Genomic DNA, 237860 nt, shown 5'->3' with positions numbered 1-237860 from the left:
CAGCTCAGTATACAATTCCAATATTAATAGTTTTACACAATAATGTCACCGTTTGATTCCTTTTCTATTTTCATTTCTGCTGAATGACAACAACTGAGCACTGGCTCACCAGTCTACAGACCTAATGTTTAATTTCCCAACAAGCCCACACTACCATGCATATTGCACATCTGGTTCGTGACATTCAGGTTTTAAGATATGTAGGGCTGTTGATCCTAAGAGGGTTGAGTGACATTTACAGTATTGTAGGAGTCCATTGTAGGAGGAGGGTGTCTCTACCAAGCAAATTTCCAAAGCAACAACATAATTTCTGTTGATAATGTTGGCTTCAAAATCATTTTAAATGAGCCCTATATTCACTATAAAGTGAGCATTATATGAATTACGTATAATTAAGTAGGCTTATTATCCATCCAGCCAGCCTTTTTATACACCGTTTGTGCTTATTAAGGTCACGGCACGGGTGAGCTAAAACCTATTGCTGAATTTGGATGAGAGGTGGGGAACACAAGGGACTGCTTGTCAGCGATTCAGGGCAATACAGTGCTCATTGTCTTCTTGTCCATCAACATGACTACCTATTCCATTGTGTGGTTTGAATTCCCTCATCCTAGCAAGCGACTGTCCAAGGACACAAATAAAATCTTTAAGTCACTCTTGGGTTGGAGAGAGGGGATTTGGGTGCGGTGGAGGAGCAACATTCAGCAGCACCTCTGTCAATGGGCAAACCTTCAACTCACAACCTCAACAACACAGAGAGAGAAATTATCAATATTTTACTGCAAGAAACGAGAAGAAAGGTCACCATGCACAGAGAATGAAGCATCTTAGTTAAGACATGTCAAAAATGTGGCGGCCGTGGCTCAGGGTGTAGAGACAGTTGCTCAGTAACCAGAAGGTCGGCTGTTTGATCCCCAAGTCATGTGTCGTTGTGTGTCCTTGGGCAAGGCACTTCACAATCATTGCCTCCAGTGCCACTCACACTGGTGTATGGAAGGCGTGAATGTTTGGTGGTGGTCGGAGGGGCTGTAGGCGCACACTGGTAGCCACGCTTCCATCAGCCTGCCCCAGAGCAGCTGTGGCTACTTAAGTAGCTTACCGCCACCACAATGGGAATGTGTGAGAGCATGAATAATGTATCCGTTCCATTGTAAAGCATCTTTGTGTGTCTAGAAAAGCGCCACATAAATCTGATGCATTATTAAAAATATTTCTATTAGTGTTGTTAATACACAAAATAATACTGGTGGACTAGTCCAGACACATTGTAACTTTACTGGACCCCAGTGCACTGACTTCGTTCCAAAACAGTCAAGGTTATTCCTTCACAGCCCTTATGCTGAGCATACACTGTGTAAATTTCCAAGATGAACTTACTTTTGAAACAGACAGTTTCCATGTCTGGTCAGGCTGCTATGTCCGAGGTGTGGTTGTGGACCTAAATGTAGGAAAGCAGGGCAAGGAGGCAGAGGTGAAGTCAAAAAAGGGAGTTGAATTAAACAAGACAAACGCTAACTCGGCTGACTTAGCAGAAGCCTCCTGCTGCCGATGGATGGAGACTGGTGCCACATCAGCCTGCTGACCAAGGGATAGGGAAACGCGAGACACGCTAGGGACCGAGGATAAGAGGAAGGAATGTGACTAAACGAAATGAGACTAGGTGATGGAGAAAGGGGTGTGGTGTCATAATCAAGACAGGAAGGTGACAAGGGGCTAAGCGGTGTACCTGACAGAGACCAGGATGATGAAGTCGACGAGGGGGTGTAAAGTGAAAAGAGGGGTTGGAAACATAATTATCTAAATCAGGGGCAAGGCAAAAAAAACGACAGCATGACGGGGGAAATCAACAATGGATCGACGCAAACAAAGGGGAGACAAGAGACTATGGCTCCGTCCAGAGGGAAGCAAGGTTGGCTTCGTTCCTTAAACAAATCTCGTACACACAGAAGCATTTCAAGACTTACAGAAGTCGCTGAGGACTTTTAACGGCTGTAATGTATATGCCAAGTCTGGAGTGGCGCTGTAGCGCAGCCACAGGAAGTTAACGGAAAGCGTAGACGAAGAATCAGCGAAGAAGACGGACACTTTTTTTATTTAACTTTATTGCAATCTACAGAACAAACATGGCTTTGCATGTATCAAAACAACAGGAAAAAGACGAGCACAGGAGAAGTGACAATGGCGGGTGATTCAAATACAACACCGCTTGTTGAACGTGGGAATAAAGAAGCAAAATATTTTGCTGCAAAAAGCTTTAAGCAAGCTAACGGTTATCCGCCATTGTGGTTGACAGACTGAATTGGCGCATATGTCATCAATCTACGACAATGCGTCGTCATCGAGCTGCGACCATTACGTCATCACTTGAGGAGTATCCTGCATATGGTGTCCAGACGGATGCGTACGGGGCGCGTTTTAAAATCTTTCCACTCTGGAGCCCGGTTTCAAAAGTGATCGGTTTCAAGCTCCAAAACGCCACAGTGTGGACGAACGGCCTGAACGATAAGAAACTTGTGAGGATACATTGAAACTGGCTTTCGTGTGGACGGGGCCTAAGGCAACATAAACTCAAACAAAACCCAAAACATGCAGGTTAGGGGTACTGTATATTTTCAGTCGCTATAGTATTTTTGTTGTTGTATTGTTTTCCTTGAGCAGGAGCTATTGCCAGTTCAGTCCTGATTATCCTGTCAGAATTTAGATTGTAACAGAGCTATGGCCCGCAATTACCCCCCACCCCCTTCTCATTTTGGGCACGACACAAGTTAATAAGAGTGGAACCATTTTGTTGTTATTGTTCCAAGTTATCAAAATGGGTATGCATACAATTGACAGTAAAAAAAAAAAAAAAAACTTTTGTATTTAAGTACATTTCTGAGTAGGGCTCTATTTTCTCTTTTCCTTGAGTAAAAAAGTTGAGTCAATACTTCTACTCTGAGTACTTTCTTCACAATTAGGGGAGACCGGGGCTAGTTGTATGACGAGTAAGTTGTCACATTGCAATTTTCTTCTCCACCAGAGAGCGCAACGAAAAAGTGGAATACTAGTTTTCTTCATATAAATGGTCAGGGGTTGTTTGTGTGAGAAGGGAATAGCACATTGTGAGCTCAGATGAGTGCTAGTTATCTGTTTTGCACAACCCACAGTAAACATTTTCAGCCTCATATATTTTGAAACAGGAGTCGTACATAGACAGTACATAGCAGCAAATCATGTGGACTCGTTAGAGGGGAGATTCAGGCATCTTGTCATGCCTCAGTCACTGCTCTGTTTTAATATAACTTTAAACTAGAGCAAGTATTAGCCAACATGATAGTTTGGGGTAACTTGTCACAGTCATTTGGGGGTTTGTTGTCACATATGCAAAGAATGGGCCAATGAAAACATGCACCTCTGGAAACTTTGTTTATGTATGCCAGAATTGTTCCTCAGATAATGAGTCTGAAGAGTTTGTTTCATTGTTTAAAAATTGTTTTCCAGTTGTTGTTGGAACGACAGTATGCCCACGTCAGGACTCAGGACTGGTTTAAGTTTCATGATGAATCATCCATGAATCCATTAACCGAAATGAAATTCAATTTGATCTCAAATGTATCTCAAATTTCCATCTTAAGGGAAGCAAAACAGGCATTTGAGGCTGAGAGCTATGACCTACGTGCCAGCAGTTCCTAAGGACTTAAATCGATTTCATAATATTTTATGTTAACGTTTGCTCAATGACTAAGGTCAATTTTCAAGATCATTGACAAACAGTTTGTCTGGCTGTAGAAAACAATCAAAAACAAAACGGGAAAACAAGGATAATTTTGTCCTTGTTTTATTAGTTGCAAAATCCAGTGTGACATCTTACCACATATAGTGTGACAACTTACCCATTTGTGGGGCAACATGTCACATTAAGTCTCACTTAAGTTAGTTACACAAATAGTTTGATTGCAGTAATTACCTCAAATATGTATCAAATAATAACAAAATATTAAGGTAGGGTAAGATAATTTTTGTCCATGCATGTTTCAATAAATATGAATAAATAAATACATGTTGTATCACTTTTCAAACTGAAAATGTCTGATTTTCATTGGTTACATTTCATTACATTTTTCATTTAATATTATTTTTGTCAGATTTAAGTTATCTGTGTAACCACTGCGGGTTTTTCTTTCAATAACTCATTCACTGCCATTGACGGCTGTAGACGTTAAAAATTCATTTTAACTATTTTTATTAGTTTCACGTTTATATCCACATTTGTTAACAAGAGTATGAAAACCTAGAAAAAAATTAATTTTACATTTAGAACAAATATTACATTTGTGATTAATCTTGAGTTACCTAGTGAAGTCATGTGATTAATTACAATTTTAAAAAAATTATCGCCTGATGCCCCTAATTTAAAAAAAGAAAAGAAAAGATTATTAAAAATTAGGGGCGTCAGACGATTAAATTATTTAATTGTAATTAATCGCATGACTTCAATAGTTAACTCACGATTAATCACAAATTTGATATCTGTTCTAAATGTACAATTAAAAAAATTCTATGTTTTCATACTCTTGTTAAAGAAAGTGGGGAAAAAATTGAAATTAATAGAAATAGTTCAAATGAATTTTTGACGTCTATAGCCGTCAATGAATTTGAGTTAAGTGTAACAACAATTTTGCCCACCTGTGTATATTATTTAATAGTAGTGGCCTAAAGAGCCTTGCCAACGTGTTTGAACATGGAAGAAGACTTTCACTACTTACAAACCACATCTGTCATTTCGGGACATGTTCTATCATGTTCAACTTATCACATCGCAGCACACCCGAGGTTTTGTTGAAACGCTTACAAGAAGTCACGCTTGGTTCACTCTGAGATTAAGTGGATCGAACATCGTTGAAAGCTTCCCCACCTGGAAAACAAAAATAACCTTCATTGTGTTCAGAAGAACATCATGGTGAGTAAAGACAACCATCAACAAACATATCTGAATTGTGTAGTTTTTCCCCGCCATACTTCTAAAGTGACAAATGGTACAATATACAGATAAAAAGAAGCATTTTCGTCTCTGGTGAGAGGATTGTCAACTGGTTTTCCATCATGTGGTTCACAATGGCAGTTGCCACTGCAGGTAAGTGCTTTTCCAGCATCGAATATATGTTAGAGTATATAGTGTACTTGTGTAATTTGTCGCAAGCCAATCTGTGGATAGAAAAAGAAAAACACATATCAGATAATATGGGGAAAAGGGGGTGTTCGTAAAACTGGGTATTTTCTGACATATGTGTCAGTTCAGGCTGCGTGACTTTTTTTTTCTCACTTAATCTCACAATAATAGCGCAATTGAGGAATTTAAGTGTCATTTTAGCTTTGCCATGATATAAATCTGGGAATCTTGCATTGTTAAAAAGTTGGAAATAAAAGTGTCAAATGTAGAAACAGGTTGTGGATAGAGCAGGTAGTTAGAAAAATAAGCGTTATAGGATCTGATCTTAGTTTCACTTTGAATACTGTACTAAACACATTGAGCTGCAGGTGGCAGTAGTGAGTTATGTGTGTTTGTTTGGTGACGATTTACATGACATGATAGACAGGTCTGAATTCTTTCAATCTGATCTGAAATATGCAGTTCACGAGATCCTCAAGAGTCACCCTCACAATTTGACACTTTTTACGTTTTGCCCCCAAAATTGAGCTACTATTGTCAGCGTACCAGACTTCAAAATGACTGATTGTTTTAACAAAATCAAAAGGGATGTGAGTGTGAATCGGGCTGGTACTAGTAGTACTTTAATACTAGTACTTAGTAGTAGTATATTGACTGTTTGTCATGTTTTTGAACAACTTCACATTCACCTTTTGCTGAATTTATTTGAATATGATTTATATGATTTGTCTGTAATATGACTTTTATGATGGTTTATCATGTTCTCCGAGGACAGATATGCCTATGAAGACGACCCCCGACAAGGTGGCCCTCTGTGGGGACAATGTAACCCTGACATGCAACGCCCCCTCGGACTGGGTTCTGTTTGTTGTATCATTTTCCTGGATTGGTCAAAACAAGACATTATGTGACGTGAATGTCACCGACGACCCTGGCGTGTGTCAGAGTAAAATGACAGGATCCGACTATCAGCTCAACCTGACACTCTTCAACATAATGCCCATCCATCGAGGAGAGTACCTCTGCAAAGTTCGCTCACAAATGGGAATAGCACACGACACCACTTTAATCACCGTACAAGGTGATCTTGCTTGATTTAATCATTTATATTTGTGTAAGATGCTGCCTTGTTTTTATTCTACTAATGGTTCTTTATCTCTCCAGGCTGCCTTGGAAATCAGAACTACTTCATTAATGAGTCCATGGCAGAGTGCTGGTTCCATGGCGTTTACAGCTGGGGTGAAATCCACTGGTTCAAGGAAGACGAGCGGCTAAACGCAACAAGCGCAACGGAATATGTTGACCAATATGGACGATACAACATCACAAGCACAATAAAAACACAAGCAGGAAACCAAACCTATAATTGTTCATTATGGAATGCTAACCTGATGAAATATGTCTCAGTTCAAAAGGTGGTCATGGTTAAAGATGCACACAATTCATCTGGGAGCGGATGCAAACTTCAGTGGATCTGTATGATGTTTCATGCCGTATTGGTGACATTTATCGTATAGACTAGTGAATGTGTGCTTTATATGACAGGCTTTTTAGAAAATTGTTGAACCAATTTAAGATTACAAATTGAATTGTTGACCAACTTAATAAAATTTGCTTCAATTGGTAACACATGATTGAATTAAGTTAATCCAAAGGGAATGTACTAATTTAGTTGAATAATTATAAGTTCATTTAACTTAATGTATTCAATTGAATTAAGTTGATCCAAACAAAGTTAATATATTCACTTGATTTAAGTTAATCCAAAGTGAATATACTAAGTTTAATGACCTCAAAATTAATTAAACTTAAAATATTCACTTTGAATTAATTTAATTCATTTGTGTATTACCAATTGAATTTTATTAAGTTGGTCAACAATTTAATTTGTAATCTTAAATTGGTTTAACAATTTAGCTGTAGTGTTTCATATAGGGAAAACATTTCAAATGTGCATTTTTAGAGCTGTTGCGCTTTGGCCATCAGTGTTTGCAGATGTACACACAAGAAAACATTTTGTTGTTTCTTAATGTTTATCTATATTTGAACAATAGTTCATAACTTTTTTTTTTTAAATCAATGTTTGTAAAACTGCAACAAGTGCACAAAAGTACTTAAAAGCTTAGGACGTTTTCTTTTGTGATGCACAAGACAATATTTGATTTGTACTGTGTGTGTGTGCGCGCGCGTGCGTGTGCGCGTGCGCGTGTTTGAAAAAGAAAATACAACTTAAAAAATCCATACCAGTAGTAACCTTTTCATATGAGATGTATTTTGATTTTGCACACACGCACGCACGCACACACACACACAGGTTTGTTTTACTATCTTTGTGGGGCCATCTCATTGACATAATGCATTTCCTAGCCCCTTCCCCTAACCCCAACCATCAAAAATGATTGCCTACCCATATTCCTTACTCTAACCTCAACCATAACCCAATTCAAACCTAAACTCTAAAACCAAGTCTTGACCCTTAAAAAGAGGTCTAAACTTGTGGGGCCCAGCAAAATGGCCCCACATGGACGGGTGGGCCCCACAACTTTGTGAAATCCCAAAATGTTGGCCCCACTATGTAACACACACACAAAAAAAATGTATACTGGCCATTTTGTTAAAACTGAATAAAAAAAAAAAGAGATGTGTATTTTGAATAGGACAATTTTGTCTCCTGCATTTACCCAAGAGATAGTTTGTCATAAGCAGAAAGTCTAAATTTGACTGATGCTTACATTAGCAGTTGATAAACTCGACAAGCAAACATGTTCGGTGGGTGACCTTCAAGACCAAAGAAAGGTTAACCTCCAAAGAGCAGAATGATGAACCTTTGTTTGAGGATAAACTGTCCCTTTTCTTCCTGATGCTGCTGCATCCACACGTGGTCCTGAGCGAGTATTGTAGGGCAAGCATGCTGAAAGCACAGTTGATCATACGCGACAGACAGGGGTGCAAGTGGTTAGAAATTCTTGCCGAAAATCCCTGACATAAAGGTTACCGCGCAACCAGAATTTATTTGATTTAATTCCTCCTCAAACCACTGACATGGAAAAAAAAAATGTACACAGTACACACAATAAAACACAACAGGTCCTACACATGCATTAGGTTACTATATTACACTTACTAAGGCATACATGAGAAACTGATTTTCATTCAAAATTATTATTTTTTCAATTATGTGCAAAATAACAGCTAATAAAAACACCAGTAACTCCAAGCTCCATCTCCTAATAATCATTTTCCTCCATTTGAAACTAACCAGAGCTCAGCTAATTATCCATGCTGATCATGTGTCAGCCTTGAGCTAAAAATTCATTCAAACCTTTACAGGTGAGCTTAATGTGACCTTCTGGTGTACCGCAAATGGAATCACCTGCACTTTCGCTAGACCTGAATCCTATTGAAAATCTGTGGGATCAGTTGAGTCACTGTGTAGAGGCTGGAAACTCTACACCCCAGAACCTCAATGACCCGAAGGGTCTCTTAGAAAAAAAAAATGACCCGAAGGCTGCCCTTCAAGAAGAGAGGGATGCCATGCCTCTGCAGACAATGAGTGGGCTTGTGAACAGCATGAGACGTCGTTGTTAAATTGTAATTGATGCTCAAGGGCACGTGACGAGTTATTGAGACAATACATTTTTTTGTTGTGGTGTACCCAACTTTGTTGTTAACTTTTCTTTCCATCAATTGTTGGAGATAAAGAAATCACCGGTGCATCCTTCTACTTAAATGTCTTACTTTCATGATATGATATCACTGTTGCGTGAACTTTTGGCATTATCCATAAACAGGGTTGGCAGGGTTACTTTTAAAATTTATTCCATTACAGTTACAAATTACCTGCTAAAAAAATGTGGTTAGTAACATAATCCAAGTACCATAATATTAAAGTAATGTAACTTGATTACTTTGGATTACTTTTGGAGTACTCCAATACCGAGTATTCTCATGAAGACGGATGAAGTTAGATAGATAGATAGATAGATAGATAGAGCCAATGAAGATGATGATGCGTGACATCAACTGCAAAATGAACTTTTATCCCAGTTACAAGTTTAGCCGTGTATATGTTGTGTATGATGTTTAAATAGTGAATTGGTGGGAGGAAGATTTGTTTAGAAGGTGTGACTCACATTATGGTTGTAGGCTAGCGGGCTAGCTAGCAAGAAGCTACAGCGCGTAGCATGCCGCTGGACTCTTAGCTCAAACTTTCGCACTGAGTAAATTCCAGCGAATACCGGTCGCCATTTCCTCCTCCCATCCGTAAAGCTTTTTCAAACTGCCCGAGTGTAGAGGACACGACTAGTCAGTTCGTTTGTCCCCACCTCCCCGACATGTAGCAACGGTCATGTAGCGCGCTCTCGCCCTGTCGCTCTCTCTCTCTCTCTCATCGTAGAAATTGTAATCCCTCGAAGTAATCTCCATTTTTAATAAATGTACCTCAATTTCTCAATGTCAGGCTAAATTTGGATGATTAAACGGCATGCATAGGTGCCACAACTTACCTGGAAGCAAGCAGAAGGCAAGATAAACATAAAGAAACAAAACCAAACCCTGGATCAGACAACAGGGAGCAAAACAACCTGACATGAAACTAAGAGCAAATCCACACTTCGAAGAAAATCGACAGTCCAAACTAGACACAATGATTCACATTTGACTAGATTAGCCTTTGAATCAGCCACCATGGGCTAATGTTTCTAAGACACCGTTGCCATGGTAAATTGAAAGTGCTGTGGCCTACTCAAAAAAAAAAGTCCTAGATTTGCTGGATTCTGTTCCTTCTGTTTTTTTTCTTTGCTGCACACAAGATTATTGAAGGAACAATAATGAGATATTTTTGGCTTTGAAAAGCACTCTAGCACTCATGATAGACCAATTTGAATTCTCATCAAGCAAACCAATTCACTGCATGTCTGGATGGGGATCACGGGGATCAATTGAATATGGAGTGGCATGTATCAAAGTGAAAAGTAGTCTTTCAAACATTCAAACTGCAAAGATGATGTGGCTTTATAAAGAAAACTTCACAAAACGTGAGTAGTATTCATCAGAATGGCGCTTCTGTCACTTAATGATCGTGTTGTGAACACAGCTCAAAGTTGTTCTAATTTCATTGCACCTGTACAAAAAAGTGGAAATATCATGAGGAAAAAAAACATTAATTATATACAATTTTTTTCAAATAAAAAAAATAACCAAAAAGTAGGGTGCGCAAAAATGATTCACCCCCTTTTCTCGCAGTGCAGCCAATTGACGCCAACTGAAAAACACTCTCCATCTAAACTAATTGAATTGGAGCTGTTTTGCAGGAAGAAGGATCGGCAACAAATTCAGTCCTTAGAGATGTGCAAAACTGATCGAGATGTACCTCAAAAGACTGTAATTGCAGCTAAAGGGGTTTCTACAAAGTATTACAGGGAGGGAATATTTTTGCACATCTTACATTTCAGTTTTTTTATTTGTCAAAAAATAAACGTTTCAAATATCGTATAAATTTTGTTCCACTTCATGTTTTGTTTCCCTCTTGGTGTTAATTCTTCACACACACACAGAAAAAAAAAATCTAATTTTTGAAGCTTGAAATGTGGCAAAATGTCAAAAAGTCCAAGGGGAGCTAATAATTTCGCAAGACACCATTTGAATTGATTTGTGATTTGCTGCTTAAAGATTAAATGAACTACACCATGGTATTTTAAGCCCTTCCACAGTTAATTATAGGCTACTTTTGTCATTATCAACATGGAGGGAGGTCTCAGAGAAAGTGGGCATGCGTTTAGTCCGCAGAAGCGGTGCGGGGGTGGGGCCGCACACAATGACGTCAAACCGTGCCAACAGCTCGTTTTCTCAGGTTGGGAGGGGCCGGTGCTTGGAGAGCAGAATAACCTAGAATTTCTCATACAGGGGCGAATGGAGGAAAACACAACTTTGGTCATGTTTTGGATGAGGAATAGCATTTTAACATGGCTAAAAAGCTCCAAAAAGTAGATTTTTCATGTTGCAGTCCCTTTAAACAAATAGCCAATACAGATTTTGGGGGACAGTCTGAGTCTAGTGGACACTGAATTTGACTTCAATAATGATAATAAAGGTAGACTCCTAGTAGTACTCACACCCTTGCCCCTCTGCCTTGTCTCAAAAAAAGTGCCCTTTGGAAAGTTCTGCGTTTTTTAAAAAATCAACACTTTATTGAGGACAGGTCAATGTTGACACAATCATTTAGAAAAGCTGCATGATTAATCGCGTGTGAATGTCAATTGCCTGTGAAAAATACCCTTTTGCCTCAGAGTCAAGGCCAGAGAGAGTCATGTTAACTCGAGTTTAGCACCTTTTAAAGATCCCATTTTAATATTGATTTTCTCCTTAAGGTTAATTGGATTGAAACATCTTCTTCTTCTTTTTAAGTAGTTTGTACTAAATCAGCAGGCATGAAGCTATTATCAGCTAAATTATTAGCTATTATTTAGTACAAACCATAACTGTAAGTTACTTCTATGCTACAAGTCTTGCAGTCATGTTGCCCTAATAGGCTGTTTTTAAAAATAGCTGTGGGGGTATTATTAATTAACGTTATGTGTGTGTAATGTTTATTTAAAAACTTCTATTGACATTTCCGAACATGCGGGCATTTCTGATATGACCCCAATGCAACACAATGCAAATGCTTCCTTTATACAGTGAAAACAAACGGCAGATTGTAATACTTTTTCCGGTGACTATCATACAAACGTCATCTCATCACATTTTGAAATCAAAATAATCCTCACAAATCAAATTACAACAATCCAAAGTCCAACGCTTTTCAATGAGCAGATAGATTTCGTTCAACAAATTGACGGCCATCTTAACTTGTGACGTCATCTCGGAATTGTCAGTAAGGTATATTCCTTGTGCACAAAAGTCCCCCCCTCCTACCGGTCATTTCACTGAAGTTACGAAAAACATCATACTTAATTGATGGTACTCTTCCTTCGCTTCAACATTTTCTGCAACGCCAACTCAAATATCTCAAAGTCGGTGAAAGCCAGAGGTTATTTTACAATCCTCATCAAACAAATTTGCCTTGTCGAGCCCCCACATATCCTCAAATCCATGGAGGCAAATACTGAATATGCTAATTGGGCAAACAGAGTGATTTTAAGAGGTTGTCCTGGGAATTACGATTTACGATTACTCAGTCTGTTGCATAGTCGAAGCTTCAAATGAAGATGTCGAAAACATGAACCCCTGAAGGGACTTTGAAGATCAGCAACAATCCAGGTTATTTCTTCCATAACATTGTGGCTTGTTTTTTGAGCATTAAAGGTCAAGGTCGTTAAAGGTCCCTTAATTAGCGTACCCTTCTTTGGAAAGAAGCTGAATACCCTAAACACACAATTACCAAAAAAAGATAATAATTTTAAAAAACGGTTAGAGGTTTTTTCTATTGAGCAAAGATATGATGAGTACAAAAATTTAAAATCAAAATCACGTCTTCCTGTTCCATACATTAGAAGACCAGTTTTGAATTCAATGCAAACATGACAGTATGTCAGAGTCCACATATGTTAAGTTGCTTACAGAAAACTATGATTATCTAAAATTTCAAACGCACACATACGGTATTCAGGTAATTTCAGTAGATCGTTTGTGAGCGTATGATAAGCGCAAACAAGTGGGAGAAGGTCATTCAGATGTAACAGCATCAGAAGTCAAACTCTCTTTCTCTCCCGCTATCTTTTGCCCACAGGCTTATTTTATGCTAATGATATGCTAACTGAATGTGTGTTCAATGTCGACATGAAACAGAAGTGAAAGGTTACGATTTTGTGTAACATCAACAGGCTATGCTAACTCACAGCGCTACCGCTGGCCCTGAGTCTTTCTGATAAACACTAAAAAAATAAACCTAGGCTGGCAAAACATTATTCAAAAGGGCTAAGGACTATTTGGCAGGCTTGGGGAGTAACGGAATACATGTACCGCAGTTACGTATTTAGATTGCAAAGAGAATTGTAACTGTATTCCATTACAGTTACATGAAAAAACATGTAATCAGGTTACAGGTACATTTATTAAAAATAAACCGTTGCTACATGTCGAGGAGGTTGGAACGAACGAACTGACTAGTCGTGTCCTCCACAAGCGGGCAGTTTGAAAAAGCTTCACGGACTGGAGGAGGAAATGGCGACCGGTATTCACTGGAACTTACTCGGAGCGAAAGTTTGAGCTGAGAGTCCAGCGGCATGCTACGCGCTGTAGCTTCTTGCTAGCTAGCCCGCTAGCCTACAACCATAATGTGAGTTACACCTTCCAAACAAATCTTCCTCCCACCAATTCACTATTTAAACATAATACACAACATATACACGGCTAAACTTGTGACTGATGTCACGCATCGTCATCTTCATTGGATCTATCCATCTATCTATCTATTGTTGGAAAACAATATTTTGTTTTCCGCGTGTTCGTTTTGTTCCGGGTAATGAGAATGTTGATTTTCTGAATAGATTGGAGATCGGTGAACAGTTCCTTCGAAGGATTTATTTTACAGAATATTCCGGACACAAGCGGGTTTACAGAAACACAGCTGTTCCTCGCAAGTGTGTCGTTACAGCAGACTCTCAATATTCTTATATTATCTTGAAGGGCGGTACCACAGCTTCCAGCAAACAGTTCAACCAAAGTTGACGGACGTACAGAGATAAATTCAAGGACACTACTCAGACACAAAACAAAGCCATTTTGAGGTACTATCTTGTAAAGTATTACAACTTCTCCTTTTTCCCTCAGCCTCCAGCCCCCCTTTCTCCCCCCAACCAAGACAGACACCCCCAGCATTCAATCATAAGATAAATGGCCCTCCGATATGAAAAACAAGGAGGTTTCAGACCGGATATTCCTTAGTATAAGATAAGACTTCAGCTACAGACCAATGGCCCATTGATGGGAAAATAGAGGAGTTTATGCAGTATTTGACTGCACCTGGCAGAAATTGAGATAGCACTCATGGCGAGGATATATCCGCAAAACAAAGCTCTAATGAGGAAATTAAAACAGTTATGACTAAATTAAAACAGTTATAACTAAATCTGGGCAGAATACACTCAACACTATCTATCTATCTATCTATCTGTCTGTGAGGTGTGGTTGCATTCAGTGACAGTTCGAAAAAAGCATATGGCCTTCAATCAATCAATCAATCAATCAATCAATCAATCAATCAATCAATAGCCTACATGCTTTTTAATTACACAAGGATTTTTACTATTTGTAGGCTGCCCGGGTCTGTATCACCCGCAAATAGCATGGGCACATTGTATAGAATATATATTGTGGTGATTTTTTTTAAATTTTGTCTTCATGAGCATACTCAATGAGTAATCCAAAAGTAATCCAGTTGCATTACTTTAATATTATGGTACTTGGATTACTTTACTAACTACATTTTTTAGCAGGTAACTGGTAACTAATTACTGATTACATTTTAAAAGTAACCCTCCCAACCCTGCTATTTGGAATGCCATGTTAATACATGCAAAATCAATCGACCACCCAAACCTAATTATTAGCTGGAAGGTATATTTAGGCAATTTAAAATCTGCTTAAAGCAAAATCAGGAAATATTATTTGGTTAAAGATTAAATTAGCTTGAACAATGCATATTATTATCTTTGTTAGGCATAACTGCTACGCGAATCGAAAAGGATACGTAAAACAAACAAACAAGTTGTTTCCTTGTTGGATCGCACTCCTCGATCCTTTTCCCTCGGAGGCATCATGTCTTCCTGATGTCCCAAAACTCAGCCAGCATACCCTGCAAAACTCCCCAAATCTCACAATTTGGATCTAGTGGTTTTTGCACCCTTGCACACCAAATCTCAAATCAGTTTCACTACTTTACAGGGCTCTGTGGGCGATATGTAAGTTTGGAAAAACAACACTAATACAGGCTCAGCCCATTTAACACTACAAATGGCTCCTCAAGTAGGAACAGCACGAACGAGTGATGTAATTAGAGAAGACGCAATCAATGTGCCAGCACGACCACACCTCTCATTAGTAGGACTGGATGTTCCCGACCAGAAAGCCTGCAAGAGGCGAGGTCTGAAAACAATTCCGTAAGCAATGAGCATGTGCCATCGCATTATGTGTGAATACACAAGGGAACGGGGTGAAAGGCGGGATTAGAGAGAGAGCAGAACATATCCGTGTGCATGTCGGGTTTGTTAGCAGGACTTATGTTGACAGATAGACCATGGGATAATTTTGGAATTAACCTGAAAAGGTGTGAATCACTAGTTGTGTTTAAAAGGATGTATGAAAACAACATTTTAATCAGGTATAAGTCAGTACAAATGTAGAAAATAGAGTGCAATTAAAAAATGTATGTGTAAGCCTTTGTGCTGATTTATATATATGTAAAAAAAAAATGCTTATCAACTCAATGTACAATACTGTTGGCATATCTATGCGCGTATAAGTGCAGCTGTTTATGTGTGCGTTTGTTTTTTCTTTTGTAAGGGGGTAGGATTCGATATGTTTTTTACTTCTTCCTACTCCCTTTTGAACATGTAAGCTGTGCTTAATGATGATTATGTATGTAAAAAAAAAACTTTTCTTTTAAATCTTTTGATTTTAATTGTAGTATTTCTGTTGTTGGTTTATATGTTCAATAAACAAACAAACAAACAGATGTGCTGCTTTTAATATCGTGACATGACAATGACGATATTGCGGCAGCTTTAATATCGCCATATCATGATATTGCTGTTATCATGATATCCCTACTGCAAAGCAGGACCAGCATCAACAGAATGTTACTGTATACAGTACTCTATTGTGTTTTATGTCAACGGGTTCATCTGTATGAATTATTGTATGGAAGTTAGGACATTTAAAGTGTTATTCATAAAAATGCTTGTTACAGTTAACATTATTATTATTATTATTATTGTTGTTATTATTATTAGGGGTGTGAATTGCCTAGTACCTGGCGATTCGATTTGTATCATGATTCATAGGTCACGATTCGATTCGATGCCGATTAATCACGATACAAAGCTATAAATTGATTATTGCGATTTAAAAAAAACTCAAATTAAGAAAATACTCATCAATAAACATTGTAAGATTTGTATGAAAATGTATTTATTTATCTGAAAATTCAGGCTTATAAGTGAGCCACTGCATTTAACAAACAGGTTGCAGTCTGTTTCATGTTTGAACACTGAAATTAAATATTAAGGCTTAATGTTACATTAATATAACATTTGTCCATGCTTAAAAATGTGTAAATCCTAACCCTAAGTAAGACATTTTGTTGAATATTTCAATCAAAAATTGATGTTTAAAATAGATTCGGCCGCATATCGAATCGATTCGAGAATTGCGTGCTGTAATATTGCGATATATTGCCGAATGGATTTTTTCTAACACCCCTTATTATTTTATTTTATTTTTTGTATTTATTTTTTTTTGGGGGGGGTGCAAATCTGTTGTCTCGCCAGACTTCATTATACCCTCCACTGAATTGCCCACTTTACAAAGCTGTAAACATCAAATTATGTTACAAGTTTTTAAAATGACAAAACACACAAATTTACAACTTATCCAATATACAATTATTCATAGAACACATATTTCTCAATACATGATGAATAAAATGGGACTCTCAGACTCCGACATTTGTCTCCAGTGTTTACAAAACACTGCAGACACTTATTTTCATGCTTTATGGTTATGTACTCCGGTTATGTATTTCTGGACTAAAGTCTTAGAAAAACTTTCCGCTGTCTTGGACTGTAGGATACCTTTATCTCCAAACTTGTGTTTGCTAGGTGACCTAACAACAACTGACTTACCACGTAAACAATCTCAATCTACACTCGTAGCCCTTGCTATCGCCAAAAAAACTATTCTTGTTAACTGGAAAAATAAACAAACTCTGAATATCAGCCAATGTTCTAACCTCCTCATAAATCACATTTTAATGGGAAAAATCTCTGCCTCGAATAAAAACCAAATATCAAAATGGTGGGGGGGTGCTGGGGGTGGGGGATGTCTGGGGGATTGTGGGCAGCTGGGGCTGGGGTGGATGGGGGGCGGGGGGGTCGTGGTGGGAGCGGGGGATGTGGACCGGTGGGGTGCCTTGCAGACCTGCAGTTCCCCGTCCTGCTGCGTTGGGTTGGGGGCGCGGGCCGTGTTGAGGTGGGGGGGCGCTCCTGCTCCTGGGTTTGCTCACCGGCCGGTGGCCCTGGCGGGGCCCGGAATTCGTCCTTTGGCGCTGCCGCGGCCTGGGGGGCCCTGAGGTGTTGCGCTTGCTCTGTCCTGGCAGGGGTCGACGGCTCCCCTCTTTGGTGGAGATTTTCATGCATGCCAGATCCACCACACCAGCATCTATCGAAACTCAAACACAATCTGCTTCTTCCTCTAGTCGTTGAATCGGTGGAGGCTGATGTCTGTGGATCTCACTCTGCTTCGTCTGTCCTTCCTTCCTTTCCTCAGTCTCTCCTTTGGTCTCTTGAGGTCTCCCTGATTTGTTGAAATTTAGATGTTTCTGGGGTTGGTGAAGGACTCTGGTTGGAGGCCCGGTGGGTGGTGTCTGGTCGGTGCTGGATTTTCTTTCTTTTCTTTGGTCCTTCCTCGGGTCTCCTGACGGCGATGTTCGGTTTAGGTGAACGGTATGGGATTTTTTAATTGTTTTTTGGTGAACTAACGAATACACACACACACTCACACGCACGCACGCACGCACACACATACACATACAAAAAAATAATAATAATAAAAAAAGAGAGCAATGATGATGACATTACCGAATGAACAATACTGAGCTCTTCAAAAAAAAAAATATATATATGTTACAAGTACAATATCTGCAAGGTTTCCGGAGCAGCTTCCAAAACACTGAAAGGGACTGTACTTTATGTATGCAACTAAGATCTAGTAGAGGAGTTCCAATAGAAGAAAATATATATATATTTCAGTTCAAGTTTAAATATTTGTATTGAGTAAAACAAAAATCTGCACAAAAATTTGCAAATAGGGGAATACATATATATGAGAGAGAGAGAGTCTGTGTTGTTTTGATGCTCAGTTCAGCCAACGACGGAAGGAAACATGGAGAAAAGACAAACTAATAGAGCAGCAAATCTTAAGAGTGTTTTTTTTTTTTTATCTTAGAAGACACGGTGTTTGGAGTACAGATTGTTCCTCCATAATCACCAAGCCCTCAGATGCACGACAACATCCCTGCTAGAAAGGGTGAACAATGCCATGCTCATCACTCAAAAAGCACATAATCCAGCTTCTATATGTACTGTAGTGTCATGAAACTCCTTGCAGGAAATGACCTTTTTGACTATATGTATTGCTTGTCTGTACCATGTCATAAAAAAACATAGAGCCTACCCCGTGAAGGTACTGAGGAAGACGACGCGCTCCGCCAGGCTTTCTTTTTGCTTCACTAATAGGAATTCTGAGATTTCAAGTCAATATTTGCTCAACAGTTGTGAACAGCAGACACATTTCCCTCACGCTTATAAGCCTGCAAAGACATTCTTCTTTTTCAGACCTGCTTGCAATGAAGACAACGCCACCAACAGTCGAAACAAAGAATATGGGCAATGTCATGTTCAAGCTTACAAAAAAGCTAAAACTGTGGAGTCTTTTTTTAGAGAAATGACCAATCACATCAAAGGAGAGTAACATGACTGAAAATACTAGTGGTGGGAATCTTTGAATGTCTCACGATTCGATTAGATTCCGATTTTTGGGCCTGCGGTTCGATTCAGAGTCGATTTTCGATTAAGACAATGATTTGATTAACAATGATTTTTGCTTCAATCTATGTGCAAGGAATTGTAATGATCTACTCCAGTCTGACTCGCTAATGCTAACTAGCGCGGTACTCGCGGCACTTTTATCACTCAAAAGAACGGCTCCAAACTGCAAAAAAAACTACTTATTGGAATAACTTGATCGTGACTTTTTCCTTCTACTCTCTAATGTGGCGACAACTTAACAGTGTATTAGACTGCGTGGAACCACACTGCCCCTCAGTGGCCAAACCGGGTACAACGTGAACAGCGCTCCCAAAAAAGGCACACACAGACAAAGGCAAGACAGTATAAAATAATTTAAAAAAAATCGATTTTGGGACATTTAAAATCGATTCTGAATCGTACTAAATGAGAATCACGATTCTTATGAGAATCGATTTTTTGGCACACCGCTAGAAAATACATTTGTATAGCAAATAGTAGCAATACCACACCTCCACTCCATCACTAAAAATACATCTCCAAAAGATTTACAAAATGATTCATTTGCGTGGTGGCAAAGAGATGAAAAGCTTAAGCCGAAAGATGAATTCTGATTTGGGCGTAGAGAGATGAAGAGAGTGAAATCTACAAGCCCAAAACAGATGAACTGATTCAAATGTTCACAACTGAACTCATACAAGCTAAATTTTTACAGGAATTGTGACCATAATAGGCATAAAAGGTTGCTTCAGAGTCTAGTGTGTTAAGAGGTTGAGTTGAGAGGCTGCAGCTCCCTATGCACCTTTACAGTATAAGCCATATAGAAAATGCATGTATGGCTCTGGAAATACTTTCTCGTGTTATTAACATTACACAAATACATGTTAACTCAAACATATGCTTTTTTTGTTAATAATCGCAAGAAACTATTTGTTATGATTTTCAGACCATTTGGTAGACACAAAAGGCCCTTACTGTATTGTTATGATCAAATTCTGATGTCCACATGTTTTGAATAATGAAGACTTTATCTTTTTCTTTTCTGTAAAAAAGAAAAGAAAAGAAAATCCTGATAGAACTACAGTTTTGTTTTTTCTTCTTCAAACAATGCATCCGTAAAAGAGTCACATAAGTTGACTCTGTTTTTAGACGGATAGAGGTCCGATATCACATGAGCAGCTTTCTCCCGATTGGTTGGAAGAAGGAGGAAGGCAGACGTGTGTGAACATAAATAGAGCGTGCAGATTGTCTGGCTTCATACACTCCAAAGATCGCAGGGCTTCTTTTACCAAGAGATCAGTAACTCAGCCAGCATGTCTGTTGAAGAAAAAGAGAGGACAAATGTGCGACTGGTGTTTTTGGGAGCAGCCGGTGTGGGCAAGACAGCCCTCATCCAGCGCTTCTTAAAGGACACCTTTGAGCCCAAGCACCACCGCACAGTGGAGGAGCTCCACAGAAAGGAGTATGAGGTCGGGGGGGTCAAAGTCAACATCAACATCATGGACACCAGCGGCAGCTATTCTTTCCCAGCCATGAGAAGGCTCTCCATCCAGAACAGCGACGCCTTTGCCCTGGTCTACGCGGTGAACGACCCAGCATCCCTGGAGGCGGTCAAGCGCCTGCGCGATGAGATTCTGGAGGTCAAGGAGGACAAGTTCACGCCCATTGTGGTGATAGGAAACAAGATTGACTGTCGCAGCGAGCGGCAAGTGACGAGTGAGGATGTGGTCTCAACGGTGGAGCTGGACTGGAACAACAGTTTTGTGGAGGCATCAGCCAAAGACAACATTAACGTGCTACAGGTTTTCCGGGAGCTTTTGCAGCAAGCCAACCTGCCCGGCTGGCTTAGCCCGACGCTGTGCCACAGAAGGGAAACCTTTCCCAAGGAGAAGGACAAGATGCCTAAAATGAACAAAGCCAACAGCTGCCTCCTATCCTAATGAAGTGATGCTGTATAATGAGAGCATTTTGAAAATTCATTGGGAAAAAAATGCTGGTTACTTCATTGATGGGTAGCTGACCGGGTGGATGTGACAAGGACTTTAAATATGGACTAATTAACTTCTGTATTTTCTGCTTGTCTTCTATTACACCTTTTAAAAAGCCTTCAGTGGACTATGTGCAATGTTTGTACCATGCCCATATCAAATATCCGAATACATAAATAAAATACAACCACCAGGGACAAACCTTGAACCATATCCAATTGTTGCAGCCCCGTTGCAGTGTAAGTCCTTATATGGTAAAGAGTTCAAAATCCTGTTTTGTGAATTGCTTTTCCCCACATACAATTGAAATATTGTATTTGCACTTACAAATGTAAAAACATTCATTTCATACTATAAACATAGTTTTCTTGTTGATAAATGAAGCCGCTATAATTTATCATTTGCATTTCTTCATGTTACCTTCTTTATAAATGAAGAATTGACACCATGGAAGAACTCAAGCAGAAGCTTGTCTGTCTGATATTGCCCTTTTGTGGTCATCATTTGTCTTGCAGCAGGGTCTGGGAATTGAATTATAGTGTAACTTTCTTGTGTTATTTCTAGATTATAAAAACAATAACAATAACTAAGAAATGCAATTTTACTTATATTCATTTAGCTATACTATTTTCTTATTTTCAGGGCCGTTTCTACCTTCATGGGGGCCCTGAGAAAGATGCTGTTTGGGGGGGGGGGGGCTATTTTGCCAAACTACAATAAAGAGATTCTTAACCCTTTAGATGGTCTTCTAAGATCTATGACACTTTATGATACGGCTGGGAATCGATTCAAATTTCCTTAATCAATTCAATTTCCACTCACAAGAGTTCAGTTTGATTGGTTTCACGTCAATTCAATCCATATTGATTAATAATGGAAAATCCATTATTCTTAACTATGAAAGACATGATAAAAACTCCGCAAACATAACATTTCAAAGGAAATTTTTTTTGCGGATAAAGTAACTGATTAAATAATTTAGTTTATTAATGAAAGTAACACTGTACGTGTTATAATCACTTTAGTGTTACACAAACATTGACATCAGCAAGGATGAAATGAAAATATTTTCATAATTCTAATTCAGTAATTGTGAATATAAGTTAAAATGATTCTGAATTGTCTTAAAGTCCAATAAGTCTGGTCTTTCATAAGTGTAAGGAAATGCATTTAAATTCATGTGTACGGCACATTTCAAGGAAATCCTAAAATGTATTAATTAAAAAAAAGAATTTATAGGAAAATCGATTCGATATCGATTATTCGATTATTTTTTTAACCCGGCCCTATTTTATGACCAAAACAGACTACAGTTAAAATAAAAAAATAAAAATGAAAAATAAAACAGCTTTTGAGTGTTTGGGCAAATGGCAAAGGTTATCAAGCAAATAGACCATGAGTGAAAATACAGTAATATTGCAGTAATACAGAATATTTCAATTAATCTGTTTTTATATAAAAACTATCCAACTTTTTTTTTATATAAAAACTATCCAACTATCCATCACCAACAAGTGCCTTACTTTTATCCTTTGACCGTTTTTCTTCTTCAGTTTCCTTTTTCTTCCCCCCCCCCCCCCCACCCCCACGCCGCTGAGATAACTTTTTGAGGCCATTACGGCATCTGTTTTCTTTAGTACTCTCGCTAACAGAAAAGGTAGATGGGTAGCTGTCAATCATTCTCATACATTTTATTTTATTTATATCCTATGTTTATTATTTAAGGATAAAGGGGATGTAATGAACAAATATTAGGGACAGATAAAGACAGGACATTTTAATCGTCCTCAGGTAAGACTACAGAGTTCTAGAGACGACAGAGCTAGGTAGAGACTATAGAGCTTGGGGGCCCCCTGGTGGCTTGGGGGCCCTAGACAGCCGCCTACTTGGCCGACAGCAAGAAACGGTTATGCTTATTTAAAAAATAAATAAAAAAATCTAGATAAATAGACAAAAATAGATTTCAAACATTAAAACCAGGGATATCAAACCAATGGCCCACATGTCAGAACTTTTTAATACAGCTAGTTACATATTTGTTTTTCCTCAGGACAATTTAATCAGTTCATGTCTCTGAATTTTATGCATTATTACCATGGATTATATGTAAATTTTATGGAGGTGACAGACAATGTTTTGGAATAAACCACTACACCACTACCACTACATTACAATAACTCTCATGCTGCTCACCTTTCACATTGGTATACCTTAGTCACATTTTGAGTTGTTGAATAATATTCTGCATGGAGCAGATATAGGCTTTCTTTCAATCACTATTGTCTACCCCCTGCAGGACCTTTAGATTATAGCAACACAAGTTTGTCATATCCACCGTGCACCAACAGATGGCAGCAGCCTCGCTGCTACGAAGTGTAATGCCTCCACGCAATTCAATCACATGCAATTCCTACACTACGACATTACTTTTAATGGGGGAGATTGGGGTCATTTGTGCCAAGGGGAAAGCAATTCCACCCCTGTTATTTAAAAAACCATAGAAGTTAGTCATGTGACCACAAAAAGGGAGACACATGGTTTGAGAGGTAAGCACATATACGTCACGAATCTATATGGTTAGCATGATACTGTTTTAAAACATAATCCTAATTTAGGGGAAATTGTGCCAATTAGGATTATTTACTCTGTATTACTTTATTGCATTTTATTGTTGTTGTAAACTGTATTCTTACATTTGATCACTAAAACTGTGTGCCATTCTTAATTTTTAACCAAAATGAATCATGCCACCGGATACAAAAAGAAGACAGACAGGGTTTTAACTACTCTTGAGGAGTTGGAAAGAGCAGTAAAAGAGGGTAAAACCATACGTCTGGTTGGAAAGGAGATACAAATCTGCAGGGATAAGGAAAAAAAATAGGCTTAAGCTTACCCTCCCGAGTACTCAACAAGTGACAAATCTGGAATTAGAAAAAAAGAAAGAAAATGCAAGCAATAATTGTGACGGACACACCTAAGATGGAGTTCACGAAGAAACCGAAGATAAAAAAGCTGAACAGGAAAAGAAAAAGAATGAAAGAAGAAAAAACCTGCAAATCAAAGTTTTGTATTGAATTTGTCTTCCTTCCAGGTCTGCGACGACAATGGCCAGTGTTAGAGTAGACAATATTAAGTATTGTACTCTTTGCGTGTTCAATTAACTGAATGGTGAGATTCTGTTGAAGAAGTTCCTTTGCAAAGGTATTAATTACCAGAAGCTTCTGATCACACAAATGAAGTCACCCAAGCAGTGCTCTGTTCAAATGTGTGTCTTCTCTCCAGCCCACATCATTATTTATTCACAAAGAGGGTTCATAAAAAGTCAGCCCACAACACACCTGGTTACAACTAAATGAATACAAGAGAATCCGTTCCCATGGGTATAAATCAGATTAGAAAAAATACAATAATAATAAGCCTGACTCCCTTCCGACACAGCAGAATCCCGGCCCTCCCATTAGATAACGAATAAATGTTTGAACTCGTTGCCCTTCCTCATGAAAGTAACACAGACAAAAATACAATTCATTGAGCCTACACTGAGTCAACTAAATCCAAAACGGCTAAAATATTTAATTAAAACTAAAAAACAATGTTAATAACTCATCATTCCCTCATTTGAGCTCTTGAGAGCTCAACACATTAAAACATTTTTTTTTCAATGGTTATGTGGTAAAAATAATTATCCTTAAAACATCCCTTTAGCAAAAGAGGAGATAGTTTAACAATCATATGACATTAAAAAACAATTTGATACATTTAAAAGATTTTTAATAAAATAAGCATAACATATGTGAGACTTAACATAAAATGTTGTTCATTAAAAAGTGTCGCAATGTATCGGCAGACGAATATGTGTTCTTTGAAGTCATCTTGTGATGAAGTTCTTTGAAGGTCTTTTTTTTTTTTTTTTTAATGAAAAGAGTGTCGCAATAGTTCGTCTCTTCTTTAAGAATTTGGGGTAGACTACCCAAATTCTTCGATTTGTCACGGGATTATTCTGCCCGAAAAATGTGACTCTTCTTGGAATGATTGCCCAAGAAAAGGCACTTGACTTGATCCGTTGACTGATGTCCTCAAACGGTGTCGAATGATGTCGAAACGGCCGCTCCAGAACGATCACTGGGTCAGCTGACGTGGCTCCAGGTCGGAGGTGATAAGATTGATGATCATCAGTTGATGAGATAGCCGAGCCTGGCACGTCTCCGGAAGCCTTGTAGACCAGATGTGGAATTTCCTCTGTGCAGAGAACTGCACAAGATTTCCTCACCAACCCCCTGGGGCCGTTCTCCTGAGTGCAGAAACTTTTCATTTTTAGTTTCTCATAAACTCACATAAATTTTATTTGGAGGAAAAAACCCTGATAGTTTTGTTAGTTGGGATTAATAAATGTTATTTGGTTAAGATCCGTAGGTCCTGTGCTGTTGGAACAGGAAAATATCTATTTTTGTGACATTAAAATAGAGCCCAGCCTTTGATTGAATTGAATGACATTCGCTCATTCATTAATATAAGACAGAGCTTATAAATATTTATTTTTCAAATGGGTTTTGTTCAATAATAGGTAATTTTTTACCATGACTAAATTTGTTCTAAATTTGCATAACTGTGCCTTTCATATCTCTTATTCTCTTCCCAGAATCCCATGACCGGCCGAATCCTGGCATGCTGGTAAAAACTCACATATATTCATATTATCTATACTCTTTCGCAAACACTGGGCTCCAAACATTACATTTTTCAAATGTGATTCTGAGATAAAAGATATAATATAATATAATTACCTTCATTCGGCGAATATGCATTATTGTCTTTGCTTGCTTCAGACTTACTTTGCGATCGATTTCCTCTGGTAGATTTCTTCATATTCAAACTGTGGATTATCACTTTCAAACTCATCCTGTCAATTGGAGTGTAGGCCGATACCCCACAACATTTTTAATTTCGTTTTTAAGTTTGATTTTAATTTTCTAACTCGTCTACATTGGTTAAATTCTTAAACATAAACTCCCTCATTTGACAAAGATCCACTGATTTTTTCAAACACGTCAAGATAAAGGGAGGACAAAATAGAGACCTCATAACTCAAAAAACGTCATAAATAACTCAACCCTCTAAATCAGGCTATGAGATAAACAAAAGAGCTACAAAACACTATAAAACTGAGCATAAGCAAATACAACTTAAGACACTAATATATGATGACTTTGGGACCACAAAAAATAGAGGTAACCATATTACTCTAATCCTCCTAGAGTCCCGAAAATTATTTAAACTGCCAATCAACCTCACCTCTTTTACAGATTAGTGGGGCTGAGGATAAAATCACACAAAATTCACAAATATCTACCATTTCCTAGATTTAATCAAACTAAAAATTATCTTCAAACTTCTAATCTTTTACATATTAGCGGGGCTCATAAAAAACACAGCACACAAAATATTTCTGGGATTTATAAATCACAGTGCTGTTAAAAAAAAAAATCAAACTTAGCCATCAAACTCTTAGTTAGTCTTTTACTTGTTACTACTCATTTTATTCTATTATTTATTTTATACTATAGCTGCAGCTGGACGAAGTCCAAAAAAGTTCCTCACGGGGAAAATAAAAATATATCATATCATAACATATTAATAAAATTCCCATTGTACCAATTCAGAAACTGATTCTCCCAAAAAGATAGGCAAAAATTTAGTAGGCTATAGATTGAAATAAATTTTCTCAATCCCACATTTTAAATTTACATATGTCGTTTTCAATTTTCTGAAATATCTTGCTATAGATCACAGCTCCCCACCCAACACATTAAAAATGCCCCGCATACACCGTGCAGCATTTTACTGATTGGGGTCGCATCCCAGTCAGACCACCAACTTTCTTAGTCCAGTCCCCCAGCAGAAGGCAGGACGGCAGCTGTTGTCAATGTTCATTCCTGGCCAGCATGGCGGCTGCTGTGGCAGCAACGTTCAGAGCAGGCATTTAGATTTCCTCTGGATGCAAAACAGCCATAGGGGAGAAGTCACTATAATGAGGCATATACACAGTCACTGGGCATTTTGGAAGGTGAACATCATGTTTTTCTTAGGCACAGGACGAGAAGACTGTTGCTCTGCGGCTTTTGACCTTTGATCTCTGCCACATCCATTCAGACGCAGTCTGCAATGTGGATCCGATGACACACAGTCTTTCTGAGAGCTCACCTGATCAAAAAAAAATGCACACTCGTTGATACAATGCATTAAAAATGCCAGACTGAGGATATGGGATCATAGCAAGACAGTTCACTCCCTGCTTTCTCAAAAATGTTTCGTAAAAAACACAGCCTCTTTATTCATTTCTTTTTTTCTTTTCTTTTTTTAATACCCCTTCAAATAGCTACTAGCCATACAACGTATCAGCAGCTGGGGCGCATCCCGTTCGCAGTTTGTAATCAGTGAAGGCCATCAAACCCTCATCTGCCTTGGAAATCAAACATCAGTTTCTGAAATGACACACTCAGAGAAAAAACAAATATTAAAAATCATTATCAACATGTCAATTTCAAAAACATTCATAACTCCTTATTCAACTATCTTACTTCCAGCCACAGCTATACAGATGTAGGCATAATTATATCAACTCAACATAGCTCAAACAAAATGCCATTATTTTATCATTATTCTCTATTCATTTGTCCCGAAAAGGGAAAGTTAACAAATTAACCATCGTCATCAATCATTAAAATATAAAGACTATTAGCTCAGTCACTAAAAAAATAAAAATAAAAAAATAAAACACTAATTTAATAGTCTTCTACAAAAACTCAACAATATCTTTCAAATACTATTACTTATTTTATATTGTTTATCATTCCTCTCTTACCATTTTGACAAAGAAAAAGTCCCATTACGAGGACACATTATGCTAACAGCGCACAGCCCAGCCCCCACCTTTTTTTTCTAACCTAGAAACGGGGGGGGGGGGGGGAGGGAGGAATCTTAACATTATAACTCGCAAAACCTATTTTATCATATTCCCATTAATAAAACAAACGCCACTATCACAACAGTATCATCTCACACAAAACAACACCAAACTTAGTTAAAATATTGAAGAAAAACAAACAAAATCCCCATATGCACATTTCTCACACACAATAACAATAATAGCCCCCACCTTTTTAGAAGCTAGGTCACACACTCAAATGCATACGCACACACTCTTCAGTCATTATAAAATAATAAACGGTGTTATTCTATCAATTCGTTGTCTACAAATCTTATAGCATTCAAACCGCAGTTTTATACGGTGATTTCAGTAAACGGGTAACTTCGAACAAACCACCCGTAAACTGCTCCACAAATGCTGGAGTCATTTTAGCATCAAATTCAGCCTTTTTTCATTACCAACAAAGAAAATACAAAATTCTGACATACCATTTTGTCCAGCGAAAGCTTTATATACAATCGATCCATAGTTCGTTTTTTCATTGTTCATCGACGCTTTTATTTTTCGCTGAACCGGAAGCGCATTCAGGACAAACCATTCTATATCCGGGTCGAAATCGCCTCCCTTTTGTTTGTAGTTTTTGATGTTTACTTTCGGTTTCAACACAGTGACGTCTCACTTTTAGTATTAATAGTTCAATATGTTAACACATATGGCCACACACAGACAGACATAAGAATTACGTGACCTCTCGTTTATACACAGCGGTTACCCAATCCCGCTGAGCTAAACTGTTCTCCATATATTGCAAAATTTCTGCAAGGCGCTTATTTTTTAAAGAAATTGTCACGTACCATCGAATTCAACCGTGGAACAAAAGGACTTCAAACGGGAATCCTGACCTCAAAACTACATATTGTAGAAGCGCCAGCAAAATAAAACAAAAGTTACACGTAATCTCTCGATTGCAAATACAGTGATAAAAAAATCCAATCATCGCTGTAATCAACCTGGACCCCTCAATACTGTTCAATTTCAAACAGGCGCTTTTTCAAATAAAAGACATATTACGTGTACGAGAACTTTCACACCAAGAGCCATGAACAATTATGTTACTTGTCCTCAAATCCGGTCAAAACTGCTAAAAAAGCAGAGCGCATACCATAATCTTCGCGATCCTTAGTAGAAGAAAGACTTCTTACGTCATCCGGCAAACCCTTTTATTCAATATATATTATGGTCTAAGGATTCTTCATAGCGAGACGAAAACAAAACAAAACAAAAAATTAACCGCTATTTCTTCCTGTACAAAAAAGCTTCATCTCTTCGAGTCTGCATTTACGTCACTTTTAAACGCACCACTCCACGACGTGTTTAGTTCAATATCGTCGGAATTATCAACTCTCTAACGACATCAAACTATAACTTGTTCACACAGATCTCATTTAAAATTTAGACAATTTGGGAGACGAAAAACCAGTTGCAGCGGACCAGACAGACAGAACCTCTTCTACGTGGATAACAGTCTCCACTTACCGTACTTTATTTATTTAGGCCTAGAAGTTCCGCCCGTCCTTGAACGCCGCATCTAGCTCCACGTCCGTTCGGTTCAACGGAGGAGACCATTCGTTATAATTCAGCGTCGGCGGTCACCATTTGTTAGAGTAGACAATATTAAGTATTGTACTCTTTGCGTGTTCAATTAACTGAATGGTGAGATTCTGTTGAAGAAGTTCCTTTGCAAAGGTATTAATTACCAGAAGCTTCTGATCACACAAATGAAGTCACCCAAGCAGTGCTCTGTTCAAATGTGTGTCTTCTCTCCAGCCCACATCATTAGTTATTCACAAAGAGGGTTCATAAAAAGTCAGCCCACAACACACCTGGTTACAACTAAATGAATACAAGAGAATCCGTTCCCATGGGTATAAATCAGATTAGAAAAAATACAATAATAATAAGCCTGACTCCCTTCCGACACAGCAGAATCCCGGCCCTCCCATTAGATAACGAATAAATGTTTGAACTCGTTGCCCTTCCTCATGAAAGTAACACAGACAAAAATACAATTCATTGAGCCTACACTGAGTCAACTAAATCCAAAACGGCTAAAATATAAATTAAAACTAAAAAACAATGTTAATAACTCATCACCAGACACACCTGGATTAATCAGTTTGTCCAATCATGAAAGACAGGAAATGAAGGAATGGTATTGATTTCAGTAAGTAGTGTTAGATTATTAACATTGTTTTTCTGTTTCAATATATATTCTTCAAAGTGTTTTTGATTTTAGTTAGATATGTAAAACTGTTCCCCATATGTTAGTTAGACTGTGGTCTGTTTTCTTTCCCCCTAAGGAAGTGAGGTGTCTGACTTAATCTAAATAAGGGGTGTCGGAAATGAGAGGGCAGATATGCGGGAGTCTCTGGTGCGAAGCTGCTACAGAGTTCAATTGTTTATCTAGGAAGACAATAATTTACCTCACATCTGTTAAAGACTGAAATAACTCAATGGGAGATGGCCTGATTGTATTTCGCTTTGCTGACAAAACAAGATCAAAGTCTCTCTTTCATCCCTTGGGGGCTCTGCTCTATCTGGGGTGTTAGGGGGGTTACTGGTACAGAGGAAGTGTTTGCTCCATGTCCTGAGATAAGGAGAGGGGGTGTGTAGACTTGTTTTGACAGGAAATGTCACATGTTCTGATAGACCAAATGGTACTTTTTTGAAGATGACAGGGGGTGGGTACATTTGTGTATATATGCATGCATGAACTTTGAGAAGGACACATTTGTGGGTGAGCTGCATGATTGAGCAGTCACTCCAAGTGTCTTTCAGAATCTGAAATAAAAGCTGGCAAACTTGTTCACAGATTTCAACTTTGAATTTATTTGAACACGCAGAAATCAAGGACTGATTTCCAACAGTAGTGGATTTGTGCAAAGAGCCCATTAAACTTCACATGTACTTTCTCAATATGTTCAATTACAAATCAAAACCTTACCTTCCTCTCCTTTGCATTACATCAATTTGTAACACCTTGACGTGTAGCAGGATCGGCGTTGTCAAAAACAAATCATTTGTCTATGATTTATTATCCACATTAGCTGACAGAGGTTGTGTTCTTCATTTTAATTATGCACTTAGAATCTTTTCATTGCAGTCAATGGAGAGCCATTATCACTGCTAAATTTACCTGGAATTATCCAACCGACGTAGCCATTATCCTGCTCGGCCCCGTGCAAACCCAATCTGATGTAAATCAACAATGACAAGGTACATCATTTAATGTTACTTTGATCAAATCTAAGTAACATTAAAGACTTATGTCAGGTGCTTACAATGTTCGTTTAAGAGTTTTTTGTGTTTGAATCTTAGCTCAGGGCTTTGAGTTTGCATGTTTTTCTTCCCACTTTCAAAAAATAAAATGCATGTTAGGTTAACTTAGGTCTTGAAATAGCCCATTGGCGTGAATGTAAATGTGAACAGTTTTCTTTTGTGTCTGTGTACAGTCGATTCTCAGTCATCCGAATTGTTATAATCCTCTAAGGTTGAATCAAGACTACTGGACTTTTCTTGAATTGACGAATCATCCTAAACAAACAAGAAAAGTACATTTGCCTCAATTCAACCTTTGTGAATTGTTAGCCAATACTCTATGGTTCCTGCGACGAGACGGCGACGGGTTCAGGGTGTACCACGCCTCTCGCCCAGTCAGCCGTCCAACTCACCCATGACTAGTGTTAGTTTTATCAACCATTTTTAAATTTAGTCTCAGGTTTAGTTTAGTTTCAATCACGATTGTTAGTTTTTTATCACAGTTAGTCAACCTTAACCTGTTTTTATTTAGTCCATTTTTTGTTGACTATAAATCTAGCGTTTTAGTTTTTGTTGTAGTCCATGGAAACATTGTATTTGTCTAGTTTTAGTCAACAATAACTGTCAACATTTTAGTCTAGTTGTAGTCAGGACAAACATTTTACCCCTGTATATTTTTTGTCAGCAGGTAATGTTGAACATTTCGGATCTTAAACTATTTCATAAAATGTTCTTGACACACAATTACAGTACATCAACAAGTGGCTACTATGGCGCCATGCTACAAGCTAGTAAATTAGCCAGCATTAGTTAGCGGTCGGATTAACATTATTGTTGAACATTATCGTCGTTGGATTAATGCTATATCTATAATTTACTTCTTTTTTTTTTACCCTTTCACCGTGAATCCACCTCCTGTCCTGTCCGTCCCATGTGTTTGTGCATGTAGCTGCAGATTTGAAAGGGGGTGCGTCACTGTGTCGTTTTTGTTTATGAACTAAAATGTCCATAGATTTTAGTCCAGTTTTTATTAAGTGAAGTACATTTTCATCTCGTCTTCATTAGTCGACAAAAATACATATTTATTTAGTCCCAGTTATTGTTTATTAATGAGGGTTGTTTTAGTCTGGTTTTAGTTTGGTGAAAAGTGTGTGTTGACGCAATTTAGAAAATGGATGGAGGAATGTCATCTACCCTGTCATCCTGTGTTAGTGTACATGTTTACTAAGATTTTTTGTTTTTTTTTGTTCTGTGGGTGACCAGCTGTGTGGTAAAAATTCCTATCTGTCATCCTGTCCATTACCATAGCGAACAAGAAGGTCAGAAACGAACCCTGATGTAGTCCCACTTCCACTTTGAACTCCTCCGTCACACCTACAGCACACCTCACCACTGTCTTACAGTCCTCATACATGTCCTGCACCAATTGAACATACTTCTCTGCCACTCCAGACGTCCTCATACAAAACCACAGTTCCTCTCTGGGCACCCTGTCATAAGCTTTCTCCAGATCTACAAAGACACAATGCAGCTCCTTATATACTGCATCTTTTTTTGGCATGAAACCACACTGCTGCAGACGCTGATCTCCTTCAGATGACACCGTCTACACAGGACGTAGTCTACCTGTGTACTCCTACCTCCACTCTTGTAGATCACCCTGTGTTCCTGCCTCTTCTGGAAGAAAGTATACACGACAGCCATTTCCATTATTTTCCTAAAGTCAACCACCATCTGTCCTTCTGCGTTCCTCTCCTGAATACCAAACCTGCCCCATCACCTCTGTTTCCTGCACCAATTAAGTCCATTGAAGTCTGCACCAATGACAGCTCTCTCACTTCTAGGGATGCTCTGCATCATTTCATCAAGGTCCAACCAAAAGTTCTCGTTCTCCTCCAGCTCACATCCTACCTGTGGCACATACCCACTAACATATAATTTACTGGGATTATAAAAAAGAAAAAATTAGCCACTCATTTTTTTTTTGTATGCTTAATTATTATTATTTTAACAGTAATTAATCAAATTGCCCATTTTATGCAGAATATATCTTGTCTGGTGTACTGTAGATTAGAAGACATAGATTAGAGCAATAAATAGGAAAAACTACTTAAACTACAAATTATAAAGGTGCAGTAACAGTCTTGGATAAATGACGCAGCGGGATGGCAAATGATTTCTTTTATTTAACAGACACTGACAAACATTCAGGTCGGAAGTGGACAAAGAAAAAAGGGAAGATGTCGTTCAATTACAGCAACTACCTGCTTGCGAATCAGCACGTGCATTTACAGTATTAGTTGATCAGAAATAATGCAATCAAAACTAATGATAACAAATGGCAAAAACCAAGCGTCCCACCAAACCACCATCAAGAACATGGAAAGAAAAACATTTTTTTGCATTGCTCATAAAGTCCCTGAGCAGAGAGCTATATTAATTTACAGACAGACAAAGCATTATTTCCAATGCTCAAAAGGTGCACATGTTCAAAACATACATACAGTAGCAGGTCAATGGGAAACATGTCAACTTAGCTGTACACTTAGACTATACCGTAATTATTTGCACATTGTCTCCACTCCATCTTTTATTTATTTGTATTTTTTTAGCAAAGATCTTATCAGCTAGTCTGTTAGGCACCCAGTGATAGTCTCTATTCATTTTGGTGACAAACATGCGAGTTTCTGCCTGTGGCTAGCTAAATGCTTATGGAAATGTTTAACTTTTGCATTAGAAATCAATGGGTTCATTAAATATTTATTTTGTTTAAGACTAGACGCAGACAGGGTGCCTGCCCATCAGTAATGCCACATGACTAGCATAGAGTGGACATAAAGCATCATCATGACCAATGGGGGATTTCATCAACGTAAGTTTTGACAAGATCATGAAGCCAAAAGTGGGACAACATTTAAAACACAGAGAAAGAAAAAGGCATTAAATGAGCGTAAAAAGCCCATACTGATTTATGAAAATACTCTTTGGAAAGTAATGGATAATCCAACAAAGAAGCAGATATTATGTGGTAGGCACCTACATCATGAAACTGAAAACTGCTCAAACTGTGTTGCTGCAAACAATAATAATAATTTACTAATAGCAATGTGAACTATGATAACAGTTGTGATTGAGTATTTTATTTGTTAGTCTAACGGTAACAAAAGATGGTAAACTACATGCTGTAAACATCAACACATAATAGGGTTAGGGTTAAGTTCTCTGCAGTACAGTTAAATTATTTTTGCAGTGTAAACAGCACAGTTCCTCCAACTCAGCATATCCCACGTGACAATAAATGTTTAATACAGGTATATGGCAACAACAAAAAAAAGTTCAAAATTTGGTCACAATGAGGAGTTTGGGTAGCTGAAAACCACATGGCCCATATTAAATGCAAGCGAGTCACAGTGCAACGTAGCTCAGACCACAAAGGCCAGCAAGAGACTTCTCAATCATTGGCTATCAAGTACATTAGTCATTTTTGTTGCTGCTGTTGTGGTTTTGAAGACAATGATAAATAATCTTAGTTATGTATGATTTCCAGGAAGCTGTGACTTCAAAATACACTATATACTTCTTCTTAATGTAAGCATGAGTAAAAAGGAAATCATTTTATCAGTATTGCTGTGAATGGAGATTTTTCGGAAGTTAACGTAAGGGGGAAAACACTTATGCACAGGTAGACAATCACTTACATATGTGATGAAAGTTTTTTCTTCTTCTTCTTTTCTAATGAATACAGTCGTGTGCGAGAAGGAGCAGGAAAGCCCAAAGAAGGACACCATCTTTCAGTCACCACCAGACCCCCCCTCTCTTGTTCACACTAGTCGTCCACGGTAATGTTGCGGAACAAGTAAGCCATGGACTCTCCGTTGTGGATGCGGCGGATGGCTTCAGCCAGGATCATACTGACGTCCACAGTCTTGATCTTTGGACACTGGAGCTTCTGCACTTCATGCGGGACTGTATTGGTCACCACCACCTCAAATACACAACACATCCTTAATACCATTGCAAAACTAACAAAAAATTACTTGCAATTTGTAATATGTATGCAAGTCAGATCTGTTAAATGAAACAATGATTTCTACTGGTGCTTCTAATCTGTCATGTATGTCTAAGATGTTTTTTTTTTAACAAAACAGAATGCATACCAATTGGAAAAACAACTGGTACAGCCCAAAAAAATTAATATCACAAAAAACATTTCAGAAACTGAAACCCATAATATTATATCGATTCATTACACTAATAGTGTTAAGCCTGATTTATACTGCGTTTGCACTTGCGTAAATGACCGGCGCACATCACGAGATTTACGCCGAGAAGTGCGCCGTTGTTTTGCGGCCGGGTGCTGCGCGCACATCACCAATTCTTGTACACCATATATGGCAGGGTGTAATACCGCTCGTGATTGGTCCGTTTAGTGACATACTGCATTGACGTACTCAGTTCCCCCCCGGATAGTTTCTGTGAAGTTAACTGTAAGCACAGGCGGCCGGCCGGATTCACTTCCTAAATAATCGCTTGGCCTAATCAATGCTTAAACGTTACAATATTAATTTGTATGATGCAAGCTCAAGGCATTAAAAGACACACAAATGGCAGCCAACTTTTTTCCCGCTTTGCTCCTTGTTTCGGAAACGAAAAACGACTTCCGGAATTGACCATTAAAGGCAGAGGAATCTCCACCCTGTGGCGTCCTAGCCAATACCAGCCGTAGCAACACAACTTGGGAGTGAAACTGCAGCACATTGTCAAAACAACTGCATGCATAAGCGGCATTCCGCCGTATCGCGTCCGCCGTCGCCTCTCACAGTATAAGTAGACCTGACCTAAACCCCATGAAGAACCTATGGTGTACTTTTCAAACATTCCTGTTGAAAATATGCTTTCTTGTTGATCTTATGCAATCATCTTATCAATTTTACTTTTCCTGCACATTTTAGGATCAATATTTGGATATTTCAATTCCACTTGTTGGGGAAATCGCATTGACGTGGATACATACATGCATGCTATCTAGTGGTGGGATGCCGTCACGTAGCGGCTCACACATTGTATTGTGGGAAATGTAGTCAATGCACGCGTTAGACTTATTTAAGACAATCAGGTATTTTAGGGTGTATTCACACCTGCGCTGTTTGGTCCGCTTTAAACAGACCACAGTTCGTTTTCCACACTGATCCGGACCTTTTGTGCAGGTCTGAATACACACAAACGAATCCTGGTACGGACCAAACAAGCGGACCGAGACCCACTTTTTGAGGTGGTCTCTGTTCGCTTCGCAGTCTGATTGAAAACCGCTCCAACTGCAGGACATATGCGCTTTTTTGGGCTTAACAAGCCACTGTAGCCAAGCATCGCAGGGGGGAAACATTGCCCGGTACGGTAGTGAATATTGTGCTAAATCCATTCATAATCATCCGTTCTGTTAAGCCACGCTGCTGTCAACGTGTTGTGGTGGGGGCGGGGCACGCGGTTTGCAACTGCCCTTCCGGTTACTGCACGCAATCGACGGTGCGTTCCAAAATTTGAAACAAAATGAGCTACTCTTGACGCTCGCAAATATCTTGCATCTAATAATGCCACAAATATGCAGAGCAGCAATGCAGCACGTGGAATTTCATGTTTTCCTCTATTTCCGGGTTTGGTTATGCCTTCAGCCCTCGTCATTTTTGTCCAATGGGAGTACAGATCGTCACGCGGGTCGACGTGATTACGCAATATAGTCCACTTGCAAAAAGCGCAGTGTGAATATGAACCGCACCAAACGAAATAAATAAATAAAGTCCACATCGTGTTGCGAAGCTTCCAACCCTACAATGGGCACACATGAATGAACAATTCAGATGTCCTCACCTCATCAATGGCTGACTCCTCTATAAGATGCGGAGCATCAGCAGACAGCAGTCCGTGTGTGGCCATGATGTAAATTTTATAAGCGCCTCTCTCTTTCAGGATCTCAGCAGCTGCCACAAAATCGCCTACATCGTCTATGATGTCGTCCTGGTGGGGAAACAGCAGTCAAGAATTAGTTCAAAACAGTAAATACTGCTAGTGGCCACACATAACCTAATATTATCAAAGCAGACACCCTAAAATTGTTTGATTTTGATATGGGGTAAAGTGCTCTCTTTTTGGCTTTTTTTTTTTTTTTTTAAGTATTATGTGCGACAAGCTACTCTCACAAGTGGGGGCCAATGATTGCAAAATCTCAAGTACAGTACTTTGTAGTAAGCACAAAAATAAAATTGTGATTCAAAAGAATGCAGCGGACAGTTGAATGTATCCCCTGCTGGGATACAATCAACAAGACACTCTAGTAACCTCTTACCACGATGATGGCGATTCGTCCCCCCACGTCCCCAACAACAGTAATGGGAGGTTTCTCCTTGGCCATCATTACTGAAAAGGAAATCAGTTTGTGTTAGCAGCTTTGCAAATTCTGCATTCCGCCTTATCACAAGTCATTCTCAGTAGATTGGGTAAAATGGGTTGAGAAAATGGTTTGCATTTTAAGGAAATTAGTGTGCCAAATTCCTTCCTAATAATGGACCGATCTAAATGTTTAGTTGGCAACACGGAGCTGCCTTAACTTTAAATTGGCAATAGAATGTGGAATGATGTAACAGAATTCTTCCCCCCATTCTACCCCACCTACTCTAGAAGGTTGATCTGAAATGCCAAAATGTACAGCACATGCCATGCAAAGAATCAAGAAGGTTTTCTGCCCAGGATACCCAATCGGAAGGCAGCGTCTCAACTGCCTGTGGCAGGCATATGACAGCAGTGTGCATATGAACAACTATGCACCAGAGAAACTTATTTGACAGTGGACAACAGTGTATGGCAACTACTGCTGAGGGTTTCTTCTTCGTGTTCACGCTTGCCAACTTTAAGGGTCAATCGTCAGTCCGACATCACTGCTTCCAGCAAATACTTGCATACATGCGCACAATAATCACAATGCATTTCACCTGCCAATCATAGGAGCCGTTTTTTGTGCGAATAGCAATCAAATCCCAACAATACACATTAATTTAGCCCAATTTGTCATTTCAAGTCAAATCGTACTAACTTTGACAAGGCAAACAAAACACAAACATGTAGGGTTTAATTTCGCCACAACTTGTCTTTCAGGTTTGTGCCAAGTCATGTCACAATATGGTCAAAGCAATGTTGCCATTGTGTTGTTGTGAATCATTCAAACGCATTTGGCTTTTGTTCAGATCCAGCTGCATTGCGAGAATTGTTGCCCATGTAAATGCTTCGATTAATCCAAAGGGTTAGAGGAGACAATCAGCCAACCAAGCCAATTGTAAGAGGAGAAGTATCAGGAAGAAGAGAAAGGAGGCGCATGCCTTGTGCAACACTACTGAATACCGTGAGGCACACGGCATCAGTCAGTCACGTAAACACCTTTAAGGCAAACCAATGATAGCCACGTTAGCAGTCAACACACTTTTGGCAAGTTCTTTACGACTTGCCGAGACACTTTGAAACATGAGAGGTGTCTGATCTTGGCACTGCTTGAAAGCTGCACTATTCTAAACAAATGAAAAATCAAACAAACAAAGTGAACATGTATATCACTAAGCCGGTAACTAAAACTGAGTTTGAAGATATTAATTGAACGCTTAAAAATATCAGGCAAATTCATTGTTTACGTTTCCTCTTCCTGCAATTAGATGTTTTACGTTTTTTTTTAAAAACATGCTTCATTGGTCTCATCGCATGCAGTCGAGAAGAGCAAAATGTTAATCAGATTTCCCCAAAAAGCAGCTTTTACAAGGATGCAACATGTGCAGATTGGCAAGATGAGTCCAGATATTGAAGTAAAGAATAACAGAATACAAAAAAGATGTTTGGCATGGTTCTGGTTTGATTTATGGAAAATAAAATCAGAACACGACAAAACAAAGAAAGTTTGGGCCATCTTGTAGAACTATCTGTCTGGAATCTCAGGTGAGGTGCAATCATTTTATCAAACACAATTGTGCCATACACATGGCATAGACTAAAAGCAAGGACCTTTCCTTTGACAGTACTGCTTATAACTTTGAACGTCTTTGCACCAGTTGCCTTTCTTCAATCCAGACTATTTTCCCAGGATGCAACACAAACTCTTTGTCGGCACATGCACGAACAACTGAGGAACCGTTTGAAGAGGAACCAGTTTGATGTAGGTTAGGTTTACGCTCGTACTTGGAAGCTCAATGCCAGGGAACGGCGCTTGTTGTTTGCCTGCTATTGCCAACAAATAAACACCACGTTAAACACAAATGCACACATATTTCACAAACACATGATGCCAAGACTTGAAAAATCCTCTTGCGGAATCACCATTCGTCAGTAGTTTGGACTTGTTGTGTCAATATTTCTTATATATTGGTGGAATTTGACAATTACTGCTCCAGGAGAGGATTTTTAAAGTCAATGGTAAGAATAAAAAACATATGTAAAAACAGAAATATTTCTACTAAACAAAGGGGAGGTTGCATGTGAGCTTTTTGGAGTCATTTGCCAATGACACAACCATTTGATTTATTTTTTTGTCAGATCCTAACAAATGTAAATAAATACTATGAATAAAAACTTGAAAATCCACAGATGTCAATACATGTTCCACGCAACAAAATATACAAATTTACAAATCCATCTTGTCTCACATACCAGTTAAGTGTACTGTATTGGGCTCTTGCTTTATGACTGGACTACAATGCCTGACATTTTGGACATTGTTATATTGTTTCTTACGCATTGAACTTGGTTAAATAGAGCATTTGGGTTGGAAGTGAAATCAATCGGTTTCCTGCTTTTACATAATTAGACAATTGCAAACAGGACCAACAAACAATTACATTTAGGTTATTTGTGTGGTAGTTGAAAGTTGCAATATGATAAGTGATGGAATATTTAGGGAACCAAAGCATGCAAACACACACATCCTATTTATTTATGTATGACTTATGGCATGAGTGAAAACAGTCGAAACCGAAAATCTCTCAGTTGGTTCAAATATGGCAAATAAACAGAAGGCCGGCAGAAATGATATATTGGTTCCAATAGATGAAACAATGCGCTGCTTTGGGGTTCATCCAACCTACAAAATCTGAAAACACAATTAAAGTCACCAATTTACTATAAAAATAAGAATGTCTCTCTTACAAGGCAGCTCTAATCCCGTGTGTCCTGTGGTGTTGCGTACACATGGCGGCGAGTGCCTTCCGTCAGCCATGTCGGACTCAGAACATTGAGCCTCGCCATGAATCACAGCCAGACCCAAACGCAAGCGTTCTGCATAGGACTGCGCTCTAGGAGAATCAAGAAGACAACATTGCACTCTTTACCCTCCACATAATAAGTTGAGCATATGCATTGGTAGACTGCTAAACAATTTGTATGATTACATAAGAATGAAGTACAGGATTTCCCCCGCTGAATGTTTATCAGCCTTTCTTCAAGAATTTTGGCTTTAAAAAAAAAAAAAAACTAGATTATGTACAGTATGTATATATGCATATATACATATAGTACTGTCTACATGTATAATTCTATTCCACTTAAAACAGCATAAAGTGGAAATTTGTGGTGACTCTATTGCATATACACAGACCATCTGTGACACGTCTCAATAATGCTGCGTGTCATCTTTCATAGGTGTCGTATGAGACTGACGACATCAAGGAGTGATCAAAGCATCAACAGGCATTTCCAAAACGTTCTTCTCCTCTGGTGGGAGGCGCGCGTATGTAAACATAGGAGTGTTTAACTCCATGATTTTATTACAACACACCTTGCTTTAGTGCGTGAATATATTAAATTAAAAGTAGAAATAGACTCATTAACGAAAGAGATCCCAGAACTGAAGATTAGCGCTATATTTGGATGACAAACATTCGCGATATTCAGATCCCATTTTGACGATATTTGCGTTTGCTCTAAGGTAAGTGTTGGTTAACATAACGTGGAGGGTCACATTATGGTGTATTTTTTTTACTTTTATTGGTTGCAATTGCATTTATAGAAATCATTTGTGAAACAACGTTAGCGGAAAGAAATTACGAGTCATATTGTCCCAGGTTCCCCAAGACACGCTCACGACAAGTCGGCTAAAAGCACGTTAGCTAATGATGCACCTACTAATCACTTATTTTCATATACTTTGACTCCAATTTTTAACTTTTGGCTGCTGGGAAAGTAAAATAGAGACATTAAAGACGGTGTTTTGGGAAAAATCTCAAAATTGAAATGAGTGATGCATCGAATATTCGTCCACCGCAAATTTTTGCCATTGCACCGCCAGAAAATGCTCAGTTGCTCACCCCGCGTTTGGTGTTTAATGTACCATTCGCCAACATGTCTCTGATGTGGATACATTCAATATATATTGAGCTTTGTTAAAATGCCCGTGCTAAATAGGCCTAATTATTTTATAATAATATTACAATTTAAATTAATTATAATAAATGCAATAATAATAAAAAATTTGCGCATGTATGCATTTTTTTTTTCACCGTTATGGTTTTCGGCCAAGCATTTCTCATTTTTGGTTTTTGGTTTCCATGTCCCCAGAACTAGCTTCAGTAGCCGAGGGTCGGACCGCCAAGGCCCCCGCCTTTGGCTGCCACCCAACTCACTGTGCACCCAACTCCTTTGGCCCCTTCCACCGGTGGTGAGCCCATGGGAAGGGGGACCCACGTTGCCTTTTCGGGCTGTGCCCGGCCGGGCCCCATGGGTGTAGGCCCGGCCACCAGACGTTCGCCTTCGAGCCCCACCTCCAGGCCTAGCTCCAGAGGGGGGCCCCGGTGACCCGTGTCCGGGCAAGGGAAACGAAAATCCAAAGCGGGCTATTCGGTCCCTGTCCGACCGATGTCAGAGTTTGGTCCGCATTGCCGGCAGTAAGTCGAATTTGTTTCCTGTGAGGGTTGGACTCCGCCAAGGTTGCCCTTTGTCACCGATTCTGTTCGTAACTTTTATGGACAGAATTTCTAGGCGCAGCCGGAGTGTTGAGGGGGTCCGGTTTGGTGGCCTCAACATTGCATCTCTGCTTTTTGCAGATGATGTGGTGCTGTTGGCTTCTTCAAGCCGTGATCTCCAGCTCTCGCTGGAGCGGTTCGCAGCCGAGTGTGAAGCGGTTGGGATGAGGATCAGCACCTCCAAATCCGAGACCATGGTTCTCAGTCGGAAAAGGGTGGAGTGCCCTCTGCGGGTGGGGGATGAGATCCTGCCCCAAGTGGAGGAGTTCAAGTATCTTGGGGTCTTGTTCACGAGTGAGGGTAGGTTAGAGCGGGAGATCGACAGACGGATCGGTGCAGCGTCTGCAGTGATGCGGACGCTGTATCAGTCCGTTGTGGTGAAGAAGGAGCTGAGCCGAAAGGCAAAGCTCTCGATTTACCGGTCGATCTACGTTCCTGCCCTCACCTATGGTCACGAGCTGTGGGTCGTGACCGAAAGAAAAAGATCCCGGATACAAGCGGCCGAAATGAGTTTCATCCGCAGGGTAGCCGGGCATCTGGTTCGGATGCCTCCTGGGCGCCTCCCTGGGGAGGTGTTCCGGGCATGTCCTACCGGCGGGAGGCCCCGGGGACGACCCAGGACACGCTGGAGAGACTACGTCTCACGGCTGGCTTGGGAACACCTTGGGATCCCGTCGGAGGAGCTGGCTGAAGTGGCTGGGGAGAGGGAAGTCTGGGCTTCCCTGCTAAAGCTGCTGCCCCTGCGACCCGACCCCGGATAAGCGGAATTGAAGACGGACGGAACGGTTTTCGTTTTCGGCCCAAAAATTGCATTTTGGTGCATCCCTAATTGAAATGTTTGACCCCCCCATCTATTTTTGTCGATTACTCAAAACATGTGACATGCGGACCCTTAAGCCAGGGCGGGTCACACATAGTGCATGCATAACATGCATAAACCAAGCAAAATGCAGTTATAGGAATACATTTCCGAGTGAATTTAATTAATCTTAATGAATGTATTATCCTTTCATTTTCTAAGGATATATTAAGATTTCTTTGTTACCGGGATTGGCTTATTTATGATGATTGAATTCCATGTTGCAACATCATATTTTCTATCACATCCTGCCAGGCCGTGGCAATGTAGAAACTGCCACTCAATACAGCATGCCTCCCACCAAAAAAACACATTTTTTTCCCTTTTGTAAGCAGTTTAATCTTAAATGGAGGTCCACAATCTCTACTGATTACCATTTAGTTTTTTTCTTGGAAAGATTGGATTGTGGGAAGAGGCAGTCTTTTGTAGTTTCTGTTTTCAAAAATGTTAGGCATCCTGCTTGTACCGCACATGCAGCTCTTGAGACACAGCAATAAACTGATATTTTTAAGATGTGGTCTGCCTTTGTACACGTGATGTTGACAGTAGAACAACATGTCAACACAAAATAAATAAGAATTAATATATATTTTTAATTTATTTAATCATTATTTACAGCAAAGCTCGATTCACGACTATAGGACTTCCTCATATGCCCATACTAAGATTGAGTATATTTTGTGACACAACCTCATTGATCACAGGAAGGCAACATGTCTGTGTGACTATTTTTGTTTCCATGCCTTTACCTCTTCGCTGCTGCTGGGGATTTGGCCACAATGATGGCATTCCTATAATCTGGAATCTAGAGACATATGAGAAAAAAAACATATAGCAGCTTTAAAGACGTACATTACTTAATTGCTAACAAGTTTGCTTGGGTGCAATTATCACCTCCTCTTGGATGTACTGGATTAGAAATGGAGAGGCCCGCAAATTGTCCACCGGAAAAGAAAAGAAACCCTGGATCTCTTTCTGGTGCAAGTCCATGGTGATGATGTGTGTCAGCCCTAATAGACACGTTAATAAGATTTTTTATGTGCCAACAGGAAATGAACTCTTGCAATAGGTATATCCAAATAAGGTAACTGAGAAGCTCTTTACCTGCTTTTGCCAACATGGATGCTAACAGCTTGCATACTATGGACCCCCTCTTCCTCATCTTGCACTGTTTACTGTAGGGGAAGTACGGAATAACCCCAATGATGTTCTTTGCACAGGAGGTCTTGAGGGCGTAGGCCATAACCAGCAGCTCCATGATTGCCGTGTTGACATCTCTGCTTGGAGTAAAGGGACAGTGTAAATAAATCGTCTGAAGTTCAATTACTGGCAGAATATGAATTATTACATTTCAGTGTAGTGTGCAGATGTCTCTAGTCTCTACACTCACCTTGGTATGGTCTGGATGATGAAGATGGTTTGTCCACGAACAGATTCTTTTACATCCACTCTTGTCTCTGTATACAAATAAATATGGAACAGCCAGCACATTTGCGGTACATAAATCATTGGCATTTGTAACATTTTAGCTAAAAAAGCAGTGCTTCCACAAAACCTGACAGGGGCTTTCTATTTTATCATGTCTATCAAATACAAATTTTAATTCAATTAGAATGTATATCACTGTGTTTGATACAGAAATAACCTCGTTAATGACAATCGCTTTATGAATCTCTTATGTATTGACAATTCCGAGTTTAAGAGACAAGTCAAAATGCCGGTCTAACCCGGTGAAATGACCCTCTCTGTCCATTGAAAAGCATTGGGCTTTGAATCGTTATAATTTGATTTGTGAGGATTATTATTAACAATCTGCCTGGTTTGTATGCTAGTCACAGACAAAAGCAATACAATATACGCCTTTTATTTTCACCTTGTCAAGGAAGCATTTGCATTGCGGAAATATCAGAAATGCCCCGGATATTCAGAATTGTCAGAAGCCAAACTTAAACTACCAAAATTAAAAAGAGCCCGTTTGAGATTAATACAAGCATACGCAAAAATAAATAAATAAAGAGTGATGATGATGATGATGACATGTTGATTAAGGCAGGCTGAACTCTCTCTCTCTCTCAATATTAATAATAAAACTACTGCCTGATAATCATGCACTACAAGAAAATCTTGATGTTTTTTTTTTTACACTGCAGTCCCTTTACAAGCACTGTAGCACTAAGCAGTTTGATGTTTTCTCTTACCACTGTTAGACTCTTGAAAGACAACAGACTTTCCCAGCTCAACTCCAAGTCGCCTGAGATACAAAAGCACAATACTTACAATAATATTAAACGTTTGTGTCGCACACAAACAAGCTTTCTACATTATATGTAGTCTAGTCAAATACTTTTAACAGGCTAACATAACATGGAAACAAATACGTTACTTGGATAATTCAGTTTAGCATGGACGATGTAGCGTTACAGCAGTATCTTACTCTGTTATCTTCTTCGCCAGCTCTGTGCATGCTACGGAGGAATTTGCCGAGAAAACACGATAACCACTTTTTGCGACGTTCATTGTGTTGTTGTTGCTGGTGTTATTCGTCCACTATCGACGCTATATTTTGGGTGAAAACTCAGCTAATTTATTTGCAGTTTCTTTCTCCTGACGTTGAAGTTAGCTAGCGTGCTAGCTACTCTTGCGCAAGATGACTTAAACTGCGCCAATCTAAACTACAACGTTCAATGGGTTAGAAATGTAAGAATCGGTATAGCGCGGAATCATTATGCGTCACTTGAAATTTTCTAAAACGTGTTGCGGTGTTCCAACGACTGGCTGACACCTGACTAGTACAGGTAGCGTGCTGCTGCTCTAAACATCAGCCGACATTTGTGACTACGGAATCTTCTTTGGGCCAAACTTCGTGATTTCGCGTCGACCATGCTGATTAATCGTGCTTGTGTGTCACCGGAAAATACATTCCTTGGTGAGCAGTCATGCTTTCATAATGTTTTAGTATTTCAAAGACAATGTTGAGATACATTGGCCTCTATAATGGGCGGTTAAACGTTGATCACTTTGTCCAGACAGATAGATATACGGATCAACATTTTTTACACCAGGTGCCAGCTCAAACCTTTTTTTTTTTGCTCTCATATCACGCTGGCCAAAATTTAAATTAAAAAAAGAGGCCCAGAGGTTTTATTCATTGAATGTGGTATACTATACAGTACTTTTAATATAAGTCACTGTAACAGTATCCACATTATGCACATGAACACTGTGCGTGAATATAGGAAAAGAAAATGGTCCTTAATTATTTTATTTTTAATTTTGTGAAAAAAAATGATGATGATGATGGTGATTCATAAAAGAGGTAAAAATTGAATGTAGTAATAAAATGACTCATGTTTTGATTTAAAATAACTTTTAAAATGTTTTTATTCAATAACAAGCAATATGTTAAGAAAGATCAATACCATAATTTAAACTTGACACTCTGCTGTACACTTTCTTTTTCACGGCACTCAGAGAACCGAGGAGAGATTCAGAGTGGAAGACACATGCAAACAGTGCTGCACCACTTGAGCTGCCATGCTCAAGGTGTCAGTAGCCAGCAAGCAGACTGGCATCTATCCAAAGCCCAAGTCTTTCCAGATGAGCTACAGTACACTGCCACGCTTTTGTGTAAGATCCAGCCTTTAGATTCCCATTGCTAAAACACAAATTTTATTCAAAATTTAGCCAGGCTATGAATAATTTTGGGCTTCCTGTGTATCTATCCATGGAGCATCTTCTAGGTCAGTGGTCCTCAACCCTGGTCCTCGGGGACCGGTATCCAACCTGTTTTCCATGTCTCCCGCAGCCAACACAGGTGATTCATATCATCAGCTAATTAACAAGCTCTGGAGAAGCCTGATAACGATTCCCACCTGTGTTGGCTGTAGGAGACATGGAAAACAGGCTGGATACCGGTCCCCGAGGACCAGGGTTGAGGACCACTGTTCTAGGTGACTGGGCGAGAGGTGGGTGGGGTATACCCTGGCGTGGTCACCAGCCAATTGCAAGGGACATGCAGACAGCCATTCACACTCACATTCAGCCAGATTTGCTAACCTCTATAACATGCTTAAAGCAAATATAACATGATATTAATTTAATTAAATGTCACTATATATGTCCAATTCAAATACAATTACTCGTGTGTCCTTTGGATGTTAAGTATTGTTTACTTTACAGGATTTGAATTGAACTGAATCTCTATCTTTCGTAAGTTAACCTGATCTGACTTGGTGAGCATGATATCAATCGTCTGACCCTGATGACTCTTTAAGATAAGCTACCATGAGGTGCAACTAAATCAACTAGTGAGCTCTACAAACAATGCTGGTTTGACATGCAAACAAGGACAACCTGGTCGCGCAAGGCTGGCAGTGGCACGTCCACGCAGCATTGTGGTGCCGTTTTTTTTTTTTTTTAAACCAGCTTGATCATTAATGACACACTTGTTAATGTTTAACCTGTGTCTGTACGTTGTTCACACCTTCTACATACACATTGTAGCTCTCCAAATAAAAAGCTATGAATATTGAATTCAACATTTGTTTCTCTCGACAGGTGAGCCGGGGCTAATTCTTGACTGATTGGTGTTCCTTGCCCAACCAGCAATGACATCTGTGCACATTCTCAGCTGTGACAACAGAACCGAGATATACCACTTAAGTAACCTTTGTCACAGGCTCACAGCAAGGGTGAATAGTATACATTTCAAAGAGTACACCACGGACTGTGTGCGGGGTGTTTCGGGGGGAGGAACAGACTTGAAACCATGCTGTGACGCAGTCTGTAGCAAAGAACAAATCAAAATGAATGAGTCTGTCCTATTTCTCACTGACGTCATTCTGTTTAATTTACACCCATTGGTGTGCATTTGCATTTATGTTGGTCAGGCTTTGTGTGGAATTGAAAATGATTTTTGGTTAATCTCCTAAACAGTCAAGAATGGGAATAGTGGAAGAAAAGGTCGCAGTGGTGTCTCTCTATCTTTTTTCCGAGGTCTTAATCTCACATTGTATCCCTGACGGCGGATTATTTTTTCAAACTTCTATCTCATCATGTTTTCATCAAACAGCACTTATAAAAAAAAAAAGTGAGGTGGAAAGGGGAGCAGGAGGAGAGGGAGTGTGTGAAAGGGAGAGTACAGAAGCTCCTCCTTGTTCGCTGCGTGTGTTTCTTGTGTTTTTTCCAGCCTGTTCTTCACTCACACTAACACTCAGCAGAGATTCAGGGCTAGAGAGCAACGGTTCTCATTAGGCAAAGACGGAAAGAGAAGCAGCTTTCTCCCACCTTTACCCCAGCATTAGCAAAGAGCCAAAACAAGAAGAAGAAAAAAAGGTACGATTTTGACTTTTTAAAGTGTTTATTTTGGGGGTGGGGGTGCTAATCTTTGCCCTGCCTTCTGCATGTGTTAAGCATTGATCAACTGTGCTCCTAGATGGAGAGGATGCAGGGAGCAAAAGAGGAGGACCACCAGAAGAGAGAACTGACTGACAAAGATCGGGTGAACATCCAGGACTCCTGGGCAAAGGTCTATCAGAACTGCGATGATGTTGGAGTGGATATACTCATCAGGTATTTAGTTTTACTCTCTTGTTGACAGCATGCAAAAGAAATAAGGGAAGCTATTAGACATACACAATTTATGTCTTAAGGCTGCACATACGCAGCACTAACTGCTTATTTGAACAATCATGAATTCCATTTTCTGTAGCTGCAACATCAGTTCCATAATGATCAGATTTATTTGACGTGAATCATCAAGCAGTATTGATGCCTTCAGGTGAACTTTTTGGACCTTTTACATGATGTGCAAAGGAATGCAGCCAGTCATAATTTTTCATGTAATAGTCTCACTTTCCGCCTTGTACATAATCCCATTCATCAAATAGTAGAGGCAAGCCATAAACAATAATCCATCAGTCAGACTCCCTTGGCTCTCACAGGGCTCCCTCCCTTGAAGCAGTTCATGTTTTGAATGCCAGGCAGCCCACGGTGGCTCGACTATATCGCAAGCAACCAGACCTTCAAAACAGTCCTATTTTTGGGGGAGTGAGACTGTTTTCTTTACATACTGCATCATTGCCGTCACGCAAACATCTACTTCATCCAAGTGTGGTGGACCATGCAATCTGCTAAGGTTTATTCTTGGAGATTTCACAGCTGTCATCTTCTCATTGAGTAAATAGAAACAGCAGGTTTTTCAACATTTTTGTATGAAGATTATGACCGTCATAATTCATTGCATGACCCTAGGTATCTTTATTTGTGCTGTATGGGGTGAAAGTTTAAGGGAACCTCACATGGAATGTGAAGCATTTAACTCCTCCCATTCACCTTTAGTCATATACGTATTACTTTCAGATGTGCAACCCTGATTTAAAAAAACAAAAAAAACATTGAACCTTCACTAAGAATTTCCAGAACTAGATATAATGTGGGGAGATCCAATTGAAGAGTTGCATTAAAAATTGTACCTGTATCTTAAACACTGTTAGAGGGACAGTAATACAGTATGTGGGCTATTGCGGTCTATTTTGCAGTTGTGTACAAATGCGCTGCATTTATATTTTGGTTCAAGCCACATAATTAGGAAAACAGAAAAAAATGCTTCCCATAACAGTGTCAAGTGTCAACTAAAACAGAATTTTATTTACTGATCCTTGCAATGGATTGTTGATAGTGTGCCTAATGTTGCCCAGTGGGTCAAACCAAGATACCAATGTGGCTTTGATTTAAAATTCATTTTTCCACATCTACTGTACATTCCTTCCTGCAATCCCCAGGAATTCAAAAAAATGACTCGTAATCGATAAGTGTGGCCATGGTTAATTTCCTGCCTGGTGCTGAGAGTCCTCTTTATCAAACCTCAGAGTAAACTTTTAAGCTTTTAAACTGTCCATACCCTCTTACGGGTTGCAGATAATACCTAAAAGAGCAGACTTTGACACAGCCTGTGAAATTAAAAACTTTCACTGCTCCTGGGTTCATCTTGAAGAACAGATAACGAAGGATTAAGACTCCAATGGCCATATAAAATACTAATGAGGCTATTTATATGCAACCACAGGTGGTGAAATTCCATGCGCGAAAGATTAGACATCATGATCCCTCATTAGCTTGTAAGAGTCTAATTGGAATACTTACACAGAGGCCATCCATTTACATCGAGCTGAACATCTATCCTCCATCTTTTTAGGAATTTCAATTGACGAATGAAAGTCTGAAAGAGGGAGCTCTGTTTTAAAAAGTTAATTAGTAGTTGATTGGTAAAAAAAAAATGAAACAGGACATCAGGATTAGATTACGCTTTGGTCCTCTTCTTATACAGTGGGAGGGGTTCAGTCCATGTGCCTGAGAGCATATTAGAAAAAAAAAAATATTTTGGTGATTAGGGATCAACAACGAAAGGTCAAAAGTTAGGAAAAAATGTGAGGAATATAGCATTGATGCCAAGTGAAACATTTGTTTCCATTTGCATGACTTCTGATTTAATGAAATATGTCAGCAGCAGCTTGGTATATGACGACTGCATTTCTGCACAGCCATGGCATGTTGTATTTTGAATCATAGTAAATATCTAAAAACATCCATCTATCTATTTTCTATACTGCTTTTCAATAAGGTAAACTGGAGCCTTTTCCAACTGACTTTGGACAGCAGGCGCTGTGCAGCCTTGATTGGTCGCATGTCAGTCACAGGACACATTCAGCCAAACAACCATTAGACTCACGTTACTACGTCTCAATAAACCTAACACACATGTTTCTGGAATGTGGGAGAAGTACCCAAGAAAACCCATGCAATTAAAGTGGGAAATCCGAACCCTGAACCTTAGAAATGTGATGCAGATGTGCTAACCTCTCAAAGGGTTTTTCCTGGCTGAAAATGAGGCAGAGGTGATATCATCCTGACTATGATGGGTGACTACCGATACCAGGTATCATGACGGTGCCAATACCAGTCTTATTTTAAGGTATCGGTACCCGCGGCGGTGACCTATACCATTATCGGCCGCCCTCCTGCAGCCATTTTACGATCAGGGACTAGAAATGAGAAATTATATGAATACATATATGCCATTAATTTTTGCCATTTTTTAACTACAATCATTAAAAAGTCATCCACTACTACATATTCAATTGTAAATATAGATCAGCATTGTTGTAAAACACTATTCTGTTTATTGTATATACTGTGTTTTTATGACTTTGGCGATGGCTGGAGCGCACCACCTCTGCCTCACAACCAGGAAATGGGCGTGCATTGCTCCATGATCTGTGGCTGTGTCAGAATGTGCACCCTACTCCCTATATAGTGCCCTACTTAGGGGTCACGGCATTTTGTAGTGGCGTCCGAATGTCCAGGGAACGAAAATGTAGGGTACTCAAAATTACCCACAATGCACTCTGAAAAGTAGTGAACATTGATGTTCACGCAACCGGGTTGATAACGCATTGCGAGTTTGAAAAAAAACATGGCGTGAGCGACAGCACAAGCGCGGGAATCAAATCCAATACATTAATATATACTACGAAAATAATTTGTTTTAGTTGAAAATATGTACAACAAAGGAAATAGAGTACAGTTTTAAAACATTTTCATTCACAATAAATAGTCGTTGATTTATGCGCCGGTGCGTCGTAAGAGTTACGGTGGTCACACGATATGCGACGAGGAGAAAGTAGTTAGCTGGATGTCCTAATCACCAAACAGAATGAGGGCCCTACATATTAGGCCACTATATAGTGCGGGGCTATGTTGTCAAGGGGACATTCAGACACAGCCTGTTTCTTCTTCCAGTACATAATTTTTTTTTTAAAAAAAGAAAAAAACTTTTTGCTTCAGGTTGTTGCTTCAGGTCTTTCCGGTGGACTGCTGTTGATATAGTGCCTCGCAGCTGGAGCGCTGTGTTGAGCGATATCAGTGGCCCAGGCTGGAGGCGGCAAGCAAATTAGGTGGAGGTGGTCGCCTCTGGATTTTGTACACAGGAAAAACCTTGCTCTCACCCACAAAAACAACTGCTGTTTAATGGTCGCATATAAAATAGAATGGAAGTCATTATTTCATGTATTACATATGTTCACTAATAACTTTATTTTCACCATCTACTATTAAATTAATAGGTTTGCCTTTTCAATATTACAAAACCAAAACTTAATTATGAAATAAAATTCCTTTGAGCCAAAATCAAATCTTGTTTAGTTTTTTCTTATCTCGGGACGTAATCTTTCTGCAATGTGATATTTTTTTGTAAATGCCTTCGAATTGAAAAACTTTTTTCTGCCCAATATTAGACACACTTCGTTTATTATCATTTGAACAATATGTGGTGTACAGTGCATGTATTTGCTGATAATATCTTAGCCAATAAGCTAGTGCAGGTGCAAATGCAATGGTTTAAAGGAGCTATGCACCCTCGTGCTCATATGTCCCATTCATATCCCCCCCCATTACAGGCTGTTTTCTACCAACCCCTCATCCAAGCAATACTTCAAGTTTAAGAACATAGAAGACCCAGATGAGCTGAAAAAGAGTACCCAGCTGAGGTATCATGCCCGCAGAGTCATGAACAGGATCAATGCACTGGTGGAGAACTTGGAGAACCCAGATAAGGTGGTTACATTGCTGGAGGAACTCGGCAGAGCTCATGCGCATCGGCACAGAGTGGAGCCTAAGTACTTTAAGGTAACATAAGTGGAAAGATGCATACACATATACACTAACTACAGATACATAAAGAGACATTGAACGCAACATAAATACTTAAGGCGCCACTGGTAGAAATTCCTTCAAAACACACCTTGTAACTCTTCATCATCATCATCATCATCATCATCTGCCGGCTGTCACTATATGTCACTAGCATTGATAGATGAGCAAGAGAGAAATAATTTTCTGACTAGTTAAGTCAATCCATTCGTCTATACTGCTTATCCTCACTTGGGTTGCAGGTGAGCTGGAGCCTATCCCAGCTGACTGAGCGTCAGGGCCAGTCAACTGCGGACCAATTAAGTGAAAATTGGATAATAATCTTGGCATACCTGATGATCTCTGAAGGCACATTAATGTACCACGGCAAAGTGGTTACGAGCTACTGTACTGTACAGTACGAAGTACAGTAAAAGTAAATAAGTGGGTGTCTCTTTCCTTCATTGAAAAACACAAAAAGCCACACACAAAAAAAGAAAATGGTAAAGTTAATGGTACTTGATGCTATTTAGACTTTAGTTACAAGCACCATTCTCAGTCAGACTCTCACTAAACTAACATCTTGCAAGATGTACTGATGTCTTGCATGGCGTTCAAGATTACGTTTTTTTTTGTCTACACTGTAAAAATAAAAATCTTAACATAACAAAATTTTGTTGTTTTTTTATTCGATTTTACAGATTTTTCCTATATTTTTAAATTGTAATTTAATTTAAAAAAATAGACTGTCCATTTATCCAAAAAATCCAGTATGAGTGTCTACGGATATACAGAGATGGATACTTTGCGATAACATAAAGCGTACAATGGTGAACACGATTTCCACAACCAGTAATAAAATGCAGAGCACAATGGTACACACTGTCCAATTTCTTCAGGTGTTCTGTTGATGCATTCATAAAAAGCACATCACCATAGTCCAATAAAGGTTTTAAAAAAAAATTGCCAAAATTCCTTGCTGTAAAAGAAAAACAAGATTTGTTCCTATACAAGAACCTTAGTTTAAGCTTAAATTTTTCGAACAAGGCCCTCAATATGTGACTTGAAAGACAGATTTTGGTCAATAAAAATACTTAAAAACCTATAAGTTAGTACTATTTGAATTTTTGTTTCTTCACCAGTTTTGATCTTAGATAAACTTGAGGGTAACTGTTTTCCATTTGGAAAAAAACATTAATTTAGATTTGTCTGGATTTAAAAATAGTTTTAATTGTGTTAAATGAGACTGCACGACATCAAAGGCAGACAATAAAGATGTAAAACCTTGTTCAATTACCCTGGAAGAACAATAAATAACCGCATCAAAATGGAAACAATGATCATTAATATAAATAGAGAACAACAGTGGACCTAGAACAGATCCCTGGGGGACGCCTTTAGAAACATGTACAGTCCTGCTCACCTTTATTGGCACCCATGAAGGTAAAGTACATAATGTGGAATATCTTCTGAAAAAAATGAATCAAGTAAATCCTTTTATTTTTTACAGAGAACTTGTGTTTTATTCTAAAGACCAAATGATAAAAAAGTAGAGAAATTGATGACAGAGGTCTTCGACGGTTGGTGCAAATGGTGGGAAAAAAACACCACGTTAAACATCCAAAGAACTGAAAGCCAATCTGGAACAGTATGGGATCATGTTTTCAAGAAGCACCATACGCCACACACTGAACCAAGAACAGGGCTTCATTCCTGAGACAGACATAAAAAAGAATGGCTAACCTTTGCTAAGGAGTACCTGAACAAACCACAGGAGTATCTGGACAAACCACAATTCTTTTGGGAAAATGTGGACGGATGACACAAAAATAGAGCTTTTCCGCAATGCACGCCAACAGATTGTTTACAGACAACGCAATGAAGCTTCCAAGGAAAAGAACACCCTCCTTACAGTTAAGCATGATGGAGGATCCATAATTCTGTGGGGATGCTTGGCTGCATCTGGTACTGGACGCCTTGATCGTATCACAGGAATCATGAAACCAGAGAATTATCAAGACAGTCAAGGCAGGGGGACATGTCCTACCAAGTGTTAGACAACTTGGTTTGAGTTGAAGGTCATGGGTCTTCCAGCAAGACAAAGACCCAAAGCACACATCCAAAAGCACAGATGAAGTTGAAAAACAATTTCCTTTGTTGAATTACTTTGGACATCCAATTGAAAGGTCATGATGATATAAAATTGGTACATTTCCATTGATTTCTGAAGATATTGTCAAGATCATGCAAAAAATGAAGGGGTGCCATTAACAGTGAGCAGGACTGTAAGTAGGGGGTCGGACACATTGCATTCTCTCAGACAAATAGTTTGAGAACCAACCAACAGCAGCATCAGAGAAGACCAATGTCACTGAGTCTCCTAAGCAAGATGCTGTGATCAACCGTCTCAAAAGTCTTCGACAGGTCAATAGAATGTGCAGTACAATATTTTTTACATTCCAAAGTGCCAATGTCATTAACTACCTTTATAGCAGCAGTTATTGTGCTATGTCCCTTTCGGAAACCAGATTGATAACTTGATAGAATGCCATGAGATTCAAGAGAGTTTTTAAGATGTTCAGCAACTAATTCTTCAAGAACTTTTGCAAGAATGCATAATTTCAATATTGGTCTATAATTATTGAGGATTAAGGAATCACCCTTTAAATAAAGGAAGAATATATGCACTTTTCTAAACCGCAGGAATAACATTATTTGAGAGACAAACTACAAAGGTGATCTGTGATTCGGAATGTAAAATAACATGAAATCACTTTAACTGTGAAAACACACTATATTTCTGGTCTTTTACCGAAAAAGGCATTAAAAATGCATATAATCCAAAATGTTCACAAAGAGGCCCAAAATCGCACAGGAAACGGCTCGCACATCCATTTTGAAATCGGTAAAAAAAAGAGCATACACATCATCTTAACTTAACTGTCTCATTCTCAATTAACTGTGACTTTAATGTTTTCTGCATAGATCATTACGTTAGGGTAACACCAAGTTACAATAATATAATACTAAAAGTAGCAAAAGTTTACTCAACGAATAGAAACAATATTATAACTATATTACACCTAGTCTGTACACAAAATACCGTAACACATTAAAGAGTGCATACTAGTAACAAAGCATGATAGGAAAGCCTCCTACGATTACCATTGCCGTCTTCAAATTAGTGTTAGTTAGCTAACAAGAAGTACAATGTTAGCTGCCTTTTAGATGCCTTAATCTTGCTGGTTTAACCATGTAGCCCTGGATGAAGAGCGCAGTTGGAGGCGTGCCGCCACGCGGGGTGGACTTAAACCTTTGACTTTTCAGTCAAAATGTTCCGATTTCCAGTTTTTTTCCATAGATTTGGCACCTTTCTTGAAACTGAGATGACATTTTCAAAATTGCAAGCTCATTTAGCCAAACAGACTTACATTTGTGCACAACATATCCGTTCATTAGCAAAAGCACATATCTATCCCAAAACTGCTCACACATGCTTCACTCCAAGTTCCTTTCCCAAACAAAGAGTCGGTACTGTCACAACTGCAAAGATCCTTCTCAATTGCTTTGGCTCATCTACATTCACTTTTTTCGCTTTTGCCAAAAGTAACTTGGATGATTTTACACAACACCATTGATCATCTGCAAAAGCTCATATATCTCCCAAAACAGCTTATTTATGTGTCAAAATCAAATATCAGTGCCCCCAAAATGCATCGTCCCTTTGCCATTATGTGAGCACTACAAGTCAAAATCATTAGATGTTTTGTCACAACAGCAGAAATGCCACTAACAAAATACAATTATATATAAAACTGAGGGGTGGGGGGGGGGGCTTTACAAGAGCAGTTTTCAAAGTTTGCGGTTTGACATACTTCACTCAGAGTCAAGGAAATTGCAACACTTTTGATTCACACAAAGTTACTTACACATTAGAGTGCAAAAAGATGTAAACCGAAATCTGTATATTCATGAAAAACTAAAAACTAAAATGCTATCTAGCGCACAGCGTAAATGAAGAACCAACTATTGAAGAACCAACTAACACTTTCACTGCACAGTAAATTATGTAGAGTAAATTTGACTCTATTTAGAGTGGGACAAATTAGACTCCGTTTTAGAGTAATATTTACACTTGGAAGAGTGTAAAATAAAGAAGTGAAAAAAAAGTCACTCAAGGGTTGAGGAACAAACTCAAGACCTTTTGCTTGGGAGGTAGCCGATCGACGCACTGAGCCAAAGAGCTCCTGCTATGTGTTAGTTACTGTATGTAGTATATCACTCGTGTCAGCTGGAATCTTCATAACTGAGACCAAAAACATATGGGAGCTAAGCAAACAGTAGAAGTGGCATAGCTCAGGTGGTATACCCAACATGAAGGTTCCTCAACCCTTGAGTGACTCTTTTTTTTAAATTCTTTATTTACCAAGTGTAAATATTACTCTAAAACTGAGTCTATTTGTTTCCACTCAAAATAGAGTCAAATTTACTCTACAGGATTTACTGTGCAGTCACTATCGTCACCTTCCCCCTCTTGGGCATCCATACGCTGCTCTTTGTTTGGCCAAAGGTTTTCATTCACGTTGCAGCCAATATTTTCCCTTGCAATGCAGCGAGGGGAAAAAACGGCATGAATGTCTCAACCATCCTCTACACTGCATGATCCCCTGTGATATGCTTGACTAATTTTGACAATTGCACAGACGATTTAGCATATTATGACTTACATACTGAGATCCTGCTGACATGTTTTGGAGAGGACAGCCATTAGATTGAAAAACAACTAAGCCAGTTCGATCAGCAAGCTCTATTCATTTGGAAAATATGCTAAATGTGGGCACATTGTAGGCTAAATGTACACAACCCTTTGCACAGATCCACTAAGGCAATTGAGACATGTACTAAGACATTGGCAATTTGATGAAAGCAATGATAAATGCCATTCAGTTGAGACCAATTGTAAGGTAGTTTTTGGATTTGTCCATGGTATTTTGAAAATGTCATCTCAGTTTCAATAAACCTAAGGAGAAAAACTGTAATGATGCACCGTCTTATGATGTCAAGTCATTTTTTTAAAACACATTATAAAATTGATTTGAAAGTGTACACTAGCGCTACATATTTGTCTTAACTGACCCATTTGTGTGCATATCAGGTCCTCAATGGTGTTATCCTGGAAGTTTTGGAGGAAGGGTTCCCAGACGCTGTGATAGCAGCGTGGACTAAACTCTTGAATGTACTCTACGCCACTATCACAGCCACCTATGAGAAAGAGGGTTGGCCAAAGCTCTCAACTTCAACCGGGTGAAGGTTTAAGCGGGTTTATTGAATGGTGCGCACCCATAGACCTCTGACTGTGTGTCCTCAAGGATGAACGACTTAGCTTTAAAATGATGTAGAACCTACAGTATATCTCAGAAATACCATATCATTTTATCTATTGGTAGCTATGGAATAACACATGGGATCCACACATGATGTAATCCGATATGAACCAGTACCTTTCACTTCATGAGTCTGTATTAGACCAGAAAAGTGTTTCTCAACCCTGGTCCTCGGGGCACACCATTCAACCTATTTTCCACGTCTCCCTATTCCCAATGCAGGTGATTCCAATGATACCTCATTAGCAAGCTCTGGAAAAGCCTGATAACGATCCTCACCTGTGTTGGAATGGGGAGACACGGAAAACAGGCCCGAGGACCAGGGTTGAGAAACACTGGACTAGAAGACAGAACATTTGAGAAGAAACTGGAATCTGAATTTTTGGTACTCAACCTAGCTAGTGAATGGAAGTTAGGAAAAGCAAAGTGTAACAAAGTGCAAGAGGACACATTTGACGCATAGAATGTGCCTTGTAATGAATGTGTATAGTATATCCTGAAAACTGCCATGTAAATGTCACGCGATGTTTTGCTCAAGTCTGTCTTCACTTGTGTGCACCATACGAGATACTGATAATAAACATTTTTACATTTTTAACAGTAATGATTGGAGACTTTCTCATCATGACGCACCTTTGTATCCATGTTTACCAACGTTTTGAAATAAAAATATGAAAACACCATGTGAGTTGATGATATGAGATACCAGTATACGGTTGCTGTTACTGTATTTGTATTTCTGCTCATTTGTTGTCCAACTTAGATATTTGGATTTGTCCTGTCGTTTCAATGAGTCAGTCTCAGAGGTTAGGCGGAGGCCAAGACCCACAACCGACTGAAATTATTAGTGATGATTATTATTGTTGTTATTAAACCTTCATACTAACTATATCGAGCGGGGGGGGATAAGTGGTCTGACAAATATGTGCAATAAGGATTCACATGTATAACGGAACATACACTACTCACAAAAAGGTATTTGGATTTCAGGTGAAATTTATGGAAAATGTCAAAAGTTAATGCTACAGTGATATCATATCATGAAAGTAGGACATTTAAGTACAAGGATGCACTGGTGTTTTTTGTGAGTAGTGTATGGTGTTCCACAGGGTTCAATTCTGGGGCCTCTGCTGTTTTCAGTGTATCTGCTGCCCCTGGGTTCCATATTAAGAAAACAGGTGGTTGTTTTAAAGTGCTCTGTAAATATAGAGTTGAGTTGAGTGATGGGAGTCGGCATCCTAACTGCGTGCTTTGTAATGCCATGTTGAGCATTTCTATTCCAGCACGACCAGCTATCTAGCAAAACTAAAGGAACACTTTGTTAAGATGCATGGAAGATGGGAAATACAAGAACGCTTTCTGATTTCAAGGTGAGGAAAGTCTGATTCGATGAAAAGGCTTCTCTCCCTGTTCATTTTGTTCATCAGTAAACCTTGTCTTGAATTTGAAAAACAAAATCATTTTATTTTTCAATAATGAAGGGTTTGGTGAATGTGCTGAGTAAATTGGTGGGGTTCAGTACCTCCAACCAGGTTAAGAACCACTGATTTAAAGTTTTCAATTAACCTAGCATGCATGTTTTTGGAGTGTGAGAGTAAGCCCAACTATTTGGAGAAACCCATCCACCACAGGAGGCCAGAGCCGAAATTCGAACTCTGAAGGTCAGAAAGGTGAGGACGACATTTTAACCAGTCGGCCACATTGTGGCCACTACAGATATAATGCATGAAGTAAATGTATTGTAAACTCTGCTGTCATGCTGCAAATGTGATCATCTTAAACGCCCCCCCCCCCCCTTTCGCCCTGTGAGAACAAATGACTTGCATTATCCAGGTGGATTTGGTTTGCTGTGCTGACAATCTGATGATGGATCTCATGATGGTTGTTTTTAGAACAGAACCCCACAGCAGGCTCTGTTTGCCTCCTAGTCCTGCCAGCCAGATCTAACCCCTCCTTGATCCCAGCTAATCCTCTGAGCTAATCTTCACGATCGAGAGTCACAGCCAAGAGGAAGACAGGAATAGTCCGATTGATACACCACAAACATTTGCCTTTTCAATTCAAGGCTTTCAATGGGAGCGGAGGTCTGGCTGCTCTAACCACCGGGTGATCCTTGGAAAAGGATCATGTGCACCACTCTGATGGTCCTTACCAGCATTGGGCTCATCCTGCGGCATAGATTTTCCAGTAAAATCAATCCGTAAGTAGTAGCTTATTAGTAATTTTCTGGAGAAAATCCTCTCTGGGGCAAAATATTGATATTTTGAAGCATCACTTCTTTATAATACAGTAATGGATACAAAAATGGCTAATATTGATATTGTGACTATTATGGTTGTTTGCAGAGGCACCAAAGGGGGAGAAAAGTGTGCAAGAGCACATGACTGACAGGAGCCTTGGAAAATAGTATTTTCAATTTGCAGTATTGAAGTAGTGGGGCCAAAAGTTTAAATTATTTTCGCAGGAGCTCAGATCCCTGGTGGCACACCTGCTTGTCTGATATCCAAGTATGAACGCTTGACAGTTTTTCATATGATGAGAGTCTCTGTACTGTATTCACCGCCTTGAGTGAGTTGAAATTTTGCAGGCTTCCACAACAATTATTTCAATTCACTGTCATTGTTTTAGGATTTATTATGAGCAATAATGTGAGGATCAAGTTGCACCATGCACAATAGCAATGGGGTCTAATAAATCAATGTGCTAAGATAGACTCAAAAGTGCAACCTTATCAGCTTACATCACTCAACCACTTACGCAAAGTGTCACTTTGCAGCAGCACTACGGATCAAATGAACTTTTTCTAGCAATGCATTCACTACAGAATATGAAACTTTATCCGCTTATTGTAAAAGAGTGCAATGCTGTTAATGTTGAGTATAAATATATATTTTTTTATCATTGAACACAGGCAGAAGGCGGAAGAGGTGCCATATGTGAAGAATAACCAAGCTGCAGAGAATAAATGACGGTGAGTATCAGTCACAGGATACGGAATAAACAAGCAAGCATTTGTACAGGAAACAGGGTCGAAATAAATTACAATGATAATTCTTCTTCTTTTTTTTTACTCTACATGATGACATTTATCAATATTTAAAACTAGGGATTGGCTTGAGTAAAATAAGCAGAAAGCAGGTCCTAGGATAACGTTGTCTTGTTGTGGTTTTGTGTATGAGTGTGTGTGTGTGTGTGTGTGTGTGTGTGTGTGTGTGTGTGTGTGTGTGTGTGTGTGTGTGTGTGTGTGTGTGTGTGTGTGTGTGTGTGTGTGTGTGTGTGTGTGTGTGTGTGTGGGGGGGGGGGGGTGTGTGTGTGTGTATGAGACTGGGGCTGGGGGTGGGTGAAGGGGTTGAGAAGGGGCTCCAGACAAGGGCGGAAAGTGGAGCAGTGGAGCATGTTACTGAGGCACAGATGCATAAAGAGCTCAGACTGCAAAGATGCCTGGCCCACATTTTTCTTTTATGCACCGGCTGCAACTCTATGAACACTAAATGATTCAGAGGCTGAACAACAATCCATCTTCATCACTTTGGAGGCTTAATGCAAATACATTACCTTCCACATCTGCAGCTGTAAGAAATGTGATGAATGTAATATTGCACTTAAAAAAAAAAAAGAGGTTCATGAATCAATGATCAAGCAATTCGGTTGATGAAAGAGAACGTTAGGAAACTCATTTTATTAGATTATTATATATTATAAAATATATCAATGTTACACCATTAGAAAGTCATCATTTCCCTTTTGTAGTAAAGAATGCAAAACAACTTGTAGTTACACAGTACTTGTGATTTTGGTAAGCCAAGAAGTTAACAGAAGAGCAGTCATGGGTGTAGTGTGACGGTGCCAGGCCAGCGGCATGCTCACCACTGGAAAAACAGGCTTGCCATTAATGAAAGACTTCAAAACAATCTGAGGCCAAATCATTTCCATCCACCAAAATGGCACTCGCGCCCACAGGGTTGTGTTTTTCATGGAGATTACCTCGAGAATTTCTCAGCGGTACGAATAGCGTGGCCTGCCAAGCAGCCTGACCTTAACCCAAATGAACAATTGTGGGATGCGCTTGGGTATGTTTCTACACAACCACATTGGCTGACCTGCGATAACGCATGCTTTATGAGTGAAATGTCATCCTGCAGCAGTGTGTGACTATCAGGAGGGCGGTGTGTAAGTGTATGGCTTTTACTCATGCTACTGATCCTAAACAATATGTCTTGTTTCTTCCTTGTTACTCATAAGAATTCAATCGCCCATTTTATTACAGAACACCAAAAAGGAGTAGATTGTAACAACAAAATAAGATGAAGTGAAGATTTGGCACACTTTACAGAATTTACATGCTTAGTTGTGTGACTCATCCCCACTGATATGTATTAAATTACTGGAGCCGCCATTTTACCCCTCCCATCTCCCAAGCAGACTACTGTATACTTTAACTATCCGTATACATACAGATTAAACATATACCGCTCATAGCCTCTTAGTATAGGGCCTGAGGTCGGGGTGGTCACTATTTTTTAACAAGTAGGTATGTGCTGCTTTCAACACCTCCTTTTTATTTTATCGCTCAGTTCCTTAGACCCCAATATTAGATTTGGCAGAGTCATCTTTTGTTGAATAACAGTTATAATTCTTTAATAAATAAAAATATACAAGCTTCCTCCTGTAAACATAATTAAGCATATAATTCATACATGTATTTCAAGCCCCGTCCAGACGGAAGCAAAGCCGGCTTCGTTTCTCACAGGGGTGGCCAAGTTCGGTCCTCGAGAGCCCCTATCCAGCCTGTTTTCCATGTCTCGCTCCTTCAACGCAGCTGAATCTATTGATCAGCTCATCAGCAAGCTTTGCAGAAGCCTGATAACGATCCTGATCATGAATCAGGTGTGTTAGTGGAGAGAAACATGGAAAACAGGCTGGATAGGGGCTCTCGAGGACCGAACTTGGCCACCCCTGCATAAACAAATCTCGTACACACAGAAGCATTTCAAGACTTGCGTGTGTCCAAAAGTCTGGAGTGGCGCTGTAGCAAGAATCGGCAAAGAAGACGGGCACTTTTTTTTTTTACTTTATTGCAATCTACAGAACAAACACGGCTTTGCATGTATCAAAACAACATGAAAAAGACAAACACAGGAGAAGTGACAATGGCGGGTGATTCAAGTACAACACCGCTTCTTAAACGTGGGAATAAAGAAGCAAAATATTTTGCTCCAAAAGCATAAGCAAGCTAAGGAGGCTGCGCAAAACGACTACGACACGGCTATTGTTGTTGACAGACTGACGGTTCGCGCGCAGTCACGCGAAAATTGGCGCATACGTCATCAATCTGCGACAACGCGTCGTCATCGAGCTGCGACCATTACGTCATCGCTGGAGGAGTATCCTGCATATGGTGTCCAGACGAAGGCGTACGCGGCGTGTTTTGAAATCTTTCCACTCTGGAGCCGGGTTTCAAAACTGATCGGTTTCAAGCTCCGAAATTGTGCCATCGTGTGGACGAACGGTTTAAACGGTAAGAAACTTGTGAGGATACATTGAAACTGGCTTTCATGTGGACCTAAGGCAAGTTATAAAATGTCGGAAGTCCTCTTGTTTATGTTTAACAAATTTAAAACATCATAAATAATTAAATAAATAAATCATGGCTCAGTGTGCTGACCAAACCCCATGATTGGTCGTTACCTATTTCCTCAGCACAGGTCATGTCATCTTCAGTCGACAGCAAGTGGAAATTTTTTTTTTTAAAGTTAATTGTACAAGAAAATAATGAAGTTTATCAAATTAATTCTGGACAAAATATAAAATTTTTACTGCTGAAAATGGCTCAATGAGTCAAGTATTCCGTTAAGCCGCTTCCATTGGCCAGGAAATACGTCAGCCATGTTCACTCCCACAACAGCACAAATACTCTTTCTATCTGTGCCTGTCTTTGAAAATACCTTAAGGAAGAAAAGCTCTACCCACGCGCACAATTAGACTGACCTTTGCGCTGACTTGGCTTGGTACGAAAATACGACCGATGGACTTAGCAATCATTCACAATTTTATTCTTTTTTTATAGATAGGAAATATGTGCAAAGCCCAAGTGCTTCTTAAAAAGCAAAGCACTGAGCGCAAACTTAAAGCAGAAACTAAGGATTGGGTTTGTTTCTAGCATTAAAATAGCTAACAAGCAAGCTAACACACTATAGGTAATATATGTGGTATAGTAGTCTTCATCAAAAATCAGATTCACACTACTAAATTGCTTTTCCACAAACAAGCACAAATACCAGGTATCTATCAGGCGGATGCCTGGTCTTATTACACGGTATCGGTATTCACGACGGCATCGGAAAAATGCAATATTGGGAAATACAGATCTTTCTATAAAATCATCTGTCATTGTCTTTAAAAAAAAAAATATATATATATATATATATATATATATATATATATATATATATATATTTTTTTTTTTAAGTATCAAAAGCAGAGAGTCAGAACACGGAATACACCTGTGCAATCAAATACACACCTGTTTCAATATTTTTGTTCTAAGAAAGTGGTTGCTATTGCTATCCAGATCCAGATGAAAATACAGTAAAAACAGAACTATTAATCTCTCACCTCATATTCATCTACAGTATTGATGTGAAACCAAATGTTTGCTTCCGCTCTCAAGATTGATATATGGTGCGATGTAAGAACACTTGCTATGAAACGTATTCTCGCTTTCTCTCATTGCTGACTGGACAGGTCTGCACATGGCAGCTCATGCCAAGATTCCAACCAGGAGTGAAGAAACAACAAAGAGGGGGGTTGGGCTGAATTCCACTTTGGCAATAACATGTTGTGTTTTTATGTCAGTTTAAGATGGTTAGATTTACACAATGACCCTTAATTGTTCTTTGATTTCACCACATTGAAGAGTTGACATAATAGCCAGAGCTCTATGTGAAACTAGCAATGTGCCTCCTTTAAAAAAAAATACAAATAAATACATAAAATGAACATTATCTTTTATTTGTGGACTTGTTTTCTTCAAGAACACAGAAAGCCAATTCTCTAAAAAAATCTTGTGATTCTAATTGTCCTATTGCTTGAGAAAAAGTGCACACATTTTGCGTGTTGATGGTGCTTAATTCAAGGAAAAGAGTACAAACACAGAGCAAATTTCAACAAGTATTACTATAAGAATGTACTATTGCTTTGAAGTACAGAAATATTTAATTAAAGTCTTAAAAAATGCAACAATAAACATATTCCTTACAATGGTTAAATGATGGCCTTTTCTTTTTGGCCTTAGTACAAAGAGGGGAAAAAAAAAGATATGGAGAGGGATTTTCTTGTAGGCATCAGATGTATCCCCCAAAGTCCAAGGCGTAAATCATTTTGATGGGAAATGGCACATTGATTCAGATGTTTTAATTGCTGTAATGATATTTATTGCTGAACTGGAACTGAACTCACTTCTTGCATCACATCACACTGAAACGATTCAAGATGTTTTATATTGTTGCTTTTAGTGCCTTCATTAGTTGAGGAATAATTTTCAGTTCAAAAGAAAACGTTTTGTGCTCCATGTTGGACAGAATATCAACCGACACATTCAAATACCTGATGTTTAAAAGTCTAGTTAGAAATCGAGTCTTTCTTACTGAATTAAATAAAGGCAAATATGAATCATTCAGATACATTTTCTAACTGTTGTTTTGTTTTTTTAATTAATATTGTGAAATTCTAATGCCACCTGGTGGTGAGGGTGTTAAGAAGCGTTAATGTGACATTAATTACAGATTCAAACAGATTCAAACAACAACATAATTTTAAATCTATAATGAATATGCGTGTTCCATTTTAGAGGCATAAACATGCGAACGTTCTTACAAAAGTAAACATGGTCGCAGTGACCAGCGCAGTGATTCAACATATGAAAAATGATTGAATTAACTGCTGCATTTAGGGCTAATAATGAAGGCCATCTGCCGTGTAAAGGCTCCCTGAACCCAAAATGTTCAAGAACCCCCCCAATGTGTGTACTTGAGATGCATTAACCCTTATATTGTGTTCAGGTCAAAGTTGACCTATTTTCAAGTTTAGATATATGTAAAAAAGTACTTTTTTTTTTTTTGTAGTGGAACGAGACTTCATCTAATCCTCATACACACCTATTTTAATGCAGCAAAAATCTTTTTCACCATTTTAGGAAATTCTAAATGTATATATAAAAAAAAAAGAAAGAAGAAGAAGTGACATTTGTGTTATTACGGGTCAAATATGACCGGGGAAGATAACAGTTGCATTCTGTTGCCGCATCAGTCAATATATCCTGGTCATGAGTCGCTGGATCATATCTTTGGTCATGACAGGTCTGAAGACAGAAAGGAAAGGTAAGTGAGATGTGTCTGCGGATGAGGTTCAGTATCACCACACATGATAAGATGACCCAGATGTCACAGATGCTGAACGAGAGGTCTTCAAGTCAAGAAAAGGTGACATTTCATGGTCATCGAGCCCTCTGGGCACCCAATGGGGAAACTCTAGAAATTGCCGATGGCCAGTTTTGGTTGTATTTGTCATAACAGAGGTGGGCATTCCGTCCTTGCGCGCAGACGTGTAAATCTTAGTCCATTCATGGTGGATGGGGAAAATAAATGAGCAGGGTTGAGCACCAAACAACAACCTCCGGTGCTCATTTGAGAACCATGCCAAAATTGTTATGTACGCCCTCTGATTATTATAATAATAATAATACTATGAAATTACATTGTATATAATTGATGTTAAATAATTTTACAGTGAATATTATGTGAAATTGGACTCAAATCTGCTCTAACCAGAACTCGAACCATGATCCCCCACATGCCAGCCATTTGCTTTAACCACTGGACGATTGTAAACTTAAGAAAATCTGTGACATGGGATGTAATTGTATTGAATAATGCAGTATAACACAAATATCGAATTGATTGATTGCCATGTTGAATGAGTGAATTTTGTCGTTGAATAAATGGAATAATATTGAAAATAATTATTCAAATGAAATAACATTGAGGGAAACAACTAATTGAAGTCATATCTTTAAAGTAGGAAGTCAAGTATATTTGTATTCATATTTGTAAGAATGTTAAAGAACGTCAGTCCGCGTCAACATTTTTCAAAAAAAACTGGAAAAGGCAACAACCATTTTGGATTAGTAGCTCCAAAGGGATCTTTGGACACTGGCTAGGGTGATCTTAAAGGGTAACTCAATACTAAAAAAAAAAATTGGGGGGGGGGGGGGCTGATAAACTGTATAAACTGGTGTCTACAAATGCTGTTCACATGTCTTGGTCATTATTTTGACAATTTAGTGCATGTTTATTGAAAGCTTGAATTTCGGGCAAAAAACGTGTGTTTGGCGCCATCTTAAGGTTAAACACTGGGATAAACACAATTTGGCTGTTTGTCCTCTCATTATACGAGACAATACATACTACGTCACTTGTGGCGCATGACGTAGTCGCCCCCGCGACCCACCGGCTCGTTCTCGAACACGCCTCCTTAAACGTCTTCCTTAGCGAGTTGCTTCTGTCAATCACAGCCACACCACGCTCAACCCTCTCCCCATTCGCAACCCAACGGTACTCCAGGCAAAACCCCCTTTGAGCGCCCATTTCAAATCTTAGTGAGGGGTGGAGCAAGAGTCTGTTGAGTTACCCTTTAAGCAGGTCGCAGTTTGTTTATCTTGCTCTCTCCCTTCATGTGCAAGACTAAAGATATCGAGAGCATGTTTACAAACTTTTTGTGGAGGAATAAGCATTGACATTTGAAATAATTTCTGAATGTAGAGCAGGTTTGTAATACCCTATAATGTAAAAATTTGCTGAAAATATAAATTTTCACTTGATCAGAAATGTAATAAAATCCAAAAATGTCATTAAAAAAATATGGAATGATATTGTAATAAAACATTTTTTGACTGAAAATGTAAAACTATTTACTTAAGTGTAAATGTCTCTCTTTTTTTCTGATGATGTATTTGAACTGGAATGTCTGATTGTTTGTATACATTTTTGTTTGTTCTCATTTGTTGTTATACTGACACAAGTATGTTATTGAATTATCAAATTGATTATGTCGATTAAAAAAACGTTTGGTGCTTGTCACTAGTTTGACTGTTTTTTTTTATGTTCTTTAATCACACACACATACATCCACACAAACGTGGTCTCCCGGGCTGGAAGCGAACCCACGCCGCCTGCACTGAGGTTCGATGGCACCACCTCACCACCCAGAGCTACTGATTAACTACTATTGAAACTATTGTATTGAACAATAATTTGTTACTGTAGTTTGTTAGTAATGGTGACCACAGTGAAAAGCAACGTTTAAAAGTTTAAGATCTTGCAAATACGTTCCAGCATCGAAAATGCTATGAGGAAAAAATACTTTTATTGCTGGAAGATACGAGTGAGGGTCAGGGAATGTTTCGCTCTTGACTGACATAGGTTGCTTTGACTTCTTTCGAGATGTCTCTAAATTTGCTTTCACTGAAGCAATTTGACAAAAGCAGAGTTTGATTTTTGAAAAGTTCTTCATTTAGATTTTGTACAAAATAAAAACAATCAAATTTGTTACCCTAGATAGCTTAGCTTAGTTTAGCTAGATAATTTGGGACTCGTGACACTGAGCCAACTATACTACAACTTTGCTGACAAAGGTGAGAAAATGTGCACAAGAACAACACCAAAGGGGTTTTGAATTGTTTGTTTCTTTTCCACACACACACACACAAACATGGTCCCCTGGGTGGGAGCGAACCCACGCTACCTGCACAGAAAGCAAGCGACAACACCAACGGTTATATGTAATGTACAATACATATATATTTATACTAGCCCTAGAGTGAGTAGGTCAGCGAACAAGGAAGACTCGCCGCCATCGCCGGGTTGCATGGAGAGCTCCAGCAATGGACGACTATCTTGTCCACTGTCACCACAACTTGCATCTTGAGTTGCTGGACAACAAGTCGAGGTGACAGTGGACAAGACAGTCGTCCATTGCTGGAGCAGTCTCCATGCAAGCCGGCGAGACTTCCTTAATCGCTGGCCCCGCTCACTCAACCATTGAAAGGAAGTTTGCAACGGCAGAGCCCAACTCAAGACACGCTTGGGACCGCCCCTCATTTGAATAACATTTCGACCTGACAGAGCGTCTGCAGCATGAAATAAATAAATGTGAGAGCAGAGCGGTTTTATTTATTGATTGATATTTAATTCTAATTATTACATATTTATTTGTACATTTATTTTAATATTAATTTTTTTAATCTTGCTTTTTATTTTTGTATTCATTTTTACTTGTATTTATTTGTTTAGGATATATATTTTGTTGTTTTTATTTCCATTTATATCTATTTTTTGTATTAAATTTTTGAATTACATTTTTTATATTCGATTTTATTTTCACTTTTATTCATAAATGTATTTATTTTGTCATTTATTTATTTTGAGGCTGTAACTGTGTAGTTTTGGTCCTCCATTGGACGAACGCCCATTTTGTTGACGACTGACGATCGCCAGGAAACTTCAACGAATTGACGAACTAAGCATTGACGGAAGGGTGTTTTCGTCCGTCAATGTATTCGTCAACCCGTCAAATTCAGCAATCATGGACGGACATCCCAATTTGGTGACTAAATGACGGATGCCCACCTCAATTGACGGAAACATTGACGGACGCTCATTTTCCTGCTCAATCGACGAATGACAGATTGTCTGTTCTTCTTCTTATTTATTTTATTTTATTTTTATTTTTTGAGCATTTTTGGTCTTCCGTACATATCAACCTATTTTGCATATCTGTGGTTCCCAGAATGCACTGCGTGGCACAATGTGTTTAATTAAGAAAGTTATAAGGGTTAATCCGTGTCACGGGTGTTTGTGTTGCCACTTGCCAGTAATTTAATATTTAACTGTCACATTTAAGTTGCACCGTTGCAGTATTGTTTTGTTTTGTTTTAAACAAACCGTGACAGTAGGTTGTCGTCAAGGTTATCTGTCGACATCATAATTGGTACATGTTATAAATTATGCTGATAGCTATATTTGATTGCTATGAAATAACAATTTAAGCAGGTAAATACAGACTGTGGCTGCTGTAAATAGTGTCAAAGTTAGTAAAATTGCCAAATTGGCTTAATAATAAATTGGCAATTTTGAAGTTACTGAAGCAGACTGCCAAAGTGGCTGCAGGATAACGTCAGTATTTTTTTGTGATTGGCCACCAGCTATTCGCGGGGCAATGTTGTTTTGTTTGAAAAAAAATTATACATTTGGACTGCAAGTCAGTAGTTGTAGTAACTCAAACTGAACTTGTGACTTGTATCCTGCAGATGTCACTCAGCTGATTGGCCATCAGGAAGAACTTTCACTGAAGGCGCAAGGGGGCAGCTCCAGTTTGGTGCAAGCAGTTTCACAGCCCCACCACAGCAAAGAGGAAGATGCAATGCCCCCCCATATTAAGGAGGAAGAGAAGGAGGCGGACATCAGCATGTCTCGGTGGAGAATAAAGAGTGCAAATACGAACCGCCCGAGTCATCACAGCTTCACCATGACAGTCCAAGTGAAGACCACTTTGAAGGACCACCACTGTCCGACAATGACGACGTGGAAGAAACTTTGAGCAGCAATGTAGACAGTGAAGGTGATGACAAACCTTTGAAATGCTCTGAGAAGGAGACTATGCGTAAGGAGAAACCTTTCCTAAAATTTAAGATCAATTCATGGTAAAACATTTGCTGAAAACACACTTGGGATCGACCACATGAGAACACACATGGAAGAAAAACCTTTTCATTGCTCATTCTGCGATCACAGGTTTATTGTTAAGTCACAATTTGTAGAGCACATGAGAACGCACACAGAAGAAAAACCATTTCGTTGCTCAGCTTGTGGCAAAACATTCATCCGAAAGAGACAGTTGACACACCACACGATGACACACACAGAAGAAAAACCCTTTAGTTGCTTATGCTGTGGTAAAGTCATTATTCAAAATTGGTCGTACATATGAGATTACATGCAGGAAGAAAAAAAAACCCTTATCTGCTCACTTTGTGGCAAAATATTCAAATATAGAGCTGGTTTGGTCGCATGAACGCACACACAAAGCATCACATGAGAAAGCAGGGGGGCTCTTTAGTTAAGTATGTGGCGAAAGCTTGACCTATAGGCCTCAAAACCTTCCTTTTAAAAAAGTTTTTTCTGATTGATTTCTATTTTGAGTTTTGATTTTAGTCTTGACGTTTTTTTTACTTAGATTTTATATTGACAGTTTTTTGTACTGTGTGGTTGTATTGCTTTATTGTTGCCTGTACTGTGCACTTTGCGATTTATTTGATAAATGTTAAGTGTGTTACAAACAAAATCTGTTATTATTATTATTATTATTATTATTATTATTATTATTATTATTATTATTATTAATATTATTATTATTATTATTATTATTATTATTAGAGGCCAATTCTTGGCTCTTTTTCCATTAGCCCGCTTCCACACCGAGACAGCCTTGCTTGGTCCCAAGCGGTCATTTTTCTCCATTCAGAATGAATGAGTACTTGGGTGCCGCTCACTCATATGAAATTTTCAATATTGTTCCCACTTCGTGAAATGTTACAGCAGGACCAGGGTTATTATAGTTTGGGAATTTTTAATTTTAGTAAATTTTGTTAATTTTAATTAGTTTTTAGGGTGGTTTTGTTAGTTTTTATTAGTTTTAGTTATTTCATAAATGCTTAGTTTTAGTTTAGTTTTAGTTAGTTTCAGTATTACTTTTAGGTTTTTTTTTTTAAGTGTATATTACTTGTGCGGTATATTTAAAAAACACCATGGGAGCAACGTCATCTGAAGGTGCTTTTCTATTGGCTGCTGCTAGATGACGTCACTTTTGTGTGACACACTTTCAAATGTCCTTATTCCGGTTAATATCAAAATAAATCATCCCCAAAGGTTCATACATTAATTTGTTTACCAAAGACTAAAATGAAGGACATTTTTGCTATAATTATAGTTAGTTTTGTCAACATAAAATGTAGTTTCAGTTAGTTTTCGTTTTTTAAAACGCATTTACGTTTTTATTTTATTTCGTTAACAAACTTGTTTTTTGAATTTTAGTTTTAGTTTTTTCGTTAGTTTTAGTTAACTAAAATAACCTTGAGCGGGACCCAACACGCTGCGAGTGCCATGCAGGCACAGTTCAGTTGATCCCACCCCGTGCCTGTTGGAAAGGAAAATTAATGGAGGCTGTGGTGTGTTGCGGGTCTGTTTGGGGCTAATGGAAAAGCGGCAATAGGACTAGACACGTGGGGACTTGAGCAAAAGCAGTGGAAAGAACATACTGTATAATAACTTAAAGCCTTTTCGTGTGCATCTTTTTCGTTGTTATGAAGATGTATTTTCCTTTGCAAACTGGAACTTATTAGCCAATGTTGTTACACACAAATTTGGAAGTTTTCCCAAAGATAAAGTGCTGATATGGGTGTCTGAAGGACTTTTTGTTTGTTTGTTTGTTAGAGAGCTTTGTGAGAATCACATGGTTTGATTGTATGTTCACCTTCTGTCTCCAATTAAAGGACAACTTTAATTCAACTTCAACTGTTATTTCATTAGTCCTTTTCCTCCATGACACGTACACCATAAGTGCCATTACAAGCGGATGTGAATGACAACACAAGAAGTAAATAGCAAGTAATTCAATAGTTAAGTTCATTTTTAATGGGTTTATCGTATGAATCACTATGGTAATGAGTGATTGGCATGCACAACATCGCAAAAAACGAGACGCCAATACGGGACCGGCATAATATCAGGAGAAAAACAGGTGAGTTGGCAGAATCCGCTGGGATGCGGGACCCAAGGCTCAAAACAGTTCTGCCCCGGCCAAAATAGGATCTGGTCAGTGGTCAGTGGTCACCCTACATACCTCACATACGACTGACATTCCTGCATGCATGTAGCATTTCTAGCTAGCAAAGATGGCTGTTGAAGTGTAATTAAGTAAAATTCTTAATTGAAATTAAAAATGTTTAGGTAACATTACCAGGACATTTAGGGCTACACATCATAGTTATTTATAATTGGCAGTTTGGCACCAAGATTATGAAGGTCCTTTGAGGACGTTGCCCCAAGAACACCTCAATATGTGTGTGCTTCAGAGGCATTAACTTTGTGCACATGTAATATGGCGGAGGTGTCGACGCATCACGTGAGATGTGGTACTAGAGGACGCTGAGACAAAAAAAAAAAGGGGCGGGGGGTAGCAAGTTAACTTGGGAACAAATACACGATTAACTGGAGAAGAGGGGAAAACAGAAAACCAAATAGAGACAGTATCAATATCACATGGCGTGCACAGCAGTGGCGCTTTCACGGGATCGCTGGAAACAACATTACCCACAATGCAAGTGGACGAGTGAACAGGAAACGTACCTCATCTGCAAGTTCAAATCTCTAGATAGATTGAGCTTGTGTGCAAAAACAAAACCGCCAGACTCTTTTCATACGTGTTTTGCACGACTTTTATATGTTAACCGTCTCATTTTAAATGATGCCTCATGAGTGGATACAGGAGTGTTTGCGATCACCATTGGAGACGAGACGCCTCACCAGATTGATGCTAAAGTAGCCAGCTAAGTGCCGCTGTAAAGGTAAACAAACCAAAATGGTGAGTACACCGTAAGCGTTGCGGCATCGTTAATGTAGCTCTCTATTTATTTATTCATTTATTTTTAATTGTGATGCCATTTTCAGGCCACCAAGCCAAAAGGGAAGTCACCTAAAAGTAAGTTTCTAATGTACTTAAAGAAGAGCTTACATACAGGAGAAGTGCCTACTGCCATTCCAAATATAATACACAGTTACAGCCTCAAATGTAACAAAATGAAGAGGTCCATGCTGATGAGATATTTTCATGACTCTCCCAAGGCTCATTCGGTGATGGAGAAATCCTCGACAGCTCCTTCGATGGTGAAAGTAAGTGATAGCAATTCTGCGGATTAAATGGTAGGGTGTTATGAATATGACTGCAATAATAGGCCCATGTTATTAATATTTAACTATTTACTCACCAGAACTCCCACTGAGAAGGAAATCAGGACATGGTGGATTACGTCATAGGTATATGTTTGACTAATTAAATATAACACATAAGAAATGGCACCACGCTTTACATATGAATACCTTTTTTCCCCCTTCAGCACACCTGACATTGAAAACCTCTTCAGTTTGCTAGACGACATAAACCTGGATGAAGACAACATTGAGGTGTGTTAAAAGCTATCCATGTTATGGCCCTGTATATTATATTCATGATATAAAAGTTTCAACAATTATTTAATTTTTAGCATCTTTATATTTTGTTATCTAAGCCTTTAAAAATATTGCTGTGTATTTTTTTTTTTGTGTGCTAGTGTTTTTTTCAGGATAAAATTTGATTATTTAACATTTGACATTTTCTGGGCTGTACACCATCTTCAACTATTTTTTTTTTAATGGAAAAACTGTATTTAACCTGACAATGACGATGACTGATTAATTTAAGTGGATGATCCTAAAAAAAAAATCAATATTAAAAATGCAATATATTTATTTTGTCGTATTTATTTATGGAATTGTACTGGCACAATCAAAAAACATTAAGGAACAATGAAATACAAAAATACTGTGAAAGGTGTTTGTGCCAGTCGGGGGCACATCATAAACACTTGTGTGAATTATCAGAATGGTTTACCGTTTACCACCTGAATTTAAGCAATGCTTGTTTTTGTCTTTGTCCATGCTAACTGCTTGTATCTGTTGTTTTTAATATTTTCAGAGTCCAAATGATATGAATGCTGCATCAAAGAAGGCAACTAATTCACGTTCTGCAGCAACAAAACCATCTGATTCTGAAAGGTTCTTGCCGGAACCAGATATAGCGAGTGATACAAAACAACCAAGGGAAGCAGGTAATGCAGTGGCGCACTTATGAAATGGTTTACTCATACTCACGAACTGGCTTCAAGGTTTTCCTGAAAGCAATGAGAGCTTTGTTTCCCCCCTGCTTGACCTAGATGAAGCTGCCATACAAGGGAAGAAGATCCATTCATCTTTAGCACGTACCAAAAAGTTCAGCTTCTCTGGTGAGTCTGCCATTTGTCTTCGTCATCTAAAACTGAAGCTTTTATGACTTAACAAACACCGGCAGCCCTCAATATAGACTTGAAGGTGCTGGAAATACTGTGGTAGGAAATACAGTATCACAGTTATCACTTGTACAGAGTGTCATTAGAATCTCCAGCGTCAATGCTCCGCTAAGTTGTAGATGAGTAGAAATGGGTATGATGACCGTACCGTACCGTACACAAAAACTACCCTATTGACTCAACATTTTGAAGGTATTACCTTATCATTTGAATTAATCTTTCTTGATGTGAGTATGTAAAAGCAGCATTTAACAAGCCTCACTTCAAATCTAATGTAGGCTGCAGCAGCAGGTTAAACAATGTGATCCACTTGATGCCTCTCGTGTCGTGACTACCCCTTAAGTGATGTTGAGTATAATAATTTCATAGATTTAAAAAAAATTTGCTGGTTTAATAATAATCAACACAATATTAATTTGTGCTCATATATCAACATGGTTGCTTATGTAGGAATTTAAATGACAACTTTGGATCGTTTTCTATTTGAGTGCAGAGCGGCCCCTAACGTGTTTGGCCAAATTTAGCTAAATGGCCTTTTTTTTTTCTTTTTTCTTTTTTCTTTTTTTTTACTGCAGACCTTGATGACCAGGATGATATGGATGACCTAGTTGACCTGCTGGATGATTTACCGCAAAATAAAAACAAGACGCCATCCAAATCCAGCTCATACCCGACCAAACCTGAAAAATCGGTACCTTCACATTCGGCATCTGTCGTCCAAAAACGTAAGCCTAAAAAATTTACAGGATGTCATGTTTCTCATGTTTCAATGTTAACCTCTCATGCGGAATTCCTCTACTCTTTCGTGTGTGTATGTGTTTTTCTTTTCTTTCAACCAGCTAGTGCAACAAAAAAACTAAGCGAACTTGCGTTTGATGATGAGAAAGACGATTTGATCGATGAACTTGGCCTGGACTGTGAAATTCCCACGAAAACGGAGAATGTGCTTTGGACCAAAGGGGAAGGGTGACATCTTAATTTTCCTTCTAATGTCCTGCTATTCTTCTTATTATTATTATTATCATTATTCTTTTTCATATTCTTTTTAATTTTATTTTTATTTCAGAGTTTTCATGTAATACTGCTGATTTGGTGTGCATCTAAAAATAATTCCGACTTTGTTGATTCCCACTTGACTGAATTATTTCGGTCTGGTTGCTTTTATTGTATGTCAAACATCTTCTTTTTTTTTATTATTATTATTATTTACGGCCTAAATCCTTATATATGTGTTATCATCTCAATTCTGTAGTGAGCAACCACAGAGAGCTCGTACCAGACTCGATGAGATTCTAGAGAACTGTAATTCCCTTCGTCCGGAGTGGCCCTCGGGTGCTAAGGACCAGCCTCCGTCTCGGGAGAAGAACTACAATATGAAAGCTGGTAAGATGTAAATGTGTCTAATCCTAACACAACGTGTGGTATGTAGACTTTAAAAGTAATTGAGGGCCTTTATGTCCATTTCTCAGAGACCCTTTTAGAAGATGACCTCAAATTTGGGTCCTATCAGCCCACAGTGGGAGACACCGCTTCAGGGCACCAATCTCGCAGGCAGTCTATCAGGTGTGTGCGCACTCTACTAGTACAGTGGTGCCTTGTGAGTGCCCCAACTTTTTTGGTGCACATTCTCTTTTACTTTGTTTGAATGTTTATGTTCTATTCTAATATGATTTCAATTGATATTTTACAACCCAGTGCTATTTTTCTTTATTAAAAACATTGGCGGTAGCTTTTTCGAGCCTGGATTGGATTAATGGTATTTCAATTCATTTCACTTTTCTTAACAAAAAAAAAAAAAAAAGATTCCCCACAGAGGATGTCAGTGCTTCCACCCCGGAGAAAAAGCCACCCATTGCCCCAGCCTCCACTCGATCCCGCAACCCAGCTGACTGGCTGTGTCTCAAGGCAAACGATGAGCAGAGCTACCTTGAAGATGACATCAAAGAGAAGAAGACTTCCACAGAGTCTCCAAAATCTCCTTCTCCTTTATTGGAGAGAAAGCGCTCTCTGTCTGGTGAGCAGAATTTATCATCTGCTAAAATGGAAGTGAATGCCTCACTTTCAACTGACACCAAAGCAGTAAAGCCTGAGGCGATCAAAAGCCAGAAGAAAGAGGATGAGGAGGATGACTGGTTGGCAGGAGCTCTTAGCAGGAAGAAGTCGTTCTCAGGATCAAAATTTGATGCCAAAATCTTAAATCAGGAGCAATCTTTGGGTCTTGAAGAAGAAGTGGATCTGGAGTCACTTGTTAGGTAATGTAAATACGATTACGCAATCTCTCAATGGTCATACATGGAATCAGTTTCATGATCTGGTTTTTAGTAGGGAAGCCCCTTCACAAGCCCACAGAGGCAGAAATAACATCCCTGGGAAGCAGTCGTCGTCCTCCAAGGATGCTGGGTAAGCTTTGGGTGAAAAAAAAAAAAAACACCCTAAAAGATTGTATGCTTTTCAACATGTTCTTTTATGTAATATATATTGTTGAATTTGTGTCAGCTCCTCACTTGGACAACCGAGCCTTGCTGCACAACATGCCTTTGAAAGAGAAGAGAGAGCCAAGCAAGGTATTGAGTGACTGCCTTATTCAACATGTACTGTACATTATAGCCAAAAAGTATTAAGGTACCATTACACCTTTTTGTCCACTCACCCCTACAAATATTGTTGAGAAAATTAGAAACTGGCATTCCCCAAACCACATTTGAGGGCCGCATACAGAAAAATAGAAAGATGCAAGGGCCACTTTAAAATGTTTTTAAAAAATTTAAATTAAAAATTTATTAATTTCTAGCTTTTTGAACAACTGCCACATAACAGCTCTGTGTTAAGGTAATAAGGCAAATAGTTTAGACCGTGTACTTCACTCGACTAGATCCAGCCCTGCAATGAATAGCAACAGAATCTCATCTCCTCATTCAGAACCACCACAAGATGAAACTGTAGTAAGCAGACCATTTTTAAAACAGTTACTTGAGAGTCATTAATGTTATAAATCAGACCTTGACACAGAGCATAAAGTGGAAGGGATCATTTTTTCTTAAGTTGAATTATTTTTATTCCTTACATTATTATTGTTATTTTTAGCGGCAAATAATGTATTTGCATCTTTGCATATCTAGAAAAACTTTTAATTTAAACAATTTATAAACCAATTTATTAATAGCAGTGGCACAGATTTTGACTCCCTGACTTTTTTAACTAGCCTTATTGGTCATGTCAAATGTCATTTTATGTACAGTTTATGCCGCAGGCCACTGAAAATTGGATGGTGGGCCACAAGTCATTTAGCCATCTCTACCCCAAACTGTTCTCATGTGAAGATTATGGTTCAAATATAGAATTTTAGTGCGACATTCAGTGATCCATAGCGTCATCTAGTGGTTAACTAATAATTAATTCATTTTAAAAAACGACCGCTTATGTCAGGGTTCACTAATTCCGGTCCTCGAGGTCCGGAGTCCTGCAGGTTTTTAGATGTTTCCGACTACCAACACACCTGATACGATCAGAATCGAATCAGGTTTGCTAGTGGGCGGAAACATCTAAAACCTGCAGGACTCCGGACCTCGATGACTGTAATTGGTGAACCCTGGTTTATGTCAATAGTATGCAAAAAAATATGTTGTATCACACACATGTTTTTTTTTTTTTTAATATAGTCGTAGGTCCACTAATTATATTACATGGCTGTAATCTCACTTTACTAGAGCTGCCATGTTTCACCACCATCTTCCTGCTACGGATGCCCAAAAGGACAACTTCGCGAACGTAGTTAGCCTTGGTGGTGGTAGCCATGATATAGGCCCGTTGCTTGTCACTTTCTGCTTTGCTCTCGCAGGCTTTTACTATTTAAAAAACGTTAATTAAATACTAGCTTCTCCCGCTAGCCGCTCTCGTTAGCCACTCCAGCCTATGGCTCCGACTAACTCCTGTTTGCCGCTCTTGTTAGCTGCTCTGGCCAATTCTGGCCCACTTGGTCTTTCGCCGTTGCTCGCCAGGCTTCACAATGGCTGTCCCTTGCGGAGATGCTCGTTTGCTCACGCAAAATTAGAACTGGTGTTAGGCTTGCAAAATGTGGTCTCTCTCTCTGAGTGTGCGTCCTCCTGCATGCTTCCAATGCTAATCTTTGACCACCAGATGGCGCTAAGGACTACATACTGGGTCTTTAACATGGGACAAAAACTGATACACATTTGAACTGACTTTGTTAGACCCTGGTATATCCATTACCCAGGGTTCATTCTTGTCGCCTGTGACCATACATTTCTTTCATTAGTGCATATTGTCATTCCCATTGATGCTTTTTCCAGCACTCCCACAGCCAAACCTAAAGCCGAACTCATCAGCTCCTGTCCAGCAACAGGTATTGTTTTAGTTATTATTATTTAGATTTAGCTTGCTGTATTTGAATTTATTGTCCTGTCAGCAGGTGCCATTTTCGGCTGACAGCCTGCAGCAATTGCTACGACAACAGCAGGTAAACAACTTAAAAACTCTGTTTCAGGTTCATTTCAATTATTTTCACTTTGTAAGACTGACGCGGCACACTTTTACATGATGGCCACTTCTGTCTGAAAGATGATGCAGTCGCAGTTATTGGGGTTCCGGGGTGCTTTGGATGTTGGCGCCCTGAAAAAGCTCCATGAGGAGCACCATGGTGACGGAGAGGATTTGCAGGCACGCATCATTCAGCTGGAGGGACAGGTAATCTAATACTATAGTGTGAAACAAGAGAATACGGCTGTATGCAGTTAATGGCTGGTTATGTAACCTCTGACCTCTATCTGTTGTTGTCCAGGTTAAGACTATGCAGCTGGAACGAGACCATAGCCAGATGTTGCTGGAAAGTATCCAGAAGCGACATAGACAGGACATGGAACTGATGGAAAACGCACACAAGTATTAATTCCTAGATAAAATGTACAGTCTGTGTTTGTTCCATCCACCATCTGTTCAAAAGTGTGAGTCATGCTATACACATGTGCCACTTGCAGGACTCGCGTCAAGCTTCTCGAGGAATCGGCAGTCCAGAGGGAGACGCGGATGCGGCAGGAGAGCGAAGACTTAATTGAACGGGTGGCCGCACTAACGCAAGCGGCTGAGAAGGAGCGTTCAGACCTGCAGGCTCACTACCAGCGAAAACTGGCCCAGTTCCAGCAAGACCAAGACCGTGACAGAGAGAGACTCCTGGATTTGCAAAGGTAAACTTCTTGTGTGGATAGACCTTGCTTTCAAATATATCCATGGCTTTGTGCATTAAACAGAAGATCTGCAAAGGTTTGGATTATGGGAAATGATGAAACTAATCTAGCAAAAGCAATGTGCTTACTCTGCATTATGCTAACAATTGAACTCATAAATTGTTGCTTTACATCTACCGTTCTTTCTATGACATTTAGAAAATCTATCACAGAGATGAAGAAAGATCATGAAGATCATGTCAATCGACTGAAAAGGCTGAAAGAAGAAGAGGTTGATGCTGTAACAAGTGCAACATCTGAGACCAGGTCCGTCATGTAATGGATTTTTTTAGATGCATAAACGGAGTGTATAAAATGTGTTGCATTGTCATGCGATGAAGTTATGGTAGTTCGGATTTGATATAAGAATACTGAATGCCATCTTTGTCCAGGTCACTGACGCTCGTCATCGAGAAAATGGAGCAGTTTTCTTTTCGTCTTGGAGATCTCTCCACTTTGGTCGAGAGCAGGCATGAGCACACAAACCACGGCTTGGAGCACGGGGTGCGGCACAGAGATGAGCAGCTTCGAAGTATGCGCTTCACTTCACACCCACAGCGATCGACATTCTCTCGTGGACACGATCGAGCGTTTCATCTCTATATGTTTGTTTCAGTCATGCAGGACCGTTTGGCTCAGCAGCAGAGACAAATTGAGAAGGTGAGTGATGTAGTAACTTGACCTTTACTCCAATGTATGGGCTTTAAGTTTAGAGTTGTCTTTTGGTCGTTTTATTTCTTTTTTATTTCTCTTGTGAGCCCAAATTTGAGTTACAATTGCTATTTAAAGCAAAGTCATGCCTTGCAAGTGGGCAAGAGCCACAGTTGCTGATGCACTTCTAGCTGTTTAGTGAACGGAAGAAGTCAAACACAGAAATGAGCGACTCCAGTACAGTCATTTACCATTGTAAAACCAGTTCATTTATTTACTTTTTATTATGTTTCATTGGTTTTTTTTAATTTATTTTTTTAAATAAAATATACTGCTATTTCTTTAATTAAAAAAATAACACACCAAAATTGTGTGATTTTTTTTTTTTTTTAGGTGGCTGGCAATTTAATTGATTTTAATGGGGAAACATGGTAATGAAAATGGATTGATGGATGGATTTATATGAGAAATTAAGTTACGAGCTTGCTCACGGAACGAGTTACTAATAAGTTAAGGTGGTACCGTTTTGATAACGGGTGAAAGTTTGGATTAGGTAAACAAAAAGGACCCAACCGATATGGATTTTATTGAGGCAAATTGCGCTATTTGTTAGAATAATTCTGATATTTTTATTATACTTATTTATTAGTCCATTAACGCTTTTAAGAATAGACGTGTATTAAATGCAGAACATTTGACTGCTTTGTCCTTTATTATTTATTTAAAATTTACAACAGAGAAAAATTGGTAAAGATGAGCCAATTTTTTTTAAATATTTTTTTGTCAGAAATGTTAGAATGTCTTCATCTTTGTCTTGTGTTGTAATGTGTTGATGTGCAAAAAATAAATTAATTAATACATAATCTGCAAAAAAAATGGCAGATTTTGGATGATTTTAAAAGAGCACAGCAAGACACTTAAGATAATCTAAATTTAATGTATAACGGTGCTTCTCATACAAAAAATGCAACTGCCTTACATGGATTCAAATCAACCTCTCCCACCACTCAGCCACAAGGATAGCCACGTAATGACCGAAGAACCTTTGGCTATTAATACTAGCAATTATTTTACAGGAGCGCTGGAAGATGACAGCAGAGCAAGGCAAAGTCGAGTCTTCCCTGAAAAGCCTGGAAGAAGAACGACGCTCTCTGACTATGGAAAGAGAGGAGCTGGAAAGAGCCAAGGTAAGGCTGAATCCCGACAAGAATGTGAAGATGTCATTTGATTTCCAATCACTCTTCCTTTCTCGCTACACATTAAGAGTGCGTTATTAGAAGAGCAGAAGGCAGTGATGCAGCAGTGCGCAGAGGAGAGAAGAAAGCTGGCGGCGGAGTGGAACATCTTCCATGCCCAGGAAAAGCAGCGACGAGAAAGGGCCGAACAGGATGTCAGCACTTTGCTAGAGAGGAGAGAGGGCTCCATTATGAGTCTTGCGCAGGTGAGCTGAAGCTGCTTTTCAGCAAACCCACTTGAATTACAAATCCCAAATACAGAACCTTTTTCTTTGTCATAGGAACAAGCTGCTTTGAAGCTTCGCAGCGGAGAGCTGAAACTGAAAGAGACGGCTGCGGCACAGGAGAGAGAGGCTCTGGAGCAACTGAAAGGAGAACTGGAGCAAGAAAAAGAGAGAATAAGCAGCACTGCTCTGAGGCTCAAAGTCCGAGCACAGGAGGTTGATGCCTTCAGCAAGGTAAATCACCCGTCTGAAATTTCGCAATTCGATCCACGTAACTACTTTTTGCTAAGAAATAAAAGGACCTTTATCCTCATCTATCCCCAAATGTTTATGCCTGTCCCGAATTTTGTGGATGTTTTTGCATTACTATGCCTCTTGACGTGTGCAGCTGGCAGCAGAAAAGTATGAGGAAGGAGAACAGGCATTGCGGGAAGCCAAACGTGTGGAGTCTGAACATGAGGCAAGGCTGCGAACGATTCATTCTCGGATTGAGAGGCTGAGGCAGCTCGAACAACGTGCTCTTCAGGTATATTCATCGGAATTGTTATCAACCCCTACCCGCCCAAATATAGGTCACTTGTTGGCTGGCAATATAACTTGCACTCTCAATTGTAGGAGCGGAGACGGTTTAATCCACAGGAAACAACGGAGAAACCTATACCAGACCCTCAGAGTGGCTCCTTGACACAAACCAATCCCACTCCACCAGGTGATGGAAACCTATATTCAGTTTTACAAATCGCACAATTAGGTGAATAATAACCATGATTTGTATATTGATTTGTAGAATGGGGTACAGCAATGCGAGAGCCAATCTTGACCCCAACCTTAAAAACCTCTCAGGTAACACCCAGTTCTCAATCTGTGGCACTCCGGGCAAGTCTGGCTATATGGAAATACAATGCGCAAAAGGTAAGCAGAAACTGTTGAATATTAAAGGGACTTTGAGTCTGTATTTTCATATATATCCAAAGTATATACAACATTTAGATGAATTTGTATATTTCTTAAGTGACCCGTAGCATATAGATTACTACACGGCGAAACATTTTTAGGGGTTATTTTGATACCTTGTAACAAAAAATCAATTTTGAGAAATTACAAAGCAGATTTTTTATTTAAAATAAGTAGAAACAAAACGTTTTTACTGCACTATGCTCAAATTTATCAAGAAGTGCCTCTAGTACTTGAGTAAAAACTACTAACAAATTCCTTATGATTTCAACATGTTATTAGAATCTAACAGCATCTTGTAGAAAGTGCATGATAAACTTTTGTGATGCTTACTTTTATTGCAAATCTCACAATTTAGAGTAAACAGATCAGCAAAACACATGTGCTTTATTTATCCTTTTAATCATGTCTTTCAATCCTTGTATGGATTTCCACTTAACTGAGTTGCTCATGCATACAGGACCATGACTACCTGCAAGAGCAACAAATCTTCCTTGAAAACTTGAAGAAAAAGTCTTATAGACAGAAGTCACACTGAGCTCCAGCATTGTGATTCAAGCTCGCTTTACATAGATTTTGTACAACATTGTTTATTAAATGAATTCAGAAGTCAGTTTTCCTTGTGACTTGTTTTCTTCAGGCAATTCACACCAAACAGATATTCACCTAAAGGGGTACAATATAAGACATTACAAATCATACATTGAAGCAATCTAATGAACAGTGAAAATGTGATGATGGTCAAGCCTCAGATTACCATGACTCAACATTTATGTTCAGACAGGGATAACTTTTATCATCACTGGCTTGATTCTGCACAAATCCGACAGTAAGTACCTGCTAATCTCCATTCCCGCAGAGAACGTTTGTTCTGATGACAGCTACTTTACTGCACCTAAACAAACATATCACAGTCACTCTCTTCAGATCAGCTTTCATACAAAAAATTAGTTTGAGGGAATTTCTCAGATCATCTTATTGCCATCGTCAGTTATCGCATCAGACGGCACTTCCTATGCAGCAGTTATCATCATTGAAACTATCACGCAACGTGGTGTGGTGGGACAATATAGTACAAACCTTTACAACGTCCTCTCGTTCGGCCATTTGAAACCATTTGGAGCAACCTGAAACGAGAACAATAAGTTCATGAGAGATTGAAGATCAACGAGTTTCTACGGGGCCCTATCGAATGCTGATCAGGTACCATCGTTCTCTACACGTTGTTTTCAGACAGGGATAACAATATCATCACATTAAGTGAGCAGATTAATATTTTAAAATGTATATCACACCAACCATGAGACCTTACCCGTAATAATTGCTTCCACTGTACATGGCCGAGAGACTGCCCTGCAGTCTGCACCACGTGCTGCTTCCATTCAAGCTAAAAAGCTAACTAGCTAGCACCATTTCAAAGTCGCTAGATTCTGCACCCAAGTACTCGGGAAAGGAAACCGCTCAGTTCAAGGAGGAACATCTATGTTCACCAACTTGATATTTGGACAGAAACGCATTATATGCGGCTGCATGTTGGCCTGGTTGATAGCTGCATCCATTTTCAACGCCGAGAAGAGAAGAGAGACCGGAAAGCTGGCGTGATCTGGTTTTATTTGGCGCCTACGTCACAAATAACGTGTTAAAGAATGGGCGTGGCCAACATTATATATCATTTACCTACTACACTCTACACAGTCAAATGTAGACTATTTAAAATAAAAGGTCGATCACGATAATTATAATTTTGTAAATTTAAAGAAAACGACAATATTGGGGATAGTATAAGCGCCTCTGCTTTTGTCACAACTTGCCACATCCTTGTTCATTTAATGGTAGCCTATCCTTGAAATATGCTTACAAATAATATACACGAACAAATCAAAAGCCCGTTTGGCAAATTGTGTATTCCTTGAGAATAATTATAAATTGTGCTACAAAGTTAGTGTACACATATGTGGCTGTTCCGGGTAAATTTGACCCGTGTCTAAAATAGATTGTGTTGTATTTGAATTTCCCTTTTAACTGAGACGTTCTTCAAGGATTAATCATCCATCTGTTAATGTCAGACAGGCTCGTAATACATTTTGAATTTGACATCGATATTTATTATAAGGATATTATTAGCCGGCTTAAAACTGGCCCGAAATATAAAACGTGTGCATGGAAAATGGTGCTTGTTGGCTGCACTCCCTCTTTTAGCCGCTAGGAAGAGACTCCGAACCAAGAATGATGTCCTCGCGCTCGGAGCGTCCCGCAGCAGAACTCCACTTGAGAGTCGGTACCGCACCACCATCCTCGCACTGGCCTGGCCGGGATGGAGACGGACGCCCCTGAAGCGGAGCCACCCCGCCAGCGGAACGGCTTCGTGGGCATGCTTTATGGGGAGTTTACGGACACACTCGACGACAAGGTCCGCTACTCCGTGAGCCTGACGGAGAGCGCCCTGACCATCCAGAAGATCTCCTCGTCCCCGGGCCGGACCAAGGTGGTCTTCAACTTGACGGACTGCGTCGGCTGCCGGGCGTACAGAGGAACGGACAGCGCGGATGTCGGCGCCTACTTTACCGCCTATTTCTACCCCTTCAAAAGGCGCTGGATGAGCGCCGGCGTGGCCCGGCAGCGAGTGGAGCAGTGCTTTCGGGTGGCGCTGGTCCAGGACCCCCGGACTAATCTGCGGGAGGCTGAACGGTGGGCTTGTGCCATCAGGGATGCCTCTGTGCAGCAGGCGCTCCGGAAAGACGGTGAGCAAGGTCACGCTTGTTTACATTCACGCATTATGTGGGTCATCCCAGAATTGGAGAATGAATAGGCACGGACTGTTTTTATGTTATTGTATTTTGTGGGCGTGTTTAAGCTATATTATATATCTATTTAAAGAATACCTTTGATAATAAAGTGTCTTTTTCTTATATTATTATAGCTTCTTTTTTTGGCCTTGTCAGAAAAATATGTATTCATATCAAAGTTTTTCTTAAGTTACAAGTTTCATTGGTTTGATTTGCACACGCTATCATGGGTGAAAATGTTGAGAAAACACCTTATAAGTATGCGGTCAGAGAAATTAACTTTAAAATGTAAATTCTGCTGAGTCATATCTCCCTTTTTTTCCTCTTCCTCTAGATGTTGAGAGACACAACCTCAAAGCATAACAGCCACTATTTAAAATGTATTTGATAGAATGCATTGTTATAACAGTTAGAGTGGCGCCTGGAGATAAATGTCACCCAGCTCATAGTTTTTCGAGATATGAGCCATTGTTCGGCCAATATTCTTTCTTTGACTGCGAGCAAAAATTGGAATTGCAAGTGCAGTATAGTGGCAGTGAACTCACAATTCTCAAAAACAGGTTGTAAGTTCTTTATATAGCCACTCACAAATGAAATGTACTGTCAAACTAAACATGAAACAGATATAGGCCTAAATACAATTTGTGTATTTAAAACAACACAAAAGTTTGTCTTAGAGTCCGTCAACTTAACGAGGGTTAATTCTAATGGGAAAAACACCATAGATGGGTTAACAAATAGCATCAGTGCCGTAGTGTTATAACATTTAAGCAACAGCCATTTGAACAAACAGTGAAGCAACACATGTAGACAGATAATATAATACTCACATGCATACATATATTCTTTATCCTTTGCCAGGAACAACTAATAGTGTGGCTTACTGACGTATTTTGACTGGCTCCTTGTCCATTCATTTAATGGGGAAAGATGAATGAAGTTAGGTTATAAGTGTTTTGAGTTACAAGCTTTGTTACAGAAGAAATCAAAATTGTATCTCATATCAATGTTTTTGTTTTGTTGCATTCTCTATAATACTATAATTTCCAGAACTAAGTGCATGGTATTCCATTTCAAAATCTAATAAATATAATTTTATGCCAGCATTCAAAACAAATAGCATGTCACCGCCAAGTACACGGCTTCAAACCGACTCTCAATCCTATTTGTTAAACACATGCTTGCATTCCTTCTGCCAATAACCTGCTGGACTTGCTTGGTAGGGGATACACCTTCCATCCATTAAGTCAGCCGGCCCGTGTGAAAAGCATTCTAGAATAGCACACATAGCCGACTGCATTAGTAATATGGGCCAAAGTCTTAGTCACAGCTGTTTTATGCAAATATAGTATCCTAAAAGTAGTACTGCTGCTGAGTGAATGAAGTAGTTATGATAAATGGTATGCAATAACATTGCTGAGTGGATAATATGAGGAATAACAAAAAACAGTCTCCTTTTAAAGTAGCTGGTGCCTGATGATCACAACTTGCATCACACGACAGCAGGGAGTTTGACCAGTGAGAAATTCACACTCTGAAATCTTGGTGCGAGTTTGGAGGCTGAAGACTGACTCTCCTATTATTCTAGTCCACCCGGGCTATTTACATTTCAAACTGCTGCACTGTCAACAAGAGTGTGGCTGCTGCTTGCACTCCATTCATCTGTGCAGTCAATTCCCAGCGAGGGTTTATTGTTGATGTGTGAAAAATGAACACAGCTTTTTTGCTGCAGCTAAAATTGTCTAATGAGGTCTAGTCCGCCTACCAATCTCATTAGCCCCTCATCGTGGATTACAACGAGGTCGTAATTTACATGTTAACAATATGGGAGTTGTTTACTCTGCTAATTACTCCGTCACTCATATGGGAGGAATATGCATGTGATACTTGGTGATGCAGTACATCTGTTCGTGCGCAACCATGAACTGATAACTGGGCATATATCTTTTGGCCACTTGGTTAGCTACTCCAACAGTCTAATGAGAGTCAAAACAATATGAACAGTTCTTATGTTTGATCTGGTGAGCGTACTGCAATTACAATTCAAAATTGCAAGAATCCACTCTTAGCAAACTGCAGTTGGATGTGGAAGGAACTCATTTGGAATGTTGGTTGCCAAAGATGGAAGCAAGGAGGAGCGGTGACATATAAATAAGATGTTGTGTGCATCCAGCCTCCCTGCGGTCTGCAGGCAGCGGGAGGTTGGCAGGCAGAAGGCAAGACGGTAACCTAAGCGGTAACAGTGGCACTTGCTCTCTGTCCTGCTATTGGCTTGATCACAAAGCGCCATCTGAGGTTGTGGCGTCTTGAATATCACTTATCATTGATCCAGTTTGGCACTTTGATGAGAATCTCATGCAGATTGTAATATTTTCTCTCTTTTGTTTTTTTTCCCAGATCACACATATTTAACTCATTTACTGCCATTGACGGCTATAGACATTAAAAAAAAAATTGAAATATTTCTATTAGTTAAATTTTTTTTGCCCACTTTTGTTAACAAGTGTATGAAAACCTAGATTTTTTAAAATTGTACATTTAGAACAGATATAAAATGTGTGATTAATCGTGAGTTAACTAGTGAAGTCATGTAATTAATTACGCCCCTAATTCGTAATAATCTTTTCTTTTTTTAAATCGCGTCAGGCGATTAATTTTTTTAAATTGTAATTAATTGCATGACTTCAATAGTTAACTCACGATTAATCAAAATGTTTATATCTGTTCTAAATGTACAATATTTTTTTTCTAGGTTTTCATACTCTTGTTAAGAAAAGTGGGAAAAAACGTTAAACTAATAGAAATCATTTAAATGAATTTTTGACGTCTATAGTCGTCAATGGCAGTGAATGAGTTAATTTATAATCTTGTTTCGCATTCCAAATCCAAAGCAGCCTGTAAGACCGACGTACTGCATAGAATACTGTTGTGGTAATAAATGCTGCTTCTGTTGCAGAGGGTGTATGAAAGTCAGTGTGAAACACTAATCCCTTATAGAGTATTTATCCTAAAGTTAATTACATTTGAGCTTGCTGCAAATGGGAAGGTTGGATTAAAACTGCAAGAGAAGTGCAAGGTTTGTTTTGCGTCAAATAGCTGGCAAATGACAAAGAAACTGGAAATTCAATAAGAAAAAGGAAATGTGTAGATTACACCTACAGACAATCATGTGCGTGAAATTGTCCCACCACCCCACACCCCCCATGCAAAATTTTAATGGAAATAGTTTGTTACGTTTGTACTAGTTTGTGCCATAAAAAGTTTTGTTTGTGCTGCTACTGTTTTGTAGTTATTAGAAATTCTTTTTTTTAGGTCATCCAGAGTTCACCCTCTATACTTTGCGCACCTGAGACACGGTTTGCAGAGAGTTAGAAGAATTTCATCTGATTTTGAATCAAAAACATAATGACTTGTGTCGTCAAACATGACATTTGCTAGTGAAGTTCAGTTTTTATATTTCGTTGTCTCCAATTCTAAACAACATTTAGTACAGTGGAAGCTCCAAACATCAACTGTTCAATGACGCTGATTGACTTTTAAGTTCTGTCCCATCACAGATAATGTAAAGTGAATTCATTAAGGAAAAGAGTGTTAGAAATTACATATTGTAACATTTTAAATAAAGAGAAGCTAATCAATGTAGAGTAAGACAGAAACAAAGCACCTTCTGATGGAAGGTGTTTAGCCTGATACTGTCCATTTCTGTTTCTATGTAGTGGATTGATTTTGCTTTCTTCTAGCAGGATTATGAGGATTATATTTAGGGAAGCCATTCATTGCTATGCCGTTTGGCACAGAGGTTTCATTCAATGACTGCTGTCAAATTCTCACTGGGATGAATGAAATGTAAATAAGGAGGCCAGTCATGTGGATGCTAACAGAATGTGACAGTGCTGCAGCCAAGCCGCATATAAAATTTCGCCACATGTGCATGTTAATGTAAACTGCCCACATACTGTACTGCACGACTGCTGAGTTCACATTCAGCAGGACTTTTCCTTTGTATCTTAGTTTAAAAACTCCCATTTGTCCTCATTTTGAGGGGGGTGGGGGCTAAAATCTTTGCGAGGGTGACAGGTTGGGGACAACGTGGACTTGCGTCACTCGAAGACCTCTGACCTCAGCCAATATCTCAAACTTTTGTGAATCTATGTCTTCCCCCCTGTGGCACACTGGCAACATATTTTCCCCTTCAGCCCGGTGATGGAATTTTGCTTATTTTCACATATTATTCTTAAGCACAGGTGGGCAAAGTATGGTCCTATGGCACCAACACCAACCCATGTCCTTAAATTCACCCCGCCAAGTGTTTACATTACCAAGAGCCACATATTATTTATTAATTTAGCTGTTTGACACACACACAAAAAGTTGTATAATTCAAATATTTATATAATAATTTCTGTGCATGTATTTTTATTCATTAATGATCATCAATTAATTGGTGAATTTATTTATTGTAAAAAGTAGCATTTAAAAACAATAGTGATGATGATGATACTTTTAAGCAATAATTATTTTGTTAAATATTTGTTAAATATTAAATTGTTTGACACAACAAAAAGTTATATAATTCAAATATTTATATAATAATTTCTGTGTATGTATTTTTATTCATTAATGATCATCAGTTAATTGGTGTAAACAATAGCATTTAAAAACAATAGTGATGATGATATTTTTAAACAATAGTTATTTTGTTAAATATTTGTTAAATATTAAATTGTTTGACACACACACAAATTTGTATAAGTCAAATAAATATAATAATTTCTGTGTATGTATTTTTATTTATTAATGATCATCAATTAATTGGTGTAAACAATAGCATTTAAAAACTATAGTGATGATGATATTTTTAAGCAGTAATCATTTTGTTAAATGTTTGCCGAATGAATAATAATTAAATCAATTCTAAATTGAAAAACATAAGAATATAATACATTTAAATGTTATAGCATATTTGCGTATCACTGGCATCAGGCCAAAATCTTGTACCTTCAAAATCGTCACTTTTCGGTATGTTTGTTCAACAATTACAGGAGCATTGTGGACTTGGTCACTTTTTTTTTGTACTCGCAACTGCCACCTCTGGCCTAAAGCGTAACTGCAGCTTCTGTGTAAAGCTCATGCATGGTGCCACTAGCCCCCTCAAGAAACTGTGGCGTGCTTGGGGCGAACAAGCTGATAGGCAGGGCTCTTTGTTCTTATCTAAGCATTAGTGGCGCATGCATGATGTGGAAAAACCTTTAACATTTACATTTTCAACTCCACAATGCAACTTTAACATTGCATCATCAAAGACAGCAAGCCTTTTTCAACACATCGGATTGGTCGATAATTCATAAGAAATACAACCCACACGTGCGTCTGACCAAAAGTAAGGATTTTTGAAAAATATTTTAATTTACCAAATTGTGACTTATGAGGTTTCAGCCCGACACCAGCGGTATACATTTGTTATTTTACCCTTTTTACAAATACCCATCTAACTGTTTTAAAAATCAAAGGTGGCCTTTGAACACAAAAGTTTGACCATATTGCTCTGGCTAGGGATGTAACGATAACGGCACTATCTCGATATTGTGAATTTGTGATATTAAAAGAACACATCAGTATAATTTATTTTCCAGTATTCGATCATGCATTGTGTATAAAGAATAAAAGGGCATCTTATTCCCTGAATGTTTTTTAAAAAAAAAACAATTAAGTATCGAAATAAGAACATATACTGGTCTTGTGATCGTGATGACGTATCCGGTGCGTAAACGACTGCCGACTTTGTTCATTTGTCTTTAACTGTCACATAAATAATGAAATACACTTGTGATTATACTTTTGCACTGTGCTGTACATATAAGTTTAACAAAAACGTCATGCCAACTTGAAAATAGCTTAGCTATAAAATATGCTTACATTTATCTCTCCAATGGGTGGCTGTGGCTGTAAGAAGGCCAGTCCAGATGGCACTAAATGGTATGCAATGCTTATTTTTACTTCCATCTTGTCTCTGCCAGGTATTTAGTAAATGTAAAATGCAGTGATATTGTATATGGGTAATTGGAAATGTACATGTAAAAAGATATTGGCGCCACATCGGATTCGGGAACTTAATCCTGCAGTGCAAATCCAGCCACTAAGAGCGCACCATATTCTGTCCACCATCATTCTTTGTCCTCCGTCAAGCTAGTGTGTGTTTACTTTGTGTGTGACGCACAGAATGTACCTGAACGTGTCTGAAGTCACGTCACGCACAACACAGCCTGTCTGCTCTTTTTGGATTCTTTCTCTTTTAACTCTGGGCACAGCAAAGGACAAATAAGATCAATTTTCGAGCAATCAAGATTAATCAATAACAGACTGTGAAACCATGACTTGTATCAAATCCTTATGAATCTGCACTAGTAGGCGAGCAGTGTTTCTATTTCTGTCTCGCTCCAATCCATTAATGATTGTAATGAAATATTTAAATTCAATTATATTTTAGCGAGGCAGCACAGTGCAGGTTATGAGGTTCCGGGTTCAAATCTTGGCTCCTGTGAGTGACTAGCGATCAGTCCATATTCGCCCAAAGTCAGCCTGTGATAGGCTCCATCTCCATGCAATCCGTAACAGGCTAAGTGGTACGGAAAATTGACGGATGGATTAAAGTTGTGCCACACAAAAGCTCTTTCACAATTTCCACCATTGTATCTGATATTCTGGAAGTGTGAAGGCCCTTTTTGTATATGAAAGCCACATTGTGCTTTGATACAAATCAAAACAATGCTGACCGTGTGTGGCTGAATGGAGTCACAGTTCGGGCATGTGCATGTTTGTTTTTACACCCTCTCCTCACTCCTCCTGTTGGAATCACACCTCTGTACCGCATTGCCAACGTACAGTCATATGTGACTAATAGGTTTCAAGATGACTGATGTCGGATCATAGAGGGTTCTTTTTTGTTTCTTACGTGTGTGAATGGATAGATATCCTGTTTAATATATATATATTAAAAAAAATGCTCTTCTACTTTGTGATTGATGTGATCAACCCGGTGTGAAATGTTTTTTATTTTTTTTTACACATTTGCAAAGCACGTACTTGCTCAGATCCATTCATGTAGCATCTTTGTGTTTGATTCTCAGGCGTCACAAACTCGGAAGTGCGGCGGCCTTGCAGGGTCATGATACTGGTGAACCCTCTCAGTGGACGCGGCCAGGCTCTCCAGCTCTTCACCGGCCACCTGCAGGGCATGCTTACTGAAGCCGCCGTCCCCTACACGCTTGTCATCACAGGTTGGCAATGCGCACACGCACAAAAAAAGCTTTCTTTCCTCTGAACTTGTGACTTGCGAACAGTGCTTAAATCACGAGGTAGTCTGACGTCATTCATTCTCTCCCGGTAGAGGTCTGTTTTAAAATGCATAACCTTAATATCTGGTGGTGCATAGTAAGGGCGCTCGCAGCTGTTGGTATGTGAGTCATGCATCAATGTACTTTTTTGGTACTCAGCAAAAAAAAAAAATTTGTCCAATTTATACAGAAGATGGGAAATGTGCGATTTTTCATTATGATAGGCGGGCTATACCATGAATTGGTCTTCTAGACAATCTCATGGCACACCCAAACCCGAACTGTTGGCAATGAAACTAGTGTATCAATACTAAATTCAAAATTGTATCATAAATACTTGTTATTTTGTGTCCACAGTGTTTATAAAATGTGTTCCCCCCCCCCCCCTATTCCTTGGCACACACACTACGGTGGCTCAGAGAGACCACATTTCACAAGCCTACCACTAATTCTTATTTTGCGTGAGCAAACGAGCATCTTGGCGAGAGACGGCAACTTGGCAGCCGTTGCGAAGCCCGGCAAGCGACGCCGAAAGACTTAACAATTAGCCAAAGCAGCTAACAAGAGCGGCTAGCTAAAGATGCTAGTAAAAAAAAAAGAAGCTAGTTAAAGCTTGCGAGAACAAAGCAGAAAGTGACAAGTGATGGGCCCAATTCACGGGAGTTAGTGATGACCACCTGTAGGCCCCAGCTGTGGAAGGTAAGCTGCGGTCGAGCCATTTGGTCCGACACTCGATGTAAGCACCACCAAGGCTAACTACATTCACAAAGTTGTCCCTTGGGCATCCGTAGCAGGAAGATGGCGGCGAAACATGGCAGCTCTAATAAGGTGAGACTACAGTCATGTAATATAATTAGTGATTACTAGACCTATGATTATATAAATAAATAAAAACATTTATGCTATACAACATATATTTTGCATACTATTGACATAAACAGTCGTTTTTTTTAATGAATGAATTATTAGTTCACCACTAGATGGCACTAGGAATCACTGAAAATCCCTTTAACATCACCTATATGACAATGAGAACAAGTGACATTGACAGAGGTGGCAAATCCAGGTCCAGAAATTAAAAACACTGCCACAGTTTGGCTTTAGCCCCAGGTGCTAGCTAGCTAGCTAGCTACCTAGCTAGGCAGTGTTTTTACTTTCTGGACCTGGATTTGCCATCTTTAGCTTTAGCCCCAGGTGCTAGCTAGCTAGCTGCCTAGCTAGGCACCTAGCTCGGCACCTGGGGCTAAAGCCAAACTGTGGCAGGGATTTTTACTTTCTGGACCTGGATTTGCCACCTCTGCCACAGTTTGGCTAAGCAGCTAGCTAGCTAGCACCTGGGGCTAAAGCCAAACTGTGGCAGTGTTTTTACTTTCTGGACCTGGATTTGCCACCTCTGGACATAGAAAATGGATGGATGGATGTAAAAGTACTATTTTTAAAGCCTTTTAAATTATAATATGAAAATAAAGCCAAAGAAGTGAGCATCTCAGGGTGTGAGGGATTAAACTTTTAATCTCAGCGTGGGACCACTGCACTGACAACTGGGCCATCCAAGCTCCCACTTACACATTCTTAATTTGGAATAGCCCCACTGTCAACAAGCTTACATTTTTGCAGATGTTATACACTCTTTGTATGGAATTAAAAAAGAAACCCGATTCAAGTCATACTGCATACACTTGCAATATGTGTCCCGTTCTGTATGATGTGCTGTTGTGCATCATTAACTCGTCGAGCCGCATCTTTTTCTCACCCTCTATGACAACCGCAACACTGTTTTGACAGCATCATACCACTCAACACACAAGAATACACAACCCTTCACACACATAGCAGCATCAGCCTGTCAGTGCAGCAACTGAATCGCTTGTGCAGTTGAAACAAAGGTAGAGTGGATGAAAGAAGAAACAAGCAGGATGCTGGATTTATTCGAGAAATAGTACTCTGTGGAAAATACCTGTAGTGACAGGCAAACAATTAAAGGCTCTGCCACAATTAGCCTTCACCATTTGCCATTCGTACAACACAATTTTGCTTTGTGTTCAACTAAACATGCTCAGATTTCGTATTAAGTAAAAATTTGTACGTAAATTGAGACAAAATCCTCATTATTTTAGGATGCAGCTCATGCATTTTGGGACTTTTTTTGGGTGGAGAGCAGTGAGATTTTTCTAATGTAAACACTGATTTAAATCCATTATCAACTGACTTTAGCATTTCCCACAATAAAGTGCATTTTCTAACTGGAAGTCTAGAAACAACAATTTTAAGACTATCACAGAGCATTTGCCTGAGGTGAGGACCGTTTACATACTGTATGAAGCATCCAGTGCACCCTGCCTCCTCTTCATCCTGTCACATGCAGGAAGCTTACATATGCATTTGAAGTAAATCAACTGGAATTTGCAAAAAAAAAAAAAAAGTAGTGCATGAACCCTCAAACTGATTTCTAATAACGAAGCAGCCCCTCCCCCTAGTTTGAGGTTAGCATGTCACTCCTGAATAGGGAAGTGGCTGGGAAGTAATGCATCAGCTTGAGACCTGGCAGGCTCCAAGTGCTGAGTTGGCTGCTGAGCACAGTTCACTCCTTCTGCCGCTTTGTCTGTCAGCACAGCACAAAGCACCCCGTCACCACATCCTGACATATTGTACACACATACAAGAGGCACAGAAGAGTGGGGGAATTGTTGTTGTGTGTGTCAGTAATTCCTTGATCAATATTGCGGGTGAAACATACCTTCAGTGCATTGATTAGTGCTAATTAGCTGTCTCCATTCTTGTCTGAGTTGCCTTTTTTTTTTTTTTTTGCTTTGTTGACAATTTCCACGCATACACTACACTACTGCAAAGAAGAAACCAACTGTTCTGCTTTACCAGGAACTCCTCTTTTATTTGAAGGCATGAAAAAGACTAGCCAAAAGACAAGACAACGTAAATGTGATTGCTTTGTTTTAATGAACCCGGTGCTATCAAACGTAATGTTTGGGGTAGATGATTGACAATGCATATATATATTTTTGGTGGATGCTCATTCACATGTAAATCACACTAGGGCCCCTGTTTTCATACCCAATGTCACAAAGCACAGTCTAACAGTGTGCATTTTCTTTCTTTTGGTATTTTGCTACAGCACATATAAAATAAGGCATTTGCACCATTGTGGGATGGAACGCTGCTGACTCCTAGCCAATTGAAGCGGCTCCCCTCATTCCCATTAAAATCAGGGTGGCGGAAGCGCACCCATTGCTTGACATTGCGGAAGCAGAAATAGCGTTGCGGGTGTCCGTGCATGAGATTGTTGTTGTGTTTATGAACGAAATACGATGACATCCACCCCACACGTCCGTGGCGCTCTGAATCTGTCTACCTGCGCCTCGGTCAAACCCACCAAAATCGTGTTACACCACCTGCGCCACCGCTTAGACGTGCTTTTTACAAGTCTAAAATCGAGTCTACTTATTGTCACCAAATCGCGAGATGCACCGGGTCACAGAATGCCGATTAAAAGATGAAGGATGAAAATAAGATGCGTCCTTTTTTACGCTGATCGCACGGCCGCCTGTCTGTTTCATTCTGTTCTGTCTTCTAACTATACAGAATGGACGGTTAGAGCCTTTGTGTTTGCTCACTCACTTTATTCCACAGCACGTCAGTGACATCACTCATACACTTACTTCCGCTGTGCAACAGTTACAACAGTCCTCCCGGAAACACCTACCGCCAGACTAACAATCTTTTCTTTTCTTTTTTTCTGTTGAAGTAACTAACATCCCTTGTAAATAACAACATATCTCAACAGTCAACATATTTGTGATTCTGCTTACTCTTTGACAAAACAAAAGTAATAGGGTCACAAATCTTTTATAACTGAAAAGTTTGCAAATAATAGAAAATGTAAAAAATTAACGCAATCGCAAATAAGGCACTTTACCCTCTCTCCGCCATCTTACTTAAATGATGTGCAATAAATAAAATACTGTAAACACAAACCCAATGTATCCTACTGTAGGTTTCAGTTTCACCAAACAAAAAATGTTTCCACATTGTCTTATCATCAATAACATGTGATTCCTTATACATATTCATAAACATGCACACAATTGTATCCGACCAACGAACAGGACCTGTGGCTCACCGGTTTCAGCACCTTCGCCTTCCTCCACACTCCTTGTGGTTGAAACGGCTGAACTCTCACAGCGTCCACAATGTCCACATCCTTCGCCGTGCGATTGTAATATTTCTCCTGTCTCTGCCTGTTCTTCAACGAGCCTTGTGCATTGCTGGCCACCTCCGGCTCCAGCAATGTGCCCGTCCCTGGTAGGAACAAGGGTCCCTGTTCGCCTACTCAGCCTTCCCATTGCTTTGGGCATATTCTGGCAAAGACGTCCTGTGTTCCTGTGCTACTTGTAGTGTCAGGCAAATAATCCACTTCCCAAAAGTTGGAATAGTAGTCCACAGTTATTAAGCAGTCCTTGTTGTAAAATGAAAACAGGTCTGTTCCTATTTTGACCCAGGGCCTGCAAGCTACATCATGGGGAGCCAGCGTCTCTTTTTGCTGCTTGGGGTTCACTGACCGGCAGATGTCACACTTGGAGATGAAGGTCTTTATTTACTCATTCATTCCCTGCCAGTATACACACTGCCTTGCTCTCCGAAGACAACCTTGATGAGAAGAGTGTACACGGTTTGTAATGTCTGCTGTGAGTGACTGTGGTATCACTGCTCTCTCTCCTCTGAACACTATACCATATACCATACCGTCCTTTATTCTGTTGAACGCTTCTTCCTGTATTTCAGTCCATTCACACACATTCTCTTTGTGTGTAAATTGTCTCAAAATTTCCCAGTCATCAGACAGGCGGTCATAAAACTTTGACAGGTAGTTTATCATGCCAACCGGTCTCTGTACTGCTTTAACATCTGTTGGCCTTGGCATCTCTCGGTTTGCACGCACCTTCTCTGGATCCACACGCAGTCTATCAGCTGTCAACAGATGTCCAATATATGGCACTTCCCGCCGCTGTAGTTTTATCTTGTTAAAGTTCATTTTGGTGTTCCGCTCCCTGCATCTGTTTAGGAAGCACCTGAGTTTGTCATCACCGTCTTTACTCCAATCCGTGCTACACTCAACTGGTGCTATAATGCCTCTCCTTTCCAGATCAATTATTCCTCTTGGGTACTCTGCGCTTTGGTAGCTTCACTGGCGGCACGCTGCTGTCAATTTCGATGGTATTTTCTCCCTCCAAAAGCCATCACCAGTGAACACGTCTCCAAACTCTGATTTCATTTTCTCCATTGTAATGTGGTCACCTTGTCCTCCATCTGCAACCTGTCTTAATTCTTTTTTCACAATATCATCAATGTTACTAGCACTTTCTCTCTGTGCTCCACTTGTGTGTCCGGGCTTAAGAGGTTTATGGGGATAATATTGCAGGTTGCCCCACAGTCAATCTGAAAATTAACATACGTGCCGTTTACTAGCATCCCTGCAAAGAGCTGCTGTTCCTTGTTGATATTTCACCATCTTGTTTTGAGACAACATGCATTTGTTTACTTTTCTCGCTGTGTTCCACTTTTGACTTGCACTTTCCAGCAAAATCATTTTCTTTCCCATTTTCTTTCTTTTTTCCGAGAAGCTGACCATTTAGTTTTGACTCGCTCGTGTGTTCTGCCACAGAACTTACAATCAACTTCATCAACTTTGTTTTTCTTTGTATTTAGTTACACTGCGTGTATTTATTCCACAGCATCTCATTCCAGCGTTCTGCTATTTTCTTTTTACAATTCAGCAGCCATATTTGTAGGCATTTGTCTAGCGTCAGCCTATCTTCCCTGACACCCAATTCACACTGACTGTGGAACGAACGCGGTACGTTTTCCGTTTGGCCGCCGCAAGGAATAGAAAGCATTAGAGTCTGCGTGTCAATTCACACCACCTGCAGTGCGTTGCGTTTGCGCTGCGGAACGGATGCGTCCCTGCGGAAGGTTTCTGCAAAGGTTCTATTTTTTCCGGACGCCGCATGCATATTTTCATGAAGCTGAAGAAATTACACGAGCCGGACAGGAAGTCGAGTGTCACTTACATTGATGTTTCTGTATTTGGCAATTTGTAACTAATGGTTGTGTTTTTATAGTCAGGAACCCAGCTGCTGCCAACAGGATAGAGCAGATTCACCTCCAATGGGCACTAAGGGTTAATATTCGGATTCACTGCATGCCAGTGGGTTAATCCTATAGGTGCTGTCCCCCCCTGGCTGGGCGTGGGCGGGTCTGCCCCTCTGTTGGCTGCTGGGTGGCGGCTGCGTCTTGGCCGTTCCCTGGGTCTCTTGGGGGGTGCTGCGTTGCGGGGCTCTCCCTGGTGTCCGGGGCGGCGCCGCTCCGGCGCGGTCCGTCGCTCTGGGCCCGGCGACACGGTTCGGGGCCTGTGGGCCGCCGGGGTGCCCCGTGGTTCCCTCTCCCCTCCCCCTTCCTCCCCCTTGCTGCCTCTACCTCCTCGCCTCTCCCCGCCCGTCCTCCGCCTCCCTGTCCCTTCTCCCTCGTCACCCTTCCTCCTCATCTCCCCCTCTCTGTGCGGCCCTGCCGCTGCCCCTTGCCCTTCTTGTCGTCCCCTTCCCCCTCCCCTGTACGCCTTCCTTCCCCTCCCCTGGGCCGGGGGCTCCATCCTTGGCCCGGGTCTCGGCGCTCCGGCGGCCGGGGGGTCGGTGGCTTTGTTGTTGTGCCCGCCCCGCTCCGGTGGACATCCTGGCACCTCGGGCGGGCCCCAGTATCCGGGGGGCGAGCCCTATCGCCCCGCTGGGCTGATCCCATATGCCCGCCGGGGTCCCGGCGGGGTGGATGGAGGTTTGGTGGGCGGGTGCGCCTCTTGCCCCCGCCCGGTTGGGGGGGGCCCCGCTGGTCGCTCCTCTTAACTCACTGCACTAGGTTTGCACAATACACTTTTATAGACATATAGGGCACATAACACACTTTGGGGGGTGGGGTAGGGTCGAAACACCGTCTTCGCCCTACAACTCCCCTCCAATTTTAATGCACCACACAACTGTGTGTGTGTGTGTGGGGGGGGGGGGCTGTCGGGGTGGGGTGCCATCGGTTGGGGACCGCAGTATAGAGCAGTGCTGCGGTCCCCTGTCCGTGTCCCCAGTTTGTGCGCTTCCGTCTTTGTGCCCCTCGGTTGCGCGTTCCCGTCGCAGAGTGCGAGTGTGTAGTGTATTTGTCTCAGTTGTCTAAAGCATTTCAGAGAGTTGAGAGGCCCTGTGCGGTTCCGCCGATGGGCGGGTGAACGGGAGTGCGCGGTTGATCAGTCATTAAACTAAGAATTGTGCTTATTTTAATGTAAAGTTTGAATGCAATACAATGTTTTTGATGACACCATGAGCTTTATGTAAAAAAAAAATTAAACCTGAGAGGAACATGGCGCTCACAAGGAGACAGTTATTTTATTAACACAGGACTCAAACGGGCATCAGAGAAGATCCAAAATATTAATATACAGTAATGCCTGTGAAAAGATTATGTTTCTGACTCTTAATCTCTCCAATATCAGTCATTGATGTTTTTATCATTTGTTTTTGTGTTTTGTTTGCTCTGACACAGTTTTTATTGCTTAAAGATGTGAGAGTACTTTTATCAACAAACAACGGCGATATAAGCATGTACAATTGCACATCCATGAAATACGTGAATGCATCCAGCAAGTGCAATGTGTAGATACACATGAGTTGGCCACAGATGTTTGCGGAGCGGTTAAGTTGCCTTGGAGCTGCCGAGGAGCCATCGGGCAGCCTAATGTCACGTCTGGCCTCATAAGGGCAAAATAAACGCGTAATCTCCCCTGGCCATGATGTAAGCGTGTCTGTCTTTGCCCTTGCCCTGATTTTTTTGTTTTCCTGTCCCTCTGAGGAATCTATGTTCTTCTTTTGTTTTCCCTCTCTCATGTATCTTCCGCTGTTTGTGTGTAATCAGAGCACCAGAACCACGCACGGGAGCTGGTGAAGAAGGTGGACCTATCACAATGGGACGCTCTGGTTATCATGTCGGGAGATGGGCTGCTCTTTGAGGTGCTTGGACTAGACCCAACTTCTGTTCTATATCAAGCTAATATTTGTCCTCAGCACCTGTCTGATTGTATCTTTGTTCAACCAGGTGATAAACGGTCTGATGGAGCGTGACGACTGGCAAGAGGCCATCCAAACCCCTCTGGGGATTCTCCCGTGTGGCTCTGGCAACGCCCTGGCTGCCTCTGTCCACCACTACTCTCAGTGAGTCAGTCCATTAATGAGTCATTTAAATGCATGGGCTAATAGTGCAAAAGAAGAGCCAAGAAAAATACTTGCTGAGCCCAAAAAAATAATAATAATGATTTATCTCCTTTCTGTATAATCAAGCTCTGAGCTGACTGGGCACATCATCCCTCTGGAGGGAAGAGAGGCACAGGAGTAATGTGAATGTGCTTCACCGCAGCAAAGGTCACTTTAGGCAGCTGATAACCTACAAGGAATGATGTAATAGTTTACAGGGGTGTCAAACTTGTTTTTGTCATGGGTCAAATCGCCAAATCATTTGTGTGATGTTACAATAAGTGCGTTTCCATTACAGTTTTTTGCAAAAATAAAAGCGATATTGTACTATTTCGATAAAGTACAATTTTGACTTGCCGGTGTTTCCTTTGAAAAGCGTTTCGCTTCTGAGGTGCATTTCTCGTGTTAGAGTAGACAATATTAAGTATTGTACTCTTTGCGTGTTCAATTAACTGAATGGTGAGATTCTGTTGAAGAAGTTCCTTTGCAAAGGTTTTAATACCAGAAGCTTCTGATTCACATAAGACCAGTCACCCAAGCAGTGCTCCGTTCAAATGTGATGCTTTCTTTCTAGCCCACATCGTTATTTATTCACAAAAAGGGTTCAAAAAAAGGTCAGCCCACAACACACCTGGTTACAACTAAATGAATACTAGAAAATCCCTCTCTCCTCCCTTCTGCAAGTTCAGCAAGTTCCCATAGCTATAAATCAGATTGGAGAAAAACAATCACACATCGGCCCGTCTCCTTCGGAAGAGACAGATACCAGACCCATACACTCCCTTATTTTCTCAGGAGTGTGAGACACATAAAAATGCTATTCATTTAGCCATACTGAGTTAACTAAATCTAAAACGGCTAAAATATAATTTAAAACTAAAAAACAATGTTAATAACGCATCATTCCCTCATTTGAGCTCTTGAGAGCTCAACACATTAAAACATTTTTTTTTTCAATGGTTGTGTGATAAAAATAATTATCCTTAAAACATCCCTTTAGCAGAAGAGGAGGTAGTTTAGCAATCATATGACATTAAAAAACAATTTGATACATTTAAAAGATTTTTAGTGGAATAAGCATAGCATATGTGAGGCTTAACATAAAATGTTGTTCATTAAAAAGTGTCGCAATGTATCGGCAGACGAATATGTGTTCTTTGAAGCCATCTTGTGATGAAGTTCTTTGAAGGTCATTTTTTTTTTTGTTTTTTTTTTTTTAATGAAAAGAGTGTCGCAATAGTTCGTCTCTTCTTTAAGAATTTGGGGTAGACTACCCAAATTCTTCGATTTGCCACCTGGGATTATTCTGCCCAAAATGTGACTGATCAAAGGAATGATTGCCCAAAAAAAGGCACTTGCTCTTGATCCGTTGACTGATGTCCTCAAACGGTGTCGAAACGGCCGCTCCAGAACGATCACTGGGTCAGCTGACGTGGCTCCAGGTCGGAGGTGATAAGATTGATGCTCCAGTTGTGGAATTTCTCCTCATCAACCCCCTGGGGCCGTTCTCCTGAGTGCAGAAACTTTTCATTTTTAGTTTCTCATAAACTCACATAAATTTTATTTGGAGGAAAAAACCCTGATAGTTTTGTTAGTTGGGATTAGTAAATGTTATTTGGTTAAGATCCGTAGGTCCTGTGCTGTTGGAACAGGAAAATATCTATTTTTGTGACATTAAAATAGAGCCCAGCCTTTGATTGAGTTGAATGACATTCGCTCATTCATTAATATAAGACAGAGCTTATAAATATTTATCTTTCAAATAAGTTTTATTCAATAATAGGTAATTTTTTTTACCATGCCTAAATTTGTTCTAAATTTGCATAACTGTGTCTTTCATATCTCTTATTCTCTTCCCAGAATCCCATGACCGGCCGAATCCTGGCATGCTGGGAAAAACTCACATAAATTCATATTATCTATACTCTTTTGCAAACACTGGGCTCCAAACATTACATTTTTCAAATATGATTCTGAGATAAAAGATATAATATAATGTAATTACCTTCATTCGGCGAATATGCATTATTGTCCTTGCTTGCTTCAGACTTACTTTGCGATCGATTTCCTCTGGTAGATTTCTTCATATTCAAACTGTGGATTATCACTTTCAAACTCATCCTGTCAATTGGAGTGTAGGCCGATACCCCACAACCTTTTTAATTTCGTTTTTAAGTTTGATTTTAATTTTCTAACTCGTCTACATTGGTTAAATTCTTAAACATAAACTCCCTCATTTGACAAAGATCCACTGATTTTTTCAAACACGTCAAGACAAAGGGAGGACAAAATAGAGACCTCATGACTCAAAAGACGTCATAAATAACTCAACCCTCTAAATCAGGCTATGAGATAAACAAAAGAGCTACAAAACACTATAAAACTGAGCATAAGCAGATACAACTTAAGACACTAATATATGATGACTTTGGGACCATAAAAAATAGAGGTAACCATATTACTCTAATTCTCCTAGAGTCCCGAAAATTATTTAAACTGCCAATCAACCTCACCTCTTTTATAGATTAGTGGGGCTGAGGATAAAATCACACAAAATTCACAAATATCTACCATTTCCTAGATTTAATCAAACTAAAAATCATCAAACTGCTAATCTTTCACATATTAGCGGGGCTCATAAAAAACACAGCACACCAAATATTTCTGGGATTTATAAATCACAGTGCTATAAAAAAAAAAAATCTAATTTAGCCATCAAACTCTTAGTTAGTCTTTTACTCGTTACTACTCATTCTATTCTATTATTTATTTTATACTATAGCTGCAGCTGGACGAAGTCCAAAAAAGTTCCTCACGGGGAAAATAAAAATATATCATATCATAACATATTAATAAAATTCCCATTGTACCAATTCAAAAACTGATTCTCCCAAAAATATAGGCAAAAATTTAGTAGGCTATAGATTGAAATAAATTTTCTCAATCCCTCATTTCAAATTTACATATGTCGTTTTCATTTTCCTGAAATATCTTGCTATAGATCACAGTTCCCCACTCAACACATTAAAAATGCCTTGCATATCACTATGTAGCATATCTTTGAACAAGTATTCCCATTCCGACCACCAACTTTCTTTGTCCAGACCCCCAGCAAAAGGCAGGACGGCAGCTGTTGTCAATGTTCAGTCCTGGCCAGCATGGCGGCTGCTGTGGCAGCAATGTTCAGAGCAGGCATTTAGATTTCCTCTGGATGCAAAACAGCCATAGGGGAGAAGTCACTATAATGAGGCGTATACACAGTCACTGGGCATTGAGGAATTTGAACATCATGTTTTTCTTAGGCACAGGACGAGAAGACTGTTGCTCTGCGGCTTTTGACCTTTGATCTCTGCCACATCCATTCAGACGCAGTCTGCAATGTGGATCCGATGACACACAGTCTTTCTGAGAGCTCACCTGATCAAAAAAAAAATGCACACTCGTTGATACAATGCATTAAAAATGCCAGACTGAGGATATGGGATCATAGCAAGACAGTTCACTCCCTGCTTTCTCAAAAATGTTTCGTAGAAAAACACAGCCTCTTTATTCATTTCTTTTTTCTTTTTTTTTTTTCTTTTTTCAATACCCCTTCAAATAGCTACTAGCCATACAACGTATCAGCAGCTGGGGCGCATCCCGTTCGCAGTTTGTAATCAGTGAAGGCCATCAAACCCTCATCTGCCTTGGAACTCAAACATCAGTTTCTGAAATGACACACTCAAAAAAAAAACAAATATTAAAAATCATTATCAACATGTCAATTCCAAAAACATTCATAACTCCTTATTCAACTATCTTACTTCCAGCCACAGCTATAAAGATGTAGGCATAATTATATCAACTCTCAAACAAAATGCCATTATTTTATCATTACTCTTTATTCATTTTTCCCGAAAAGGGAAAGTTAACAAATTAACCATCGTCATCAATCATTAAAGTATAAAGATTTATTAGCTCAGTCACTAAAAAAAATAAAAAATAAAAAATAAAAATAAAACACTAATTTAATATTCTTTTTTCAAAAACTCAACAATATCTTTCAAATACTATTACTTATTTTATATTGTTTATCATTCCTCTCTTACCATTTTGACAAAAAAAGAGTCCCATTACGAGGACACATTATGCTCACAGCGCACAGCCCAGCCCCCACCTTTTTTCTAACCTAGAAACGGGGGGGGGGGGGGGGTAAAAATAAATCGCAAAACCTATTTTATCATATTCCCATTAATAAAACAAACGCCACTATCACAACAATATCATCTCACACAAAACAACACCAGACTTAGTTAAAATATTGAAGAAAAACAAACAAAATCCCCATATGCACATTTCTCACACACAATAACAAAAATAGCCCCCACCTTTTTAGAAGCTAGGTCACACACTCAAATGCATACGCACACACTCTTCAGTCATTATAAAATAATAAACGGCGTTATTCTATCAATTCGTTGTCTACAAATCTTATAGCATTTAAACCGCAGTTTTATACGGTGATTTCAGTAAACGGGTAACTTTGAACAACCCACCCGTAAACTGCTCCAAAAATACTGGAGTCATTTTAGCATCAAATTCAGCCTTTTTTCATTACCAACAAAGAAAATACAAAAGTCTGACATACCATTTTGTCCAGCGAAAGCTTTGTATACAATCGATCCACAGTTCGTTTTTTCATTGTTCATCGACGCTTTTATTTTTCCCTGAACCGGAAGCGCATTCAGGACAAACCATTCTGTATCCGGGTCGAAATCGCCTCCATTTTGTTTGTAGTTTTTGATGTATACATTCGGTTTTAATACAGTGACGTCTCACTTTTAGTATTAATAGTTCAATATGTTAACACATATGGCCACACACAGACAGACATAAGAATTACGTGACCTCTCGTCTATACACAGCGGTTACCCAATCCCGCTGAGCTAAACTGTTCTCCATATATTGCAAAATTTTTGCAAGGCGCTCATTTTCAAAATAAAATGTCACGTACCATCGAATTCAACCGTAGAACAAAAGGTATTCATACGGTAATCCTGACCCCAAAACTACAAAAGTAGGAGCGCCATAACTCCAAATAAAATCTTTCACGTAATCTCTCGATTGCAAATACAGTAAGATAAATCCAATTATTACTGTAATCAACCTGGACCCCTCAATACTGTTCAATTTCAAACAGGCGTTTTTTCAAAAAACATATTACGTGTAAATAGGACTTTTTCAATAAGAGCCATGAACAAATATGATACTCGTCCCCAATCCGGTCAAAACTGTTATATCATTAATATAAACAGAAACGCTCACCATAATCTTCGCGATCCTTAGTAAACAAGAAAGACTTGTTACGTCATCCGGCAAACCCTTTTATTCAATATATATTATGGTCTAAGGATTCTTCATAGCGTTGACGAAAAACAAAACAAATCAAAAAATTAACCGCTATTTCTTCCTGTACAAAAAAAGCTTCATCACTTCGAGTCTGCATTACGTCACCTTCAAATGCACCACTCCACGACGTGTTTAGTTCAAGATCGTCGGAATTATCAACTCTCTAACGACATCAAACTTTAACTTGTTCACACAGATCTCTTTTAAAATTTAGATAATTTGGAAGACGAAAAAACCAGCTGCAGCGGACCAGACAGACACAACCTCTTCTACGTGGATAACAGTCTCCACTTACCGTACTTTATTTATTTAGGCCTAGAAGTTCCGCCCGTCCTTGAACGCCGCAGCTTGTTCCACGTCAGAATAACACCATCCGTTTGGTTCAACGGAGGAGACCATTCGTTATAATTCAGCGTCGGCGGTCACCATTTGTTAGAGTAGACAATATTAAGTATTGTACTCTTTGCGTGTTCAATTAACTGAATGGTGAGATTCTGTTGAAGAAGTTCCTTTGCAAAGGTTTTAATACCAGAAGCTTCTGATTCACATAAGACCAGTCACCCAAGCAGTGCTCCGTTCAAATGTGATGCTTTCTTTCTAGCCCACATCGTTATTTATTCACAAAAAGGGTTCAAAAAAAGGTCAGCCCACAACACACCTGGTTACAACTAAATGAATACTAGAAAATCCCTCTCTCCTCCCTTCTGCAAGTTCAGCAAGTTCCCATAGCTATAAATCAGATTAGAGAAAAACAATCACACATCGGCCCGTCTCCTTCGGAAGAGACAGATACCAGACCCATACACTCCCTTATTTTCTCAGGAGTGTGAGACACATAAAAATGCTATTCATTTAGCCATACTGAGTTAACTAAATCTAAAACGGCTAAAATATAATTTAAAACTAAAAAACAATGTTAATAACTCATCACTCGTAATGTCCCGTCTCGCGGGATCTCGCAGTTCTGTAGGAGGTGCTCATGATGTTTACGGAAGACAGACGCCCGGAGTTCTTAATATTACTTTTGGGTGGGTTTGGGCATTTGGTGTTGGTGTTGTGTGTGTGCGCGCTTATAACTTGTGTTATGGTGCGGACGGATGGATTTCAACAAGAACGTGCGCCGTATGCCGCTCGATTGCTCGTTGCCCGGGGCAACAGCCATTTCTCATGCAACGATATGGGACATGCATTGAACAGCAGCATATTGGCTCCATAGCTGCATCGCTTTGTGCTTTAAAAGACTTGTTATCCCCACCGGAGGCAGCTCCGACACGAAAGCAAGTAGCCCCGTACTTCCTATGTCCTTTCTTCCGTGCTGGGCGGGGGTCACATGACTACAGGGAATGCGCAACAAATGTTTCCATTACACTTCTGCGAAATACTTCTATTTCGACATGTCTCAAAAACCACCTCATGAAAGTGTAAAAACGTTTTTGCGATATTTGAGAGTTTTTTTCTTCTCGAAAATCACGTGTTTCCATTACCAGCTTGCTTTTGCGCAACTTGCCTTTTGAGGGTAATCTGATCAATGATCTGATCAGCAATTGCAGCCTTGAGGATGGCTGCACTGTACAGATACTCCAGGTGACTCCTATAGTGGTCCATTCAGATGTGGGAATTATGAAGGGGAAAATATTTGCATTGTTTGCTATAATCACATTCCTCTTTGTGGGCGGTAGAATAATTCCGCGACCTCCTTTCTACTTTGATAGTGTGGGCCAAAAAACAGCGTAACTGTTTTCCCCCTGTCTGGTTCTCCCACATTTACCAAAGCTGCACACTCAGAACAGACAACTTCAATCAATTAGGGTGAAATTAATTTCATTCACACATCTGTTCCTACAAGCGACTGCCTCTTGCTCAAGATCAATAAAAACGTAGGTGGTGGTGATGTACCTTGTAAAGTGGTTGACGAATAGTAAACAAGTGACGGAGAACAAGTTATCTATCATAGAACACAGTGATAAAAATGTCATGTTCTCTCCTTTACCAAACAAGAAAAATAACATCCTGCCTCATGATTTGCACCAGTTGGCAGCAAAATTTGATAACCTAACACTCCCATTCTTTAGACATTCCAAACCTAATGGTACAAATTTTGTATTTTTTTTTCTTTTTATCTCCCTAAACCTGCACATTAAAAATAATCAAATAGATTAAGTACACAATAATCAAAGTTTCATAAAATCTACTACTAACTTAACTTTTTGGAGTTGGTGTAACTTTGTGTGCTTTTACGAGTAATTTGTACTAATACTTTTTAATTAAATTGAACTATACTTAATTAGTTCTAACTTAATAAAAAATTGTTGTTTCGTGATTAAATCTTGTTTCTATTGTTTCAAAAAAAGGCAATATTTACAAATACAATTATTTGTATACAGTACATACTAAAAATAAAAGTTTAGGTTTTATTGTATGATTTGTTTTATGTTTGCTGTATATGTTTCATAATTTATTTTACTTGTTAATTTGTAATTTGATATTAGCCTTATTTTACTGTCTGCAGTTGACATTGTAAATAATAATCTGTTCTCATATTCTTAGATTATGAAAATAGCAACCACAAATCTTTTTTTTTCTTCCAAAAATGAATATGATTCGTCCTCATTGCATGGTGGCCGACTATATGTATCAACAAAAATTAAGTTGGGTGTCATCAAACCATTCAAGTTCTGTAAAACTTAAATGTTTGAGTTATTCAACAACAAAAAAAAGTGAGGCAATCGATTACTTCACTTTTTTTTTTTGTTCTATTTATTCGGGTTAACTTATTTGTTGTGTCGCTCAGGTCACCGCCTGCGTGGAATGAAGAACTCCTCCTGAGTTGTGGCTTCATGCTGTGCAAGGGCCTGGTGGGTTCCTTGGACTTGGTGTCCATCCACTTGGCTTCCAAACAGCGCGTTTTCTCCTTCCTGTCCCTGGCCTGGGGCTTTGTGGCCGACGTGGACATCGAGAGCGAGAAGTACCGGCACGTGGGCGCCATCCGCTTCCTGATGGGCACCCTGGTGCGACTGGCCTCGCTCCGAGTCTATCAGGGCAGGTTGGCGTACCTGCCCGTCAAGGAGAAGCCCAACCTTTCTTCCACGCCTCAGCGAACCTCACTGTGCTCCTCTCTCCCTTGCCAGCTCATTCCAAACTCAAGACTCAAACCTCCCAAAGGCGGCAAAACCCGAGCGCCCCTTGACTCTCTGCTACCAGGACTGGAGCAGCCGGTCCCGGAGAGCTGGACTGTTGTCAAGGAGGAGGACTTTGTCTTGGTGCTGGCAATTTACCAGTCTCACCTGGCCGAGGACTTGTGGGCAGTCCCCGGCGCCACGCCGGACGACGGAATCATCCACCTGTTCTACGTGACTGCCGGAATCTCCCGACCGGCCCTCCTGCGCCTTTTCCTCGCCATGGAGAAGGGAGCGCATTTAGCGTGCGGCTGCCCCCACCTGGTCTACGAGAAGGTGCAAGCGCTGCGGCTGGAGCCCATCTCTAGGGAGGGCGTGATCACGGTGGACGGGGAGACGGTGGAATACGGGCCGGTTCAGGCTCAAATCCATCCCGGACTGGCCAGACTCATACATGGATGAAGGCAGATTATGTTAATCTTCTTGTTGGAGAGCTTTCAAGTTTGGCCTTTTCACTCAGTGTTGATCTCTTTTTATATGCTGTTTTCATAAGTGCCAAAGACGTTCAATCAGTCTGTGAGAATTCCTCTATTTTTATACCGCAACAACTTGTCCTGTTTTTTAAGCCCTTCGCCAGCCTTTTGGATTCAGGATCCAAGCCGTGGATTGTTGTCCTTCAGTGCTGGCTGGTCCCAGCGCAACCGCTTGAGAGTCGTAGTGAGCTCCTCGCGCACGTTTGTGTCAATGTAATACAATGTATGTGTGCGACCGTGCATGAGGAGCTTTGGCACATTGTTGCCGTGGCAGAGGAGTGCATTGTGCACTCTGCTGTCAGACCTCATCAGCGACGCACACATGAAGACAAGCACATTTTTTCATCCGGGGAGTCCGACAGAGCACGAATTATTATTTTTTTACTAATCTTTGTGTAGCTTATAGAAAGTTGGGGGGAAAGCTGACCTAAACTACAGTGAGCGTTACGTTGTCTTTACTCTGACCTCGATCATCTGCCGCCATCATTAGACTGGAGGGAATGAACCAGTGTGTCCCAACTTTCAATGAGCCACGGCACGTATTTTACATTAGAAAGATTTGATGGAATGCCGTCAAAATAAAAGTGGTTCCTCAGCTACTGTATGTGTGTATGGACGTACCTTCTACCATCTATTGGTACTGAATTGTTCTGCCTGTCACTATATATTACTGGCATAGATAACAAAGATACACGATTTGTATTAAGAAGAAAAATCAAGACCAATTAAGTGAAATTGGATAGTACACCGATGATCTCTCATGGCACACAAATGTGCAGTGACACAGTGGTTGGGACGCATTGGACCCTTCACTTTATACACTCAGATCAACACACACACACACACTAGCAAACATACACACTATTTGGACAAAAGTACGGTATTGGGATACGGGCAGCGGTTCTGTTTTTGTACTATTACTTTAGGCCTCACCTTTTCAATTCTGCCAATTTTAAATGTTTATTTCCCATTTTCTATCTTTCAATCATGTGCCCTTAGAATGGTCATCACTTTTCTCTCCCCTACGGCACCCCTGGATATGCGGCCATTATTAATCGCTGCAGGAAGGAAAATTGAAAGAGCTTTACTTAATCTTTTCCCCTTTTTAGTTGCTATAATAGCTTCCACTGTTCTGGGATGTTATCTTGAAGAGACATGGTCTGGTGGGAATGAAGTCATTTAGGGCTTCTTCTTTTTTATTTTTTATTATATATTTTTTTTTACATCATGTTGGGACAGAAAAGAACCGTTGCCAAACAGTTTCCATCAAGTTGTAAGCACAGAATTGTCAAAAATGTACTACTAAGATTTGTGAATAATGGGTTTAGATTAATTGATCAGTTGATTAAGTCTTGTGTCTGAATTATTTTGTCTCCATATTAAGATTCTATGCCTATTACATCATCTACTCTTAAATTGTAAGATTGTACTCGCCCTATTTCTCTTTTAGTTAATGAGCCATCACCTAATGTACCTAATGTATGCAACAAAAAAAAAAACGTATGTGGTGTGTTGCATTTAGAGCAACATGCAATCAAGTGTTGCTTGGGAGTTGTGCACTGGCCGCGTCATTACCTCATCTACACGCTCAGGCACAAATCATGTTTATGAACGATCCCGTTGACCACGCCGCACGCAGGTATGCAGCAGCTGAATAGCATCATGCAGCAGGAAGTCTTAGCTGACCTTTAAGGCAAATTCTTCTTTCCTGACACAGCAGATTAAAGGAAAAACTGAATTACGGCTAAAGTAAAATGTCAAATATTAACATTCATGATCCAGCCTCTGCATTTTTTGAGGGCATGACAGTAATGTAGACATAATCTAAAAAGTCTGCACACCCCTGATCAAATTCTGGACTTTTGTGATATTTCAGAACATCAAAATAAAGAATACAAATCCTATACATATTTTTGCACACATTTGGGCGCTTTCTAGTGGGCCGATGAAACCAAGGTTGGAAAGTTTGGCCGTAAATCCGTAAGTTATGTTTGACACCAAGAGGACCTAGAGTGAAGCAAGTTGACCGCATCATTGCTTGGGCCTGTTTCCTCCCCCGCTGCAACTGGGGCCTTATTTACAAGACAATTACAGACAATTGTCTGCAAGCACATTATCTCACTTTATTAACCTGTTATTTGAAAAGGGGTGTGTTTACTTTTTACTGTATGTATACTGTATGCCAAAAATAGCATTGTCCTCTCATACTCACAGAAGAAACTCTCACAGTACCAAAAACCCTCTCACATGAAATACATTGATTTTCTTTCTCCTTGTGTAAAGATTTGTTTTAGTAGGAGGTTTTATGGTGTGTGTGTGTGTGAGAGGCCATTTTTTTGTGAGTGGGAGATATTTTTGTGCACGTGTGAGTAGATTTTGGTAAGTATAAGAACTTTTGTGTGAGTGCATGGGATTATTATGGGGGAATGAGGGTTGTTAGTGTGAGACTTTGTGAGTGTGTTTTTTTTTTATATGACATTTTTTTATGTATGGGAAATTGATTTTGGTGATTGTGACAGACTTTTGAGTGCGGATGCCAATTAATTAATTTTTATTTTTGGCCTAAAGCATTTTCCATGAATGTTGAGGTGCTTTTTCTGTTTTTCTGTTAGTGATAGTTTTTGGGATGAGTGTGAGAGTTTTTTTGGTCTGGATGAGGGTTTTTTTTTGTGTGTGAAAGTTGTTGTTTTTTCTTAAATGTGAGAGTTTTTTTTGGGTGGCCCTGTGTGTGTGTACGTATATGTATGTGTTTGCTTGCGTTAGAGTGTGAGAGAGAGTTTATGAGAGTTTTTGGGATGAGTTCAAGATTTTTTTGGTGGTTTGAGTGAGAAAGTGAATTTTTTTTTTGCTGAAAGTGAGAGTTTTTGTTTGTTTGTTTTTTCACTGTGAGAGAGGTCTTTGTGTGAGTTAGTTTTTTTTGGTGGATGTGAGCATTTTTTGGTGCATGTGGGAGGATTTTGCTGAGTGTGACGAGATGAAATGAGAGCTTTTGTTGATGTACTGTATGTAACTGGTTTTTTTTCTGAATGTGAGCGCATTGTTGTGTGTGAGAGAGCTTTTGGGAGGTGAATGTGTTTATTTAATTATTTATTTATTGGCATGAGTGTGAGAATTTTTGGTCGCACGTTAGGCTATATCATAGTAATGCAGCAAAATATTTGCACACGTTCTCATTTCAGTGCCCCCTCCCTTTTTTTTTCCTTAAAAAAAAACACATTTAAATTTGCTGTATAATGCTCATGATTGACCACAGCATGTACAAATTGCATCCATATGCAATATTGAATCAAGGTGCTGTCTGGATGGCATGCCAAACAAATGCATCGTCATGGTTACACACATGAGGAGCGAGGGTTCCACCTACTGGATGACTTACAGTAAATATTGCTATCTCTATTTACCCTGAGCTTTTTGATTTATATAACGCACTTTCCTCAGACTGCTACTACCAGTCATGTCTTTTTACTTCAATCTTGAGAGGATTAAGCATAGTTGTATTAGAATTTGATGGGGGGAAAAGCCAACATTCATCTTATTGTAACTTACTGCCAGATATATTTATTGAGAGCCGTGCATAGAAATGATAAACAAATATACTCTTGGTAGGATGTCGTTGCACTACTTGTGGTTTGCTATGATAAATAATTCCACTTGCTGTTGTAATGCAGCATTAGTCTGAACACAATTAGAATGGCTAGTGTCTTTGTCATGAGTTTTTATTCATAATTTAGGAGACGTCTCACTGAGTTATGTGCAGAAATCAGGTCAAAACTCACTGATGCAGTGAGGTTTGTTGCTAGATTTTTATCCTACTTATTTGTTCCCCTCTTTTGTGATTATATAATGATGTACAATGAACACAATGCTGGACTCAAGGTCTCATTTGTGAGTTGCCTATAATACATAAACCGAAGATATAATTTACAGATGCAGTAGGATATTCATGCAGTTTTGTTATTCATGTGACTGTAAATGAATTTTAAATGCAGTAGATCTGTATACTGTTCACTAATGCTTTATGTTGGTAAGACAATAAATTTTGTATCTGGAAAATGTTGGCAAAAATTTGATGCTTTTTTATGTTTACAAGCACAAAAGGGAAAACATTCTTTAAATGATAACTTTTTACATTCAGCTGTGTTGCCCCACTCACTCTCCATAGATGAAATAATGAGTGCACACAATAATTTATGCACAAACAGTAGTTATTTTATGTGCATTGGCCTGCCCTATAGACTCCATATAGACAAGCACAGATTTCTCCATACCCTTTTACATTATTGTAATTTTTAGATTAGGTTTTTTAGATTAACATATTGGGGACAACAGAAATGCACATTCTTTGTGAAAGATATAATTAATAATGGTAATAATAAGAATAATATTTATTACTCTTAATTATTACTAATACATTAAATGTTTTGTGCATGTTGCAATGTTGAATGTGAGTGTGAATGGTTGCATTTCTATATATACCCTGCGATTGGCTGGTAACCAGTTCAGGGTGTACCACGCCTTAACGCCTCAAATTAAAATAAAAAGCTATGTTTTTGTTTTGTCCCTTTGCTTGAGTTGAAGTGTGAGATTGTGGTCTTCCACAGATAGAGGGCGCTAGGTGTTCACAGCGGAGCTTTCTTGTAAAAATTACGGCACGTTTGTCAGACTGTAAGGTACAATTTTGTCCTCTAGATGGTGACAATGACTTAATGAAACAGTCAGGCATTTCCTTAGTGTGGGCGCGTTGTATTATTAGAATTTTGTATTACAAACCTTTCTTATCCTGCTGAATGTATTATGTATTTATTTGAGGGAAAGACTACTTTAGTTTTACCAGATTCAGCTGGTGTGCCACTACCTGACCGCCATTTTTGTCAAATATTTGACGTTGAAAGTAAACAACACAGGTGACAAAGGAGGGTGGAGACGACAAGCCAACAACAAAAAAAAAAACAGGTAGAATCGTACCAACGTCCAAAACAAAACAAAACAAAACAAAACAAAACAAAAAAGAGGGGGGGGGGGGAGAAAAAAAACCCAGACACTTGAGGAGAACCTGGTCGCAGGCAGAGAGGAAAAGGAAAAGGAATGGTAAACAACACTTAGGAACAACATGCTCCAAAGGAAAAAGGAAACAAATCTGAGTCCATTAATTAGCATAACCAAAGCCACACTCGGGAATCTGGATATAAACGGCTGCTTACGTACTTGAATGAGGAAATGCAACTGTCTAAACGCCACAAATGTGCCTACCACTTTGCTTGATACCAAAATGTGATATGAGGCAATTACAACGGATTCTTTATTGTTTTCAGTAACAAGCAAAGTACAGTGTGACAACATAGGGATCGTTAATTAGCTGTGAGATAAATTTATGAAATTACCACCAGGAGGCTTTTAAGAGTCTTTGAACATGAAAATGATTGGGCTACTAAAACTAAAACATGCACTGACAAGAAATTCCAATAGATCATCACATCATGGGCGACTAAACAAAGCAGTAAAACTGTCAGATGTCATGATTGGGACAAAAACTAAGCCCTCTTTTAACACAAATCAGTAACTTTTTGCACAATGACAAGTTTAGTAAGGGTGTCTGTCTGTGAAGCTAGTGATGGTAGCACAGGGTTGTAGAGGCAGTTCCACATTACAGCCAAAGGGTGCTGGGTTTGAATTTGTATAACTTAGAATTTATTTCAATCTGATCTACTAAACATTGTCACTATGATATGCTTCATATGTGTTTACATGTTGTTCTGCTCTGTGTAGGTCATTGCCTCAACAGACCAGGAGCAGACCAGGATCACAAAGTAAATCCAACGGGGCTGATCAGTCAGTGAATGATGCTTCAAGGTCTTAGGTTTGGGACTCTGAGAGGTTAGTATAGCTTCTCCCTTCATCCTGAAGGCCAGGATAACTTTACTTTACTTTTGCTTCCCATTATTATATGGAGTGGTGGCAATTTTTGAAGTGGGGCAAGTTTAAAAGGGATGTCTGCTCATATTTTATTTAGCGTCCCCAAGTAGTTGTTAGAATGTGTGCAGATGGATTCTTCCAGAAGCGGTAAGCCACACCTGTTTTTCTGTGGCAGCTCTGTATACACCAGCTTCAGCTTGTCATCAGTTACAGAAAAGCATGATGATGTAAGTGAGATACACCTCAGAACTAATTAGGTAATTGGCTGTTTGGAAATAATCCTTAATTCCCCCTCAATCTCAATTATTTGTTATATCAACATTGTAGACGACAGAAGTCCAAGCTCTTAATACTGTAAACAGTGAGAACACATTTTCTAACCTCTTGCAGGAGCTGATATACGGTATACTTTTCGCCATGTGCGTTGTAAAATACCAAGTCAATGAACTTGAGTACATCAATTAGGAGGTTGTGAGATTGTGTCTGTAACGAGTCTTAGCAATTAGCACACCTGACTATGCATGCAAACCCCTTTGCAAACCCAAGTCTCAGAAATTCCACAGCCTTCTGTGAATTTGTCTGACCTCCATGAAGGCTCAGAGCGGGACTGTTTGACCCACATTTAAGTGTGATACTGTATTGAGGTTTATCATGTTCAGAAGCAAACGTGTTGAGTCTCCCTCCCTGATTTCACACTTTTTTTTTTCTTTTTTCTTTTTTTTCTTTTCTTTTTTTTCTAAGAGCTCAGTATTGTTCATTCGGAAATGTCATCATCATTGCTCTTTTTTTTTTAAAATATATATATATATATATATATATATATATATATATATATATATTTTTTTTTTGTGTGTGTGTGTGTGGGTGAGTATGTGTATGTGCGTGCGTGCGTGCGTGCGTGCGTGCGTGCGTGTATTTGTTAGCTCACCAGAAAACCTATTAGAAAAAAATCTCATACCGTTCACCTAAACCGAACACCAGGAGACCCGAGGGGACCGAAGAAAACCAAGGAAGGTGAAATCCAGCACCGACCAGACACCCCCCACCAGAACTCCTCCCCAGCCCAAGAAACATCCAGACCCCAACAAATCCAAAAAACATAAAATCAGGGAGGCCTCAAGAGACCAAAGGAGAGACCGAGAAAAGGAAGGAAGGACAGACGAAGCCGCGTGAGATCCGCAGACACCAGCCTCCACCGATTCAATGACCTGAGGAGGAAACAGATTGTGTCTGAGTTTCGGTAGATGCTGGTGTGGTGGATCTGGCATGCATGAAAATCTCCACCAAAGAGGGGAGCCGTCGACCCCCGCCGGAACAGAGCAAGCGCAACACCTCAGGGCCCCCCAGGCCGCGGCAGCGCCAAAGGACGACCCCCGGGCCCCGCCAGGGCCACCGGCCGGAGAGCAAACCCAGGAGCAGGAGCGCCCCCCGCCCCGACACGGCCCGCGCCCCCGGCCCAACGCAGCAGGACGGGGCACTGCAGGCCCACCAGGCACCCCACCGGCCCCCAACGCCCCCCCCCCCCCCCACGACCCCCCGCCCCCCATCCACCCCGCCACCCACCCCAACCCAGCCCCAGCCGCCCCCAATCCACCAGACACCCCCCACCCCCAGCACCCCCCCCCAATGATATTCCCACGCTCCGATCCACCCGCCACCCAAGCATGTTGCTGAGTGTATGTGGTGCATTAAAAAAAAATAGATAGGGTGGGGGGGGGGGGGGTAGCGACACGGACAGGGGACCGCAGCACTGCTCTATACTGCGGCCCCCAACCGATGGCACCCCCACAAGCCCCCCCCCACCCACAAGTTGTGTGGTGTATTAAAATTGGAGGGGAGTTGTAGGGTGAAGACGGTGTTTCCACCCTACCCCACCCCCCAAAGTGTGTTATGTGCCCTATATGTCTATAAAAGTGTATTGTGCAAACCTAGTGTAGTGAGTTAAGAGGAGTGACCAGCGGGGCCCTCCCCAACCGGGCGGGGGCAGGAGGCGCACCGGCCCACCAAGCCCCCACCCACCCCACCAGGACCCCGGCGGGCATATTTCACACCTATTTACATAACATTATTAAGTGTCATGTTTATTGCCCCCCCCCCCCCCTCTAGTTGGTTGATTAAAATATGTTTATTTATTTATTCATTCATTTTGTGTTCATTTATTTTATTTGTGGTTAGGCCTAGTTGAGTTATTGCAAAGAATCATTTCAAATTGTCTTGAGTATTGTCATTAAAGATACAGTGTGTAAAATTTAGTGCCATCTGGTGGTGAACTAATAGAATACAATTTTGTGAGCATGCACACTATGGTACCTCAGACAGACCACACTTTGCAATCCTACCACAAATAACTTTTAATTATTTTTTGGAGTGAGAGTGCAGGCGAGCAATCCGGCGAGCAGGAGTTAGCGTGATCGGTGAGCAAGAGTGGCTAACGAGAGAAGCTAGCTTGATGAGAGCCCCTCGAGCGCTTCCACTTTTTCACTTGCGTTCTGGTGACCGTGCTAGATAAATACTTTAGCTAATATTAGCACTATTGCTATCAACAGTTTTAAACAAGTAAACACTTACCATTATCTCCGGGTGACTACAAACCTGTACAAGACGGCGTGTGTGACTTTGCAGTCCGTCCCTAAAGCCGATTGTGAAGAAATTAAATACAAATAAATACATTAAACGTTGGTGAATATGTGAATGTGACGATTTTAAGTTCGCCACACCGTGTCCCGCTCCAAATAGCCTGCAAATGCCCCATCCGCACCGCACGCAGCCGTGCCCGCCGGTGCGAAGTACTGTACCTTGACTATAAATGCCCGCCAGTGCGAACTACTGTACATTTAAAATGCTCAGTTGCTCACCCCGCGTTTGGTGTTTAATGTACCATTCGCCAACATGTCTCTGATGTCTGTGGTGTAGAATGTGCTAAATAGGCCTAAATATTTTATAATAAAATTATAATTTTAATTAATCATAATAAATGCAATGCTAACAAAAAATTGACCTGTTTTTTTTCCTGCGTTTTGGTTTTTGGCCAAGCATTTCTCATTTTCGGTTTCGGCCAAAAAATTTCATTTTGTTGCATCCCAAATTATTAGCAATTACTAGACCTACGATTATATATATTTCAATTTTTTTAGCCTTTGTTGATGTGATAGAACATACTTTTTTAATAGTATTTTTTTTTATTAAGGAATGAACATAAAAAAAATTGACAAAATCTGCACACTGTCTCTTTAAATTATTGGCTGAATAACAACTGGCTTTATGTGAAAGTCAGGTGCTTTGGATTATTCAGAGTGAATCTGTGAGTGGTTTGGACACTGCCAGATGAAGTTAGGCAGTGAAGGTAGGAAGGTATGGCCTCTGGAAAACACGATTCCATATGAGAGTAGTACTAGATGAAGTCAGCATTCTCCACGCCACTTGTAGACTTTTTATTTGGGTGGAAACTGCGCCTAAAAAGCAAGCCATAAAAGCATATCCAACTGTACAAATGTGGAAACCCTGCAGCTGTATGTGGCAAGCTGCCACCACAATTATCAGTGTGTGCCGAGTTGCACTGTATTAAAGCTGCTTCGCCGCTTTCTCTGCGGAGTGATCTTTGCCCCTGTCACATCTTCAAACCAGCTGTTGTAATGCACCATCTGCAAGTCAAAGCTGTGCTTTGCGTGACGATGGTGTCTGTGTTGGTGTTGGAGTTAAAATGACACACGTATATACAAAAAAAAGAAAAGAAAAATATCACACTTGACTAGGCAAGTTTATTTGTACAGCACCATGCAAACACACGGCAAAACCAGAGTGCTTTACAGAGGCAAAGGAATAATGATTAAAAACAAGCTTAAGATATTGATCAAGTTAAAATCAGTGAGGGAGATAGTGAAAACAAGAAATTATATTTTTGATTTTATGAAAAAATCAGCAGTGAATTAAACTCGTTTTTTAGGCCCAAAAGCTAGCCACCATTAACCGCCACCCTCCTGCAGCCGTTTTACGATCAGGAACTAGAAATTAGAAATTATATGAATTTCCATTAATTTCATGCAATGTTAAGGAAAAAAAAAATATTGGGTATATAGGTCTTTCTTTAAAATCATCTGTCATTTTTGGGTGGGGAATTGTATTTACTAGTGGTATCGGTATCTGGTATCAGTATTGGTGACTACTCAAGAGTTGATTATCGGTAGGAAAAAAAGTGGTATTGAACATCCTTAATCCTGACCATGCGCCATTATATGCATTAACTGACTCGCTTTCATTTTTTGCAGCCAACATATAATACTCCCATGTTCCAATAATAATAAAAATAATAATACAATGATGATGACAATAATAATAATAGTTCCAATAAGAATATGACATGTTAAAGCGGTTCTGCCGCCGTAGCATTTCTCAAGTGGGAAGTATCGGCCACGGCCATTGTTTTTCCCTGACGGAGTACGTGCTGCCTCGGCCATATTACCGTGGTTTCATTTTTCGTAAAATAAATTTACCCCAAGACGCGAGAAGGCACATTAATTTATGTATGGCGGCGTATTAAAAGCATAGATTCATGGTTTTATGTGTCGATATTGGGCTATGAAAAGGAATATCGATTCGATATATAGATTTTTTTTTTTTAAACCCAGCAACCCTGAAAATGTCTTGAATTTAAACCAGTGTAAGGATTTTAAGATCGGTTTGTTGTGGTCCAGTTACTAGTAAGAACTTTAGCAGGAGCTCCAGCAGCTGTATGTTAGGCAGAGCGCATGGTTTTCATCAGCCTGAGGGATCCTTGTGGATTCACACCTGAAGATGAAGTCGTCTTGCCAAAGTAACGGCACCAGGAAGCTCTTTTTTTATTTTATTTTTTTATTTTAATATATATTTTTTTAAGCTCTTTTTGAAAGTAATATCTTCTTCTTACATGCCCCCCCCCCCCCCCGATCCGTGTGTGTCCTGTATATGATCAGAAGGCTGATTGAAAATCTTATCACCCACAGGATTGAGTGAGCGCCAGCACGCTCATTATAGGCTGACTCATTCGACATTAATGGATGTCATGAGCAAACTCCTTGCTTCGCGTATGCACGCACACACCAGCTTCCTAATTCGTATCATATCTGAGTGTTTACAATGATAGTGTGTTTTCTTATCTGTGTTTCTGTGTGTGGTTGTTGCATCATCTCCCCTAAGGATGAGTATATGTCAGGAATGATCACTTACGATAAGCGCTTGGAGGGTCCAGTTGAATGGATGACTTTACAATAAGCCCTCGAGCATAATGTGTGTGTGCTCGCCTTTATCTTTATGCGACACCGACCATCACATCCCACCTTTATTGTGTGGAATTTGTTTTGGAAGGGGCTCCTTTCCCTATGTGGATGCGAGCGTGTCTGATGGGAAAGCCAAGTCTCTCATCTCCATATAAATGGCTTGAGGGAGACGAGATGGTCGCCATCCAAATGTGTATTTGAATGTGTGCTGTGTCCTATTCCGGGAGGTGTCCACTATCATCCAGTCCAACCTCTCATAAAAAACAAAACATCATCCTGTGTGCGTGTCTGTGTTGCACTTGAGAGAGTTGCAGGATGTTTTGCGCACGAGTTGAGGGTTCACAGTTTGGTCCTGCCCACTCACTCCCTGTACGGGTTTGACAAAAACTTTTTATCGGTCTGGAAATCGTTCAAACAGGCTTTCTTTTCTGTTCAGGTTGTCCCTTGTCAGTCCTAACAAATACCGTACATACATGCCCGTCCCCACCCTCCAGCACAGACAAGAATGTAGTGCTTGCATAAGGCTGACATTCTCTTTCTAAGACACTCAGTCTCAATTTCTTTCCTACTGTGAATGAAATCCAATATTGGCCATTTTTTGGGGTAACTTTCCATAAAATACATTCATCACCCACTTCATAGAGGCACACTTGAGCTGTGTACTGAGATCCAACACAAGCCCACTCTTGCCTTGACAAAATGATAATGGTTATTTTTAATTGGTTCTGTCAGAAGGTATTCACAGTTTGCAGTAGTGTAAAACTGCACCGCACTGGTTGTAGCTTTATTTAGGTTTTAAGAAACAGTTCAAAGGACACAGGCATTTCATTCTCACTTTATTACAGTTCACAGTTGTTTTCGTACAATATAATATTTCCTTGGCGGATTTGCCTCTTAGGTTCAGTGTGGTGCGCTGCATGCACATTTACATTAAGATAAAAAAATTAAAAGAAGGAATTGAACTTTAAAAAAAACACAAAAAACTCGTGACTCTGATTCAGATTAGAAAAAAATATATTCCTGTGAGCATAGTTACATTACTATCTGTATGTGTTAACACAGCATTTTTTAGTGAATATTTATTTGAATGTAAATCCATCCCATGACTTTTAATGGTAATTTTTGCTAGCTCGACAATGAGGTTTTCCATCAAATGCTAGTAATAAGTTGGCAATGCTTTCAAAATGAGGTATATCGTCGCTGCTATGTGAAAAACACATGGCAATTTTTGTCATTTTTTACATATTACATTTTTGGGGGATGTCTGCATTCAGTTTCATCCCCCCACCAAAATAGCTATAAATATATGCCAAAAATTGACATACCGGTCAGTGTTTTTCACATAGCACCGACAATGTGTGTCTTGTCATTTTTTTTATACATTTGTATGTTTTTGGGATTCCTGCATTCAGTTTCATCCCAAAAATGTAAAAAATAAAATGAAAAACTAAAAAAAGAGGCAAAAATGGACTTAAGTGTTTTTCACATAACAGCGACGATATGCTGTATTTACATTTGCAGCGTGTGTAATTTTGTTTATTGTATGTTTAGTTTGATAGAAAACTCCAACTAGGATGTCAATAAATTTACAACCGGGGAAGAAGAGAAAATTTTGCTCACATTAAGAGAAACATTGTTTTACATTTGCCAATTAGGATGCGGATCGGTTTGCGTGGTGCATGCAACAAACACATGGCCAGACACAAATATGCTACTAACGCTGATCACGCTTTTAGGTTGTGATGATCTCTGCTAACACTGCAGTTCTGCTTCCCTTTTTGGCTTTGACACGGTAGGACTCCGACCCTCGCTTAAAAGTGCAAATCTTTAACCAGCCTCACTGCCAAGTCATGGGCGGAGCAATGTGTGGTGTGGGGGCAGTAGAATGTAAATAATGAGCTCAATCGTGTTGGCAAAATTCAGACGTGTTCGCTCATAGTCACGTTTTCAAAAATAGGAAGCTAACAAAAGGTTTACTTGGTTGCTTAATTTCACACTTCATGGGTAGGCAGCTACTCGTGGGATCCAACTATTTGTATGCTGTACAAGCAATTAAAATAAAATGTGACATAATATGTCTCTTTAAGCTTCTTAAACAGTGATTGACATACAAACAGTTCACCTGCTTGCTGCTACTCAGAACTCATCTTGGGTGACAACGAGCCCCAGGTCAAATATTTTTCTTTTAATCATCATAAAAGGTGTCATTATTTCACGTCTACTGTGAAAAGTAATTTACAATCTGTGCTGTCAAAACAATGAATCATGTTGCTGCTGTCAATGATACATTCTCAAGACAACGCAGCAGAAATATCAGATCCCAACATATGAAAAAGCATTTTTTTTTAGATTGATGATGAAGGGTTAATCAATTGTGTTTAGTAGATTCCCTGTGTTTGCATCGCTCAGCCTCCGGAGCCAGTTGCAGTTCCTTTCTTCTTCTGACTCCATCTTTTAAGATTTCAAATCTTTTCTGTTCCTCTCACATTCTTATCAATTTCTACTCTCAATCACTGCCTTCTTGATCCCCTGCTGCTTCCTCACACAGTTTTACTCATTTTTAATCTGGATTAGGAACCCAGACAAAGTATTTCCAGAGTGTTTCATCTTGCATTTCTATTGTGGAGTTTTTCTCTATTACCGCAGTTAGCTGTATCATCAAGATTTGTTGGTGAGGAACTGATATTCTCACAGAGACATAAATCTGTGTGTGCTCGTGCCTGTGCCTGCTTACTCATCACTATATTTTGCAACAAACACACTAATCTGTCCATTTTATCTCCCTCTTGTTCCCCCCCAAAAATGCAAATCCAGGCTTTTGTAAATCAGACAGCAGACATACCAGTTCAAATCAGAGTGATCCTTTAAAACAGCAAAGAGAATTTGAAATTTGAAAAGTGAAACTTTTATGCAACTTGCACAACCTCTCTCAGGTCTTTTTGTTAACTAAAACAAGGTTCCCACCCATGTGCGATATTAACAAAACTTGAATGGGACTGTGGATTAACACTGCAGCCTTATTTAAGACTTTCCTGACAGGCTGAACGTAAAAAAGATGGGCAGATCAATTTCTTAGATATTTAATCCATCCGTGCTTGTTCTGCCTTGAGGCATGCATGCGTTTTGGATGCAAGTCAGCGCGCAGAGTCTTTCATAGCTGCTAAGAGGAAGTCATCCATGATTTAAGAGCCATAGCCGATGTCGAAGAATTGAGGTCATCTGACTTTGTGCAGTCAAAAACAATTTTTGCCTATAAACTTGTCAGAGGAACAGTTTGGGAAATGTGGCTTAAAATGATGAATTAAACATAGCAAAGTGAGACTTTGCTTTTTAACCGTTCAATAGCAATTAAAGCATATTGCATCACATTGTGGCCATGCATGTGGTATCTAATAGGAGTAAAGTGTTCTTTAGAGAAGATTTGTATAAATTCATGTTCCTAGTAATGTTCAATAATAATACGCAATTCTTTATGGTAGAGTTTTTTTCCTTTTCTTTTACTCATGCTTGGAATAAATACTCTTAAAAATCTCCTTCAGCTAAAATGTTTGTTGATTTTCTCATAAAAGACTAAATACTGTATTAGGGATGGCAGGCGAGTACAGATACCAATCCTTATTTCAAAGTATTGGTACTCGCGACGGCGACTGATACCAGTATCGTTTGCCATCTTGTGGCTGTTTTATGATCAACAACTAGAAATGAGAAGAATAAAAAATTCCCATTAATTTCATGCAATTTCAAGGAAAAAATGCTATTTTGGATAGAAAGGTCTTTCTTTAAAATTATCTGTTGGTTGGGGGGGGGGGGGGGGATTTTATGTATCAAAAGTATTAGTGGTATCAGTATTTGGTATCGATATTGAATACTCAAGAGCTGAGTATTGGTAAGTGTCTATTTGTGGTGCGAAAATATTTCAGTCATTAAATAGCAGCCATGTAATTGATGTTTTCAATGGGTTTATTTGTCCTGAAAACAAAAGACTGTGCAGATCACCACTGTCAAAACTTGAGTGCCAACATGCACGCTGTTGCTTTTTATCGGTAGTCTCCTCACAAACAAGTTGGCCGTTTGTACATAAACTGTATCTTTCTGCCAAGAAAACTCTAAATATAAATAGTAAAAAGAAAGAAAACAATTCATAACTTGAATTCACTCAATATACATCATGTCAAAAATAGCATGTCATGACAATAGTAAAGTAACAGAACATTCTGTAAAACAGAATATCTACCTTCAACATACTTTAAATGTAAAGTGCACAAATAAGTGTCAACTGGAAAATAGCCCTATCGTCACTCTAATATACAGTACAATGTTCCTGCACATACTGTACTTGTGTTAGATCTTTAAATATTGTTATATTGTGACTATGACAAGAAAAAAAGTGTACACATAAAAAAAACTGGTTAAAAAATATTGGTTCATTCTGTGAAATTCTAGTTGAATCACAGTTCCTTATGTTACAACTGGTCTGTGAGCATATTAGCATTTAATAATACATCTGAAATAAAATAACAAAACCAAGCGACCCGCTGTTTTTGATATTATAGCCATTGGCACATTTTAATTTTCAAGCCAGTTGTGTCTCCTTTTCAGATAAACCCGTGGGAAGCTTGGTAGCTATCTTTGGTAGCAAAAGACTCCGCAACTTCGCACTCACAATGTGTGATATTGTTTGGAGGTTTAAAATTGACCAACTGGGAATAATGAACATTTGTAATCACACAATGTATTTTTGTGCAAAAACACAAAATATAATTTTGTATAAAAAGTATTTGTGAAGCATGAAACAATTTTAACAAAATGTTAAATTTTTTTCATAATTCTCCATAACAGGGGCACCGTGAGACAAGAATGATGAATTGTAAGAGCCCAATGACTGACGGGGCCTAGAAAATAGGCGTTTAAATTTAAAATCTGGATTTGAATTTTACTAAATAAAAAAATAAAAAACTGGTCCCCACATCTTTTACCCCAGTAGGGATCAGCTAATAGTATAGTTTTTTTTTTTTTTTTGTGGACCGACATCCATGAATTGATGACAAGGGAGGAGCTGACAATCGGAAACTTGTTGCAAGCGGGGGTGGGGTGCTGACATACATTCCCGATCTGGGCGTATAATACTCCGCTACATAAAAAAATAAAATAAAATAATCCCCAATCTATCTGGAGGTTTAGACTACTCACCTAAGTCATTCTTTCACAGCTTCCTTCACAACTGATCAATTTAAATACCTGTACTAACAATACCTGATAACAAGTTTAAACACAAAGACTATGGTCATTCACCCAACTTGAACGTGCCCTTAGTTGTAATAGTTATAACAAGGGTAAGTAACATTTGTCTATCCCTTTATGATAATATTTAAAAAAAAAATTCAATGTAAGATGAGCTATCAATATGAAGACTCCGCCACCATGGCCCCAGGTCTCATTACATGTACTTACATGTACAGTAGACATTTAAGTTGAACTAGTAGCACATAAGTGCATCAAGCTTATCTGTAGTATGATGGCAGTGTGCGCAGGTATGGACGGCAACAACATTAGCAAACGCATCAGCTAGATAAAGCAAAGTGTTATTGACATGAGTGAATCCCGATGCGCAAAAATCTTAATTGATTTAATTTGTTGGTGTATTGAAGTACTTTAAATTGTGTGATTTGCAAATGTGTTTGTGATACTGCAATAAGAGAGTGAGCATGAGTTCAAAGACCACAGCGCGTACCAAGATAGGTCTGGAAGTGAAACACCATTCTTGAGAATATTGTGTTCAGTATTGTCACAGACTTGTTCTGGAGCAATTGAAAATGACTCTTAGGCGTGTCGTCTTGTTGCTGAACTGTCTGGCTTAACCGGTCAGACAGCGCGAGGGAAAGGCATGTCAAGTGGCAGTCCATCTGGAAGTTCATCTAGTTACCAAACTATCAGTTAGTACTTTCTTGTGGTCAAACAATGGCAGCGCTTGGCTGTATTCAAAAGTGCGCTTTGTTAGTTTCTCCTGTGAAAATTAAATGACTAATTGCCGTTTTGCAGAAAGCAAGTCGTCATAGTGAAACTCCGGTTTTCTGCCACATCGCCAAAACATGCTTGGATAATTAAGGACTGTCATTGCACATAGGCGTGAATGTGACCATGAATGCTGTCTTTATGTGACTATCTGCAGTACCTGTCTAAGGTGTGCCTTAGTTCTTGTCAAAAGCCTGCTAAGATTTAGTTACCTGTAACCCAAACGAGGACAAGCGGTATAGAAGATGGATGTCACTCTGCAGTTACGGGAGCTTTCTTAGTTGTCCATCCTGCCGAAGGTGACATAGAATTAAACTTATTTGTTCCTACTAAGATGGCTTTCTAAGAATGACAATAAATCATTTGAGGTTCAGTTGTGAATGGAGGCAAGTTGTTGCTTTAGTCCAGCTCTTGGCATGTTGTTCTCTCGCTGAGAGTGCCGTTATAGGAAGTCTTTTGGTACAGCTTCTCATGAAGGCGGCTGCCCCAAAGATTCGTTGTGAAAAGACGATAAATAGTCAAAGACCTCTGAAGTGCTGCGAGCCGCTTTCCTTTGTTTGGCTCACTGGGGCTGAGATGGGACGTTTGGGTGGAGCTGTGGCTTTAAGCTGCAGCAAAAAGCAGAGTTGCAACACTTCTCAGTAATGTCGTGCCAACTGGCCGAAGATCATTGTTGCAAATTAAGGAGGAATTCATTATATTGTATTTATATATTTTTTAATCTAATGTCTGAATTAGGTCAAAATGTTGCAGTACATGCATGTTGAACCGACTATCTGTCAAGACTGAATTAAAAAAATGTGGAATGCCAAGAAATGTGACACCATCAATCTTTAAACGATTCATCAGGTTGTGCTTCTATCCTTTATTAAACATCACTTTTACACACTCATCTCCTTGCTCAATTATAAATAATGACAATGTTACATGTCTCAATGTATTTATGCTCTGCTGGTTGCATACTGCACTGGCAATAAACACGAGCATGAGGTACCGTAATTCTGTCCAAACTGAATGTGATTTACATGTAAGCTATTGACAGTAAAGAAATATCTGCTATAGTGCAAACATTAAAACATAGACACCTGCACAATCAAATTGGACCCAAACTCTTGGAATTGACTACATTCCAAAACACAACATGCATTATGATTCTGTCCTGTTGACTTGCAGAAATATTTGTGAACCGGACCTTTTCAACTCATTGTGGACACCTGATCAAATGGGATCCAACACCTTTATGAAGATGGTTTTTTTCCCCCCATACAGGTATTAATTTACTATTATTTGTATTCTTGAGGTTGTAGATTATAGTGGTTTAGAACTGCTGTTACTCTCATTGTATGTTCATACCTTCTGACCAGCAACCTCTTTGGCTGGCCCATCTCTGTTCTCCCCATTGTTGGATCCTGTTGCCCTTTGAAATCGTAACTTTCTCACGGCAGCTTGATTTTGGCTCTCCTTGTCTTTCTCAAAAGTCTTTGGTTTTGATTCCTCGCTATTTCGCCCCTCTTTCCCTTTGGAATCTCCATTTGAAGCCTTTTTGATTCCACTGTCTTTACTTTTCACTTCCTCCTTTTCCCTCATTTTCACTTTACTTTCAAGACCCTGGGTTCCTTTGCTTGAGGTATGCTTGTCTTTATTGTTAAACAATGTAATATATGCACTATAGTCTATGAATAAAGGACTGGTGGCATCCTTATTAGATGCATTTGTTTGTGTGTTACTTGGATTATAATTATCCGCTGTACTGTGACTGCCATATTCAACATGGTCCTCTGAGGTTGTGGAGCGATAGGAGCCAGCTCTTGAGCGACGCTTGCTACTCTTATCTGATGTAGGGGTTCGGAAATCTGGGGTGAAGGCAGGTGAGTCTGGAAGAGATTTCTCTGGTGTGTGAGAAAGTATTTGTTCTTTTGGAGATTGCGGGTATTCTTGTGAGACTCTTCTGGTGTTCTTTGCTGAATTTGCTGTGTGTTCATCATAGAGTTTTTCCGATGTGTTATCCATGCCATCATTGGACGGCTCAACCGTTGCAGCCTGAATCCGCTCCCACATGGTCAATGGGGAACTATGAGTGTAAGATATTCTTTGTGGTTTGTTTTCTTTGACATGGTATGTTTTCTTTTCAGATTCATTTTCATTCAGGATTTTTGGAGATTTAGGATCAGTCAGCTGTCTCGATGTAGTCTTGCTGTCAGTTTCTACAGTGGCTACAAGGTCTTTCTGTGGCTTTGAACCTCTATCACAGTCAACTGTCCTCACATATTTTATGTCATCTGAATTGTTTTCTTGAATATGAACACTGTCTCTATTTGGTGTTAAAGCGGCCACGGCATCTGACTGGATTTGTTTATTGTTCCCAGAAACTCCTGGAGTTCCTCCCTTTCCATCATGTAGTCCAACTGATGTTTTATTCTGACTTCCTGCAGAGGTTTCTTTTTGGCGATGCTGTTGATTTTTCTGAAAGGAGTCGCTCTTTCTGTCATCTTTCTGCAGTCCAGTTTTTCTGTTGCTATTTTCATGCATTTTAGTGACAGTCTGTTGCTTGTTTTCTCCAGTGGACTTGTGCATGGCTACTTTATTATCTGTGGTCAGGCTGTTCAACCTCTTAAGAGTGCTACTATTTGGCATGCCCAGGCCATTGCTGACGTTGCCGTCTTTGGTATCTTGATGGATAGTGTGAGGTTTCAGGGTTTGATTATTTGAGCTTGAAGATGAGGAAGTGGAGGGGTGGGAGGTGTCAAGGGTATGATTAGCTTGAATGATATGTGGTGTCGTTTTAGTTTCTGTGTGTTTGGTTCCTGAGTTTGAGGCATTTAGCAGGAAAGGTGATTGTGTAGCAGAATATGAACTAGTCCCAATTTTTGATGATATTCTATTCTTTTGTTGAGAGGGTTGCTCCATATTACTGGTACTTCGATTAATGTGTTCATTGCTGCTGGACAGGGGTGATACGCGTTTCATGGTCTGACTTTCATTTTGACTGGTTACTTTTGTACTGGTGGAATCCATGTGCTGCAACCTGTCATAGACAGACTCTTTAACTTTGATCCGATCTTGCAATGTTGGAGGGTTTGTCTTCTCAATTTTAGAATGAGTCACTCCGGGCTTAGCAACTTCTGACACAACTTCTTTGGGCATGGGCAAAGGATTTTTGAACCGAATGGCTTGACTGGTTTCAAACCTCTCGGAACGTTGCAGATGCACTTGAGTCGGTTTGCTTGTGTCCATGATGTTTATAAAACCAATGACATCGCTTGGAGGGTCAGGTTCTGGCCAGGTGGGCAAGTAAGGGATCAAGTTTGCCTTCTCTAGATTGACAAGTCCAGGATGGATGCTTTCCTCTTCTTGCCCAGGTTCTTTACTTCCTCTTCCTCGCCTTCTCTTCTTAGTATCCGGCACCTCTGGTGTCTGGGACTCCTTGTGGCTCGCTTGGTCAACAGAAGTAGGGTTAGCATTTTCTCCAACAAGTAAGGCGTATTTGGGATTGTACAATTTCCTTGTTGTGGTAGCGGAAGGAAGGGCTACAGGAGCTAGCTGTGGGAGAGGCTCACGCTCAGGCTCAGGGTCGGTGGCGACTTGCTGGAGATCAACAAATACTGAAGTCATGTAAATATGGCGAAAGAGATGATCAAAGGCCTCTACTGCCTGGCCAGTAACCACGGTGACAAGATGTTTGTCCAGTCGTGAGGACATCCAGGTGAAACTGTAGATCATTCGGAAAACACAACAAACATTATACACTGTCCATTCATTGCAAAAAACAGCTGACAGCTGATTACAAAAAATAAAACTGATACAGTAAAGTACTGACAATGACATCAACACTGGCACCAAATTCTAAACCTGCCAAGAAGTGAAGTATTACCTTACTTATTAAAACGTTGGGTTTAACATGGTATCACTATTTAGTTACTTTATAAAAAGACATTTTCGCTGTTATTACAAAGTATGACACATTTTAAGCATGTCTGTCAAGTATGTAGAGAAGAGACCGTAAAATGTATTAACACAGAACATGTATTATTCATGTGTCATTCTCAAGCCGACAATCAAGTACACTAACCTGAAAGATCCGGACACAGCTTTATCTCCATCGATGAACATGAATCTGTGTCCCAGTCGACCTTTCACCATGGTGCAGGAGCGAGTGTAGAACTCTGCTCCCGCTGTGCAGCGTACTCGTAGGTGCTAAAATATATAAACACACACATAGTATATGAATTATTGGTCATAGGAACACAAGGACAGTTAGTCAAGCTTTTGCCAAACTAAAGTCCCTGTAAACTGAAAATAAAATTGTCTTGTAAATCTGACACATGACAGTGTGTTATTAACAAGCAGAGGTGGGCATCGTCATTGACTGGACTTGATGATTGATGGAAGTGCCCACCTTTTGGAGTGTACTTCAGCACTTTCAGCGAATGCTTGATAATGATAAAATACATGGATTGCGAAGGACCGTGTGTACTCACCGCGATCGCCAGAAGTAATCCTACTTCACTCGGTGCGCAGTCTGTGCCTTTTTTTCAAGGTTTCGCATTATAAAGCATTCGCTGAAAGTGCTGAAGCAAATGCCAAAAGGTGGGCCCTTCCATCAATCATCAGTTCCAGTCAATGACGATGCCCAGCTCTGTTAACAAGCCTGCCCAATTTGAATGAATACAAAAAATGACAAAAGAGGCTCCAAAATATTGAAAATAAAGACCTCTTCCCTTGTTGTTTTCAGACACTGTGGGTGTGTCCACTGCATGTGCTGAAAACACACTCCACTTTCACCTGTCAATCAAATAGGTTTGTTCTTGCAGTGTGCTCATATCGCTGTCAGTGTGAGCCACGGGTTAAATAACGTGCTGTTGTGTTCAGTGAACAGTTAACTTTCCTTGAAGTGTCTGTTATGTGGACAACACCAAGCGAGGACGTATTGGACGAGCCCATTGCTGGTGCGCTTCTTAGCTACCGAGCTCGTTAGTTCGCAAGCTGGCGTACAAAATAAACCAGTAACTTTTCACTTGAAGTGTTGTGAAGACCCATGTGCGGTGCGTGGAATGAGGCAGTGGGGAATTGGGCAGCCTTAAAGCTGGTCTGCCGGTCCACGAGCCCGCTAGCTTGCTAGAGGGACCTCGCCGGCGGGACCCTCCGATACACGGTCTAGGGTCTTGCTCGGTCCGTCACGCATGAGTCCACAAAACAGATATTGCCCAAATAAAATAAAACACTGCAGGCAGAATGTTTCTTTGGTATAGCATGCTAGCTTACTGCCTGCTCCAGAGCAGAAATACATTAAGTTATTATTACAAAGCAACTCACAATTGCACTGGACAGCCACTGATGGAATCAAGACACTCTACTTATACTCATGTCAGTCAGCCCAAATTTTTAGCCTTGCCCAAATCTGGACAACTGATGGTGAAATAAAGTTTAACGCTCAACAATATAGTACTAATTATTCTCAGTCTTTGCACGTTTTCAACACTTATCTTCAAACATATTTGATGCATTCACAAACAAATCAACTGAACTCACTACAGAAAATCACGAGTCATTCACTATGAACACTTAAAGTAGCTGCCAAACCACTAAGGATAAACTTGTACATGCCTAAGTCGATCTTATCAGGTCAAACAGAAATTTCGTTTTAGGGTGTGCTAACACAAAACAAGTTTGTTGAGTTAAAACAAAACTGCCGTTTCTTTGTTAATAATAAAACTAATTTCGATCAACTTTTAGTCATGAGCTCGTGACCCAAACAACCGGTAGATCGAGAGCTTCGCCTTTCGTCTCAGCTCCTTTTTCACGGTGACGACCGATACAGGGTCCGCATCACAGCAGACACTGCAGCGATCTGCTTGTTACTTGCTCACTTCATCTTGCCCTCACTCGTGAACAAGACCCCAAGACACTTGAACACCTCCTCCCAACAAGAGGACCAAGGTTTTAGATTTGGAGGAAATTTATAGGTCAAACCAATATGGTAAATTTTGATACGGAAAGCAAAACAATTCAATTCAATTTTACCCAATCATAAATATGAACTCAGTCTTAGATGTAATATATGATTTAATAACGCTCTTTGTTAAACAGAGGAAACAATAATGTTCCAGAAACCTGCCTCAACTTGGAATGCACACATCTCAAGTCCATCAGAGGTCATTTAAAAAAAGAGAATTTTATTTTGAGACAGTAGACCTAGCCCAGCTTCCTACACAATAATTTGAGAAAATCAATTAGGATGGATCACGTTTTAACAAAGTTTATGAATCATACTGTACGTCGTCAGTTTCAGAGGAAATCCAAGGTGTTTGTTGGTAGCTGTAGCATAAGCCGTTGATCATTCTACTTTCATAGCTAGTGAAATATCACTTATATTTGTACATTGCTTGCCATACAAAAGTATCAAATTAAATTTGATCAGTTCCAACTGCACTGCAATTTTTTTTTACTTCATTTTCTACCCATTATTATGATTGGGTACATAGGGTTTGTTCTAAATTATCTTGACCAATTTGTATGATTCGAAAGATGCATTGCAATACATTATGCATCATTTTGGCTAGGAACCATGTAGACCATGCTCAACTCCTTGCTAACCGCTGCAATATCATAATTATTTACCTCTTCATACTTGGTGATTGGAATACTTGGAAATTTTGTGAGGTCCTGAATATCTTGAAAATAGTCTTTGTGATGGCTGCATTTAAAATTAATAATACATTGAGTTTATGAAGTAGGACAGTGTGGCGTTGCTATCTTCTGTCTGCACGACATAAATTTGTGTGTCATGTGATAGAAGTTCCCCTTTCCTCCCCTGATGATCACATCTTTCTCTTCCTCTTTGCACATTCCTTTGAGTGATTAGTAAGATCAGCACATTTTATTTTTAGCCTTTGGTCGTTCAAGAAAGAATGTGGTGTACTCATGACTCATGAATTTAAGTGTTAGTCACAGACAAATACATTTGTAGAAATTATATTCCCACATTTCGAAGGACAAATGAGAAGAAGCTGCTGTACTATCCGAAGAGCCGAAAGTTTCTCCATTTGCAGTTTATTATGAATGTGGTCATCAAGCTGTCACACTTCTCTTTCCCTCCTTCAACCAGACATGGCAAGATGACACAATGAATCGACTTAGCACGACTACTATTTCTGTTCATAATTGCCCCTTATTCATGAAGACATCCCCTGTGCTAGATAATGTCCACTGAGATGCCATGTGGAGAGATGTCAGTTAAAAGCCCATCAGAAAGAGAATTTGATCGTTACTAACAATTGCTCTGCACCACTAAGAATTTCAGTCTCAACATTGGCTTCAGTGATGAGCATGGTAGTGTCCTACAGTGTGCCAAAAAGCCCCTGCCCACCAATGCAAACACAATTTATATGGAATAGGATTGAGCAAAGAAACAGTGGGCCTCTGTCTGTGAAGTTGAACAAAAACCAAGAGCTTGAACCTCTGTTGTGTGAAACATTTCAAAACATAAAACTTCAGCATATCTTGTGAGACCGAAACAACAACCAAAGAAGAAACCGCTTTCTTTTCTTTCTTTCTTTTTTTTTTTTTTAACTTTTTATTGTACCGAAGAAGAACCAGATCACGGAGCAACCGTTGCACGCGCCCATTTCCTGGTTGCAAGGCAGAGGTGCCACGCACCAGCCATCGCCAAAGTCATAAAAACACAGTATATACAATAAACATACAGTGGAACCTCGGAGTTTGAACGTCTCGGAACTCGTACAAATCGGACCTCAACTAAAAAAAACTAGAGTAAAAAATGGCTAGGAGTTTGAACTCCTTTTCGGAGTTCGAACACCCAAGCAAAGCAAGCTAAGCCGAACATACCTTGAAAACGGGTAAACGAGTGAAGCCGAGCGAAGCCGAGCAATGCCGAATGCTCACGTTGCGGTAGTTGAGACGATGCACTGCTCATTTCCAGTCAGATCGTGAATACTCCCGGAGGTGCCCCATACTCGCGAGTGCATTTAGATTTTTCCATGACAATTTTCTTTGCCATGGGCCCAAAGAAAGACAATAGTATAGAGATAATCGCGCCATTGTAACTACCGTGACTACTTCTGAAAAAACTGGCACGAGGACCCCCCCTTAGCTGTTCAACAACGTGCCTGACGTTAAACAACGCACGCAAGGACCGCTTACTAGTCTAACAATATGCCGAATGTAAAATACACGAACTCAGCACTGAACTAAAGCAAGCATTAACATAGCATTTATCATCCACTGATGCCCTCACACCACAACAAAAAAAAGTAAGATTTTTTTTTTTGTTTAAATACTGTACAGGGCGTAAATGTAGAAAACATAAATATAAATTAAAATAGGAAATTTCTATTTTTGGGAGCTTGGGAACGGATTAATTGCATTTTCATTATTTCCTATGAGAAAAAAGGTTTCGGAGGTTGAACAATTCAGACTTTGAACACTACACAAAAACAAATTATGTTCAAACTCCACTGTAATGGTGTTTTACAACACTCAACTATATTTACAATTGAATATGTACTAGTGGATTATTTTTTAAAGATTGTAGTTAATAAATGGCAAAAATTAATGGCAGCTTTGTGTTCATATTTTTAATTTCTAGTCCGTGATCGTAAAATGGCTGCAGGAGGGCGGCCCATAACGGTATCGGTCACTTCCCGATACCTTAAAATAAGACTGGTATTGGCACCGAAACCGATACCTGATATCGGTAGTCACCCATCACCTCTGCCTAAATTTGAGCCAGGGAAAACCCCTGATTATGCTTATTTAACATACAAAAAAACATATTATTAAACACTGTTGAAACTATTAGATACAGTTGTGTGTTGTAAACAAACACTGTTGTATCATATGTGCACTCTTTGAGCAAACTAAATCTTAAAAAAACATGTAGCTGGGAATTGTGGAATCCCTGAGAGTTGGTGAAGGCATATGTTGTGAGAGTAAATCGGCTAACTTGCCAAACCCTAAGAGCCTAGCTCACTTGTCATGTTTGGCTGTCATGCACAGAGTTTAGTGAGCCCAGCATGTCGCATGGGACTTGCATTTTCTGCCGTTTGGCTGATAATCCAGAAGCAGATGGTACTGAAAGTCTGTCAGACTGTCTTTGTGCTTTCCTTTCGTTCCTCCAAGGCACAAACTGGGAAAGGGGGGTTTGAGCGTGTGTGTGCCTGTTTTGTGATAGTTTTTTCCCAAATCCATGCATTTATTCATTTGTGCATTTCTACTTCATAAACGACATAGCCTGTTTTAAATCCAAACACCACTTCCCAGGGATTCCTAAGAGCACAATCACTTGCACTTTTCACTTTCTTGAAACTCGGGCCGAAACTTTGGCGACATGCAACGGGAGTTGTCGCCGGAGATGACTTTGACCATGGAGGGAAATGCGTCCCCTGACCACGGTCAGGATACCGGCAAACAGGAAAGGATAACGCCTGGCAATTGCAACAAAAAGGGCAAAACTGAAATCGCACAAGCGTTGCGGGAGGACGTTTAATCAATATTGGAGCAGCGGGAATATTGTAGTATGTGGAAAGAACTAAGAGGATGAAACGGGACCCAAAGCTTGATAAAAAGGTAAGACCTTGTCACGAAAATGCGATAGGGTCTATTTGTGATAAGCAATGCACAATAAAACTACCACTAACTAACGACTCGGCACTCTGAGCGTGTGCACGTTGCTGGCTTCCATTCCGCTTTTTGCCCAGAGAGGTCGCAAATCTGCAAAAACTTGGTAACTTGCGTTCAGTGCCTAAATGAATAAGTCAATAAAATAACACGAGTGGGTAAATAAAATAAATAAATTAATAATAAAATACAGCAGGCACCATAAAACATTGAAACAATGATGAGTCTCATGCCGAGTCAAATACCAAGAACAAAGATGTGTTTTGAGAGGGAGGTTGCCTAATATTTAACGGAAGGCAATTCCAAAATCCATGGGGAGAGATTTGTCTAAAATGTTCCTTACTTTCTAAAGGACAATAATGTGCAGTTAAGTATATTTTAAATTTAAGTTTAAAATAAAAGTTGATTATCTAGAAATGAAAGTTGGTCGATCATTAGTAAGTGGAACTATATTTTTAATGTCTTCTGCATTCATAATTGTTCTTTCACCATGCTGAAATATTATTTTTATCCAAATACCTGACTATTCAATCTAATTTTCCGTAGGATATTTGAATACCAAAAAATTTGATATAAATATATAATGAAAGAGATGACCTGACGCTTGGGGAAGACTGGCCATCGGGAATTTCGTGAGTTTCCCAAATGCCCAGTCCGTCCACGGCGACGAATCGAATAGTAATGGCTTGATGTTAGTCGAACAACGAATCGGCACGTTGGACACTGCACGACCGCTCCCCGGAAAAAATTCAGGCTCAGGATTTTTTCAACTTTAAGCCCCTTATCTAATTGCGTCGTGAGCAACTAACCGGATGGCTCGCCTCGAGTTGAACGCGAGTTGCTTTTTTACATGCCGTTCCTCTTTGACCCCATGAACCGCATCATTGTTTCTTACGACTGCAACACTTTCTACTAACTACTGCAAAACATAGTCTCTTCACACAAATATAATGTTGGTATTATTTGTGAAATCATTGCTAAAGGTCCAAATATCTAACCGCAAGATTACATGACTTTTCTCACTGGTTTAATGTGTTTACAGCCTCAATCTTGTCACCATAAGGTGACAGTTTTCTGTGTTTCTATTTCTGATTGTTTGACTAGCCTTGTTCTTGAAATGATACATACTTTGAGATGTCCTGCATGCATGTTGGCCCTCTGACACATGGACAGAAAATGAGGTAATGATGTACTTTCCAACAGGATGTAGACGGAAACCTTCCTCCTAAAACCAGCGTCCAACAAATCTCGGAAGATGTCAACATCGGTGAAGACGTCCATTACAACAGCGATGACCTGAAGAAACACAAGCGGTAACACTAGGTTTACATAACGTATCACCTTTTGGGACATTCAAAATGCAGGAAGTGCGCATTCAGTACAACATGAAATGAAATTCAAGTGGTTCCACGGGTTTTAGTTCTTGTTTAACTAAACCTAGTGAAAACACCAATTACGGTAAAGGGTTTTGTCTGCACACTCATTGCTTGCTGTCTACCTCATCTTTATTTGTCGTCAGCTCTTAAAACGCCCCAAGGGTGTTCCAAGCATGCTGCGTTATGGCATATCGTGACTGTTAGTCACACTCTTCCATAATGCACACTTGTGTAAATATTCAACACAGCGTGAAGGCACAATATAAGGAGTTTCCTTTAGTTCTTTAAATTGGTGATTCTTTACTGGTGGGGCAGGGCGCAAACGTGGGTTCCGGGACCCATCATGAGTGGGTTGTGGAAAGAAACTCTTTTTGTGGTAACAACATAAAACATTTTAGGCTATTTACAGAGTACTATGAACTAGTTTTCTGGTTGATGTATGAAAATGAAGTCACAAGGCACCAAAAGCATGCATGCTCTGTTATTTATTGGATTGTTTTACATTCATGGCCATGAAGTGTTTTTCATAAGAATACAAAATTGTACGTTACTTTAAGTTAGTGATAGACTACAGGGCATTTTGGCTTCCACAAAAATGGGTTTTGCCACCGCCCTGTGAATGGGGCTCAGTCATAAACTGAGGGCCGCCTGTACAGTCAAATATTTAGCGTGCTTCCCAGGTCTGACTCAGAAAGTAACTAAAAAAGAAAAAAGAAAAGAAATGTGACAGGCTTGTATCAGAAACGTGAAGTGTAACACACATAATACATGTACATATTTGGTACGTCTATGTACCATGCTAAGTTCTTACATGTAACATAATAGGTAAGGGATGTTCCTAAAAAGACGCGATTAGTGCCAAGTTATAAGTGACGTTTTGTGGCCATGTTTGGAGCAATTGTGATCATTCATTTTTGGACATGCAAATTGTCATGTTCATTCTCGGTTTCGTAATAAGATGGTGTGAATCTGAAATGCGCTTAGAACTTGTAGATGTGTAGTAATGTCTAAAATATGATATACATATCTTTTCAAAGGCTATTTTTGAACAAATTTCCTTCATATTATTTTTTTACTTCTATAAAAGTGGGTCAAGAGTTAGCGGCTACAGTTGAGAACCACTGCTTTAGATAACACTGTTTAATCATGTTGCACTTTACTCTCACTGAATTACTTAAGTCTGAACTATGGCCGCAAACTGACAGCAGTCTGCAACATTATGCCAGCTTCATATTTTGTATTGGATATGAAAGCTAGCAAAATCACAGCAGCAGAACCCAAGCATTGCTTTGTCCATGTAGCCGACCAATGGAATTTGGTTGTTTGTAACCCGTATGATGATATGGGGCGGTATGGCACAGTGGTAGAGTGGTTGTCTCCCATCCGTGAGGTTGTGGGTTCGGTCATGACCCTCCGTAACCATGTCAAAGTGTACACTGAACCCCAATTTGCTCCCAGTAGACCTGGCAGCTCCCTGCCTGGCAGCAGCCGACCACTGGTGTGTGAATGGGTGAATGTGAGGCATTGTAAAGCGCTTTGGGCACCATAGGTGTAGTTAAAAGCGCTATATAAAACGCAGTCTATTTACCATGATATGGAACTGCATTGAATTTGGGCAGGTTCATTTGTTTGGTGTACCCACAGAGGTCACATTAGTGCTCATCAAGTTCAAGGTCAGATCGCTTTGAACATATTCCTGTCAATGGCCAATTTAAAGTTCTGAATAATTTTTCTTGGTGAGAGGAAAGATTTTCCAGTATACGACCCAGAATGGCAGAAGAAGTGCTTCACTATTTTAGGAATGGTGTGTCTTCTATTAAATTCATGATCCTATAGCAGCTGGGGTTAACCTGTGCATGTTTTTATAGCCCTTTACCAGCAGCAATTTGAAACTACTGACTTTAAAGGTTGTCTGACAAAGAATGGCCAAGGCAGCTCACATCAAGTTCCCTAACAGCGCTCTATTTGTTTCAGTGTTTCACACGCAGTCATCAAACTTTCAAGAATTATTCTGTTTTAGCAGCACATTAATTCTAAAGCATGTAAAAAATAAAATAAAGTACCACACGTGTTCAACAAGGTATTATTACCCAAAATGATACAGGAAGGTGGTGTTATAGACAGACCTGGCAAAAGTAATTACACTCTGTAGTACTTAAAGAGAGTGTAGAATTTTTCAATGTTCATTCATTCAACAACAAAAAACAACACAAAAAACTATCAATTTAAATAAAAAATATGTTCTATCACGTCAACATATATTTTTTCATATAATCATAGGTCTAGTAATCACTAATTATTTTACATAGATCTCGCCGCACCTTACAGGAGGCTGACATGTTTCGCCGCCATCTTTCTGCTACGGATACGGATAAAGGAGAATACATTTTTGGGTGGTATGCAGACTGAAATATACAGAAGTAAGAAGCGGTTTTTACTATCATATGTATATATATATATATATACAGTATATATATACAATTTTGGCACAATAAAAATAAATTCTCTATAATAAAGTTAATGTCACTGCTGTCCCTTCCCTGTTGCTGTGATTAGAGTGACAGGGTTGCACTACATTAACAGAGTTGTAATAAAACATTGGACTGTTGATCTGTAAGCTAAGTTAATCAAGACTTTGATAGTTTATCACCTATAGTATTGATGAATATAACAGAAAATCTGAAATGTGAAAGTTTATTTTTTCAAGTATTTTGTAGCCCAAATAATTCTGGAATGACCCGAATGCGTTGTGTTGTTTCCAAATTCGGCATTCTTTATGTTATTAACATAACATTTCCATTTGTAATGTACGTTAATGGCTGCTTTGCAAAGAAAACCGTCATGTTAAGTGCATGCAAATGTGGCAAACTGCACAAGAAGACAGGTTATCGCACCTTTTGCGCCTGTGCGATCATCCTTCTGACGACCTCCTTGATGTGGGTCTGACCCTCCAGCGGCGGTTGCGCGTACACGGCGGCGCGCGTCACCCCGCGGTAGGCGTCAGTCTGCGGCCAGCCCAAGTCCATCTGCGGGATGGACAACTCGGACAAATCCGGCCAGTAGTGCAGCGACAGCGGGGGCTCGTTTTCCTCGGCATCCTCGGGGAAGAGCTCCAAGCCGGGGTCATAAGGCTCCAGCGTGTTAGTGAGAGTTTCCTGCTCCATGTCCGAAAGGAAGCGCCGCATTTGGCGTTCCTTCAGATACTCGAGGAACGGCTCGCGACCATCGCGGAGCAGAACCTCCAGCGCGAGCCTCTGGTCCTCGCTGTAAAAGAAGTCCGGCTTGGACTCGTTAGTCCGCGGGTTTACGTTGTTATCGTCCAGGCACTGAATTTGAGACAGAGCCATAATGAAACTCAAGAAAAATCTAGAATAAAACGTAAGCTTCCAACAAGTCGACGTGACCACTTTTAGTAAACTCCGGTATACTCCAGCTTGAGTAAAAAGTTGTCGTTTGAATTACAACAGCGGGGCACTTTAACTCCGGAATGGTTAAAAAACACTCCTTCTAACACTGTAATGGAATCGTAAACAACAGCCATGTTACATTAAGAGCTTCCCATTGCCTGGAGAGTCATCTCATGATGAGGAAGAATCAGCCCCACCGGCCGGCGTTCGAGCGCGTGGGTGACGCCTCTTCTGAGGCACCGCCCGACAGGTGTGAACTTGGCAGCGAAACAGACATACCTTTCCTCATCTGTCCGGCAGCGATTTGCAGCACTGGGTGTGCGCTTGATGAGAGGAAAACAATTATTTGTATATAGGAGGGACTGAGTTGAGAACAAAGGAAACCCAACCCTTCTAAAACGTTCAATTAATCATTATTGGCCATGCTGAAAACCACCAGGTAGAAGCCTGGGGCACTATTTTAGAGAATTCCCCTTCCTGTGCGAGCATGGGAACGTCAGAGATTTCGAAAAATGATCCAAATGAAGTACATAATCATATGGAGCAGAAAACCGTATATGGAAATATTTTAGTGGGATCAATATGAGGTGCTTATTATTATTTTTTATGTATGTATTTTATTCATGTATTTTTACTGCCCCTGTAAAGTGAAAATAAAATGAATTATGTGGATCCACACATAATCGGTATGAGGCTGGGACCTGGTACGAGCGGCGCAGTGGACAGGTGTTTAGCATATGGGCGTCACATTTCTGAGGTTGTCTGTGAGAATCTGGGCTTTCTCCTTTGTTTACATGTTCTCCTCATGCTTGCATGGGTTTTGTCCGAGTACTCCGTCTTTGTCCCACATTCCAAAAATGTGCTTGTTAGATTAGTTGAAGATTTTAAATTGTCCTTTGGTGTGAGTGTGAATGGTTGGTTTGTCTTTGGCTCTCACTGGCTGATATATTACTTGTACACTCCTGTTGTTTTACCCAAGTGACAGTACAGTGGCCCTGAAGGGACAAAATAAGTCAGGAATTGCAAAGAGTTCCCACTAAGTCAAATAGCAATGAGTTCTCGCGGATATGATCTGCATTTCGGCTGCCACACTGACAGTCTGTAGTTAGCATTTACAGAGGGTAATGTTGACTACTTTATGTATGTTTGCTTATTTATGTAGGTAGGCAGTTTACCTCAGGCGCTGGCAACCCACGCTATGCCACTGCTGGCTGTTAGATCGTCAAATAAAGACCTACTAAGAAGTGAAAGGGAACAAAACAAGCAGTCACAAGTTGATGATCACATGATAGTCTGTTTTGGTTCTTGATGCGATTAAATGTCATAAGACAGTGAGGAGCGATTATAATCAGTGGCCATTGTGTCTTCTTAAAGTGTTTGTGTGTTTCTGGTGCAATTTCATTGTTGAGATGAACATAAAGATCCACCACTGCAAAGGTTGCTTACAACGACAAAATGTGTGGTGTTTTTTGTTTGTTTGTTTTTTTACACCTTTCATGCTGTCTGAACACATCCGAAAAAAGAAGTGGATCATGTTGGGCAATTTTCAAGAGATGATAGCAAACAATTGAACACAATAAAAATGTTGCCAGTGAAAGCTTGAGGACAGCTTGGTTGACCTCCACCAGTGAAGAGGGCTATACTGTACATGTAACGATTTTTTTAACATCTTGATTGTTTAAAAAAATGTGAACAGACAGCCCACATGGGGAGGGAAAACAAATCCACCACAGCACACCACATACATACTTTTACCCCCTTACAGTGGATCTTTGATTTATTGTTTGAACACTTCAAGTACTTATTTGACTGCCGAAAAGCAAGATGTGTTGTGCCTGCAGGTGTTAGAGCCGTCATTAGACTACTCAAGGCTGCAAGTCAGTCCAACTGGTTTAACAGTTTTCATTGTATTTGGCGTCACATCCCAAGAATTTAAGTGACTCCTCAGCTTTTACACTTTCCCGACTTCCGCCTCTCACTTTGTTACTGTCGCTTGCATGCCTTCTGTTGTTCACCCTCCCTGTTTTTTTTGTTATCTTCTCGTCCCCATTAGATCCTCTTTGTGCTGTCACATTCTGCCATGTGGCATGACACGTCTGCGTGTGTTGCTTTGTGGCGATGTCAGCAATGAAGTACTTCTATACGGCGTCTCCCATCTTGTGTGTGACAGAAAAAATGACGCACAGAAAGAGCATTTGTTTTGTCTCACAAGCTTTGAAGTGACTCAGCAAAAACAAAACAAACTAAAGCACAAATGAAGTAGGAGCTATTTTTGTCTTTTGACTCGTAAGTGCATCCAAACTCGTGAATGTCGGGAATTCTTGAAGAATAGCACAGTTATGGTATATTGTAAGTAAAAAACAAAACAAAAGAGGAAATATAAGACAGAAAATTCATTGATCTGAAGTGATGCAGTCGAGGGGAATTTCCCCATGTGACCTTGTTTCCTTCTCCAGTTGAAATCTGACATCCTGGTGAGAGAAACAGCACCACATTCTTCACATTGCACCAGTCAACTGACAACTAACTGCGTTATCATTCAAAATGGCATCCAGTGCGTGCGTGCGTGTGTGTGTGCCTTTGTTTTGGCTACATTATGGGGCCCATACACCCATTCCCCCCCCACGGTTTAACTACCATTTTGGGAACCGACTTGTCCTTGTAGGGGGACATTTTGGTGGGCTTCACAAGTTCAGACCTCTTTTTGAGGGTCAAGACTTTGTTTTAGAGTTTAGGTTTGAATTTGATTTTGGTTGGAGTTAGGGTAAGGGTTAGGGTTATGTAATCAGTTGTGATGGTTAAGATTAGGGTAAGGGTCTAGGAAATGCATTATGTCAATGAGATGTCCCCACTAAGATACAAAGACAAACTTGTGAAAGTGTGTGTCGGTGTGTGACCCTAAAACATGATCAATTCACTGACTCAAAGAATTACATACATTTAAAGTTGCAAACATACACCTTACAGTGTTCCAACTCAGCCCATGGTAAAATAACTAAACCAATACAAACAATAGGCTGCAGCCAACTCAACAGTTCTTAAAGATCATTCATTCATTCATTGTGGCGGCCGTGGCTCAGGGGGTGTAGAGACTGTCGTTCAGTAACCAGAAGGTCGGCTGTTTAATCCCCGCTATCCCCGAGTCATGTGTCGTTGTGTCCTTGGGCAAGGCACTTCACACACGTTGCCTCCAGTGCTACTCACACTGGTGTATGGAAGGTGTGAATGTTTGGTGGTGGCCGGAGGGGCCGTAGGCGCACACTGGCAGCCACGCTCCCGTCAGCCTGCCCCAGGGCAGCTGTGGCTACTTAAGTAGTTTACCGCCACCACAGTGTGAATGTGTCCAAATGTTGTTCAGTGTTTTTGTATAGCAGTGCCACTTACACCTGGTCTTCTCAGCTTTGCCCCGCCCCTCTTGTATCACAGCCAATCTGATTGTTCCATTGCTTCGGTCCCATGTCTTACGCAGCCGCATCTATGTAACAGTGGGAGCATATTAAGTTGCCAGCCCACTTTTGTATTGTAAGTGCACTCACAAAGACATTCAGAGAACTTTGTGTGACTTTTTTTTTTTTTTTACAGGATTTACATAATAGAATGACTTCCCCCTACAACTTGAAAGCACTGAGTAAAATAAACTTGACCAGTCAGTTTAAGCAGGGAATACACATTGAGAATTGGGTCTAATTGAGACCAAAGGCCCTATTAGGAGAGTAGCTGCCATAATATGTATGTGTATATGAGGTGTGTGCTCTGTTGGTCTTCTGGAGTACACCACACAATAAGACCAGTAAGCACCTACAGTACTTGCTGAATTTATTCCCATCACATGTGGGGTGTCTCATTTTTAAAACATCATGTAAATAAATAAAAAATCCTCTGTATAGACCTGTCTCACTTTATTTTATATTGTATCATATCTATAATACAACAGTCATATTCAACCTTGTGAAAAGAGGAACATCGCTCACTTTATTCAAATGACACACATTTGTCATCAAATAGCTGTGACTCTCTAGCTAATTGCTGAAAAAACATTTATACAATGCTCAATTTTACTTGGGATATGCAAGATTATTGTAAATAGAACATTATATACAAATAAACACCTAGGGCTTTATTTCCGTACACAGTGCGAGTCTTGCGCAAAGAGCGGTCCGTTTGCATGGTAGGGATGTAACAATAGCGGCAACATTGTGATATCATATTGTGATCTTGAAATTGCCACAATATTGTCGGCGTCATGGTATGATATTAAAAGCAGCACTTCTTCACCAAAAACATTTTCAACAAACAAACAGCAAGCTTTTCGCCCGCTTAAGATTAAAACAGCATTGTAATGTAAAGTACATAGACCTTGATACTTTGTGCTATTGAGCCAATAGGAGCACGTGACAATAAAATGACTGTCCAAGCCCATTTCTTTGTCACTGCTGTTATGTGCAAAAACACAATATTACACAATATGATACATTTCTTTCAATATTGAATCTTCTTTTTATAAACTCGTGAGTCTTTATACAGTATTGTGAGTTATTTTTTTATATAGCCAACCTCCCGACAATACCGTGATAATTATTGAAATGGGCATTTGCGCCGTTGTGGGTGTGAACGCGGCTAACTTGCTTTTAAAAAATATAATAATAATAATTCTCATTATAATTATAATTATAGTGTGTTTAATTAATTTCTACAATGATTTGTAAAGTTTGATTCACGCAGTTGTCATGTTTTAGACACATGTGGCCGGAGCGTAGCATCATCAAAATCGCATTCATCCACCCGCACCACAACTTAGACCTGCTTTCCAGCAGGTGTAAATTTTAATTTACTGTAAAAGTAGTGTACGTCTAAAAGAAAACACCCTCTCTCCGTCGATCTGCCAAATTCCCAAACACGCTGAACGAGTTTTGCTGCCGCACAAAAATCAAAACACACATGCTTGCCTACGAAAATAGAGCCCTTAAAGTTTGTTGATTTCTATGTCTGATTTACAGTTCAAACAGTGTACAGTGAACCCCCAGCTGATTTGTGATTCACAACTTTTATGAATCATATCAAGCATTGTGATAGCTGATAGCAGCGTGATTGAAGATTCCGGTGGAAGTCCGACAGGGGCAGGCAACGCTCCTTGTGGGGCGGTGGTCCTTAACTTCTCAAGATGATTCAGAGAAGTTGAGAGAACGGTCCGATCACTTTTAGTAGTGGTGGAAGTTAACAGCTGGTCAACTGGTAATGGCTTACTGTCTATGTATCACTTAGTCAATAAAATAGAAAGTAGCATGGTCTTTTAAATGATGCATAAGGGGTATATTTAGGGTTTAAACAATTAATAGGGGCAATTAAAATATTTTTGAGAAGGTGTCCATTTTTTGGTCCCTAATCCATGTGAATAGCAAGGGTTCACAGTATCAAGCAAATTGGAGTCTTTTCAGTGACCTATTCGCAGGTCACTATCGTACAATGCAATGTGCTCTTCAAGTATGTAGACATGCAGTTAAACATGATATAACTTTTTTCAGCATTAATAGTGCCATTACTCTTCACAAACATTGTGGATACACTGTGCCAAATGGTATGTGGCATTAGGTTATGGCATATGCTTGGGATCCAAATCTCCACGAGTGCATTGTTTTTTTTTGTATAAATTCTACTAAGTATACAGCAGTGACATGGTCCACAGAGTAAAGGGCTGTTTACATCATCACACCAAACACTCCCACACGCACATATAGACACACTCATACGCATGCATTGGAAATCTCATTTTTTTGCACGGCAGACAAGTGCTGTCTATTTTCATACTGCTTGGTCCAAATATTCAAAACACAATAACCATTGTGTCTCTCAACTTGACAACAAATTGATAAGTGGGTGGGCTGATTCATCTGCAGGTTCCTCTAACAATCTTGTTGCATCATCCTTTTGTTTAAATTCCACCAATCCTGATTATTATTAGGCCTGCACGTATTTGATGGTGAGTTTTCCACCATGAACTGATGTAATATTTCTTTATATCTGAAGAATAGATATTGTGCCAGTCACAGCTGATTAGGCAGAGGTTTTGCCCAGGAAGTGATAAGCAGGAGGTTTGTCCATGATTGCATCACTCATCAATCGGCATACCATCTGCTCCAAAGATGACTGGTATCCAAGAGCAGCGGAGCGGTGGAAGTGACGTGGACGAGCAGGCCCACTTATGTGTGTGGGCTCACTGGCAGTGATAAACAGGCTGGACATACTCTGGGGGAAAGTAGCCCACGTGTCCATGGCAACGGCCCCTCCAGCGCAGTGAGTCGGAGCAGTCAATGAGCTCGATGACGTCACCCCGCAGGAAGCGTAGTTGTGAGGGGTGGTGAGGGTTGAAGTCGAAGAGAGCGTGGGCGTGGTGAGGACGCTGCCAAAGAGCAGGAAGTCACAAGCGGAAGGAGAAAGAAGGGAAGATCAGTATTAAACAAAATATGGGTTCTGCTTCTGCACATTTGCAGACATATTAGTTCGTACAGATCCAACTCCAGACATGCATTGTTGTCGATGGCCGTAGTTTAGCAACAAAACAATTGGGTTTCTATATCTGATAGTAAAAACTTCGAATGATTGATGATAAACACACAAATTGTATTTAAACCCTCAACCTCACAAATGTGAGGCAGATATGAGAACCACTAGGTCACCATGCTTAGTGATTTTTAATCAAAGGAAATTACAGCAGTTTAGAAGCAGGGCAACACATTCAAGTAAAAATTCAGTGACTGATGGCCAGGGTTGGGAGGATTACTTTTAAAATGTAATCCATTACAGTTACAAGTTACCTGCTAAAAAATGTAGTTAGTAACGTAATCCAAGTACTATAATATTAAAGTAATGAAACTGGATTACTTTTGGATTACTCCAATATTGAGTATGCTCATGAAGACAAAATAAAAATAAATATCACCACAATATATATTCTATACATTGTGCCCCTGCTATTTGCGGGTGATACAGACCCGGGCAGCCTACAAATAGCAAAAATCCTTGTGTAATTAAAAGCATGTAGGCTATTGATTGATTGATTGATTGGAGACCATATGCTGTTTTCGAACATCAACTGCAAAATGAACTTTTATCCCAGTCACAAGTTTAGCCGTGTATATGTTGTGTATGGTGTTTAAATAGTGAATTGGTGGGAGGAAGATTTGTTATGAATGTATAACTCACATTATGGTTGTAGGCTAGCGGGCTAACTAGCAAGAAGCTACAGCGCATAGCATGCCGCTGGACTCTCAGCTCAAACTATCGCGCTGAGTAAGTTCCAGCGAATACCGGTCGCCATTTCCTCCTCCCGTCCGTGAAGCTTTTTTAAACTGCCCGCGTGTACAGGACGCGACTAGTCAGTTCGTTTGTTCCCACCTCCCCGACATGTAGCAACGGTCCCACTCGCGCGGGCGTGCATGCACTCTCTCTCACTCTGTCCTTCTCTCTCTTACTCTCTCTCACACTCTTTCACACTCTCTCTAATTGTAGAAATTGTAATCCCTTGAAGTAATGCCCATTTTTAATAAATGTACCTGTAATCTAATGACATGTTTTTTCCTGTAACTGTAATTGCAATCTGATTACGTAACGGCGGTACATGTATTCCGTTACTCCCCAAGCCTGCTGATGACTAATAACTCTCTGGACTGACTGATGTATTCTAGTTGAGCGTCAGCCTGTGTGGAGGCTGTAACACGTGCAGCTCACAGTGATCAATATAGATGAGATTGAAATGAAACAGGTAACAGTCACTTTTGCTTTGACTCATGGATTTGATTACCGACAAAGATTTAGACTAAGTACAAAAAGACAACAGGTTAGTCACACCTAGAAACTAAAATGTCATTTGGTGACTCCATCCCGTGTTGAATAATAAATGACAGGACCTGTGAGGTGAGGAAGTTGGAATGGAGACGTAATGGCAGAGAGGGACAGTGTATATATTTAGCGACAAATCAATAGCTTCCTGCTATTTATTCAAGTTGGTTTTCTAACAAAAAAACAACAACATTAAAATCAGGTATATACATGTTCTTTTTTTTTTTTTAACAGCACATACTGTAGCTTTTATCATTGGAGAGTTGCTTGCACAGGATAAATGTCAACACAGAGAGAGAAAGCACAGCTAGCTAAACGTTGAGTACAGAGGAACGTGTGCGATGCTGAGATAAGATCACACACCTACCATACGCTAAAAATAAGACCGGCCTGCCTTCAATAAAATGGACCCCATCGCTTTCTGTCCCACTGTGTTTGTCTTTAAGTGCACAACAAACAAGTCGAGTTTACTTTTCTCCTGGCCGTCAGCCTCCTCTGATCTCTGCAGGCCTGCAAAGTAAAACCGGTTAGCTGGAGAAAAGCGACTATTTTAAGTAGCGCATTTTGAACCTCAATGACCTCTTTGCTGTCAGTTGCACTCCTGCTGAGGAAAGTAGATCTGAACTAATAGCGAGCTTCAAGCCTGGAAAGAATACCAATGCTTGGCATTCAATGTAGCGGTATGTTGCACTCACCCTCACTCAAATATTCAGTGAAGAAATATGAATACAACAATTATCTTAATTCAGTGCAAGCTCCACAATGTGGACAAAATATCACATTAGTTTACTTAAAAAGTTATTTATCATATTGTTCTATGTCTCATGGTAACATTTGAGGGAGGACTGTAACAGTCAGCGCAAGTCTTATATTGCCGTGTTTAGTTGAGTTATTGTCAGGCTTGGGGATACATGTACCGCCGTTACGTAATCAGATTGCAAATTTTTTTAACTGTTATAGGAAAAAACATGTAATCAGTTTACAGGTACATTTATTAAAAATGGGGATTACTTCGAGGGATTACAATTTCTACGATGAGAGAGACTGCGAAAGAGGGCGAGAGAGAGAGAGAAAGACAGAGCGAGAGAGGGCGCGTGCATGCCCGCGCGAGTGCGACCGTTGCTACATGTCGGGGAGGTGGGAACGAACGAACTGACTAGTCGCGTCCTCCACATGCGGGCAGTTTGAAAAAGCTTCACGGACGGGAGCAGGAAATGGCGACCGGTATTCACTGGAACTTACTCGGAGCGAAAGTTTGAGCTAAGAGTCCAGCGGCATGCTACGCGCTGTAGCTTCTTGCTAGCTAGCCCGCTAGCCTACAACCATAATGTCTGTCTGTCTATCTGTCTATCTGTCTATCTGTCTATCTGTCTATCTATCTATCCATCTATCCATTTATCCATCCATTTATCCATCCATCCATCCATCCATCCATCCATCCATCCAACTGTCAGGTGTGGTTTGTTTTTAGTGACAGTTCAAAAACAGCATATGGCCTTCAATCAACCAATCGCCTACATGCTTTTTAATTACACAAGGATTTTTGCTATTTGTAGGCTGCCCGGGTCCCTATCACCCGCAAATAGCAGGGGCACAATGTATAGAATATATATTGTGGTGATATTTATTCTTATTTTGTCTTCATGAGCATACTCAATATTGGAGTAATCCAAAAGTAATCCAGTTACATGACTTTAATATTATGGTACTTGGATCACATTGCTAACTAAATTTTTTAGCAGGTAACTTGTAACTGTAATGGATTACATTTTAAAAGTAACCCTCCCAACCCTGGTTATTGTGCTCTAAACCAGTTTGTTAATTTAGCTTCTTGTCAAAATATAAATATTATATATAAATGTTGATCAAACATGCTCAAGGGGGTATGCAGCATCATTTGCTTTCTAATTGGTTGTCGTCCAACTGGGTGCGGCTTTGTACTTAAATGGAAAATACTTATAAGTGGGGCTTGATAGTGTGGTGATAGATTACGATTAAGATAAGTGAGCATAAAATTGAGATTCATAGGCAGTTTATAATAGTAAACAGAGCAATCGCACGATCTTACTTACATATTGCCGGTCTGGTAGATCAAGTTGTATAGTCAAACAGTACTTTGGACGCATGCTACATTACGTCAGCCTCGACAAGAAAAATGTTTCAATATACTGAACTGCATTTCATCAGTGCCGACCGACAAGAAGCAAACAAGAGATGACTGATATTGTTTGGAAAATTACTGACTTGCATACAGCAAGGAAAAAGAAAAATGCTTCGTTCCAATTTTTTTTAACTAGTTTTCAATTTGTAACCACTTAACACTGCTTCTGCTAAGGTTTGCAGGTGGGTGCAATTTCTCTGTGCAAGCTAGTGAGGAGCAATAATTAAGGAGAAACATGGTTTTGTATCATCTAACACTGCGTACTGTATTGACAGTGGAACAAATACAAGAAAAAAAAAACAATAGTGCATGGGCCCTCGACTCTGTGTTTCCAAATCATGTTTTGCATTAACAGACTTTCTGTTAGACGTGTACACTTAAAGGCTTGAGGATATTAGCAACATGGGGGTGGAGGGGCGGGCATTATGGTGGGTGGGTGAGAAAAGCGAGAAGAAGGAAAAACATTTCCCATCCTGCCATGATGAGATAAGAAGTGGTCTTGTGCTATGTAATGAGCTGATGTGGAATTAGTTTGGAAAGAAGGATGACACAAAACGTATTGTGACTCAAGACTGACTTTCTATAAAAGTCACACCAGATTTAGTTTACATCAGTGATCCTGACCCATTTGCTCCAAACAAAGCTGAATTACTTGTACATAATCATTAATATTATTTAGTGGCTTTAACAGAATGATTTACACACTGTACAGTAGTTATCTCTGCCACATTAGATTTTATTGTCTAGATTATGGAGAGAGAAAAAAACTTTACCAATATGAATAATGGTATTTTGACAGAGATATAATAATAATAATAATAATAATATGTGTTTTTTAAGACATAATTTTTATTTTTATTTTGCCACCATGTCTTGCACAGTGTTTGACACTCTATCATACTATGCAGAGAGACATTAGGTAGGGATATGTTCATATAAAATCATCACATAAAATGATGAGTTTATGTGATGACTTATTGTCAATCACGATCGTTCCTGTGAGACCTGACAAACATGTTTCTTGTTTTGGCACATGCACAGTTGATCAGTTTCGGCACTTGCATGAAAGCTTTGTTGGAAGTGGTTAGTTGCTATAAAACACAATTTGATCCCTCCCTGTTAATAAATTGCAAAGACCTGATGGCGAAGGGCAGATCTTGTTTTAATTCAGGAAAACATGGCACCTTTTAGCATTTAACTCGAAATGCAAAAAAGGAGTGTTTGTAGATGTGGGTTTTTTTTTTCATGAAGACTCTGGTATACTGATGGCAGATCAGCAGATAGTGGCATGAACTATAGTTTGACATAACAGCAGGACAATGTGTCAACAAAGAAAACGAAAAAAATATTTCTCTCTCTCGCTCTCTCTCTCACTCTCTCTCTCATCACTCACAGCTGTTTTCAAACTGCACTTTGTTTCCATCCCTGCTATCGTACATTGTTCAGGCAGGTGTGCCTTTGCACAAGAATTTGTACAAGTAAAACCCGCCTCCGACAAATGAACCCCTGCTATACAATTTGAGTTGGAAAAAAATAGCATAGTTGATATATGGAAAAGTGAATAGGAAGTAAAGAAAAACATTAGGCTTTGAACCTGGTAGTATCATTATAATTGGAACCTGATTGCATTGTTGAAATATGTACTGTGCTGTATATATATTCATAAACACTTGGCTGATGTCCAGGACATCATATGGGATATATTGTGATTTCCTATAACCGCAATTACTAGTTTTGTAACACTTCATAGATTGACATGAGCTTTAATTGATGAATGTTTAACGTTCTGTTGAGTGCCGTGCGCTCAGATTCGAGACTACGTGTGACGATGTAGACAGAACTGCGTGCCAAGCATGTCATGAAATGCTGCTTGTTAATCCCCCACCCCCCAAAAAAGGTGCTAGTAATTGTTAATGTGTGTGTTCATCAAGAAAGTAGAGGCATATAGGAAATTACCTTTTACTATGTGAATATTTAATATTCAAATAGGCACGGAAGTAGAGATGCTTGGAAATGAAGTTGAGTGGGCGTTATGTAGATTTTATTCGATAAATATTGATTCTGAACTGCTCCAGATGGTGCATTTGCCTCAGTTGCATGCTCTTATATTGTGGCTTTGTACAGTACTGATGGTTGTCATAATTACAACGTATAGACACACAGCTTGCCACTACGTGCTGTACCACTGACAAGCTACATTCATTAATTGTTAAACTGTCCTATTCATTTCTACAGAAGTGTGGACCTGCCAATGTGGATTACACAGTTTTGACTGGGCTATGCCGTTCGAACCTGGCTTGGCAGCCATTCGTTGATAAATGTTGATGAAGTCGGTCGAAGGTACTTCAAAGTCGTTCGAATGTTGTTGTGAATGATAAAGTTGTTTTAACGTATTGGTAAAATTGTTCGACCATATTGTTCAAACGTAGGCTAAATGCTAAAAACATTTTTTTTCCATTATACCATGGGGTATTGACTTGCACATGCGAAATTGTGGCGTTACCTCATGGCACTCCCCGTGGCATTATGTTTTTAGCATTTGTTCTATATTTTACCAATGCATTCGAATGGCTTTATTAGTACGTTCGAATGACATAGCCCAGTCAAAACTGTTTACTCCTCGTTGCCTGTACATTTCTCATGATAATAGGCATTTCCCTTTTGATCAATCAGTGTTATACATAGATGTTATTAATTTGCTGCCCTTACAAAAACAAACACAACTACAAAAAGATTAAGTTTCTGGAAAGACATGTCAACAATTAAACAAAGAGAATACAACACACTACACATCTTAATCTTGCCTACTGATTCCTGTTTAATAGGGATTCTCATTTAGTACGATTCAGAATCGATTTTAAATGTCCCAAAATTGATTTTATTTAAATTATTTGATACTGTCTTGCCTTTGTCTGTGTGTGCCTTTATTGGGAGCGCTGTTCATGTTGTACCCGGTTTGGCCACTGAGGGGCAGTGTGGTTCCACGCGGTCTAATACTCTGTTAAGTTGTAGCCACATTAGAGAGTAGAAGGAAAAAGTCACGATCAAGTTATTCCAATAAAAGTTGTTTTTATGCAGTGTGGAGCCGTTCTTTTGAGTGATAAAAGTGCCGCGAGTACCGCGCTAATTAGCATTAGCGAGTCAGACTGGAGTAGATCATTACAATTCCTTGCACATGTATAGATTGAAGAAAAAATCATTGTCAATCAAATCATTTTGAATCAAAATTCGAAAATTGATTCTGAATCAAATCGCAGACCCAAAAATCGGAATCGAATCGTGAGACGTTTAAGTTATTGGAAACTTATTTTCCAGGGTACCAACAAACTAGTGACTTAACATGTTGATTACATTTTCATGACCGTTTCCTTTTATGGTATAAACAAGGGTGCTTCCAGGTCTGAGGTGTCTGTTGAATGGGACTACCTCATTTGGATGATTGACACATGATTGCAACTTTGCTACCACAGCAACCTGTCAATCCAGATGGTTGTGCGTACGAGTGTGGGTTACGTTCAAACTCCACCCTGATGACTATGATTCTAAGGTGTTAACAGTGTACGTCATCAAATTGTTTTGACTTTAGACTTTTGACTGTATTCCGTCCGCTCGGGTGGTTTTCGATACCTTACTGTACATTTTCGTAAAAAAAAAAAAAGAAGAAAAAATCCTATTGAAAAGACACGTTTTTACTGACTCATACATACGTGATTATTAGTATGTGCACTGTTCCTAAACATCATCACTTCCCAGTTTCCCGAGTTGAAATGACTAGCTAGCCATTAGCACTCATTCACCTTATTAACTCTTTTAACATTAATAGTTTGTGCGATCAAATACCTTCCCTTGTAACTGTAGCTGCTGCCACACCTAGGAACACGAAACACGTCTCATACCTTAATAATGACTACACAAATAACATCATGAGAGCATATGGGAACTTTATGATCTTTGTCTATGTCACTGTGATCAACTATAACTTAGATTTACTAATTGTCAAATTAGGGAAATATGAACACACGTTTGCTCGGATGGCAGATGGAAGACAAATGGGGGAACCACACAAAAGGAAAGATTGTTGTGTTAACGGTGTGGTTAACACATTGCATGTGACAATGCAGAATAAATGGAGACACACAAATGAAGGACACAGGGGATTTTTTTTTTTATGTTTATCTACCTAGCACAACTCTTTGAAGATTAAAAACAAAGGTCATCAAAATATTACAAACAGCTCTTGGTATGACGTATGCCACAAGTGTAAACATATTGTTTAATGAATAACTCTGTGACCAAAAATGTTGTGGCCAGTGTATTCTATCAAATTGAACAAAATATTTATGAAAGAGGGACAGTGTAGAGATTTCTGTAGGACATTGATGATATTGGTAAATGCTACTTGATTTATATAGCGCTTTTCCACCTTAAAGCGCTTTACGTTCGACTACTGATGATACCGCATCAGGAGCAACTGGGGGTTCAGTATCTTGCTCAAGGGTACTTCGAACCCACAACCTCTGGGTTGTGAGATGACCACTCTACCACTGAGCCATGCCGCCCCATGCTGATGAAGATGATAAAATGGTATATATATTTTTAGAAAATACAGTATATGTCGAAAAGAAACAATGTTATAAGTAGATGTCACGTGCTCACTCTTGCAAAGTGTTCGGGGTCTCGCAGAAAGACGGTCCTCTCTTTAGCGATGCTGTTACTATGGTAGAACTCCACAAGCTCATTCAGGGAGGAGAAGAGCTCGTCCCACACGTAATACTGACTGCAACGGTCCTGCAGCACCTTGAAATGTTGAACATGGTCCCCGTAACTGTCAGACACACAAAAGCAATCATTAAACAACATGTATCGGGTACTTCAAGGGAAATTTTCATGATTCTATTTTTCAGTCATTTCACCCCTCATGAATCTTTCTTTTTGTCCCATTGCTATCACAACAATATATTTTCATTTAAAGCTATTGTGTTTTTGTCAAACATAGTAATGATGAATAGTTTATATAAAAAACAAACAAACAATGATTGAAAGTAGGTCACCGTCTAACTGCTTTTCAAATTGGCTCATGTTCTGTCTGGAAACAAACAATAACAAGCAGGGACCAACAAGTCAGCCAACATTTTGATGTCATTGAGACATTAAAGGCTGTTGCTAATGGGATCATTTGCAACATCACTAAAGAAACATTTACCGCTACTCTTTATTTGTGAACATTTTATTTGCTTTTAGTGCTAGCAATTTCCCCGACTATCTTTATCAGTAGGAGATAAATGGACCTAAATTAACAGTAAGTCTAATAAAATGAGGTTAGATTTTTTCATTTTTTATTGATGAAATAAGTTTCTTCTAGCTAATGAATAAACTGTATGCTGCAATGAAACAGCCATTTTCCTCCTGCCGACATTTCCTACCTGCTCCCTGTGGCGGTTGCTAAGTAACTTAGCAGTTTATCTTTAGAAATCGGAACAATCTCGCCATGATCATTACTGTTATATAACCGCCTGTAACATACAGCGGAAGTCAACTCAACACCCCCTTATTTCTCAAATCATCACAGAGTAGGAGGGCGCCATGTTTACATCTAATGATGACTAAAATCTGTTGTACTGAAGTTTGGAAAATCCATAATACTTTTTTAGTGTTCTTATGTGCTTATCTCGCTCTCTCTCTCTCTCTCTCTCTCTCTCTCTCTCCCTCTATATATATATATATATATATATATAGAGGGAGAGAGAGAGAGAGAGAGAGAGAGAGAGAGAGAGAGAGAGAGAGAGAGAGAGAGAGAGAGAGAGAGAGAGAGAGAGAGTTTTTTCGTTTCATAACCCAAGTGTGAGCTCACATTGACGTGTGAGCTTTGACCTCACCGATCTGTCACAGGTCTGATGGGACCGCACAAGTGATGGCCAGTTTGTTTCGAGCTGAATTCCTTCTCTGCTCACACGTGAAACTTCATGAACCAGCGCAAGTGACTCCTTGGTGGCTAGATGGCATTCGCTCGGCCCCGTTTGACTCCCTCACTACATCGCACCCTTCTTTCCATTTCCATATTACGCACACCAGGGCCGAACTCCATTCCTCCACCAACACACAAAAGCAACTCTCACTATGCTGAGCTATGTAACTCATCTTCATCAGCCCATTATGACGTCTGGTGCCCTTTGCTGCCTCCTACTGGTCAGTTTGGGTAACGGACATTCCGGTCTTAGAGCAGTAGATGGAAACTACGGGTGACTGAAGTACTCACATTTTGTACTTAAAAGTACTGAAACGTGTGTAAAGAGAAAAAAAACTCCCTGGTAAAAGCAAAATTACTGGTTCAACTACTTTACTAAGTAAAAGTAAAGAAATGTCCTGAAATACAAAAGTAAAAACAAATATTATTGTCAGTTATATACTATAGGCCTACCCATTTTGAGAAAAGGGCTCAACGGAGAAACAACTACAACAAAAACCTTGATAATGTTATTAACTAATTTAATGTTAACAACTAAAAAAATAACAGTATTTGTTTGTGTTTAATTTAGAATATATGTTTTTTTTCCCCCCAGTTTGCACAAGACACAACACATTTACTCCAGATCGTGGATTGATGGATAGGTATTATCTTGCCTCTCCAAACCTGTTACTGTCTTTGTTATTGTTTCCCAGTAAATAGTCCTGCATGTTGCTAATGTACCTGTTTTTACCGCCTTATAAGTTTTTAAGATTTTGATCAGTCTAAATCTTAATGACAATTGACTTTACTTCGGTCAATGTGCCTTCATCCTGTCATTATCAATGGTGGTTGAAAAAAAATCTATTTTGACAAAGGAAGGAGTAGAAAGTACAGATATCTGTTTTCAAATGTAGGCAGTAAAAGTAAAAGTAAAAAGTCAGAAAAAATAATTACTCTCAGTGCTTAACTGTAAGCAGTTTTAAATGAGACATGTTCGTCACTTTGATTCAAATGGGAACAAGTCATACATAATTCATATTTCTTGGAGTTGTAACTTTATGCATGGCTTTAGTCTGTTTTCAAAGCATCACAATTGTAATCAAGAAAGCTCATCAACAAAGTTTATAATTCTCTATTTTCAACTGAGAGGTATTAATTTAACGTATTCATTGCCATTGACAACTATAGACGTCCAAAATTCATTTGAACTATTTCTATTAGTTAAAATTGTTTTCCCTTTTTGCTAACAAGAGTATGAAAACCTAGAAAAATATATATATTGTAGATTTTGAACAGATATAAAATTTGTGATTAATCGTGAGTTAACTAGTAAAGTCATACGATAATAATAATGATTTAAAAAATTATCGCCCGACGCCCCTAATTTTTTATAATATTTTCATTAAAAAAATAAAATAATTTTAATTATTTATTTATTTTAATAATCTTTTTTTTTCTTTTTTTACAGAAAAGATTATTAAAAATTAGAGTCAGACAATTAAAAATTTGAATCGTAATTAATCGCATGACTTCACTCGTTAACTCATGATTAGTCACAAATGTTATATCTGTTTTAATAAAAAAAAAAAAATATTCATACTCTTGTTAACAAAAGTGGGAAAAAAATGTAAAACTAATAGAAATAGTTCAAATGAATTTTTGACGTCTATAGCCGTCAATGGCAGTGAATGAGTTAACTATGTTGATTGTTATAATGGTACTTTGCAATGGTATGGAATGTGATGCAAGCTCTTACACGTGCTATTTCTTTCATTGGTCAAAATATGGCAAAAAAGTGGAAGATAAATTTTGAAATTATCACATGCAAGACAAAATGCACTGCGGTATTTTGATGGCCGTTTGCAGAGGTGGAGAACTGCATTGTTTTTGGGCAGCATGAATTTGTCGAAATATTTCAAATAGATCACAGCATGATGTAAACTATTGTTATAAACTGCAATAATATGCAAAATGTTACAAAGCACATTTGGCATGTTTAGCATGTATACTACAAACAGTAGCATACATTTGTTCTTTGACGCATATTAAGAGCCTTCCAATCATTATGCATCCGTCATCATCCCAATCAGCCCAGAGGTCAAGTAACACACCCTGGCCGATAAACTCTTAGCATTACAGCATGCTGATGAACACACCCACGTACAAACACAATTTCTCTCTCTCTCTCTATCTCTATCTCTCTCTCTCTCTCTCTCTCTCTCTCTCTCTCTCTCTCTCTCATTTGTGTTCTTTATCCAGTGTAATTAAGGCCCACAGCGATTGCGAGATTATGTTCTTTTCCTCTGTACAAAGAAAACAGGAGGAGGGATTGAGACCAAGTGCGAGTGAGAAGCAGACAGGCAATGGGAAAGCCACCTACTGTAGATGTGCAGATAGAATGCGGTGAGACGGACTGACAGCCAAGTTATTTTTACAACTTTTACCCTACGCCAGCACAATTGGATGTGCATGAAGGTCGCCCTGCTCGTCTTTCCTTCGACTTCCTCCCTCAATCTGCTCTCACTTCCTCTCTGGTGCTGTCAGCCGTGTTCTCTAATCTCACCTTCTGTTTCCTAATCGTTAACCGTGTGCAACAGTGCATGCATGTCTATGTCTTTGCGATTAAACTGTAAAAAATGAACGCCACGCCCATCGATATGGCCAGTGTTTGTTTTTGCAACTATCCTTCAAGAAAAGGATGATGATGTCATGGAAGACTATCCAGCTGTGCTTGCAAATAACATTGCACCATGTGTTTAGGGGCTGTTTGCCCGATAGTGTGTGTATGGGCTACTCTTTTAATTAATTCATTAATTAATTTAACTTTATTTGTCGTTGTGTATACAATGAAACTTATTTCAGCAGCATTCTTACCTTTGGCACTACATCATAAAAACATAAATTATCAACAATGACATACTTATAAATAATAATAATAACAATAATGATAATTTTTATTATTATTTGTAGCTGAACAAAACTAAAATCGAATTTAAAAATGCGAAACATGGGAAGGACCTAAGTTACTCAGCCTTAAACTAGCCTGTATTTGCCATGATGAAAGTGGATACAATTAAATGGCTCAAACTGAGAGAAACATTTTGGATGTACTCTTTTGAAAGTGAATAGCCTGCAGAATTTTGCAATTTATAAATTTTATTTTAATATGTTCATTATTATTGCAATAAAATGAAAAAAAAAAGTTATATCACATCAACATACATTTTTTTAAATATATACGTATATAATCGTAGGTCTAGTCAACACTAATTCTATTACATAGGATGTGCATGTTTCGACACCATCTTACTGCTATGAATACCCGAAGGAGAAGAACCTAGCAAACGTAGTAATTGGCGGTAGGCTTGTGATGTGTGAGCTTTCTGAGGCACCGTACGCAAGTGCTTCAAAATGCACCCGTGTGGAACTTAGGTTGTTGCATTATTTTAGTTTACCACTAAATGGCACTAAAATCTACACACTGACACTTTACGATTTTGACTTCTCTCCCTTTTTAGTGATCACGCAAAATTTATGATTGGTTTCTTCATAGATTGTACTTGCTTATTATTGTACACCTGTTATATTAGTCACGAGGCTGTCCACGGAATTCTTCAATAGCCATTATTCAGAATTTACTTCCAAATTCATTCATATAATAAAAATTAACTCATTCACTGCCATTGACGGCAATAGACGTCAAAAATTAATTTGAACTATTTCTCTTAGTTTTACATTTTTTCCCAGAGTATGAAAATGTATTGTACATTTGGAACAGATATACTAGCGAAGTCATGCGATTAATTATGATTACAAATTTTAATCGCCTGAGTTTTAATAGTCTTTACTTAAAAAAAAAAAAAGATTATTAAAAAAAATTACTATTACTTTTTTTTTTTAAGAAGAAGAAAAGACTAACTCACGATTAATCACAAATTTTGTATCTGTTCTAAATGTACTTTTTTTCCTAGGTTCTATACTCTTGTTAACAAAAGTGAAAAAAAAATGTTCAACTAATAGAAATAGTTCAAATAAATTTTTGACGTCTATTGCCGTCAATGGCAATGAATGAGTTAATAATGATTGAAACTCTTTTCTTTGTCTCGCTGAAAATTCATGCCTGTTTTGACTGATGCTGACAGTACTGTTTGAAGACTGGGGACCCCATTTTGTTATTTTGTTTGCCAATTTTGTATACCCCTGTGTAACGGTATTGACATTTTCATTATTGTAGCTCCGGCACTGGGCCTTTTTGCATAACTGTTGTTGATCACAATTCCACATCATGGGACACTTTAATTATAAAGAGCTCGTCATTGTATCATAAGTAGGCTACTGCAATTTTGGACACTTTGAATTGTGTGATGATTGTCTGCATCATCACCGGAGACAAATTTCTTGTATGCTTTTACAAATTTGGCCAATAACGATGATTCTGGTTATTGTTGTCCGGTCTTGACTGCTGCTGTTGCAATGGTAATATTGGGTAACTTATTGGGCAACTACTGCCCCCCGTGGCTGACAGGAATATTGCATACGTCAGAAGTGACTAAAAGTCTGCACACCATTGTTTGCTTCCAACACTGATAAAGGCATGTGGGCTAATTCATGCCCCCCCCCCCCCCCCCCACACACACTAATGTGTGATCCCAATTAATAAAGCTTTTTCACATTCTTCATTCTTTCCCATCATTGTTTTTATACTGTATACATTATGTTTTGCAATGTTTGGATGCCTTACCCAAAACAAAACATCGAATCGTATCCCTTTATAAAATAAAGGCGATACTCATGTGGGAGACTGAGAGCAACCAAAGGAGTCCGGATCTGACAACAGAAATATAACACTGACTCATTCATCATGTTCTGCTTGCCATTTGGTGCTTCATTCCCCTGCTTGTTCGTTCCCTGATCATTAATCTTTCTCTCTTGTTTTCTCAATTGGCTTTTGATCATTGAGCTGTGCTATTAGATGTTGTCACTGAGTTGGGGGTAGCCTAATAAAGCCATTTTCAATCCAGATCTTAAATAATACTGTGAAGCAAGGGCACAAAACAAGCTATGTTTTGACACATGTACTTTGCTAAAATTATTTTTAAAGCAAAGGGAATGTTTACAGTTTCAAATAAATACAACCTGCTTTTATAGACAGCTAGTGTGTGTGTGTGTGTGGTCTTGTTTTTGTTATATAGTGGGGCCAACATTCTGGGATTTCACCGAGTTGTGGGACCCACCCGTCCATGTGGGGCCGTTTTGCTGGGCCCCACAAGTTTAGGCCTCTTGTTGAGGGTCAAGACTTGGTTTTAGAGTTTAGGTTTGAATTGGGTTATGGTTGAGGTTAGGGTAAGGAATGAGGTAGGCAAAAAGTTTTTATGGTTGGGGATAGGGAAATTCATTATGTCAATGAGATGGCCCCACAAAGATAGTAAAACAAACGCGCGTGTGTGTGTTTACCTTCCCCTTTTCCCTCAGTTTGTGTTAATGCCCATATCTCGAGTATTGTCAACTCTAATTGAACTGATTGCTATGAATTTTAATCTTTGAAGTATTTAATTACTTCACTGCAAACTACAGTAATACACATTTTGTCAAATTAATATATGTTTGATAGAGCACTAACATTAGATCAATGACAGGCTTCTCAGTACTATTAATATTGGTCATCTGAGCTCATTTCGAGTACAGTAATTAAATTGCAGGGTTATAAAAGACTCACTTCACTTCCCACTCAGTGATGTGTGAATGTGAGTATAAATGGTTGTCTGTCTCCGTATATCATGCCGTGACTGCCTGGTGACCAGTCCAGGGTGTGTAGTTCGCCTTTCAGCCAAAGTCAGCAAGGATATGCTCCAGCTCCCCGTGACGCTCAACTGGATACACACTATAAAAAATGGTTGACTGGATGGCTCTTAAGACTCAATTATTGTGAAATCACCCCCAAGCAATTGACATTCATGGTACACTAAATTCGTCAGTGGTACTTGAAGCTCAGACAAGATTATGTAGCTGTAATATAAGCATAGCCTTAAGTGGCCATTCTCTTTAACAAGCCCGATAAGACACTAACGATGACTGATGACAAAGATTCTCAAAGCCAAACAGCCTGCAGAAGAACGAGTCAGTGATATCAGAGGTCATGGTAATGAATCAGCATTCCAAGTGGTGTCCCTCCCTACTAACGTTAATATCATAGACAAACACTTTTTGTCGGCATGCAGGTGTTAAGGATGTATACTTAATATGCACATTTGCAAATATTAAGTATAGATCCAATTGTTCTTACATGATTGCAATGCATTTTAAGATATCACTAATGCATAAATATTACGTTTATAGATATTGGAAAAGTCATTGAATATATTAATAATAATAAAGGATGTTAAAAAAAAACGATTTGGCAATATATCGCGCACAATTCTCGTATCGAATCGATTTTTGATGGAAATATTCAACAAAATGTCTTAGAGTTAGGGTTCACACTTTAAGCATGGAAGAATGTTATATTAATGGGACATTAAGCCTTTAAATTTGATTTGTTTGTTTGTTAAATACAGTGGACCACAGTTTATAAGCCTGATGTACATTTTCATACAAATCTTACAGGGTACATGTACAAGTTTATTGATTAGTATTTTCTAAATTTGAGTAAAAAAAAAAAATCACAATAATTATAGATTTGTATCGGGATTAATCGGTATCAAATGGAATCGTGACCTATGAATCGTGATACAGATCAAATCGCAAGCTACTAGGCAATTCACACACCTAATAATTATTGTTATTAATTATTGAATTAATAATAATAATAATAATAATAATAATAATAATAATAATAATAATGATAAATCAACATTGAACTTTTTTGGAGGACTAAATGTTGTCTTGGTACACAACTAAGAGAGCTTCTGTGTTAACTGGCATGAATGAATAAAGTAGCTGTTGCATTAGATAGTAGTGTATTGTTTCATATCTTCCCTTACTGCATTGTAATTCATTTAAAGTCGGGATGTAGCGATAACGGCAATTTCGTGATAACGCAATATTAAAACTGCCACAATATATCGTTGTCGTCATGTCACGATATTAAAAGCAGCACATTTGTTAACAAAAAAAACGTCGGGTGGATTTCCATTTGTGCAGTTCTAGCAACCTCTGGTGGCTATTTTTTTAGTGCAGTATAATTTTCACAAGGCATGTTTTGGCCCTTCTATGTTTATGTCCATGCTAATCGTCAGATGCAGGGGAACGTAATTTGCTTGTGAACAGTCAACATGTGGAGGAACTCAATGTGTGCTTGCATTAGCAAGTAAGTGCCTCAATATATAAATATATATCATATTCATATATCTTTTATATATAATGTTCATAATATTTTTCATATATTTTTCATTGCTGTAATGTACAAAAGCACAATATCGTGAGTGTTTTTTTTTTTTTAGCATGAGCTCTTTTTTCTCTTACGATATTGTGACCTGACCTTGAAATTGCCCACAATATCGTGATAATATCGTATCGTGATGTTTGGATATCGTTACATCCCTAATTTAAAGACTCAGAGACTAAGAAAAAACATTTCACTAAAACTTTTCATTAGCACGGTCAGTCCTGCTTTGCAATATAAATGACACACAACAACAACTTAATTATGCTCCCATGCATCTATTTAGTTTTATTTCAGCTTCCACCGCCAGCCCCAACTGCACTTGCAAAGTGAAGACTTTCAGGCAACTTTGATCAACACTGGTCCGAAAATGACTTGGATATGCAAAATGGATTTCTCATCTCTCTTCATAGGAGTGAAGTTTGGCATCACTTTGGCCCACTTTCTAAAAATAAACCACTAAATAACCCAATGGGACCGTGGCCCTGCCGTGGTCTGATGCTCGTCACCAGACACACATTCATATTTATATTATAATATAATATCATGTCAAGTATAACAAAAAATGATTTCGGTGTCATTCCATGCAAAACCACCCAGTCGGTTTAACCAAGCAGATTTGGATTTGAATGAAACTTGGTGTACAACACAAAATTTCAAATGTTAGGTCTATTGGAGAACGGTTTGTCCCGTTGAATTTTGAGAGTTTCTGCAAAAATGGGCGGGGCCGTTTTAATTGAACCTTTATGTGTCAGGAACTACTGGGTCAATCTTCACCACATAGGTATTGTTGGAAAGGGAATCGTGCAATCATTTAGATGATTCATGAATGTTTAGTAACCTTGTGATTTTTTCTTTTAGTTGACCTTGAAATTGGCTTTGTGGATCACGTGACATTTATAAAAAAAAAGAAAGAAATGTAATCGCTTACATGTTCTCTATAACCTATGAAAGTTCCAGAAACCTAAATGTTTTTGTCAAATGATCCATTCCCTCAGAGAGTCAGATGGTTAACATGTTCAAAATGTCCTTGCGACAAGAAAAACATGGAGACTGTTGAAGGATGTTCCGAGAATGTTTCAATAGTTGAGCTTGCACAAATGACTCCCAAGAAACACGAATAAAAAAAAAACATTGACATGCTGCCTCAAATGCTCCACCAGCACTTGAAGTATTTTTTTTTTGTCTTCACTAAGAAAATAAACCTGCTCTTTAAGCAGACCTTAAAGCTGCACTGAGCTGAGTGTTCTCAGTTACTGTCACAAAAACGTCATCCCTGACATGGGAGCTGTCAACGCGCACACACCTGACCCAATTTCGGCGCCTCCCGCACCATCCAGTAAATGATAGTCATGCAGTTGGCTACAGAGTGCCAAAAAAAAGTCTCTTCTTGCCTGAACACAAGCAAAGGCAGCCATTTTTTAATCCACACTTTAATCTTCAATTGTATTCAGGCCAGTGGAGAACCAGCCGCCTCCCGAGGCTCCGCACTGTAGCACCTCCTCCGAGCCCCCGGCCCGAGATCACAAGCATCCACGACTGTCGCTGGCTGACTGGCCTAACAATCGGCGCCATCAGCAGCTCAAGATGCTCTCGCGTGCCAGACGAGATTAGCTCACATGGGGCCAGAGGCTTCCTACTTTTTACCCTCCACCTAACACCCCATCTCTCCTCGCACTCTCCTCCTCCTATGCCTGCTTGTTCTTTCATGCAGCTGAAAAGCCACGCGCATGTACACTCAATTTGTATTTATGAACAAGCAAGGAGATGGCTGCTGCATGATGTGCACATATGTTGTTGTTAATGTATAGGTGAATGTTTCATCAGCCCTGCGGAAAAATATTGTACACTTATTGCTCACATCACGTGCATGAAAATCTAACGAGAGACTAGAAACGCAGTTTTCTGCCTTTGCTAGTATAACGGTAACGATATCTGGTTCTGTTTTCTTGGCTTACGTTTTAAACTTGATTCATTAACTCATTGACGGCTATAGACGTCAAAAATTCATTGCCACTATTTCTATTAGTTTAACTTTTTTTTCCCACTTTTGTTAACAAGAGTATGAAAACCTAGGAAAAAATGTTTTTGTACATTTACAACAGGTATAACATTTGTGATTAATCGTGAGTTAACTATTGAAGTCATGCAGTTAATTACCATCAAAAATTGTAATCGCCTGACACGATTTAAAAAAAGAAAGGAAAAAGAAAATATTATTAAAAATTTGGGATGTCAGGCGATTTAAATTTTTATTCGTAATTAATCGCATGACTTCACTAGTTAACTCACAATTAATCACACATTTTATATCTGTTCTAAATGTACAATAAAAAATTCTAGGTTTTCATGCTCTTGTTAACAAAAATGGAAAAAAAATGTTAAACTAATAGAAATAGCTCAAATGAATTTTTGACGTTTATAGCCGTCAATGGCAGTGAATGAGTTAATGTCAAAAAAGAAAACACTATTTTTCAGTAGTTTACTCAAATCTTGAGTAGTCACAGATACCGAGAAAGAAACCACTACTTTTGATAAATAACTTACATATCCCAATATAGCATTTATGACATTTATGGCAATTTTTTTTCAAATGTTCTCATTTCTACTTTCTAATAGTAAAACGGCCACAAGAGGGCGACCTATCCTGTATCGGCCTGATACAATACCTTGTATCGGTACTCGCCCATCCCTCCACATTACAAATGCCATTATTGTGAAGTGCTCTATGTGTGCGACGACTTTTCTTCCTGCAAGTTTTTCAGTTTCCTCCCAAATCCCCACCCAGCATGTTTTTATTTTGTGTTTCTTTTTTCTGTCTTTCTTTCTTCTTCCTTTAAAAAAAATAAGGTTAATTGGAGAACCTAAAATGTTTCTTCTCACATTTATAAAAAAATATGTACTCTAGATTCATTGGCCTCTAAATTGCAAATATGCAATATATATATATAATATATATATGCAACAAAGTGGGGATTTTCTTTTCTTTTTTTTAATGGGAATTCTACTTACCTGACCGACATGGAAAACTCCCCAGGAGCACTTTCGCTCTCTCGGACCAAAAATGCTCCGCATTCCCTGTGTCTCAGTCGACTTTCTGCCACACCACGAGATATTCGACCTGCAAACCACCTGGTGGTTCGGAAAGAAAACAGAAAACAAGGAAATCCTGGTGGATATTTTATTGTTTTATTCCTTTTGCCTTGAGTTTTGCAGAATGAATGCAATGAACCTGAAGTATTGTCTTTTGATGTTTTTTGTCGTCATCTTAAGAGATTGGCTCTGGCATTTAAAACAAATTCTCACAATAGCACAGATCACTGCAGTCAGACACATAAGGAGATCCAGGATGGAGAAGAATTATGATCTTTTTGAAGTTATTTTAAAACACCGTCGCTAAAATTAAACACACCAAATCTGTGGTAGCTGTATGTAAAGTAGTCAGTTGTGAGTTGAATTCCTCCACCTAAACATATGCGCTGACAAAGATCTTTTCCTCTCTGCTTTGTCAAAGGAGCTCCAATTTATGTTCTTTCACAAGACGGAGCCTGCTGTAATGTTGTCACTTTAGCATCTGTCGCCGAAAAACTAGGAGCCCATCTGGTGTGAGACAAAACGATGGAAATGCGTTGTGTACCAGCAACTACACACCAACACGCGCACACTCGCCACTGCAAAGTGCGAGATTACGTAAGTGAGCGTATGAGTAGGACGAGTTTGTCTTATGCTGGGATGCAGATGTCCAAACCAGAGCAGAAGATGCCTGGAGCCGCAACGCACACACGCACAGACACGCGCGCACGCGCTCACACGTGCACGCACACTAATGAGCTGTTCCGATAAAACCATCGCTACATATGTGGAGTCTGTTTAGCTGCTGTACTGATGCATTGTGTGCGCGTGTGCATGTGCGCTGCATGAACTCACGCATGTGGCCGCAGGTTGATATAGTTTTTGGGCACAAAGCCTTTTCTGTTGTGGAGCTCAGCTGTGTACCAGTTGGGATCATCCTCCATGTTGGTGATCTAGAGACAAGTCACACAAAGAGATGAAATATTTGCGCATTATGATGTCCACTCAGGCTATTATTGCTGGGTTAAAGGTCACTGTCAATCATTCTCTTTTTTTTTCTGGCCTCTTCTCTCTGTCTTTTGTTTGGTTTTAGAATAGCAAAAATGCCAGAAAAAGTCATTGAAATTCCATCCAGTTTCAACACAGCTTGTCCTCATCAGGTCATCTTACGATGCACAAAAGGCAAAGTACACGCTGGACTGGTCGCCAGCCATTTACAGCATTCTAACCTCAGTTATTCTATTTTTATTTCATACTGTTCATGCGAGACCTTTGCTTTTAATGATACAAATTGCTGACATGGAAAGAAAATTTGACATCAACGTTATAGCAGCAGCTAATACAGTACACTATCTGGTAACAGGAGGCAGCCACTAATAGTGATGGCATTTGACAGTACCACCATCAAGGAAGGTTTTGCTTTCATCCAATTATATGTAAGAGCAAATGCAGTCAATTTGAAGAATTGTGAATAGAATATATATATTAAGACATTTTGTATGGAAGCGTATTGCATTCACTTGGGAAAAAAAAGTCCTGTTTTTCTGACTAATATTTTGGGGGAAGCTTTGTTTTTTTGAGTATTTTTTCTGTTTTATTGAATATTTTTCCCCATTTTTTTGAGTACTTTTTTTTCTGTTTTAATTTTTTTTATTTTCCTCAGTTTTTCTGAATATTTGTTTTTCTGAGTAATTTTTCCCTGTTTTATAAAATAATTGTATTTTCCCCTCAGAGATTAGAGAACAAACCACAATACAGTATACACATTCATTCCTTTGAGAGCCAGTAAATAAACATGACCATCTTATTGCATTTGGAGGTATGCGGAAAAGTGTCTGCTTCCGCTATTAGTGAGTCTGCAACAAGTCACTTGAAGTTCAGAGGTAAAAAAAAATTAAATAAATAAAAATAATAAAAAAATTAAAATAAAAAAAACAGAATACCAGCTCTGTTTTTCAGAATAATTTTTTCCCCTATTTTTTTTAAATAATGTTTTCCCCTATTTTTCTGAGTAATTTTTCCTCCTGTTTTTCTGAATATTTTTTGACAGAAAAAAAATATTCAGTAAAACAGAAAAAAATATTCAGAAAAACAGAAAATGCTCAAAAAATGCTCAAAAAAACAAAGCTCCCCCCAAAAATGTGTCAGAAAAACAGGAGTTGATGTTTTTTGTTTCAAATGAATGCAATACGCTTCCGTAATTTTGGGATGTTTGGTACCACTTTTTTTTTTCTGACCAATACCAGTACTTGTTCTCAACTTTGGAGTAGTCAGCAATACGGATACCAAGTACTGATACCACAAGTCCTTTTCATACATAAAATATATATTTTTTTTAAGTAAAAAATAACAGACCATTTTAAAGAAAGGCCCAAATATCCCAATATAGCATTTTTCCTTAAACTTGCATGAAATGAATGGCAACTTTCTATTCTTCAAATTTTTTGTTCCTGATCATAAAAAAGGCCACATGAAGGTGGTCGATACGTCGTCAGCACCAATACCTTGAAATAAGACCTGGTATCAGCCCGACTTTTTTTTGTGGTGAAAAATAGGGGATGAGCAATACAGAAGAGCGTTGCTTCTTTCTTATTTCTTATTTTACATTTCAAGTCTAATCCTCCATGTTGAATCAGTGAAATTGAAATGATTTCTCAATCAAACATCAAACTCGACCCTGATGGGGGAAACTCCCAAAGCGAAGTTGATAGAAAAGGCCATCAAAAAGCAGTTTCTACCCAGCGTTGGCAAGTCCATTTCAAGCACCAACTATTTGAATGAAACTGTAAATGTGCATTTAGACCACTTTGACATACTGCAGAAGTACAGATTGATGTGCTGCCCTCAGCCAGCACTGCTGTTCAATCAACCCTTAGCATTTCATGTCTGATATGTGAAGCTTTTCTAAGAAAAGGAAAAAAAAGGCGCAGGTGTAAAAATAACATCTTCCTCTCTGGTTTTCTCACCTCACGCACAACGCTCACTCTTCATAATTTTTGCTTTGCTTCTTATTTCCAAGAAGGAAAAGGTTACAGGGTTAAGGAGAAGAGTTTTGTGATTAGGCAAGCGTCCATTCATCATGTCACCTTGAACGCTCTCAAGGGTGACAAAGATACATTTGATGGAAAGCAGTTCTTGTTTTGTTTTTGACCCCTGTTGGTTGTTTGGGATACATGTGATATTTAGCATGAAAATACGCCACTGATTTCAATGATTTGGGACAGGTGGGTAGAGAGGTACAGTAGATAGAATGGCATACCTAAAGGAGACAGATTTTCATAACCCCCTTTGAAGCTTGGCACGGCACATTCAAAACAACTTCCCTTTTATGCTTGTAGCAATGAGAATAAAAAGATTTGTTTCGAGCTATTCTTGTGCTTAAATGCAGACCACACTGTTGACTGAGTTCTGCAATTTATCGACAGCCTTGCTAATGAATGTGCAACAAATGCAATGTGAACACAACTCTCCCTAATTAAAAAAAAATACTGTTCTTACTGATATACAAAAAGAACAACAATTTAACCTCATTGACTAAATTGTATAATATCTTTGTTGTTTCTATAAGAGCAACACTGTTAATGGGAGTTGAATCAGAATGATTACTCATTTCCTCTCCATCTACCATGCTTTCTAACAAATTTCCACTGCCCCCCCCCCCCCCACCCCAAACATACACAAATGAAGCACATGTAGAAGATCATATTTGTAAAAGTGAAAAACGGGTCAGTTAATAAGACAATGATTTACTATGTTTATTTGAGCAATGAGATATTGTCGGAACTGAATTGGTACACTTTAGAAGGGTTTTGATTTGGAGACCTACCTCACAATCAAAAGCAAACTGCGATGCCAATTTTCACTTTTATGTTTTATTGCTTGGAGAACAATAGATTTTTATTTCGGGGGCTTTGTGTGCGACTTGGCCATGGAAATACAACTCCACCCCCTTAACAAGGCTATTTTAAAATTGTGAATCGACTTTCCTTCCTACCTCACTAATGCTTGGCCTCACTGCACACCAGGACATGGCCAAACTCCAACAAAAAAACAACAAATGAGCTCTTCTGGGACAAAAAAAAAGAAAGATTTTTAACTATAAAAGAACAATAGGAACAAACAGTAACGCATTCACAACGCAGTATAACAGTCAGCAAAAAGAGGACGGAATATTCATGTTGTTGCATTTGACCGAGATCTGAACCTGACCTGTTTTGACTAATGTAGGCAAAACAGATTTTGCAAAAGTTAACTGTGCCACTATTCCCCTAAAACGTGAGTCATTGACAAACAGTCAACTTAATGGAGGAATATTATGCTTGTTTTTTTTACAATTCCCAGGTGTGTAAATAAGACGTCTCTGACAAACTTTAGTCACACTAGCTCAAAGATCAAGAATTTGACTAACACAAAAATGACTACATTGATTTGTGTGACTAAAAACACGAGTAGCCCATAATGATAATAAATGCCTCAATTATGTTTTCTCTTGAGGAGGCAACACTTTTTCACCGAGTCATCGAATTACTATTGTACATTAGCGCAGATCTGTTTACAAAATGCCAAGTTTTTGTGACATAAAAATCGAGACCAAGACAAATCATTTCAAAACTTTTCACAATTAATGTGACCAACAATGTGCAAAACTCTATTGAAAAAAAAATATTTTAAAAAGGGGAAGTAAAAATAAACAGCTGAGATAATGTGATTGCAAAAGTGCGCGCACCCTCTTATAACTGGGCATGTGGCTGCGTTCTGAATTAACCAATCACATTCGAACACATTAAATCAGAGTCAGCACACTTCTGCCACCATTTTAAAGTGCCTTTGATTGAACGCAAATAAAGCTCAGATGATCTAGCAGCTAACATTTCTGTTTACACATCACAAGCTATGGTCCACAAATACTGCGGCTTCCATAGCATCACAGAAATCTCATTGTTGAAAATGATCAGTCAGGAGAAAGGTACAAAATAATTTCCAAAACATCAATTATAGAAGGGACAACAGCCGAACTGCCAAGTCATGGGCTGAAAAACTTGAGTGGGGGCGATACTAAGGTACGAGAAAATTCTGAACATCTTGTTCACGGACACATTTTCGAAAATAGGTATCTCACAAAATATTGACTTGGTTGAGTAATCTCACATTTGATGGGTGGGCAGCCACTGTCTATACATAGAGGCTCTTTCCAATCGTCTCAACTACTGAAGTTTGACTTGTTTTGATATGACGACCCACCCACCATGGAACTGACTTCACATCCTATTGTGATGAGATATGATGGAATGTAGCGCCCGCATTGGTCCTATCTATTGCATTGAAGACGATTCGCTTCCCATGTTCAAATTTTAAAATCAAACAAAAATGGGGGGTGGGGGCAGCTTTACTCATCATTATATGTACTATTAATCCTGCCCATTTAAAAATAGACAGACATAAGATATTTCCAATTATTTTTTATTTTATTATTTCTTTTTTAATGCAAGTATGTAATTTTTGTCTCGGTCAAGGTGACTGAGCTGAGTGATGGGGCAAGTGCCCTCGCGCCCTCTATTAAAAAGCTGGCACTGCTGTGGCAACAATGATGATCAGCTTTTTGAAACATAGCCTCACATTTGGCTCTAAATCCACTCATGCTCAATAAAATGGCACGTATGGAGTGCTTGCAAGCTTTGCACAGTAGTCGATCTAGTAAATGCCAAACTTAAGATAATCTTGATTCATTGCCCTCTGCCCACTATGGTGAGGCTTTCAAATCCAGCGGCTTGATCTCTTCTTGTGCCTTACAATTGTGCGAGCCCTGAACAGCTGGCATGTTACAAATCTAGAAAGAAGTGCCCCAGCTGTGCAAGAAAAATGCATTTAAATAATGACTATATCAAAAAGCACAATGTCTTCCCTAGTCAACAATCCCATAAGTTTGTGGAGTTTCTTGATACGGCGACTAGTTTTATGCAAACATTTGTCAACTTGTATATGAACAGATACAAAAAATATATATCTTTTTCCTGCCTTACCTTTAATAACTCTCCTTTGTTGAAACTGAGTTCATCGCCCTCGGTGGCACGAAACGTATACAGTGCCACTGCTTCCATGCTGAAAACCCCCAGAGCTCGCACACCCTCTCACACACACACACACACAGTCAAATACTTCCACAAGTGTTCCACAATGATTGGGTAATACAAAAACGAAACTTAAAGAGGATAATCAGAAAGAAGAGGAGATGGTGCCCGGTCTGTCTGCGTAGTAGAAGATGCGTGAGCTCAGCGAGAGGAAAAACACAACTGGCTGCTGCTCAGCAACACACTGCCATGAGTAACATTCGGGGAGAGAGAGAGAGAGAGAGCGAGAGAAAAAGAGAGAGACCGCACACAGGATAAGAGAGTGGGAGGCACTTCTTCCTGTGTATGAACATTGATCTCATCAGGTTTGTGGTTTGTGTCTACGCATAGCTGGATGTTGATCTCTTGACGCAGGTGCATCTTTTCATAAAAGCAAGACTTTAAGTTTGTTATCCTCCTAAAAGTATGCACCCAATGGTGAAAATTGAAGCATCACGTTTGTGTTCATATGACCACATTGTGGTGAGCTCATGTAAAAATCCGGTCATTAAAACAACATAAATCTACATGAAAACAAGCCAAACTCACACAGTACACTGACAACAGTCTACAAAGTAAATAATACAATAATACAACTGACTTTTTTTTAAAATCATGTTAAAGGGACATGGAATTGATGAACCGGTAAAACAAGAAAGGTTTTGTTGAATATTTTCAGATTAAGATATCACAATGGGAGTCCATTTCCACACTTTCTATAATTTATTCAAACTGATACGCTCAATGGACTCCACTACAGAAAAACACACCGAGCCATATGGATTCATTGCATATGTGGATGGCACGGCTCAGTGGAAGAGTGGCTGGTGTGGGTTCAATCCCTGTCCCTTGTGGCCCTAATTGTGGCCTTTAGCAAGGTACCTGACCCCTAATTGCATCATCAGTATCTGAAAGAGGAGTCATTAGTGTTCAAGTTATTTGAGTGCATTGTGGGTGGAAAAGCCGCGCTATACAAGTGAAAGGCCTTTTACCACTTGCTGTCCTTCCAGACATGAAATCATATATAGGTGTGATCAAATATTGTAATAAAGCTACTGTAGGGCCAACATCTGTTTAATTTGACAGCTGTGTCCACTTTGTAGTTGTGACTGGCTGAGGGCCGTCATGACGGTGGAACCAAATACACGTTTAATCTGCACAACAAATTGATAGATTAGTAGTTATGAAATCAGAAGTCATGGCTTTTTTTTTTTTGTTTAATTGTTCAAGTTACTATGAAAAGGGTAACAAAAACATCATCTTGCAAAATCTCAATGCTATTTATTACACATTACAATATCAAATTTCGGTACAAAGCGTCTTGGAAGTTAACACATGATTTTTTCTTATCTTCACGGGCCACATACAATGATGTGGCGGGCCAGATCTGGGCCTCGGGCCTTGAGTTTGACACCTGTGGTTTAAAATCTACACTACCTGCATAGTGGCGGACCGAAACAAAAACACAATCACATTTATTCAAGATTCCTTCGTCCATTTTCTATATCGCTTGATTAGCGATGGAGCCCATTCCAACCGACCCATTCCAGAGGGCGGGGGAGTACACTCTGAGTGGTCACCTGACAATCACAGGGCACAACCACTATGTTTAGAGTCTTCAATTAAACCAATTATGTAGGCTTTTGGAATGAGGGAGGCTGGAGTCTATAATAAATGTGTTTAGCATATTTTAAATATATATTTCAATTAAAAAGAAAACATTTTGATGTTGGGGGTTGGAATCCCAGCTCTTTGCTATTGTGCTCGCTCATGCTGGGACCTCTTAAATCTATCCGAAAAGGTGCCTCGGATATATTTAGTTGCGATATATTCTACACGCTACACAAAATAGAATGAATTGCGCTGAATATTTCATGATGGCAGCGCGCCAGCAATGTGTCTGCCACACACTGGCAGTGAGTGAGATGCGCTGTTGGTATGCATGTGTGAATCCCGCAACCGGCACAGGTTGAGTGGACCGATGGTTGATCTCAGCTTGCGTCACTTTCTTGCATGAAGACCCCCTGGCGTTGTTGAGAAAGTGCTCTTTAAATATTTGAAGGGACATTCTCAAGATCAGACAGCGACGCACAAATTCTCGTGAGCATTTGGGACAAATATAAAATGATCATTCGTCCGGCATCGCGAGACAAATTCCAAAACAATGTTGAGGTTTGTAGCAACGCAATACACACAGAAGGTGAACATAACATGACCACCATGATGTTACAGCTGCAAAATCCATATATACAGTATATCATAGTTCTCAAGTATTTACATGATTATCATATACATACTATTTAAATACATCCTTATTTGTCCATAGTATTTGAGTAATGGACCTTTCAACTGCAGCAAAGCCTGGCATAGTCTTAAATGAAACATTCAACAGAATTGACTCTTTTCTTGAAATTGCTTATTAATCACTTCAAAATTCCACACTCTACTCAATCATGACTAAGCGAGATGTGAGTCCAACATTTGAATTATTGATGAGAGGGCAGTGCACTAGTCGCTGATGTTGTTGTGGTACATTTGCCTGATTTGGGTGTAGGTACCGTGGGTTCAGTTCCCACTCAGTGATGGTGTGAATGAATGCTTGTCTTTTCTGCCCTGCGACTGACCCGCAACCAGTTCAGTGTGTAGTACGCCTTTTGCTTGAAGTCAGCGGCAACACACCTGCAACACCGAACAAGATAAGGAGGACAGAGCAATGCATACAGTGTACAGGTGTGGTAAACATGTGGCCCAGGGGCCATTTGGGGCCCCCAGTATTATATTTTGTGACCCCCCCCCTCCTACTTGACATTAAAGTTTATGTTTTGCTGTGTCGTTACCTTAACAACACATTCACTGCCATTGACAGCGATAGACGTCAAAAATTCATTTGAAATATTTCTATTAGTTTAACATTTTTTTCCCCATTTTTGTTAAGAGTATGAAAACCTAGAAAAATGTGTTTTTGTACATTTAGAACAGATATAAAATGTGTGACTAATCATGAGTTAACTAGTGAAGTCATGCGATTAATTACGATTACAAATTTTAATTTTTTTTAATTTTTAATAATCTTTTCTTAGAATAAATAAATAAATAAAAAATAATAATCTTCCTTTTTTTCTTTTTTTTCCAGAAAATATTCAAAAATTAGGGGCATCAGATGATTACATTTTTTAATCGTAATTAATTGCATGACTTCACTAGTTAATTCATGATTAATCACACATTTTATATCTGTTCTGATACAATAAAATAAATCTAGGTTTTCATACTCTTGTTAACAAAAGTGGGAAAAAACTAATAGAAATAGTTCAAATGAATTTTTGACGTCTATAGCCGTCAATGGCTAAGTGACTTTTTTTTTTGTTTTAAATAATATAGCTCAGATTCATGACAGCTTTCGGCAAAGCATAATTTTGAAGTGACACCAAGTGGTAGGAAAAGATATCCTGTCCAATTAAGTCTTTTCAAACTGACCGGGAAAAAAAGGAAGGTTGGCGATGACAACAAAGAATTTCAAGGGAAAAACAGGACTTGGAATTTTGTGTTGTTGTTTTTTTTAGCTCAGTGGCTTACTGGCATGTCTTGAGTGTGCAGGTAAAGTTGTGGTGCAAAAATAAAATACAAATAAATGTTATTACTCAATGAGACATAAGGAGCAGTGTGCAAAGTAGGCTACCCAAGGAGATGAGAGGACCGGGTCACCAATCTTGTGAATATTTACCGTATTAATTTATCAATCAATAAAAAATTGGAAGATTGGATTAATTGCGCTCTTTTTAAATACTTTTTCATGGAATACTTCTTCTATTTGGAGGCCCAGATACACCCAAAATCTTCGCCCCAACAAAAATGGAGTTTGAGACCTCTGGCGTACAGGACAATGTTTTGAAACCATCAATACATTACATAAATACCGTGTATAACCGTCTGTGCTATTAGATGTTGTGGGCAGGTGTTTTGATTCAACATGACACAGCAATTTAGAAGCACATCATACAAAAAGTTGCTGTATATAATTTGCTTAGAGTTAGTAGGCAATTATTTACCCCCTAAAAGGTTTTTATACTAATTACTGGTTATTTACATTGTGTGTGGAAATCCCACTAAATTCCAATTCCGTGCAGGTTTTTGAAAGGGTTTTCCCCCTCAGTCTTTGAAACGCACCAAGCAGTTAATTGCCACATTGTGGGGTTTATGTGCTCTATGGCTGTTAAGGAGAACTGTAGAAAAGTAGAGAGAGCGAGGACAATGTGTCCAGGAAATCCCACAGCAGCTGTTTGCTTTGAGTCCGCCTTTGAGAAGCCTTTCTCAGAGTGCTGAAAGGGTGAAGAAAGAACAAAATAGGAGGAAGTTTTCAAGGTCCAAAAACACAAACACATCATTCATCTGCGCCCCTACTTAGGAACTTAGCAAATCACTTTTATGTTGGTGATGATTTGGCATTGTGGTTTGCAACATTTAAAGTGTTGTTGTTCTGAGACTGAGTGATATATTTTCTTCTCTGATCTTACTCAAAGGAACAGGTGATGCCATAAAAACATTTTGTGTCTTAAACGACAGAAAATGCTTTGTTTAGCTTTGATCGTGAGATCATCTCAATTAGATGTTCTCCGTCCATGTTGCACTCTCTTTAGTTGCGTTTGGGTAACTAATGTTTTGGCCTGTGAGAACGCGGTTTATGACTTTCGTAAATAACCACGTTATTTTCACATCACACCTAAAACCTGTGAACCGTAAGGGTTTTCCCCCCTTTAATCAAAACTAGTACACGCCTGACCTCTACTGGTTGAAACTGGAGGTGCGTGCTTGTTGAGCAGATAAACTCCATGATGGTGTAAATATGCCATAAAATGGTATTTCGGGTTAATGTGAGTTTGCCCATTTTAACTCAAGTCCAAATGTGGTTTTGAATTAAACATTAAACACACCTCGCAGAGAGTACAGAAGATATTTTTCCAAAACATTCTAGACAATGAATCACACACAGCTCAGAGTGTATTTCAGAGCTGGATGTTTGATATGTTAATAATTCCTTAACAATAAAGACACCAGCACCCTAAAAAAGTCATTTGAAAACGAAGAAAGCTCATTTGTATTTAATTTTATTCCTTGTGTCACATAAATATTACATAAAATTGTTGGCGATCGGGTGGTTATTTCTTATTACTGTTTAGCAGGAAACCAATGTATGTTTGTAAAAAAAATAAAAATAAAAAATAAATAAATAAACTTGTCAAAATCAAAACATATTGAATGGAATCACATCTTAAACAGTTAGTGATTTTTTTTTCTTTCTTCCTCGATTGTCCCTTTACGCAGGAAGATGTCCAGTCATAGCTCCGGCCACTTTTACACTGTCTATTCATAAAACCTGATGGAAATATTATAGACTATTTTTGTGTGTGTGTCTCAAACATATCAGTGCCGCCCTGATGCTGAGACATGATCAGACACATGCAGTGGAAAAAAACTGAGGGATGGAATGCTGCCCTGCAATGTTTTCCAGGCTCACGCCACCCACCGCACCTGCAACACACACAGGATATTCCAGACCTTGGCATACTAACGTGTCTTTTATCTCATAGTTGCTGATGCTGCTATTTGTTGAGAAATTACATGAAGAGATACTCTTGTGTTTTCCCAAACACAGCCACTAAACAGGTTAAACAAAGCAGACCAGGAAGTATGTCATTTTTCAACCAGTGCAACAATCAGAGTAAAAGTACAGACTCAGAAATGTAGGCCATGTGTTTTTTCAGAATCCGTTCCGTCTTCAATTCCGCTTATCCGGGGTCGGGCCGCGGGGGCAGCAGCTTTAGCAGGGAAGCCCAGACTTCCCTCTCCCCAGCCACTTCAGCCAGCTCCTCCGATGGGATCCCAAGGCGTTCCCAAGCCAGCCGTGAGACGTAGTCTCTCCAGCGTGTCCTGGGTCGTCCCCGGGGCCTCCTGCCGGTAGGACATGCCCGGAACACCTCCCCAGGGAGGCGCCCAGGAGGCATCCGAACCAGATGCCCCAGCCACCTCAACTGGTTCCTCTCAACGTGGAGGAGTAGCGGCTCGACGCTGAGTCCCTCCCGAATGACCGAGCTTCTCACCCTATCTCTAAGGGAGAGCCCGGCTACCCTGCGGAGGAAACTCATTTCGGCCGCTTGTATCCGGGATCTTGTTCTTTCGGTCACGACCCACAGCTCGTGACCATAGGTGAGGGCAGGAACGTAGATCGACCGGTAAATCGAGAGCTTTGCCTTTCGGCTCAGCTCCTTCTTCACCACAACGGACCGATACAGCGTCCGCATCACTGCAGACGCTGCACCGATCCGTCTGTCGATCTCCCGCTCTAACCTACCCTCACTCGTGAACAAGACCCCAAGATACTTGAACTCCTCCACTTGGGGCAGGACCTCATCCCCGACCCGCAGAGGAAACTCCACCCTTTTCAGACTGAGGACCATGGTCTCGGATTTGGAGGTGCTGATCCTCATCCCAACCGCTTCACACTCGGCTGCGAACCGCTCCAGCGAGAGCTGGAGATCACGGCTTGAAGAAGCCAACAGCACCACATCATCTGCAAAAAGCAGAGATGCAATGTTGAGGCCACCAAACCGGACCCCCTCGACACTCCGGCTGCGCCTAGAAATTCTGTCCATAAAAGTTACGAACAGAATCGGTGACAAAGGGCAACCTTGGCGGAGTCCGACCCTCACAGGAAACAAATTCGACTTACTGCCGGCAATGCGGACCAAACTCTGACATCGGTCGTACAGGGACCGAATAGCCCGTATCAGGGGGCCCGGTACCCCATACTCCCGAAGCACCCCCCACAGGACTCCCCGAGGGACACGGTCAAACGCCTTCTCCAAGTCCACAAAGCACATGTGGACTGGTTGGGCGAACTCCCACGCACCCTCAAGGATCCTGCTGAGGGTGTAGAGCTGGTCCACTGTTCCACGGCCGGGACGAAAACCACACTGCTCCTCCTGAATCCGAGATTCAACTTCCTGACGGATCCTCCTCTGCAGCACCCCCGAATAGACCTTACCTGGGAGGCTGAGGAGTGTGATCCCTCTAAAGTTGGAACACACCCTCCGGTCCCCCTTCTTAAAAAGAGGAACCACCACCCCGGTCTGCCAATCCAGAGGCACTGTCCCTGATGTCCACGCGATGTTGTAGAGACGTGTCAACCACGACAGCCCCACTACATCCAGAGCCTTTAGGAACTCCGGGCGAACCTCATCCACCCCCGAGGCCCTGCCACCGAGAAGCTTTCCAACCACTTCAGTGACTTCGACCCCAGAGATAGGGGGGCCCACCTCAGAGTCCCCAGACCCTGCTTCCTCAAAGGAAGGCGTGTTGGTGGAATTGAGGAGGTCTTCAAAGTATTCTCCCCACCGATTCACGACGTCCCAAGTCGAGGTCAACAGCACCCCATCTCCACTATACACAGTGTTAATGGCACACTGCTTTCCTCTCCTGAGGCGCCGGATGGTGGACCAGAATTTCCTCGAAGCCGTCCGGAAGTCGTTCTCCATGGCCTCACCGAACTCCTCCCATGTCCGAGTTTTTGCCTCAGCGACCACCGAAGCCGCATTCCGCTTGGCCAGCCGGTACCTGTCAGCAGCCTTCGGAGTCCCACAGGCCAAAAAGGCCCAATAGGACTCCTTCTTCAGCTTGACGGCTTCCCTTACCGCTGGTGTCCACCAGCGGGTTCGAGGATTGCCGCCCCGACAGGCACCAACCACCTTACGGCCACAGCGCCGATCGGCCGCTTCAACAATGGAAGCACGGAACATGGTCCATTCGGACTCAACGTCCCCCGTCTCCCCCGGGACAACGGAGAAGCTCTGCCGGAGGTGGGCGTTGAAACTCTTTCTGACAGGGGATTCTGCCAGACGTTCCCAGCAGACCCTCACAATACGTTTGGGCCTGCCTGGTCGGACCAGCATCTTACCCCGCCATCGGAGCCAACACACCACCAGGTGGTGATCAGTTGACAGCTCCGCCCCTCTCTTAACCCGAGTGTCCAACACATACGGCCGCAAATCCGATGACACGACTACAAAGTCGATCATCGAACTGCGGCCTAGGGTGTCCTGGTGCCAAGTGCACATATGGACACCCTTGTGCTTGAACATGGTGTTCGTTATGGTCAGTCCGTAACGAGCACAGAAGTCCAACAACAAAACACCGCTCGGGTTTTGATCGGGGGGGCCGTTCCTCCCAATCACGCCCCTCCAGGTCTCACTGTCATTACCCACGTGAGCGTTGAAGTCCCCCAGCAGAACGAGGGAGTCCCCGGGGGGAGCGCTCTCCAGCACACCCTCCAAGGACTCCAGAAAGGGTGGGTACTCTGAGCTGTTGTTCGGTGCATAGGCACAAACAACAGTCAGGACCCGTCCCCCCCACCCGTAGGCGGAGGGAGGCTACCCTCTCGTTCACCGGGGTAAACCCCAACGCACAGGCGCCTAGCCGGGGGGCAATGAGTATGCCCACACCTGCTCTGCGCCTCTCACCATGGGCAACTATAGAGTGGAAGAGGGTCCAGCCCCTCTCGAGAGGATTGGTACAAGAACCCAAGCCGTGTGTGGAGGTGAGTCCGACTATATCTAGTCGGAACTTCTCAGCCTCGCACATCAGCTCGGGCTCCTTCCCTGTCAGAGAGGTGACATTCCATGTCCCCAGAACTAGCTTCAGTAGCCGAGGGTCGGACCGCCAAGGCTCCCGCCTTTGGCTGCCACCCAACTCACTGCGCACCTGACCCCTTTGGCCCCTTCCACCGGTGGTGAGCCCATGGGAAGGGGGACCCACGTTGCCTTTTCGGGCTGTGCCCGGCCGGGCCCCATGGGTGTAGGCCCGGCCACCAGACGCTCGCCTTCGAGCCCCACCTCCAGGCCTAGCTCCAGAGGGGGGCCCCGGTGACCCGCGTCCGGGCAAGGGAAACGAAAATCCAAAGTTTGTGTTCATCATTGGGGTCATTTTTCAGAAGCACATTTTAGAATCCAGAATTTGATCGTTTTTAGGATGTCAGGAAACACATTCACCACAAACCTTTCGTGGGATTGACACAATACCCTCAAATAAGGTCATGGATGGGGAATATCTTGTTTCTCGGAAGCCGTTGCATCATCCTCAATGCTTCCTGGTTAATGTCCCTCCCTGCAAATGTATGTTTTTCTGTCTTAAATCCCAATGATCTCAGTCAATCAATAAAGATCTCAACGGCAGTCGACTTTACCTCCCTCTAGCCTTGTTCCCTCCTTTTTATCGCGTCATCATCCACAGAGGATGAAAGAAGCCTTTTGATTAAGTAAGCAGTAAAAACGTATTTCAAAATAGTTTTGAAATAGGTGTGAAAAAGGGTCATTCCATAAATATTCCATGCACAAAATACAGAAACATACACTGGATGTGGTAAAAAGTGATTTTTACATTATTGTGTTCAAAATACCTAATAGCTCTTGAGCACCCTCTGAAAAATCATTTTTCGTTTGTCGGTCACCCCCTTGGCCCCAGGGAGGATACACAAAATGGAGGCATAGATCATCTGTTTGTTTTTGACCAGTTAGCTACTCACTCTGACCATAACTGCATCGTCTTTTCTTATTTTTAATTTTATCTTCTGTTGTTCTTAACATTGTATTTGTATGTTTTTAACTGTTGTTGAAAGGTGACATTGATTGTCCAGAAAGGCGCCTATAGATAAATAGTATTATTTAATATGAGCAATGATTTGCAACTCCATCCATTTTCTGAACCGCTACTGTTACTGTTACTGTTGAGTGTACTGTACTTAAATAAATAAATAAATAAAAGTCCAATCGTTTCCCCCATATTCAACAACACTTTTGAAATATAGTACAGTAATGATTTAAATTAAATAAACTTCCAACTACTGGTAACATGTTTCTACTCTTTTGAGACATATTCAGTCTGTGTTTGTCTTCTTGAAACATGCTGACCCTGCTCAATGATCACGTAGTGTTTCATTGACGGCTTGCAGGGAAGGAAGGAAGGAAGGAAGGAAGGTCTTTTGTGCGCGAGTCAGGCCGCGTCGGTCACACCCATTACAGGCTCTCCCCCTCCCAAACCGCCCGCCATGTTCTGGAGGAGGGGAAACCTTTAGCCTGCCGTTAGCATTAGCAACACTTTGGCTCGGCGGAGGCGCAACAAGCTCGCCGCAAATAAGTACACTATCTTGATTTCCCACCCCCCTTTTTTTTTGCTTTTAACCTCTGGAATTTGGGGAACACGTTTAGGGGTTTACAACCCTGGACTCACATTTAAGTCCCACTCAGTTCGATATATACGGTAAGATACCGCCTGTTTTGAATACGTAGAGGAAATATTTAGACGTTTTCCAGAGTTCCGTAATCCAGTTTTTAGTGGTGATGTCTCCTCCGTGCACCCGTATCAGCTATTAGTACATTTGCTACATAGCTTAGCATGCTAGTTGGCTGATTTAGTACAGTTTATGGATCCGATTGAAGGTGCAGACGCGGGGTCTGTTATAATTCCAGTAAGAACAAAGCAAATCGTACGATTTGACGCTGAGTTGGCGACATCTGACGTTGTTTAACCGACTAAAGAGGGGACAGGAGGCTCTGCGGATGGCTAGCTATGCTCCCAACTTTTTTTTTTTCCTCGTCGAAGTGTTACAACACTCTGCGTGTATAAAATGTCACTTGGCTCCACTCTCTTGTTTACCGAGGTGTCGACAGCAATAAAAGGCGAACCAACATTTATCTTCCTGATGGCCGTGCCCGTATTGGGAATAAAGTTAATAAGCAAGTTAACCCACAAGTTTGCTCGCAACCTGCTAACATTAGTGCTAACCGATAGTTTGCATCTAGCCCGTTTCGACTTGAGATTTCGCAAACTTCGAATTTACCCACACGAAATATATTTATTGTCGAAATACAGTACGTGGGCGTGTGAGTGAGCTGGTTCGCGATTATGGGAAATTAAAGCTACGTCAGTGACTCGCTAAAGGATCAATCACGTCAGTTCAAGGAAACGCTGTGATTTGTTCTATTTGTTTACAGCATCGCGGTTTTTCAGTTTCCTATCGATTCGTATTCTTTCCACTAATGGATGATGATGATCTCACATTTTCTTCCATTGCCCTTTGTTGTCATTTTGCGTCATTGGTTTAACATGACAGTACTCTGCCAGGGCGCTGTCTCTGTACAGTACTAGTTAACTGAATTTGTACACAATCGTGTGGCTCCGGCTCGATTATTGTATGTGACTCACTGTGTCGTGGCTGTGGATTGAGCCGGTGTGCATGTTGTCATAAAGAGGGGTGGTAGAATGAGCGTCATCATTGTTGTCATCTCAAGCATGACCGTTTATCAGAGCATAAGGAGATTCAAGGCTGGACCTATCAGGACGTAGCGTACTTCAAAGTTCATCCCTTTGATTCAATCATTTTAGTAATTACTACTTTGATGATTTAGATTATGAATCATGCGCCACGGCAGAGTAGAGGAACCCACATCCTGTTATGTTTGAATTTAGTAATTGGGGAACTAACTGGAAATCGTTGCTGTAAATGTGTGTGTGAAGAAGTCATGCTCACGAGGGATGTGCAGACCAGCATTTTGTTTTCCTATCATTATCAGCTTTTCATCACATGCTTTGCAGCTCTGTCATGGTAGACCCGTTTTCAGTGTGCGTGTACCGTTATGGGAAAAAGAGCTGGTAGTACTTTCAGCAGAGTTTGATTTGCAGTGATTTTTCAACAAAAAACGTAATAAAAACCTGTGACATTTCTGCAAGAAAACATCCAGGGAAAGATCTTTGGTTAAGATTTCTAGTGTTTTAAAAAAAAAAAAATTATAATTTTTTTTTTTTTTACTACAGATGTTAACTACTTATACAGAAATACTGAGTAACTGTGATTAACAAAGGATTGTTTTATCCTATATTGATTTTAGGGCCCAACTGATTAATCGATTAGCCGGTGATTGTAACCGGCTGCTTATTGCCCTATACATCGGCCAAAACAATCAGCCAATTGGGCCAAATTTCCCCTAAAAACGTTATAATCAAAGAAAAGCGAACATTGTGAAAGTACCCTGAATACCCCATTTTGCTCGCGTAGTAGCATTAGCAAGTGTGTGGCGTATGTTATTCTAGTTATTCTGTTGTCATTAAGCATTCTTTAAGCTGTTCAATAACACCCAGTTAGTTAACTGTAAAACTAAACACACAACAATAAGAATTACATCCACTATATATTTAAATACAAAACATGCTTCGTTTTTAAAACAGCGCTAGCCTAGCGCTAATGCGAAAAGTGAAGGGAGGATCTAGGGCTAGGCGGGGGGGTTGGTGAAGCAGACTAATTACGGTATAATAGCCGATTTACGACAGGCCAAGACTTTCTTACACCGGGGACTGGCCAATCAAATAACGCTAAAAATATAAAATTTTTTTGGTGATTTAGTACCGGTACTAAGAAAATATGATACCGAGCCGTTTTTGACGCCAAACCATCGAGGTACAGTACTGGTACTGGTATTCCGTGCAACACTAGCTCTGATACTACAACATCAATACCAACCTGACATATACCCCCTTAGCAGTAGTAACCATGTAGTAACCATGTCAGCTGTATGGAGAGGAGATACTTTACGGCATGACACAGTAGCCGCCCTGGAGCATAATTTGCAGCCATCCTACAAAAGCGGATGATGAACTCTGCTCAGGAGTTGCGGTGGTGGGTTGTCTGGCAAGCTTTGAGTTTTTCAAGTGCCAAAGCCTCCCGTGCTTCCGTCGTGAAGCTGCGGCGGAAGAGTCCCGGCCAGCTGGAAAAAAGTGAAGTAAGGGATGTTGTGATTAAGCATCACTTCAGATGCCCTGCTAACAGTTTTATTTTAGAACTAAAAAGCCCTGTGCTACATGCTACATTTAAGTCAATTGTGTGGAAAGACTGACTGGAAAAGTTGTTACTGTAAAACGTGTTATATATGAGTGAAAATGATGCCCAGTTGAAGAAAAGCTGTGTCTGACTGGCATTGCAAATACTGTAACCTAAACTGGATATATAAAGGTTAAATAAATACACGACTTAATTCACACAAAAAAAAGCCAAAAGCTGTGCTGAATTTTCAGTCAATGTCCGCAACCTGGAGGACATCTGCCTGGCCGTACATCTTTTCTTGTCCTGGCGAGTTCCTGGCTTGCAATGTCCATTTCACTGACTGAATCTATCCCTTGTGTGCTTTCCTGTTGACATAGAAACGCAAAATTAATAACAGTTGGCAATACAAGTACTACTAGTTACTGTAAGTAAAATGTCTTACCGACACAGGTGAACACTGAATGAGGGCTGCTGCTTGGTAGCATGATGATGAGCTCTCACTTGTGCCCGCGTCGGAAACTTCAACATGTCCATCCACAACAGCTGTAAATTAAAACACATGCAGAAAAAATGACACAGATTAGTATTAGATGATATGACTGATGTCTGCATCCATTTGCATTTAATCTTCAACAGTTGGCTTCTTAATATTTATTCAGGTGCATTTTTTTAATGTGCAATACATTTTATTTCAATCATTATTGGTAGGGATGCACCGAAATAAATTTTTTGGGGCCGAAACCGAAAATGAGAAATGCTTGGCCAAAACGCAGAATACAAATTATGCAATTTTTTTTATTATCTTTGCATTTATTATAATTAATTAAAATTATAATATTATTATACTATATTTAGGTCTATTTCGCTCGGGCATTTTAACAAAGCTCAATATCAATTGAAATGCGTCCACACCACAGACATCAGAGACATGTTAGCGAATGGTATATTAAACACCAAACGCGGGGTGAGCAACTGAGCATTTTCTGGCGGTGCAATTGCACTTTATAGTCAATGTACAGTACATTTGTGGGCTATTTGGAGCGGGACGCATTGCGGCGCACTTAAAATCGGCACATTCACATATTCACCAACGTTTAAAAATAAAGAAATTTCTTCGCAGCAGCCAATCGGCTATGAGAATGGACTGCAAAGTCACACACGGCGTCCTTTACAGGTTTGTAGTCAACCGGAGATAGTGGTAAGTGTTGTTTAAAACTGTTTAAAGCAATAGTGCAAAGGTCCTACTCGAGGATAGGTACTCCGTCGGCCTGATAAACAAGTCCCGATCGGACTCCGGCGCTGATTGGCTAAACCTAGGGCAGGATGTGACGCCATCCAAACGCACCAAAAAAGTGAGGTTTTAAATCCCAGCTGAAGAGGCGCGTGTTACTCAGCAGTGGAAGGGGAAAAAATTTATTTAAAAAAAAGCACAATAAGTGGACAGACGAGGAGGTGCAGGCCTTGCTTGCCTACTACGGTACGGAGGAAATACAGAGGGGGTTTGACTCATTTCGGCGGGATGAGAAAATATACCAGCAAATATAAGCCCACCTCGATTCACTAAGAATGCACCACACACAAAAAATAGGTAACGCATTAGAGCAGCACGAGCCGCACCACCTGTATCAACCCCACCATTAAGCTGTGAATCTGGCTGGTTTAGGTGAACAGGATTTGCCCATTCCTGTCTGAAGTCCTCACCATGGCTCTTACACAGGTTGTGGAGCACACAGCTCGTGATCACCATCGATTTGACCAAATCAGCGTTACAGTTATTTCTTTTCAGAAGACAGCGCTATCTGTCCTTTAGCCGCCCAAAAGCATTTTCCACTTTTCCAATTGATGACTGTAGTGCCTAAGCTTGTCGTATCACTGGTCTGAATGTTCTTTGCTGTTGGAAGATTTTTTACAATAAAAACAATTGGGGTGTTTGAAAAAATCGATTTGGCAATATATCGCGATATTACAGCGTGCAATTCTCGAATCGACATACGGCCGAATCGATTTTTAAACATCCATTTTTTATGGGAATATTCAACAAAACGTCTTTCTTAGGGTTAGGATTCACACATTAAGCATGTAAGAATGTTATATGAATGGAACATTAAGCCTTAATATTTTATTTCAGTGCTGTTCAAACATGAAACAGACTGCAACCTGTTTGTTAAATGCAGTGGCTCAGTTATAAGCCTGAATTTTCAGATAAATAAATACATTTTCATACAAATCTTACAGTGTACATGTACGAGTTTACTGATTAGTATTTTCTAAATTTGAGTACATTTTTTTCCCGCAATAATCAATTTATAGATTCGTATCGGGATTAATCGGTATCGAACCGTGACCTATGAATCGTGATACGAATCAAATCGCCAGGTACTGGGCAATTCACACCCCTAATAGACAAGCATGTCCTCTTTGAGTCTTGCCCTTATTGGGTTGCAAATAAGCACCGTTGTAGTAAACACGCTCTCAGGCACTACTTGAAGCAGGTGCACATTCACTGAGCATAAAGCTAAGCGTGAGCCCGCGGCTAATGCCTAATAACAAACCAACGTTTACCGAGCATAACCGCGGTAGCCGGCTAATGGCTAATAACAGAAACTCAAGGCATCTTGCTTTCTCTTTTACAACAAGACTGGCTGGTTTGGCTCTCCTGTCGTCGCACCGGCCATACTTAAAGCAGCTGTAACGTAGCTGAGCAATCAAAGTTGCGGTGTGGGCTCTCCGGCCGCTGTCTGCCATGCCCAAGAGGCTGCGCTGCCGGGCCGGCGCTGCAGGAATGCTGCCATGTATCGATAATATTGATACCATGATAAATTGATATCGTATTCGGATACGACGTGTTGGTATTGATACTTTTCAAAGTATCAATACTTTTGACAAACCTAATTCATATAGATCCTCTTTAAATGCAGCTGGATGAACAGTCGTTCCCTGTACTCTCAAATAGTTGTACAGTTATGTTATTTCTGCTAAAGGTTTGCTATTGCTAACAGACACGGGAACCACAGTGAAGCTACGTTAGCAACCTAGCACAACCTTTTTAAGTAATGGCCCAAAAAATTATTCTCGATTAAAAAAGAAAAAAAAGAAAAAAATAATATATATATTATTTTTTTTAAGTCATTCCGGACGATTACGATTTTAATTGATTTTAATCTAACAAACTCAACCAATATTTATTAACAGGTTTCATTCATTCAAAAATAATTCCTGTGCAAAATGTTTGCTCACAAATGCATTTTGATGGAATGGCATGGGATGGGGGCACACGGGATTTGGCCGCACCCTTTTTTTATTGGGAGATGCAGCATTAACATATTTGCTGATGTATAGTCGTTGGGGTGCATCAAAACCCTTTTTTAATTTTTTTTTAAATATATGGCTGGGAGCCAAAAATGTTCCAATATATCGAGAAATCACACAAGCTAAATATATCTCCAACATATGATGGTTGAGGGGTGGCACTATACATTTTTTTAAAATTTTAATTATTATTAGTAAATTGTGGTCAATGGTTGCCAAAGCGATGTGAGGTAAAACAAAAGACTGCTTCTCAAGACAATCAGTGGTACTTTAACTTTAACTGAAGTGACCTTCATTGTTTCAGTTGAGTATGTATAGTCTACATTTTACCATCATATCTGTTGTGTGTTTTTAGTGTTTACTTTTATAGTCATAGAGGCCTATATAATTATGTTGTGTTCATTGCATAAAGCTAACATCAGCAAACAAACGTTTGCTAATCACACTTAGACTAGTTAAACAAACCTATTCAAAAATGGTTACATCATAATATGTTAAGCTGGCCCAGTAGGTTTTTCTTATAGCACAAGTATAATAATGCCCGATTGATATTAAATGATACATTCTTGACTGTTAAAGGAAACGAAACGGTTTCATATCTAAAATGGCACAGAATAGCTACTAGTAACAAACCAATTATTGTTGAGTACATTACACTATCATATACCTAATTGTGTGTGTGTGTTTTTATTTTACTTTTACAGTTATTTAGGTCTTTATATACCGGTAGTTCTTTTGTGTTCATTACATAAAGCTAACTAAGCTAGCAAAGGTTTGCTAACCACAGTTAGTTAGTTAGTTAGTTAACAAACCTATTTTTAAAATGGTTGCATCATAACGTGTTAAGCTGGAACAATAAATGTTCTATAATGAACACTGTTTTGTTTTAAATGAAAAAAATCTTGAGAGTTAAAAGAAAAACATTTTAAAGGCTAAAATGGCACCACACCTAATATAAATGACCCAATTATTGTTAGTAACCATGCTTAAAAAGTGATATAAATGTACGTGCAATCAATGTGGTCAATGACTAGGTGTCAAGCTCACATCTGATTTTGATGGAGTGGCCAGGAAGGAGCAGCATCTGCAGAATGTGCTGCAGGTAGTTGAACAACCCAACCTTTGCTGCCACAAACGCAAGTTAATCCCTGAATAACATGGTTACTAGGGGTGTGCCAATTTTTTTTTTAATGTTCATTTAGTACGATTTAGAATCGATTTTAAATGTCCCAAAATCGATTTTATTTTAATTATTTTATACTGTCTTGCCTTTGTCTGTGTGTGCCTTTATTTGGAGCGCTGTACATGTTGTACCTGGTTTGGTTCCACGCGGTCTAATATACTGTTAAGTTGTAGCCACATTAGAGAGTAGAAGGAAAAAGTCACAATCAAGTTATTCCAATAAAAGTTTATTTTTTCAGCGTGGAGCCGTTCTTTTGAGTGATAAAAGTGCAGAGAGTTGCGCGCTAATTAACATTAGTGAGTCAGACTGGAGTAGATCATTACAATTCCTTGCACTTCTATAGATTAAAGCAAAAATCATTGTCAATCAAATCATTTTGAATAAAAAAAACAATCATTCTTAATCGAAAATCGATTCTGAATCGAATCGCAGGGCCAAAAATCAGAATTTAATTGAATCGTGAGACATTCAAAGATTTCTACCCCTAATGGGTTACTCTTAGGGAGACATTTCTAGTGGGTGAGTGGATGATGCATAGGTAAAGTAGAGGGGACTCTGTCACTGACTGAGCAATTTAAGTTTAGGGTTTAGTTCAGGGTTCACCACTTCCAGTCCTCGAGGTCCGGAGTCCTGCAGGTTCGAGATGTTTCCGCCCACTAGCACACCTGATTCATATAATCAGATCACCAGCACGCCTGATAACGATCCTGATCTTTAGTATCCAGGTGTGTTGGTAGGCAAAAACATGTAAAACCTGCACGACTCCGGACCTCGAGGACCGGAATTGGTGAACCCCGGTTTAGTTAATATACACTTCTTTTTTTTCCATTAGTTAGCCACTAAAGAGAGATTCTTTCTCTATGTGTGTCAGTATTGCTCCTTGTGTAACAAATCCACACAGCCATGTTCCATTGACCTCCATTCATTATGTCCACAGGATGAATGAATGTAGTTTTTTTAAGGTTGAGTTCTGAGAAATTACCAATTTATTTGTATAGCGCTTTTCAGAAGACGCAAAGACACTTTACAAAAACACAATTGATTAAAAACTACAGTCAAAAGAAAAATGTAAGCAAAACTTCAAAATATTTATAACAAAAAATCTCAACAATACATAACGTAGAATAAACACAGAAGCAACAAGACAAAGGACAATAATCAGAGATTTAAAGCAGTTGTAAAAAGATGGGTTTTGAGGTGAGATTCAAAAGGGGGTATGTCAGTACACGGATGTGTTTATAAGCCATTATTGACATTTAAATCGATTGAGAGATGCTTACATTTGCACTGCAATCTAAGCATTTATTTTTCGTTCTCCCACTCGTGTCGACTCAAGTAGCCTATATGTTTTTTTGTTGTTTATCTTTACTTAGTTTGCTAGGTCGAATGCAGTCTTTCTAAATTTCTGAGGGTCTGACAGAAGGCAGAACTGACCTTTTAGGGCGCACTTACACTAGGGCTATTTCTTCGGTACCGTACTGAAGCCTGATTGCCCCCCCCCCCCCCCCCCCCCTCTGCTCCCCTTCGGCCCGCACTTGCATTACTCTAACCAAACCGTGCCCGGGCCCAGTTGCCTCCGAAATATACGTCCTCACATTGATTCATGCAAGAAGATGTCATCATAGTGGGACTGCATTTCATCATCAGACCAACGTGAGCCCTTTGCTGCTGCCATCTCTTTGCGAAGGGACGCTCTGGTTGTTGTATGGTCAACAGTTCTGCTCGCTCGCTATATAAGGCATGGGTACGTTTTGCGTGGCGAGTAGTTGCCGCGGCTGTGCGCATGTGCGGCCAACCGTACCGTTCTCTGGCCCACCTCTCCCAATCATGCTAAACTGGGGATCCGAACCGTACTCGGGCGCGGATTGATTGTGCTCACTCTACCGGACTTTAGCAGCTAACGTGCTTGGGCACGGTACAATGGCCCTAGTGTGAGTGTGCCCTTGTTCCTGCTGACTTGTGCAAAATGTCCCGACTTGTGAAATAATGTCAAACATAACACTTATGGGACAACTTATAATTGCCAGGCAGAGCCAGGTGGGCAAGGGGGGCGAGGCTTGAAAGAGCCCATGATGGATGTGTGAGTTCATATGGAATTGAAACCTGCTGTTGGTTTATGGGTGTCCTATTATTTCAATGGCATGAGGCTGCCTGAATCATTGAGTAGTTTATTTGGATGAACCTCCACTGACACATTTGCACCTTTCTCTATATAGGCTCGTGGCCCGAGAGAGCTCAGCAGAAGGAACTAAGGAAAGGGGTCCGGCTGTGTTTGTGGGTGGGGGTTGTTCCGGTTAGTGTGTGTGCGCACGCATGCGCATGTGTGTATTTGGGCTGGGGTTAGTAGTGGGGGTTGCTGCGATGGACAAGACAGACTCTCTTCTCTTCCTCCTGTCTGCAGTGAGTGAATAGGTGATTATTGCAGCAGATGTGTAATTAGGCCTCAGTCGCATTCATGGGTATGCACGATGATGAGGGAAAGTTAGTGGGGTGGCAGGGGGGCATGCTCCACAGGAATCACATTTCACTGGCATTAAGTGAATTTACGGGATGTGCCAAGTTGTTTCCTTATTCCCCAAGCACTCTCACTCATCCTCGTTTCCTCTCCAGCTGTCCCTCCATGGCATGGCTAGGCCGGAAGCCACCCTGACAATGAAACATTCAAGGAGTGTCTTTGCAAATGACGTGTACAACTCTGAACACTCCCTACTTTTACACCATCACTTGGTTGTGGGGCATGCTGATACATGCTGAGGATATTACTAAATAGGAAGTAGAAAGGAGTACAGTAAACCGCATTTTCTCTTCATTATCTTCTCCAATACTGTAAGAAGTGATGCACTTGAATACTATAGTTAATCAATTTTAGCTTTGTCTCTGTTCCTTAACTATCAATTAGGATTAAGATAGAGGCCACAGCTTGCCAATGCTCTAGGTCAGTGGTTCTCAACTACGGTCCCCTAGTACCCCTATCCAGCCTGTTTTCCATGTCTCCCACAGCCAACACAGGTGTTTCAAACAATCAGCTAATTAAAAAGCTCTGCATGTAGCCCGATAACGATACTCAGCTGTGTTGGCTAAGGAAGACATGGAAAACAGGCTGGATAGGGGTACTCGAGGACCGGGGTTGAGAACCAGTGCTCTAGGTGCATAAGATTAAGTTTGTACAACCTAGCAAGTAGCTATAAATAATTTTCACATAAGAACTAAATGACTTATACTATTTGTTCCACCCTGTTTTTGCAATGTATCAAACATTACAGTCAACTGAACTTGAACAAAAAAAATAAATGTCCGGATTTCTGCCTTGATTTGTTAACCTTTAAATGATCGTTTTACGGTTACAGACATGTCTTTCTTGACAATCATTTACATCATCATTAACACAATAATTAAATTATATTATATAATACATTAGCAGTCAAAGTGAGATTCAAAATTTAACATGTAGTCACAAGACTTTCATGTCTCAACAGTTAATGTAGTTTCAAAAAGTTAGTCTCTTTGAATAAAATTGGGTTGTGAATTATTTAGATTATTCAATAATCACTAGATCATATGCCATCCTCTTATGATTTGTATTTCTCAGTTTGTGTGACGATTTAAAAGTTAAACATATGTCAAGCCCAAAATAGTCTGACAAATTCTTCATTGTAACATAACATCTGTCACCTGTAATTCATTAACTATTATTTTGTACTTCCTAGGTAAATGGCATGGTTGCAAGTACTGCCGGCACTTTGTGTGTGGAGATGGTTTTAACAGACGTTCTGGAGGACTCAGGAACACTGCGCTGGCCTGAAGAAGCCTCATAAACTCTTATCCAGCACAACGTTTTTTTTAGACGAGGAGACATAGACTGTCCTACGTGCTGTGAAAGGACACACAACTGTTGCTTGAATACGCAAAAGTTGTGGCGTAAAAGCTCCTATCTTTGTGAGAATTTGAATTGTTTATCGTCTGTGTCCCATCTCGACCGCCACAATGCCGAGCTCCACCATCCGTCGGCAAGTGAAGAACATGGTGAACAACTACTCTGATGCAGAAAAGAAAGTCCGAGAAGCCACCTCCAATGACCCTTGGGGGCCCTCATCTTCACTCATGTCTGAAATCGCCGACTTAACTTACAATGTGGTAGCCTTCAGTGAGATCATGAGTATGATCTGGAGACGACTCAACGACCATGGCAAGAACTGGCGTCATGTCTACAAAGCGCTCACCCTGCTTGACTACCTGATCAAGACCGGCTCGGAGCGTGTTGCGTTGCAATGCAAGGAGAACATCTTTGCTATCCAAACGCTGAAAGACTTTCAGTATGTTGACAGAGATGGTAAGGACCAAGGTATCAACGTGAGGGAGAAGAGTAAGCAGCTCGTGGTTCTTCTTAAAGATGAAGACCGTCTCAAAGGAGAGCGGTAAGATAATAATCATCAAATTCAAACACACAGCAGATCTTTAACGAGTTGTATACTGTTATGTCCTTACTTAAACTCTTAATATCTTAAGCAGCCTACCTCAGCGTTACTGACGTGTTATGTTGCATATACGTCTTGCATCGTAGCATAGGTCTTGCTCGAAGGAGTTCTCTGTGTGGAAGCAACCAGAACATTTTTTCACTGTAGATTACTACCTGAACGGCTGCCATAGAAATCAGAGAGAAGCGACTGTCTCATACAAAACATTTTACCTTCAGAACCCTGCAGTAAACAGAATTGAGTAAGGTGTTCCCCTGTCTTGCAAAGTTATGTTCGTGCATCATCCCTGAGCATTATAACATGCTTATATTTATCAGCACAGATCAATTTATTTTCTAGTCTTTCACAGTCATTACAGGCTTGTACTTTTTACTGCAATGCTTATGTGGAACCTCAGCCAGATGCCTTTACTTATCCCACTTCTTTTCTTTTGGGCATTCTGCAATTAACTTTGGGCACACTGTAGACAATCCGTAAGGGCCTGCACTTTCCAACTGTAAGATCGTGGTTTGAGTCCCGCTACGGACAAAAGTAATTCCAACTACGGTAGTTAGAAGAGATGCAAATCTGACTACTCTCAAGGAACCCTTGAGCAAGACATAGAACCCATACCAGGCTCATCTCAGTGGTGCAGCGCCATTTACATGCTTGAGCTCTCCTTGTGTGTGATCTTGTCTGTGTAGTGTACAACAAAAATAAATATACAGCAGAGTGTCAATATAATTTCTCCTTGAGGAATCCCGAATAGTAGAAAAAAATGTAATGGTTTGTTTTCAGCAGGGTTTTTTTTCCTCCTAAATTTTCACCCTTACTGAATAGCACTGTCATTTTGTCAATCATGAACTTTTTAACGACATGCTTTTAAGCTTGACCTTTTTAAAGAAGATTGATGTGTTTGGTCTGGTAAGGTCTCAGGCTTTGAAGACCAAAGAGCGTATGGCCCAGGTGTCCACAGGGAGCAGTCAAATGGGCTTTGGTCGAGGCTCATCCCAGCCCAACCTCTCTACATCCTACAGTGAAGAGTACGGCAGGTCCGAGGGCTCGCCTGCCTCCTACCATGGCTGTGAGTACCATTTACCATCAATTACCATTAAAGCACACCATTTTTTAATAATGAAAATGTGTATTGTTGTCAAATGCCCCAGTTAGTTATCTCCTTCCACTCCTGGTACTTTTTGATTCTGGAAGGTTTGCAATTCACTATTCTACAATGTGCCAGCACCAAAACAACTCCACGATGATATACTTGAAACCAAGATGGAGATAAAAGAATAGGAAAAAAAATAGTCACAAAGTGGGTTAACACACACAGAGGGACAGGCGTAAACACAGGAGAATTTGAAATGAAAGTGTGAACATTAGCCTGTTTTCTTTTCACCGTTTGACATGCAGTCGTTTGTACACAGCACCAATGCTGCATGTGTGAGTCTGTGTGCGTTTGCAAGCATGTGTTTTGAGCCTGCGTGGATCGTATATGTGTTGCACACAGTGCACTCTCGACCTTAGTGTGTGGCCCACATTCTTTCAAGGAAGTACGCTTCAGTATGTGGCTCTGAGGCGGAAGGTCCAACAGCTAAGTCATCATTTGAGAAAGTGGAACTCGTCTGGCCAATAGAAATAAGACAGCGCCGTCATTGTGGGTGTTGCCAGGAAAAGATTTTTGAGATTCCGCTTAAAACCCTGGGCTATTGTGTGTTAGCAGAGTGTGACTGAAAACAATAACAACTGTGGAGTTGACCTATCATATGCCTTTGTTCTCAAAGTGTCCAAAGTTAGGTCATCATACACAAAACAACATATTCAAAATTGCATATACTTACATTTTCAGTTCCCCAAGGCTCTAAACACACAGCACTATATTTTTTATTTGGTATCAGCGAGTAGTCAAATGAATACTCACAAATTGTACAGGGTCTAAAAAAGTATAGATGCATCCCTTATTCCCTAATATTTAATTTGGCCCACAGTCTTTTTTGCAAGTCGACACAGTGTACATTTGCAAAATGTAAATGGTTGTACTCATACTGTGATGGGTCACCATGTCCGTGTTCAGCTTTATCCATGTTAAGAGTATCTAATCGAATATATTAAAGAGTCCAAAAGTTCTGAAGACACACCTACAGACACTTTCATGGTATGTTCTCTTATGTTCAAGTATGTTGTCTGTAAATAGTTTTGTGTCGGATTTTGTCCATCAGCTACATCTCCCAATGCGGGATCAGAATTGGAGCAAGCCAGACCTCAGACAAGCGGTGAGGAGGAGCTACAGTTGCAACTGGCTCTAGCCATGAGCAGAGAAGCAGCAGAGCAGGTACTAAACATGTGTGCTACGTGGCAGACAATGAATCACCATGAGCACACATTACTTCAATGTATAAAATCGGTCTCGTGTTTGAAAAATGGCTTTGAACGAATGGCCTGTCTAGTTTCAGATCAGATGAAATTGTTCGGATGGAGTGTATATGTTTACTTGGCATGTATGTGATGGAAAACAAATAGTGGTGTAAATATTGTGTGTACCTTTAGATTCATATAAAATGTATGTAAACTAGGCAAAGATTAGGTGTAAATTGCTTGGGTGCAGTTTGTCCTTACTAGTGCCCAATTTACAGGAGGACCGCATACGCAGGGGGGATGATTTAAGACTGCAGATGGCCTTGGAGGAGAGTAAGAAAGGCGGACCAGACTCTGGCAAACTGGCACACAGGAAAAAAGAGGTGAGTTACCATCAAAGCGTGAACATAAAGTGACTCAGTACCATTATTCTAATTTAGTCTCCTCATGCTTATTTTGCCTGACCTCATCTCCTCATCTCCTCATCGCCCCGAAGCAGTAATGAATCTAGCGTCTAGCATAAGATGGCCTACTTTTGCCCACTAATTTTGTGCCTCAATAGATGGCATGACTGTTCATTTTATAAACATGAGATGATACATCCTAATACAGTTTAGTTTCATATTAAATACACAGTTCAGAATAAAAAACAGTTTCCCCTAATGTTGCTTATGTTTTCTCATTCTGCTTTATTTTTAGCCTAAGTCATCTGTGATGGATTTGATGAATGCCCAAGAGCCAGGCGCCAGTGCTGATCCCTGGGGTGCAGGAGCTCTGGCCAAAGGAGACCCCTGGAAACCATATGGTATACATACCAGTACATTTGCATGATGTTGACTTTCTGGCTTTAGGGGGGAGTTATCAGGTACAGAATTCTGTGTGAGTGCCTCACATCTGTAGAGCTAAGAACTGTTGGTTGACTCTTTGTTCGCTAGGAATGCTGCTCTGCAGGCCCAGTGACAATAAAGCAAAATGCAGAGGAGGGTTTCCACTGCACAATTTCACCCATGACAGACCACGTTTGTGGAGGAAAATATGTGCCTATTTCTGAGGGGTTGTGAAGAAACACCCAAAACGGTTGAGTGTGAGATTCTGTATCACTACACCGATTTTCAGTTTGTTCACTTACCCCACTTATGTTAAATAGTGGTTCTCAGAAAACATGGTCCACAAGTGTGACATGAGAGACCTAAAAGGAACTTGTTCAGAACCAGGGAAAATGATGTATGCTTTAAATCAAATCGCAAGAGATTATTGAATGTTGTGGCGTATTCACTTGGTTCATATTGGACACACGACACACTCAAGTAAGCTAATATTTTTAACTGAAGTATTTTTACACAAACTCGTGAGCCTACACTACCTGTGTTAGAAAGTTAGTGACAGCAGGACAGGTAGTTTGAGCCGAAAGAGGGATGGGTTGGTCATGTGACTTCTGCCACCGTAGCTTGCATGAACATCTCTTATGAAACCACTCATTCCTGTACCTCATGATGACCCCACCCATGCTGTTTCCAACTCCCAAGGTTCTGCCTCCAAGCCGGCAACCTCAGCGGACCCATGGGGGGCTCCTGCCTCAGTTCCACCCATAAAGAGCAGTGATCCCTGGGCATCAAACTCCACTCCTGCATCTGATCCCTGGGGGTCGGCAGCTACTCGCCCCAAGGCTTCCAACACAGGTAGCGCATAGAAAAGTGTGCCATAGTGATTGTGATGTTATCAATGATGAGGTAATTATGTAGAACGAATTATGGAACAATCTGCTGGAGACTAAAAAATGGTTTGGTTGTGCCATTTGCGTTTTTGTTTCTTTGAATCTACTTAGATATCCATACACATATTTGTTTTGTCTGTTATCCTGTGTCCATGTGTTCGTTTTTGCTTTATATTATATGTATATGTTCCCATCCAGGTAGCTTTGACCTGTTCAGTGAATCCAATGGTACGTCCAAAGAGGACTTCTCAGAGTTTGACAGCCTGCGCTCCTCCTCCTCTGTCCCTGCTGGTACTCACCCTGTCCTTGTCTCCCTATTGACACAGTCTGTGTTGTTCTTCCTCTGTGCCCTCAGATGTCCCAAAATTTCTGTAGGGCACAGACATGTGTCCTGTCTTTGTGTGTATGTTATACTACCAGACTGGAGCAATGAGCCACGACAGACGTTTTTCTTTTCCATGACAAAACCAATGAAAGAAATGCTGCCATTACAATATGATTTTGGAAAATAAGGCATTTGCTCTTGTCTGGTAATGTATCACTAAGGGTGTTATTCTTATTGTGGTGTCACCTATCTGTACTTTTTTTCTCACAAGGCTCAAAATAAGCAGTTTCGTATCACGGTTTGTGAGTCAAAATTTTGTGCCTCAAAACACATTAAATAGCAAAACTGAGAATTACGGGCTTTAAGGTTTTTCCAAAAATGTAACCACCAAAATGGTCCCAAAAAGCTTCGCTGGGCTGGATGCGCTCGTGTCTCCTACACTGATTCGCAAAACAGCTCGTCCAAGAAAAAACAAAACAAAAACACAAAACGATATTGAGCCTATAAGTCTAGGTCTTTGAAGGATTTCCAAAAATCTGCTTGACACAGGTATTGGTGGTTTTCCCTCTTGTGGTGAGATCCTGTGCGGAGGGCAGCACTTTATGCAGATCTGCGCTTCATCTCAATGCAAACATGTTGGATACCGTCAAGGACCAGAACATAAACAGTGGTTTTAAGAGTTTCCAAAAAGTGTGCCAAGGTTCTGTTAAAGCAGCAGGCTTCTCAAGTGACTAGCTCTAAAATCTGAAGGGTTCCTGGGAGAGTCAGTGCACCCTTTTTGTCATAGTCATATGTGAATTGCTATTATTAGTTCATCCTAATGACACATGTAGCAGATGGCTTGCTGGGTTTGGTACGTCTCCATCACTCTTTTTATCCATTGCTACCAAAAAGACTGTCTGTCTCTGATGTCCTCCCATTATAGCCTTTTCTCATTAATGTACTACATCAAAAAAACTCACCTGCAGATGGCTGCATTGTATCATTTTGAATTGAGCTTTCAATGTTTAGATGTTGTTATCAGCAAAGCTGCTGACATAATTTGATCAAATTATTATTCATAATTAATGATATTCATCTGTGACAAAACACTAATGTTAATTTCTCACAATAATGATTTAAAGGGATACTTGACTCATTTTGCCATTTTCAGCAGTTAGAAGTGAATATTTTGTCTAATTAATTCGATAACTACGACAGCGTATTACGGCCACGTATTAAAAAAAAAATTACAGGGCGGGGCAATATTTTTTAAAAAACTTTATAAACTCGCAAATTTATAAGTTTTTTTCTCATAAATTTGCGACTTTATAAAGTGGCAGATTTGCGAGAAGAAAACAAAAAAACTTACGAAAAATACACGTAGCGCACTACTCGACTGTTTGTGCCAATACTTTTCGGTCGGGTTTCCAAATAAGGAGATAGTTATTGCTTTAGCATAGATTAACCATATCATGTTAAGCATACGCTCTTTGAACCGTTGTGTACGGCCACTGGCCAGCGACAAAGACACCTTGCTTTGCAAAGGTCCACACCCCGACGATCAATTTAAGTAAATTTGTTAAAATGTATATTCAATATATCAATATATTCATGGTTCCAGAATTATTATTTACACATTCATACATTGATTATTATATTATTTTTTTTACCAGTATCTACGTTGATGTGTCGAATCTGCTGCTCTCCGTCATTCACTTGCATTTACCTAAAGTATGCTAGCATCTGATTGGATAGTGTTCGTCAGCTGACGGGATCAGGAAGTGTTGTCGCTCTGGCTGCGGTGAATGACAAGTAAAGTTTTAATTTAAGAATGATCCGTCTCCATCCTGCCTTTTCATTTTATGAACAGTGTCTCATTAACCACCATCGAATCCTCACATGATTAGACTAGCTACGCTACATGTATTTCTCGTAAGTTTCTGAGGGGTTTTTTCTCGCAAATTTGCGACTTTATAAAGTGGCAAATTTGAGAGTTTTTTTCTTGGAATATTGCCCACGCGCTCTAAAAAATATATATATTTATACGTGGTCCTAATGCGCCGTCGTAGATAACTACTATTTTTCGTGTGCAATTAATACCTTTAAAAACAGATTTTGCCACTTGACTAAAAATTACATCAGATGTGCTCAGGGCGCAGGTAGCAACCAATCATGGCTCAGTTTGCGAATATTACATGGCCAAACCCAGAAAACAGGTGAGCCACGATTGGTTCTAACCTGAACCCTGAGCACACGTGATGTCATTTTCAGTCAGCAGCAAGTGGCAAAATGTATTTGTAAAGGTATTAATTGTACATGAACAATAATGAAGTTTATCAAATTAATTATAGACAAAATATGAACTTCTTATTGCTGAAAAATGGCTGAATAAGTCAGGTGTCCATTTTTTTTTACCTGTAGGACACAAGATAAATATAAAATTGGAACATTTGATTTAAATAAATTTCTAAGTATTTTCAAATAATCACTTTTACAAAATACATAGGAAATCACAATGCCTCATTACTGGTAAGCTACTTTTATGAAGGCCCTTGAGGGCTGTCTGATGCCCACTGGCACCTAAATAGCTTCTCTTTGTAGTGTATGTAACTGACTATACTGTACAGTTGAGGTGCAAAATATTTGCAAATCATTGTTTTCTGCTATATTTATTATTACACAAGGTCCCAACTTCACTGAAATTGGGGGTTGTAATATTCAGTATTTTTTGGGGGGTACAAATATTTGTTGATTAAATTTGAATTTGATGGGTGCGACACGTGTTAAACCGGGGTCAACAAAGGACTGTAAGTTGGTGAATGAAAGTTCCAAGTGAGATGATCCGTTGCGTTGCGCGCCATGAATGGGAATCAAAGCAGCATCCCAGAACTGGTCAGTCGGTCACAAACAAGGACGGAGTGATGGTCACCATCACTCTACAATCTACAAATTCAAGTTAAAATGCTATCAACACAGCATGACAATACAGGTCATAATGTGTTTCAACAGTGTGGCTTATTAAGAGAGTGCGGGTAGTAGAACAGTCTGCTAATGGTCGGCCCATCTGTTTACAAATTGAAGACTTATTGAATAGGATATATGTCAAAAGTATTTGTACTATATTCTGTTTTTATTTACATTCTACTTGATTTGTAATTGGGGTTTCTACATGTGACAGCAACTTCTGTTTTGCAGGTCATGGTGGTATAGCATCCTCACTTCCCTCCCAAGCCAGTCTTGCTGGCAGCAGCAGTTTGGACCTCTTCGACCCCCTTCCCACTTCCACCTCGACTTCATCAAATCCAACCAGGAAGACTCCAGAGTCTTTCCTGGGCCCCAATGCTGCCCTGGTCAACCTGGATTCTCTGGTGACCAAACCAGTCCAACCTGCACCAGCATTCAACCCGTTCTTGGCTTCGACAGGTAGGCACATGTCGGCTGGTAAGATGCAATTGTTTTGAGCCAACAAAAAACGACCGAGCATCCACGACCTGTGTTCATTTAGGTGGCGCCGCTGCAGCCTCCTCCGCCCAAGCCAACCCCTTCCAAGTGGGCCAGCCGGCACCTCCAACCCTCAACCAGATGCGAGTCAGCCCCATGCCGCCGGGGTTCGCCAGCGGCGGCATGTCCGATTCCATGGCCATGCCCTCCTTGCCCAGCCCGATGCCCGCAATGGGGGTCGGCGCTATGTCCCAGCCGTTGATGAGCACGCCCCCCCAGGCTGGGGCGCAGCCCACTGGAGCCACCAACCCATTCCTTTTGGGATGACCGCGGGACAACTTAGACCCAGAACCCCCTCACCCCCAACCTCTAGAAAGCTTCATCGGGAAGTTGTCTCGTCCCACGTCTCCCTTTTCTAACCAACCTGCAGCAAGGTCGTAAACAATGTGGCATCCTTTTAACATTACCACACGCTTCCTCCTCTTCCTCGCTCAGTGCTACGAACTGTGTTCCATTTTGATCCGACACTGATGTAGATCACTGTCCATTTGGCATGAGAGTTAGAGTAGCAGGGGTGTTTACATTTTGTCCCCCCCACAGGAGGTTACAGGTTAAGACAGTCCACTTGTCTCTCACCTGCCTTCCCTGTCGCCGTAGGATTGCTCCCTTCTTCTGTGGAGTGACAGAAGCCTGACTCCACTAACGCCAGGATCTTATCTCGTCACTAGAGCTAATCTTTTATAAGCCCTGTCAGCTGAATAGTGCGCGTGTGCGCATGCATGTGTGTATGTGTGTGTGAGTGGTTGCACATATTAGTGCTATTACACTGTGTAATTTCCAGTAAGCTTTTCTTTCACTTACTGGAGTTAGAATGATAGAGACCGTCAGATATGTTTATACTGTGTGCGTGTGTGTGTGTGTGTTCCAAAGCAGGGATTTTGCACATTTTGTTGGCTTTTTTTTGTGTTTTTTAGCAAATTATTTCCGCGACTGTTGGGCTCACCATGACACCTTAGCATAAGCAGGGAGGCTAGCTGCAAAACATGATGTGACAGCTTAAACTTAACTTTTTCTGTACCACTCCATCACAGCGCCCATATGGGCACTCCATTGAACCCCTTTTTGACCCAGCACAAAACATGCTGACTTCCAAGGGTCACGGTTTTTAACATTGTGAATGCTGAGATGAACTGTCAATGGCCCAAGCCTACAATTCCATGAGACGTACGAAATTAAGGCCCCACCCAAATGTTCATTTAGATATTAATACATGAACTGTGATAGAATCAGTATTCAACAATATAGTGAGGCATTGTGGGAAACTTTATTTTTTTGTTTCTACTAGGGTCAAAGGGAGTTTGAACGAGGGATACCAGCTTCCATGTGTACTTGAATGAGCAAATGTCAGTTTGTAAGTAGAGTTCTCCCCCTGTGGTGGTTAAGTCTGCAGCATCTTGTGTTGGCACGTTGCACAGTCAGCCAATCAGCAAGCAGCGTGGAGAGTGGATTTACTGTGACTTAACCATCTGCAATGATTTTATCCGGTGAACACGCAGCAAACTGTGTTACAGGGAGGAGGTAGTAGGTCATTTCTCGTGGTTACTTTTTGCTATTTACTCATGTTAATCTTTAACAGATCCTTTTTTTACGTTGTTGAGGTTGTTGAGGTGTTTTTCTATTTGTAGTGTTTCACCCTATGGGTCAGCCATTCTCTTCTCTTAGAAGCACAACTGTTACCAAAGTCACAGCGACTAATCTCCGAGGATGCCCCCTAACCCCAATTTTTTTTTTTCCTAGAGTAGACCCAGCATCAGGGTCACACGTCACTGTTTTTTTTTCTGTTAGTGGATGCACACTCCATTGTTACTTTTTTCCATGTCATTTAGAGCTAATTTTAAGTTTGTGCAAAATGTTTCTATATTGGAGGATTACTTTGTAGAAAAAGTGAGTATGTGTAAGAAGAGATGATAGAGACAACTCTTCTATCTCTTCAATTGTCTATCACTGCCAATATTTTTACTTTGTGTTTTCTGTTCTTTTGGTGTGCTGCCGCCCCCCATTTGATGTGCTGTGCTAGCTAAACAGGACCCTTCATTTTTGCTCTAAATTCAGACATTTCTCTCAGGCAAATGGAGGGGCAGCTTCAATGTGCATGAGTTGGATAAAGCAGAGGGAAGCTGGTGATAAAATAAAAAAAATGCTTGGCTCATGGATGGGTGATGGATGAACTGAATTCAATGCATACAGTCCAGTGAAACTGTTGAATTGCAAACAAAAAATATATGCAAATATTGCAGTACCATAAAAAAAAGAAGAAGCCTAATGTGTTTTGCAAAGTTGGATTTGCTAATACTCGTTTATTGAACTGCACCTATAGTAACATAGCTAAGACGTGCTGTTTTTCTCACCCTCCTTGATTTCACTAACATTCAAGCGATGATGGAAAAATGTGATGGCTGCATTAAACAAAACAAAAACAATGTAACTGTTGGATGACACTTCAAATGAGGACTTTTTCCTGACTGTTTCACAGTGGCGGTGTAGTTACATGTGGCCTGAGTTAGGCAAGCTCATGATGCATCACTTTGTATTCACTATGCTTATTGAGGAGTAACTGACATTACAGACTGTCTTTATATGCATTAATAGCCACCTTTTTATTCTTCTCCACGTCTGTTTAGTTACCCTTGTCGTCGTACTGGGAGCAGGCTGCTTTTTATTCGATACATGCTAAATCTGTCGGCATTATAACTGTATAATATAATTTATCATTTGTACTATTGTAACATACCGTTCTTTTTTTGACCTTTATTATTCTGTGTAATGGGTTTTTGTAGGTAACGTCACCGTGGAATCTTAACGGCATCTAAACAAATGAGCGCAGCAGGCCGCAGCCTATTGGTTGAAGGTGTAGCTGCATTGGATCAAAATAAAATGTATATCACTTCAGCTCTGTATTTTGTCACAAGCCTTTTTTTTTTTTACTTTTTTTTTTTTAACATTTCAAAAAATAGATCATCTCTGTAAAGTCAAACTTTATGTAAAATAAAAAATACAAACTGGAAAACAGACATTTACATAACACATTTTGAATATAAAACTGTTTTGGACTATTCTAGGGAACACAATCAGTTTCCACATAATCACAAATTTGTCTGTTCCTCAGTGGACCAGCCAGATGTGGTGGTATGAGACTGTGTGCTTGAGGAATTTGATGGTCCAGAATCATAGCCCAGTTTCTTCATGTCCTTCATTATGATGTTAAAGCAGACTGTAACAAATCCTTGGGAGCAAACCCGTGTCACTGTAATAGTAAAACAACAGGTTATACCTAATGTGAATGTGGACACACACTCACACAAAACAATTCCAATCTAGTTGCTTCTGTTCTAATTTACCACTTAGAATAAACATCCACATATACCTTCTCGCCCTTCGCCCTGGGCTACCACTTTCGAGTCTGTGTACTCGGGTCGACGTCCCCAAAGCCAACTGCAAAAGAGGGAGTTCAGTTGCTAATATGCCACATTTGTAATATAATACAAAACAGTAAGACATAATTGAAATTCACTGAGTTTTGATGGCAGTGCAAATGTATAATTGGGCCCAGAGTTATTTGGTCAATTATGATTTTGCCTTAATACACAAACTATTTGAAAGGAAACTATCAAGCGAAGTATACTTTCAGCTTTAAGGCTTCAGAAAAAAAAAATGCACGTCATTTACTGTTTCAGAAACTGCAGCTAATTTGCAAATTACATGTTATGTAAATTGTCAAGAGCTCTGTCAAGCATATATATTTAGGTGGTTGAGACTTAGAAACAAACATATTTTGATTTGACAAGCCATCAAACTCAATGACTGCTTGAAGTTTGGAGACCATGGACATCACCAAAGTTTGAGTTTCACCTCTGGTTATGCTAGGATTTCATTGTGAAACTGAGAATCTATCAATAATATGTTCTTTGCTTTCTGTCAAATAAAACCCTTGTGGTGTATAAAAGGAAAAAAAGTGACTAAATACTGCCACTGTACCAATGGTGACCTTTCAACTCACCTAGTGAACTTTTGAAGTCTCCATGTGGGGTCAGGAACAAACATGGGGAGGGTCCGGGTATGTCTGTGGGGGCCACCAAATAGCTGATATGTTTCACATATTTAAAAGGGCATACAATAAACACTTGCGAGATGCTTCAAAAGAGTTGTTTAGAATTCTTTGATATATCTTATGCTACAGCTCTCAAATTAGATCACCAAGTTGTTTGGGCAGGTTGAATATATATAGTACAAGCAACATTTCAAACTAAACTGAAAAAGAATAGAATGGTCAGATACGATTTGAAGTTGATAAGGGTGCTAGCACTGACTTTCCAGGTGTTAAGGGGACGTGCGTTGCTCCATAGCCTCTGACCACATCGTTGCCAAACACATCTGGTCCATACACACTCAGCACAAGTTGAGGCCCTGATTTACAAAGATTACAAAGATACATTGGATTTTGATAAACATTTCTGTCATATTAAATTAAATTATTCAATCAATGATCTCATGTGTGTGTGTGCGCGCGCGCATGCGAGAGATACTCACATCCTGAGGGGTTTGTGCTCTTAAAAGTTATTTCCAGTGGGAAGTTCCATATCAATTTGTGTGATGACTGACTGCCTTTACTTGTTATTTGAGTGATGCCTTCCTCCAAACCCTAGAGAAGATCAACAACAACAAAACGACAATACAAATATAAGTATGAACATGGGTAAGCAGTAACAAAATTGAAAGTTAACTACTGCAAGGAGGAACAATAAATACAATTAAAAAATCCACAGTGTGTTATATGGTGCTGGAGCACCCCCAGCTGACTTTGGGCTAGAGGTGGGGCACACAACAAAGGTGCAAGAGGTGGCTGATCGCCAACAAATGTTATTATTTTAAAAAATCATATATTTGACAGATTATGTAGTGTTACATAAAGCTTTACAGTAAACCATTGTATTAAGAAGGTTACTCACAGCGGTGGGCATCCAGTCTTGGCCGTAAACAAAACAGTATTTGCAGTACAAGTCGTCATAGCTCGGAAACTGAAATTTAAAAAACACGCCATGTCAAATTGCTGAACAAAAGAGTAAATACGCGTAATCTCGTTCTTGAACTTGCACAAACGCCAAGCGTTACAAGTCTTCTTAGCTGGCTAGCTAGCTAGTGTTAGCAGCCACGCTAAACACGAAGCAAAACTCACATTCGCTCCCTCAATCTGTCCGTTCACCGAGAGAAGAAACACAGATGGGTTGCTTGTAGCCATACCGGCTTCAAACAATACATCGAAATCTGTTTTTCGAAGGCTATAGTTTTAGAAAATTAAAACATTTTGACTGCTTCCTGTGCTAGCCGAAGCCTCTCTGTTGCTAAGGCGACGATTGCTCCGCCCTACGGTTCCTCACAAGGCACAAATTAAATAGAAAATAAAAGGCGGAAAATATATTTCGCTTAATGTCCACAAGATGACAGCAGTGTAGCAAATATTGAACTGAAGTAAGTCAGTACATGGTACATACCTGTATTTTCAATTTTGGGTTTGATTTGAGATGCTCCGCAATGTTAATAGTGTTTCAGCTATACAGTGTTGTTAGCCATTAGCCACAATTTGAAGTTAGCATGTCAACACAATAAGATACGGGTTTACAAACTTTTCGGAGCAAAGAGGCGGTACATAAGCCAAAGACCCCCTCATAAGATCAACACAAATGAAACAATCTATTAGTTGGCATAAATGTGTGAAACCCACAATATTATTTTCTTGCAAATCGCTGGCGTCACGGGTCCCTCCAAAACCTCACTCTTCAGGACATTAAAAAACAAAAACAAAAAAAACGTTTAACCCTTAACATTGTATCATCAAAGAGAGCAAGTCAATTTCAATACTTCATATTGGTCAATAATTTGTAAAATTTACACCTACACATATGGACCTGTGAAATTTACCAAATTGTTACATAGGAAATTCTGGCCTGGCAATGTTTCTTACTAAATGGTCTTGTTGTCTTCATTTTGGCAGAAAATCAGTACAATAACTGCACTTCACTCACTTTTTACTTTATGTTACAAGCATTCCTCCCCCACCACATTTCATTATTTGTATGAACAATGGTCTCAGTTCTCTGACAGACTGAACTACTTGACTGAAACATGGAATTAGACATATCAGCAGGTATATATTGTAAACCATTGCTGCCTGACAAGGGAGCTACAGCTACTGAATGTACCCGGTAATGACTTCTGATTTCAAACTCTTTGTTTTTAAATGTACTTATATTACCAATTAAATCTGACTACACATTTATAGGATTGTCACAGTCAGAAGGGTCCTCTAAGAAAGACAACTTCGATAAGGCCGGCAATGAAAATGAGTGTGACTCCCATAAAGGCACAGTACACATTTGAATGTTTCAATTTAAATATTCGTAATCTGTGTAGTCGAAAGGAAACCAAATTAATTTAACCCAAATTATATTGAAGCATCATTGCTTACTAGAAATACTGCGCGGGTGTAGGGACGTCAACTAAGGTAGCGATGAATAATGTATTGGTTTATTATGTTTGTTTTATTAGCACAACAGTCCCCATAAGTCAGTATGCATTAAAAAAAAATGAACATAAACATTTATTGCAAATTATTTAATATCTTAAGATACAAGATAAAACTGCATCCAACAACTAATTTAACAGCTCCATTGCAGTTGTATAACTCGTTTCCTTTTGACATCTGTTATGCGAGCGTGCGGTGCTGTTTTTTGAATTTTGAATTTTAGAACTACACCCACGTTCTCAATATTACTCCTCAAAGCCACTCGTGTTTTTTTCATAATACCACACTTATTCTATTTTTCAAGCCTTACTACTCCGTGTGATTATTAGCTTTCTTGTTTAGATATTTTTTTTAGTTTCAGTGCAGAATATCAAGTGTTCTCACAGGCTCTAAATAAACTCAAATTTTCCATCTCTGTCTGCACACACCCATGTTTCCCGTGTTTTCCTGTCTGTGCGTCAAACATGTCACTGTATCCTGCAGTCACACAGCACTGTGCATCACCTCTCCGTGTGAGTCCCTGACCTTTTACTGCTGCCCAAACATCTTACCATGGATGCATTAAAAGAAGTGGACGTGTATACAAAACCCTTGACTGTGAGGCAGACTTTCTGTCCATGTTTCTGGAATAAAACAATTACAATTACTAAAGTGCTCATTTTGGGGAAATGTGTGTAGTGGAGTTACTCTGTAATATCACGCATGAGCATCAAGTTAAAAATAAACAAATTGCCCCATGTAAGGAGATGACGGCATCTCCAGTAGTCTATACTGGTAAAGAAGCCCCATGTTGACCATATATGGAAATCAGTCAAACCAACACACTGTTCTAGCTTGTCACGTCACAATAAACAAGGCTAGAAGTTAAAATGTCAGATTAGCAGATGATATGAAGAAATTCCACATTTATTCCCATGTGGTTTACTATTTAAAATGCTGTGGCAAGACTTTTCTTCTATTCACTGTCAATTGACAGCCATCAGTCTCTGAATAAAAAGTGTGTTTTTACATCTCATCATATATTTCTGAGCTTTTTCATTCAAATGTTATCAGGTACTTTAGTTGGAAATCTTACCAGATATGAAACGAGGAGTTTTCAGTCTTAAAACTATTATCTCTGTTTGGATTACAAACATTTGCCGCTGTATTCGAAACAATGACAACATTCCCTTTTACTACAAAGTAGGATGCCATTGTTATGTCATTCTGTTCACTTTGTGCTATAATGTCATATTACGGTGTATTTCGACTCGTTTTGGTTGATATGTCCATTTAAATAAATCATTTGTAAAATTACGTTAGAGGCGAGGAACTCCGGGTTATTTTGTGGCAGACATGCTGGTAGCTAAAGTCGTCTAAAAACACGTTGGCTAAAGATGCGCTTGTTCTAATCATTGCTTATTTTAACATTTGTGCTGCTGAGAAATTAAAATAGAAAGGCCAAGGAGGCTATTTATAGAGAAATCTCAAAATCCAACATTTTTGTCCAAACAATCTTTTTTTTTTTGTCTTTCTCAAACTAGCTGAAAACTAAAGCATGTATTTTGCTTATTTTTTTGTCTTTTTTTTTGTCTTTCTTTTCTTCCTTTTTATTTTTATTTTTTTAAAGAGCTCAGTATTGTTCATTCAGTAATGTCATCATCATTGCTCTTTATTTTTTTTTTGTATGTGTATGTGCATGTGTATGTGTATGTGTATGTGTATGTGCATGTGTATGTGTATGTGCATGTGTATGTGCGTGTATGTGTGTGTGCGTGTGTGTGTGTGTGTGTGCGTGCGTGCGTGCGTGCGTGCGTGTGAGTGTGTGTGTGTGTGTATTTGTTAGTTCACCAAAAACCTATTAAAAAAATCCCATACCGTTCACCTAAACCGAACACCGCCGTCAGGAGACCCGAGGAAGGACCAAAGAAAACAAAGGAAAGTGAAATCCAGCACCGACCAGACACCACCCACGGGCCACCAACCAGAGTTCTTCACCAACCCCAGAAACAACTAAATTCCAACAAATCAGGGAGAGAGACCTCAAGAGACCAAAGGAGAGACTGAGGAAAGGAAGGAAGGACAAACAAAACGTATTTAGCTTTTTCAAATCAATTACAAGTCAATCAATTACAACGGCTTGTGCTAATACTACATCTTGTGCGCTTTCCTTCCCCCATGGACTGATCAATTGCCTTCCCTGTCCCATTGCTTCATTTTGACCTCTCTCATTCCCCTCCCCCACTTTCCCGTCACCTTCCAGCTAATCTCTCCCTGCCTCCCATCTGCACCTTTTTTGGTTACATTCTTGTCATCCTCTCCCCCCCCCCCCCCCCCACACTGATGAGATATTGCCTCTTATCCCCTTCCCAGTGTGTCCCCATTGCTTTTCATTCCACCATGTCCTCCTCCACCACCACCACCTTCTTCGCCTGCCAAATGTGTGTCATTTTCTTTCCCCCCCACCCCTGCAACCTTTCTTGCCAACATTCCAACCCCACGTTCCCTCTCGAAATGTCACTCCTTTTCACCGCTTCCCTGTCTCTCATATCACAATCCTTTTCCTTATTCATATTCACCTGCCATGGTGGGTCTGTGTACGCTTTCTACTTCCTCCCATCTTCTCCTACTCTTATTGCTGCTCCATTTTTCTTCCGGCCAAATTTCAGATTGAGAGGCAAGTATTGATGATTGGAAGACCGATCCCATGGGGGTCATATGGTCCTTACAAAATCTTGACTTTGTACCTGAAAGGCAACATTTGAGATCCTTTGTATTTTGACAACTCACAGTTCTAGCTTCATCGATTGACAGATTTTGGTTTGGTTTATCAATGAACAATTTTGATAACGCTAGCCTACATGTGGCAACACATCATAAATTGAGGATGTTAAGACCTCAACCGTGTCCTTCAGAAGTCTGTGCACCAATGAAAGTCACTCTATATGCTCCTTATGTATTCCTCATGGTAATTGTTTTTTTTTTTATGTCACAGAGCACACATTGATTTCATGCCTGGAGGCCACTTGAAGCTGCTTAGAGAAATGGTCACGCTCGAGTGCCCTCCACTGATATGCACCAGGTGAGTGAGAATCGTCTAGGATGAAATCAACACTGCAAAAAGGACAGTAGAAAATTTAAGAAAGAAATGTAGTAAAATAAGAAAATTATTACTTCAAATAAGCAAAATTATCTGCCAACAGAACAAGAAAATGTTACTTAAATTGAACTGAAGGATTTTGAAAAATAAGAAAATAATACTAGGCTCATATTAACCACAGCGGTCTTGAAAACAGTATTTTTTAGAGTAAAACCAAGTAATATATATTTTTTTCAAGCTGTGAAAGATAAATAAAACTTTTTGCTTTAAATGCATTTTTTTTTCTTTTTTTTAACGCTTGGATAACTTTGCCTGAGTGTCAAGCAGGGAGGTAACAGGGTCCCATTTTCTTTGTCTTTGGCATGACCCAGGCAGGGATCGAACTTACAAACTCAAAGTCTGAGGGTAGGAACTTTACCACGAGACCAATGAGCTGGTACTTGCTGGGCAAAAATGAGCTTATAAATGTAACTAAACGAACCACTTAAGCTATATTGCACTTTTGTCTGATTGTTTTCATACTTGCCTTTGATGTTGGTTAATTGTCATTGTAAAATGTAGACAATGCTTGTTTTAAGCCTCACAGTACTTAAAACTGGCTGTTAACTCAATGCCAAGACTGCTTGATCAAATAAGATAAATAAGTAATAAGTATCTTAAAATGAGCGCAATATATATATATATATATATATATAAAAATATTAATAATAAATAAAATAAATAAATAAATAAAAAATAATAAAGAGCAATGATGATGACATTTCCAAATGAACAATACTGAGCTCTTTATAAAAAAGAAGAAAAGAAAAAAAAGAAAAAAAATGAGCGCAATGATCTTGTCTGACAATTTTGTTAAAAATAACTTGTCAAAGCAAAATAAGCAAAATTAGGTTAGATTTAAGAAATTATATTTTATTTAAGATTTCAGTTTTTGCAGTGGGAAGGTTTGCAATGAAAAAAGTAAAGCACCCTAAAGAAGTAAGTGCCTTTATCTTACAAGGGTGTGCTGTATACCTAAACAATCCTATTGGGTAGCGCTAAGCCATAATACAAAAAGTAAGACACATGCACTGCAATGAGTCATACTGTATTATTTTGGTAATATGGTGCAAATGCAGAGCAAATGTGTATCCAGTTCTTATGTCTTACTATTTGAGCATTAAGCAAGAAGGTAAGAAAATACAGGCACTTCATGCAAGAAATATAGCCAGATGACTAACAGCTCATGGGAGAATGCAGTGACTCTGTCGTGCGCACTAGCAGTGGAGAGGCAATGAGTAAAAACACCAGGGACCATTTGGAAACCTCAGTGTGTAATCTTGCTATTTCCCAGGCTTTCTCACGGCTTGACAGGTTTGTAAGGCCTGGCAAACCCAAGAGGAACATCGGGTCTAGAGAGCAATATGGAAGGCTGACGCTATTTAAAATATGCCTTAAAATATGCTCTGCTGACTTTCCGTCAAACTTGAAGAACGGCAAAAAAAAACAGGCAAGCATATTTTCTTCCGGATATGCTGTTTGTGTGAGTATACATTCAAAATTGTAAGAAAGATATTGTATCCCATCACAATGCTTTTTTTGACTTCATTTGAGAGTAACTTCCAAATTATGAGGAGCAATTTTTTTGCAAGGGTTTTATTAAACAATCGCAATATGACAATATAATGAATTTTGTATTAAATAATTAATAAAGTGTGCATGTCCTTCCCATACCTGCATACTTTTCCTCCCGCATTCCAAAAAAACATGACATGGTAGGTCTGATAATGATCCTCACCTGTGTTGGCTGAGGGAGACATGGAAAACAGGCTGGATAGGGGTTACCCAGGACCAGGGTTGAGAACCACTTATCGAGCTGGTGCAGTGTTAGTACCTCAAGTAGGTAGTTGATGAATCTTTTTTTGGGTGATTGATTCTCAGTTTTGCTATTCGTTATGTTTTGATGAGGCACAAAATGCTAATTTTGCCTGACAAACTGCGACGCCAAACTGCTTATTTCAACCCTTGCATCGTAGAAATGAAGGCCAACGTTTTATTTGGATCATCGGCAGATGAATTGTGTTAGTTCTCATACACACGATGTTGTTGACCGTGTTATTCAAAGTGGTCTTGTTGCCCTAACATTTGGAGGACACCTGGTGGGATACACGTGGTCTCTATAATCATTTCTAGTTGAACATCTTGTTTTGTAGGTTGCAGTGCTCGATCTGCCACACTGAGAGGCGTTTTGAATATGTTGTGTCTCATGTAATATGTATGGTAGCCAAAATAGAGTCAATTCATTGTAAATGTAGTGTTTACCTGCATATGCACACTTTTGTGAAAAACAATGTCAAACTCAGTTGTACTGCTGCTTACTGTATATGGTCCATCTTTGGCCCAGTTTAAAAAAACGGCCTGTTCAAATTAGATTTCACTGAAATCTTTTGCACAGATGTAAGCACTATACGACCATTATTTTGTAAACATTCTAGTAACGACACATGACTTGACTGACACAAGATACTGTATACCACAAACAGGAAAATATTATATGATGGCAAAAAAAATTATAATATACAGTATTAGTATTGTTTATAAGTCATTAGGGCATTTAGAATAAAATCGTTATTTTTAGTCACAATATTAGGTGAAAAGACGAGGACTACCAAGGGCTTATCCAAGTTTGGTTATGTTTGTGTTTGTTCCTGAGAAAGAACTACACGTTCTGTCATGAACTATTTTGTTGGGTTTGTTCCATCATCTTACCAGAAGTGCTTTAAATAAATATTTAATGATATTACACCGTCATTATTATTATGTTGCAGGTCTGCGAAGGTTAATGGCCTCGAACTGTTGTGTTATGTTCCTGTGGGAATTTGATGTTCACACCATGAAGTTAAGACTTTACTCTCCCAATATTACAGTTTTGTTTTCAGTTTGACCCTACTATTCCTATCAAATATTAAAAAAAAAACTAATATACGACAGTAAGATCTTAATTTTTTCCTGATAGTCAGTTTCCACAATATCTCAATGCACGGGACTTTAAGATGATATTCTTTCATGCTCCCTTTTTAGAGAGCAGATTCTTCCCGCAGGTTAGCACACATCTCTCTGACCTCTGTCGTCCTTCGGTCGAGAGAAAACGATGGTGAGAGGGGAGACATGTTGTAGGGGCAAAAAAATGAGCAAGCCGTTGCTTTAAAAAGACATCTGGCGTAAAGTGCCATCAAGGAAAAGGACGAGAGAGAAGAGATGGATCGGAAGGACTCTGAGAGGAGCTTATTTATGTATGCATTACTAGAGTGTGTCGTTAAGGTCAGCCTGAGTAATACCTGATGAGGCTGTTGGTTAATTTTTTTTTAAATAACATTTCAAATAATATTTTCTTCCATCAAAATAAGTAACGCTGCACCACCCAAGTAAAACTCATGTACAGGATATATATATATATATATAAGAAGCATCATGATAGGAAGAGATATAACAATCTTTGAATTCTTCATAATTACATCTATTCATCCATTTTCCAAACCGCTTATTCCTCATGGGTCAAAATGTAAAATCACGTGAAATTTTGTCATTTTCAAACCAAACCTGCTCTATGCACATAGAGCTGTAAGAACAACTGAAAACATTGTGCACAAAAAATACCGCCAATTATAACTCAGACGTTTACACTTTTAAGCATCCACATTTTTCCCCCAACATCAGTTAATAACGATCCCCTTTGACAATGATCGAGGCAGTAATCATTCATCTTCCCCAAGCGGCTTCCATCATTTAAACTTTTTTAGAGTTGTCTTTGAAAACATTGTCCTTGAACTGACGCTTCCCAGCTCCAGAGGCTGATGCCTTATCCATTAGGCTACTGTAATACCACATATGTATATGGTCACACAAAATGTTACCATTAGATACCACAGAAGATATTTTCTGTGGTTAGCCTTTTAGACGTCTTTAATCTCAAGCCGCTGAGAGTCCACCATGTTTTGACTCATGATGATTTCAATCTTTTGCATGTGTTCATGAATGTGTGTGTTCGTGTCTGACTCGGAGCATTCCCATTAAAAAAAAATGGCTAAAGGACAATAAATGTCCTCAATAAAACTTTAATTAACAGATTAAATGACTCAGGTAAACACAGCCACAGTGACTCTGCATAATTGTCTGATTGTGGCCACAAGGAGCAAAACAAAGCAGGCCAGGTAAAATATCATCGATTTATGGCTGGCGTCTGAGCAAGGAAGATGCAATTTGTTATGGGGGGCCCATTAGTCATGCAGTATGCATTTCTGTGTGTATTTCTAAGAAAAGATGTAAAAAAAAAAAATATGGGTGGGCAACAGAGCATTATCATTAATATGGCTCCACTACCATTAGCCTGAGTGCTTTCGTGACAATATAATGGCTGTCGCCCAGACAACAGGGTCACCGTTTATGAACACGGCAAGCACTGATGTCAATGTAGTAAAGTAGGTCCCCAAGTCCCACTTGGCTAAAGCAGAGGCTCTTCCACAAATGCAGACACACTCAGCTTGGGCAGGGCAACTCATGGGGGATATGAGAGGTTTTCTGAACCGCCAATCAATAATGTAAGAAAGAATGATGAAAAAAAAAAACGAGTGAGTGACTGAGCAAGCAAGTGCCTGAAATGAAAAAGAGAAGGAGAGGGAGAGGGAGAGAGTCCTCCCTCGTGAGGAGTTCTTTCCTGTTACAATGGAGTTATTTGACCAATTTTCATATCCTTGATGTTATTAACTGTTCCATTAGCACGCAACTGAGTGCCCGAGATGTTTTTCTTCAAGTTCGCATTTACTGTAACTTGACTCAAATGGTTCGCGGGGTAATGCAAAGTGGTGGATGCATTATCAATAGTTGTTTTGTGGAAATGGGTGGAGAACATTAAAGTTTTCCTTCCCAGCCGAGAAGTAGACAAACATGGCTGATTAATACAAATGGGAAAAATTATTGGCAATTAGCATCTTCATTTATTAGGTTTTCCCTTCCGTCTGCCGTTTAAACATTAAAGTTGGAAACTTGCTCACTAAACTAAACTGAACCAAGCCTTACTTGCTTTGTAGAAACAACTGTCTGTCATAATCTGGGAAATCGATTTTTGTCTTTATTTTTCTGGCTTGAGATTCGTGGTCTGACAATTAGTAAAAAGGTAAAAGCTGCGTTTGTTGAGAGGTATTGTCTTTGGCTTATGTGACATTTTACCCTTGTCACTGCACCACACAAAATAATAAGGCATGTGTTTGAAAACTGGAAGTACACACACACACACACACACACATATATATATATATATATATATATATATATATATATATATATATATATATATATATATATATATAATTGTGATTCTCTCAAGGGAGTTGACTTGGCAGATCCGTTCGGGATGGACATTGGACATGTACAATACTTCGAGCTGATTGGACAATGCGGCATCTTGAGCACGTTTGTTTTGACAAATCACGGCAACGGATGAAAATGTCGTCGTTGGTCTCGTCTTAGAAAAAAAAGGCACGAAGCGCCTCTCGCTGTTCAACATTAAACAAGGAAGATGTGAGTAATTCTGTGAGAACAGAATTAATTGCAGCGTCCATTTGTCTATGTTAAATTCGTTTTTCCCCCCGGCGTCTGCGCTTCCTGGTTTCCTCCAAGATGTATTCTCGTAGTTTTTGTGAACAAATACCAAACCATCATAACATTTTCATTTTCTTTATGTGACCAAAAGCGTTTGAGATATACTGTAACATCTCAAGTTATCAATACATTTACCGTACTTGTCACAGACCACACCAATGGCAAATAATCTTTTAATTCACACAAAATTATTAAATACAATTTCTCACTGTGGTAATATGACCTCATTTAAACACGAAAATACCACAAGGAACAACAATAAAATAACCAAACTTTGGCTGACGCCTCAAAAGATTAATTTTAAGCTTAATATGATCTTCAAAGTTGAGGCTGATTTCACCAGTTGAGAAGTCAAACTTTTAAAGGTTTCACATCTCGGATGATGTCCTATCGCTTCCTGAAAATTTGGGGTCAGTATATTTTTTCCTGCAAGACTAGTTGCTATGGACATCTAAAAGATGTAAGGATCAAAACTTTAAACCCGTTTTTCTCAAAACTAGGGATTTCAACCTGCCAACACTTCAATTGCTGTAACCTTGTCAATTTTTGAGGTACTTCCATGTATTGCATATCATTTTAAAGGGAATTAAGTGCAGAATTCAAATATATTAATATCTAAATTTTGATTTTTTTACTGTTGGTCGCTCTACTGGTACGTGGTAAAGTGGCCTGTTTGTTGATTTAACAGGGTACAAATGAAGGAATGAATGTGGAAATGTAATGTGTTTGCGTGGTGCGCAATCGCATGAATGCCATATTGTTTTTAATCCACCAATCACCACGCTGTGCCTGTGTGTGTGAAAATAATATATCAAAAGTCACGCACAACTCATCCTGTGTGTGTTTGTGTTAGAAAGTAACAGGGAGTGTCTCCGTTTGTTTGTTAGTGAAGGCGAAGGCTCAACGGGTGCGAAGTGCAAAGCTAAAATGAAGAAAAAAGATGAACTGGGTAATGAGGCTAAGGCGAGTGACACATTTGATCAAAAACAAAGTGGGGCGAGGCCCCAAAATAATAATGATAATAATAATATTAATAATAATAATAATAGCTAATAGAAGATAGATATACAATTTATAGGCAGGGAAGCAACAAAGTACCACTGTAATTAAGACTTCATGGGAACCTTGGCACTGAGCACTGAACACTGTAAAAGAGATTAGATGGAAATTATGACTCCCTTATCTGCTCTTTCCTTCATTGACATCTTCTCATTGTCTGCAAGTCCTCCCGAGACACTCTTTTGGCCAGTGTTAGGGAAAATATAAGAGGTGGCAATAATAAAAGATCATATATTCTGAATCTGTGCTGGTGGAAAAAATTAGAGATCACCTTTTTAAACAGCCCTTCAATTTTAAAGTTAAGAATGAATGTTTTATCGTTTTTATGTCTTAATAACAGAGATAAGCTTATATTTACACTTGAAAACTATTAAGAATTATGAATTTTTGTGAGAAAAAAGAAAACAAAAAAAATATTCAATGCCAGTCGCCGATGCAACACATTTACATACATTTAAATATGTTCACTATAAGTTGATGTCTTTTGGAAATGTGCACATTTTGTTCGTTTTGTACAATCTAGAGGTGCCTCAATTAATTGATTAGTAAATAACTAATCGATCATCAAATTAATGGAGAACTGTTTTCAATCAATTCATCTTGTAGAGCCACTTAATGTTTAAGGCCTCTGATTTCAGCCTCTAAAGTCCAGTGGTGTCAAAGTCCGGTCCTCGGGGCCTGAGTCCTGCATATTTTTGAGGTGTCCCACGTTCAACACAGCGGATTCATATTTAAGCTCATTAGCAAGCTCTACAGGAGCCTGATCATTATCCTGATCATTGAATCAGGTATGTTGGAGTAGAGAAACCTCAAAAACATGAGGGACTCTGGCCCCCGATGACCGAAACTTGGCATATGTGCTCTAAACAGTCAATATTCTCAGATTTCTGTATTACTCCATGGAAGTACCATCGACTTTTATTTTTCACTTAATTTTTTCTTTAACCAGGTAACACAATTTTTAACAGTTTATCTTTAACAATACCAACCTGGAGGTAATTTAAGGTTCACTTGCCCAAATGTCGGAGCCGGGATTCAAACTGCTGACCCTCACTAAGGCCCCGTCCAAACGGAAGCAAACCGGCTTCGTTCCTCAAACTCAAATCTCGTACACACAAAAGCATTTCAAGACTTGCGTGTGTCCAAAAGAAGACGCTGAGGATGTTTAACGGCTGTAATGTATATGCCAAGTCTGGAGTGGCGCTGTAGCGCAGCTACAGGGAGTTAACGGAAAGCGTAGAAGAAGAATCAGCGAAGAAGACAAACACTTTTTTTTCTAACTTTATTGCAATCTACAGAACAAACATGGCTTTGCATGTATCAAAACAACATGAAAAAGACAAACACAGGAGAAGTGACAATGGCGGGTGATACAAGTACAACACCGCTTGTTGAATGAGGGAATAAAGAAGCAAAATCATTTTGCACAAAACGGGTTAGGGTTAGGGTTAGGGTTATGATATTCTATGGGATAATCCATTTTTAAAATATTCGGTATTGACAGCCCTACTGCAAATCTTTCTGCACATTCACAGACTATGGTAAAAATAAAATAGAGAGGAGACAGCCTTGCTTGTTACGTATGTGGGTAGGCTGTGTGGATTGGTGGGCACGGCCCTTAATGATGGAGGGGGAGGGGGGGGGGGCATGTTGTGGACTGCTTCAGTGCGGAAATACAGCTGACTTGGCCATTTTTTCATTTTTAATTGGTTGCACTAGTAAACCCCGCTAAGATTGTCCTCTAGTCCATTTGTCACCCGACAATGCATGATGTTTATTTTTATTCCTTGCTATTATCTGGCGACCAGTCCAGGTTGCACTTCACTTCTCGCCCAAAGACAGCCGGGTTGGCTCCAGCACACCCGAGACACTCATGACAGGCTGTATAAAACATTGATGGATGCTTATATTTGTTAGACAAAACTCCCAGTGCTCCTAATGGCCAGTCTGGCCCTGGTTGCGTTCATGCTCAGCCATTATTGTCAAATGATGGTATAAATTATAAACAGTGGCTGCATCAGGTTGGATTGGTCATGAAGTGACAGTGATGGTGAGTTAGTTATGCTCATTACGACACACAGAGGATGCTTAGATGCTTCCCTTACCGACAATGAGGCTGGAAAAGATGCAAGTAGATAACACAGTGGATTGGATGGTCACGAGAAGAACTACGCCTTTTCATCTTTTGTCCTGGTGGGCCATGTGAGTGGCGACCTTGCTGAACTGATGCTTTGCTTTATTGTTCCTTGTATTCATCTGAAGCCCCTGTTCTCGCAGGGACTGTCTGTCTTGGTGCTGCGGATAGAAATATAACCATCCACTCCTTGCAATGTGCGTGGTTATGCTGGCAAACAGCACAGTCTGGTCGCATAGCAACAAAGTCAGCCCTCTCTCACTTCCGTCCTCTTGACTTCTTCTCTTCCACGCGATCACTCGGAATACGCCGTTGCTTGCAAAACCACCTTCACGCTCTCGCACGCTCAACCCCGAATGACACATCGCAACTTGCATCTGGCGTGGGTTTGTGTCTATCCGTGTCTGCCGTGGTGGCGATGTGCTGCAATTATCTATGGAGTCCTATGAAGTAGACACATAAAAGACAGGGGGGAAAGCGTTCTTCCATCATTGGGGAATAAAATAAATCCGCAAGTCAGCTTTATTCTGTGGGGAAAATATAGATTTTATTTTTATTTTTTTAATCACCACCCTTTTAAAATTGCTTTTGTTTCCTTTATCGCTTACAGTCCCAAACAACTTTGAATGTCTTTACGATCAAACAGTGATCGTTCCCTCCTGTGGCCTGGTTAAAGAAATGTACAGCACTCCTTTCTTCACCCCTGCAGCGACAATTGTTCTGTGGAAAATGAACAATACTAACAGATGCTGCACAACTCGGCTTCCATCTATCTTTTTTTTTTTTTTTTTTTTTTTTTTTTTTTTTTTTTTTTTTTTTTTCTCTTTTTTTTTTCTCCTTTTTTATATAAGAGCTCAGTATTGTTCATTCGGAAATGTCATCATCATTGCTCTTTTTTTTTTTTTTTTTTTTTTTTTTTAAATATATATATATATATATATATACACATATATACATACATATATACATATATACATACATACATACATACTTTTTTTTTTTTTTTTTTTTGTGTGTGTGTGGGTGAGTATGTGTGTGTGCGTGCGTGCGTGCGTGTGTTTGTTAGCTCACCAGAAAACCTATTAGAAAAAAAAAAATCTTATACCGTTCACCTAAATCGAACACCAGGAGACCCGAGGGGACCGAAGAAAACCAAGGAAGGTGAAATCCAGCACCGACCAGACACCCCCCACCAGAACTCCTCCCCAGCCCAAGAAACATCCAGACCCCAACAAATCCAAAAAACATAAAGTCAGGGAGGCCTCAAGAGACCAACGGAGAGACCGAGAAAAGGAAGGAAGGACAGACGAAGCCGCGTGAGATCCGAGACACCAGCCTCCACCGATTCAATAACCTGAGGAGGAAACAGATTGTGTCTGAGTTTCGGTAGATGCTGGTGTGGTGGATCTGGCATGCATGAAAATCTCCACCAAAGAGGGGAGCCGTCGACCCCCGCCGGAACAGAGCAAGCGCAACACCTCAGGGCCCCCCAGGCCGCGGCAGCGCCAAAGGACGACCCCCGGGCCCCACCAGGGCCACCGGCCGGAGAGCAAACCCAGGAGCAGGAGCGCCCCCCGCCCCAACACGGCCCGCGCCCCCGGCCCAACGCAGCAGGACGGGGCACTGCAGGCCCACCAGGCACCCCACCGGCCCCCAACCCCCGCCCCCCACCACCCCCCGCCCCCCATCCACCCCCCGCCACCCACCCCAACCCAGCCCCAGCCGCCCCCATGCCCCCAATCCCCCAGACACCCCCCACCCCCAGCACCCCCCCACCCCGCAACCCCCACCACCGCCCCCCCCCCCCCCAACAAAGCCGCCCCCCCCCCCGACCCCACCCCGACCAACCGGCAGCCCCCCAACCCCCGACCCCCAGCCCCCGGGGACCACCCGCACCCAGGCACCGGCGCCGAAGAGGGGCCGGACAGCGGAGCGGAGAGGGCAGCCGCGCCCACCCCACCCCCCGCCGTGTGGAAGGACGGAACACCGGGGGCAGAAGGGGGAGATGGGGGCACCGGAGGGCGGCCGACACCCCCGAACCCCAGGCCCAGCGGGGGAAGGCCCCGGTCGTCACCCCAGCGTTCTTTGTGAAAATTAACCCCTGTTACTGAGTCCGCCAGCTCGCGGACTGGCGAACTCTACCCCTAAACCGTGAATGTGACCCCACCCAGTGTATATACAAGTGTGTGTGTGTGGTGCATTAAAATTAGGAGCAGGTGAACCGGAGCCGATGGAAATGATATTCCCACGCTCCGATCCACCCGCCACCCAAGCATGTTGCTGAGTGTATGTGGTGCATTAAAAAAAATAGATAGGGCGGGGGGGGGGGGGGTGGCGACACGGACAGGGGACCGCAGCACTGCTCTATACTGCGGCCCCCAACCGATGGCACCCCCACAGGCCCCCAAGCCCCCCCCCCACCCACAAGTTGTGTGGTGTATTAAAATTGGAGGGGAGTTGTAGGGTGAAGACGGTGTTTCCACCCTACCCCACCCCCCAAAGTGTGTTATGTGCCCTATATGTCTATAAAAGTGTATTGTGCAAACCTAGTGTAGTGAGTTAAGAGGTGTGACCAGCGGGGCCCCCCCCAACCGGGCGGGGGCAGGAGGCGCACCGGCCCACCAAGCCCCCACCCACCCCACCAGGACCCCGGCGGGCATATGGGACCCGTCCGGCGGGGCGATAGGGCTCGCCCCCCGGATACTGGGTCCCGCCCGAGGTGTCAGGACGCCCACCGGAGCGGGGCGGGCACGACACCAAACCCCAGCCACCCCCGCCGGCCCCCATAGCACCGAGACCCGGGCCATGGATGGAGCCCCCGGCCCAGGGGAGGGGAAGGAAGGCGTACCGGGGAAGGGGAAGGGAGGAGGGAAGGGGACGACATGAAGGGCAGGGGGCAGCGGCAGGGACGCAAGGAGAGGGGGAGAGGAGGAGGAAGGGCGACGAGGGAGAGGGGACAAGGAGGCGGAGGACGGGCGGGGAGAGGCGAGGAGGGAGAGGCAGCAAGGGGGAGGAAGGGGGAGGGGAGAGGGAACCACCGGGCACCCCGGCGGCCCACAGGCCCCGAACCGCGTCGCCGGGCCCAGAGCGACGGACCGCGCCGGAACGGCGCCGCCCCCGACACCAGGGAAAGCCCCGCAACGCAGCACCCCCCAAGAGACCCAGGGAACGGCCAAGACGCAGCCGCCACCCAGCAGCCAACAGAGGGGCAGACCCGCCCACTCCCCGCCAGGGGGGACAGCACCCACAGAATTAACCCACTGGCATGCCGTGAATCCGAATATCAACCCCTGGTGCCCATCGGAGGTGAATCCGCTCGATCCCGCTGGCAGCAGCCGGGTTCCTGACTATGGAAACACAACCATTAGTTACAAATTGCCTAATACAGAAACATCAATGCCAGTTATAACGCTGCTGTGGCTCTCGCTAACAGGCAGAATTAAAATCCAAGTTTAGGTTAAAAAATTCTATATACGTAGACCATGTTTCTTTAAATTTTGACATTTGGTTTTTATTTGAGGCAGATATTTTTTCCATTAAAATATGATTTATGAGGAGGTTAGACCATTGGTCGATATTCAAAGTTTGTTTATTTTTCCAGTTAACAAGAATTGTTTTTTTTGCGATAGTAAGGGCTACAAGTATAGATTGAAATTGTTTATGTGGTAAGTCAATTGTTGTTAAGTCACCTAGCAAACACAAGTTTGGAGAGAACGGTATCCTACAGTCCAAGACAGCGGAAAGTTTTTCTAAGACTTTAGTCCAGAAACACATAACCGGAGTACATAACCATAAAGCATGAAAATAAGTGTCTGTAGTGTTTTGTAAACACTGGAGACAAATGTCGGAGTCTGAGAGTCCCATTTTCTTCATCATATATTGAGTAATGTATGTTCTGTGAATAATTTTATATTGGATAAGTTGTAAATTTGTGTGTTTTGTCATTTTAAAAACATTTTCATCTATCTGATGTGATATGGCATCCTCCTGTCATGTTACACTGTTGCCACCATCAAGATGTTTTCTAATGGGTATACAAGAGTGACACAAGCACTATTCCCTTAGTTTGAACAGTAATCAACATGTTGGATTGTAAAAAAAATAAAACTTCTCCATTTGAGGTTTATGTGCTGTGCTGCTTTTGTGTGCACCTGCATTGTTATGTTTTAATATGCTGCAGATGCACAGCGATGCCAGGAGAGGTGCAAAATTCCGCGAGGAGACTGCATTTGAATAAACACAATTAGAATCATATTGTAATCCGCACCATAACAAATGCGGCAAAGGAGCATTGATTATGTAGTCTTTTATTTTTGGTATTTTTTACATCAGTGACACACCCTGAAGATACACGTGGTGCATTTGTTTCATCCATTCATTCATAGATGTTCTATACTGCTCATCCTGGTCAAGGTTTTAGGCAACTGGAGCCTGACTTGGGGTGAGAAATGGGGTAAATAGTAAATAGTGTCGGAAAAACATTCGCACCGTATGTTACCGTAACATTACTTGAACTTTTTCTACTTTGAAAAAAACTTGCTGACTGAATTAATGGAGCAATATGGACAAAAAAAAAGAAGGCAATAAAACGGACAACAGCATGGTGGAAGTAAAAGATGTCTTTCTGTTTAGCTTCAAAACTGTAAACCGGTATCTCACCTAAAAAAATCCTCTTTATCATCAAATTCAAGAGGATTGAGCCTGTCCTTCATTTTCTTCAAGGAACTTCACTATTTTGCTTTATACAGTACACCAAAAAATGCAGCCATTGTTCAAGTTAAACCTTCTCAACTGCACTTTAAAATTAATTCCCTATCACGGTTTAAACTGGAGTCTAAAGTTCTGGTGTAATATAATTCAATTTAAACTTGGTTTAAGAGTAAAAATCAAACTGAGGTTTACATTTAAACTAAATTTAAACTTAACCCATGGTTTAATCTGGGTTTTTTTTTCAAATCCAGCCTTAGTCACCAATGTGGCAAAATATCATTTATTTGTCAAGCAGTGCTCATAGTCAGTGATGCAACACACATCTTAAAGTAAAGTCAAGCAAGCAGACAGCCTGTTTGCTCCCAACTGATGCGCCACGTCTTGGCCTTGCAGTGTTACTCATACAACCCATGCAGGTTTCATCCTTGGCACGAAGATTGCTGGTTACACTTCAAACCTGTTGGGGATATTGCAAGGTGGGCGGAGATAAAGAAATGTGAGGGAATCAGACATCAAGAGGAAGTGACAAAGAAGCAAGAAGGATGTGAGAGGAGGAGGCGGAGGGGCTCACCTGGCCAGCACCACTTGATTTGAAGCACATCACAATGACATCCCAAAACAATAATAATACATTAAAAAGTAATTTTATACTTTGCCAAAAAAACATTGGGCTCACATATTTATCTTATTTATTACCACTGCTTCCATGTTTGTGAATCAGGGCACTTCTTTGATTGGCTACATTCCATCCTTGTTACAGTTCCTGGAGTGAATCGGGACAAGTCCACTTTGCATACCTCAGACCAAAATACCATTTTATAGGACAATATTACGATAGTTGGGCATTTGACGTCCTGTGTCAGGATGGGCAAAATCTGGAAAACAGCAGGCAGGTTGTCTTTATGTGGCCTAAGACAAAACAAAAGGTTAGACAAGTTGTATGTTGAAGTTTAGGAAAGGACACTGCACCTGTTAACATGCAAATTCAGTATTATTTAGTATGGATATTTTGCAGAAATTTGACAAGAATTGTCTTCATTTTCTACGTACATTAAAGAAAAAAATGACTATTGCAATTAACATATACTTACGTTAATGTGGTATTTTTGTGGCAAATTGTAGAATTTTCAGGGCAGTATTTCTCCCATGTTTGTAGATTGGGTTGACAGATTACACCCCCCCCACCCCCCAACTTTTTGTCTGTCACGGCCTGATGAGTAATGTTTATTTTGTTCAGGTTCGTAATCCACCTTTTGCATTATTTGCAACTAAATTGTTGCATGATAAACTGTCTACTGTTGTCCAGTAAGTATTACCAAAGTGATTTGAAAAAAATATATAGTATGACTGATTAAAATAAATAAATAAATCTCAGCGGTGAAAGATTTCAAATGAGTACCGTATGAGTGCCTGGCCAACTGCACCGAAATTCAGACACATCCTCCTGAAGCTGCCAGGAATGTAAACTGTGATGACAAGATTAAGCAGAAACACCAACTAGACGAAAAAAGAACCCCAATGATGCACTTAAGACCTGTTAAGTTCCTGATACCTGGACTTACTGAGCGGTTGGCTGCTGTTTTTATAGTATGTTCACTTGTGTATTTGTGTGTTTCTGTGTGTGTGTGTACATGAATGCATGCGTGTAAAAAGTGCATTATAGGCTGCTTATTTGCTACAATGTGATGGAGCTTTATGAATTAAACATAAAGCCAGTATGCAACTCATTCAAAACAAGTTGTATTATTCTTGAGTTTTAGCTCAAAGAATGTGAATTAATTACATACATTAATTGATTTTCGGTGGCCAATGAAATTGCCATTACACGTGCAAGTTTTGTTTGCATTACCAAAAGTAAAAACTACGTAGAACCTTCCTATCTCAAGATCAAATGATTATATTATAATATGTTTAATAACTTCAGCTATAGTCCTCCCTCATGTAATTAAAGTACAGTCTAAAAACAAAAACACTTCAAATATGCAACAGCTAAGCTTCACAATTTTAGTTCCTAAACTGTTTTCTTGTCAAGTGATGACAAGTGATGTCAAAAAGCTAATGTGATTGTGCTTAAGTTAATGAAAGAAAGTGATTGTGAGATTCTATCCATCTATCTATCTATCTATCTATCTATCTATCTATCTATCTATCTATCTATCTATCTATCTATCTATCTATCTATCTATCTATCTATCTATCTATCTATCTATCTATCTATCTATCTATCTATCTATCTATCTATCTATCTATCTATCCATCCATCCATCCATCCATCCATCCATCCATCCATCCATCCATCCATCCATCTATCTATCTATCTATCGACCTGCCTACATACCTGCATCACATTTTAATAGCAATTAGATGGTGATATGTCAAAACATTGAGTACATATTGTGAAAATTGTACTTACAGTTTTTCTCCATAGGTTTGGCATGTTTCTTGAAACTGAGATGACATTTTCAAAATACCATGGACAAATCCCAAAACCACCTTACAATTGGTGTCAACTGAATATCATTTCTCATTGTTTTTATGAAATTGCCAATGTCTTAGTACATGTCTCAACTGCCTCAGTGGATCTGTGCAAAGAGTTGTGTACATTTAGCCTACAGTTAGCCTACAATGTGCCCACATTTAGCACATTTTCCAAATGGATAGACCTTGCTGATCAAACTGGCTTAGTTGTTTTTCAATCTAATGGCTGTCCTCTCCAAAACATGTCAGCAGGATTTCAGTGTGTAAGTCATAATATGCAAAATCATCTGTTCAATTGTCAAAATTAGTCAAGCATATCACAGGGGATCATGCAGTGTAGAGGATGGTTGAGACATTCATGCCGTTTTTACCCCTCGCTGCATTGCAAGGGAAAATATCGGCTGCAACGTGAATGAAAACCTTTGGCCAAACACAGAGCAGGAGGAAGGTGATGATAGTGACTACACAGTAAATTCTGTATTATGTCTTCAGTAAATTTGACTCTATTTTCAGTGGGACCAAATGAACTTAATTTTAGAGTAATATTTACACTTGGAAGAGAGTAAAATACAGAATTGAAAATAAAATAAAAGTCACTCAAGGGTTGGGGAACCTTCAGGTTGGGAGATGGCCGCAGTACCACCTGAGCTACGCCACTTCTACTGTTTGCTTACCTCCAAAATGTTTTTGGTCTTGGAGTTATGAAGATTCCAGTTGACACGAGCGATATACTTACTACAGTAACACACAGCAAGAGTGTCGATCGCCTTTGTCCCAAGCTGAAGGTCGTGAGTTCTTCCCTTAACCCTTGAGTGGCTTTATTTATTTTTCACTTCTTTATTTGACACTCTTCTAAGTGTAAATATTACTTTAAAATTGAGTCTATTGTTCCCACTCTAAATAGAGTCAAATTTACTCGACAGAATTTACTGTGTAGTGAAAGTGTTACAGTAGTTGGTTCTTCATTTACGCTGTGCGCTAGGTATAATTTTAGTTATTAGGTTATCATGAATATACAGATTTCGGCTTACACTTTCTTTTGCTGCACTCTAATGTGTAAGTGACTGTGTGAATAAAAAGTGTTGCAATTTCATTGACTGTGAGTGGAGTATGTCAAACCGCAATCTTTGAAAACTGCTCTTGGAAAATACCCCCCCCCCCCCCCCCCCACCCCCTTAGTTTTATATAAAATAGTATTTTGTTCGCCGCACTTATGCTCTTGTGACAAAAAATCTAATGATTTTGACTTGCACTGCTCACAGAATGCCAAAGGGACCATGCATTTTGGGGGCATTGACTACTTGTATGACATAGAAATTTGATTTTGACACATAGGTGAGCTGTTTTGGGAGTGATTTGAGCTTTTGCAGATGATCCATGGTGTTGTGCAAAATCATCCAAGTTAAGAAGCACTAAGTTAATGCAGATGAGCCAGAGCAATTGAGAAGGATCTTTGCAGTTGTGACAGTACCGTACCCAAACAAAGATCCGCTCTTTGTTTAGGAAAGGAACTTGGAGTGAAGCATGTGTGACTAGTTTTGGGATAGATATGTGCTTTTGCTAATGAACTGAAGGTTGTGCACAAATGTAAGTCTGTTTGGCCAAATGATCTTGCCGTTTTGAAAATGTCATCTCAGTTTCAAGAAATGTGCCAAACTTTTGCAGAAAAACTGTAACAAAATCCTTGACAGTCCTCATCTTGACACGGCCATACATTTTTAATTCTAATGTAATTTTTTCTCCAACAAACGAAAGAATTCTAATAAAATGATGACATTTTTCTATAATAGACCTGGATAAGAACTAAGGGTATGTAGGTTAACAAGATCTATATGAATACATAATAATTTATAAATCCAGGCCACTTTGAGCAACATCAAACAGCCTATCTGATGCATTGAAGTGTTTGAATTCTGCAGCTGACTAATGACACTTATGTAAGGAAAGGGCAGGTTGCGTAACAGACGTCACAGACGGCAGCAAAGAACAAAGAACAGATTTCCTGGTTTCATGACGATGAAATATGAAGATGTTTCGGCATAAAATGGACGATATATAGCCGGGTGACAAATGGGTGGCTTTAATTCATGGTTTTCGAAACTCTATGTGAAGTTGTATGCAAAGGTTTTGAACCAAATTGCCTGAGTTCAGGTCTACAGCTGGCTTTTGTCCAAATCAGGCACTTTTCAAAATAACCTGCCAAACCATATTACATACAATTCATTTCACTCTTATTGTTTTAGTCAATGTCAGCATTCCATACTCATAAGAATACATATTTTTCATGTGAGTCTGATTGATTTGTGCACGAAACTCTGTTGTCTAAATTCTCCATGTAAATGGGGTCCTGAGATGACATGCAGTTTTTCTGTTTTTTTTGTGTTTTACCTTGCTGCACATTGTTACAAGACGAGAGGCACATACCAACTGAAATATTGGTTGGTTATACATACAAATATACTGTAGATCTATGTTCCTGTGCTAAACAGTTAATACCGGTCATTTGTGGTGTGCTTTTGCAAAACTAATGTCACTGTAAAACAGTTTTATAATAGCTTCGGAAAATAAACCAGACATTGTTAAAGTGTTTTTTTCAGACAGCAACAACCTTTACAACCCACACTTAAAATGTAGGATCCCTCAAAAATAAACGTTGGATGGATACAAATGAAATCCGTCTCAATCAACACCTTTAGGCTTCTGTTAATGTGTGGTGTTAATTTTTTTCCTCACTTCCCCCTTCCCCCCGCCCGTATTATGGCCTTTTGCTTTTGTTTTGACCTGACTGGGTCATTTTTTTCTGGAAATTCAACAGTTTCTCTCCAGCCAATCACAGAGCGGGGGGCGTATTACCGGTACATGAATGTAAAAAAGAAAATATCGAAACATAATTTGTTGGTGATCAGTCAGTCTTATCCCAAATGTTGTCTTCATCTGGACAATTCAACTGCCTAACCGATCAAAATAATTGATTTCCACAGCTTGCATACATTTTCGTATCCTATTGTGCACACACATGCATGGTCACACACTTCAATTAGTGAGCTCTAAGTAATCTAAGGGAGTGACATGTCAAGGTAAAGCAAATGCTTCCGGCGAGATTTTATTGCTCCTCTGTGCTGAGGACAGTTTTTACACACACAATAAACCTTTAATTTAATTACGCATCCAGTAAAGCACAAATACACTCGCACGCTAAAACAGACCATTCATTACAGTTCATTTATTATTGACAGCTGATTGACTGCATCTTTCAAGGCCTATACTGTAACTAGAGGTCGTGGGTTCAATAAGAGGTCGCCTTGAAACCATTGACTTTTGGGTTGTGTTGAGGTGGGGGTGCGTTTGCATTCATATGCGCGTACAATCCCCTCCAAAAATATTGGAAAGACATTTGGGTTTCAGATCAAAAGATCAATATGAAACAAAGGTTTTGAATTCCAGCTTTCATTTCATGCCATTTACATCTAGATGTGTTAAACAATTCAGGACGGGGCACATTTTGTTTCAACCCACCACTTTTCAAGTGAGCATTAAGCGAACTTAAAGTGAATAACATTTCATATTTCCGAATAAATTAGACATAATAAAATAACACTATTTAAACACAAAACGTAGTTACAGATGTTTGTTGCTCAGTACACCAGTTGTTGTTTTCTTTTTTTCAGGACAATCCTATGCCCAACGCTTGTGCAATATCTCTGATCGATTTCCCCTCTACCTCAGGTTCAATTTGTTTCTGTCTTGTTGACAGCTCTCTGGTCTTCGTGTTTGTTTAACAGTAAATGCAGTTTTCACAGGTGAAACCCAAAGCCAAAATAAGCACGACCTCATGCAAGGAACTAGAAACACCCATTAGTCACATGTTCCAATACTTTTGCTCACTCAAAAAGTGGGTGGGTTGACAGAAGGTGCTCTGTCCCGAGTTGTTGAACAAAACAAAATGTAAATGCTGTGAAATCAAATCCGGAATTCAGAGCGTTTGTCTTCTACTTATCTTTTGATCTGAAACCTCTTCAGTATCCAACAAAAAGAAAGAAATTGAATTTACCGTCCCAATACTTTTGGAGGGGACGGAATATGGAGAGCAATGCAGAGCAAAGAAGAAAACAGCTCATTTTGTTTGACACTATGTAAGTAGGAGAGATTCATTGAGCTCTGCCAGTAAGAATGGGAGCGCTGTCTTTACTATGAATAACCCTAACTCTCATAACAATTACTTCACCATCACCACCGCGCTTTTAATCCCTCAAATCCTAAATCGCAATGCGCAACTATTAAGATGAAAATCCTGTTCTTGACTAGTCATGAAACAAATGATGTGAAAATTTGTTTTGTTTTTCTGTGAACATTTTCATTCTGCAATGTGGCATAAAGGATTATCGACCCAGTACCTACAGCATAGAGGTATGTACAGAGGTATTTCAATTAGCATTATAAAATGTCACGAAACAGTAGCTATGTCTCAAACAAAGAAATAACTTTCAAGCTAAATTGTTCAATTTCAATGCACACAAATGAATGCATTTGAAATCTTCTATTTTACTTTCTGTTCTTTCCGGTTGATTTAGCAGCATTTGTGACATGTTTGCCGAAAATAGTGTAATAGTCATTTGAAACTGTTTTAATGTTTTATTTTAAAGTATATTGTGATCAAGCTACACACTCTAAACAGCCCACAATAAATACCATCAGTTACAACTTCTGTCAACATGTCTAAAACATATCATTGGAAGACAACTAAATATCTTTCTGTCGTGATATTTGTAAATATCTAATGTGTGGTCGATTATTTGCTGTCATTTCTGATTGGTATCAAAATTGTATAGCCCATTAGACATTAACACAATTTTTCCAGAAAGTGTCTAATCCTAATCCTATGATCTCGGACCCCTGATTTATTTTGACTGCACATGTGCACTATTTCAACACATATATGTATTGTATATAATAGTGTCTTTAACTCATTCACTGCCATTGACGGTTATAATTGTCCAAAAATAATTCTAACTATTTTTATTAGTTTAGTTTAGTTTAGTTTTTCTACTTTTGTTAACAAGAGTATAAAAACCTAGATTTTTTTATTGTACATTTAGAACAGATACAAAATTTGTGATTAATCGTGAGTTAACTGTTGAAGTCATGCGATTAATTACGATTAAACATTTTAATCGCCTGATGCCCCTAATTTTTAATAATCATCTTGTCAAGCAATTCAACATTTTAATTGTAATTAATCGCATGACTTCACTAGTTAACTCATGATTAATTAATTTTATATCTGTTCTAAATGTACAATAAAAAAAATTCTCTTGGTTTTCATACTCTTGTTAACAAAAGTGGAAAAAATGTTAAACTAATAGAAAATAATTTTTTGACGTTTATAGCCGTCAATGGCAGTGAATGAGTTAATCATAAATACCTCAACTGTGAGATGTCACTCTGCTGCTTGCATTTACAACCTAACAGGCATTTTGTCAAAAGAGGACACAGTTTGACGGTTATTGTAAATCTTGGCCTTCCCTCTAATCCTCTGACTCATCCTCTTTTGCTTAGCGCAAGTTCTCAGGAAGTCACACTTTTGTCTTGACACACTTTCTGACAGTTTGCACATGCCACAATCGCTCTTCCGTTCTTATCTTCTCATTCTCTTTGGCTTTGTTATGAACTTTGTTCTTTTTTTTTTATCATCTGGAAAGTCATGCAATGATGATACTTTCTAATGTGCACTCACCCATCTCAACTATTAGTATTTATTTTAAACTAGATTATATTTCTCCTTCCTCTGTCATTCTAGAAAACATGCTTTTTTGTGAAGTGAAGACTCGAAATTGTCCATCCAGTGGATAGAAAAAGTCTACACATCGCTGTGAATGGTTGTTCGTCAATAAGTGCCATGTGATTAGCTGGTGACCAGTCCACGGTTTGTGAGCAAAGTCAGCTGGGATTGGCTCCAGCTCACCCACAATCCCAATGAGCACAAGCAGTAGGCTATAGAAAACAGAAAACAGATTTCCTTGTATTACTCAATTTATTTTGCTTTGATTGCATCCCAATCATTGCATATTATTCATGTGGGCAACGTGACAGCAAAGCACTCCATCTTTATTCTATTATCCATTTAAAAAGTAAATGTCTTAACATCATGCTGTATACTTTGGTTTTGCCGACTTTGACCCCAAAAAGTTGTCATTTTAATACATGTGTGCATTGCTTCAGGCCTGTTTTAAGTTTTGTTGGACAATCCAAAATTCTCATATGAGATGTCCAGATTCTCAGTCGTCCAGTTAGGTAGGTTAGTTTACAACAGACTTTTTGTTGAAAATGAAGAAATTGTTGATATGCTTTGATGTTGAAGAGATTCCACAATGTGCTATTTTCAAATAATATGTTCTCTACCAGATTTATAGAAACTCACTATGTAGTGCTAGATTAGACACCCTCTAACAAAGGACTACTAAATAATATAGAAAGTGGATGGATGGCTAAGTTCATTTAAACAGAATGCTGTGTTTTGAGCGAACCGTGCCCTCGAGTGATTTTTCACGCCATCTGGATCAATGCTGTTCAGCAGAATTAGCAAATGACGCACCAATTGGATTACAAGGTCTGCATCGCCCGCAGCAAGGAGATTAGAGTAAATTAATGGTCAGGAAATGAATGGGATGTTGCAGAAAATGTCATTTAGGTCAGCGATTACAGTGGAGTATTCCCACATTTACATATAATGTATACATTTTTAATGTACACCCAACTTGTTAGCTAAAAAAAAAAGATATTCAGATATTTTAACTCATCTATAGTGTTAATTATTCACACAAACGAACATCCGTAGAGCAGTTGATCGATGAAAAGTTATTTGTCTTTTACAGAAGCTTGAACAGCAACACTGAAGTGTTTTCTTATTCTGGCCATGCGGAGGTTTCAAAAATGGGAGCTAATTGGATTCTTCCATTTGTTTGTTATGGTCATTGTTTGCATGGGTTGTCCTCATTTAAAATCCCCTAATCCTTCCTTTACTTTTTACTCTAAGGTGTGCTGGGTCTTCTGACTTGTGGCTTCTGACAGTGTGTTGCGGTTGCAAAGTGTTCCGCCGCCAAAAACTATAGGATCTTATCTCATCCTGGTCTAATGGGGCTGAAACATCCTCTGAAGCTCAATGATTCAAAGCAGCTGACAATTGGTGAAGCATCTTTATTAAGTGCTCCTAAGTGCACCACCAACCTCTTCTGCGCTCCCAACCTCCTATCTTCCTCCTACTTTCCTCCTCGCCTCCTGTCTGGGGGATTCTGTTTGATCTGCGATATGACAGCAGCTGCACTGTGTAGCGCCACACAAGCCCGTAAATTGACTGACAAGCGCTAGTTGCCCTGCCGCGCGCGCACACACAAAGCACGCAAACATTGGTTAAAAAAGAGCTAAGGAATGCGCCAAGTTGT

General features: G+C 39.8%; 9 protein-coding genes, 2 long non-coding RNA genes, 2 other non-coding genes and 1 pseudogene across 21 annotated transcripts; 7 read left to right on the top strand and 7 right to left on the bottom strand.

The window, feature by feature from the left end:
* The first annotated feature begins 4803 nt into the window (after window positions 1-4803).
* Window positions 4804-7740, top strand: LOC147182685 (uncharacterized). Its single transcript, XM_086083431.1, has 4 exons — window positions 4804-4939; window positions 5029-5113; window positions 5925-6230; window positions 6314-7740. Exons 1-4 carry the CDS (start codon window positions 4937-4939, stop codon window positions 6664-6666), a joined length of 747 nt encoding a protein of 248 aa, XP_085939557.1. The 5' UTR covers window positions 4804-4936; the 3' UTR covers window positions 6667-7740.
* Window positions 7741-20177: 12437 nt separating this feature from the next.
* Window positions 20178-21449, top strand: LOC147182684 (ras-related protein Rap-2a pseudogene; annotated as a pseudogene).
* Window positions 21450-33294: 11845 nt separating this feature from the next.
* On the bottom strand, window positions 33295-45815 carry LOC147182683 (phosphoribosyl pyrophosphate synthase-associated protein 1). Of its 6 annotated transcripts, none has more exons than XM_086062694.1 (11): window positions 45407-45815; window positions 45171-45223; window positions 44363-44429; window positions 44077-44252; window positions 43867-43982; window positions 43722-43777; window positions 40303-40448; window positions 39340-39381; window positions 37469-37539; window positions 36994-37140; window positions 33295-35113 (listed from the first exon to the last, which is right to left on the bottom strand). In XM_086062694.1, the coding sequence occupies exons 1-11, from the start codon at window positions 45487-45489 to the stop codon at window positions 34955-34957; spliced, it is 1116 nt and encodes a 371-aa protein (XP_085918820.1). In that variant the 5' UTR covers window positions 45490-45815; the 3' UTR covers window positions 33295-34954. The 6 variants fall into 6 exon arrangements, with proteins under 6 accessions (XP_085918820.1, XP_085918961.1, XP_085918885.1 ...); XM_086062835.1 differs by having other exon boundaries at window positions 39340-39378; XM_086062759.1 differs by having other exon boundaries at window positions 44077-44249.
* Window positions 45452-58724, top strand: LOC147182682 (cytoglobin-1-like). The gene is made up of 6 exons (XM_086063171.1): window positions 45452-45898; window positions 46444-46599; window positions 47530-48306; window positions 48407-48543; window positions 52428-52656; window positions 57815-58724. The coding sequence occupies exons 4-6, from the start codon at window positions 48407-48409 to the stop codon at window positions 57965-57967; spliced, it is 519 nt and encodes a 172-aa protein (XP_085919297.1). The 5' UTR covers window positions 45452-45898; window positions 46444-46599; window positions 47530-48306; the 3' UTR covers window positions 57968-58724.
* A 1316-nt stretch (window positions 58725-60040) lies between these two features.
* Window positions 60041-65047, top strand: LOC147182681 (uncharacterized). The gene is made up of 3 exons (XR_015095850.1): window positions 60041-60243; window positions 60955-61014; window positions 64788-65047. It is a non-coding gene; the product is annotated as an uncharacterized LOC147182681 (long non-coding RNA).
* Window positions 65048-73487: 8440 nt separating this feature from the next.
* fbf1 (Fas binding factor 1) lies at window positions 73488-84175 on the top strand. Of its 2 annotated transcripts, none has more exons than XM_086062302.1 (28): window positions 73488-73739; window positions 73826-73856; window positions 74000-74047; window positions 74146-74191; window positions 74272-74338; window positions 74889-75021; window positions 75127-75195; window positions 75834-75983; window positions 76098-76224; window positions 76511-76641; window positions 76728-76821; window positions 77061-77510; window positions 77581-77658; window positions 77755-77822; window positions 79569-79621; window positions 79688-79735; window positions 79837-79962; window positions 80057-80157; window positions 80253-80459; window positions 80658-80765; window positions 80891-81158; window positions 82226-82336; window positions 82414-82590; window positions 82666-82842; window positions 82997-83134; window positions 83224-83317; window positions 83396-83520; window positions 84023-84175. In XM_086062302.1, exons 1-28 carry the CDS (start codon window positions 73737-73739, stop codon window positions 84098-84100), a joined length of 3306 nt encoding a protein of 1101 aa, XP_085918428.1. In that variant the 5' UTR covers window positions 73488-73736; the 3' UTR covers window positions 84101-84175. The 2 variants fall into 2 exon arrangements, with proteins under 2 accessions (XP_085918428.1, XP_085918352.1); XM_086062226.1 differs by having other exon boundaries at window positions 79685-79735.
* On the bottom strand, window positions 83946-85292 carry LOC147182677 (uncharacterized). The gene is made up of 4 exons (XR_015091173.1): window positions 84875-85292; window positions 84643-84689; window positions 84400-84457; window positions 83946-84228 (listed from the first exon to the last, which is right to left on the bottom strand). It is a non-coding gene; the product is annotated as an uncharacterized LOC147182677 (long non-coding RNA).
* Window positions 84304-84373, bottom strand: LOC147182679 (small nucleolar RNA R38). The gene has a single exon (XR_015093558.1). It is a non-coding gene; the product is annotated as a small nucleolar RNA R38 (small nucleolar RNA).
* On the bottom strand, window positions 84526-84600 carry LOC147182678 (small nucleolar RNA SNORD49). Its single transcript, XR_015093561.1, has one exon. It is a non-coding gene; the product is annotated as a small nucleolar RNA SNORD49 (small nucleolar RNA).
* Window positions 85293-85595: 303 nt separating the features above from the next.
* Window positions 85596-115069, top strand: sphk1 (sphingosine kinase 1). The gene is made up of 5 exons (XM_086062111.1): window positions 85596-86303; window positions 93476-93625; window positions 101645-101739; window positions 101825-101940; window positions 110159-115069. The coding sequence occupies exons 1-5, from the start codon at window positions 85877-85879 to the stop codon at window positions 110943-110945; spliced, it is 1575 nt and encodes a 524-aa protein (XP_085918237.1). The 5' UTR covers window positions 85596-85876; the 3' UTR covers window positions 110946-115069.
* Window positions 115070-126123: 11054 nt separating this feature from the next.
* Window positions 126124-142849, bottom strand: LOC147182675 (uncharacterized). Its single transcript, XM_086061907.1, is given in 6 exon segments — window positions 126124-128753; window positions 128755-128801; window positions 129547-131902; window positions 132263-132387; window positions 138958-139125; window positions 142100-142849. Coding segments are annotated over 6 exon segments (3240 nt in total). The 5' UTR covers window positions 142553-142849; the 3' UTR covers window positions 126124-128662.
* A 3645-nt stretch (window positions 142850-146494) lies between these two features.
* On the bottom strand, window positions 146495-175325 carry grapa (GRB2 related adaptor protein a). The gene is made up of 5 exons (XM_086061805.1): window positions 175030-175325; window positions 169865-169962; window positions 168950-169069; window positions 157266-157434; window positions 146495-149009 (listed from the first exon to the last, which is right to left on the bottom strand). Exons 1-5 carry the CDS (start codon window positions 175105-175107, stop codon window positions 148824-148826), a joined length of 651 nt encoding a protein of 216 aa, XP_085917931.1. The 5' UTR covers window positions 175108-175325; the 3' UTR covers window positions 146495-148823.
* A 9828-nt stretch (window positions 175326-185153) lies between these two features.
* On the top strand, window positions 185154-207699 carry epn2 (epsin 2). 3 transcript variants are annotated; one of them, XM_086061539.1, is made up of 10 exons: window positions 185154-185424; window positions 196181-196888; window positions 197857-198011; window positions 199147-199259; window positions 199561-199665; window positions 199982-200087; window positions 200809-200961; window positions 201195-201224; window positions 204499-204726; window positions 204809-207699. In XM_086061539.1, the coding sequence occupies exons 2-10, from the start codon at window positions 196458-196460 to the stop codon at window positions 205069-205071; spliced, it is 1584 nt and encodes a 527-aa protein (XP_085917665.1). In that variant the 5' UTR covers window positions 185154-185424; window positions 196181-196457; the 3' UTR covers window positions 205072-207699. The 3 variants fall into 3 exon arrangements, with proteins under 3 accessions (XP_085917665.1, XP_085917590.1, XP_085917736.1); XM_086061464.1 differs by having other exon boundaries at window positions 201195-201287; XM_086061610.1 differs by lacking the exon at window positions 201195-201224 and having other exon boundaries at window positions 185155-185424.
* A 65-nt stretch (window positions 207700-207764) lies between these two features.
* On the bottom strand, window positions 207765-210159 carry b9d1 (B9 protein domain 1). The gene is made up of 7 exons (XM_086061712.1): window positions 209978-210159; window positions 209751-209819; window positions 209332-209443; window positions 209112-209208; window positions 208802-208864; window positions 208169-208236; window positions 207765-208048 (listed from the first exon to the last, which is right to left on the bottom strand). The coding sequence occupies exons 1-7, from the start codon at window positions 210038-210040 to the stop codon at window positions 207888-207890; spliced, it is 633 nt and encodes a 210-aa protein (XP_085917838.1). The 5' UTR covers window positions 210041-210159; the 3' UTR covers window positions 207765-207887.
* Between the last annotated feature and the right edge of the window lie 27701 nt (window positions 210160-237860).

The sequence above is a fragment of the Leptonotus elevatus genome, chromosome 1 (assembly GCF_054856555.1).
Source record: "Leptonotus elevatus isolate MCC_2025b chromosome 1, RoL_Lele_1.0, whole genome shotgun sequence".
Classification (NCBI taxonomy): Eukaryota; Metazoa; Chordata; class Actinopteri; order Syngnathiformes; family Syngnathidae; genus Leptonotus; species Leptonotus elevatus.
Note: the sequence above shows the minus strand (reverse complement) of the source record. Positions and strands in the feature narration are given on the sequence as shown.

What these genes read in the sequence shown, in the direction of transcription:
- LOC147182685 (XM_086083431.1), top strand. An exon ending in AATGGCAGTTGCCACTGCAG is followed by an intron (nt 5,114 to 5,924) that starts GTAAGTGCTTTT and finishes CTCCGAGGACAG; the next exon opens with ATATGCCTATGAAGACGACC. An exon ending in CACTTTAATCACCGTACAAG is followed by an intron (nt 6,231 to 6,313) that starts GTGATCTTGCTT and finishes TTATCTCTCCAG; the next exon opens with GCTGCCTTGGAAATCAGAAC.
- LOC147182683 (XM_086062694.1), bottom strand. Translation starts at nt 45,489, where the DNA reads ATGAACGTCGCAAAAAGTGGTTATCGTGTTTTCTCGGCAAATTCCTCC. An exon ending in ATCATCCAGACCATACCAAG is followed by an intron (nt 44,253 to 44,362) that starts GTGAGTGTAGAG and finishes CTTTACTCCAAG; the next exon opens with CAGAGATGTCAACACGGCAA. An exon ending in ATCCATGTTGGCAAAAGCAG is followed by an intron (nt 43,983 to 44,076) that starts GTAAAGAGCTTC and finishes CGTGTCTATTAG; the next exon opens with GGCTGACACACATCATCACC.
- LOC147182682 (XM_086063171.1), top strand. Translation starts at nt 48,407, where the DNA reads ATGGAGAGGATGCAGGGAGCAAAAGAGGAGGACCACCAGAAGAGAGAA. An exon ending in GGAGTGGATATACTCATCAG is followed by an intron (nt 48,544 to 52,427) that starts GTATTTAGTTTT and finishes CCCCCATTACAG; the next exon opens with GCTGTTTTCTACCAACCCCT. An exon ending in TGGAGCCTAAGTACTTTAAG is followed by an intron (nt 52,657 to 57,814) that starts GTAACATAAGTG and finishes TGTGCATATCAG; the next exon opens with GTCCTCAATGGTGTTATCCT.
- fbf1 (XM_086062226.1), top strand. An exon ending in GATCTGGAGTCACTTGTTAG is followed by an intron (nt 77,511 to 77,580) that starts GTAATGTAAATA and finishes TCTGGTTTTTAG; the next exon opens with TAGGGAAGCCCCTTCACAAG. An exon ending in AGGAGCTGGAAAGAGCCAAG is followed by an intron (nt 82,337 to 82,413) that starts GTAAGGCTGAAT and finishes CTACACATTAAG; the next exon opens with AGTGCGTTATTAGAAGAGCA.
- sphk1 (XM_086062111.1), top strand. Translation starts at nt 85,877, where the DNA reads ATGGAGACGGACGCCCCTGAAGCGGAGCCACCCCGCCAGCGGAACGGC. An exon ending in GAGATGGGCTGCTCTTTGAG is followed by an intron (nt 101,740 to 101,824) that starts GTGCTTGGACTA and finishes TTGTTCAACCAG; the next exon opens with GTGATAAACGGTCTGATGGA. An exon ending in TCTGTCCACCACTACTCTCA is followed by an intron (nt 101,941 to 110,158) that starts GTGAGTCAGTCC and finishes TGTGTCGCTCAG; the next exon opens with GTCACCGCCTGCGTGGAATG.
- grapa (XM_086061805.1), bottom strand. Translation starts at nt 175,107, where the DNA reads ATGGAAGCAGTGGCACTGTATACGTTTCGTGCCACCGAGGGCGATGAA. An exon ending in ACAAAGGAGAGTTATTAAAG is followed by an intron (nt 169,963 to 175,029) that starts GTAAGGCAGGAA and finishes ACTTGTCTCTAG; the next exon opens with ATCACCAACATGGAGGATGA. An exon ending in GAGTTTTCCATGTCGGTCAG is followed by an intron (nt 157,435 to 168,949) that starts GTAAGTAGAATT and finishes TGTGTCTGACAG; the next exon opens with TTACGGGGACCATGTTCAAC.
- epn2 (XM_086061464.1), top strand. Translation starts at nt 196,458, where the DNA reads ATGCCGAGCTCCACCATCCGTCGGCAAGTGAAGAACATGGTGAACAAC. An exon ending in GACCGTCTCAAAGGAGAGCG is followed by an intron (nt 196,889 to 197,856) that starts GTAAGATAATAA and finishes TGGTCTGGTAAG; the next exon opens with GTCTCAGGCTTTGAAGACCA. An exon ending in TGGCACACAGGAAAAAAGAG is followed by an intron (nt 199,666 to 199,981) that starts GTGAGTTACCAT and finishes CTTTATTTTTAG; the next exon opens with CCTAAGTCATCTGTGATGGA.
- b9d1 (XM_086061712.1), bottom strand. Translation starts at nt 210,040, where the DNA reads ATGGCTACAAGCAACCCATCTGTGTTTCTTCTCTCGGTGAACGGACAG. An exon ending in AAGACTGGATGCCCACCGCT is followed by an intron (nt 209,444 to 209,750) that starts GTGAGTAACCTT and finishes GATCTTCTCTAG; the next exon opens with GGTTTGGAGGAAGGCATCAC. An exon ending in GAGCACAAACCCCTCAGGAT is followed by an intron (nt 209,209 to 209,331) that starts GTGAGTATCTCT and finishes TTTGTAAATCAG; the next exon opens with GGCCTCAACTTGTGCTGAGT.